This window comes from Mustelus asterias, chromosome 14 (genome assembly GCF_964213995.1).
Source record: "Mustelus asterias chromosome 14, sMusAst1.hap1.1, whole genome shotgun sequence".
Lineage (NCBI taxonomy): Eukaryota > Metazoa > Chordata > Chondrichthyes > Carcharhiniformes > Triakidae > Mustelus > Mustelus asterias.
In genome coordinates, this window is record NC_135814.1 from 16,217,819 (window position 1) to 16,506,176 (window position 288,358).

General features: G+C 45.9%; 3 protein-coding genes and 1 long non-coding RNA gene across 6 annotated transcripts; 2 read left to right on the top strand and 2 right to left on the bottom strand.

Moving 5' to 3' along the window:
- Positions 1 to 18,036: 18,036 nt before the first annotated feature.
- On the top strand, positions 18,037 to 132,969 carry LOC144503513 (band 4.1-like protein 5). Its single transcript, XM_078227914.1, has 16 exons — positions 18,037 to 18,414; positions 79,208 to 79,312; positions 83,290 to 83,332; positions 86,975 to 87,053; positions 91,004 to 91,048; positions 93,036 to 93,088; positions 94,758 to 94,878; positions 96,823 to 96,910; positions 97,836 to 97,924; positions 100,129 to 100,198; positions 114,132 to 114,301; positions 115,776 to 115,882; positions 118,529 to 118,559; positions 120,948 to 120,987; positions 122,281 to 122,396; positions 130,397 to 132,969. Exons 1-16 carry the CDS (start codon positions 18,235 to 18,237, stop codon positions 130,518 to 130,520), a joined length of 1,461 nt encoding a protein of 486 aa, XP_078084040.1. The 5' UTR covers positions 18,037 to 18,234; the 3' UTR covers positions 130,521 to 132,969.
- LOC144503514 (uncharacterized) lies at positions 75,669 to 85,173 on the bottom strand. The gene is made up of 3 exons (XR_013499490.1): positions 85,039 to 85,173; positions 79,354 to 79,480; positions 75,669 to 76,129 (listed from the first exon to the last, which is right to left on the bottom strand). It is a non-coding gene; the product is annotated as an uncharacterized LOC144503514 (long non-coding RNA).
- A 10,041-nt stretch (positions 132,970 to 143,010) lies between the features above and the next one.
- On the top strand, positions 143,011 to 179,103 carry LOC144503516 (band 4.1-like protein 5). Of its 2 annotated transcripts, none has more exons than XM_078227918.1 (9): positions 143,011 to 144,470; positions 147,066 to 147,169; positions 148,890 to 149,009; positions 150,989 to 151,056; positions 153,986 to 154,093; positions 157,494 to 157,596; positions 175,012 to 175,089; positions 177,328 to 177,470; positions 178,263 to 179,103. In XM_078227918.1, exons 1-9 carry the CDS (start codon positions 144,380 to 144,382, stop codon positions 178,324 to 178,326), a joined length of 879 nt encoding a protein of 292 aa, XP_078084044.1. In that variant the 5' UTR covers positions 143,011 to 144,379; the 3' UTR covers positions 178,327 to 179,103. The 2 variants fall into 2 exon arrangements, with proteins under 2 accessions (XP_078084044.1, XP_078084045.1); XM_078227919.1 differs by having other exon boundaries at positions 153,989 to 154,093.
- A 7,897-nt stretch (positions 179,104 to 187,000) lies between these two features.
- klhdc3l (kelch domain containing 3-like) lies at positions 187,001 to 251,869 on the bottom strand. 2 transcript variants are annotated; one of them, XM_078227915.1, is made up of 8 exons: positions 251,786 to 251,869; positions 230,982 to 231,271; positions 221,040 to 221,122; positions 219,752 to 219,830; positions 212,341 to 212,390; positions 208,785 to 208,905; positions 204,302 to 204,488; positions 187,001 to 194,739 (listed from the first exon to the last, which is right to left on the bottom strand). In XM_078227915.1, the coding sequence occupies exons 2-8, from the start codon at positions 231,142 to 231,144 to the stop codon at positions 193,989 to 193,991; spliced, it is 1,434 nt and encodes a 477-aa protein (XP_078084041.1). In that variant the 5' UTR covers positions 231,145 to 231,271; positions 251,786 to 251,869; the 3' UTR covers positions 187,001 to 193,988. The 2 variants fall into 2 exon arrangements, with proteins under 2 accessions (XP_078084041.1, XP_078084043.1); XM_078227917.1 differs by lacking the exon at positions 230,982 to 231,271 and having other exon boundaries at positions 251,786 to 251,853.
- Between the last annotated feature and the right edge of the window lie 36,489 nt (positions 251,870 to 288,358).

Below are 288,358 nucleotides of genomic sequence, written 5' to 3' on the forward strand. Positions count from 1 at the left end.
CAGCACTCTGTGCAGAAACATGATTGAATTTTACATCCAGTTTGAAAGAGTGAAGAATGGATCTAAGACTAGAATCATAAAATCCTACAGTGCAGAAAGAGGCCATTCAGCCCATCGAGTCTGCACCAACCACAATCCCACCCAGGCCCTATCCACATAGCCCTACATATTTACCCACTAACCTATGCATCCCGGGACACTCAGGGGCAATTTAGAATGGCCAATCAACCTAGCCCGCACATCTTTGGACTGTGGGAGGAAACCGGAGCACCCAGAGGAAACCCACACAGACACGGGGAGAATGTGCAAACTCCACACAGACAGTGACCCAAGCCCGGATTCGAACCCAGGTCCCTGGAGCTGTAAAGCAGCAGTGCTAACCACTGTGCTACGTGCCGCACGTATTCTAAACTTAAATGGGGAACTATATTTGTATGAAAGCTGAGTTAGGTCAAGTGAACAGGGATACTCGACTAAGGGATAGATCAATAGAGAAGCATTGACAGACATTTAAGGGGATATTTCAGAATATAGCATATTCAGTATATTCCCGCAGTAAAGAAAAATTCTAAAGGGAGAAGGCACCATCGATGGTTAACGGAAGAAGTTAAGAAAAGCATCAAACTTAAGGAAAAAAAAACCTATAACTGCACAAAGATGAGTGGCAAGTCAGGTGATTGATCAGAATATAAAGAGCAGCAGAGAATGACTAAAAGATTAATCAGAAGAAAAAAATTAAAGTATGAGGGGAAGCTAGCTAGGAATGTAAAAACAGATAGCAAGAATTTCCACTGGTACTTGAACAAGAAAAGAGTGAGTCAAGTGAGTGTTGATCCGAGAGTGAGAATAGGGAGTTCATAGTGGATAATAAGGATGAAATGAATAGATATTTTGCTTTTGTCTTCACTATAGAGAATACAAGAAACATCCCAGTAATAGCTATACAGAAATAGGGGGACAGGGCACATGAATGCGGGGCTGGAAAGATGGTGCAAGAGGGAGGGCTTTAGATTTCTGGGCCACTGGGACTGGCTGTGGGGAAGATGGCATTTCATCTGTACAAGCTGGACAGATTGGACAGGGCTCGGACTGAGTTCCTTGTGGGGCGTTTTGCTAGGTGGGAAGGCTATAAACTAACTCAGCAACAGTATAGGAACCAAGAGAACATATCAAAGAGGAATGTATGGGTGCACAAAACACTGGGAGAGCCGAATCAAGTTGGCTAGAGCTAAGGAAGAAGAAGGTGCAAATACATTGCTCTGTTTTGTTGCTAGACACAACACCAGATTAAAGTCCAACAGGTTTATTTGGTAGCACTGCCCCTTCATTACCTGATGAAGGGGCAGAGCTCCGAAAGCTTGTGGCTTGTGCTACCAAATAAACCTGTTGGACTTTAACCTGGTGTTGTGAGACTTCTTACGCCGGCATCTCCACATCATTGTTGCTAGACTGCCATCTAGTGAGAAGGATGTAGAAGAACAAATCTGCAGGGAAATTACAGAGAGATGCAAACATAGAATAATTATAATGGGGGATTTTAATTACACAAATGTAGACTGGGACCGTGGTAAAGAGTGGAGAGAGGCAAAAGTTCCTAGATTGTGTTCAGGGAAGTTTTCTACAGCAATATGTGTCCAGTCTAATAGGAAAGGATGCACTGTTGGACCTGGTTTTCGGAAATGAGGTGGGTCAGATAGATCAGGTGTCAATGGGGGAACATTTAAGATTCAGTGATCAATGTACTGTAAGGTTTTGGATGATGATAGAAAAGGATAATACATAATCCAGAGTAAAAATCATTAACTGGGGGAGAGCTGACTTCAATGGGGCAGGAACGGAGTTGGGCCTTTAGACTGAAACTAAAGGTTAGCAGGGAGACTCTCGCCAACAGATGCACCATAGAAAGCATCCTTTCGGTTGTATCACAGCTTGGTATGGCTCCTGCTCTGTCCAAGACAGCAAGAAACTACAAAGGATGGTGAACGTAGCCCAGTCCATCACTCAAACCAACCTCCCATTCATTGACTCTGTCTATCGTTCCCGCTGCCTCGGAAAAGCAGCCAGCATAATTAAGGACTCCACATACCCTGGACATTCCTCTCTTCCACCTTTTTCCGCCAGGGAAAAAGATACAAAAGTCTGAGGACACGTACCAACTGACACAAGAACAGCTTCTTCCCTGATGCAATTGGACTTTTGAATGGACCTACTTTATACTAAGCTGATATTTCTCCACATCCTAGCTATGACTACAACATTACATTCTGCACCTTCTCCGTTCCTTCTCCCCAATGTACTCTATGAACCGTATGTTGTGTCTGTATAGCACGTTAGAAACAATACTTTTCACTGTATCCCAATACGTGTAACAATAATAAATCAAACAAATAGATTCATGGTGAGCAAGGGAGTGATAGGTTATCGGGGGGTTGGGGGGGGGGGGGGGGGGTGGAGGGGGGGAGAGGTGGGATGCAGATTTGAGAACAAAGAACAAAGAAAATTACAGCACAGGAACAGGCCCTTCGGTCCTCCAAGCCTGCACCGACCATGCTGCCCGACTGAACTAAAACCCCCGACCCTTCCGAGGACCATATCCCTCTATTCCCATCCTATTCATGTACTTGTTAAGATGCCCCTTAAAAGTCACTACCATATCCCCTTCCACTACCTCCCCCGGTAACGAGTTCCAGGCACCCACTACTCTCTGTGTAAAAAATCTGCTTCGTACATCTCCTTTAAACCTTGCCCCTCACACCTTAAACCTATGCCCCCTAGTAATTGACTCTTCCACCCTGGGAAAAAGCTTCTGACTATCCACTCTGTCCATGCCTCTCATAATCTTGTAGACTTCTATCAGGTCTCCCCTCAACCTCCGTCGCTCCAGTGAGAACAAACCAAGTTTCTCCAACCTCTCCTCATAGCTAATGCCCTCCATACCAGGCAACATCCTGGTAAATCTTTTCTGTACCCTCTCCAAAGCCTCCACATCCTTCTGGTAGTGTGGCGACCAGAATTGAACACTATATTCCAAGTGCGACCTAACTAAGGTTCTATAAAGCTGCAACATGACTTGCCAATTTTTAAACTCAATACTCTGGCCGATGAAGGCAAGCACGCTGTATGCCTTCTTGACTACCTTCTCCACCTGCATTGCCACTTTCAGTGACCTATGTACCTGCACACCCAGATCCCTTTGCCTATCAATACTCTTAAGGGTTCTGCCATTTACTGTATATTTCCTATATGTATTAGACCTTCCAAAATACATTACCTCACATTTGTCCGGATTAAACTCCACCTGCCATTTCTCCGCCCAGGTCTCCAACTGACCTATATCCTGCTGCATCCTCTGATGGTCCTCATCGCTATCCGCAAATCCACCAACCTTTGTGTCGTCGGCAAACTTGCTAATCAAACCAGTTACATTTTCCTCCAAATCATTTATATATATTACAAACGGCAATAATATATATAACAATAAGGTTACTTTCAGATCAGCTATGATCTTATTAAATGGAGAAGCAGAGTCGAAAGGCTGAATGACTTACTCCTGCTCCTTAAGATCAACATTAAGTTGATCTTTACACCCTAGCTATGACTGTAACACTGCATTCTGCACTCCTTCCTTTCCTTCTCCCTTATGTACTCTATGAACGGTATGTTTTGTCTGTATAGCGCACAAGAAACAATACTTTTCACTATACTAATAAAGGCTGAGTGAGTGGGCGAGGATCTGGCAGATGGAGTATAACATTAACAAATATGAGGTTATTCACTTTGGAAGAAATAATAGCAAATTGGATTATTATCTCAATGGAAAGAAATTACAACATGCTGCTCTGCAGAGGGACCTGGGGGTCCTTGTGCATGAGACGCAAAAACCCAGTCTGCAGGTGCAACAGGTGACCAAGAAGGCAAATGGGATGTTGGCCTATATCGCAAGGGGGACAGAATATAAAAGCAGAGCTGTCTTGCTGCATCTGTACAGGGCATTGGTGAGGCCGCAGCTGGAATACTGTGTGCAGTATTCATAGAAATCATAGAAACCCTACAGTACAGAAAGAGGCCATTCGGCCCATCGAGTCTGCACCGACCACAATCCCACCCAGGCCCTGCCCCCATATCCCTACATATTTACCCGCTAATCCCTCTAATCTACGCATCCCAGGACACTAAGGGGCAATTTTAGCATGGCCAATCAACCTAACCGCACATTGGTCCCATTATTTGCGGAAGGATATATTGGCCTTGGAGGGAGTGCAGAGAAGGTTCACCAGGTTGATACCAGAGATGAGGGGTGTTGATTATGAGGAGAGACTGAGCAGATTGGGTTTGTATTCATTGGAATTTAGAAGGCTGAGGGGGGATCTTATAGAGACCTATAAGATAATGAAGGGGCTGGATAGGGTAGAGATGGAGAGATTCTTTCCAGTCAGAAAGGAAACTAGAACTAGAGGTTACAGCCCCAAAATAAAGGGGGGTCAGTTTAGGACAGAGTTGAGGAGGAACTTCTTCTCTCAGAGGGTGGTGAATCCCTGGAATTCTCTGCCCACTGAAGTGGCGGAGGCTACCTCGTTGAATATGTTTAAATCACCGATAGATGGATACCTGATCGGTAAGGGAATTAGGGGTTATAGGGATCAGGCGGGTAAGTGGAACTGATCCACTTCAGATCAGCCATGATCTTATTGAATGGCGGGGTAGGCTCAAGGGGCTAGATGGCTTACTCCTGCTCCTATTTCTTATGTTCTTATGTAACAATAAATCAAATCAAAAAGAAATAGATCAGGCATAATCATGGTATATTCTCTTGAAAGGGAAAGGTAGGGCAAATAAATCCAGAGCTCCCTGGATAAAAAAGGAGGTAGATATTTAAAAATGAAGGAACAGTGTGCTTAGGACAGGTGTCAGGTAGAAAATACAATTGAGAACCAAGAGGAATACAGAAGGAATACAGGGTGGCATGGTGGCACAGTGGTTAGCACAGCTGCCTCATAGCGCCAGGGACCCGGATGCGATTCCCGGCTTCAGTCACTGTCTGTGCGGAGTCTGCACATTCTCCTCATGTCTGCATGGGTTTTCCTCCGGGGGGTGCTCCGGTTTCCTCCCACAGTCTAAAGACGTGCGGGTTAGGTGGATTGGTCATGTTAAATTCTCCCTCAGTGTCCCCGAACAGGCGCTGGAGTGTGGCGACTAGGGAATTTTCACAGTAACTTCATTGAAGTGTTGATGATAATTGTAGCCTACTTGTGACTAATAAATTAACTTTAAGATTCCGAGGGGAGAGAAGCAAAGCGAGATTATGAGAAAAGATTACCATTTAAAAGTAAAAGGGTGATAAAAGGAGAAGTAGGGCCAATCAGGGGCCTAAAAGGGGACTTACACATGGAGGATGGGGACATGGCTGAGATAATAAATTAACACTTTATTTTTAAGTTTTTTAATTGACCGGATGAGATGCATCCAAGGATATTGAAGGAGATGAGAGTGGAAATTGCAGGGACACTGGTCATAATCTTTCAGTCTGCCCTATGCTCAGGGGAGGTGCCAGAGGATTGGAAAATTGCAAACAACATGCCCTTGTTCAAAAAGGTTTGTAAGGATAAGTCCAGCAACTACAGAGCAGTCAGTTTAACATCAGTGGTGGACAAACTTCTAGAAACAATTACTTGAGATGGCATTAGCAATCACATGGAAAAATGTGGATTGATTGGGAAGAGCAAGTATGGATTTCTAAAGGAGAAATCGTGTTTAACTAACTTGCTGGAGTTTTTTGAGGAGATATCAGAAAGGGTTGATGAGGGTAATGCGGTTGATGTGATGTACATGGACTTTCAGCACACTGCCCCACACAGACTTGTGTGAAATTATATCTCATGGAATAAACGGGACAGCAGCAACATGGATACAAAATTGGCTAAATAATGGAAGTAGAGAATGACAGTCAATGGATATTTTTTGGGCTGGAGGATGGTTGAAATGGTGTTCCTTGGGGGTTAGTATTGGCACCCTTGCTTTTCCTGATGTAGATTAATGATCTAGATCTTGGTGTGCAGGGGATAATTTCAAAGCTTGGGGATGATACAAAACTTGTAAGTTTTGTAAACTGTGAAGAGGATAGTGTAGAATGTCAAAAGGACATAGACAAGTTAATGGAGTGGGGAAATAGGTAGCAAATGAAGTTTGATGTGGAGAGGTGTTAGGTGATATGGTTTGGTAGGAAGAATATGGAGAGACAATATAAAATAAGGGTAAAATTCTTAAGTGGGTGTAGGAGCAGAGGAACCATAGATCATTGAAGGTAGCAGGACAAGTAGAGAGAGCAGTTAATAAATCATAGAGTTGTTCCTGCTTGTAAAAGGATTAAGAACCAGAGAGCACAGATTTAAAGTGATTTGCCAAAGAAGCAAATCTGATGTGAGGAAAAAACTCACACAGTGAGTGGGAAGGGTCTGGAGTGCACTGGATGGAAGTGTGTGGATACAGGTTCAATTGAGGCATTCAAGAAGACATTAGATGATTATTTGAATAGAGACAATCACACCGATGACATGTTGAAGGCTTCACATAAGATATCATAGCTTCTCCATTCTGGGAAAGTACTGGATGATGAAAGGTACTCTGTCGGCCATGTCCCATGTTTGTCTTCTGAGGAGGTTGGTGCGGTTTTTCGCTGTGGCACATCGGAACTGTTGATCGATGAAAGACGCCCTCGTAAGAACGGGATATGATGCTCGACTTATCCAGTACTTCCCCAGAGCGGAGAAACTACGACATCTTCATCGATGACATGTTGAAGGCTCCAAAGGTATGTTGAAGGCTTCTTCTTCGGAGCCTTCAACATGTCTTCGATGAAGACGAACATCTCGCCAAGGCCATCCCCACACCCCCAATACTTGCTTTCAAACGACTGTGCAACCTCAAACAGACCATTGTTTGCAGCAAACTACCCAGCCTTCAGGAGAATAGCGACCACAACATCACACAACCCTGCCACGGCAACCTCTGCAAGATGTGCTGGATCATCAACATGGATGCCATCATCACACATGAGAACACCATCCACCAGGTACATGGTACATACTCTTGCGACTCAGCCAATGTTGTTGACCTCATACGCTGCAGGAAAGGATGTCCTGAGACATGGTACATCGGTGAGACCATGCAGATGCTACAACAATGGATGAATGAACACCGCTCGACAATCACCAGGCAGGAGTGTTCTCTTCCTGTCGGGGAACACTTCAGCAGTCACGGGCATTCAGCCTCTGATCTTCGGGTAAGCGTTCTCCAAGGCGACCTTCAAGCCACACGACAACACAGAATCGCTGAGCAGAAACTGATAGCCAAGTTCCGCACACATGAGGACGGCCTCAACCGGGATCTTGGGTTCATGTCACACTATCTGTAACCCCCACAACTTGCCTGGGCTTGCAAAATCTCACTCACTGTCCTGGCTGGAGACAATTCACACCTCTTTAACCTGTGATTAAGCCTCTCTCCACATGCACTGTCTTTACCTGCAAAGGCTTGATTACCTGAAAAGATTCACTTTCCAACCATTATCTTACAATTGTGTCTCTGTCTAAATATGCCATGTTTGTGAAACCTACCTCTCCACTCACCTGATGAAGGAGCAGCACTCTGAAAGCTCGTGATTCCAAATAAACCTGTGGGACTTTACCCTGGTAGAACATAGAACATAGAACATAGAACAGTACAGCACAGAACAGGCCCTTCGGCCCACGATGTTGTGCCGAGCTTTATCTGAAACCAAGATCAAGCTATCCCACTCCCTATCATCCTGGTGTGCTCCATGTGCCTATCCAATAACCGCTTAAATGTTCCTAAAGTGTCTGACTCCACTATCACTGCAGGCAGTCCATTCCACACCCCAACCACTCTCTGCGTAAAGAACCTACCTCTGATATCCGTCCTGTATCTCCCACCACGAACCCTATAGTTATGCCCCCTTGTAATAGCTCCATCCACCCGAGGAAATAGTCTTTGAACGTTCACTCTATCTATCCCCTTCATCATTTTATACACCTCTATTAAGTCTCCCCTCAGCCTCCTCCGCTCCTGAGAGAACAGCCCTAGCTCCCTCAACCTTTCCTCATATGACCTACCCTCCAAACCAGGCAGCATCCTGGTAAATCTCCTCTGCACTCTTTCCAGCGCTTCCACATCCTTCTTATAGTGAGGTGACCAGAACTGCACACAATATTCCAAATGTGGTCTCACCAAGGTCCTGTACAGTTGCAGCATAACCCCACGGCTCTTAAACTCCAACCCCCTGTTAATAAAAGCTAACACACTATAGGCCTTCTTCACAGCTCTATCCACTTGACTGGCAACCTTTAGAGATCTGTGGATATGGACCCCAAGATCTCTCTGTTCCTCCACAGTCTTCAGAACCCTACCTTTGACCCTGTAATCCACATTTAAATTTGTCCTACCAAAATGAATCACCTCACATTTATCAGGGTTAAACTCCATTTGCCATTTTTCAGCCCAGCTTTGCATCCTATCTATGTCTCTTTGCAGCCTACAACAGCCCTCCACCTCATCCACTACTCCACCAATCTTGGTGTCATCAGCAAATTTACTGATCCACCCTTCAGCCCCCTCCTCTAAGTCATTAATAAAAATCACAAAGAGCAGAGGACCAAGCACTGATCCCTGCGGCACACCGCTAGCAACCTGCCTCCAATCCGAAAATTTTCCATCGACCACCACCCTCTGTCTTCGGTCAGACAGCCAGTTACCTATCCAATCGGCCAACTTTCCCTCTATCCCACACCTCCTCACTTTCATCATAAGCCGACCATGGGGGACCTTATCAAACGCCTTACTAAAATCCATGTATATGACATCAACTGCCCTACCTTCATCAACACACTTAGTTACCTCCTCAAAAAATTCTATCAAATTTGTGAGGCACGACTTGCCCTTCACGAATCCGTGCTGACTATCTCGGATTAATCCGCATCTTTCTAAATGGTCGTAAATCCCATCCCTAAGGACCCTTTCCATCAATTTACCAACCACCGAAGTAAGACTAACCGGTCTATAATTACCAGGGTCATTTCTATTCCCTTTCTTAAACAGAGGAACAACATTCGCCATTCTCCAGTCCTCTGGCACCATCCCCGTGGACAGCGAGGACCCAAAGATCAACGCCAAAGGCTCTGCAATCTCATCCCTTGCCTCCCACAGAATCCTAGGATACATTTCATCAGGCCCAGGGGACTTATCGACCTTCAGTTTATTCAAAACTGCCAAGACATCCTCCCTCCGAACATCTATTTCCTCCAGCCTATTAGCCTGTAACACCTTCTCTTCCTCAAAAACATGGCCCCTCTCCTTGGTGAACACTGAAGAAAAGTATTCATTCATCACCTCGCCTATCTCTACTGACTCCATACACAAGTTCCCACTACTGTCCTTGACCGGCCCTAACCTCACCCTGGTCATTCTTTTATTCCTCACATAAGAGTAAAAAGCCTTGGGGTTTTCCTTGATCCGACCCGCCAAGGACTTCTCATGTCCCCTCCTAGCTCTCCTAAGCCCCTTTTTCAGCTCATTCCTTGCTAACTTGTAACCCTCAATCGAGCCATCTGAACCTGGTGTTGTGAGATTACTTACTGTAATAAAAATCCAACAACCATGGCACAACGCATCGTCTCTCAAGACAGAAGGCTGCCAGAGTGAGCTTCATCTGCAAGAATGCTTTTGTGTTGCCAGTGGTTTCATTACTGTTGATGTGGATTTTGTTTTAGCTTGCTTACATTCCAATTAGGTTCGCTGTGTGAGATTTTGAAAAAAATATTGATGGTACATTATAATTATGAAACTGAGCTGGGTATTATTTACAGTTCACATTAAACATAGCATTTCAGTACGTCAAGTCTGTAGCATGCTGAGTTGTCTGTGAAAAGGAAGTTTAAGAAAATAGTAAATGTTGAAAGGTTTTTCACCGCAGTGTCAGGCAGTGGCAACCCTGGGCAATCCCTCCACATTAACATTGCTAGCCTCGATTACCACTCTCTCTGAACCCACTGAAAATTTCAGCACTAGGATTGACAGATAGTCGTTAGATACAGCATCGAGGGATATGGTGCCAAAGTGTGTAACTGATGTGATTTGATTTGATTTGATTTATTATTGTCACATGTATTAACATACAGTGAAAAGTATTGTTTCTTGCGCGCTATACAGACAAAACATACCGTTCATAGGGAAGGAAACGAGAGAGTGCAGAATGTAGTGTTACAGTCATAGCTCGGGTATAGAGAAAGATCAACTTAATGCAAGGTCGGTCCATTCAAAAGTCTAGAACCTGGTGTTGTGAGATTTCTTACTGTGTTCACCCCAGTCCAACGCCGGCATCTCCACATCATTCAAAAGTCTGACAGCAGCAGGGAAGAAGCTGTTCTTGAGTCAGTTGGTACGTGACCTCAGACTTTTGTATCTTTTTCCTGAAGGGAGAAGGTGGAAGAGAGAATGTCCGGGGTGTGTGGGGTGCCTAATTATGCTGGCTGCTTTGCCGAGGCAGCAGGAAGTACAGACAGAGTCAATGGATGGGAGGCTGGTTTGCGTGATGGATTGGGCTACATTCAAGACCTTTCGTAGTTCCTTGCGGTTTTGGGCAGAGCAGGAGCCATACCAAACTGTGATGCAACCAGAAAGAATGCTTTCGATGGTGCATTTGTAAAAGTTGGTGAGAGTTGTAGCGGACTTGCCAAATTTCCTTAGTCTTAACTGGAGTTAATAAATCAGCCATTATCAACTTGAATGCTGGGACAGACTGGAGGGGCTGAATTGTCTGCTCCTACTCCTACAATCCTCCTAACCCCCAATCCTCCTTACAATGTTAGTCTCTATTTTCTGTTTTAGATCCCTGCTGTATGTTGCCTGTATTATCTATTTGCTTCTGTAGCAAATGGCTTGAAAACTCTCATTGCCGACCTCTGCCACAAACTCCATACCCTCGCCACTAATTCCGCCTCCCCCAACCCCCACCAGCCCCCCTCTGCACCTCTCATCTTTTTCTTGTGCCTTCAGTTGCCATGGCCTCAAACTCTTGGATTCCTTCTGTAAACTATCCAATTTCTTCTCTTTGTTTAAGATCCTCCTTTAAAACCCACCTCTCAGACTAAGCTTTTGATTATTTTAATATCTCCTTAACTCCTCGATTCAACCTTTGAAGGTTATATTTGCAGTGAAGGTCCACCAGACTGATTCCTGGGATGGCAGGATTGTCGTATGAGGAGAGATTGGGTCGACTGGGCCTGTGTTCACTGGAGTTCAGAAGAATGGGAGTGGATCTCATTGAAATGTATAACATTCTGACAGGGCTGGACAGACTGGATGCAGGGATGTGGTTTCCTCTGGCTGGGGGAGTTGGGGGTGTCTAGAATAGGGGGTCACAGTCCCAAGATATGGGGTCGGCCATTTAAGACTGAGATAAGGAGAAATGTCTTCACTCAGAGATGATCCTGTGGAATTCTCTACCACATGAGGCTGTGGATGCCAACTCACTGAATGTATCTAAGAAGGATAAAAGATGTCAAGACCAAATCAAATTGAATCCAATTCATGGTCCCCACAAGAGAGACATACAAGATTGAAGCTGACAAGATAAAGCACCTGTTCTTGGGCTTGATCTGATGCTTGATCTTAGCCAAAAGGCTGAGAAATGCAGTGTAGTCACTGTTAATGTAGGGAAAATGACACCAATTTGGCCACTGAATCCCCCAGCAATATGACAGTAACCAGATAGTGTTTTTGTAGTGTCGATTGATGGGGTGGAACACCAGGATAACCACCCCACACTTCTTCAGAATAGTGCTAGGGGATCTTTTACATCCACCCAAGAAGGAAGGTGGAGCTTCAGATTAACATACTCGCCAAAAGACAGATTCTCTGACCATGCAGCACTCCCTTAGGACTGCATAGAGTCACCGAGGTTTACAGTTTACGGCCCAGCTTGTTCATGCCGCCCTTTTTTTTAAACCCTGAAACTAGTCCCAATTGCCCACATTTGGCCCATATCCCTCTATACCCATCTTACCCATGTAACTGTCTAACTACTTTTTAAAAGACAAAATTGTACCCGCCTCTACTACTACCTCTGGCAACTTGTTCCAGACACTCACCATCCACTGTGTGAAAAGATTGCCCCTCTGGACCCTTTTGTATCTCTCCCCTCTCACCTTAAATCTATGCCCTCTAGTTTTAGACTGCCCTACCTTTGGGAAAAGATATTGACTATCTAGCTGATCTGTGCCCCTCATTATTTTATAGACCTCTATAAGATCACCCCTCATCCTTCTACATTCCAGAGGAAAAAGGTCCCAGTCTATCCAGCCTCTTCTTATAACTCTTTTCTGCACTCTTTCTAGTTTAATAATATGCTTTCTATAATAGGATGACCAGAACTGTACACAGTATTCCAAGGTGGCCTTACCAATGTCTTGTATAACTTCAGCAAGACGTCCCAACTCCTGTATTCAATGTTCTGACCAATGAAACCAAGCATGCTGAATGCCTTCTTCACCACTCTGTCCACCTGTGACTCCACTTTCAAGGAGCTATGAACATGTACCCCTAGATCTCTTTGTTTTGTAACTCTCCCCAAAGCCCTACCATTAACTGAGTAAGTCCTACTCTGGTTCAATCTACCAAAATGCATCACCTCTCATTTATCTAAATTAAACTCCATCTGCCATTCATCAGCCCACTGGCCCAATTGATCAAGATCCCGCTGCAATTGGAGATAACCTTCCTCACTGTCCACTATGCCACCAATCTTGGTGTCATCTGCAAACTTACTAACCATGCCTCCTATATTCATCTTTGAAGCAATTTCTTTGTCCTCCCATGGAACATTGGCCATTTGAGAGTTAAGAGAACAAGACCTGGTGGAGAAAATGGTTTTCAGCCACTCAGACTCAATGTCCAGTCCATTGACATTGATCTTTCAGGGGTTTTGACCGTACGCTCCTGGACCTTGTTTCAGGAAGGGTGTTAATGTTTGTTCAATGGCCTACCACTGAATCTGCAGCATGTGGCTGAGGCATTACTGACGGGATTTCTCCAACACTCCCATGTGTCGCTCATACACAGTCCAGGTCATTTCATGATTGACCCGACCAAATCAATTTGGTTTGATTTATTTTTGTTGGACTTTAACCTGGTGTTGTGAGACTTCTTACTGTGCCCACCCCAGTCTAACGCCGGCATCTCCACATCATACAATGGAAAGTATTGTTTCTTGCGCGCTATACAGATAAAGCATACCGTTCATAGAGAAGGGAATGAGAGAGTGCAAGATGTAGTGTTACAGTCATAGCTAGGGTGACTCAAGAGCAACTCAATGCAAGGTAGGTCCATTCAAAAGTCTGATGACAGGAGGGAAGAAGCTGTTCTTGAGTCGGCTAGTATGTGACCTCAGACTTTTGTATCTTTTTCCCGACGGAAGAAGGTGGAAGAGAGAATGTCTGGGGTGAGTGGGGTTCTTGATTATAGTGGCTGCTTTGACTCAGAAAATCACGAGGTCCTCAGGATTTTGCTCCAAAGATTTGGATGTTCAAGACGCTTCATCACTTCAATCCTTGAGGATCGGACTAGAGTCTCCAGCATCTGAAGATTAATCTCCAGGATTGTGGTGTGAGGAAAAATAGTGTGACAAGTAACAAAAAGAATTTAAACAAAAATTTCCATGAACAATTCTGATTGGATAAGTTATGGAAATATTGGAGATGGAAAAAAGGCTGTTTGATTGACAACTAAGAATTATCCAATTGAATGATGAGTGTTTGCAGTTTCTAATGAGCCTGGTGTACCAAAAGGGTAAACACATTGAGTGACTGAAGGCAGGCCAATTGGAGGCAGCAGTGAAGTGATGAAACCTCCATAAATACCTTCAAGCAGAATCATAGAAACCTCATAGAATCATAGAAACCCTACAGCACAGAAAGAGGCCATTCGGCCCATCGAGTCTGTACTGACCACAATCCCACCCAGGCCCTACCCCCATACCCCTACATATTTTACCCACTAATCCCTCTAACCTACGCATCTCAGGACACTAAGGGGCAATTTGACCATGGCCAATCAACCTAACCCGCACATCTTTGGACAAGAGTTGGGCAATCGTGCTGTCTACTCCATTAACAATGAATTGTGAGCTCGGATGTCACAACAAAAGACTTGCATTCATATAGCACCTTTCATGATTCTGTGCTGTGACAGGCTGGCATTCCGTCCATATACTGAGAGCTCAATTACCACTGGTGTAAAATGAGCCAAAGCAATTCTGAAGGACGCCATCCCTGACTTCACATTTACTGCCAGTGTCATTTTTTTTCTCTCTCTATACCTGCCCCATGTGGAAACCATCTCTAGGCTTCCGAGCTTCCAAACCAAATGGGAATTTCCATGTGTATAATAAACAGTGAACATTCAATGAGTCAGACTGGCTAATCATTCTGCAGCAGGGATGCAATGTACTGCAAACCTTGCCTTCATTAGGCATCAGGTTACCAGGTCAACCACAAATGACTCATTTGCTTCCAGTGTGCCATCATCAGGCCTGTCAAATTATAGCTTTGGGCTTGTCCCAAAGAGACCTTTAGTTAGCAGTCGAGGGACGTAGACACAGGCAAGTGGGTTAGAGTCCACCGGATGCAGCTAATACTTAGAGAACTCACCCTAAGTAGCATGGCAAACAGATTAAGCCATCAAAGCAATCATAGAATCAGAGAATCCATGCAGTGCAGAAGGAGGCCATTCAGCCCATCGATCCTGCACTGACAGTAATCCTACCCAGGCTCTATCCCCGGAACCCCACGTATTTACCCTGTTGGTCCCGCCCACACTAAAGGGTAATTTAGCTTGGCCAACCAACCTAACCCGCACATCTTTCAGAGTGTGGGAGGAAACCAGAGCACCCGGAAGAAACTCACACAGACATGGGAAGAACGTGCAAACTCCACACAGACAGCGACCTGAGACCGGAATTGAACCCGGGTCCCTGATGTTGTGAGGCCCTGATGTTGTGAGGTAGCAGTCCAGGGCTGGATTTAATGCTAGCTTGTCCCATGGAGTTCATGGCAGATCCTTCAACATCCAGATGGGTAAATTCAGCCCCTTGTCCCCGGGTTGGTGACCATGATAAAGAAGTGTTGCACCTCCTTGCATCATGGTGTGCTGCGTTATGAAGTACTTCTTTAAAGTCTCTAAAGTTTAAAAGTTTATTTATTAGTGTCACAAGTAGGTTTACATTAACACTGCAATGAAGTTACTGTGAAAATCCTCTAGTTGCCACACTCCGGCACATGTTCGGGCACACTGAGGGAGAATTCAGCATGGTCAATGCACCTAATCAGCACGTCTTTCAGACTGTGGGAGGAAACCAGAACACCCAGAGGAAATTAAGGCAGACATGGGGAGAATGTGCAGACTCTGCACAGACAGTGACCCGAGGCCGTAATTGAACCCGGGTCCCTGGCGCTGTGAGGCAGCAGTGCCAACCACTGTGACGCCATGCCGCCCACCCCCTCCTTCTTAAAGGAGGGCGAATCAACACAATTAAAATGCAGAAAATACCAGGCACCTTGTGTGGAATTAACAACATTTCTTCAGAACATTGAACTAACAAACTGGGGACAGCGACAGGACACAGAAACTGTGACACCGTAAAGATCACAATTTGATGTGTTACTAATGGAAACACTGGAGCAAGAATCTCAGGGTGATTTTTCTTTGGTATTTTACTCATTTCAGCTGTGCACCCATTGACGACCTGTAGAGAGAGCCTAAACAACATTGCAACAGGATTGCACGATGGCACAGTGGTTAGCACTGCGGCCTCACAGCACCAGGGACCCAGGTTCGATTCCCTGCTTGGGTCACTGTCTGTGTGGAATTTGCACGTTCTCCCTGTGACTGCGTGTGTTTCCTCCGGGTGCTCCGGTTTCCTTCCACAGTCCAAAAGACATGCAGGTTAGGTGCATTGGCCATGCTAAATTCTCTCTCAGTGTATTCGAACAGATGTCGGAATGTGGTGACTCGGGGACTTTCACAGTAACTTCATTGTAGTGTAAGCCTACTTGTGACACTAATAAACTTAAACTTGTTTGGTTTATCCTTGTATTTCCACTCCATCTGACGAAGGAGCAGCACTCCGAAAGCTAATGGTATTTGCTACCAAATAAACCTGTTGGACTTTAACCTGGTGTTGTTAAAACTCTTACTGTGTTCACCCCAGTCCAACGCCGGCAACTACACATCTTGGTTTATCCTTCACATAGATGGACCCAAAAAGGTGTGACATTCTTATTGATGTCCAGGGTGAAACGAGGACCCGCTGTTGCAGTGAAGAGTGAGCGCTCCGTGGCTGACTTTCACAAATCGCAAGGAGTCTTTCGAGCGAGAAATCCTTAATAATGAGGTCACGGATCAAGGCGGGCAAGAGAGAAAGGAAGAAAAAACACATATGTAACCCCAGTCACGGCATTGCAACGAACCAAAAGCCACACAAAATCCTCAAAGCCCAGCATTAAAATACAGGTTAGATTTGACACGGGTTAGATTTTACATGGGTTAGATGTGATACAGGTTAGATTTGACACAGGTTAGATTTGAGACTGGTCATGTGTTAGATTTGACATGGGTTAGATTTGACACAGGTTAGATTTGACACAGGTTCGATTTGATACAGGTTAGATTTGAGACTGGCCGCGTGCTAGATTTGACATGGGTTAGATTTGACACAGGTTAGATTTGAGACTGGTCACGTGTTAGATTTGACACGTGTTAGATTTGACACAGGTTAGATTTGAGACTGGTCGTGTGTTAGATTTGACATGGGTTAGATTTGACACAGGTTAGATTTGAGACTGGTCACGTGTTAGATTTGACACAGGTTAGATTTAACATGGGTTGGATTTGACATGGGTTAGATTTGACACAGGTTAGATTTGACACAGGATAGATTAGATACAGATTATATTTGACACAGGTCAGCCTTGGCACAGGTTAGATTTGATAGTGATTAGATGTGTTAGATTTGACACAGGTTAGATTTGATAGTGAGTAGATGTGTTAGATCTGGCACAGGTTAGATTTGATAGTGATTAGATGTGTTTGATTTGACACAGGTTAGATTTGATAGTGAGTAGATGTGTTAGATTTGGCACAGGTTAGATTTGATAGTGATTAGATGTGTTAGATTTGACACAGGTTAGATTTGATAGTGAGTAGATGTGTTAGATTTGGCACAGGTTAGATTTGATAGTGATTAGATGTGTTAGATTTGACACAGATTAGATTTGATAGTGAGTAGATGTGTTAGATTTGACAGTGATTAGATGTGTTAGATTTGACACAGGTTAGATTTGATAGTGAGTAGATGTGTTAGATTTGACACAGGTTAGATTTGATAGTGATTAGATGTGTTAGATTTGACACAGGTTAGATTTGATAGTGATTAGATGTGTTAGATTTGACACAGGTTAGATTTGATAGTGAGTAGATGTGTTAGATTTGGCACAGGTTAGATTTGATAGTGATTAGATGTGTTAGATCTGGCACAGGTTAGATTTGATAGTGAGTAGATGTGTTAGATTTGACACAGGTTAGATTTGATAGTGAGTAGATGTGTTAGATTTGACACAGGTTAGATTTGATAGTGATTAGATGTGTTAGATTTGACACAGGTTAGATTTGATAATGAGTAGATGTGTTAGATTTGACACAGGTTAGATTTGATAGTGAGTAGATGTGTTAGATTTGACACAGGTTAGATTTGATAGTGAGTAGATGTGTTAGATTTGACACAGGTTAGATTTGATAGTGAGTAGATGTGTTAGATTTGACACAGGTTAGATTTGACAGCAGTTCTTGGGGGAATGAGAGAAGGGTGAGACCCGATTCCTCTTTAGATCCTTAAATCCTGCAGCCTGGAGTAGGCTGACGCCATTTCCTGGGCTGGATTGACGCATGCTCTTTTGGCTGGAAGGATTTGGTTAATTTCAGGAGGTGTGTGAGTTTCAGCTCGGTGCAGTTTCAGGGCTGCTCCCTGTCTCTCCCCCATTGATCAGCGCTGCGAGTTGGCGGGCTCTCCACTGGTTACTTTGTGGCTGCGATCGGATACATTTTATCCCCTTCTCTGTGTGTCTCTCCTCTCGGAGCGGAACAGGGGAGGAGGCGGGGGAGAGAGGGGAGATGCTGGGCTTCCTTCGGCGGACACTCGGGCGCCGCACGGTGCGCCGACACGCAGACAAGGAAAAGCAAAGGGAAGCTCAGAGATCCGGCACCCACATCCCCGCGGCAGGGGACTCCCGCTCCATCATCACCTGCAGAGTCTCCCTGCTGGATGGCAGCGATGTCAGCGTCGATTTACCGGTGAGATAAACGCTTTCTGTCCCATTGTAACGCATCTGACAGACACAAAACTCAGTGAGAAGTGATGCTACCTCTTTCACACCAGGTCTGGGGCGACTTGTATCCTGATGGTCGCTCGGAATTCACAGTAACTTCATTGCAATGTTGATGCAAGCCTACTTGTGACACCAAAAAATAAACTAAAATGTTTATTGGCGAGAGGGAAAATATTTTGAACTTTTTCCAATGTTACATTGTAAACGCCAAACTTCCTTCCCAAACTGGGAAATTTCAATGTTAAAGACTCGGTGTGTGTGAATCTCTGTTAATTTATGAAGATAATTCTTGCTCTGGACATGCTTGGGTAGCATTGTTTTCCAGCCCTGCTGCAGGTAAGAAGGTGCTTGGAGGAAGCTGGAGAAATTGGCCATGTAATTTCCAGGCGGGTTGTTGTTCCCAGTAAATAATTTTGGAATTTCACTTAGATCCCACTGGCGTGATGAAAGTTTTTTTTTGTTACTGTGGCATCTCCCATTTTGCCTCTAACCTCACCCCTCCCCCAGGCTCTGGAGCCCAATCAAAGCAAACGCCAGACTCCACGCTCGGTAATCATCACTAGCCACAGAGAGGGGAAGGACATCAACCTGCTTCATAAAAAAAACCTGTTCAAGATCACACTGATCGCTGACCACTGGCCAAAGGGCGAATGATGTGAACACCGGAAACGTGACATTAAAACAGGTTGAATGAAGGCAGTAGTTTATATAGTTTATCTGAGAAAAGAAAGATAGGATCACATTTAGGTTAACATTTTGTTTGAGTAGTATTGGCCTCGAATGAAAGCGTGTATCTCATTGATTTGAACTGCTTTCTTTGTGCTGTTTTTCTCCTCTAAGTAAGATTCCTGCGCTTTTTTTGCCCCAAAATGTATTTTATTCATAATATTTATATAAGTACACTGCTCAAATTTGACATGATGTAAAGTGCAAAGCATTTTTCCCCCACATGCTACTCATTACATTTACAATGTTTGTTTCTGGTGGATGGTGGCAGCCTTCAGTTTTGTCTGGTTTGTGTTGTGGTGGCCACCTCCATGTCGACCATTGCCCGGTGTGTCTCGGGAACTCTACTCTGACATGGTGATCTCTGCTGCAGAGGAGTGGGCTGAGAAGGTGGATGATTCACTGGCCTCTTGTTTCCTCTGGGACACCTTTTCAGCCTGCAGAGCTCTCTCTCTTCTGCTTCCCACTTCTGTCGCTCCTCCAAAACAATCTTCCATGGCCCCTCCACCTCCAGAGGTCAAGACTCATAATATTCATCACATTTATTTTCCTCTTTCATGGGATGCGGGTATCGCTGGCTGGACCAGCATTTGTTGCCCATTCCTAATTGCCCTTGAACTGAATGGCTTGCTCAGCCATTTCAGAGGGCAATTGAGAGTCAACCACATTGAATCATAGAATCTACAGTGCAGAAAGAGGCCATTTGGCCCATCGAGCCTGCCACCCAAGTCCTATTCCTGTAACCCCATATATTTACCCTTCTAATCTTCCTGACACTAAGGGGCAATTTAACATGGCCAGTCAACCTAACCTGCACATCTTTAGACTGTGGGAGGAAACCGGAGCACCCGGAGGAAACCCATGCAGACATGGGGAGAATGTGCAAACTCCGCACAGACAGTTACCCGAGGCTGGAATTGAACCTGGATCCCTGGCGCTGTGAGGCAGCAGTGCTAACCATTGTGCCACCATGCCACCTCAGTTGTTGTGGTCCTGGAGTCACATGTAGGCCAGACTGGGTCAGGATGGGAGATTTCCTTCCCTAAAGGACATTAGTGAATCAGATGGGTTTTTAACAATAATCAGTGATTGTTCTGTGAGACTAACTTTCAATTCCAGATTTGTATTCATTAATTGAATTAAAATTTCAACAGCTGATATTGTGGGATTTAAGCCACATTGGTCATATCAGGGAAGTTTGGAAAGATTAGCCTGATATTCACTGGAGTCTGGAAGAGTTAAGAGGCGACTTGTATAAACCTTCAAGATGCTGAGGGTTATGGACAGGGTGGATGTGGAGAGGATGTTTCCTCTTGTGGGAGAATCTAGAGCTATGAGGGGGTCACTGTTTAAAAATAAAGAGTCACTCATTTAAAACAGATGAGGAGATATTGTTTTCTGAGGGTCGTGAATCTTCCTCAAAAGGCAATGAAGGCACAGTCTACATGTTTAAGGCAGAGCTGGATAGATTCTTGATTAACAAGGAGGTGAAAGGTTGGTGGGAATAGGGGATTGAGGTTACAATCAGTTTTGTCATGATAATGAATGGCGGAGCCGGCTTGAAGGATCGAGTGGCCTACTTGTTGGTATGTTTTGAGGCATTAGCCAGGTCCATTGGTTTGCCGGTCCAATGACACTACCGCTATCTACATTCTTTAGCCTCATCAGAATGCTCAGGCAGGGATTAAAAATAAAGTCACATGGCACTATCTGAAGAAGTTGGCCTCCCTCAACTAACGTCGCAAAAAACAGATTAAAGAACCAGAAATGTTTGCAGCCACTACCATACAGCCTGAGGGGTTTCTAATAGCTTCCAACCCCGAGGTGTACAATGGTTGAAGGACATTAGACAGTGTCCTTTCCCCTTAATGCCAGTTGCCCCCAATTGTGAATCCCTCAGCATGTAGTCCTGGATCTCGGAATGTATCTGTGTAACACGAGGTAGTGGACAATTCTTTGCACTGGAAGAGGCAAAGGCAAGTTTCAGAAGTAGATGGAAAATACGCCACATTGAGGGCAAGGTGAAAGACACCAGGTTATAGTCCAGCAGGTTTATAAACCTGGTGTCGTTTGACCTCATTTTGTCCACCCCAGTCCAACACCGGCATCTCCACGTTGAGGGCAGTGTGCAGAGGGGTTAGACTCTGGGCATGCAGGATGGACCCTGCGGGAGCTCCTTTCTAACCACCAGTCCAGCCCCTTGGTGCTTGTTTGAAAGTCCCGGTTAAGAGGCATTCTGCTGAATTACATTGACAGTCTGCTCTGGAAACCATCCAACAGGATCCACCATCTCCTTTTACTGCGGGGCCTTGAAGACTTTATGTTCTGCCCATTGCCTGATGGACTTGTGGTCAACGGTGTGTTTTCTGCTTAAAAGGTGGTTCAGCCTGCTCCAATTGAATGGAACGTGGCACAGCAACATGGCAGCACTGGGGCCAGTGATTGGCACCACATCCACTGCCCCCACCACCGACACTCAGTAGAGCAGTGTGTACTATCTATAAGATGCACTGCAGCAATTCACCAGAGATCCTTAGGCAGCATCTTCCAAACCCACGACCACTTCCATCTAGAAGGACAAGACAGCAGATACATGGGAACACCACCTGCGAGTTCCCCTCCAAACCACTCACCATCCTGACTTGGAAATATATCACCGCTCCTTCGCAGTCGCTGGGTCAAAATCCTGGAATTCCCTCCCTAACGGCATTGTGAATCAACCCACAGCACATGGACTGCAGCGATTCAAGAAGCTGGCTCACCACCACCTTCACCAGGGCAACTAGGGATGGGCAATAAATGTAGGCCAGCCAGCAACACCATGTCACATGAATGAATTTTTTAAAAGTTTGAACCTTAGCAGACAGTGGCACTTGGTGTTTGCATATCAAAGCTCTCTGTGCAGTTTGATGCAGCTGTGTACAAAGGTGGCCGTCAGGATGAGGGTGACATTTTTCTCCCCTTCTTTCTAGAGACTTCTACATCAAGTCAGTGGTGGTGGAGGCGAACTCAATAGGGTCTTTTAAGAGACTCCTGGATGAGTACATGGAGCTTAATAGGATGGAGGGTTATAGGTAGGTCTAGAAGGTAGGGATGTGTTCGGCACAACTTGTGGGCCAAAGGGCCTGTTTGTGCTGTAGTTTTTCTATGTTTCTAAGTCCCTGTGGAAAAGGCCCATTTCATTGCATGATCTCCATACAAAGTGGAAGGTGGCTTGTGTGGTTACCATGATGCAGGAATGGGGGTATGAAGGCTGCTCTGGGATTTACATGTTTAAAGCAATATAACTTGTTACAAAGTAATATGGATAGCCAGTTGAGTGAGGTGCTTGATTGTACTCCCATTTTGGAACATTTAGCTGCTGTAACCACAAGACCTTTTGTACACTTGAGTCAGGAGGTTCCAGGTTTGCGTGCATAATGCTGGCTGACATTCCCTTGGTACGGCCTTGGTTGAACACTGTCTTTTGGATGGAAGGTTACACTTTGGCTCCATTTGCAAGCTCAGGCAGAGGTTTATATTTCAGCAAATCACATGACACTGAGTGGGACTTTCATTGGCCTCTCTCGACTAACACCTGAAGAAACAGATGAAAGAACCATAAGGATTTACAGTCAGGAAAAGGCCATTTGGTCCATCATGTTCATGCCATCTTTTGGCTTGGAGCAATCCAAAACAAATCCACTGCCCTGCTCTTGTGCCCCACTTTCTATCCATTTTTCCATTAATGTGTGCATTGGTCCCTTACCCAAACAATTCCATGCACTGACGGTGCTGAATTAATTACATTTCTCAAACCCTCTTCACTTTCTTTAAATCAGTAACTTTGCTGTCACTGACACTCACTTCAACCGGAGGATTTTTGTCTTTCCCTCTCCATCTTATCAATCCGGTTTGCTCTAATCGGAAATGGTGCTGGTATCTCAAGTTTCTCCCTATAACTGCAGTTCCACATTGGCGAACCAGGATGATATCACCAATGTCCTATCTATAGAACCGTAAATGGTAACTGCGATTTGCTGTGTGAGCGCATATTTACCACCATTTTCATGAGTTTTTTTTGACACGTAGTTTTCCAATTCTGTGCAGATGCCCAAAATATGTAAAGAGTTTACAGTCATGGTCAAATTAGTTATGAATCAGATGAGGTTCCAAGCTCCATGCATCTATCTTTTAGCCATCTGATAAATTTACTTTGGTAGTATTTAGCAATGTTCTTAGCCATTCGCCCCTTGAGGACCTAGATGCCTGCTTGATTTACAACAGATCACAACAAGCTAACTGCTCTGCTATGTACGAAACCCAGGATATGAATAATTTAGCATTAGCAGGAGAGAGGTGGCACCCATGCGGCTGCCCTCTAGCCTTGAATCAAGTGGAACTACTCACTGACTGAAGTTGGCTATCCCAGGTGATAGTCATGATGTGGAGATGCCGGCGTTGGACTGGGGTAAGCACCTGCTTATCCCAGGTGAACCAGTGATCCGTGGTACTAGGGCTGCTGTTTTATGATGCCCTATGAATAATTACACCCAGCTGCTTTCTTGTACTTAATCATCCCAACGAATTGACTAACTGTCGCATTCATGATCAGTGCAATAAATTGGTGTTTGTGTTGTTGCCTTTTCACTTGAAGATCGTAAATGCACGACAATCAATTTGTCATATGCTGGTGCAATGAATTACTTTATAACCGGGCTTGAGGCTATCGATGGATTTCCATCACTAATTAATCAGGTTACAGGTTTAGTTGATGTGTTTGCTAAACAAAGCATACTTATCAGGATCCAATTCACCACCTTAAAAGTTCCCTTCCTCCACCTCTGCTGCGCAGTGTTAATCTGTCAGATATACTGCAGCAGCTCACAAAGGTTGCTTCAACAGCACCAGGGCGGCACGGTGGCGCAGTGATTAGCACTGCTGCTTCACAGCTCCAGGGTCCCGGGTTCGATTCCCGGCTCGGGTCACTGTCTGTGTGGAGTTTGCACATTCTCCCTGTGTCTGCGTGGGTTTCCTCCGGGTGCTCCGGTTTCCTCCCACAGTCCAAAAATGTGCGGGTTAGGTTGATTGGCCAGGTTAAAAATTGCCCCTTAGAGTCCTGGGATGCGTAGGTTAGAGGGATTAGCGGGTAAATATGTGGGGGTAGGGCCTGGGTGGGATTGTGGTCGGTGCAGACTCGATGGGCCGAATGGCCTCCTTCTGCACTGTAGGGATTCTATGATTCTAAATCCACCTAGAAAGACAAGGGCATCAGGCACATGGCAGCATCACCACCTGCAAGTTCCCTTCCAAGCCACACGCCATTCCGACTTGGAAATATATCGCCATTCCTTCACTGTCAAAATCCTGGGGCTTGCTCCCTAACAGCACTGTGGGTGTACCTACACTAGATGGATGCAGCGGTTTAAGAAGGCAGCTCACCACCACCTCAAGGGCATTTAGTTAGGTAACACCTACTTTCCAAACATGAATTTTAAATGATTGCTGGTTAGCTGTGCTAAGTCTATATTCTGCACATTAAATTGCTTGCATTTGTCAGTTTATCTCTCTACATCAATCAACAAGCGCCTTGAATTTAATACTATCGTAGCCTTTTCTGTCTAATGATGTTCTGGTCTATCTGCATTCTTTTAGCCCCACAAGATTGTGCTGCTTCAATGTCATCCTTGGCTCAGTGGTTGCACCATTCTTGCTGTAAGAAGGTTGTAGGTTTAACCTCATGAGGACATAAATTAGGGTTGCACCTCAGTGCAGTACTGAATGAGTGCTGCATTATCATAGGTATTGGGTTTGATGTTAAACTGAGGTGGATGTAGAAGACTCCATGACAGTATTGGGACGAGAGGATTTACATCGATGGTCAATGTTTAATCCTCAAATCAACATTATTATCTTTATTTGTCATTTGTGGGACTGTGTACAGACTTATTGCAGCACGTGAGATATCCTTTTATGTACTGCAGTCACCAGAGCTGTGCACAGTAGTCTATATATGCTTGCTCAAATGCTTCATAAACTGGGAGGAATAAGTCACAATTTCAGCTCAATATTAATCTTATTTCATTATCATTGAATTGATTTGTTATTGTCACGTATTGGGATACATTGAAAAGTATTGTTCTTTGTGAGCTGGTACAGACAAAACATACCGTTCATAGAGTACATAGGGGAGAAGGAAAGGAGAGGGTGCAGAATATAGTGTTGCAGTTACCAATAGGGTGGAGAGAAAGATCAGCTTAATGTGTGATAGCACCATTCAAACGTCTGACAGCAGCAGGGAAGAAGCTGCTCTTGAGTCGTTTGGTACGTGATCTCAGACTTTTGTATCTTTTTCCCGGCGGAAGAAGGTGGAAGAGAGTATGACCGGGTGCATAGGGTCTTTGATTATGCTGGCTGCTTTTCCGAGGTTGCGGGAAGTGTAGACAGAGTCAATGAATGGGAGGCTGGTTTGCGTGATGGACTGGGCTACATTCAAACCCTTTGTAATTTCTTGCGGTCTTGGTCAGAGCAAGAGTCATACCAAGCTGTGATACTTCTGGAAAGGATGCTTTCTGTGGTTTATCTGTAAAAATTGGTGAAAGGACCTCCAGGTCTGTTTCAATTACTATTCCTGTTTTTTTTCCTTTTAAGTAAGAGATTATTTCTGATCCCATCTGGAACTCTTTGCATTTCTCTACGTTAGTTTCATCTGGACTTGTCTGCCCTGTTCCCAACTATATTCAAACCCGACAGTAATTTATTCTGTTTGCTTTTGGAATCTTCCACCTTCATTGGTTTTGTTCCTGGCCTGACAATATCTTGGTTCTTAAAGTTCCCATCCTTGATTTTAAACCTCCTTTGTCACCTCACACTTTCCCGCCTCTGTCACCTCTTCCAGCCACACAACTCTCTTTCCCTCTTGCGCCTTTGCAGTTTTCATTGCTCCACCATTGGTGGCCATGCCTCAGCTGGCAATCTCTCTCCAAACCTCATGACCCTTTCGTCTACTTTTTCTGCCTCTGTGGTTCTCTGCCCCAATAATCTCCCTGTGTGGCTTGGTGTCACTATCCCATGGAGCACCTTGGAATGTCTTTAAACATTAGAAACCCTCAGTTTGGTGTGCACATTTAGCCACTGTGCCAGTGACTAGAGATCATTTTATGAGGATATTATACCAGAGATCCAGAAAGAAAAACCTTGGACGCGATCTTAAAAAAAGGTGAGAAAGGCTCCAGCTTCTTTTGGCGAGCTGAGATCTCATGGCACTTAGTACAAAAGAAGAGTGTGAATGCGATTCTTGCCGGGGTGGGGGGGTGGGGCGGGGGGTGGGGGGGTGGGGCGGGGGGGGGGGGGGGGGGGAGAGGGAGGGAGGGAAAGAGCGAGAGAGCGAGAGAGAGAGAGAGAGAAAGAGAGCGAGAGGAGGAGAGAGAATGGAACCTATGTTTGTCGGTGAAACCGGCTACAGAGCACTTAAGGCGCCATTGCGCAGGTGCCCCGAAGGTTCACCAGGCTGATTCCAGGGATGGCGGGACTGATGTATGAGGAGAGATTGACTGACTAGGTTAGGATTGTTTTCGCTGGAGTTCAGATGAATGAGGGGGATCTCATAGAGACTTCTAACAAGATTAGACAGGATAGGTGCAGGGAGGATGTTCCTAATGGTGGGGGAGTCCAGATCCAGGGATCACAGTCCGAGGATTCAGACCATTTAGGATGGAGGTGAGGAGACATTTCTTCACGCAAAGAGTGGTGAACCTGTGGAATTCATTACCACAGGAAGTAGTTGATGCCAAAACATTGAATGTATTCAAGAGGTGGCTGGATATAGCACTTGGGGCGAATGGGATCAAAGGTTATGGGGAGAAAGCAGGATTAGGCTGTTGAGTTGAATGATCAGCCATGATCGTAATGGCCTCCTCCTATCTTCAATTTTTCTATGTTTCTGTCTCCCAGTGAACTGGGAGAGGACCTGGCACCCACCCACCAGCCCTGCCCCATGGGCATTGCAACTCCCCCACCCCCCAACCCACTAAAACCTAGAGCACTGTTTAAATAAAGAAATGACCTTTTGTCTGCCCTGCTGGTATAAAATATCTCTTATTTTAATCATCCCAAGTTTAATGCTGTACAGCAAATCTAACTGTGGTATGGCCAAATTGAAGCAAAGGTTGTATGATTTCAAGTAAGTCTGAGAGCATCGATGTGATAAATCCCTTCGCGCCACCATGGATAATTGATTGCACGGTTGGATCATTGTATCCGGTTCTGCTAGCCATGTCTGCTTCAGCTGAAACTTAAAGGGATTAGTGCTTTTAATATTGCAATCCATTATGTATTTAAACAGAAACACGTCCCTACCTCGGAGGGCCTGAGAGCTGAGATAACATTGAAATGTCACTAAAACGTCCAGAAATGTTCCGGCAGTAACTGTCGGTACCTTTGCCTTTTGAAAGACTTGTTTATGAAGCTTAAGATCTTCTTTCTGTGAATCTTCAGTTTCACACCGGGTGGTGATGGTTCTAAATCCTCCCACAGCAGACAATATGCTCAAGTCTGCACGTGTGCAGACCACCAATGACATTGCATGTAGTTAGGTAAAAACACACTACAATTATAAAGAATCTTTTTTGAAAAGAAAGCCTTGTGCTTGTATACAGTAAGCGAGAGCAATGCTCAGACCTTTGTCTTGTAAACATAGCAGTCATTCAAGCAGTATTTGAGATTAAAGCCGCTCTTTGTTTTTCAGATATAATAGTGGGCTTAAAATCTGCAAAATTGTTTTGGTGTGCTTCAAATCACACAATGCAGTAAAGGCCCTTCAGCCCATCGAGTCTGCACCGACATGAGAGAAACGCCTGACCTCCCACCTAATCCCATTTACCAGCTCTTGGCCCATTGCCTTGAATGTTATGATGTGCCAAGTGCTCATCCAGGTACTTTTTAAAGGACGGGGGAGCGATGGCCTAGCGGTATTGTGGCTAGACTATTCATCCAGAAACTCAGCTAATGTTCTGACTAGCTTAGGGGTTTAAAAAAAAAGGGACGTCATGGACAAGTTGGGCCGAAGGGCCTGTTTCCATACTGTAAACCTCTATGACTCTATGTGAGGCAACCCACTCTACCACCCTTCCAGGCAGCGTATTCCAGACCATCACCACCCTCTTGATAAATATTTTCCACCACCCCCCCCCCCAAAAACCTCCTGCCCCTCACCTTGAACTTGTGTCCCCTCGTGACTGACCCTTCAACTAAGGGCAACAGCTTTGTCCGTGGCTGTCACAGAAATAAGCCAAGCTTGCCCAACCTCACTTCATAACTTAAATGAAGTTCCAACCCAGGCAGCATCCTGGTAAATTTCCTCTGCACCTTCTCCAGTGCGATCACACTCAGCGTAAATACAGCAAGTGTGCCTTTTATTCCAATTATGCTGAGCATATATCAGCAAAAACCTACAAAGCAGCAACATGCATTTGTATGGCACCTTTAAACACAGCAAATCATTCCAAGACACCCCACAGAAGCATGTTGAAATACGACACCGAGCCAGATAAGGGAATGTGAGCTACTTAACTCGCATCCCCTTATTTGGTGGCACAGTGGTTAGCACTGCTGCCTCAAAGCGCCAGGGACCCGGGTTCGATTCCCGACTTGGGTCACTGTCTGTGCAGAGTCTGCACGTTCTCCCCGTGTCTGCGTGGGTTTCCGCCGGGTGCTCCGGTTTCCTCCCACAGTCCAAAGATGTGCGGGTTAGGTGGATCCGCCATGCTAAATTGCCCCTTAGCGTCAGGGGGACTAGCTAGGGCAAACGCATGGGGTAATGGGGCTAGGTCCTGAGTGGGATTGTGGTCAGTGCAGATTCGATGGGCTGAATGGCCTCCTTCTGCACTGTAGGATTCTGTGACTACAAGCTTGGTCAAAGCGGCAAATTTCAAGGGGCATCTTAAAGAAGGAAAACGAGTCAGAGGGGTTCAGGGAGGGTGTTTTGGGTAAACTGCTGAAGACATGGTCATCAATGGTGGATCAGTTAGAACCGGAAACGATCCAGAGGCCAGAGTTAGATTTGTGAGGTTTGGTTGACTGAGATGGGGAGGTGCGAGGCCTTGGAGGGATTTGAACAGCAGAATGAGAATTTTCAAATCAAGGTGTTCGACCATGAGCCAATAATGTGGACTTGACTTGCTGTGTGTTAAGGATGATCTCATGTTTGCAGAGGGAAGAATGTGCCAGACCAGCCAATGGTGCATTGAGGTAGTCATGGAGGTGGATATAGTTAGTTTTAGTGATGGCATGAATGTGAGGTTGACTGCCCATCTTGGGGTCAAATGTGACACCGTGATTGTGAACAGATTAAAGTTAAAGTTTATTAGTCACAAGTAAGGATTACATTAACACTGCAATGAGTTGCTGTGAAATACCCCTAGTCGCCACTGTCCGGCGCCTGTTCGGTTCAATGCACCTAACCAGCACGTCTTTCAGACTGTGGGAGGAAACCGGAGCACCCGGAGAAACCCATGCAGACATGGGGAGAACGTGCAAACTCCACACAGACAGTGACCCAAGCTGGGAATGGAACCCGGGTCCCTGGCACTGTGAAGCAACAGTGCTAGCTACCGTGCTGCCCATTACTTTGGTAACATGCTGTTGCCAGGGAGAGGAATGGAGTCGGTAACTCGGGAATGTAGTTTCGAGTGTGCATCAAAAACAACAGCAGACTTTTTCCACTGTCTGGAAACCAACACAAAACAGCCAGAGTTTGGTGTTTGCTGCAAATGCAAAAGTTGCATAATTCTACCTGTTTGATTTGATCTATTATTGCTACATGTATTAGTATACAGTGAAAAGCATTGTTTCTTGCATGTTTATACAGACAAAGCATACCGTTCATTGAGTACATAGAGTAGAAGAAAAGGACAGGGCGCAGAATATAGCGTTACAGTCACAGCTAGGGTGTAGAGAAAGATTAACTTAATATAAGTTGCCGAGGGAGGTAGTGGAAGTGGATACGGTAGTGACTTTAAGGGGCGTCTTGACAAATACATGAATAGGATGGGAATAGAGGGATATGGTCCCCGAAAGGGTAGGGGGTTTTAATTAAGTTGGGTAGCATGGTCGGTGCAGGCTTGGAGGGCCGAAGGGCCTGTTCCTGTGCTGTAATTTTCTTTGTTCTTCATATGGCAAGTCCATTCAAAAGTCTGATGGCAGCAGGGAAGAAGCTGTTCTGGAATGGGTTGGTACGTGACCTCAGACTTTTGTATCTTTTTCCTGACGGGAGAAGGTTGAAGAGAGTATGTCTGGGAGCATGGGGTCCTTGGTTATGCTGGCTGCTTTTCCAAGGCAGTGGGAAGTGTAGACGGAGTCAATAGATGGAAGGCTGGCTGTGTCTTCATGAGAAATGAGGGAAAAAGCCTAATTTCCATGGTGAGATTTTTTTGAGGCCCTAAAAGGTTTGTATTATGTCCTGACTGGTGTGAAATCCATGAAGAGATTCTTACAAGTGACTGTGAAGAAAGAGAACCTGCAACATTCTTGATCCTGTTTGAGGAAGTTTATTCCGTGTCGTCATGCTGGTGTCTTGAAAGGATTAGCAGAGAGATCTCACTAAGGCTGCCAATGCAGCATAGCTGAGTGCAACGTTGGGTCCGGTTGTGCCATTACAGTGGCACAAGCTTCATCCAGGTTGCCAGGGTTGCGGGTGTTTCTGAACTTCGGGAGGTCTTTTCTGGGGCCTTATGAAGAGATGTCCTATGAGATTGATTGGGTGGCTTTGCCTCTGGAGCAGAAGCTTGAGGGGTAGTCTTGAGGTTCCAGGTGGTCATTTCTCGAAATGGGTTTCTCATCAGCAGGGTTAGTCTATTTTTTTTGTTTCAAAGAATTGGGAAGCGCTGTCTCTGACTCCTTCACAAACTCTCTGTCCCAGGGGAACCCAGTAACATGCATCTCGAGGTTGCATGTTTTGCTGGGATCTCAATCTTTATTCTTCTTTCATGGGATGTGAGCGTCTCTGGCAAGCCTGGCATTTGTTGCTGTTTCCTAATTGCCCTTGACTTGAACATTCCAGAGGGCAATTAAGAGTCAACCACATTGCTGTGGATCTGGAGTCACAGGCCAAGACTGGGTAAGGGCAACAAGATTTAAGAGATTACTGAACCAGATGGGGTTTCTTATGACAATCGATGATAGTTTCATGGTCACCATTACTGAGACTAGCTGAGTCGTTTTTCCAGACTTACTAACTGAATTTAAATCCGACCAGAATTGAAAACCGTGTTGCCAGCCTATTGGCCTAGGCCTCTGGTTTACTAGCCCAGTGACATTATCACTACGCCACCGTCTCCTCCAATTGGCAGTTTTTGCAGGAAGTGGAAACGGGGGCCTCGCAGGATTTGGGAGGGACGGGGATGGGCTTGAGAGTGGGTAGTAGGGAAGGGGTATGCAGGCATGTGGGCATTGCTGGCTGCGCCAGCATTTATTGTCCATCCCTTTATTGCCCTGGAGGAGGCAGTAGTGAGCTGCTGCTTCAGTCCATCTGGTGTAGGCATAACCACAATGCTGTTAGGAAGGATTTTGACCTGGTGACAGTGAAGGAACAGTAATGTAGTTCAAAGTCAGGATGGTGTGGCTTGGAGAGGAACCTACAGGTGATAATATTCCCCTGCGTTTGGTGTCTTTGTCCTTCTGGATGGTAGTGGCTGTAAAGTGCTGTTGCAGGAGTTTCGAAGAGTTGTTGCAATGCATCTTGTAAATGGTACACACTGTGCGTCAGTAGTGGAGGAGTGAATGTTTTAGGTGGTGGGTGGGATGCTTTTTCGGCCCTCTTGAGTGTTGTTAGAGCTGCACTCGTCCAAGCAAGTGGAGAGTATTCCATCGCACTCCTGACTTGTGTTTTGTAGATGGTGGACAGGCTTTGGATAATGTGGTGCATCATGTGATTGTGATATTGGTGTGTGAAAATGGCAGAGTCTCTGCATCATTTTGCTTCTTATTAAACAATGGAATTTTGAGCAGCAATGTGTTAATGTGGATCAAACTGCTTTCCATTGGAATGAAAGTTTAGTGAAGATTTTCCTAGGAATTGAGCTTCCTTGGAAAGTAACAAGAAAAACCTCTTTCCAGTGCTATGTAATGGAACACACAAGTCATTGCGTTTCACAGGATATAGCTAAGTTTATTAATTTAAACAGAAACTCGATTCACTTGGTGGTCCACTGACCTTGAGAGGTTTGGCTTCAAGCCACTTCAGTGCGGCATTGCTGGAGGAAAGCTCCTTTCGATGAATGGTAATCCAAGCTTCTTCTATCTGTTATAGTGGTTGTGAAAGATCCCACTGCATCATAGGGAGAACAGTACTTTGCTCATTATTCTGGTTAGCATTCACCTTGCTTACAGTTTGATGGATTGTGCCATGCCCTCTTTGACTGTCACTTTTGCCCACATAACTCTGCTAGAAAGTAATTGATTGCAAAGTTATCTGGATACCCTAGAGAGAAGTCTGAGGTCACGTACCAACCGACTCAAGAACAGCTTCTTCCCGTTGCCATCAGATTTTTGAAGGGACCTACCTCGCACTAAGTTGATCTTTCTCTACACCCTAGCTATGACTGTAACACTACATTCTGCACTCTCTCCTTTCCTTCTCTATGAATGGTTTGCCTTGTCTGTATAGCGCACAAGAAACAATACTATTCACTGTATCCCAATACATGTGACAATAATAAATTAGGTGATGAACCACATTGACAAAGGACAGAAGTGAATTTATCAGTGCGGGCCTCTGAGCAACTCGTTGGAAGATTTTTGGGATTAGATTCCAAGGCTGTTGTGTTTCAGGATACAGTGAGGCGCTACCCACTGCAGGTTTGCTGCTTGTTTCTTTTAGATTTCCCTGGGGCCAGCACGGTGGCACAGTGGTTAGCACTGCTGCCTCACAGCGCCAAGGACCCGGGTTCGATACCCGCTGGATCACTGCCTGTGCGGAGTCTGCACGTTCTCCCAGTGTCTGCATGGGTTTCCTCCAGGTGCTCCGGTTTCCTCCAACATTCTGAAAGACATGCTGGGGGTTAGGTGCATTGGCCATGCTAAATTCTCCCTCAGTGTGCCCGAACAGGCACTGGAGTGTGGCGACTAGGGGATTTTCACAGTAACTTCATTGCAGTGTTAATGTCAGCCCACTTGTGACAATAATAAAAAATAAATAGACTGTATGGTAAGTCTGAGTTTTACAGCAGTATTAGGGTTGCTAAATGATTAAAGCTCAGTATTCCCTCAGTGACCGTTTGGTGTAAGGATATCTGAGCAGTGAAATAGTTTTCCTCTCATGAAGCCCCACTTACTGTCTGCTGATAAGGAAGTGGTATGTTTTGATTTTTGTAGATTATTAAATTGATGCTGTGGGCATTTTAAGATATTTCAGCAACGGGTTCAGTGCACATAATACCTTGTGGATTCGTCCGACGATTTGGTAACATGACATTGAACGAAATTGTATAATTACAAAATCTGAAATATTTGTATACAAATAACCCTGAGGACTGACTATTCAAGTGATGTAAGTGATGAGGATAGAGAAATGACCTTGCCTGATTAATTGTGTTTGCATTCAATCTTACTCCTACAGTCAGAATATTCAAAATTGTTAGTTAAAATGAAGAGGACAGCAGCTACATTTATAACGTACCTTTAATGTAATGAAACTTCAACATTCATCCCCTCCACCACTGTCGCACAGTGGCAGCAGTGTGTACCATCTACAAGATGCACTGCAGTAACTCACCAAGGCTCCTTAAGACCGCACTTTCCAAACCCTTCCATCAAGAAGGACTTGTAGTCTCACAACACCAGGTTAGAGCCCAACAGGTTTATTTGGAATCATGAGCTTTTGGAGTGCTGCTCACTCACCTGATGAAGGTGCAGCGCTCTGAAAGCTCGTGATTCCAGATAAACCTGTTGGACTCAAACCTGGTGTTGTGAGGCTTCTCACTGTGCCCACCCCAGTCCAACGCCAGCATCTCCACATCATGAAGGACAAGATGTATTGGAACACCACCATCTGCAAGTTTCCCTCCAAGCCATCCTGAGTTGGAACAATATTGTCACTCTTTCACTGTTGCTGTGGCAAAGTCTTGGAGCTCCCTTCCAAACAGCACCTTGAACTTATCTGCAGCACGTTGACTGCAGTGGTTCAAGAAAGTGGCTCACCAATATCTTCTCAAGTGCAAAGGGTGGGTGGGCAATAAATGCTGGCCTAGCCCACATCCTGTGAAAGAAAAAAAACCTTCCCAAACCACAGGAACAATGTTACGCACGATTTATCATTCTGCCACATAAGGAGATATTAGGTCAGATGACCAGAAGCTTGTTCGAGGGGGATTTTAAGAAGAGACTTAAACCAGGAAAGTAAGATAGAGCAAGATGAAGAGGTGTCGGGTAAGAATTCTAAAGTTTAGAACCAAGGCAACTGAGGGAACAACCACCGATGGTAAAGTTAATTTATTAGTGTCACAAGTAGGCTTACATTAACACTGCAATGAAGTTACTGTGAAAATCCCCTAGTCGCCACACTCCGGCGCCTGTTCGGGTACACTGAGGGAGAATTTAGCATGGCCAATGCACCTAACCAGCACGTCTTTCAGACTTGTGGGAGGAAACCAGAGCACCTGGAGGAAACCCACGTGGATATAGGGAGAACATGCAGACTCCACACAGACAGTGACCCAAGCTGGGAATCGAACCCATATCCCTGGCACTGTGAGGCAGCAGTGCTCACCACAATTTGAAAATTGAGAATGCTTGAGAGACCACTGAAAGACACTCGGATATTTTGGAGGGTTGGGAGACATTACTGACATGGGGGTGTGGAGGGGGGGCAAATTCATGGAAGGACTCAAAAAAGTAAAGAAGAATTTTAATTTTAAGATGTTGCTTGATTGGGAGCCAGTGTTGGTCAGCGAGCACAGGAATGAAAAGGGAAGATGTGCGGGTTAGGTTGATTGGCCATGCTGAAATTGCCCCTTAGTGTCCTGAGATATGTAGGTTAGAGGGATTAGCGGGTAAATGTGTAGGGATATGGGAGTAGGGCCTGGGTGGGATTGTGGTCGGTGCAGACTTGATGGGCTGAATGGCCTGTTTCTGCACTGTAGGGTTTCTATGATTTCTATGGAACATGACTTGTTGTGAGTTCAGACTTGGAGAGTAGAGTTTTAGATAATCTCCGGTTTACAGAAAGTAGTAGAAAACCAGCCAGGAATGCACTGCAATTATTAAGTCTAGAGGTTACTAAGGTTTCAGTAGCAGATGAGCTGAGCTCGGGAGGGGGTGATGTTACAGAGGTGGAAATAGGCAGTCTTAGTGATGGCACAATATGTTGTTGAAAGTTGACTTGTGGGCCAAGTATGTAACCAAAATTGCAAGTCGCCTGATTTAGTCTTGGACAGTTGTTGAGGAGAGGGATGGAGTTGGTAGCTGGGGATAGGAATTTAAAAAGGGGACCAGCGGCAATGACTTCAGTCTACCCAATATTTAATTGGAGGACATTGTTCTTGTCTAGCACTGCAAACTGCATCAGATAAGCAGCCCGTTTAGCAACTGGATGTGTTGGAGCTGATCTGCTGTTGAAACCTCATCCAATGCCTTTCATAAAATTATAGAATCCCTACAGTGCAAATGGAGGCCATGTGGTCCATCGAGTCTGTATCGACAACAATCCCACCCATGCCCTATCCCTGTAACCCTACGTATTTACCTTGCTAATCCCCCTGACGCTAAAGGACAATTTAGCATGGCCAATCAACCTAACCTATACACCTTTGGACTGTGGGAGGAAACCGGAGCACCGGGAGGAAACCCACGCAGACACTGGGTGAACGGTGCAACTCCACACCGACAGTGACCTGAGACCAGAATTGAATTTTGTTGCCTCAAACTTGACACTTCTAAAGCACTCCTGCCTGACTCCCCATCTTCCACCCTCTGTAAACAGGAAGTCCTCTGAACGTCTGCTGCCCATATCGTAACTTGCACCAAGTCCTGTTAATCCCTGTCACACTCTAAAGCATTAGAGACTCTGGAACAAGGGGGCACGGCAGGGTAGATGCTGCAAGGTTGTTTCTCCTGGTGGGAGAGTCTCACCTGAAGAAGGGGCTCAGAGCCTCGAAAGCTTGTGTGGCTTTTGCTACCAAATAAACCTGTTGGACTTTAACCTGGTGTTGTTAAACTTCTTACTGGGAGAGTCTAGAACAGAGCATAATCTCAGAGTAAGGAGTCACCCATTAAAGCCAGAGCAGGGGAATTTATTCTCTCAGACGGTTAGTGCTTCTGTGGAATTCTTTACCACAAAGGGCTGTCAAGGCTGGGTCGTTAAGTATGTTCAAAGCTGAGAGAGATTTTTAATCAGTCAGGGAATACAGTGTTATGGGGATAAAGCAGGAAAGTGGAGTTGAGGATTATCATAGAATCCCTACAGTACAAAAGGAGGCCATTTGGCCCGTCGAGTCTGCACCGACCACAATCCCACCCACATCCTATCCCTGTAACATCATGTATTTACCCTGCTAATCCCTCTGACACTGACACTAAGGGGTAATTTAGCATGGCCAATCACCTAACCTGCACATCTTTGGAGTGTGGGAGGAAACCGGAGCACCCGGAAGAAACCCACGCAGACATGGTGAGAATGTGCAAACTCCACACAGACAGAGGCCGGATTTGAACCCGGGTCCTGAGCACTGAGAGGCAGCAGAAATCAGTCGTCATCTCATTGGCAGAGCGGACTCGATGGTCCGAATGGCCTACTACTGCTGCTACGTCTAATGGCCTGACTATCATTGGCTCTTCAGTTAAAGCTGTAAGTCTGGATTCCCTCCCTCTACCCACTACCACCTTTCGATGAATGTCAAGCCTGTTGACTGCAGGTTCTCATTTGACACTGGGAGCAGCATGCGAGCTGTCAGCACCGAGCTATACTGATGGTTCTGCTTTGCTATTGTAACAGAAATAAGCAGCAGACCATCTGTACGCCCACACAGACGATGTGGAGTGGCAAAATGGAAGACAGGACAACAGTGATACCCTACTCATAGTTTTCTTTTAAAAAGAGCACTCCTGAAATCACAGGTTTCTCTGCACTGCTCCCTGTAGCTGCTTTGTACATAATGTAAAGATCTGTAGAGGCAACAGTAGTGAATTTGAATGGTGGGATTACACTGGTGATGGATCTGCAGCTCGTTCGTTTTATTCCCGATGGGATGTTGTGAATGGCAATTGAGATTGGGACACAATTAATGCATTGTGGCAAGTTTCTTCACTGTGGAAGGTGCCAGGGCAAGCTAATATCCAGAGATTGGTGTGCAAGGGCCACATCACGCTCAGTAGATTTTACCATCTGTGCCACCGTGGGACAGCATGGGAGCACAGTGGTTAGCACTGCTGCCTCACAGTGCCAGGGACCTGGGTTCAATTCCCGACTTGGGTGACTGTGATGAGTTTGCACATTCTCCCCGGGTGCTCGGGTTTCCTCCCACAGTCCAAAAGATGTGCGGGTTAAGTGGATTGGCCATGCTAAATTGCCCCTTAGTGTCAGGGGGACTAACTAAGCTAAATGCATGGGATTATGGGGATAGGGCCTGGGTGAGTTTGTGGTCAGTGCAGACTCAATGTGCCAAATGGCCTCCTTCTGAATTCTATGATTCTATGAATCTCAAAGTGCTTAGGGAAGCAATCTGTCTAAATGTGAACTGGGCTTATGTACCATAGTTTTATTGAGAGTTTGGTCTTTTTTAAAACTTTCCATGAAGGCTTTGACAGAAAACAAGTGTCCTCTTGTTGAGGAACGTGACTAATAAAGAAACTCTGCCATAAAATGTACTTTTAACTAAACATAAGGAATTTTATGAAGATAAATGATATTGCTGCTGTCTATATAAAACAATCCATCTCTTGTTTGACTGTGGGAGGTCTTGGAGATATCTATGGCCACTGACCTTGTGCTATCTAGTGTTTGAAGTATCTTCATTTGCATGGAAATGGCATTGTGAAAATATGCCTGTTTGCCCAATTCTGTTTGCCTTCTGAAGAGGCCTGGGTGTTCCCTTTATACCTGGCTGCAAATTGAATCGCAAGTTCTAACCTGCACTTGGTATGGTTCCCAAACGCTGTTGCAGACAAAGCTTTACTGCACCACAGTGTGTGTCACATGATGCTGTATAGGCCATATCATCATCCAGCCCTTTGTATCACTGCTACCTCCTTTATCCTTCAGTCCTCAACTGACTTCCACCAGGAAACCAAAATAACCACTACATCACTCGCTGATTCCAAGAGTAATGTTATTCCTGCTGTAGAAAGTCTTGTGTATAGAAAGAGCTGTCGTCAATAATCAATTTCTGTAAGTGATTGAATATAGAGCGTGAGGGAAAGGCATTTTTCAAAATCTCTGCAGTTCTTACATTTTAAAAACTTTTTTTTTGACATTCTGCCCTTCTTACCAGTGTATCTATTGTGAAGCAAGTATTTCAAAGCTACCTGCCGACAGTGGTAACGACCCCTTTTAACATTGCTTTGTGACTTGAATCCAAGACATTATATCCTTGTCCCTTCTAGCCTGAGCAAGTCTTGGCAACCTACTGCCAATATGTTTATTGATTTGTTGTCATGTGTTCTGTTGCCAATCCTGTGGTACACAGTAATAGTGTTACCCTAGGAGTAAGAATGACAGCTATTGTAGTAGAAATAACAAAGTATGTAGATCTAGTCACCGGGAAAACCGATGTACCCCAAAGAAGCATTTTGTCATTAAAATGTCTTGAGAATGGTCGCATGGAGAAGATGGTGGCATTGTGGTATTGACGCTTGGCTAGTGACCTAGAGGCCCAGGGTAATGCTCTGGGGACCTGGCCGCTGGTGGAATTTAAATTTGGTAAGACATCTGGAATTAATGCTGGAATTTTACCACCTCGCCCGCCCGAGGGCAATGGAGAATGCCATTCTGTGAGCCTCGCCCACCCCGATTCTGGCGGTAAAATTCTGGCCCAAATATCTGACCATGAAACCATTATTGATTGTTGTAAAAACCCATCTGGTTCACTAATGTCCTTTAGGGAAGGAAATGTCGGCCTGGGTCTGGCCTACATGTGACTCCAGATCCACACCAGTGTGGTTGACTCATAAATGGCCTAGCGAGCTACTTGTTTGTTTCAAACTGCTACGAAGCTTACAAAAAGGAATGAAACTGGACGGACCGCTCAGCATCGGAAACAATAATGTCAAATTTAAATTAAATAAAAAATAAAAATCAACCTCAGTCCTGTCAACATTGCAAAGTCCTCCTCACTAACATCTGAGGGCTGGTGCCAAAATTGAGCGAGCAACATCCTGACCTATCATATTCAGAATCATACCTTATAGATAATATCCCAGACACCACCATCACCATTCCTGGGTATGCCTTGCCTCACTGGCAGGACAGAGCTAGCAGTCAGTGCTCCTGCATGTCTTGGAGGAAGCACTGAGGGTGGCAAGGGCGCAGAATGTACTCTGGGTGAGGGACTAAAATCTCCATCACTAGGAGTGGCTCAGTAGCCCCACCACAGACCAAGCTAGCCGGTTCCTCAAGGGCATAGCTTCTAAACTGGGTCTGCGGCAGGTGGTGAGGGAACCAACGAGATATATACAGACGTGTGTGCGCGCACACACTATTAAACGTGAAAAACATGCTTGACATCCTTGCCAACCTGCCTGCTGCAGATGTCTCTGTCAATGAAGAGTATCGGTAGGAGTGACCACCGCACAGTCCTTTTGGAGACAAAGTCCTGTCTTCACCCTCCCTCGAGAAAGATTAAACAGGTTGGACACTTTCAGTAGAAAAGAAAAGGCTGAGGAGTGACCCGATGGCCATCTTTTAAGATTATGAAAAGGTTTGATAGGGCAAATGAAGAGAAGATGTTTTGAATTCTGCGATAGATTTTGGTCTGAATAAATCCAGTGGGGAATTCTGGAAAGCCTTCACAAAAGTGTAGTTCGAATTGGCAACGACATGGAATTGTTAAACAGACACATCTCTGGAGGAAGCTAGATTAAATACCAGAGAGAAAGGAATAGAAGTGAATATGTTGCTGAGGTTAGATCGAGGAGGGTGGAAGGTGGTTCATGTGAAGTGACTGGTGAGCCAACTGACCTGTTTCCACGCTGTAAATATTGCGCACCGTACATTAACCTTTCACACAGATTTTGCAATTCTGCATTGCTGACATAAAGCCACATGAGATTACTCTGAACCACTCTGGTCTCGCGAGGTGTGGTCTAACCAAGGTTGTGTACAATTTAGGAGCTGAAGGTTCTACTGCTTCGGAATGTGTGTGTGTGTGAGATGTTCTGGTCAATATATCACTGGGACATGCTGGTTTCAGTGATCTGTACACTTGGAAATAAAATCTCATGAATGACTCTATAGCGTGCACCAATTAACATTGCAATATATTCTGAGGACATATTGGAAACTAAGCATAGATCTCCCTTTGGTCTAATGGGAGACCAAAGACCCAAGGTTCCATCTCTGGTGTGAAGTAGCCACTCTTAACGTTGGCAGCAATGTGGATATTAGCCTCAGGACCTTTTTGGGTTATGGGGAGGATAAATCCGAATGGCTTCTTGGTACTCATTAATGATCTGTGATGATAGGATTGGGGTGAATTGTGGTGTCTTGTATAAACTACCAGCTGCTGTTCTCCTAGAATCATAGGATCCCTATAGTGCAGAAGGAGGCCATTCGGCCCATCGATCTGCACTGACCACAATCCCACCCAGGCCCTACCCCCCATATCCCCATGTATTTACCCTGCTAATCCCCCTGACACTAAGGGCCAATTTAGCATAGCCAATCAACCTTACCCGCGCATCTTTGGAGGGTGGGTGGAAATTGGAGCACCCGGAGGAAACCGGGTGAGAATGTGTAGACTCCACGCAGACAGATACCCAAAGCCGGGATTGAAGCCGGGTCCCTGGCGCTGTGAGGCAGCAGTGCCACCATAATGCTCCTGGTACAGGACCACGTAACAAAAAAGATCACCAATGTCTGTGAATTTCATCCTATCAACAACTTTGGTTGCAGAGGCTTGAAAATTGGAGTGGGAGGGAATAGTAATGAACAGCAATAGATAGAAGCTGCATTTGATAGAAAATCGAAATAATTATCTGTCTGTCTATATATTGTAATTCTTGTGACTGATGACACTGGAGAAATAATGAGGTAAACAAATCTGTTAAATACCTCAGCTCTGGTTTAATTGAGCCTGAGGTAAACATTTGATTAGGATGCTGCCTGACAGCTGGTCGTATGGAACAATCTGGTAAACTGCCAGCTTGCTGTGCTGTCTAGGGTTTGTGGATTAAAGTTACTGCAGCTCCACGAAGAGCAAAATGCTTTCCCTCAGATCTCCCAGTCCTGCTGACTCCACCTCCATTCTGTTCTTCCAGTGTGTTAACATAGCAACATAAAAGATAGGAGGAGGCCATTCGGCCCTTTGAGCCTGCTCCGCCATTCATCACAATCATGGCTGATTATCCAACTCAACAGCCTAACCCTGCTTTCTCCCCATAACCTTTGATCCCATTCGCCCCCAAATGCTACATCCAGCCACTTCTTGAATACATTCAATGTTTTGGCATCAACTACTTCCTGTGGTAATGAATTCCACAGGCTCACCACTCTTTGGGTGAAGAAATTTCTCCTCATCTCTGTCCTAAATGGTCTACCCCAAATCCTCAAACTGTGACCCCTGGTTCTGAACACACCCACCGTTGGGAACATCCTCCCTGCATCTATCCTGTCCAGTCCTGTTAGAATTTTGTTGCTCCTTGTTTCCAGGAGCTTCAGCTAAATGCCACGGTAGCTGCGTGAAATTTGCTCTGCTTGTGTTAGCTGAAGTTGTTTCAACTACCTATAGCCATTACAGATACAGAGAATATTGCTCTGACAAACATGTGTCAATCCGTTGGCTGAATTTTGAGCATTTAACTGGTTAAAGGTCTGCCACTCTTTTAAGTTTAAAGTTTATCTATTTGTGTCACAAGTAGGCTTCCGTTAACGCTGCAATGAAGTTAATGTGAAAATCCCCTCGTCGCCACACTCCGGTGCCTATTTGGGTACACTGAGGGAGAATTTAGCCTGGCCAATGCACCCTAACCAGCACGTCTTTCAGACTGTGGGAGGAAACCGGAGCACTCCAGTTTCTGCACTACATGCAGAAATGGGGAGAACGTGCGGACTCCGCACAGACAGTGAACCAAGCCTGGAATCGAACCTGGGTCCCTGATGCTGTGAGGCAGCAGCGCTAACCACTGTGTCACTATGGCGGTGGTGGAAGCAATAACTATTATCTTAGTCTTATTTGGTTGAAGAGCAACTTTACCTCTGCTGTATTGGTTAAATAGCTGAGTTGCAACGCTGACTCTTTCTATCTGTGAGTAAGTGAAAGGTTTGAATCACGTTCTGATGCGGTTTGTCCCTGCTCTGGGGTGAAGGCTCGAATCCGCTCGAAACTAAGGTGCCGAGGATTACGAGCGAGTTGATTTTTGGCAGCCGGCATTGCATTCCCAGCAGTCAGTAATCCACAGCCTGGTACTGCTCTAATCAGCAATCCTTTTGCACAGTATCAGTGAGCTGGGATAATTACAATCATTAAAATACTCGATAATGTGGTGCACAGTAGTGTCTTGTTCGATGCAGTGTAAAAATGACCCTCTGTGAAAGAAGTGCTTCTGTTTGTGTTTGGTTGACCTTGTTAATCGGAAAGCCCTGTCCAGAACATTCAGTTCTACTTTACTAGTTCTGGCCTTGTCAGAAAAAATTGGAACTCTTTACTGTGAGACTAAGTAACAGTGACGGACTGTAAAAATGGTTTGTGTTCCATCTAAAATATTTAATTTGTAGCATTCAAACGTAATTGTTACTGACAAGTATAAAGGAGTAGCCCCCCCCTCCCCGCCCTGAATTAATCTTGGGCTACAATCTAACATCGGTTCTGTATACAACAACTTGCATTTATATGGCACATGGGATGTGGTTACACAGCACTTTACGGAAGGGTAAATTTGATATGTAAACTGGCACCAAGCCAAAGGAGATGGTATAGAACATAGAAGAGTACAGCACAGAACAGGCCCTTCGGCCCACAATGTTGTGCTGAGCTTTGTCTGAAACCCAGATCAAGCTATTTTCTCCCTATCATCCCGAAGTGCTCCATATTGTGACTAAAAGCTTGGTCAAAGGGGTAGATTTTAAATAGGTCCTAAAGAAGGCCAGATACGTTTGTGGAGGAGCTTCCGGAGCTTGGGGACGAGATGACTGAGGAAAATAAGACTTGATTTGTAAAATAGTGCTTCATTTCGTTTCTGAAAGCTTTCACATGATAAATTGATGCAGCACAGAAGGAGGCCATTCAGCCCATCGTGCCAGCTCTTGGTTTTCAATTAGTCCTACAATCCTGCTTTTCCCTTGTATACCTGGTGGGAAAAGGTTTACATTACAGAATGATCATGTATTATAGAATGGGGAGGCGATGGCCTTGTGGTATTATCACTAGACTACTAACCCAGAAACTTAGCTAAAGTTCTGGGGACCTGGGTTCAAATCCCACCACTACAGTGTAATTTAAATTCAATAAAAAATATCTGGAATTAGGAATCTACTGGTGACCATGGAACCATTATTGGTTGTCGGAAAACCCCATCTGGTTCACTAATGTTCCTTAGGGAAGGAAATCTGCTGTCCTTACCTGGCCTGGCCTAGCCTACATGTGACTCCAGAGCCACAGCAATGTGGTTGAGTCTCAACTGCTCTCGGGCAACTAGGGATGGGCAATAAATGCTGGACATCCAGTGATGCCCAGGTCCCATGAATGAATAAAAAACAAACACAGTGGAGGCTATTCGGCCTGTTATGTCTGTGCTGGCTCTCTGCACTTCACCATGTCCCACTCCACTGCCTTTTGTCAAACAATGAACCAATTTTCTTTAAAAACCCACAATTAAATCTGCCCTCACGCTCTTGCCAGTGCAGTCCAGAGCCTAACCACTCTGTGCATCAATTGGTTTGTTCTGGTTATTGATTTTTCCACCATACTACCCTTTCCAGACCCCTCAATTTTAAACATCTCTATCAGATCTCCTCTTAATCTTCTCTTTTGCATGAAGAACAGCCCTAGTTTCTCCAATCTATCTACGTAACTGAAGTTCCTCATCCCTGGAACCTTTTCTGCACTCTCTAATGCTTTCGTTTTTTTTCATTCATTTAAGTGAAGTGGGTATCGCTGGCTGGGCCAGCATTTATTGCCCATCTCAAACATTTGGGAGTCAACCACATTGCTGTGGATCTGGAATCATGTGTAGGCCAGTCCAGGTAAGTATTGTAGATTTCCTTCCTGAAGGATTTTAGTGAACCAGATGGGTTTTTATGACCATTGATAATGGTTTCATGGTCATTACTAGACTTGATTCCAGATTTTATTGAATTCAAATATCACTGCCTGTTGTGTTGGGATTTGAACACGGGCCCCCCAGGTCTTGCCCTGAGTTGCTGGATTATTAGTCCAGTGACAATACCATGATGCCACTGTCTCCCGCTTCATATCATTCCAGTTCTCCTTGGACAGGTACTGTTTACTGGGTTCCCTCCGGGTGCTCTGGTTTCCTCCCACAGTCCGAAAGATGTGCTGGTTAGGTGCATTGGCCATGCTAAATTTTCCCTCGGTGTACCCGAACAGGTGCTGGACTGTGGCGACTAGGGGATTTTCACAGTAACTTCATTGCGGTGTTAATGCAAGCCTACCTGTGAAACTGATAAATAAACTTTAAAACTTGCTTCCTTCAGGCAGTGCATTCCAGATTACAACTCATTTGTCAGTTTCCTTATGGTTCTTTTGCCTTAAGTCTTTATGTCACCTTAAATCTGTGTGCTCTGATTATTCTAAGCCAGATAGTAAAGGATGGAACTGGAGCCCAGTATGAGAGCTTTTATTTGCAGAGACTCTTTTTACAAACACACATTACCAACTCCAACAATCAGTTTCAATATAATATGAATGCAAAATACTGCGGATGCTGGAATCTGAAACAGAAAATGCTGGAAAATCTCAGCGGGTCTGACAGCGCCTGTGGAGAGAGAATAGAGCCAACGTTTCGAGTCTAGATGACCCTTCATCAGAGCTGAGAGCAAAGAGAATCAGCGGAGATTTATACTATGAGGGTGGGGAGGGGAGGGGGGGGGGGGTGGGATGGGACAAAACGAATGTAAATGAGGATACAGAAGGCTGAGAAGGTGCTTAAAAAGTGTCCATTAAGTGATCAGAATGTGTGAATGGCAGAACAGAGGCACCGATTGTTAAAGGACTGCCTGAGGAATGTGGCAGTTTCCCTGAAGAGGGTGGAGGGGGCAAGAAGGAGAGCTGGAATGGAGGTGAGAAAGAAGGATTATAAAATGGATGAATAGGATGAAACAAAATGAAATAAAATAAGTGGAAACGGGGTTGAAGGTCGAGGAGAGAGTTCAGGCTCTGAAGTTGTTGAACTCAATGTTCAGTCCAGAAGTGCCCAGAGTTTCAATCTTAAAAAGTTTATTTATTAGTCACAAGTAAGGCTTACATTAACACTGCAATGAAGTTCCTGTGAAATTCTCCTAGTCGCCACAGTCTGGCGCCAGTTCGGGTCAATGCACGTCTTTCAGAATGTGGGAGGAAACCGGAGCACCTGGAGGAAACCCACGCAGACATGGGGAGAACATGCAAACTCCACACAGACAGTGACCCAACCTGGGAATCGAACCCAGGTCCCTGGCACTGTGAGGCAGCAGTGTTAACCATTGTGCTACCGTGTGGCCCTATTTTTAGGAGCATAAGTGAATCCCCAGTCTATGCCCACTTCCTGAATACAATTAAACACTACATTAATATCTGCCACACGAAACGGTTTCTCCTTCTAAATATCTTTCCAGCATCTATATTCAATCACCTGTTAACTTTTTGCTTTAAGGAGTCACTCGAGCAAGGCTTGGGCTGATAAGAGGCAAGTAACATTCGTGCCACACCAGTGCCAGAAAATGGCCAGCTCCAAAAAGAGAGCAGCAGGGCCGCCTCTGCTTGACACTTGAAGGCGTTACCATCGCTGAATCCCCCACTATCAACACCCGGGAGGTTACCACTCATTAGAAACTGAACAGGATCAGCCATACAAATACCTTGGCGACAAGTGCAGATCGTTCTGTGGAGAGGAAACCTGTCCTCCATCACAAGTCAGGAGTGTGACGGAACCCTTTCCACTTGCTGGGACGAGTGCAGCTCCAATGGCAGTTGAAACATCCAGGACAAAGCAGCCTGCTTGACTGGCACCCCATTCATCCTCTTCAACTCGGTCTACCACCGATGCACAGTGCTTGTCTGTACAACCTGCAAATTGCACTGCGGAAACTCACTAAGGCTCCTTTTGACTGCACCTTCCAAACCCACGATCTTGACCACCGAGAAGAACAAAGGCAGCCAATACGTGACAACAGCACCACTTGCAAGTTCCCCTCCAAGCCACTCACCATCCTGACTTGAAACTATCATAGAATCCCTACAGTGCGGAAGGAGGCCATTAGGCCCATTGGGTATTCACTGACCACTTTCCCACCCAGGCCCTATTCCCGTAACCCCACATGTTTACCCTGCTAATCCCCCTACATCGTTATTCCTTCTTGTTGCTGCGTCAAAATCCTAGAACTCTCTCCTAACAGTATTACCTACACTAGGTGGACTGCAGCAGTTCAACAAGGCAGCCCGCCACCATCTTCTCCAGGGCAATTAAGGATGGGAAATAAAAATGCTGGCTGAACCAAAAAAAAACAGAATTGAAGTCCATCGTCCCTGGTATCATTCTAGTAAATCTAACCTGCATCATCACCAAAGCACTAACATCCTTCCTCAACTGTGCTGCTCGGGATTGAACATGGTATTCCAACTGAGGCCGAACTCTGTTTTATAAATTGTAATAACTTTTATTTTGTAGACTTTGCCTTTATATTAAACAAAAACAAGGATGCCATTTTTTAAGGAGCATTCTCAACTTGTCCTGTTCCTTTAAGACTTGATGCTCAACATCTTCTGTTCCTGCAGCTGTTTGAAAATGATAATATTGCTCCTTCTCATTCCTTCTACCAAAATGCATCATCTCTCTCTTTGCACCAAACATCATCTGCCATGTGTTTGGCCTTTTGCCAGTCATGTCTGAAATTATCTGCAAACTTTATAATTGTGATGGGGGATTGTGACCGAGTGATGTCAACCTGTAATTTCGCCAGCTACCCAAACATCTACTAAAAAGATCATTTTTAAAGATCAGAAAAGACACTGGCCACAAGGATGGCTGCCACAAGTCACCTGATGTCTAGTATTGTAAGTTGACCATTTTTCTGGAGAGTTTCCATGTAGATCGCACTGCAGGCATACCCTGACGAGGTCCACTCCAAAAAGGAATTATTGAAATTTTACTGGGACACTGCATTTGCATCTCTGTAAGACTATCTACCTCTCCAGCAGGGACTCAAAGTCTACCAGCGCAACAGCTAACTGGAAAGAGGTCATCAAAATGGATAATGACTTTTTTATTCATTTGTGGGACATGGGCGTCGCTGGCTGGCCAGCATTTATTGCCCATTCCTAGTTGCCCAAGGGCAGTTGAGACTCAACCACATTGCTGTGGCTTTGGAGTCACATGTAGGCCAGACCAGGTAAGGATGACAGATTTCCTTCCCAAATGGACATTAGTGAATCAGATGAGTTTTTCTGACTATCAATAATGGTTTTATGGTCATCAGAAGATTCTTAATTCCAAATATCTTTTTTATTGAACTCAAATTCCACCCTCTGCCGGGGCGGGATTCGAACCCAGTTCTCCAGAACATTAGCTGAGTTTCTGAATTAATAGTCTAGTGATAACACCACTAGGCCATCGCCTCCCCTAACTCCTTCAGAAGCTACTGATTGGGAAGTTATAAACTATGAAACAAAAACCAGATTCAGACATCCGAATTTTCTCAAACAAATCTGTTATGGTCAGACATGAAGTGGTAAATGTAGCCGTTACAATACCCAGGTTAAGGTGATTCAGTATGTATAAAATCTGTATACACAACACCAGCCACACTAGCCTTATCAAACCAACTATGTTACTTCAAAGTATTCAGTCGAGATTGCCTTTAGCAAACCGATGCCCACATTTATTTTACCAAGTTCAAATTAATTTTGTCCCAGATTCTTGTCTCAAAGTTTCTGCACTGCCCATGGTGGCTGACTGATCTGTAGTTAATGGATTGATCCAACTTCCTTTTATTTTTCTGAACAGAGTGAAACATTTTGCAATCCTCCCTTCCTCTGGCACCCCTGCCCTGTATTAAGGAGGAAGATTGCGTCCAGAGACTTGGTCATTTCCATCCCTCCTCCTTCTGGCAACCCAGGGTACATCCTATTGGCACCAGGTGACTCCTCTACTTTTAGGACTGCCAACCTTTTATCTTCCCTTTTCCAGATTTATTTTATCCACGAGTCACAACTATCTCCTCTGTTACAGCTACATTGGCAGCATCCTCTTATCCAGTGGGGCTTTTTTGGTTCTCTAGTTTATTATTAACCTTACTTTTGCTACAACCTCCATTTCATTTTAATCTGTATACCTCTATCAGCCGAGGGAACTCTAGTTGTGGATACACTTCTTTCCCCCCTCATGGAAGATGTTTCTATTCTGTCCCCCAAGAGGTTATCTGCTTGTTGCAGGGCCTCACCTTGTTCAGTTACTGTTTTATCTATCTATCTTTTTTGCTCCAATCATAATCGCCTAAGAAACGGTGACAGAACTAAGTCATTTATTACGGCTCAAGGATCACCTACCATTCATTAAGATCACGGCTGATTTTCCCTATCCTATCCGGATATCTCATTGTTCCTTTAAGTGTACAAAAACCTATCGCCGCATTCTAGAATATATTCAGTGACCGAGAATCCACAGCTCCCTGGAATAAAAGATTTCAGCAAATCCCGATCCTTTTGAGTGAAATTTATTCACATCTTAGACTGAAGTGGCAGGCCCCTTATCTTGAGGCCATGACCTTCAGCAGTGCTAGACTGATGGGTCGGTTCCATTTCTAATTCATTGAAATTATCCCTCAAGTTAAGTATTTCTACACTTAATTGTTTCTTGACCCAACTGTTCTAAGCCCGATGATACGATATCTCTGTTCCCCGGTGCCTAAGGGATTGATGGAGCAACAGGGACAACCCATTCAAAGTTTCACTGCTGGGGGGCAGAGTGAAACATTAGAGAGGGGAAACAAGATTCACAGAGGAGTGGGAGACACAAACTGCGCTAAAATACAGCGTAACTCAGGCGTGAGAGGGATTAGGCAGTGGGAAAATCTCAGGTCCCCTAGGGTGGGAGAAACGTCACATTTTTACTCAGCAGATGGGGCTGACCCTTGCAAGGCTGACATTTATTGCCCATCACTAATTGTCCTGGAGAAGGTGGTGGTGAGCAGCAGCTTTTGAATCCCTGCAGTCCATGTGGTGTAGGTACACCCACAGTGCTAGTAGGAAGGGATTTCCAGGATTTTGACCCAGCGACAGTGAAGGAACGGCAATGTATTTCCAAGTCAGGATAGTGTGCGGCTCGAAGAGGAATTTGCAGCTGTTTTCTTGCTCCAGCTGCCTTTGTGTTTCTAGGTGGTAAAGGTTGTGAGTTTGGAAGGTGCTGTCGATGGAGCCTTGGTGAGTTGGTGCAGTGCATCTGGTGTATGGTACACTCTATTGCTGCTGTGCACCGATGTTTGGAGGGAGTGAATGTTTAAGGTGGTTGATGGGGTATTGATCAAGTGGGCTGCTGATGATGTGGAGGTTTGGGGATGGTGGTGATCTTTGAGCGCTGTTGGTCTGGGCTTGAACCCCACAGCCTCCCGACTCGGAAACATGGGCTATCAGCTGAGCCACAGCTGACACTTTGACCCAAAATGTCAAAGTATTTTGGAAGAAGCTTTAGTCTATTAAGTTGTACAGACAAAGCGGTGAAGGCAGGGAGATTCAGCATTTCAGATTGGAATTATGATCAGCAAGGTTGATTGCAAAAAGCCATTTAAACATCTGCAGCTGGGCTTAACTGCACAAGATTGGAATGTACACAAATGGATTTCATCCGTAAACCAAAACAAACAACATATGCTAGGTCTGGCACAAGATATGCAGTGCAACAATACAGCGATCTGTGAATCCAACCACATAAAGATCTATCATTCTTTCCTTACATTCACCCCTGAATTCAGCAGCACTGAAAGGGAAAGAAGGCAGGAACCATTGTAGAAATACTCATCGAAAAGGATGGATCTCCAAAAGCTTAACTCTGCTCCAAGCAGAAATGTGCCCGTTTATCTCTCTCTCCCCTGCAATCTTGTGTTGCTTTTCCCTCTCTCTCTTGTATAATTCCTGCTGGGGTGCAGTTTTCCCATTGGTACAGTTCTCCAGCATTTTCCCCCAGTCTTATTCATCGTACATTAGCCCAAATGGTGCCAGGGAGCAGCAGCCAGTTGTTTGACTGTGGAATGCATCACAATGGAGCTGGAGATCCTTCCGACTTGATAGCAACACATCTTTCTAGTGTAAGTGGGAATTGAGATCCTGACTCTGTTCCTCTCACCAAGCCTCGGGAGACTGAAGCCAATTGTCACAATAATAAAACTACACTTGCCAACTTATTCAAATTGGCGATTGAACTTGAATCCTTTCAGGTGTGGAGGGAGTTGTTGTTTTTCCCACACCTAATGTGGCGCACAAGGCAAACTTCCTTCGGTTTCCATAGCGAAGTTTTACCCGGAGTAGGTCGCTAGACGGTCGCCAGGGGTTTGTTGCTTGAGGGGCGGCACTCCATCAAGCATGGTTATGTCTTGGAGAGAGAGCTTGGGTGGATTTAAAGAAAACAGAGGGGAATTTGTGCACGATTTTAAGGGGAAAAACCAAGAGACCACAGCGATGGACACTTGGTAAAATAAATAAACACCAGCATCGACAGGAACAGACTGAAGCAGCACTCCTACAGAATTGTTGTTGGAATTCCTGCAGTGCTGTGTACATGGAAGCCCAGAGAGAACTTGCAGTCAGTGTGTAGCTAACTTGAGATTGGATTGCAGTGACATGTCCAGCTCTTTGAAACCCTTTATTTACCGATTATACCCAACATTTCCAGTGGGTTATTGGCTGTCCCCTGCATGCACAATTCTTCCTGGCTGCACCAGAGTGGTGAAGAAGGCATTCGGCATGCTTGGTTTTATCGGTCAGAACATTGAATACAGGAGTTGGGACGTCTTGTTGAAGCTGTACAAGACATTAGTAAGGCCACACTTGGAATACTGTGTGCAATTCTGGTCACCCTATTATAGAAAGGATATTATTAAACTAGAAAGAGTGCAGAAAAGATTTACTAGGATGCTACTGGGACTTGGTGGGTTGAGTTATAAGGAGAGGCTGAATAGACTGGGACTTTTTTCTCTGGAGCGTAGGAGGCTGAGGGGTGACCTTATAGAGGTCTATAAAATAATAAGGGGCATAGACAAGGTGGATAGTCAATATCTTTTCCCAAAGGTAGGGGAGTCTAAAACGAGAGGGCATGGGTTTAAGGTGAGAGGGGAGAGATACAAAAGTGTCCAGAGGGGCAATTTTTTCACACAGAGGGTGGCGAGTGTCTGGAACAAGCTGCCAGAGGTAGTAGTAGAGGCGAGTACAATTTTATCTTTTAAAAAGCATTTAGATAGTTACATGGGTACGATGGGTATAGAGGGATATAGGCCAAATGCAGACAATTGGGATTAGCTTAGGGGTTTTATAAAAAAAAAAGGGCGGCATGGACAAGTTGGGCTGAAGGGCCTGTTTCCATGGTGTAAACATCTATGACCAATCAGTGATTTGTGTCTCAAACCCTTTGGCTACAGCACTTGACTATACTCAGCAGATTGCTCACTGCTCTCTCAGTGAAGCAGTAATTGTTTCTAATGATGTTTAAATCACTCAAACCAGCTCAATCTCTGCACTTGAGGCTGATGAATCTTTATCCATTAGTGCATTTCTTCCGTAGGAACTGATGGCCAAGAAAGATGAAGGGCAGCACGATGCCACAGTGGTTAGCATGGCTGCCTCACAGCACCTGGGACCCGGGTTCGATTCCCGGCTTGGGTCACTGTCTGTGTGGAGTTTGCACATTCTCCCTGTGTCTATGTGGATTTCCTCCGGGTGCCCCGGTTTCCTCCCACAGTCCAAAGATGTACGGATTGGGTAGATTGGCCATGCTAAATTGCCCCTTAATGTCAAGGCGACTATCTAGGGTAAATGCATGGGGTTATGGGGATAGGGCCTGGGTGGGATTGTGGTCAGTGTAGATTCGATGGGCCAAATGGCCTCCTTCTGCACTGTAGGATTCTATGATTCTAATTCACCTTCTACAACCCTGTTAGCCACATGATATAATCATTGCAATCACTCTCCATCAATTAGTCTACAGCAGATACAGACATGGTGGGCAATATTCTCTGGCCTCCCCTCTGCATTATTCCCGGCGGTGGGAGGCGCTGATCACAGTATACTCTGGTCCCGTCATTATCCATGGGAATTCCCATTGAAGCCACCCCCTGCAGGGCTGCACCGCCCCGGCGGCGTGAACGGCCAGAGAATTCCGGCCAAGATGAGGAAAATCCCGGTGATGGACATCTTCAGAAACCATAGTATAAAAGTTACCTATTTCTTCCCCAGCACGCAGTGGTGTAGTATTATCACTGGACTAGGAATCCAGAGACCCAGGGTAATGAAAGCAAATTACTGCGGATGCTGGAATCTGAAACCAAAAGAGAAAATGCTGGAAAATCTCAGCAGGTCTGGCAGCATCTGTAAGGAGAGAAAAGAGCTGACGTTTCGAGTCCAGATGACCCTTTGTCAAAGCTGAAAGGTATAGAAAGTGGGAGATATTTATACTGCAAGATGAGGGAATGAAAGATGAGTCATAGCCAGGGTAAAAGGCTGCTAATGGCTGTCCATAGAGAATAAAGGGTGTGAATGGCCAAATGGCAGAGAAGCTGAAATCAGAGGGTAAGCTGTGACAGATGAAGATGATGGGGGGGAGGGGGGAGAATGGGTAGAAGAGAGGTAAAATTAAAAGAGAGGGGGATCAAGTAGGGGAAAGAGTTGGGGGAGAAGAAAAATCAAGAAAGACAATAAAGAAATAAAAGATCGAGAACAGTAAAAATAACAGCATCTCATCTTCCGGCGAGGCACTTTACAGCCTTCTGGCCTCAACATCAAGTTCAACAACTTCAGATGATTAGCTCCACCCCACCTCAACCCCCTTGTTTTCATTTTATTTATTTTTACTGTTCTTGACCTTTTATTTCTTTGTCTTTCTTCATTTTTCTTCCTCCCCCCATTCTTTCCCCTACTTTCCCCCCTTCCCCCCCCCCCCACTTTTAATTTTACCTCTCTCCTACCCATTCCCTCCCCCCACATCATCAGCTGTCACAGCTTACCCTCTGATTTCAGCTTCTGTGCTGTTTGACCATTCACACCCTTTATTCTCTCTATGGACTGCCGTTAGCAGCCCTTTCCCCTGGTTTCTATGGCTATGACTCTTCTTTCATTCCCTCACCCTGCAGTATAAATATCTCCCACTTTCTATGCATTTTAGCTTTGACAAAGGGTCATCGAAACGTCAACTCTTTTCTCCCCTTACAGATGTTGCCAGACCTGCTGAGATTTTCCAGCATTTTCCCTTTTGGGCCCAGGGTAATGCTCTGGGGACCCGGGTTCGAATCCCACTGCGGCAGATGGCAAAATTTGAATTCGATAAAGACCTGGAATTAAAAATCTCATGATGACCATGAAACCATTGTCAATTGTTGTCAAAACCCATCTGATTCACTAATGTCCTTTAGGAAAGGAAATCTGCTATCTTTACCTTGTCTGGCCTACACGTGATCCCAGACCCACAGCAATGTGGTTGACTCTTAACTGCCCTTCAGGGACAATTCAGGATCAGCGATAAATGCTGACGCAGCCAGCAATGCCCACATCCCATGAACGAATTTAAAAAAACCGTCTGCCCACATGTTTCAAAGATCATGTCTCAAAGTTGTCATTATACGGTTTTCCAAAGCATTGAAAACATTCAGTTGGGATTTGAAATACTTATTGCAAAGAAAAAATATTCTCGATATTCTGTTACCAGATACATAAAATGTAACTTATTTACCAGTATTCAGCTGTCTGGTGGGTTCCTTACTGACTGGGATCTCAACTAGATGATGTGCAAGTTGTCACATGGTATGCTGCCAACCTCTTTGTCCCTCACGCTACTCCCACATCCTTTTTAGAATTATAGATTGTATTCAGTTTGTTACTTGTACTACACCTGTCTTCCTTCCCATGCCCAGGCTGAGATGTGAGAATCCAGAATTTGGCCAATGTCAATGATCAGCCAGTCTCTGCAACCTGGGAAGGAAAGTGTGATGTAGTGTACCTTTAAGAAGTGTTTTTTTAAAAATCAGTAAGCAAACTGTTTCAGTTTGTTTGCAGGGCTGTCTACGAAAGTGTTTTCATTGCTGCTTAAACAGGGGTTTGGTTATTTTTACTGGGATGTTTAAGACTCTGCATTGTTAAGAGAAAAACTGGTTGGCAGGCCAGGTGATGGGAGTTTTTTTTTCATTTTCAGTTTGGAGCTGCAGGTTTGAGTTTTACTTCTAGAAGCTGAAAGTAGTCTCTCTCCCCCTCCCTGGTTTTGGAAATTCGGCGGGTTAGCTGAAAGTAAGGCCTTCCCTTTCTGAAGGGGGGAAATCAGCTGTTGTTGGTTTGCTTAGAGTCCCTGGTGTTTTGGGAAGCTGTTCTGACTTCAAATTGTTCTGTGTCTACCCAGAGAACTGCAGACTTCATCCAAAGGTCTCAAGTCCAGTCTCACGTGAGCATTACTCTTTGCTGTGTTAAGCTTGTTTAAAGGGTTTTGTCTGTAGCAAGGATTTTGTTTGATTGGAATACATTGGATATATTTGTTATACATTATCGTGGTTGTTTTGTTTCTTGTTTGTAATTGTTAACCGTTATTATTCTTAAATAAACTTTGTTTGATAAAAGCTCCTGAGTGGGTCAGTTGAATCATAACTGAAGTGAACCTTCTCATACTTATCCTGGCCAAACTTATGATCCAAGCGGGCTCCAGAGAACACTTTGGAGTTTCTGACCTGAGCTGTATGTTTTGCTTGGAATTGCAGCTTTGTTACTGCAGAGATCTGAGAGTTGCGGTACAGATCAATGATATTGTCATTGAATGATAGAGTGGGCTGAATGGCCTAAGCCTGTTCCTATTTTCCAGTAGAGGGGGGGGGGGGAAAAGGGTGAGATCATCGAAACAATGATGTGTGTATTTCTCAGAAATGAAACTAAATTTCCAGTGAGCAATAAATAAAACACTTTTTTTTAAATGAAGTGCCTCAGGAATCCTCTAATGATTGACAGCAATCTTTGGAGAGCACACAGCTCGTAGATTAATGGATTTAAAGTTGCTATCTAAAGGTTTGGCTATTGTTGAAGCAGAGGTTTGTTGGTTTCGCTGTACCTTTTTGCATTTGGAGACTAGTATAAAGATATTGAGGAAAAGATGGCTTGTACATTTTGGATTTAAAATAATCATTTCCACTGAAGGATTGGGTGTCCAAATTTAGAAATTGCTGTTAGTTTGGAATGTCAAGCACTCACGGCCCCGTCAGATTTACTTTCCTGATTTTGGCTGATGGTGAGCAGTACATGTCCACCCAAGAACCGCTGAGTAGAAGATTGAGGTTTTTGGCAATTCTAATCTTGTAGCAGAGTTATTGTCATTAGAGTTTGTTGTTTCTTTATCTTGGCAGCGCACACAAGTGTTTTTTAAACAATGCTGTTTTTAATGATTTTAAAACATATTTTAAAAAGGGAGGGGTACCACTTTTTTTTGGAATGATTTAGGATTTTTGATGCGGTTAAGTCTTTAGAAGTGTCCTTTCTGCTGTAATATTTAAAAGAAAAGTCCTGCATTTCAATAAAGTCATTCACGACCTCCAAAAGCAACCTGTGGCCTGTGAAGTTCTCTTGAAGTGTAGTCACGATTGTGAAGTAAGAAATACAGCATCCAACTTGTGCGCAACGCCACAAACACTAATGAACTAACATGAAGATAATCTGTTCTAAATTATGTTGGTTTAGGACAAATATCAGCCAGGGTGAACTCACCTGTGCTTCTTTGTATAGCGCAGAACCATTGGATCTTTCATGTCCACCGAAGCGGGCAGACTTGGCCTTGGTTTAACGTTTCATTTGAAAGATGGCGCTACGAGCAATGATGCTGATTAATGTCAACCTAGAGTCTTAATTCTCAAGTTTCTGCAGTGGGACTTGAATTCGAAACTTCTGACTCGAGACAAGGTTGAGCTGAGTCAGACACTAAAGAATGTCTATACAAATCATTCCAATCAGTGACTACTCGTTTAGCCAATAATTGAACTTTACATTTATGATGTCACTATTTATTCATTGCAATTATGTCATTGGGATGAGTTATCAATTCTTATGCAAAGAACGAGAGATTTGTAGATTCTGGTCTAAATTCAGAAGCAGGTTAACCTGAAGTATCATTCCCCTGCCGTTTTTGTCAATATTTCACTTGTCCCATTCACAACACAATATTTATTTCCCTCTGGTTCTTCAAAGTTATTCCAACCTTCAAGTCCGAACTGCTATTTATTCTCCGTAAGAAGTCTCTCAACACCAGGTTAAAGTCCAACAGGTTTATTTGGTAGCACAAATGTGCTTCCAAATAAACCTGTTGGATTTTAACCTGGTGTTGAGAGACTTCTTACTGTGCTTACCCCAGTCCAATGCCGGCATCTCCACATCATTTATCCTCCGTGCCAGTGCATAGTTTCCATACCAGCTGAATACATCACCAAACCCATCCTCCTTTTGTATCGTAAGCATGACTGTGGCCACGCTCCATGTTGGTCACCAAACAAAACCAGTCAAACCCTTGCCTCTTTCTCCTTTTAATTGCTGCCTGTCTTGCATTTGTGTGTCCCCTCTCTTGCTTTATTTCCTTCTTTCTCTCTTTTTTTTCTCTCTCTGTCTCTCTCTCCTCCCTCCCCCCCCCTCTCTCTCCTTTTTCTTTTTCTCTCTCTCCCCTACGTTCTCTCATTCTCAAACACCTCCTCCCTTGCACTTAAATTTTTAAAAAGTAAATACAGTGGATGGGAAGATTTAAAAATAGTTTGGATTTTCTCAGTTTAATTTATTAGGTGTCCACGGATCTAAAGTGATGGTGTTTGTACAGTTGAGACCTTATCCTCCTCCACTCCTGTGTCTTAAGCTGCAGTCGAGGGTGCGGATGATTGCAGCATAATACAGGAATGTGAAACAGCCTGCTATCTTGACTGATCCTGGACAGCAATGTTGTCTGCTACATACCAAGACTCCTTGTATTTGTATTTGCCTGCCCTTTCTGACTGCAGGATTCCTTTCTTCAGGGAGGTCAAGCAGATTAAGAAGCTTCCTTGGGAATCAATGATACTCTGAAGGAAGAGAAACCTAATGCCGAAAGTGAGGTGTTGGCTGGGAATGATGAATCCACTGGACTCTGTATTTTGTGGGGCCACTCTTTAGAACTGTTTGTCTACTTTCCAGTAACAGCTGTAGGAGCAACGAGAGAATGGGTTTAAAAGCAAAATACTGCGGATGCTGGTATCTGAAACAAAAACAGAAAATGCTGGAAAATCCCAGCAGGTCTCGCAGCATCTGTGGAGAGACAATAGTTTAAAGTTTATTTATTAGTGTCACAAGTAGGCTTACATTAACGCTGCAATGAAGTTACTGTGAAAATCCCGAGTCGCCACACTCCGACGCCTGTTCGGGTACACTGAAGGAAAATTTAGCATGGCCAAAGCATCTAACCAGCACCCGTCTTTTAGACTGTGGGAGGAAACTGGAGCACCTACAGTCCAAAAGACGCAGACACGGAGAACATGCAGACTTCCCACATACAGTGACCCAAGTCGGGAATCGAACCCGGGGCCCTGGCGCTGTGAGGCAGCAGTGCCAACCACTGTGCCACCATGCCGTCCTAGAGCTAATGTTTCATAGAACATAGAAAAACTACAGCACAAAACAGGCCCTTCGGCCCCACAAGTTGTGCTGAACATATCCCTACCTTTTAGGTGTACCTATAACCCTCCATCCTATTAAGTCCCATGTACTCATCCAGGAGTCTCTTAAAAGACCCTATTGAGTTTGCCTCCACCACCACTGACGGCAGCCGATTCCACTTGCCCACCACCCTCTTGTGTGAAAAACTTCCCCCTAACATTTCCCCTTTACCTACCCCTTTCGAGTCAGGATGACCCTTTGTCAGAGCAAGAATTGAGGCTTGGTACTGGATGATGATGCCCGGTGAAACTATATTCCAGCAAATCATCGATGACCTCTTGTAAGAGGAGGACATTTGTTTCCCCTCACACTCTCTGCCCAAAGGCAGGTTTGACCCACAGCACTGCAATCTCCACCCTGGATAAGCTAAGGAGATGTGTCCCGAGTCCACCCCAGCCCAGTCAAAACTGGGATCGAATCCCATGCTGTTGGGACCAATCTGTCTAATTATCCTTTTTCCTTGTAGCAGCTCTCCAAAGGGCAGCTCCAGGAATCTGTACACTCATGTTGCAACCTGGAGCTATGGATTGTGATGGTGGAGGCTCTAATTTCTTTGCTTCACATGGCTGACCAGGAATCTCTCCCGCTCTTACCACCTGTCATTAGCGTGAGTTGGAAGGATTTCCAAGTTGTTACCCAACCTGTTTGGCCGTGTTATGAAAGCACCTTCTGTTAAACCCCTTAGTGCTGAGATGGCTCTTCAAGAACTACTCCACAGTCAGGCCTCAGGGAACACATCTTTATTCAATCTTTATTCAGTCTACTGGCTCCACACTCCAAACGTTGGCTACCTACTCACGGCGGTTCCCAACCAGCTCACCCCACACCTCGGGTCACATGACGCATTCCCTTAAAGGGGCTACGCCCCAACATACATAACACCTTCCTTGACCACCGAGTCCTTGAGTGGGTCTTGAAACATCTGGCTCTGGGGCTCTACCCACTGTGACACAACACAAGACCTCCTCAGGAGAACTTATCAGATCGGTTCAAACTCTGTAATTGGTTAGAAAATGCATTTCCACAATCACTAGATGGGCCATTGGGAAAGTTGGTAACCTTCATAGATGTGATCGCTCCTGCAGTGTTAACTGTTTCAACATGGTTTTTAACGTGCAGCATTATTTTTGTGCCACTTGTTAACTTTAAGCCAATGTGTGCCCAGCTCTGAGATGGCAGATCTGTCATATGAGGAGAGACTACGTCGGTTAGGATTATATTCACTAGAGTTTAGAAGTGTGAGAGGGGATCTCATGGAAACGTATAAAATTCTAACAGGGTTAGAAAGGGTAGATTCAGAAAGAATGTTCCAAATGGTGGGGGGAGTCTAGAGAGGTGGATACTCAACGAGACCTTAGAGTCCTCATGCAGCAGTCACTGAAAGTAAATGCACAGGTACAGCAGACAGTAAAGAAGGCAAATGGTATGTTGGTCTTCATAGCGAGAGGATTTGACTATAGGGATAGGGATGTTTTGCTGCAATTGTATAGGGCGTTGGTGAGGCCACACCTGGAGTATTGTGTGCAATTTTGGTGTCCTTATCTGAGGAAGGGTGTCCTTGCTATAGAGGGAATGCAGTGAAGGTTCACCAGACTGATTCCTGAGATAGCAGGAGTCCAGAACTAGGGGTCATAGTTTGAGGATAAGGGGTAAACCTTTTAGAACTGAGGTGAGGAGAAATTTCTTCACCCAGAGGGTGGTGAATGTGTAGAATTCACTATCACAGAAAGTAGTTGAGCCCAAAACATCTGATTTCAAGAAGAAATTAGATATAGCCCTTGGGGCTAAAGGGATCAAGGGATATGGGAGGAAGGGGGAGGGATCAGGATATTGAATTTGATGATCAGCCATGATCAAGATGAATGGCAGAGCAGGCTCAAAGGGCCAAATGGCCTACTCCTGCTTCGAGTTTCTATGTGCGTCCTGTTTACAAGCTTGATAAAATGACATCCCGCTCTCAGAATAGGGCACTGATGCTCCTGCACTCATTATCCATTTGTCCACACAACAATTCTGAATTTATATAGCACTATTGATGTAGCAAATTTCCCAAGACAGTGGAGTGTTAGAACCATAGAACCATAGAAAATTACAGCTCAGAAACAGGCCCTTTGGCCCTTCTTGTCTGTGCCGAACCATTTTATGCCTAGTCCCACTGACCTGCACTTGGACCATATCCCTCCACACCCCTCTCATCCATGAACCCGTCCAAGTTTTTCTTAAATGTTAAAAGTGACCCCGCATTTACCACTTTATCCGGCAGCTCATTCCACACTCCCACCACTCTCTGCGTGAAGAAGCCCCCCCTAATATTCCCTTTAAACTTTTCTCCTTTCACCCTTAACCCATGCCCTCTGGTTTTTTTCTCCCCTATCCTCAGCGGAAAAAGCCTGCTTGCATTCACTCTATCTATACCCATCAAAATCTTGTACACCTCTATCAAATCTCCCCTCAATCTTCTACGCTCCAGGGAATAAAGTCCCAACCTATTCAATCTCTCTCTGTAACTCAGCTTCTCAAGTCCCGGCAACATCCTTGTGAACCTTCTTTGCACTCTTTCAATCTTATTTACATCCTCCCTGTAACTAGGTGACCAAAACTGTACACAATACTCCAAATTCGGCCTCACCCAATGCCTTATATAACCTTACCATAACACTCCAACTTTTATACTCGATACTCCGATTTATAAAGGCCAATGTACCAAAGGCACTCTTTACGACCCTATCCACCTGTGACGTCACTTTTAGGGAATTCTGTACCCGTATTCCCAGATCCCTCTGTTCAACTGCACTCTTCAGAGTCCTACCATTTACCCTGTACGTTCTTCTTTGGTTTGTCCTTCCAAAGTGCAATATCTCACACTTGTCTGCGTTAAATTCCATTTGCCATTTTTCAGCCCATTTTTCTAGTTGGTCTAAATCCCTCTGCAAGCTTTGAAAACCTTCCTCACTGTCCACTACACCTCCAATCTTTGTATCATCAGCAAACTTGCTGATCCAATTTACCACATTATCATCGAGATCATTGATATAGATGACAAACAACAATGGACCCAACACCGATCTCTGCGGCACACCACTAGTCACAGGCCTCCAGTCAGAGAAGCAATCCTCCACAACCACTCTCTGGCTTCTTCCATTGAGCCAGTGTCTTATCCAATTTACTACCTCCCCATGTATACCTAGCGACTGAACCTTCCTAACTAACCTCCCATGAGGGACCTTGTCAAAGGCCTTGCTGAAATCCAGGTAGACAACATCCACTGCCTTCCCTTCATCCACTTTCCTGGTAACCTCCTCGAAAAACTCTAATAGATTGGTCAAACATGACCTACCACGCACAAAGCCATGTTGACTCTCCCTAATAAGTCCCTGTCTATCCAAATATTTGTAGATCCTATCCCTTATCACACCTTCCAATAACTTGCCCACCACCGACGTCAAACTTACTGGCCGATAATTTCCCGGATTTCTTTTGGAACCTTTTTTAAACAATGGAACAACATGAGCCACCCTCCAATCATCCGGCACCTCCCCCGTGAATACTGACATTTTAAATATGTCTGCCAGGGCCCCTGCAAGTTCAACACTAGCTTCCCTCAAGGTCCGTGGGAATACCCTGTCCGGTCCTGGGGATTTATCCACTCTGATTTGCCTCAAGACAGCGAGCACCTCCTCCCCTTTAATCTGTAAAAGTTCCATGGCCTCCCTACCAGTTTGCCCTATTTCTGTAGACTCCATGCCCGTTTCCTCAGTAAATACGGATGCAAAAAAACCATTTAGTATCTCCCCCATCTCTTTTGGTTCCATACACAGTCTACCACTCTGGTCTTCAAGAGGACCAATTTTATCCCTCACTATCCTTTTGCTCCTAACATACCTATAGAAGCTCTTTGGATTTTCCTTCACTCTGTCTGCCAAAGCAACCTCATGTCTTCTTTTAGCCCTCCTGATTTCCCTCTTAAGTAGCTTCTTGCACTTTTTATACTCCTCGAGCATCTGATGTGTTCCTTGCTGCCTGTACATTTCATACAACTCTCTCTTCCTCTTAATCAGTGTTACAATCTCCCTCGAGAACCAAGGTTCCTTATTCTTATTTACTTTGCCTTTAATCCTGACAGGAACATACAAACTCTGCACTCTCAAAATTTCTCCTTTGAAGGCCTCCCACTTTCCATTTACATCCTTACCAGAGAACAGCCTGTGCCAATCCACAATTCCCAGATCCTTTCTCATTTCATCAAATTTGGCCTTTTTCCAGTTCAGACCTTCAACCCGAGGACCAGATCTATCCTTATCCATGATCAGGTTGAAACTAATGGCATTATGATCACTGGATCCAAAGTGTTCCCTCACACTCGCATCCATCACCTGCCCTAACTCATTTCCCAATAGGAGATCCAATATCGCATCCTCTCTAGTTGGCACCTCTATATACTGATGTAGAAAATTCTCCTGAACACATTTTACAAACTCTACCCCATCTAAACCTTTAACAGTATGTGAGTCCCAATCTATATGTGGAAAATTAAAATCCCCTAATATCACAACTTTGTGTTTCTTGCAGTTGTCAGCTATCTCTCCGCTGATTTGCTCCTCCAATTCTCGCTGACTATTGGGTGGTCTATAATACAAGCCCATTAACGTGGTCATACCTTTATCAAACCATGTCAGGAGACTTTGGGACAGATCACCAAAACCTTGATCAAAGAGGTAAATGTTAAGACCGACGAGATTTAGGAGGAGGAGTAGGCCATTCGGCTCTGTCATCCTGCTCCGTTGTTTGGTCAGATCATGGCTGATCTGATTAATGGCCTCAACGCTATTTTGCTGCCTGCCCACCATAACCTTTGACTCCCTTGTCAATCAATCTATCTAATTCGGCCTTGAGCATATTAGATGACCCTGCCTTCAATGCTGTCCCGAGGAAGAACATTCAGCAGACTTAACCCTCTTGGAGAAAAAAAATTCTCCTTTCCTCTGTTTTAATGGGAGGTCCCCACTTTCTAAACAATATTCCTGAATTCTAGACGTTCCCCACAAGGTGAAACATCCTCACTACCCAGCCCCTTCAGGGTCTTGTGTTTCTACACTCCACTTCAATGAGCATAGACCCAGCCTACTCAATCTTCTCTCATAAGATAACCACCTCATCCCAGGAATCTGTCAAGTGCACGTCCTCTGATCTGCTTCTGATGCATTTATATCCCTTCTTAAGAAGACCAAAACCGTACCCAGTACTCCAGGTGCAGTCTCACTAAGGGCCCGTACAGCTATAACACTTCATAATTTTTATACTTGGTTGCTGTGTGCAGTAAATACCAACATTCTGTTCACCTTCCTACTCACTTGTACTTAAAGAAGAAATTTAGTGTAAAAATGAACATGCATTTATAACGCACATCATTATATAGCCTCAGAATGTCCCTAAGCACATCACATCCAATGGGTCACACTTAAAGTGGTAGCTACTGTTGTGCAAAGGTAAATGCAGCATCCGAACTGTGCATAACATGGTCTTGAAAACAGAAACTGTAACAAATGACCAGTTCATATGAATGGTGTTGAGGGAAGAACATTGATAAGAGCATCAAGATCTTTGTCGTCTTGGAATGGAGACATGGGACCTATTATGGGCAGCCCGGCGGCACAGTGGTTAGCACTGCTGCCTCACAGCACCAGGGACTCGGGTTCAATTCCGGCCTTGGGTCACTGTCTGTGTGGAGTTTGCACATTCTCCCCGTGTCTCCATGGCTTCCCTCTGGCTGCTCTGGTTTCCTCCCACAATCCAAAAATGTGTGGGTTCGGTTGATTGGCCATGCTAAATTAACCCCAGTGTCGGGGGATTATCGGGGTAAATATGAGGGGTTATGGGAATAGGGCCTGGATGGGATTGTGGTCAGTGCAGACTTGATGGGCCAAATGGCCTCCTTCTGCACTGTAGGGATTCTATGATTACTTCCCTCAGGGTAATCCTCTGGAGAGAGAAAATTTGCAGGGAAAGGACTGGGGAGTGGGACTGCCCAAATTGTTCCTGGAGAGCTGATACAGACTCGATGGGCAAAACGGTCATCTTCTGTGCTGTTTATATTCAGAATGAAGAAACCTAAGCTTCAACATCTCACCTGAGAGCATGCTCCAAAACAATATGGCTGCATACGGTGGTACTACTAATCTCTGCCAGTTTGGAGATGATTGGGTAAGGATTCTGTCAATCATTCCTGGAGAATGCACAGCTGTAGCAACAGGAATGATTTTTATTTGCATACGATCCTCCACTGGCTGCCTCAAACTGCAGAAATCACTCTACTTCTATTGGGAGAAATTGCTGCCGTATCAGTCGTGAGTTCTGTTTGCTGTGGGTTAGATGCATGGACTTTTGCTGTTCAACAAACTTTGTTGTCAAATAATTTTTGCTCTAATTCTTCCCCTGCCTCCAACAAACACAGTCTTGCCCAGTGGTGTCCATAGATACTCAATAAAAGACTGCAACCTTCTGAGGCTGGGATACTGACAACCAAGTTAACACTGGACTCGAAAGTTGAACATGTACTGGAATCATCAGCAAAGAGGCCTATAGGTTGGCATGATGTCTGCAGAGAGTAGTCAATATGAAGAACAAGGAGTAAGAGAGGAGCAAGCCAGCAAGGAACTACAAAAGGTCGTGAATGTAGCCCAATCCATCACGCAAACCACCCTCCCATCCATTGACTCTGTCTACACTTTCTGCTGCCTCGGCCAGGCAGCCAGCATAATTAAGGACCCCCACGCACCCCGGACATTCTCTCTTCCACCTTCTTCCTTCAGGAAAAAGATACAAAAGTCTGAGGTCACGTACCAACCGACTCGAGAACAGCTTCTTCCCTGCTGCTGTCAGACTTTTGAATGGACTTACCTCGCATTAAGTTGATCTTTCTCTACACCCTAGCTATGGCTGTAACACTACATTCTGCACTCGCTCCTTTTCTTCTCTATGAATGGTATGTTTTGTCTATATAGCGCGCAAGAAACAATACTTTTCACTGTTAATACATGTGACAATAATAAATCAAATCAAAGGACACCTGAATTCGTTGTAAATGAACCAAGAAGTTGACTCATCAACCACAGCATTGAGTAACCTAAGAGCAAACTGAGTGTGTACGAGGATGAGCAGAGTTAATGGATGCTCCTGATGTGTCCTTGATGCCAAAAGTCAAAACTACTCGCAGTTCATTCACCTTCTTTGATGTTTGTGGGCTGCAGTGTGTGCCCACGCAATTTTCACTGCACTTCAAATATGAGTTGTTTTTTTAAAACCTACAGAGTGCACTGAGACATTTGAGATTCTGATAAATCTGAGGATTGTGCAGCATGGAACGAGACCATTCAGCCCAAATAGTCTATACTGGTTCTTTGAAAGACTGCACTCAATGTGCTAAGCAGCATCCTAATGTGATGGCAAGGTGGCAGATGAGTTGTCAGTCTATTTTATTATTTCTTACTCTCTAGCAATTTAGAACATAGAACAGTACAGCACAGAACAGGCCCTTCAGCCCACGATGTTGTGCCGAGCTTTATCTGAAACCAAGATCAAGCTATCCCACTCCCTATCATCCTGGTGTGCTCCATGTTCCTATCCAATAACCGCTTAAATGTTCCTACAGTGTCTGACTCCACTATCACTGCAGGCAGTCCATTCCACACCCCAACCACTCTCTGCGTAAAGAACCTACCTCTGATATCCTTCCTATATCTCCCACCATGAACCCTATAGTTATGCCCCCTTGTAATAGCTCCATCCACCCGTGGAAATAGTCTTTGAACGTTCACTCTATCTATCCCCTTCATCATTTTATAAACCTCTATTAAGTCTCCCCTCAGCCTCCTCCGCTCCAGAGAGAACAGCCCTAGCTCCCTCAACCTTTCCTCATAAGACCTACCTTCCAAACCAGGCAGCATCCTGGTAAATCTCCTCTGCACTCTTTCCAGCGCTTCCACATCCTTCTTGTAGTGAGGTGACCAGAACTGCACACAATATTCCAAATGTGGTCTCACCAAGGTCCTGTACAGTTGCAGCATAACCCCACGGCTCCTAAACTCCAACCCCCTGTTAATAAAAGCTAACACACTATAGGCCTTCTTCACAGCTCTATCCACTTGAGTGGCAACCTTTAGAGATCTGTGGATATGGACCCCAAGATCTCTCTGTTCCTCCACAGTCTTCAGAACCCTACCTTTGACCCTGTAATCCACATTTAAATTAGTCCTACCAAAATGAATCACCTCACATTTATCAGGGTTAAACTCCATTTGCCATTTTTCAGCCCAGCTTTGCATCCTATCTATGTCTCTTTGCAGCCTACAACAGCCCTCCACCTCATCCACTACTCCACCAATCTTGGTGTCATCAGCAAATTTACTGATCCACCCTGATTTGATTCAATTTGATGCAGCAGAATGGCTTGTCAGGACCACTTGAGAATTGAGAGTCAATGGTGTTGAAGTGGAACTGGGGTTGCAAGTACGTAAATGTGGCAGGTTACCGTCACTGCAGGACATTAGTGAACCAGTGTCTCCCAGGGCCACTTTTACTGACACCGGTAAAATTATTTATTCTTTTATTTTAATTCCAGTTCTTTATGCTGTGGTGAGTTTTAAACTTGCGCTCCCTGGATTAGTCTAGTCCTCTGGGTTACTCGTCCAGTGTGTCAACTAAACCTATTCTATTTCCGGGTAAGATGGGAAAATGGGATTTTAATTCTCCTCCATCCCCACAGTTTTCTCTTTCCCTCCAATTCTGACTTGCAGTGCATCCCAAAATGTAATTGCTCCACCATTAATGGCAATGTTTTCTGACATTTCGGTCCTGAGATCTGAAATGTCTTCCCTGCACCTCTCTGCCTCCCCAGCTTTCTCTCCTCGAGATACTGTCTATAGCCTTCTTTAGGTTAATCGTCCTGTGTGTGCGCGTTTATCTTGCTTTGATTGCATTCCTAGAAAGCCCCTTGGGATGTTTTGCAAGGTTTCTCATCATAGAATCCTACAGTGCAGAAGGAGGCCATTTGGCCCATTGAGTCTGCACTGACCACAAATCCCATAGGCCCTATCCCCACAACCCCATGCATTTACCCTAGCTAGTCCCCCTGACACGAAGGGGCAATCCACCTAACCCGCACATCTTTGGACTGTGGACTGTGTGAGGAAACCGGAGCACCCCGGAGGAAACCCACGCAGACACGAGGAGAATGTGCAAACTCCGCAAGGACAGTGACCCAAAGCGGGAATTGAACCCGGATCCCTGGCGCTGTGAGGCAGCACTGCTAACCACTGTGCCACTAAGCTACGCTTGCTTCATGATACTCCTGTGAACCATCTTGGGACATTTTATTACGTTAATGATACATTTATAAAAGTTGTTGTTTAAGGTGCTATATAAATGCTGGCTGCTGTCATATTTCTAATTGAACCCACAAGCTTTAAGTCTATACTACTCTTGTCTGAATCTCTGATCTGCAACCAACTTCCTGTTTTAACAAATGATGTCTCCCTAGTTTTTGCACTCCTTAACAGCAGAGTAAATTCCTGATGTTTTATCATCACTTCCTCCCTTTCTTTGCAAGTGTGTATGCCAGACTTCTTAATAGTTGATTCAAACTTGGTGTGACCCATTTATTTAGCGGGAAACCTATTTATTCGGGTTTTAAAAACGTGACACTTTTTTTTTGCAATGATTTGCTCTTGAAACATTATCACAGCCCTGCTACATTCCTCCTTTGTGGAGATGCCGGCGTTGGACTGGGGTAAGCACAGTAAGAAGTCTCACAATTATTTGCTACCAAATAAACCTGTTGGACTTTAACCTGGTGTTGTGAGACTTCTTACTGTACATTCCTCCTTTGCCAGTGGCTCCAGTTTGATGATGGTTTGGTCTGGGGTGTGATTTACTGGCGGTCAAAGGGTTAAACCCATCCAGTTTGGTTTGTTTGTGTTTTCTTATTCGCTAATTGCCGTGACTTGTGGGAAGAAAGCGTTTTTAAAAAAATTTTTCTTAAGAAAACCAGCCTCCTGATCCCTGTGACCACTGCAGAACTGGGCCGCTGTTCATTAAAGTCTTACAATGCTGCTTTTGTGTCAACTGCAACAGCTTAGTCGGACTTTTTTATCCACTGAACAAATATGAGTGGCCTTTGCATGTTCAACCAACCTAAAGGACTCTTTTGTGTTTATATTAAAATAAAGTCCTTTGCTGAGAGTAACTGGGATTATACGATGGCTTGAATGTTTGGGCTGGTTGTTTTGTTAGGAAGTATTTTCCAGGCCACTTCCGAATTGAAAGCAAATTTTTCTATTTTACTTGGTTCTGAAATTGCCAGAATCTTTCTGATGCATTAAATGAGGAAAAATATTGATCTTTGGCCTGTTTTTCTTTCGCTGATCTTGACTTGGGAAGGTGGTTGTCCTCAGCACAAGGGGAGGCAATGGCCTAGTGGTGTTATCATAAGAACATAAGAACATAAGAACATAAGAAATAGGAGCAGGAGTAGGCCATCTAGCCCCTCGAGCCTGCCCCGCCATTCAATAAGATCATGGCTGATCTGACGTGGATCAGTACCACTTACCCGCCTGATCCCCATAACCCTTAATTCCCTTACCGATCAGGAATCCATCCATCCCCGCTTTAAACATATTCAGCGAGGTAGCCTCCACCACCTCAGTGGGCAGAGAATTCCAGAGATTCACCACCCTCTGGGAGAAGAAGTTCCTCCTCAACTCTGTCTTAAACCGACCCCCCTTTATTTTGAGGCTGTGTCCTCTAGTTTTAACTTCCTTACTAAGTGGAAAGAATCTCTCCGCCTCCACCCTATCCAGCCCCCGCATTATCTTATAAGTCTCCATAAGATCCCCCCTCATCCTTCTAAACTCCAACGAGTACAAACCCAATCTCCTCAGCCTCTCCTCATAATCCAAACCCCTCATCTCCGGTATCAACCTGGTGAACCTTCTCTGCACTCCCTCCAATGCCAATATATCCTTCCTCATATAAGGGGACCAATACTGCACACAGTATTCCAGCTGCGGCCTCACCAATGCCCTGTACAGGTGCATCAAGACATCCCTGCTTTTATATTCTATCCCCTTCGCAATATAGGCCAACATCCCATTTGCCTTCTTGATCACCTGTTGTACCTGCAGACTGGGCTTTTGCGTCTCATGCACAAGGACCCCCAGGTCCCTTTGCACGGTAGCATGTTTTAATTTGTTTCCATTGAGATAGTAATCCCATTTGTTATTATTTCCTCCAAAGTGTATAACCTCGCATTTCTCAACGTTATACTCCATTTGCCATATCCTCGCCCACTCACTCAGCCTGTCCAAATCTCTCTGCAGATCTTCTCCGTCCTCCACACGATTCACTTTTCCACTTATCTTTGTGTCGTCTGCAAACTTCGTTACCCTACACTCCGTCCCCTCCTCCAGATCATCTATATAAATGGTAAATAGTTGCGGCCCGAGTACCGATCCCTGCGGCACGCCACTAGTTACCTTCCTCCAACCGGAAAAACACCCATTTATTCCGACTCTTTGCTTCCTGTCGGATAGCCAGTCCCCAATCCACTTTAACACACTACCCCCAACTCCGTGTGCCCTAATCTTCTTCAGTAGCCTTTTATGGGGCACCTTATCAAACGCCTTTTGGAAATCCAAAAACACCGCATCCACCGGTTCTCCTCCATCAACCGCCCTAGTCACATCTTCATAAAAATCCAACATGTTTGTCAAGCACGACTTTCCCCTCATGAATCCATGCTGCGTCTGATTGATCGAACCATTTCTATCCAGATGCCCTGCTATCTCCTCTTTAATAATGGATTCCAGCATTTTCCCTACTACAGACGTTAAGCTGACCGGCCTATAGTTACCCGCCTTTTGTCTCCTTCCTTTTTTAAACTGCGGCGTAACATTAGCCGTTTTCCAATCAACCGGCACTACCCCAGAATGCAACGAGTTTTGATAAATAATCACTAACGCATCCACTATTACCTCTGACATTTCTTTCAATACCCTGGGATGCATTCCATCCGGACCCGGGGACTTATCCACCTTCAGTCCCATTAGTCTACCCAGCACTGCCTCTCTGGTAACATTAATTGTATTAAGTATTTCTCCTGCTGCCAACCCTCTATCGTTAATATTTGGCAAACTATTTGTGTCCTCCACCGTGAAGACCGACACAAAAAACTTATTTAAAGACTCAGCCATATCCTCATTTCCCACTATTAACTCCCCCCTCTCGTCCTCCAAGGGTCCAACATTCACTCTAGCCACTCTATTCCTTTTTATATATTTATAAAAACTTTTACTATCATTTTTTATATTAATTGCTAGCCGAGCTTCATAGTCTATCCTTCCTTTCTTTATCGCTTTCTTAGTCTCTCTTTGTTGTTTCTTAAATTTTTCCCAATCACTTGTTTCTCCACTATTTTTGGCCACTCTGTACGCAGCTGTTTTTATTTTAATACTCTCCTTTATTTCCTTCGTTATCCACGGCTGGTTCTCCCTTTTCTTACAATCCTTGTTTTTTGCTGGAATATATTTTTGCTGAGAACTGAAAAGGATCTCCTTAAAAATCCTCCACTGTTCCTCAGCTATCCTACCTGCCAGCCTGCTCTCCCAGTCTACCTTAGCCAATTCATCCCTCATCCTATCATATTTCCCTCTGTTCAAACAGAGGACACTGGTTTGGGACCAAACTTTCTCCTCTTCCATCTGAATCAGAAATTCGACCATATTGTGGTCACTAGACCCAAGAGGGTCCTTCACAATAAGATCCTTAATTCTACCTACCTCGTTACACAATACCAGATCCAAAATAGCTCGTTCCCTCGTCGGTTCCGTAACATGCTGTTCAAGGAAACTATCCCGACAGCATTCTAAGAACTCTTCCTCCATTCCACCCTTACCGACTTGAGTCTGCCAGTCAATGTGCATGTTGAAGTCCCCCATGATTATTGCCGTTCCGTTTTTACACGCATCCCTTATCTGCTTGTTTATATCATTATCACGAGGCTATTAATCCAGAAACTCAGCTAATATTCTGGTGACCTGGGTTCGAATCCTGCCACAGCAGATGGTGGAATTTGAATTCAATAAAAAGAGTCTGGAAATAAAAATCGACTGATGACCATGAAACCATTGTCAATTGTCGGAAAAAGTCACCTGATTCACTGATGTCCTTTAGGCAGGGAAATCTGCCGTCCTCACCTGGTCTAGCCAATGTGTGATTCCAGAGCCACAGCAATGTGGTTGACTCTCAACTGCTCTCTAAAGGACAACTAGGGATGGGCAATAAATGCTGGCCAGCCACCAACACCCATGTCCCATGAATGAATAATGAAAACTTACATTAGAGGAGTCAGCTTGACGACTTCTATCTTGTGCTGCAGCAGTCGGACAGCAGGCAGAAGGTGGCTTCTTCGGGAGAAGAGTGGAAATTATTTTATACAGAATAGAATCTATTCGGCCCAATGGGTCTTCACGTTGCATACAAGCCTCCACCTACCTCTATCCATATGTCCTTCTACAGAGTCATAGAATCCCTACAGTGCAAAAGGAGGCTATTCAGCCCATCACGTCTACAGCGATTCTCCAACAGAGCAACCCATCCAAGCTCTATCCCCTTAGTTCCATATATTTACCCCACTAATCCCCCTAACCTACGCATCTGTGGGACACTAAGGGACAATTTAGCGTGGCCAATCTACCTAACCAGCACATCTTTGGAGGATGGGAGGAAACCGGAGCACCTGGAAGAAACCCACATAAACACAGGGAGAACGTGCAACCTTCACACAGACAGTTACCCAAGGCTGGAATTGAACCCGAGTCTCTGGTGCTGAGGCAGCAGTACTAACGTGTCTTTGTGCTATCCAGGGCACACGGTATTTCAAAAAGACAGACAGAATGGCAAAGGAGGTGGGGTAGCTCTGTTATTAAAGGATGACATAAGGACAATGTTGAGAAACATAGATAGAAGCTGGTGGAGGCCATTTGGCCTTCCGCCATTCATTAAGATCATGGCTGATCATCCAACTCAATAGCCTAATTGTGCTTTCTCCCCATAACCTTTAATCCCATTTGCCCCAAGTGCTATATCCACCTGCCTCTTGAAAACATTCAATGTTTTGGCATCAACTACTTCCTGTGGTAATGAATTCCACAGGCTCACCTCTCTCTGGGTGAAGAAATGTCTCCTCACCTCCGTCCTTAATGTTCTACCCTGATTCCTCAGACTGTGACCCCTGGTTCTGGACTCCCCCACCATCAGGAACATCCTCCCTACATCTATCCTGTCTAGAGCCTATAGAATTTTATAAGTCTGTATGAGATCCCCCCTCATTGGTGGGTAAATTGTTAGAAGGTATTTTGAGAGACAGGATCTACAGGCATTTAGAGATGCAAGGACTGATTAGGGACAGTCAGCATGGCTTTGTGAGTGGAAAATCATGTCTCACAAATTTAACTGAGTTTTTTGAAGGGGTAACCAAGAAGGTAGAGGAGGGCAGTGCAGTTTCTGTTGTCTACATGGACTTTAGCAAGGCCTTTGACAAGGTACCGCATGGTAGGTTGTTGCATAAAGTTAAATCTCTCGGAATCCAGGGTGAGGTCTCTAAATGGATACAAAATTGGCTTGTTGACAGAAGGAGAAGGTGGTTGTAGAGGGTTGTTTTTCAAACTGGAGGCCTGTGACCAGCGGTGTGCCTCAGGGATCAGTGCTGGGTCCACTGTTATTTGACACTTATATTAATGATTTGGATGAGAATATACGGGGCATGGTTAGTAAGTTTGCAGATGACACCAAGATTGGTGGCGTAGTGGACAGTGAAGAAAGTTATCTCCAATTGCAACGGGATCTTGATCAATTGGGCCAGTGGGCTGACGAATGGCAGATGGAATTTAATTTAGACAAATGCGAGGTAATGCATTTTGGTAGATTGAACCAGGGCAGGACTTACTCAGTTAATGGTAGGGCGTTGGGGAGAGTTACAGAACAAAGAGATCTAGAGGTACATGTTCACAGCTCCTTGAAAGTGGAGTCATGGGTGGACAGAGTGGTGAAGAAGGCATTCGGCATGCTTGGTTTTATCAGTCAGAACATTGAATACAGGAGTTGGGACGTCTTGTTGAAGTTGTACAAGACATTGGTAAGGCCACACTTGGAATACTGTGTGCAATTCTGGTTACCCTATTATAGAAAGGATATTATTAAACTAGAAAGAGTGCAGAAAAGATTGACCAGAATGCTACCGGGACTTGATGGATTGAGTTATAAGGAGAGGCTGAATAGACTGGGACTTTTTTCTCTGGAGCGTAGGAGGCTGAGGGGTGACCTTCCTAGAGGTCTATAAAATAATGAGGGACATAGACAAGGTAGATAGTCAATATCTTTTCCCAAAGGTAGGGGAGTCTAAAACTAGAGGGCATAGGTTTAAGGTGAGAGGGGAGAGATACACAAGTGTCCAGAGGGGCAATTTTTTCACACACAGGGTGGAGTGTGTCTGGGACAAGCTGCCAGAGGTAGTAGTAGAGGCGAGTGCAATTTTATCTTTTAAAAAGCATTTAGATAGTTACGTGGATACGATGGGTATAGAGGGATATGGGCTAAATGCGGGCAATTGGGATTAGTTTAGGGGTTTTAACAAAAAGGGCGGCATGGACAAGTTGGGCCCAAGGGCCTGTTTCCATGCTATAAACCTCTATGACTCATCTGAACTCCAGCAAAAACCATAAGACATAGGAGCAGAGTTAGGCCACTTGGCCCATCGATTCTATGATTCTAAAACAATCCTAACCAAGTCAATCTCTCCTCATACATCTGTCCCGCCATCCCCGGAATCAGCCTGGTAAACCTTCACTGCACTCCCTCGAGAGCAAGAACATCCTTCCTCAGAAAAAGAGACCAAAACTGCACACTATACTCTAGGTGTGGCCTTACCAAGGCCCTGTATAGTTGCAACAACACATCCGTGCTCCAGTACTCGAAACCTCTCGCAATGAAGGCCAACATACCATTTGCCTTCCTTACCGCCTGCTGCACCTGCATGCTGACGTTCAGTGACTGGAGGACAAGGACACCCAGGTCCTGCTGCACACTCCCTCCTCCCAATTTACAGCCATTCAGGTAGTAATCTGCTGCCTTGTTTTTGCCGGATCCTTCTTGGTATATCTTTCTTGGTATGTCTTGGTACCTTGTATCTTATATCTTTGGTATATCAAAGATATGCCAAGAAAAGATCTGGCCTCTGTATATCATGAAGTAGAATAAGTATGGGTGGAAATTAGGAACAGCACAAGTGAGAAAATATTGGTGGGAGGTGGGTGGCATGGTGGTTAGCACTGCTGCCTCACAGTGCCAGGCTTGGGTATTTGTGTGGAGAATTTCCAGATCCATTGGGAAATAGTAATCATAATCCTAGTGAATTCCATGTTCAAAAGTGTTCCATGTTTCCAATCATGGGAACAGAATCTTAAACCTCAACAAGCGTAGGCAAGAGCAAAGAGTTGGCTAAGGTTAATTGAGTAAATAGATTAAAAAGTGGAGGTAAAACCGATAATCCAATCACAATCATTCAATCACAAACTGACTTCACCCTATACTGGCTGCTGATAGGCTCAGTGACTGTCTATCAACAGCCAATGCAAGAATAAACACGCCTGCGATTGGATGAGCAGATTGAGCATTTCTGGCAGGGAAGTTTTGGAGTTTGATGTTTAGCTAAAACAGTGTGGCGTTCGGGTCAAGCCCACAGGCCAGGCCTTGAACAAGCCTGTCCTAAAGGGAATGAGAGGTGATCAACTTTAAAACAAATGCAATTTACAATTCCTATTGGTCTTAATAGAGTAGACGTTGATATTTGTGCCGCTCACCCACTCTCTCACTCAACGATTTGCCTGGCGAGTGAAGAGCTAGGGGGGGTCACAGTCTCAAGAGAAGGAGTTGGACATATAATGAAATGGGGAGAAAATTCTTAACTCAAGGAGTTACAATCCCCAGAATTCTCTACTACGTTGAGCTCTGGATGCTCAGTCATTTGACTATATTCAAGTTGGTAATCAGTTAGATTTTGGGATGCTCAGGGAACTGAGGGGTAATCCAAAGTCGTGACTGAGGTAGGAGATTTGATTTGATTTATTATTATATATTAGTATACAGTGAAAAGTATTGTTTCTTGCGCGCTATACAGACAAAACATACCATGCATAGAGCAGGAAGGGAGAGACGGCAGAATGTAGTGTTACAGTCATAACTAGGGTGTAGAGAAAGATCAACTTAGTGCGAGGTAGGTCCATTCAAAAGTCTGATGGCAACAGGGAAGAAGCTGTTCTCGAGTCGGTTGGTATGTGATCTTAGACTTTTGTATCTTTTTGCCGATGGAAGAAGAGAGAATGTCCAGAGTGCGTGGGGGTCCTTAATTATGCTGGCTGTTTTACCGAGGCAGTGGGAAGTGTAGACAGAGTGAATGGATGGAATGTTCGTTTGCATGATGGATTGGGCTACATTCACAACCCTTTGTAGTTTCTTGCGGTCTTGGGCAGAGCAGGAGCCATACCAAGCTGTGATACAACATCATGGCTGGTTGTATCGTGGAGCAGGCTTGAAGAGCTGATGAGCCCACTGCTGCTCTTAGTACTTGTGTTCCATTGCTGTTGTTGATTTAATATCGAGTGACTCCAGCTGGAAAATACAATTAGATGTTGGAATCAGGTAAAGCAATGTTTGTAATGCGCCCTCCAATCACCCAAGCCTCGAATGGGTTGAATACTTTCAGTCACTATCTATTGTGGGCCCAGGATGCTGACGGTGGCTCTGGCAAAGCATCCTAAACTCGGTTGCCACTGGCAGCGTGCCCCAATCACTCTTGGAATCTTTGGGCGATAAAATTCAGGGGAGGAAAAAATAAGTTCCCCGTAAATCCAGACGTATTGTCTACTGAAGAAACAGTGCTGCTATTTGGTTTTTGTTTGGGAGGTTGTCATGCAGAAGATATGGGCCTGCGCAGAGTAAGCAGTTTCCCCGGAGATGGCATTTGTACGATGGCATTTTGGGCACGGTTGAATTGCTGCCATTAAACTGGCAGCGGCGAACAGCAGCTGTATTGATGCCAGTCATTCGTTCAGTGTTGCGGCACATCAGTTTGAGTTGAAGGACACTACCTCGCTTTAAAGACAATGTCATTGTGTTGAATAAGCAGGCAGATGAGAGTATTTAATATTCACAGGAAAGACACACTCTTAAAAGTCTGTCTAATTGCGAGCATGCCGGTTTAAAGCAACACTGCAAAAGAGTCCGATTTAATAAACGTGATGTCTGATTCAGTCAGGCTGTTTAAAATATATATATATTTAATTTATATTGCAAGTAGCCTGGAATAATACGCAGTGAGTGGCTACGTCCATAGGATGAAGAAAGCAACTCTGTTGTGTTCAGAGCCAGTGTGATAGAAACTGTAATGCCTCTTACAATATGAGATGGCCACTAATAAATCCAACAGGAAATTCGGAAGAAACTTTGTTTACCCGGAGAGTGGTTCGGATGTGGAATTTGCTCGCAAGCAGAGTGGTTGAAGTGAAGCTTTTTAAGGATGTACACGGAGAGGGAGAAGGAAATGGAAAGATGTATTGAAAAGGTGTAAGAAGTTTAACAACACTAGGTTAAAGTCCAACAGGTTTATTTGGTAGCAAAAACCACACAAGCTTTCGGAGCTGCAAGCCCCTTCTTCAGGTGAGTGGGAATTCTGTTCACAGAGTTCTGTTCACAAACAGAATTCCCACTCACCTGAAGAAGGGGCTTGCAGCTCCGAAAGCTTGTGTGGCTTTTGCTACCAAATAAACCTGTTGGACTTTAACCTGGTGTTGTTAAACTTCTTACTGTGTTTACCCCAGTCCAACGCCGGCATCTCCACATCTTGAAAAGGTGTGCCAGTGGGAATGAATAGAACGGGCAAGAGGCTCGAGGGGAGTGGTTCACAAACCAAGTTGGCAGCAGTGTGTCCATAGGGTTGTCGGTTGGACACTCCTGAGCCTAGTGGGTTGCCATGATACGCTTTGTAGAATTAAAGAGTTCCAATTGGGAGTTTAAGTACATCCTAGATCTATCAGCTTTCACTTCTTTGGAGCGAGTCCCTTTTTGGTTTCAGATCACCGCTGATTTTTGGTGTTTCTCAATCTCAAAAGTGTACCTGAACAGGCGCCGGGTTGTGGCAACTAGGGGATTTTCACAGTAACTTGCAGTGGTAATGTAAGCCCACTTGTAACACTAATAAATAAACTTTAAATGTTCAGATGAATTTTGTGATCAGCCTCTTTCTTTAGATGTTAAATCTAGCACCTACCATTTCCTGGAGGTTGACTGCCAGGTTTGGACGGGGGGGCGGGTGGGTGGGGGAGGAGGAGGAGAGAGAGAGAGAGTTAAACATGCCTGCTTGAAAAGCTTAATATTTTATATCAAAGTGAAAATTTTAAATGACAGCAAAATCCTGTGGATCTTGAAAAAAACTTAGCAGGTCAGGCAGCATCTGTGGAGAAAGAAGAATGGGGTGAGCCTTTCGGGTCGATGAGAGTCATTCTGACAAAAGTGGAAGTGTTTATCTTTCTACAGGTGCTGCCTGAGCTGCTGAGTCTTTGCAGCGTTTTCCGTTTTGATTCTAATCTAATCTCTTGGCCTTCATCTCTCATTTAACCCGTGGAATAACAGGGGATGTAACCTTAAAATTGGAGCTAGGCCGATTTAAGAGGAGCAAGTTCCAGAAAAAGTGCTTTCGATTCCATTCGTGAGATCCTGTGGATGTGTCGGGGTCAATTCAAGATTTCGAGACTGAGGCCGATGGGGTTTTATTGGGTCAGGGTATCGAGGGGAGTGGACCAAAGGCGCGCAACTAGAGATGGAGGCACTGATCGTAGAATCCTACAGTGTAGAAGGAGGCCATTCAGACCATTGAGTCTGCAACAACCACAATCCCACCCAGGCCCTATTCCCATGCATTTACTCTAGCTAGTCCCCCTGACACTCTGGAGCAATTTAGCATGGCCAATCCACCTAACCTGCACAACTTTGGACTGTGGGAGGAAACTGGAGCGTCTGGAGGAAACCCACACTGAACGTGCAAACTCCACACAGACAGCGACCCCCGAAGCTGGGAATCGAACCTGTGTCCCTGGCGTGTGAGGCAGCAGTGCTAACCAGAGTGCCGCCCGATCAGCCATGTTCTGATTTGAATATGATGATAGGAGCAGGAGTAGGCCTTTCAGCCCCTCAAGCCTACTCTGTCATTTGTTAAGATCATGGCTGATCTGCTTGTTTCGATTTCCACATTCCCATCTACAACCCCCCCGCCCCCGTAACCTTTGATTCCCTTACCCATCAAGCACGGCACGGAACAGACCCGAGGGGCTGAATGGCCTACTCCTGTTTATGTGCGGAAGAGCCTGGTTATTCTTGCATTTGGTTTCTTTTCACAGTTTCTTTGTTCCCTACGTGCAGCACTATTGACGGACCACATCACACCCTGGTAATCCTCATCAATATTGAGAAAAACAATCAGGATCGTATAATATTGTCACCATTTTTAAACAAAATTGTGAATTTTAATCTTTGAGAAAAATCAGCGATTATTTATCGATCTTTATGACCTATTTTTGGTTAAAGAAGCAAACAGATTTGAATGTCCGTTTTAAATAGGTATCTTTAAGATTGAAGACGTGAGTTGCTGAACCTTCTACAGTGAAATTTTCTTGTGTTTTTTTGTTCCTTTAGAAAAAAGCAAAGGGCCAGGACCTGTTTGAGCAAATCATGTACCACCTCGACATCATTGAGAAAGACTACTTTGGCCTTAGGTTCATGGATTCAGCTCAAGTCGCGGTAAGATGCCTCTTCATCCAATAGACGCTTCAGGAACTTACCTGTCGAAGCATATGTACGGTGTTCGGCGAAATAAAAGCTGTCATTCGCCTGCCCTTTTGTGACCTCTCTGTTGAGAATTCTGTGGAACAGAAGCTCGGGTTCATTTGTCCTCCTTCCAAGGATAAACTACCAAACACAAAAAAAATCTCTTCAGTCTCATTCATCGTGTTACCTCTCCGTAATATGTTACTGATTGTTGAGCGTGATATTCTTCCTATCTGGAAAAGGGCTTTGGTTTATTAATCCAGCGTCCACCCCATCTCTTGCAAGCTTGAAGGCAGGCCTGAGAGAAAATTCTGAAATGATAGCGTTCGGACGGTATAGCCCCATGCTTTCCCTCTGCTGGGCAATCTTCCCAGAGAGGGGCCAGCGTTGGTAATAGCTATCCCCTCCTACTGAGGCCAAAGCCTGGCGGGTGCCCGGAGATGGCTTGCTGACTGCAAGCCCGTGAGGCCTTGGATGTTGCTGTACTTGACACAGACCTCCCCCCCACTCCGCCCAGCCCTCCACCTCCCCAAATGTCCCATCAGGGCAATAAATGTCAGTGGGCTGCAACTGCAGGCTATCCAGTGGAGAGGAGTTCCCTCCCACAACGTTCTGGCAGACTTATCTGTCTATTTATTTTCAAAATTGAGACCTCTTCAGTGGAGACGACATGGAGGCCTTTCCCCACCTACAGTGATGAGGCCTACTGCTCCTGTTGGGGCTGCTGTCCTTCCAAAGCTGATGGTGCCTTTGGCCTCAGGAACCCACCCTCGCTTCCCAATTGGATGGTACTTCCAAAGGCGACCTCTTAATTGGGCAGATGCCACAGAGGACACACAAGTGCAAGGTTGCGATTGAGAAATGGTCCCACCCCGGAATTACATGGGAGGCGGTGGCCTAGTGGTATTATTGCTCGAATTAGTCCAGAAACTCAGCTAATGTTCTGTGGACCTGGGTTCGGATCCCGCCACGGCAAGATGGTGGAATTTGAAATCAATTTTTAAAAATTTGGAATTAAGAATCTACTGACGACCATGAAACCATTGTCGGAAAAACCCATCTGGTTCACTAATGTCCTTTAGGGAAGGAAATCTGCCGTCCTTACCCGGTCTGGCCTACATGTGACTCCAGAGCCACAGCAATGTGGTTAACTCTCAACTGCCCTTGGGCAACTAGGAATGGGCAATAAATGCTGGCCAGCCAGTGATGCCCATGTCCCACGAATGAATTTTAAAAAATCTTGTAAAGCAGGCATATTTTGTCCTTTGTCCTGTTAGCTGGTTGGTAAGTACAGAAGAAGCAACAAAAAACTAAAGCCCATTTCTGCCTACACTCCTGCTGTTTCCTCTTAAATTGGAACCTATGAATTTAAGCTTTAATGGGTTTAAATGGATGTTTTCAAGCGGGTTTGAATGATGTTTGGCTCCTGTGTTCTTACTGTGCGGAAACCTCTCAGTGCCGCGTGAGGCAAAACATGTTTTGTTTTAAGGAAATGCAACTTTTCGAAGTAACCATTTAAACTTCCCACCCAGTGTAGATAAAGCCGTTTAGGTATCTGCTACATACTTTGCCTGGATATCACAGGGGGCTGTTTCATGTAAGGCGATTGAGAGACTGGCGATTCCAGCCTTCAGTGACTTTTCTAAACAAGCCGCGTGTGGGGTTCCTTTCCTCGGCTAAGAGCTTTTAAATGTCTAGCATTGGAATGTGAAGGAAGTGAAAGAAAGCAGGCCCATGATGGAGGGGCGTCAAAAGCAATAGAGCCGAGGGTCAAGTCTACTTATGGAACCGTCCCTCTCTACTGGGTACAGGGGTTACAATTCATGCCATACAACCCAAAAGTCCAACCCCCTTCTAAATTATATCCTTCTCTTGACGTTGGGTGAACTGAGCGATGTTAATCTGGTTGATGTGACCTTTTGAGAATGAATTGATTGTATTTTGATTAGTTAGGGAAACCTTTCAGAATTGGATCTCTTTCCAAGGGTTACTGATGATTATTTCACTTTGAGAATGCATTGAGTTCAGCTCCACTCCTCAAAAATTAGCCATCTGCCTCCCAAAGGTCAGTCAGTGTTTTCTCACTGTCTGAGAGAACTTGCAGCAACACACGGGTTTATTTGAGTTCTCCTGAGGGGTTACCCCTGAACAGACAGAATTGAAAGGTTGGAAAAGAATTGAATCATCTTGTCGCCTGCGTGGTTTCACTGTTGTTCTTCTTTCCAGAGGCTGGGAGTTGCAACAAACAGTATAAATTGATGGTTTCAGGTAGTAAGTCTACCAATCTCTTGAGTAACCAATCTTAACAAACGTCTCTAAGATTTCTGTCCAGGTTAACATTCTGTGCAAAGTCCTTGAACACCGTCCCTCCCAAGTTGAACTTTCATACAATCCCCATAGTGCAGAAAGAGGCCCTCGGGCCCATCGAATCTGCACCGACCACAATCCCACCCAGGCTCTATTCCCGTAACCCCTCATAGTTACCCTGCTAATCACCCTGATGCTTGGGTTAATTTTGCATGACCAGTCAATCTAACCTGCACTTCTTTGGACTGTGGGAGGAAACCGGAGCACCCGGAGGAAACCCACGCAGACACGGGGAGAATGTGCAAACTGCACACACTGAAGCATAGGATCGCGACAGTGCAGAAGAGGCCATTCGGATCATCGAGTCTGCACTGATTCCCTGACAGAGTATCTTACCTACGTCCTCTCCCCCACTCTATCCTCGTAACCCCACACATTTACCGTGGCCAATCCACCGAACCTGCACATCTTTGGACTGTGGGAGGAAACCAGAGCACCCGGAGGAAACCCACACAGGCACGGAGAGAACGTGCAAACTCCACACAGATAGTTACCCGAGGCCGGAATTGAACCTGGGTCCCCAGAGCTGTGAGGCAGCAGTGCTAACCACTGTGCCACTGTGTTGAACTGTACCACCTCCTGGCATTCACTGGGGGTACGTTTGAGCATTTAAAAAATTCATTCACGGAACATGAGTGTCACTGACTGGCCAACATTTATCGCCCACCCCTAGTTGCCCTTTGGAGGGCAGTTGAGAGTCGACGACATTACTGTGGCTCTGGAATCCCATGTAGGCCAGACCAGGTAAGGAGATTTCCTTCCCGAAAGGACATTAGTGAACCAGATGGGTTAGGGAGTAAACAGGTGGAGTGGGGATTTTCCTGCCCTCCGAGAACTCATCCCAGTTATCATTTCCATTGACCGAGGGGAAAAGTTCAAATTTTAGGATGAGTCAGATCCACTTTAATTTTTAAAAAGCTGCTGTACCTGAGCAGGCAATTGACTTGGAAAAGCTGAAAGATAAAACAGGCCAAACATTTCCAGTTCCTGTCCCCTCGTCTGAAGTGCTAAACTATTTTGTAAGGCAAAAGCAAAATGCTGCAGGTGCTGGAAAGCTGAAATAAGAACAGAAAGCGCGCCCGACCCTCGGCGCGCCTCGGCAGCATCAAAGGAGGGAAAGAAAGCGAGTTAACATTTTGTGTCAGTGATCTGTCCATCATTTTGAGGTGTATTTTTCCACCTCGGGGCGGACTGGGCTCACTGAGTTGCCTGAAGGTTATTTTAAGCTACCCTGAGTGCCACAGACTCTTGTGCACTCGATGGGCACTGTAACAGATGTACACTCACTGGCTCCCATGCGGTTCCGCTTTGTTTTACGTACTCTCCTGATCAGGGACGACTTTCCCTGATGGACACCTCCTGCAATGGTGTTCGGCACATCAATGTGCCTATTTCATAAACATGGTGTCAATGCAGTGACCTGGCTCCGCTCGCTACTGGCGAAACAAAGCAATGTTAGTTTGGTACAAAGTCACGGACAACCTTCAATGACATCCGTGTAAACCGGGGCAAGGGGAGCTGCTTTCCTTCCCTGTTTTATACAGTCTCTGTATGTAACGTTTGTCTGTATTTTTATATTGCAGCACTGGTTGGATCACACCAAGAGCATCAAGAAGCAGGTGAAAAGTAAGTTGAGTTTGAAACCATGAGAAATATTTTAGTCTGGATTTGTGAAATGAGAACCATGAATGTTTAAGGTGATGCAGGATTTGGGAGAGTAGATGAAGAGAAACACTTTCCTCTGGTGAGGGATTCTAACGCAAGGGTCTCTTTCTCTCTCTCTCTCTGTGGGAATTCAAGATGCTACATGTGTCCTGGATGACCAGATGTACAGGAATTGCCTCCAACTGTTCAGACTCAGAGCTGAGGAGTGGTTGACGTCACTGTCAGGCATATGGGGTGGGGGGGATTTGTGGAGGGAGAAGGGGTGTGGTTGAGGGGGGGGGTGCTGTGCAGGGGTGGTGCTGAGCATTTTCGGGATGTTGCGAAAGGTGTTCACCCCTAGGGCCACAGAGGGCTTGGGAATATTTTCAGGGCGGTAGGGTGGAGGAAGAGGCAGGCAGTGCAGGAATCCTCCGGGCTGGTGACACCCTCGACCCGGGTTTACAGCAGTGAGTACCTTTTTGGAGTTGTGCAGCCCAGAGTGTATCCACAGCAACGTGATGCAAATAACTTCACAAAGAGCACAAGAAAGAGGCCAAAAGGCATTGGCCAAGGGGGCATTCATTATTACTGGGGATAGAGGGGTTTTTTTTGCAACCATTAACTTGCGTCTCAAATTCCCTCCTGATGCTGAAATGAGGGATGTCACTGAGAGGACCCGAGCATTTTGAGCGAGGGTTGGAGGACTGGGGGTACGAGGTAGAGCCAGAGATTGTGGTCCACGTGGGAAGCAGTGATATCAGAAGAGAAAAGCTTACTGTCCCGCAGGCGGACTCTCGGGCTAGGAAGGAAGATAAAAATTCGGACCTCCATACTAATAATCTCTATATTTAACTTCTGCATGCTTTGAGTTGTGGAGTCGCAGATATAACAGGGCAGCATATGCAGGATAAAGGGATGTCAAATCCTAGGGCATCAGAACCACTTCTGGCACAGAGGTTCAAGGTGGAGGGGTTGCACCTCCATGGAGCTGGAATCAAGTCCTCACAGGGGGTTAAGTAGTACTGTGGGGGAGGCTGCTGCTAACTTGGCTAGGAGATCAGACAGTAACATTGGAAAGACCTCCACTGGCCAACCAGATCATAAGTGATCTGCACTTCGAGCCCACCTTTTTGCCTCTGTGCCACATTAAATAAAGGGAAATGTCACACTCTCAATAGGACTGATGAAAACTGCACGCGGATCCATTGGGGAGGTGTGTGGAATTCAAGCTCTGGGCTTAATTGGCAAATTACACCCAAGTTATGCATTTTTCCTAATTTTTGAAGTTATAAAGCAGATTTCCTCCCAGCCCCATTTACAGGCCAAATTTAGCATTGCCCATGAAAGCTTGTATGCGGCAGTTGCTACGGTTCAGGTCAGAAACTCAAGTGTTTTATGGAGCCCACCTGGATCATAAGGTTTTTGCATCTTGGATTCGGCTAGGATAAACGTGATGTGTTTCACTTCAGGTATGATTCAAATGATCCACTAGGGAGCTTTTATCAAACAAAGTTTATTTAAGAATATAGTTTACACATATGGAAAGAAAGCTAGCAATAACTTTTATCAATTACAAACATAAACATAAAACAACTACTTAAATATATTCAAGATGTTTCAATCAAACCAAAATCTTCCATAGACAAAACCCTTTAAATAAATTCAACACAGCAAAGTTTAATACTCACGTGATACTGGAATTGAGTCCTTTAGTTGGAGAATTAAAAACTCTGTCTCGTAAGTTCCAGTAGTCCACTTGACACACCTAGAACAGTTTGAAGTCGGAACAGCTTTTCAGAATCCCAGGTAGACTCTGGTCAAGCTGCCAACAGCAGATTTTCTACTGTAGGAAGGCAAGAAGCCTTGGTTTCAACTAATCAGCCGAACTTCCAAAACGCAGAGAGAGAGAGAGAGACACTGCTTTCAGTCTGATGTCCACTCCCTTCTAAACTAAACACTGCTGCCGGCCAAAAACAGAAAATCAAACCTTGAATTCCCTGGGAAGGAAAGAAAAACCTTCCAGAACTCATGACCCTCCTCCTAACAATGCAGGGCCATAAAACAACCCGGATTAAAAATAAACAAACCCCATTTTAAGCCACATAGGAACAATAAAAGGACTCTCGTAGACAGCCCGGCAGCAATGACATCAGCTAAGGCTGTGAGCTGCAGAGAACATGATTGGAAAAAAAAGCTCTTAAAGGTACACTAACGTCACACAGTGTAAACAAGCCAGCTCACATCAATCAGGGACTGGGAATTGAGCCAGTAGAGCCTCCAGAATGATAATGAATTTATTAATGTGTGCCGATGATACATCTGCACCAATAAAAAGTGAGTGTCCTTCCTGAATGGATGCAATTGGCCAAAGCGCTGTGTGATCAGTATTGAGGGTGGGGACTGCTTCTGAGCAGGTGATTTTTGACCCTGCATTAAAGATTTCTGGAAAACGGGAGCATGAGTGGAATTTGGTTGGTACTTGCTAGCGTTTTAAATTCCATAAACCTTTGCGCTGCTTCAGTTGATTCTGCCGGGGTTTCACTAATAACACCTGAGGGAGTAGAAACACATCAGCCATGGTGTCGAGAATGGAGCAGATCAGTGGATATACTCGTGTCCTCTTCCCTGTTAACACAATGGGCTACAATGTTTACTCTGGTCATGCTTTTTCTTGGTTTGAAGCAGAGTCTGGAGTATTTTTCATCTGGTTTATTTATTGATTTGATTTATTATTGTCACATGTACTGGGATACAGTGAAAAATAAGTATTAAAGTTTATTTATTAGTGTCACAAGCAATCTTACATTTACACTGCAATGAAGTTACTGTGAAAATCCCCTAGTCGCCACACTCTGGCGCCTGTTCAGGTACACTGAGGGAGAATTTAGCATGGCTAAAGCACCTAACCTGCACGTTTTTGGACTGTGGGAGGAAACCGGAGCAGCCGGAGGAAACCCACGCAGACACGGGGAGAATGTGCAAACTCCACATAGACAGTAACCCAAGCTGGGAATCGAACCCATGTCCCTGTGCTGTGAGGCAGCAGTGCTAACCACTGTGCCACCGTGCCACTATACAGGCAAAACATGCTGTTCATAGAGTACATAGGGGAGAAGGAAGAGAGAGGGTGCAGAATATGGTGTTGCAGTTACAGATAGGCTGAAGAGAAAGCTCAGCTTAATATATGATAGGACCATTCAAAAGTCTGATGGGAAGAAGCTACTCTTAAGTTGGTTGGTACATGATCTCAGACTTTTGTATCTTTTTCCCGATGGAAGAAGGTGGAAGCGAGTATGTCGGGGTGTGTGGGGTCCTTGATTACGCTGGCTACTTTTCCGGGGCACTGGACAGTGTAGATGGAGTCAATGGATGGGAGGCTGCTTTGTTTGATGGGACTGGGTTACGTTCATGACCTTTTATAGTTTCTTGCGGTCTTGGGCAGAGCAGGAGCCATACCAAGCTGTGATACAACCAGAAAGGATGCTTTCTATGATGCATCTGTAAAAGTTGGTGAGAGTCGTAGTGGACATGCCGAATTTCCTTAGCCTTCTGAGGAAGTAGAGGCATTGGTGGGCTTTCTTAACTATAGTTGTCCTGAGAATCTGTTAAAATTCCCTTTTGCAGTTGGTCCACCGTACTGTCTTCATTTGCGGGTGAAGTTTTACTCCTCCGAGCCCAACAATCTTCGTGAAGAATTAACAAGGTGAGCATGAGGTTTCCTTTCTGTCGATTTCTGTGCTTCAAAGATTGTGTCTGATTAAAGCCCTGTGAGTACGTGATGTCAGAAATATTGGATTTCCTTTTATTTAAAAAAAAAATGTTCTTGCTTTTCTTCCTCTTTACCCGATTATAGACATTCTCTGCTGGTTGATGTGCCAAGAGGTCAGCTAGGACCTGTGGAAGTGGCCACCAAATGACCACGATTCCTGTCTGAGCCTCGGATATGAGTGCTGTGAAAGTGTTACTCTGTACTAGGCAATCGCACATTTGTGAAATTGAGTAAAAATGAACAACCCCCATTTAAGCCACTTAAGGAGCAATAAAAGGACTCTCGTAGACAGCCCGGCAACAATGACATCAGCTCAGGCTGTGAGCTGCAGAGAACACGATTTAAAAAAAAACTCTTAAAGGTACACTAACGTTGCACAGTGTTAACAAACCAGCTCACATCAATTAGGGACTGGGAATTGAGCCAGTAGGGCCTTCAGAATGATAATGAATTTATTAATGCGCATTAACAGTGGATATCGATGATACCCCTGCACCAATAAAAAGTGAGTGCCCTTCCTGAATGGTGCAATTGGCCAAAGTATCTGTGATCAGTAATGAGGGTGGGGCCTGCTTCTGATGAGGTAGCCGGGTAGTGATCCAGATTAGAAAGTCTGGATGTTCATTCCCCTCCCCCTTCAACCTTAACCAGTTGGAGTAACCCTACCAATCAACCTGCCTGCGATCAGCGAATCGAACACCAAGCAGGAGAAACCAGAAGCTAACGTGGTCCGCCTGCTTCAAGTTATAAGAGGCTGACAGACTTCTGATTCTCTGATGGGGCCTGTTTATATTCTGCCTGATTCTTGTTGTGGGCTGATCTGTGACTGGTGTATTGTCTGGTAAAAGTCTGTAGTGGGAGCAATGCCAGTGTGAAACATGCTTCAGCATCTGTCACTCACTGTGAAAAATGACCCATTTGAAATGCGCAGTTTGTGGATCTGAGGGACTTGGTGCCTAAAAGGTGCCAGGACTGATTGCCGGAGGTGTGTTAATTCTAAAGCTGGCGCTTCCCATGGAGCTTGTACGAGAATGTTCAGTGCTAGGTACAATTCAGCGCCTCACAAAACGAGGAACGTGCTGGAACCTGTTGGCCTGCCAAGACTCAGCACAGAGCAAACATTAATCTCGATAATAACAAACCTCGGTGGCATAATTGCACAGTAACACTTCTGGTATTCGGTGTCAGTCTTTATTTCCCCCCAGTAAATCTCAGCCCCTGACATGGCAATGATTCATCCACTGGTGGGAATTGTTGTTGAGGGTATGGGAAGCATTGGCAACCAATTCAAACACTTTGGCTGCCTCGCTGGCTGTGCTAAGCAAGGCGGCTGTGAGACCCACAGACTAAGGAGCCTGTGATCTCACTTCCCTTGTGTGCTGGGTTGATTGAACATCTGCCATTGGCCTCTGTTCTTCTGGTTGGGATGGGGGCTGGGGTAATGGGGAAGAGGGTGGAGGGAAGGGCGAGGGTAAAGGAAGAAAGGGAGTTGGGTACGGAGTTGGGGTTGGGAAGCCTTGAGGTGTGGAAAGGGGGAAGAAAGTTGGGGAGAAGGGTGGAGGAAGGGGATGGGTAAATGGGTGAGTGGGAAAGTGGTTGGAGAAATGGGGAGGGGGAAAAGGGTGGGGAAAGGAGGTGGGGTTTTGAAATGGGGTGGGCAGGGGTGAGGAAATGGGGGAGATGTGGGGCGTGAAAGTGGGAGGGGTGGGTAAAGGGAGGAGGGAGGGGTGGGGGAATTCAAAGATGCGCAGGTTAGGTAGATTAGCCATGGTTGGGAGGGTGGAGGTGGAGGGACCTGGGTAAGATGCTCTTTTGGAGAGTCGGTGCAGACCCAATGGGCTGAATGGTCTCCTTCTGTGCTGTAGGGATTCTAAGGTTCTCTGGGTTGGATGGGGTATGGGGCGAAATCATTCGGGAATCTTGCTCTTGATGGTCGACCACTGGAAAGTCAACGGTTGTCAATGTCAAATTTGGATGAGATTGGGCTTGGCTCTGTACCTCCAGATGGTAGAGCATCCTACTGAGTTCAAAGGTTAAATGTCAGAGGCTGCTACTGCTTGTGGAACTGTTACCCAGTAAAGGCCAATATCTTCAGCAGAATGTGGGGGACAACATTGGGCGGGAAAGCAAACTCTGTATGAGGGGAATAGCTAAATGTGATCACAACACTCATCCAGTTGGGAGGTTAGATTGTTCTAAATGCATTATAACAATTTAATTTTGTACTCTGGATCCCTTGACTACTTTTTTAATAGCCCTTGGATCATGTTTGTTTTATCCACAAAAATGTCTTATTACATCTGTAATGGCTGCCAGTCGGAATGAACAAAGAACAAAACAGTACAGCACAGGAACAGGCCCTTCGGCCCTCCCAGCCTTCGCCAATCACGTTGTCCTATCTAGACCAACCTCCTTCAACCCTCTATTCCCTGCTTGTTCATGTGTCTATCCAGATAAGTCTTAAATGTCGCTAACATGTCTGCCTCACCCACCTCACTTGGCAGTGCATTTCAGGCCCCCCACCAATGTGTAAAAACAACTTTCCCCGCACATCTCCACCGAACCCCCCGCCCCTTATCATGCACTTGTGCCCCCTTGTAATTGTCATTTCTGCCCTGGGAAAAAGCTTCCAACTGTTCACCTTATCAATGTCCCCCCCCCCTATAATTTTATAAACTTCTATCAGGTTGCCCCCTCAGCCTCCGTCTTTCCAGGGAGAACAATCCCAGTTTATTCAACCTCTCCTCATAGCTAACACCCTCCATACCAGGCAACATCCTGGTTAACCTTTTCTGTACTCCTTCCAAAGCCTCCATGTCTTTCTGGCGACCAGAATTGAACACACTGTCCCAAATGTGGCCTCACCAACGTTGTATAGTAACTGCATGGTGCAAGAATGCTTGGCGTCTGAAAACTAGCTGGTTTGGTTTCAGTCCTTGAGGTAATTGGATGTGACTGTGAAATTGATTGATTCACTGCGGTGACCCGGCCAGTTTTGAATTGCTAGTTTCCTTGACCTTTCTGTCTGTTCCTGTGCCCTGGGTGGCATTAAAACTCACACGCCGACCTCTGATAAAGCAGCCTGAAATCACGTGCCCAAGCCATTATGTCGTTGACTGAAACGGGTTGTGTTTGAACTGCTTCCTTTTGATTTTCTTTTCCAGCCTGGAAGAACAACTTTTTTTTTCCTCTCTTTTTGCTGTGGTTCTCATCCTGTAGGGACACTTTTCTTTTGCAGGTTTCTCTTTGAATTTCTCCCTAAATACTTCCTTGAGATTGTATTCACTGTTCTTCATGGGGCGGCACAGTGGTTAGCACTACTGCCTCACAGCTCCAGGGACCCGGGTTCGATTCCCGGCCTGGGTCACTGTCTGTGTGGAGTTTGCAAATTCTCGCCGTGTCTGCGTGGGTTTCCTCCGATTTCCTCCCACAGTCCAAAGATGTGTGGGTGAGGTTGATTGGACATGCTAAATTGCCCCTTAGTGTCAGGGGGATTAGTGGGGTAAATATGTGGGGTTATGGGAATAGGGCCTGGGTGGGATTGTGGTTGGTGCAGACTCGATAGGCCGAATGGCCTCTAGGAACTGTAGGGATTCTATGATTTGTCATGCATTTGCAATCTCTGCAGAAGAAGGCCATTCAGCCTATTGTACCTATGCCAGCTCTTTGAAAGAATAATCCAACTAGTGCCACTCCCCAGCCTTTTTTTCCCCGGAGTCCTACAGTTTTCCGACTGCAAGTATTTATCCCAGTTTCCTCCTTTAAAAGATACTGTCAAATTCAATTCTACCATTCTCAGGCAGAAAGTGCGTTTCTATGATACAAAATATACCTTTCAATGGGATTGATTTATGTTTTAACTCTGATCCCTTGTTTATCTACAGATACTTGTTTGTGTTACAGCTAAAGCAGGATATTCTGAGTGGCAAGTAAGTCTTGTTTTGTATTACTTTTGTATTAGAGGCAGTACAAGTACTATGTTTGACCTGTATTAGTCCTACTGGGTGGTAAAGGCCTTCATTGTGACATATTTCCATCGAGTTGGTGGTGGTTCAGTGAATACTTGCCCGTTTTAATGGTGAGGGATTGAGGCAGTTTGAACTGTTGCAGTTCTTATGATGATGACGATGATGCTTCCGCAATGCTGCCCGGTGGAGAGTTCCAAGTTTTTAAGCCTAGCGATAAAGAAGGAATTGTAACTTAGCCAAGATGGAGTAGAATATTTGTCACTTTACTTAAGGAGGGACATGTGTGCATTAGAAACTGTGAACAGAAGGTTCACTGGGCTGATTCATGGGATGAGGGTTTTGTCTTATGAAGAACAGGTTGGGCCTATATTCAAGGGCGTTTAGAAGAACGAGAGGTAATCTTGTTGAAATGTGAAAGATTCTGAGGGGGGCTTGACAGGATAGATGCTGAGAGCACGTCCCCCCTGGTGGGGGAACCTAGCACTAGGGAGAGAATTTAATAGGAGTCTCCCATTTAAGTCCAAGATGAGGAATCTTTTCTTTGAGCGTCATCATTGGAACTCTCTTCCGCAGAGAACAGTTGAAGCTGGGTCATTGAACATATTTGAGGCTGGCTAGACAGATGTTTGATCTCCATACCCCTTGATCCCTTTAGCCACAAGGACCACATCCAGCTTCCTCTTGAACATATCTAACAAACTGGCCCCAACAGCTTTCTGTGGTAGAGAATTCCAGAGGTTCACAACTCTGAGTGAAGAAGTTCTTCCTCATCTCAGTCCTGAATGGTTTACCCCTTATTCTTGGAGTGTGATCCTAGTTCTGGACTTCCCCAACATTGGGAACATTCTTCCTGCATCTAGCCTGTCCAGTCCCATGAGGGCTAGTGTCCAGTGAGGATTTTCTGTTTCTATGAGATCCCCTTTTATTCTTCTTCTAAATTCCAGTGAGTACAAGCACAGTCGATCCAGTCTCTCTTCGTGTCAGTCCTGCCATTCCAGGAATCAGTCTGGTGAACCTTTGCTGGACTCCCTCAATAGCAAAAATGTCCTTCCCCTGATTAGGAGACCAAAACTGCACAAAATACTCAAGATGTGGCCTCACCAAGGCCCTGTATAACTGCAGCAAGACATCCTTACTCCTATACTCAAATCCTCTTGCTATGAAGGCCAGACTGCCATTAGCTTTCCTCACTGTCTGCTGTACCTGCATGTCAACCTTCAGCAACTGTTCCACCTTGACACCCAGGTCACATTGCACTTCCCCTTTTCTTAAACTGCCCCTATTCAGATAATCTTCCTTCCTGTTTAGCCACCAAAGTGGATAACCTCACATTTATCCACATTATGTTGTATTTGCCTTCTCAGGCAGCCTGTCCACATCACCCTGAAGCCTCTGAGCATTCTCCCCACAGCCCACACTACTACCCAGCTTAGTGCTGTCTGCAAATTCAATTCCTTCCTCCCATATCCCTTGATCCCTTTAGTCCCGAGAGCTATATCTAATTTCTTCTTGAAATCAGACAAAATTTTGGCCTCAACTACTTCCTGTGGTAGTGAATTCCACACATTCAAGAGGGTGAAGAAATTTCTCCTCGCCTCATTTCTAAAAGGTTTACCCCTTATCCTCAAATTATGACCCTTAGTTCTGGATTCCCCCACCATCTGGAACATTCTTTCTGAATCTCATAGAGTCATAGAGGTTTACAGCATGGAAACAGGCCCTTCGGCCTAACTTGTCCACGCTGCCCTTTTTTGTACCACTACCCTGTCTAGCCCTGTCTAGCCCTGAGGCCCCACAATGATTGGAATCGCATTGGATGGTGAATTGTGGGCACAGATCCACATCACATCATCCTATGGCGCAGTGCCACAAGCTGCCTGGAGTGGAGCTTATTTTTGGATGTACCATTGTAAAATAAACTCTTTTCTTATCTTTTTCAACAATCTAGATTAGAATGCCCCTTTGACACAACGGTCCAGCTATCAGCTTACGCCATTCAGGGTGAGGTCGCATTTCTGATTGTTTTGTTTGCGTTTTTAAAAAGTCCTACATGCATTTTCTAATGGACGGTGTTGAATATAAACTGCTGCTTTGCCTCTGCCATGCTGCTACTCTATGGTAAGCTGATTCTCAGGCCCTCCGGGTGGCGTCTGATGAACATGACATCTGGAGGAGCTTTGCCCTTCACCTCAGAAGTAGAAAATAGTGAACATAAGCGTCTTGACTTGACAGCCGAGGGGGATCAACAAGTTGGTCTCTTGTTCTCGTGCTTCTTGTGGCTGTAACTTTGTCATGTCAAATGGTTTTGTGAGACATCTCGTTCTTTGGACCTTCCATGCATGACATCACTGTACCATCTGTTCCACATTTGGATAATTTGGAGCCAATATGGGTCATGTTCGACCTTGCCTGCAGAACTGTACAATTGAGTTCAAGAGGATCCTCAAGAGGGTGACATGAATGATGGCGGCCATTTTATTTTCAGCTGTGATCAGGAATACTTTGGAGGGCAGCAAATTATTTGGGATTTCCCCAGGCAGTGACGATTTTGAAATAATGTCCAACTAATCTGAATCCTTTATTTTTTTTAAAAAGCAATTGTTTTGGCTGTTAATGTCAAGGCCGCCTGGTTGCCCTTGAGAAGGTAGCTGTCGCTGTGAACTGCTGGCGAGGATACTTCACACTATTATAAAAGCAAAATACCGGGGATCTGAAATAAAAGCAGAGTGGGAAAAAACTCAGCAGGTCTGGCAGCCTCTGTGGATGTTTCAAATCCAATATGACTCTGCTTTAAATATTCCTAACTACTGGGGGAGGCGATGGCCTAGTGGTATTATCGCTGGACTATCAATCCAGAAACTCAGCTAATGTTCTGGGGTCCCGGGTTTGAATCCCGCCATGGCAGGTGGTGGAATTTGAGTTCAATAAAAAAATCTGGAATTAAGAATCTACTGATGACCATGAAACCATTGTCGCTTGTCGGAAAAGCCCATCTGGTTCACTAGTGTCCTTTAGGGAAGGAAATCTGCCATCCTTACCTGGTCTGCCCTACATGTGACTCCAGAGCCACAGCAATGTGGTTGACTCTCAACTGCCCTTGGGCAATTAGGGATGGGCAATAAATGCTGGCCAGCCAACAACACCCCATGTCCCATGAATGAATTTTTAAAAATTCCTACAATCCCTCGGCCTTGCACCCTCTGACTGGCAGTACGGCGACCCTTCGGCCCTGTACCCTCTGGCAGTGCAGCGCCCCGTCGGCCCTGCACCTGAGTGTCAGTTGAGTTGTGTACTCTGGCTTGGGGCTTGAACGTACAGATGTCTGACTCAGTGGCACGAGGGCTGTTAATTCTGAGAAACAACAACTTTGAGGGCAATATGAAGGTACGATATTAGTGCCAGGACTTCATCGTGGTTCACTCTCTGCCGCCAGTCACCTCACCTCTGTGGATGTTTCAAATCCAGTATGACTCTGTTTTAAATATTCCTAACTATTAGGGGAGGCTTACTGGTCAGCTGGCTTTGGAGCCTCATTGCAAGTTTTTCTGATTAGTCAGCAAATGTTTTTCTTGCTGACGGGCAGGGATGATGGAAAAAGATTGAGAGAGGGTCGTTAAAAACCTTCATTGTAGCTGTTGAACCTATTTTTGTTCTGGTTTGGTCACTCTAGCTGAAGTGGGTGACTGCGATCCCTCGGAGCACGGCCCAGACTTTGTGTCAGAGTTCAGATACGTGCCCAATCAGGCGGAAGAGACGGAGCTCGCCATCTTTGAGAAGTGGAAGGAATGCAGGTATGGCCTCCTCCTTTTCCTGAGTTTGATGTAAGAGTATTTCAGCTGTTCCTCATATAACATTAGCGAAAGTAAGACTCAAATCAGTCATTTGTGGGATTTGCTATCCAGGACCTATCGATGCGGGTAAAACTAGATTGACACATATTAGAATGGACTGGCACAGTGGACAGGCTGCGATGCACCTCTGATGGGGTAGATCTTGACATCCTGCGATCACGTGAATGGACAAGAGTGGGCCAGCAGCCCGTTTTACATTCTTTCTAATCTTTATTTCTGAGTTCAGTACAGATAAAAATGGAAAGTGATGGAAAATGGGCGTCCGAATTTGGCTGAGGCGACAATTTTTAAACTAGCCTGAGCATGGACTTGTCCCCTCCCAATCCTCCCTTCCTGAGTATTTTGCTATTCATAAAGCCAGAATTATTTTTCTGCAGCTGCGTTGGGTAAAATCTCCCCATTCCTGGTTCCCATAGCCCTGATAAGGACCTCCCCTGCACTCTTAGGAGGAGATCTCACTGAAACTTATAACATTCTAACAGGGTTAGTCAGGGTAGATTCAGAAAGAATGTTCCCAATGGTGGGGGGAGTCCAGAACTGGGGGGCCATTGTTTGAGGATAAGGGATAAATCTTTTAGGACTGAGGTGAGGAGAAATTTCTTCACCCAGCGAGTGGTGATTGTGTGAAATTCACTCCCACAGAATGTAGTTGAGGCCAAAACATTGCGTGATTTCAAGAAGAAATTAGGTATAGCTCTTGGGGCTAAAAGGATCAAGGGATATAGGGGGAAGGGGGGGATCAGGATATTGAATTTGATGATTAGCCATGATCATAAGAATGGCAGAGCAGGGCCGAATGGCCTATTACTGCTTTTATTTTTTATGTCCTATGTTTTCAGTGGTTTGTGTACAATATGGCGGGACGTCTTATATTGGCTGCATTGTGACTTTTCAGCACTTGAAGCAAGGATTACGTTCAGCAAATTCTAATATCGCAATAAATCTGATAAATACCATGGAAGGCGTTGGTGGGCCTTTCTCTGAACCGCTGTCGCTCTTGTGGGAATGCTGTTTCTACAGTGATCATGCTGGGTAGTTCCAGGGTGATCCAGTGATGATGGAGTGCTGACGTTTGTCTTAAGTCAGTACGTTGTGTGACTTGGGAGGTGCAACGTTGCTTTTCCTGCTCCTCCCTGGCAGTCAAGGGAAGGGGAAGGTGTTGTCCCAAAGCCAGTTAATTCTTGGCCATTTATATTTCCGCTTTAACAAATTTAGTTGAAGTTTAGCATCATGTCCAAATGAGAGCAAATCGGGAAAAATGTAGAGACACTGGAGAAGGTGTGGGGAACAAAACCAATTGACAAGTATGATAGTTACGACCTCTCAGCACCGTCAGGAAAGGCTGAACGGGCTGGGGCAATTATTTCTGGAAATGTCTGAGGGATGACGTGCTGGGGACTTTTGGATATTAAAGGTATTTGATGAGGTAGAGATAGAGAAAATGTCAGCGTCCTACACTGGAGGTAATAAATTCAAATGGGGACTTCAGAGAGAACCTTCTTAATCAGAAACGAAAACAGAAAATGCTGGAGAATCTCAGTAGGTCTGACAGCACCTGTGGAGAGAATAGAGCCAACATTTCGTGTCTGTTTGACCCTTCGTCAGAGCTGTAATAAGAATAGGGGATGTGCTATCTCGGGGAGTAGTTGAGGCAAATAGCTTGGATGCAGTTGAGGGAAAGTTGGAGGGAGAAAAGAATAGAGGATAAAAGTGAAGAAGGGTGGAGCGGAAAGGCTGGCATGCACTTTATGGACCTGTTTCTGTGCTTTATTGGCTTTTTGTAACTCTGTTAATGGGTAACTTGGTAACGGTTTGAATGGTCAATGCTTTAAGAAACTACCAGCTGTAATGGTGAATTTCACTAGAAATCTTCTTTCTTTACAGGGGTCAAACTCCATCTCAGGCAGAAATGAACTATCTCAACAAAGCTAAATGGCTGGAGATGTATGGAGTGGACATGCACAAGGTTAAAGTAAGTGAATTTGGTGGATAAAGTTACCTGTTTTCTGGGGCTTAATTGAGATGAGATGTGAACAGAAAATGCTGGAAATGCACATCATGTCAGATCATATCGGTGGAGAGAGAAACAGAGTTAATGGGCTAAAATTTCCTGCTCTGGTGTGGGGCTGACCGGTGAGGGGTTTAAGGGGTTAGGAACCTTCGCACTCGTCCACAGAACTGGGCCCATGTCCCAGCAAACAGAAGTGGGTCTTTTAACCTAGCTGCCTCGACATCCATGCAACCCTGTTTCCACCTCGGGCCTATTACAGGAGGCAGTGGCCCTGACTCCCTCCTCCGTGTCATGAGGATAGTGTGGGGCAGGAGGCAGGAACTTGACGTCGGGAAATGGTCCGATTCCAAATTTCCACCTCCGAGATGTAAACCCAGTCCAGCCTTTCAGGTCAGTGTCCTTTCAGACACATTCTACCATTTTCATTTCAAATTCTCTAACCGGTTGCTAACTTGCGGATTCAGAGAGCTCCTTCTGATAATTCCCACCTTCTGATACATCATCCAAGTAACTGCTATTCGAGTCTGAGGTTAGCTGATGTCTCTCTGGAAGGGGCCATCACAGCAAAGCATGGTCCTGCCTTCACCCACTATCCAGGTGGGCTTTCCAACAAAGACTTTTGGAATAGGCTCACTTTCCCATCTCTGCTCCAGCCAGTTCTGGTGTCCATCCTTTTGGATGATAGATCTTTAGGTTTTTTTTGGGGGGGGGTTGCATATTTTTTTCTTTCACTTCCGTTATATTAATATCACCCACTGTGAATCTGAATCATGTTTCGTCTTGGTTGGAGGTTGAGTTTATTGCATTCTTGATTTGTCTGTGCGCACAAAAGGATAAAGACTTGCATTTCCCTCATTGTAATTTTCATTTCTGTTTGCATAATTAGGGAAGAGATGAAAATGAATACAGCCTGGGCCTGACCCCAACTGGAGTGCTGGTGTTTGAAGGCGAAACCAAGATTGGACTCTTTTTCTGGTCAGTTGGTCCCATCTTCACTCTTTTACAATACACACAAGCTGAAGATCCCATTAACAGCATTGTCTGCCTTTTTAAGAAGAAAAATGTTCTCCGATGGCAATGTGCAGGTCAAGGAATGCAATTGCTTTGGAGGTTGTCTGTTGGCACTTAACTGCTTGACGCGGCCATTTGGCACGATTGTGCAATGTATTCAAGGTGTTCAATTGATATTCTAGAGTGAGGGAGATGATATTTTACGTGCAGATATCACTTGAAGTTGAAATTGTCCTCTGACGGCAATTTATTTTGTGATGTGGAGATGCCGGCGTTGGACTGGGGTAAGCACAGTAAGAAGTCTCACAACACCAGGTTAAAGTCCAACAGGTTTATTTGGTAGCAAATACCATAAGCTTTCGGAGCAATGCTCCTTCGTCAGATGGAGTGGTCTCTGTTCTCAAACAGGGCACAGACACAGAAATCAAATTACAGAATACTGATTAGAATGCAAATCTCTACAGCCAGCCAGGTCTTAAATGCACAGACAATGTGGGTGGAGGGAGCATTCAACACAGGTTAAAGAGATGTGTATTGTCTCCAGACAGTACAGCTTGTGAAATTGTGCAAGTCCAGGAGTCAAGCTGTGGGGGTTACTGATAATGTGACATAAATCCAACATCCCGGTTTAGACCGTCCTCATGTGTGCGAAACTTGGCTATCAGTTTCTGCTCAGTGACTCTGCGCTGTCGTGTGTCGTGAAGGCCGCCTTGGAGAACGCTTACCTGAAGATCCAAGGCTGAATGCCCGTGACTGCTGAAGTGCCAGATAAGTGTGACGTGTTGCATTTTGGAAATCAAATCAAGGTAGGACTTTCACAGTGAATGTTAGGATCTTAGGGAGTAGCGTGGAACAGAGGAACCTTGGACTTCAGGTGCACAGTTCTCTAAAGGTGGAGTCACAGGTAGATAGAGCAGTGAAGAAGGCTTTTAGCATGCTGGCCTTCATCAGTCAGGGCATTGCGTATAGAAGTTGGCAAGTTATGTTGCAATTGTACAGGACGTATTTAGCCATACCAATGTTGTTTGGTGTACAGTGGCTTGTTTGTAGATATTTGCAAGCTATCCCTGTCCCTGAGTGGCTTTTGCTACCAAATAAACCTGTTGGACTTTAACCTGGTGTTGTTAAACTTCTTACTGAGGCTGTTGTACAGCTGAGTGATAAAAGTAGATAGTGAACAAAATTTAATAAGGACAAGAAGAATTGTGTTTGAATTTGGAAGCAGGAAACATCCTGTTTAAGTAATTTTGGTGTTGAATGTGGTTCCTTAAAATAAAGGCTTCTGAATCATAAAATCTACAGCACGGAGACAGGCCCTTTGGCCCAAACTGGTCCATGCCGACCAAAAAGCCTATCTAAGCTAACCCCATTTGCTTGCATAGCCCTCTAAACCTTTCCTATCCATGTATCTGTCCCAATGCCTTTTAAATGTTGTCAATGTCCCTGCCTCAACCACTTCCTCCGGCAGCTCATTCCACATACGTATCACCCTCTGTGTAAAAAAAAAAAGAAGTTGCTTCTCAGGTTCCCATTAATTCTTTCCCCTCTTAACTTAAACCTATAGCCTCTAGTTTTTGATTCCCCAACCCTGTGAAAAAGACTGAGTGCATTCACCCTATCCATGCCTCTTGTGATCTTTAACACCTCTGTAAGATCACTCCTCAGTCTCCTACACTCCAAAGGAAAAAAGTCCTTGCCTATCCAATCTCTCCCTATAACTCAGTCCCTTGAGTCCTGGCAACATCCTTGTAAATCTTTTCTGCACTCTCTCCAGTTTAATAACATCTTTCTTATAACAAGGCAACCAAATCTGAACCCAATACTCCAGGTGCGGCCTCACCAACGCCCTGTACAATTGCAACATAACTTGCAATGCCCTGACTGATGAAGGCTAGCATGCTAAAAGCCTTCTTCACTGCTCTATCTACCTGTGACTCCACCTTTAGAGAACTGTGCACCTGAAGTCCAAGGTTCCTCTGTTCCACGCTACTCCCTAAGATCCTAACATTCACTGTGAAAGTCCTACCTTGATTTGATTTCCAAAATGCAACACGTCACACTTATCTGTATTGGACTCCATTTGCCATTTCTCAGCCCACTTCCTCAGCTGATCAAGATCCTGCTGCAATTTTTGATAACCCTCGTATTTTATTGCCCTTTGTTTTCAGGCCCAAGATCATTAAACTGGAATTTAAGAAAAGCAAGCTAACTCTTGTGGTGGTGGAAGATGATGAGCAGGTAAGAGAGAGATTTGGTGGTGTTCTGTCTCCATCAGGCTGGGACAAGCTTGTCTCGCATCCTGAAGGCTGGAGGTAGTGGTGGCCTGTGTTCTGAAACTCTGCGCAGGAATTTCCGGTGGGATTCAGGACCCTGCCATCAGGCTCGAATGGGATCAGAAGCTGTTTTTTGGGAGGTTCAGTCACTTGGCAGAATGGACTCTAAGGCAACTTGTGAGATAGATGAAAGATTGACTAACAGCCAGTGTATTCTGACTAACCAAACTTGTGGGGAGACGTTGCAAACTCTCTTGCCCTGGCACACCTAACTGGTGTGACCATAGGGAACAGTCCATACAGGATTAGCAACCAAAGCTGGCAAATGAAGACCTATGCCAACTGTTGCAATGGCGAATGTAGTTGCTGTGTAGCAAAGGGCTGGCACATCCAGTTTTGTTCTGAAATTTAATTCTAGTTCCTCGCAATGCTGATCTTTCATTCTTGGGATGTGGGCATTGGTGGCAAGCCTCATATTTATTGGCCATCCCTAATTGCCCTTAGAAGGGGGTGTTGAGTCCCTGTCTTGAATTGCCACAGTCCATATTGTGTGGTACACCCATAGTGCTGTTAGAAATGAAGTTCCAGGACCCAGTGACATTGAAGGAATGGAGATGTAGTTCCAATTTAGGATGATGTGTGACTTGGAAAGGAACTTCCTATGCATCTACTGCCGTTATCCTCCTCTTTGGTAGAGGCTATGGGTTAGGGAAGTGCTGTCAAAGGAACCTTGGTGAGTTCCTGCAATGCATCTTGTTGATGCACTACAGGCTACAAGATGAAGGCATATAAAATCGCTGGCACCAATGCACCCCTCCCCGATGAGCGCAGCGCATTCTATGCCCATTTTGAGGTCAGCGAGAGCTTGCCCTCCACCCTGGAACCCTCAGACGAATCTGTACCCGAGGTCATCATCTCAAACATCAGAGCAGCCTTTTCGAAAGTCAACCCACGGAAAACTGGCCTGGATGGGATACCCGGATGCGCACTCAGATCCTGTGTGGACCAGCTGGCAGGAGAATTCGCAGACATCTTCAACCCCTCTACATCAATCTACATCAGTGCCAAAGAAAAGCCAGGCAGCGTGCCTTAATGACTATTGTCAGGTCGTTCTAACATCCATCATTATGAAATGCTTTGAAAGGTTAGTCATGGCACAAATCAATTTGAGCCTCCCAAATTGCCTGGACCCTCTACAAAAGCTTATCACCACAACAGGTCCACAACAGACAACATCTCCCTGGCCCTACAGTCAACCCTGGAACACCTAGATAACAAGGACACCTATGTCAGACTCCTATTTATTGACTACAGCTCAACCGTCAACACCATTACTTCTACAAAACTCATCTCCAAACTCTATGGCCTGGGCTCAGCAACTCCCTCTGCGACTGGATCCTGGACTTCCTAACCCACAGACTGCAATCAGTAAGGATAGGCAACAACACCTCCATGATCATCTTCAACACCGGTGTCCCACAAGGCTGTTCTTAGCCCCCTACTATGACTGTGTGGCCAAATTCCCCATCAACTTGATATTCAAGTTTGCTGATGACACCACAGTTGTGGGTTGGATCTCAAACAATGACGAGATAGAGAATCTGGTGAAGTGGTGTGACAACAATAATCTCTCCCTCAATGTCAACAGAAGGAAGGAAATAGTCATCGACTACAGGAAGCGTAGTGGAGGACATGCCTCTGTCTACATCAATGGGGATGAAGTGGAAGAGAGTTACTCTCTGCAGAATTCCCAGCCTTTGAACTGCTGGAGTAGTTGCAGTATTAGCATGGCTAATCCAGTTCAGTTTCTGGTCAATATTAGCCCCCAAGATGTTGATGGGGGATTCAGCGATGGTCATATACTGGTTAAATTCTCTCTTTGCTGTAGATGGTCATTGCCTGGCACTTGTTTGGCATGTTACTTGCCACTTATTAGCCCAAACCTGAATGTTGTCCAGATCTTGCTGCAAATGGACATGGACTGCTTCAGTACCTGAAGGGTTGCAAATGGTACTGAATGCTATTCATCAATATTTCCACTCCTAACCTTATGTTGGAAGGAAGGTCATCGATGAAGCAGCTGAAGATATTGGGAATTGGACACTACCCTGAAGAATTCCTGCAGTGATGACATGGTGCCATGTCCTCTTAAACCTCTTTCCTACCACACTCCTCATGCAATGCCACTTTATCTACAGCGCCCATCAAACGAGGGCGGGTTCTGCACCTTGATGTCCTTTCCTAGTATCCTTCACTCCCTCATCTTTGCCCTGAGTTGCATGCTCCTTCAGCCATGACAAAGGTGACCTGAGATACCTTGTCGGGCTCTGCAAAGGCCCCATGGATTTTTGTTTGCATGTTCTTAACCACCCCTTAAGAATTGTCTTTGTTTTAAATTTCACTCCCGTTCTATTTGCTGCTGCTCCAACATCTGTCCCACCTTGCATCCGATTGCAGTTCCGATTGAAAATCTCTGAACTTGGAATCATAGAATCGTGCAGTGCAGAAGAGGCCCTTCAGCCCATCAAATCTGCACCGATGTGGAGAAACACCTGACCTCCCACTTAATCCTATTTCCCAGCACTTGCCCATAGCCACTTGCTCTGCACAAGACGGGTTTGTGTTGTGCCATTAAGTGGAAAATATTCCTACTTGTGTCCTTTTAAAAAGATCCACGAGTTGTACTTCAATGGCAAGAGAGCACGGTGCAAGGTCATAGTGCTGCCATTGCTTATCACCCAACATGTCCTCTGGCCCACCACAGGCAGTGTCAAGGGAGACCCCGGGTGTATTTGATGAAGTCTTTAAGCATTTTACTGCAGTTGCTGGGAATCTGGAATTAAAACAGTAAATGTCAGAAATATACAGCTGGTCAGGCAGCGCTTGTGGAGAGAAACACAGGAATTGATATTAACAGGTTGCTGATCTTTCATCGAAATTTTTGACCTGAAACATTAACCCTGTTTTTCTCACCGCAGTTTTTGCCAGGCCATTGCAAGCACTCTGATTACATTGATTGGCTACTTGTGGACATTGCTATGTTAAGGGTTTTTTTTTGATAAGATTGAGCACTCGCTGCAAGCACTGTTGAAACAATTTGTCCTTGAATTCTGCAATTCAGTTGGGAGATTTGGTCTGCAAATAGTCATGTTACTTTGGGTCAGTGTCCTTGCCTGTCTAAAAACATCCTGATGATGAGGTTGTCCTGGATGCAGAGTTAATAAGGAATATTTGTGCTTTGGGCGCGCACATTTTTTGCACATTCGGTAATACAGTGTCTCCAAACCGGCAATCTGTGGGATCAAATCCGAGCTGGATTTCGGATCTTTCCGCGTTTCGGGTTGGATGGTTTGAACTGTGTCAGGCCAGGTCGGGTCAAGGGTTGCTCAGACCACTTAAGAACGCAGGAAAAGACAGGTGTATGAAACTGATAACGAGTCGGCGTGCCACCGCTCCCGTGCAGCACCTAGCCAGACAACCAGCAAGTTATCTTACTCATCTAATAATAATTAAAATTCATGCAAGGCTGCTTTAAAAAGTAAAGCCCAATTTTCAACATAGCCAGATTTGAGGCACTGTACACTCGAGTTCACTGTATTCATCGGAGGCGGTAGCAAAATGGCAACCGCATTCTCCAAGCTGTTTGCGATTTTGCTTCACTATGTGTTGTTGTGTAGTCTTTAACTTTCTCGCATCACTGCATTAGATTTCAGCTCTATGGGGGAAAGTCACTGATTAGTCACAATGGCTACACTTGAGGAAGTCAGGGAATTGACTACATAATGTTGTAGCCCTATTTCAGACTTGCAGTCCCTTTTGAAAGTGGCTTGCTGCTGGCGAAGAAGGGCTTGCATTGATATAGCACCTGTCATGACCACTGGATGTCCCAAATACTTCATGGCCAATGACGCATTTTCCTTTGTTTAAGTGTAGTCACTTTGTGGGGGTCCGGGGGCGAGGAGGAGCTTGCGTCTCACTGGTAGTGTCGCTAACTCTGGGCCAGCAGCTCCCAATTCCAGTCTAGCTCTGGGACTTGATGGTCACAGAAGGTGCATTCGTAATATGGCCGGACAAGTTGATTATCATCCTTCAGTAAGCCTGATAAGAGCGGGAGAGTTTCCTGCTCAGTCAAACCGTAGAAAGCAACGGCAAGCCATTGCGGTGTTTTGTCAAACATAATTATCGTAGAAATCATAGAATCTTAGAGTTCAGAAGGAGGCCATTCAGCCCATCGAGTCTGCACTGACCACAATCCCACCCAGGCCCGATCCCCATGCATTTACCCTAGCTAGTCCCCCTGACACAAGGGACAATTTAGCATGGTCGATCAACCTAACCCGCACATCTTTGGACTGTGGGAAGAAACCGGAGCACCCGGAGGAAACCCAAGCAGACATGGGGAGAATGTGCAAACTTGCACACAAACAGTGACTCTAGCCGGGAATCAAACTCGGGTCACTGGCTGTGAGGCAGCAGTGCTAACCGCTGTGCCACCCCAAATTGTAGACCAGTCCAGTGGAAGTTGGTGATCGCCAATGCCATCATAGGACATGGTACCTGAGGGAGAGGAGTCACTGTGGGAATATAGGAAACATGACCATCAATTTAAAAACAGCAAGATAACATGTACAGTACTGTAATAATCGAGGGAAGCTGTTTAAGTGATCACTGAGGGACAAAGATAATGCAAAGGGATCCTTTCTGATCATTGAATTCACTCTCCTAAAGAGAGAAGTGACTGCACTGAGAACTTCCACACAGTTGCTACTTATAAAATCACTCTCTCTAAAGGGCGCTCCACCTGATTACTACCTAAAGTAATGGAAGTTGAAAATTATAACCTTGGTATGTGCTCAAGGTTGGGCAGTCTGCTTTGAGGGAACATGTAGCATTGTTCCAACTTGGCATCTCCGTAAGAATGTGATGACACCTGCCCGTGGCGCACCTGTTGCTGAATACTCAATGCCTTCAATCGTTGCCAGGAAGATGGCCACTTGAGCGAGGTCCTGGAAGGTGGCTGTCGTCCAGCTTGGTGCCTTTAGGGAAAAGCCACGAGGCATGAAACGTGTGATCGTCTGGTACCTGATAACTGTAATTAGGCAAGTCGCAGAGACTCCAAGCTTAGAAATCATTAAATGTTTGCACCCTTGGCCCATGTAATTGCAGCCGAGCACAGGCTCCAGAGGGGAGGGGAGAAAATCTGCCAAGAAAGAAAAATAGATTGATAAAAAAGGCAAACATAGGTTTAGAAAACCTTCACACCTTTGCCTCTAGACTCAACAATTCCAATGTTGTCATGGCTGGGCCCCCCCACCTTGCACTATCTGTAAACTTAGCTCAGACAAAGCCCTTCTTGCTGTGTCTTAACTCTCACCAACATTTATTCACTTATCAACCCTGTGCTCGCTGACCTGGTCCAGCGAAGCTTCAATTGTATATATTTTAAAATTAAATTCTCATCACTGTTTTCCAGTCACTTCATGACCTTTTTCCTCGCTAACTCTGGAGCCATCTACAACCCTACAACTTGCTGTGGCCTACCAGCAAGGAATAGGGCTTTTGAAAACCGGGGAGATTGACAGTTCCGTTCGATGTTTTCACAGATGTTGCTGGATAGAGAACCCCCCCTTCAGGCGAAAAGGGTTCGCTTGAAGTTTCGCTTTGTCTACATGTTGATGTAAGGGGTCTGGAAATGGCTGCGGGAATTTTTTCCCTAAGGACGCTGCAGGTTCTTTTTGATGTGCGGGTAGTTCATTTTGACCCAAGTGCATTGTATGTTCTTCCAAAAGGTTTCCTCAGAAGTCTGTCTTTTGGTATTAGAGTCATAGAGGTTTACAGCATGGAAACAGGCCTTCGGCCCAACTTCTCCATGCCACCCAGTTTTTACCACGAAGCTGATTCCAATTGCCCGCATTTGGCCCATATCCCTCTATACCCAACTTACCCATGTCACTGTCTAAATGCTTTTTAAAAGACAAAATTATACAATAAATGGCAGAGTCATCAGGAGTATAGAAACACAGGGACTAGGTGTGCAAACACTAGGTGTGCAAGTCCACAAATCCTTGAAGGTGGCAACACAGGTGGAGAAGGTGGTGAAGAAGGCATATGGTATGCTTGCCTTTATAGGACGGGGTATAGAGTATAAAAGCTGGAGTCTGATGATGCAGCTGTATAGTACGCTGGTTAGGCCACATTTGGAGTACTGCGTCCAGTTCTGGTCGCCGCACTACCAGAAGGACGTGGAGGCGTTAGAGAGAGTGCAGAGAAGGTTTACCAGGATGTTGCCTGGTATGGAGGGTCTTAGCTATGAGGAGAGATTGGGTAAATTGGGGTTGTTCTCCCTGGAAAGACGGAGAATGAGGGGAGATCTAATAGAGGTGTACAAGATTATGAAGGGTATAGATAGGGTGAACAGTGGGAAGCTTTTTCCCAGGTCGGGGGTGACGATCACGAGGGGTCACGGGCTCAAGGTGAGAGGGGCGAAGTATAACTCAGATATCAGAGGGACGTTTTTTACACAGAGGGTGGGGGGGGGCCTGGAATGCGCTGCCAAGTAGGGTGGTGGAGGCAGGCACGCTGACATCGTTTAAGACTTACCTGGATAGTCACATGAGCAGCCTAGGAATGGAGGGATACAAACGATTGGTCTAGTTGGACCAAGGAGCGGCGCAGGCTTGGAGGGCCGAAGGGCCTGTTTCCTGTGCTGTACTGTTCTTTGTTCTTTGTTCTCTTCGACCTCTGGCAGCTCATTCCAGACACTCACCACCCTCTGTGGAAAAAATTGCCCCTCTGGACCCTTTTATATCTCTCCCCTCTCACCTTAAACCTATGCCCTCTTGTTTTAGACTCCCCTACCTTTGGGAAAAGATGCTGACTATCTAGCTGATCTGTGCCCCTCATTATTTTATAGACCTCTATAAGATCACCCCTAAGTCTCCTACACTCAAGGGAAAAAAGTCCCAGTCTATTCGGCCTCTCCTCATAACTCAATCCATCAAGTCCCGGTAGCATCCCAGTAATTTTTTTTTCTTTGGGCAAAGGCTGCTGCAAGGTTAATGTTGACATGAATGCTCAGTCCCAAATTCAAAAGTTGGGCAATTCAGTTGTAAGTGATCACTAGATTGAATATAACTGCCTAGTTAAACCTGTTCCCTCCCATGATATTACCGACTTCTAAGAAAAGAAACAAAGTCAATGCTGGAAGTCTGAAATAAAAAGTATAAGTGCTGGAAACACATTGAAGAGGATAGACAGGATCACCACGGCCTGTCTGACTGGGGGGAGGACAGGATCACCACGGCCTGTCTGACTGGGGAAAGGACAGGGTCACCACTGTCTGTCTGACTGGGGAAAGGACAGGGTCACCACTGTCTGTCTGACTGGGGAAAGGACAGGGTCACCACTGTCTGTCTGACTGGGGAAAGGACAGGGTCACCACTGTCTGTCTGACTGGGGAAAGGACAGGGTCACCACTGTCTGTCTGACTGGGGGGAGGACAGGGTCACTACTGTCTGTCTGACTGGGGAAAGGACAGGGTCACCACTGTCTGTCTGACTGGGGAAAGGACAGGGTCACCACTGTCTGTCTGACTGGGGGGAGGACAGGGTCACCACTGTCTGTCTGACTGGGGAAAGGACAGGGTCACCACTGTCTGTCTGACTGGGGAAAGGACAGGGTCACCACTGTCTGTCTGACTGGGGGGAGGACAGGGTCACCACTGTCTGTCTGACTGGGGGGAGGACAGGGTCACCACTGTCTGTCTGACTGGGGGGAGGACAGGGTCACCACTGTCTGTCTGACTGGGGGGAGGACAGGGTCACCACTGTCTGTCTGACTGGGGGGAGGACAGGGTCACCACTGTCTGTCTGACTGGGGGGAGGACAGGGTCACCACGGCCTGTCTGACTGGGGAAAGGACAGGGTCACCACGGTCTGTCTGACTGGGGGAAGGACAGGTTCACCACTGTCTGTCTCACTGGGGGGAGGACGGGGTCACCACTGTCTGTCTGACTGGGGGGAGGACAGGGTCACCACTGTCTGTCTGACTGGGGGGAGGACAGGGTCACCACGGCCTGTCTGACTGGGGAAAGGACAGGGTCACCACGGTCTGTCTGACTGGGGGAAGGACAGGGTCACCACTGTCTGTCTGACTGGGGAAAGGACAGGGTCACCACGGCCTGTCTGACTGGGGGGAGGACAGGGTCACCACTGTCTGTCTGACTGGGGGGAGGACAGGGTCACCACTGTCTGTCTGACTGGGGGGAGGACGGGGTCACCTCTGTCTGACTGGGGGGAGGACAGGGTCACCACTGTCTGTCTGACTGGCGGAAGGACAGGTTCACCTCTGTCTGACTGGGGGGAGGACAGGGTCACCACTGTCTGTCTGACTGGGGGGAGGACAGGGTCACCACTGTCTGTCTGACTGGGGGGAGGACAGGGTCACCACGGCCTGTCTGACTGGGGAAGGGAAGTTAGTTGAGCTTCTTGAGGGCAAGTGACACATCACTGGTCAACTCTGCCAAGCACTGGTGACAAGTTGAACTGCTAATGATTTTAACCACCTGGAGGTTGATCAGAAATGTTGGGTGATGTTATTAAAATAATCTCAGTCCGGCTGTGAAAAGACAAGGACTTGAATTTGCTTTGGGTGTCTTTTTTCTCGTAATAAATATTTATGAACTAACAAAGACTGGGGCAGTCCTAGACATGAGTCATAGATTCATCCAAGTGATGGGGTGGTATGGGGTGTGGTGGGATGCGTTGCAATTTCTGCTGGCTCTCTGTCTGAGCTACCCTGTGCTAATCCCAACACTTCCATTCTCTCCATATCTTCCCCTGCCTCAAAATGTCTCATCTACTCTCTCTTTAAAAGGTGCTGGGATCTCTGTAATGAATGGAGTGACGGGGCTGATTGTAGGCGATTGAGTATCTGAGGAAAAGAAACTACAAAATAACTAATCTTGGATTTAAATAATGTTGAGGTCAGGGTGTGCTGTGATGAGCAGGTGCAGCCCTGGCCGGTGAGATTAATATCCGTACATGTATACTCTGATCAAGGATGTCGGTATCTATTTTCCGGACTTCTTGCTGAAATAGAATCACAGAATCCCAACAGTGCAGAAGGAGGCCACTCGGTCCTTCAAGTCTGCACCAACAACCATCCAACCTAGGTCCTAAGCCCGTAACCCCACATGCTTACCCTGCTAATCCCTCTAACCTATGCACCCTGGGATACTAACGGGTAATTTAGCATGGCCAATGCACCTAACCTGCACATCTGTGGATTGTGGGAGGAAACCGGAGCATCCAGAGGAAACCCACGCAGACACAGGGAGAACGTGCAGACTCCCCACAGACAGTCACCCAAGCCAGGAATCGAACCCAGGTCCCTGGAGCTGTGAGGCAGCAGTGCTAATCACTCTGCCACCCAAGTGAGTTGGGGAGAAGGAGGGGATGTCTTGGGCTGATCTGAAATGTCAGGCCATCTGGGGGATTGGGGGTGGGGGGGGGGGTGGGGTGGGATGGAGCTGTAATCATGCGTTAATCTTGTGTCAGGGAGATTTTGTTCGCCAATAAAATCTATGAAAACAGAGAGGGTCAGTGAGGAACGCTGTTGCTTTGTTTGCATGCTGTCCACTTTACTGTCCAATGCTCATATTTGCATCACTGCCAGTCTGCATCATGGGAAAATAACCACAGCACAGAGGGAGTCCATTCAGTTCATCGTGTCCATGCCAGCTGTTTGAAATTTCTATCCAATTTGACTGACTCCCTTGCTGCTTTAACTATAACTATAACTTTTACTGAGGCAGCTCCATTTTAACTATGTTCGTGTCTCTCTCGTTCTCTCTCTCTCTCACAAACACTCAGTAGCTGCTTGCAACAAATATGGTGATGTCTTACTGGATAAACAAAGTTTGAGAGGCATTGCCCTGCATTTTTATTGAGCTGGGAACCTTGAAGAATGGCGTTAGGACTTAATTCCTGGATTTACTTCAGAGTTAAATGACTGTGGACTCGAATCCTACTCGAGAACTCAATCTAGGCTGATGATTCAGTGCAACACTGAGGAAGCTCTGCACTTTGGGAGATGCCAGCTTTCACAATGAGGCTTTAAGCCAAGGCCTTATAGAGATCCCAGGATACCCTCCAGAGCAGAATAGGAGAGATCTTCAGATGTTTTGGCCTATGTTTATTCCCAGCTATATTGGTAAAATAGACTATCTGGTTGGTTTGCCTTGATGTTCTTGGGAGCTTGATGTCTGAAAAGTAACTATTATGTTTCCTACATCACAACACTTCAAAAGTACTTAGAATCCTACCAAAGGAGGCCATTCGGCCCATCGAGACTGCACCAACAACAATCCCACCCTAGCCCCCCTGACACTAAGGGGCAATTTAGCATGGCCAATCCACCTAACACACACTTCTTTGGAGTGTGGGAGGAAACCAGAGTTCCTCTGTTTAAGAAGGGCAAAAGAGATAATCCGGGAAATTATAGGCCTGTGAGCCTTTGATCAGTGGTGGGAAAATCATTGGAGAAGATTCTTGGGGACGGGATGTACTCACATCTGGGACAGAATAGGCTTATTAGCGATAAGCAGCATGGTTTTGTGAAGGGGAGGTCGTGTCTCACAAACTTGATTGAGGTCTTTGAAGAAGTGACAAAACAAATTGACCAGGACAGGACAGTGGATGTGTATACATGGACTTTAGTAAAGCCTATCAATAAGCATCTGCCTGCCTATCATGGCAGGCTGATACAGAAGGTGAAATCATATGGGATCCGAGGTGAGCTGGTAAGATGGATACAAAACTGGCTTGGGCATAGAAAGCAGAGAGTAGCAGTGAAAAGGTAGTTTTCTAACTGGAGGTCTGTGACAAGCGGTGTTCCACAAGGATCAGTGCTGAGGCCTCTAATATATATAATTGATTTGGAGGAAAATGTAGGTGGTCTGATTAGTAAATTTGCAGACGATACAAACTTGGGGGAGTAGCGGATTATGAGGAGGATTGTCAGAGGATACAGCAGGATATAAATCGGCTTGAGGTCTGGACCGAAAGATGGCAGATGGAATTTAACCCGGACAAATGTGAGGTGATGTGATTTGGAAGGTCTACTGTCGATGGCAAGTATACAGTAAATGGTAGAGCCCTTAGAAATATTAGCATACAGAGGGACCTAGGCGTGCAGATCCACAGTTCCCTGAAGGTGGCTACTCAGGTGGACAAGGTGGTCAAGAACGCGTATGGCATTCTGGCCTTAATCGGTCAGGGCGTTGAGTATAGGAATTGGAAAATCCTGTTGCAACTGTATAAGACTTTGGTTCGGCTGCATTTGGAGTATTGTGTACAATTCTGGTCGTCACACTACCAGAAGGATGTTGATGCATTGGAAAAGGTGCAGAGGAAATTTACCAGGATGTTACCCGGTTTGGAGGGTATGGACTATAAAGATAGTTTAGATAGTTTTCATTGGAGCGTCGGAGGATGAGGGGGGACCTGATAGAGGTTTACAAGATTATGACAGGCTTGGATAGAGTGGATAGTCAGGGTCTTTTTCCCAGGGTCGAAGGGTCAATTACTCAGAGCATAGGTTGAAAGTCAGAGGGAGAAAGTTTAAAATAGATGTAAGGGGCAAGTTTTCCACACAGAGGGTGGTGAATGCCTGGAACGTGCTGCCAGAGGAGGTGGTGGAAGCAGATTCTATAACAACGTTCAAGAGGCATCTAGATAGTTACATGAATAGGCAGGGAATAGAGGGATATGGACCACGTAGAGGTAAGAAAATATTAGATGAGAGAGGCATCAGCGTCGGCACAGACTTGGTGGGCTGAAGGGCCTGTTGCTGTGCTGTGTTTTCTTTGTTCTGTGATGAGAGGCTGAGTAAATTAGACTTGTATTAGAACCATAGTAGAAAAGTTACAACACAGAAGCAGGCCATTCGGCCTATCTTGTCCATGCTAGCCTGACGACACCCTTTCTATCCCACCTTCCTGCACCCACCCCATTGCCCTGTAGCTTACAGCACTTAAGGAGCAGATCCAGGTACTTTTAAAAAAGAGTTCAGAGTCTCTGCCTCTACCACCAACTCGGGCATCGAATTCCAGGCTCACCACTCACCAACCTCTACATAAAACAAATTGTCCTCATGTCCCCTCTATACCTACTGCCACTTATCTTGAATCTATGTCCCCTGGTTCTAGAATTCTTTCGAGTTCAGAAGAATGAGAGGTGATTTCATTGAATCCTATAAAATTCTGACGGGGATTGATAGGTGGACACAGAGATTGTTTCCGTTGGTTGGGGAACCTAAAACATGGGGGCACAGTCTCAGGATAAGGGGCCGATCGATCACTTAGGACTGAGAGGCAGAGAAATTGCTTCACTGCAAAGGTAGTGAATCTTTGGAATTCTTTCCCAGAGGGTTGTAGTTGGTCTGTTGATGAATTTGATGCCGCTGTTGGACTGGGGTAAGCACAGTAAGAAGTCTCACAACACCAGGTTAAAGTCCAACAGGTTTATTTGGAATCGTGAGCTTTCAGAGTGCTGCTCCTTCATCAGCTGAGTGATGCAGGAGCAACGCTCCGAAAGCTCGTGATTCCAAATAAACCTGTTGGACTTTAACCGGGTGTTGTGAGACTTCTTACTGTTGTTGAATACACTGAAGGCTGGGATGGACAGAGTTCGGGGTTTTCTGGCTGCGCTCACCCAAAGGCCGGAAATTCCTGCCTGAGGTTGATGGACCTTTGCATGGTCCGCTAAGATTCCTGTGGCAGGCAGGATGGGAACATTCCGCCACTGGTCTCATAAAACTGAGGGAAATGGGGAGCGAGCGGGAAAATGATCTTGAAGCCCAAGATCAGCCACGATCGTATTGAATGGCAGAGTAGACTCAATAGGTTGTGTGGTCCACTCCGTGTGTTCTTGTGAAATACACTATGGAAATACCATCTTTCCTTTCTTTGCCCTTACCTTTTCTTTGTTTGTAGATTCAGTAAGGTTTCATTGAGTGCAGTTATCATCTTTGCCAGTGTATCAGTGACTGTATCCTTTGGCGAATATATTGTTAAGCCAATTGCTAAACACAGATGATGACCATTAGCTGAATGATGTATGGGGACAGCTGGGTGTGGGGGGAAGCAGATTGTCACTCTGCTGAACTGTTCAGAGAATATGCTTGTTGAAGGTAAAATATACGCTTTATACTTATTCCCTCAAATATAATTATTGGAGTTAACAATCTTCACTTGTTAATTTTTAGGCCCAACGTTTGTCCGCCCTCCCTGGCCCTTTGGAGATATTGACTCCTTATCTGAACATACGATCTGGTGGGGCTGGATTTTACTGGGCGCTTTGGTCCCTGACTGCTTGACTAAAATGTCAATGGTGAGCCTGGATTAAGAACCCCACTGATGTTAGATGCACGGGTACCCCAAAATCCAGAAGAGCAACTTGGAAAGCCGGTGCTTAATTGTTTATTTTGCAGTTTGGTATAATGTGAGGAAAGATATGCAAACGAGTGAGGAAATGTGAGGTCTTGTTGTAATCATTCACAGATTTCTGCCCTATCTCTGGAGGAAGCCTCACTCTGGAGAGAGCTGTCAGTCAGTTGGATGGTTATTAGCTCTGTAGACCCAGCACATTCTGTGTGGGGAAAGTCAGTGAGTGAACCTGGAACCTTCAGCAACTGTGTAGCTCAGTACCACACAGGATAGTATGCCTTTCCCACTGGAGCAGTGATAGGATAGTTGTAAAAAGAAGCACTGTTTCTGAATGCTCTCTGCCTTGCTTACCAAACAGTGGCAGACTGGGCATTGATGACAATCTGGAGCAGCACAAAACCTGGTGGGGCGACCACATGGATGACTTGAACTTTACTTTCTTCCCTACAAGGGTAAAGAACAAGAACACACTTTTGTATTTCGACTGGATCACCCGAAGGCTTGCAAACACCTCTGGAAATGTGCTGTGGAACACCACGCTTTTTTCCGATTGCGGGGACCCGTCCAGAAGAATTCTAACCAGCTATCCTTTGTGCGAATGGGCTCCCGGTTCAGATACAGGTAAAGAGCTCTCAAACCCTGGGATCTGTTAAGTTACCTGACAAAACGTAAGGGACGATTTGGGGGTGAATGGCAAGAGGTGCGAAATGGTACATTCTTGCAGACTCGTTAAAGAAACATGACTTTTCAGGAAAATGAATGCGATAAGGGGCTGACTTTTAAAACCTTTAATGATGGCGGGGATGCGAGTAATCGTTTAGTGGAGTGTACACTTTTGAATGCATGTTATCAATACAGTCGTGATTTACATCTTTGGCAGTTCCCAGGGGTTTAACACAAATTGGCAGCTTACATAATACATATTACATCATATTTACAACACAGAAATGCCAGCTCTAGTCTATGTCAGTGTTTAGACTCCGCGTGAGCCTCTCCCACTTTGCTTTGTCTAACTCCATCAGCATATCCGTCTGTTCCTTTCTCCCTCGTATATAATTGTCTAGCTCCCCCTCAAATGCATCTGTTATTTAACATCAGCCACTTCATGTAGTAACAAGTTCCACATTCTAAACATTCCCTGGGTAAAGAGATGTTGCCTGAATTTCAAAATTCATTCACTGGGGGCTACCTCCTGTCGATGGACTCCCCAAGTGGAAATGTCATCCTTATGCCTATGGAACCCCATCAGAGTTTTAAAGCCATCTACCAGGTCACTCCTCAGCCCCCTCTCTACTGGAGGATGGAGCCTGAGCTTCTTCAGCCTTTACTGATAGTTGTAATTCCCTAGTTCTGATACCATTAAAGTTTTTATGATTGTCACGAGTAGGTTTACATTAACACTGCAATGAAGTTACTGTGAAAATCCCCTAGTCGCCACAGTCCGGCCCTTGTTCGGGTACACTGAGGGAGAATTTAGCATGGCCAATGCGCCTAACCAGCACGTCTTTCACACTGTGGGAGGAAACCAGAGCACCCGGAGGAAACCCACGCAGACACGGGGAGAACGTGCAGACTCTGCGCAGACAGTGATCCAAGCCGGGAATCGAACCCAGGTCCCATCTCAGACTGCAGGTCTTGTGTCAGGGTGAAGCATTCTTCTTCCGTGGTGCTGGTGCAAGCAGGGCCGTGCAATCCTGTTGCCCTCCCACTCTTTTGTGTCGTGTGTGTCAGGTCCCCTTCATCCACACTATCCATTGAGCGAGCAAGCAGGAACCTGAATAGGGGGCTGTAGGATCCGGGGAGGGAGGGTTGGGGGGTGGGGGGGGGCCTGTTGGGGGGTGGTGCAAGCCACAAATTTATGGTCTGGCAATATGCCTGTGAATTTCCACGATTCTTTCAAGCTGAACTTGCATTTAAAAAAGGAAAAAAAGCGCCTTTTTTCTGGACAGTAGGACAATCTTGCTTTGTAATCGTTGGAGGGACTGATGCATTGCTGCTTGAAGGGCTTGAGTGTCAGAAGCAGCCATACATCTTTGTACCTTTACCCCCGCCTGTGGCAGTTTTGGAATTAATTTCTGAAATGGTTGATTTTCAGTGGCAGAACAGAGTACCAGACCACCAAAACTAGTAAACCACGTCGGCAAGTGTCCTTTGAGCGCCGGCCCAGCAGACGCTATTCCAGAAGATCGACACAGCAGCGAGGTAATAACCTGACTGACGGCTGAGTGTAGAGAGAGAGCTGGAAATGGCTTCTAGTTATTGTCTATTACTGAACGGCACACCTGTCCTTTTGTGTTAAAGCCATCATGGTTGTAACCTCCTGGCACTGAAATGTACGCAGAGTGCACTTCTTAAGTTTATTTATTAGTGTCACAAGTAAGAAGTCTCACAACACCAGGTTAAAGTCCAACAGGTTTATTTGGTAGCACAAGCCCGCGGAGCACTGCTCCAAGTTGCCTGATGAAGGGGCAACGCTCCCAAAGCTCGTGCTACCAAATAAAACTGTTGGACTTTAACCGAGTGTTGTGGGACTTCTTACTGTGCCTACCCCAGTCCAATGCCGGCATTTCCAATCATGTCACAAGTAGGCTTACATTAACTCTGTAATGAAGTTACTGTGAAAATTCCCCAGTCGCCACACTCTGGTGCCTGTTCGGGTACACTGAGGGAGAATTTAGCATGGTCACCAGCACGTCTTTTGGACTGTGGGAGGAAACCGGAGCACTGGGAGGAAACTCACGCAGACAAGGGGGAGAATGTGCAGACTCTGCCCAGACAGTGACCCAAGCCAGGAATCAAACCCAGGTCCCTGGCACTGTGGGGCAGCAATGCTAACCACTGCCACCATGATGCAAGCAGTGATGGACAAGAAAATACACTCTGATCCATCTAGCCTGTTCTCCACAGTGTAGGCTTTGCATATGGTTTCTCCACCCCAAAACCAAGGCCATTTTGGGGGAAGAAAAATAGCAAGTTCGATTGAAACCCAAGTCCAGGAGATCTGTCTGGCCCTGAAATGCGGTGACTTTTTTTTGTGTATGGTGGTGCAATGTGCCGTGATATTTCTGACTCTGATGTCTTGGAAGGTTTGTTATTGAGGGCGTGGAGGAATATCTGTGAACCAGTCAGCAGATTTCTGCACTACTTTCACAGAATTTTCCAGCATCGAATGTGGCCATTCAGCCCGCATTGCCCTGCGCCAGCTCTTTGAAAAGGGCTATCCAATTAGCCTCACTTCCCTGGTCTTTTCCCCTTAGCCCAGCAGTTGCTTTCTTTTCCATCGATTATCCAGTTTCCTTTCAAAGGTTGCTACTGAATGTACTCCCATCATAGAACCATAGGAAAGTTACAGCACAGGAGGAGGCCATTCAGCCCATCTTGTCTGTGCCAGCCCGAGGGCACCCTACGAGGTGGTGCACTCCCGGTCATAACATGTCTTCCTTTGCCACACATGATTTTTTTTTTTTTGCTGTTGTACACCAGTTAAATATTTGGCTATGCTTGCTGATAAAACCATGCATGGACGGTTGGAAGCACTGCTACCATTTTTTTAAGGGGGGCAGTGTGCTTCAGGGTTGGGAGGGGGCACACCAGAAACCCCCACCCATGATGGGGCTCCGGAGGCGTGGGATTACTATAAATTTCAGAGCATCCAGATATGCCCTGTGCTTCTCAGGGGAAATTTGAGCAGTTTAATTAGTTTAGAGGGATGGTTTGCATTAGTGTTTTTTTTCCACCTGGTTGCAGTATAAGATTGGCATCTCACAGATTTACCTCATCCACACCCTACCCACCCCCACCAATACGTGCTCACTTATGACATCGAATTCAGCGCATGAGCAGGCAAGTGTGCACGCGTGGAAGGACATTGACAGCCATCTTGCATGGTTATCTTCCGTTGCCAGGAGCACAGTGTAAATATTTTTCCGTCATGTTTGCGCTGCTTTCCTTCAGATCATTCAAGCTCATCTTTTGTAAGTTCAGGCAGAGAGTTCCTGTGAGTGTGCCAGCATTTCTGTGGAGGGGGTCTCCCACACAGTAAAGTGTGAATTTGGGGTTTTTGTAATGACTTGTGTTGTGAGGGGGAGGTTGATGTTGAACCATTCGTGATTGTTACAAGATAAGGTATTGGGAAAAAATGTCATAGAATCCCTGCAGTACAGAAGGAGGCCATTCGGCCCATCAAGCCTGCACCGACAATAATCCCACCCTATCCCTGTAACCCCACATATTGACCCTGCTAATCCCTCCGAAACTAGGGTCAATTTAGCATGGCTAATCAAACTGATCCGCACATCTTTGGACTCCTGGGAGGAAGCCAGAGCACCCGGAGGAAACCCACGCAGACACGAGGAGAATGTGCAGACTCCCCACAGACAGTGACCCAAGCCGGGAATCGAACCCGGGTCCCTGGCACTGTGAGGCAGCAGTGCTAATGCAGCTGTATAATTACTTTATTTTCATTTTAATTGATTTTGGATTGCAGTACATATGATCTCTCTGCACTAACATTCGCCGTTAAATATTATGTGGTCAGCATTGCTGCCTCACAGTGCCCCCAGGGTCCTGGGTTCAATTCCTGGCTTGGGTGACTGTGTGGGTTTCCTCTGGGTGCTCTGGTTTCCCCTCTCAGTCCAACGATGTGCGGATTAGGTGGATTGGCCATGCTAAATTGCCCCTCAGGGGGCTAGCTAGGGAAATGCATGGAGTAATGGGGATAGGGCCTGGGTGGGATTGTGGTTGGTGCAGACTCAATGGGCTGAATGGCTTCCTTCTGCACTGCTGTAGGATTCTATAATCTATGTCCCTGCAACACGACTAACTGCCATTATTTCTGTACTTTTACAGCTAATCCATTCAACAGACACTTGGAACCAAGGTAGGCAATGCTTCACTGAATTCAAACTAATGGGTAACTGAGAGTCACTGACCAGGTAGAATCTGCTGAGCAGGTTTAGTTGATTGTTCTTGAGCATGACCGTGTGACCAGTCTGCAAGTCCAAGAGCAAAGTACTGCGGGTGCTGGAATTCTCAGATAGACTGGCTCAGATCTGTGGAGAGAGAAACAGAGTTCACCATGACCTTGGAGGGTTTTGGGGCTGGAGATTACAGAGATAGGAGGGCTGAGGGCACAGGGATTTGAAAACCAGGATGAAAATATTCAAACAGTTATTTGCAGCCGTAGAGGCCAGTGTATGTCAGTGAACACGAGGGAGTGGTGAACAGCATGGAGTGCATAAGGACAGGGAGTTTTAAATTTTTTTATTATTATTGTCACATATATTAGGGTATAATGCAGTGAAAAGTATTGTTTCTTGCGCTATACAGACAAAGCATACCATTCATAGAGTACATAGGGACAAAGGAAAGGAGAGGGTGCAGAATATGGTGTTACAGTCACAGTGAGGGTGTAGAGAAAGATCAGCTTAATATATAGTAGGTCCATTCAAAAGTCTGACGGCAGGGAAGAAGCCGTTCTTGAGTCACTTGGGACGTGACCTCAGACTTTTGTATCTTGGGTGAACTAGGGGCAGGCTGGGAGGCCAACCAGGGCAGTCTTGCAATAGTCGGGGTCCAGCGATTTATTGAAGGCATGGGGTGAGGGTTTGAGCAGCAGGTGAGCTGAGACATGGAGTAAAGTCAGACGCTATTACAAAGGTGGGAGGAGTCACTGATCTTGAAGGAGTAGATATGTTTGGACTGAAATATCTGTCACATTCCTGATACAAATGTCTCCACTCAGTAAATATCCTGCTTGAAACTGTTGAGTATTCTGGCGGATTCTGGCCCATCGAGTCTGCTCCGCCATTCAATCGTGGCTGATATTTTTCTCATCCCCATTCTCCTGCCTTTTCCCCATAACCCCTGACCCCCTTATTAATCAAGAACTTATCTATCTCTGTCTTAAAGACGCTCGGTGAGCTAGCCCCCACAGCCTTCTGCGGCAAAGAGTTCCACAGATTCACCACTCTCTGGCTGAAGAAATTCCTCCTCATCTCCGTTTTAAAGGATCGTCCCTTCAGCCTGAGATTGTGCCTGATTGTGAAATGAATATCATTTCAACTTGTTACGCATGTCACGTCAAATAGCCTCGTTGAATTCACTCCTTGTAATTCTCATTAAACTGATAGTGACTTAAAAGGGCCACTTTTAAAAAATATTCCCAATCGGGTCTGCTCTCCTTCCCATATAGCGGTCACCAGCAAACGAGTGAACTTGCAGCAGTTTCTGTTTAAGAATGACGCTGGGGTGCCACTAGACAGTCATTGGGTGGGATTCTCCGGCCGTTCATTCCAACGGCATTCCCTGATCCTGCCAGCAGCAGCACCCCCGCCCACGGTTTTCCCAGCGGCATGGGGTGCCATCAGTGGGAAATCCCATTGACAGCGGTGGGAGCAGAGAATCCCACTGCCAGCGAATAACATCCTGCCTCCCACCGCCGAGCAACACGCAGCTGGGAGGCCAGAGAGTCCCGCCCGTCGTGTTTGTTTGGAGTTCTTACAACTTGCACCACCCGTTTATCGAGACAGTTCAGTCTCCTTTAAAATGTAGCACAGTGGTTAGCACTGCTGCCTCACAGCTCCAGGGACCCAGGTTCGATTCCCGGCTTGGGTCACTGTCTGTGTGGAGTTTGCGCGTTCTCCCTGTGTCTGCATGGGTTGCTCCAGTTTCCTCCCACAGTGCAAAGATGTGTGGGTTAGGTGCATTGACGATGCTAAATTGCCTATTAGTGTCCCGGGATGTGTAGATTAGAGGGATTAGCGGGGTAAATATGTGGGATTACAGAGACAGGGGTTTGGGTGGGATTGTAGTCAGTGCAGACTCGATGGGCCAAATGGCCTCCTTCTGCACTGTACGGTTTCTATGATTTAGCTGTTGTTCAGTGAAATCCAGGGGCCCCCAAACTGAACTTTTTCCAGAGTTCTGTCACACCTGCCGGTATGGTGCAGTCATTCTAAACTATCCTTGTGCCTGTGACGACTGCCTTTGTAAAATTCTTCCATGTAATGGCTTCATGCCTAGACTTCTGGACATGATCTCTTCGCTGGGTTTCAGTTTAATTGTTGTATTACTTGTGGTTTCTACTGCTGCGATTTAACTCTGTTTTTGTGTTAAACAATTAGAATCACAGTTTAAAAAAAAAATAACCAGTACAGCTTAGATACACAAAAAAGCTCAAGTCATAATTGAAATATTATTTCACCATTTGGTTTTCTGTATAAATGATCGCGATCATTGTTTTCTCTTGTTTTTTGTTTGAAATCAGTTCTCACAGTAACGCAGCAAGCCAGAAACCTTCCTCCCAGGTATGTGTCTGTTATTGTCCTGTGTATGTGGTGTCTGGCTCCCTAGTAAGAACATAAGAACTAGGAGCAGGAGTAGGCCACCTGGCCCCTCGAGCCTGCTCCGCCATTCAATAAGATCATGGCTGATCTTTTTGTGGACTCCATTTACCCGCCCACTCACCATAACCCGTAATTCCTTTATTGTTCAGAAATTTATCGATCCTTGCCTTAAAAACATTCAATGAGGTCGCCTCAACTGCTTCACTGGGCAGGGAATTCCACAGATTCACAACCTTTTGTGTGAAGAAGTTCCTCCTCAAGTCAACTCTTCCATCCATGGTTTGATTTTCTGAGGCCCTGCCAGGCTGTGCACTGTCTTGTTGTTGGCCCTGGAACACTGAAAACTGTACACCCCGGGAAAATGTAAATTCTTTCTTAAATGTCGATAATGTGATCAATAGCAGAAACCTTAAAAAGGAACATCGCGTGTCTGCGTCTGATTATGCTTAAAGGCTAAATGTGTGACTCTACACTTCATAGAATCCCTAGAGTGCTGAAGCAAGCCATTTGACCCTTTGAGTCTGCACTGGCTCTCCGAAAGAGCATTTACCGTGGCTAATCCACCCAACTTGCCCATCTTTGGAATCCGGGAGGAAACTGGGCCACCCGGAGGAAGCCCACGCAGACATGGGGAGAACATGCAAATTCCCCACAGACAGTCACCCAAGGCCAGAATCGAAGCCAGGGACCTGGCGCTGTAAAGCAGCAGTGCTAACCACTGTGCCATCGTGCCGCCCAGTATTCTGTAACAGTGACCATTGTGTTATAATCATTGAATTGTACAGCACAGAAGCTGTTCAGCCCATCATGACTATGAAATTTTTGAAAATACTGTTCAGTAATCCTACTCCGCACCCCAGTTTTAAATGAGTGGCCCTTTACCTTGGAGTTATGTCCCCTTGTTGACTCTTCCACTAGTGAAAACATCTCACCATCTACCCTGTCAAGCCCCCTCCGGATCTTGTATGTCTGAATAAAGTGGCCCCTCATTCTTCTAAATTCCAAGGAATACAGACCCAGACTATTCAGTCTCTCTTGATAGGACAACCCTCTCATCCCAGGAATTAGCCTGGTGAATCTCCTTTGGACTGCTTCCAATGTTACTATGTATAGCAGTTGCACCCCCATCCCCTTCCCCTCAGAGTCCTTCATAACTGGACCAGAAAAATCCAATGTCTGCAGTTTCATCCCATATGGTACATGGTCACCAAAACCCTACATCTCTTCATGCAAATGTTTTAATTTCTGCCTCAGGTCGCAATGATGAGGTCAGCTGTCCCTATTGTGGCGTCCTTACCCAGTGCCCCTGTACCCATTGAAATCGAGAACCTTCCCAGAAGCCCAGGCCTCAACCAATCCGAGAAGAGGAGGTAAGGATTGTGACCTTCCTACTTTCAATAACCAAAGTGATATAGTAACAAATGAATGCAAACCGTTAGAACAATTTGAAATGTAATTGCATAGTCCAAACTTAGTCAACGTGTTTTTGCGTTGAAAATCCTTGTTGAAATAAATTCTTGTGGCACATTAGAAACTCAAAAGTCACATCTGATATTCCGATACCTATGAATGTCACCTTCCATTGTTGGCTAAAAGACTAAACCCAAACAGTAAGCCTGAGTTCAGAGGCTTTTATTTATTGGCGTGAGAGGATATTAATGGACCTCTGTTCTCTCAAATTTGTGACATTATTTCAGCAATCAGCTTTCAAGAATTTTTTTAATGAACAGATTTCCACGGAAATTGTATATTTTGAATCCGTTCGTAATAATTTGGGTAACTGCACACCCAAGACAGTCTACCGTCTCAGCTACAGCAACGCTGTGATTTTAAAAAATGAATGCTAGGCTTTTTAATGAACAATGAACTGCGGTTCCAAAGTTGCTTTCATCATTAAAAGTGTAATAATGTTGGGATGAAAAATGTCGCGGTGAGGTTTTTTGTTTTACAGAGGAAGCTCTTGAAACATGTACCAGACCTGTCCATGTACCAGACCTGTCCATGTACCAGACCAGGACTGTGGGACTCCTTTGCAGGCCCCAGCCTTGAGGTTTCATCTGTGCAGGATTCCGACGGGGAGACATCGCTTGACAACAACAACCATGCATTTTATTTGCACTTTTAAATGTTAGAAAGAAAACCCTTGTGGTATTTCACAGAGGCTTGAGGGAGGACTGACCCTCGAGATGTGACCAAAAATCAATTAACATACAGAACCTCAGTGTTACAAACTCAGCCTGTGTGGCAGCTCCATTAATGTCATTGGAAGTCCTCCCAAGTCGGTAAGGTGTTGAGAGGAACTAATATTGATATCCATGAGTTGGTAATAATGAGGTTCCACTGCCCCTTTCTGCCATGATTCTTGCACAGGTCTGGGCATGGTACCAGTAGACCAGTTTAAACTAAGTGTCCTAAGTTGGGCTCTGCTAATGATGGTCGTTGCCAGGCTGCCACTTGAAGCATTGATGGCCTTTGTTTCTGTTTTGTGCGCTGCCGCGTTTGCTGCTGTCTGCAGCTCCAAATCAAAAGCGACTGAATCAACTGGCTTCTTTGAATTTTTGTCTCGCCTCTGATCTTGTTCAGTTTCTGGACTCTGTATGCTCAAGGTGGTGGAACTCCGGTGCTTGACGTATTGCGGGACCGTTGAATGCGGTTCTTCCTTCCTGTGGTGGTGGGTGATGGTTTTTCTTTTTGACCTGATTGCCGGGTGTGTGATCTGAGGGTGGATGGACCATAACGGAATAAATCACCTGCTGGCTCTGTGAAGAATCGTTTTCTGCATGCCTTACTTTCTGTTCATGATGAGAGATAGAGATGACGCTCACTCTTTTGCAAATCCCCTCTGATTAACTTTTCCGGCTGTGCGTGAAATTGTGTGTGAGATTTCGTTCTAAAATGTAAGAAATGGGAGCGGGAGTAGGCCTTTCAGCCTCTGGAATCAACTCTCACATTCAGCAAGACCTGGCTGAACTCTTAGCTCAACTCCCCTTTCCTGCCCTACTTCCTCCTTTCCTTACTGCTAGAGAGCCTTTTACTCTACAATTGAACATTCACAGCTCTCTGATAATAAATTCTAAAGATCCATAGTCCCTGGAACGATTAAACCTCTCCTCTTTTCAATCCTAAATGGCTCACCCCTTATTGTGCGACTTTGACCCTAGTTTTAGATTCCAACCAGGAAAATCGATCTCTCTGCATCTACCCTGCCAGCTTCTCTAAGAACTTTTGTTTCTGCAAAATCACTTTGCATTCCTCTAAACTTTTTAGAGTATAGGCCCATTTTCCTTGCTCTATCCTAGGACAGGCCTCTCTAACTTACTCATGCGCACACACCTGCAAATGCGCACACACCCGCACATGCACACACACTAACGCCCACACATATGTATATTAACATGCACACACTGTGCTTTGGGCTCTGCTTTGGGTTTCCCTGCCTGTTTCGTGGTTGCTGTTCTCAATATAAATCTCCAATTCTCCTCGGGTTTAGATAAACTGCTTAGCCTGAGCTTCACAATAATTCGTCATAGGCAGGGCCGATTCTTCTTTAAACCGTGATTTTGGATTTGAAACTATAAGAACCATAAGCAGAAGTACACCATTCGGCCCATCGACTGTGCTCCACCATTCGATGAGATCATGACCAATCTAATATAATGCTTAACTCCACTTTCCTGCCTTATCCCCATAACCTTTGATTCCCTTACTGATTAACAACCCGTCTATCTCAGCCTTGGGTATACTTAATGGGTGGAATGTAACGGCCTCACTGTTCCCCAAACCATAAAATCCCACTCAAGGTCAACGGACCTTTTCATGGTCTGTCCCTCTCCCGCTCCGATTCCCATAGCGGGCCGGACAGCAAAATCCCGGTCAATGTCTCCAGAGTCTCCGCAGCCCAATGTGGTAAAGAATTCCACAGATTCCCTACCCTCTTGAGAGAAGAAATTCCTTCTCATCTCTGATCAGCTTCTAAACTGATTACATAAATTGACATTTCTGCTGGGTCTGTAATGCCAGCAATAACTCCATGGTCCAGTGCATGCACCCAGTTGATTGTCTGTTGTCCAGCCAAAGGGTGGAGGCCACAGGATTTAGTGCCACAGAATTTAGTGCCGCAACATTTTCTTCCTTTCTCTTAAACCTCCAGCAACTTCCTGTTGGAGAATTCAGCTCAAGTCTAAGCCTGAATTTTCACTCCGAGTCGTTATCTCCAAGTTAAACCAGAAATATTGTACTTTCAAAGATCTGTCCCCCGTTGTAAATCAAATGGATGCATTAATATTGTCACTAATGTGGAGAATTAAAAAGATGATAATTCCATCTTGAGTTGAGGCAATCATACACTGCTCAATCTTCATTCCTCCAAGTTTATGATGACTTAAACATAGAAACTAGAAGCAGCAGTAGGCCATTCGGCCCTTCGAGCCTGCTCTGCCATTCATCTTAATCATGGCTGATCATCGAATTCAATATCCTGATTTACCCCCTTCCTCCCTGATCCTTTTAGCCCCAAGAGCTACATCTAATTTCTTCTTGAAATCAGACAATATTTTGGCCTCAGCTACTTTCTGTGGCAGTGAATTCCACACATTCACCACCCTCTGGGTGAAGAAATTTCTCCCCGCCTCTAAAAGGTTTGCCCCTTATCCTCAAACTATGACTTCTAATCCCTTCTGCCCTGCCATCTATTTTTAAGTTGCTAGCATTAACCTAAACTTTAACTTGCAGATGAGAAGTTAGTGGCAGACCCAGCGATTTCTTGAAGTAACACTCCTGGCCAATTCCTTTATATCTCCTGTGGAGATTATCTCTCATTATTGGATGCAAATTCTTTTTCGGCTAACAGATGTATTTGGAAGGAGTGAGTGAGGCACCTTGAAGAAAGCAATGATGCCCTGTTGCTAACATTGCATGTCGACGCTTGCTCTGCTTTGCTCTGCTCTGAAGTAACAATTGCATGAAGACAAAATGGCCGATTTGCTCTGTGGCAATACTGGAAGACTGACTGACTGGCAGAGTTATAAGCATTGCTTTGTAAAGTCAAGGGAGATGAGCTGTGTCTCCCTAAGCGATTGTGAGGGAAATTGTATCATTGTGCCTGGTTAATCATGCTGAGTTCTCTGAAAGCTCTGCATCTCTCACTGTCCACTCGATGTTGCTCGTTTTAGACTTTATCACTGTCCTTCAAATTTCTCCACTTGAATCTTTAAATATTCTTACACCCGCGAATTCTAAAGCATTGATATCTCTTTTCATGGAGCACACACATTGGACTATCATAGAATTTATTTACACTTGATAAATTTTTGCAGATCTCACACACTAACACTCACGCACGCTGTCATTCCTGTCTGATCCCATTTTTGCCAGCAGGGAAAAGGGGGCAAAACGGGATTCACACAAGCGGAAAACACAAACTCAGGAGGGCCATTTTAACTTGCTGCTGAGTTCAAGTAGACCCCATTCTGGCCATTGGGGCGGGGGGGGGGGGGGGGGGGGGGGGGCGGCATTGGGGGAGCGGGGGGGGCACACACAAGTTGATGGAAAAGACTTAAACACTCATAAAGGTGGGAATAAGGTCTTTATAGTTGTCCATGGTAAGTTTATGACATATTTTCTTTTCGAAAAACCTCTGCTGGAGTGTTTGATTGCTAGGTGTTGGTGGCACTATTACCATGCTGAAGGGAATAGATTTCGGACAGCTCTAGCAACTCGAAACTGGGCATCCGTGAGTCGCTGTGTGCTACCGGCAGCAGCAGAATTGTACTCCAACACAATCTGTAACCTCATGGCCTGGCATATCCCCCACTCTACCATTACCACCAAGCCAATGCATCAACCCTAGTTCAATGAAGAGTGCAGGAGAGCATGCCAGGAGCAACACCAGGCAAACCTGAAGAATGTGGTGCTAACCTGGTGAAGCTACAACACGGGACTACATGTCAAGCAGCAAGTGACAGACAGAGCTAAATGATTCCACAACCAATGGATTAGATCAAGGCTCTGCAGTCCTGCCACATCCAGTCATGAATGGTGGTGGACAATTAAACAACACCTCCTCAATGATGGAGGAGCCCAGCACATCAGTGCAAAGGATAAGGCATTCACAACAATCTTCAGCCAGAAGTGCAGAGTGGATGATCCAGGATACTTCAAAGGCTAAGGCCCCTGACAATATTCTGCCAATAACACTGAAGTCTTGTGCTCCAGAACTTGCCATGCGCCGAGCCAAGCTTTTCCGGTACAGCTACAACACTGGCATCTACCCGACAGTAGGAAAATTGCCCAGGTAGGTCCCGAACACGAAAATCAGGACTAGGCCAATTACCGCCCCATTAATCTACTCTGGATCATCAGTTCAGTGATGGAAGGTGTCATCAACAGTGCAAGCAACACTTACTCAGCAATAACCTGCCCAGTGACGCTCAGTTTGGGTTCTGCCAGGGCCACACAGCTCCTGACCTCACTACAGCCTTGGTTTGAACATGGACAGAATAGTTGAACTCCAGAGGTGAGATGAGAGTGACTGCCCTTGCATCAAGGCAGCATTTGACTGAGTGTGACATCAAAGAACGTTGGAGTCAATGGGATTGGGAATAAAGCTGACCTCTGGTTGGAGTTGTACCTGGCACAAAGTAAGATGGCTATTGTTGGAGATCAATCATACCGGTTCCAGGACATCACTGTAGGCGTTTCTCAGGGGAGTGTCTGAAGGCCCAACCATCTTCAGCTGCTTCATCAGTGACCTTCCTTTCATGCTAAGGTCAGAAGTGGGGTGTTCGCTGATGACAATGTTCATCATTCGTGACTCCTCCGATACGAAAGGAGTCCATGTCCAAATGCAACAAGCTTTGAACGATATCCAGGCTTGGACTGGCAAGTGGCAAGTAACATTCACTCCAGACAATGACCATCTCCAACCAGAGAGAATCTAGTCATCGCCCCATGACATCCTGTGGCTTTACCATCACTCAATCCTCCTCCTATCAACATCCTGGGACTTAGTGCTGACCAGAAATTGAACTGGACCCGCCGTACAAATACTGTGACTACAAGAGCAGGTTAGAAGTTAGAAATCCTGTGGCGAGTCATTCACCACCTGACTCTCCAAAGCCTGTCCACCATCTGCAGGGCCCAAGTCAGGAGTGTGATGGAACACTCTCCACTTGCTTGGATGAGCGTAGTTCCAACAACACCCGAGAAGCTTGACACCATCCAGGACAAAGCAGCCCGCTTGATTGGGATCCCATCCACAAACATTCACACCCTCCACTACTGACACACTGTAGCTGTGGTGTGTGTCATTTACAGGATGTGCTGCAGGAACTCTCCAAGGCTCCTTAGCACCTTCCAAACCCACGACCGCCACCATCTAGAAGGACAAGGGCAGCAGATACATGAGAAGACCACCACCTGACGGTTCCCCTCCAAGTCATTCAGCATCCTGACTTGGAAATGTATCACTGTTCCTTCACTGTCGCTGGGTCAAAATCCTGGAACTCCCTCCCTAACAGCACTCTAGGTGCACCTGCACCTCGGGGACCGCAGCAGTTCAAGAAGATAACTCAGCAGCAGCTTCGAATCATAGAATCCCTACAGTGCAGAAGGAGGCCATTCAGCCTATAGTTCAGTCTGTACCGACCACAATCCCAGCCAGGCCCTATTCCCATAACCCCAAATATTTACCCTGCTAATCTCCCTGAAACTAGGGTCAATTTAGCATGGTCAATCAACCTGACCAGCACATCTTTGGACTGTGGGAGGAAACCGGAGCACCCGGAGGAAACCCATGCAGACACAGTGAGAAAGCACAAACTCCACTCAGTGACCCAAGGCCAGAATTAAACCTGGGTCCCTGGCGCTGTGAGGCAGCAGTGCCACCGTGCCAACATTTATTGCCATTCGCTAACCACCTCATGGGCGTTTAGAGATGGGGCAATAAATGCCGGCTTAGGCAGCGATGCCCAGATCCCAAATATGAATGAAAATGAAATCAAATAATCTGGTGTGTGGTAACGTTGTCAGTTTTTGTTTTTGGCTCTGTGAGAACACTGTCACTAAGTCAGGAGACTGCGGCACCTTTTTAATAATGTCAAAAAACATGAAATCTGCTTGGCCGCACTCATTGAGTCAAATTCTCTCTGCATGACACAATTTTTCTTTGAACCTCCGGGCACGTTAGTCCAGGCAAATAATCAGATTGGGTCAAGTGAATACCTTGTCTGCGTTTACTTTCTATTTGAAATGAGGGGCTTTCTGTCACTTGACCAGAAGCACCAACGATGTCAGCAGCCAGGATGGGTGCAATTAAAGTATGTTCTCTCTCCGTACATTTCTCTGCATCCTACACAACACTGTCCATCCCCCCCACCCGCCCCTCACCCCGGCCCCTGCAGTCATCCGTCCAAGATAGGACACTCAGGCACTTCCACCTAGTGGCTGAAGCGTGAAATTGTCAAGCCGTCCGAATGATTTGTGGTGGCAGGCAAGGGCTGAGTTGGAAAATTTAAAGCAGTGGCTGCGACTGTTGGCATTCAGCTAAACGATACTGTAGGTAAACTAAAAGCGGTAGACGTGTCATAACAACAACAGCTTGCATTTATATAGCACCTTGAATATGGTATAGCGCCAGGGACCCGGGTTCGATTTCCGGCTTGGGTCACTGTCTGTGTGGAGTTTGCACGTTCTCCCCGTGTCTGCGTGGGTTTCCTCTGGGTGCTCTGGTTTCCTCCCACAGTCTGAAAGATGTGCGGGTTAGGTGGATTTCTAAATTGCCCCCTAGTGTCGGGGGACTAGCTAAGGTAAATGCATGAGGTTATGGGGGTAGGGCCTGGGTGGGATTGTGGTCAGTGCAAACCCGATGGGCCGAATGGCCTCCTTCTGCACTGTAGGATTCTATGATTCTAGTAAACCCCAAGACATTCCACTGAGTTGTAAGCAGAGACAGAAAGCTGGGACGACATTGGGCAAGGTGACCAGCAACATGGTCAATGAAAGAAGGTCTAAGAGGAGGCTTCTAAAGGAGAATGGAGAGGCAACTAAGATTTAGGAATTCCAGAATGAATATAACAGTTCTTTAAAGGTAGTTGCTGAGGACAATTTTTATTCTCCGATGCTTACCATTCAAAGTTTGCAGAATGTGCGTGCTTCCTGCATGACATTTGCGTTGAGAAAGTTCAAAGTGCAGAAGAATGCTGCAGTAATGGTGTGTGAAGCTGTGGCAGGAGACCTCAATGCTTTAAAGCTTTTTCTGTCACTGCGGCCGTGCACTCTCTTTGCCACCCTTTCTCTTCCTTGCAGTCTCATTGTTTCCATTTCCATCCCTGTCTGCCTGTCGCTAACCGCTAACTCTACCCCTACGGTCCAGGCTGCCCCGTGCTGATGACACCCATGGACGTCCGTGGAACTCTCCAGCTCTGGCCACTGCGACGGACAGGAACTACACTGAATTTGTGCATGAGCATAATGTGAAGAATGCAGCAGCACAGTAAAAAAAAAACAATGCCAAGCCTTTGTAATTCCAGCTCCAGGACAAGATGCTTCCGGCTGTCTCTCCACCGTGATAAGTACGCAAAGACTTGCAAACTGGCCAAGAGGTGCTACTGCCCACTCAGTGACGATATACCAAATGCCTTGAATGGTTGAAGGGCGGGGGGGTGGTGTTGGTTGGTGTGGGGAATGAGAAGAGGGACGTTCATTGAAATCTCTCGGTAATGTGCTCCTAGGTAAAGTAATATTGCGTGCATTTTTTCTCGTCAGTTTGCGTTCAGACCAGGTGAGCGGGAATTAAGTGTCCTGGTTAGAATTGAATGGTTTTTTTGGCCTGTTAATCCTGTTCCCTTCCCTCCCCAAAGCCGCGACTTGTTTTGAGTATAACTTCCCTCCACAGTGAATGATGTCGAGTGACCACATATCTTCCATGGACCATAAGAGATAGGAGCAGAATTAGGCCATTCAGCCCATCTAGTCTGCTGCACCATTCGATCCTCATCCCCATTCTCCTGCCTTCTCCCCGTAACCCTTGATCCCCTTATTGATCAAGAACCTATCTATCTCTGTCTTAAAGACACTCAATGTACCCTTTCTTATTTTGCCACACGTGCACACATATCTAGACCCCCAGCAGCAGTGTCCTTGGATTTTTGAAGACAGAGTGATTGGGTTTTAAAAAAATAAACATTAACTGTTCATGCCTGAATCTGGATTCTTGATTTGAGGGGGTGTGGGACTAATTGAACGCGTACTATCTCTGCTTGTTGAGCAGGAGAGTAATAAAATCTGCAATGGTTCCATGTTGGGGTGATGTCCCTTTAAAAAGAGTGAATTATTCTGTGATGGTTCACTATTGGGTTAGCCCCTGTGCCTCTTATTTTATTCTCATTCGCTCCCATCCCATGTCGAGGCACCAAGTTCAATTGACACCATCTAGGACAAAGCAGCTCACTTGATTGGCATCCCTTCCCTCCACTACTGACACACTGTAGCTGTGGTGTGTGCCATCGACAGCATGTGCTGCAGGAACTCTCCATGTTCCTTAGCAGCACCTTCCAAACCCACGACCGCCACCATCTAGAAGGACAAGGGCAGCAGACACATGAGAAGACCACCACCTGACGGTTCCCCTCCAAGTCATTCAGCATCCTGACTTGGAAATGCATCACTGTTCCTTCACTGTCGCTGGGTCAAAATTCTGGAACTCCCTCCCTAACAGCATGCTGGATGCACCTACACCTTGGGGACCGCAGCGGTTCAAGAAGATAGCTCAGCAGCACCTTCGACTCATAGAATCCCTGCAGTGCAGAAGGAGGCCATTCAGCCCATTGAGTCTGTACCGACCACAATCCCATCCAGGCCCTATTCCCATAACCCCACACATTTACCCTGCTAATCCCCCTGAAACTAGGGTTGATTGAGCATGGCCAATCAACCTGACCCGCACATCTTTGGACTGTGGGAGGAAACAAATGTCTTGGACTTTTTTTTTTGAGCAGAATTGCTTTTCTGACACTGATCTGAACAAGCAAAGGGCTGAAATGACAATTTCCTGTTTTTTTAATCAGTAAGGAAGAGAGGGCGGAACAGTGTTTGGCACTGCTCCCTCACAGCGCCAGGGATCCGGGTTCGATTCCGGCTTGGGTCACTGTCTACGTGGAGTTTGCACGTTCTCCCCGTGTCTGTGTGGGTTTCCTCCGGGTGCTCTGGTTTCCTCCCATAATCTGAAAGACGTGCTGGTTAGGTACATTTGGCCATGCTAAATTCTCCCTCAGGATACCCAAACAGGTGCCGGGGATTTTCACAGTAACTTCATTACGGTGTTGATGTAAGCCTACTTGTGACACTAATAACTAAACCTTAACTTTAAAAACTTTAAGAACAGGAATATTGTTGGTTGCTATTTCCCTTTCTCCCCATTGGAGCCTTTGTCCAGTTGATTTCTAAGGGGTGTTGAGGCTGCATCTGGTGTGTAGCAGTGAGTGCCTACACGGAACTGGGTGCTCCAAAAGAGAAACCTACTGCTCCTCACCTCCCTGTTAATTTTGACCGGAAGTTCGTCGTTCAGCGATAGAATATTGTCTGTACTGGTGCTTTTATTTTTGTCAAGGGAATTAAGGGGCTTGAAGAGAGGGGGAGATGGATAGAAAAGCTAACATGGTGTAATTATACAGGAGGTGGGTGATGCACATATATATAAATGTACTTTATTCATCAGTATCACAACTGTGCCTAATATTAACAGACCAAATGTGGTTGTTGATTCCGTTTTTGTTCTTATCTGTGTTTTTCAACGTTTTAGAATTGTAACCAATACATTTTTGGCTGTAATTCTGTTTCTAATATTGAACCATTGTCAGTGTTGGGTAGATTCTTCTATAAAGTGCATTTTACAACCACATTCTGTTACTGTTCTGTACATTTTTATCTTTGAAGGATGGGAAATGCAAGCTTTAGCTTATTTTTTGGGTCAACTGTTTACCAGCAATTTGCATGTATCTCGATACTAATGTCCGACTTACCCTTTCCTCATTTCACCAACACGTTTGTTTTAAGGATGGAAACAGTCCGATGTTCATTCCCCAATTTTAATTCTTAGCTTGTCACCCCTGATATTTCAAATGAGTTTCATAGAATCGAATCATAGAACCCTACAGTGCAGAAGGAGGCCATTCGGCCCACTGAGCCTGCACCAACAATCCCACCCTCTCCCCGTAGCCCCACATAATTACCCTGCTAATCCCTCCAAAACTAGGGTCGATTTAGCATGGCCTATCAACCTAACCCACACATCTTTGAACTGTGGGAGGAAGCCGGAGCACCCGGAGGAAACCCATGCAGACACGGGGAGAACGTGCAAACTCCACGCAGACGGTGACCCAAGCCGGGAATTGAACCTGGGTCCCTGGCGCTGTGAGGCAGTAGTGCTAACCACTGTGCCACCGCGCCGCTCAGTTTCTAGCAGTGAGGTATCTAACTTTATTCCTGAGTCTTTGCAAAGTACGTCACTGGCTGTAAAGCACTTTGGGACATTGTGAGGTTATGAAAAACATTGGCCGGAAGGTTATGGCTGTTCAAGCCGGCAGGATTTTCCCATCCCGCTGCAGTGAATGGCGATTTGGCTGGGCACCAAATTCTCCATCGTCGCTGCAGCGGGAGCGTGGCATGAACGGCCGGTAAAGATCGCGTCCATTTTTACAGGTGTGAGTCTTTTGGAATTCTCTGGATTGTTGGCTCCATTATAAGTTGTAAAGATCTAAACAGTTCCACATTCTATATAATAAGTTGAATAGAGGCCAGAGGTTGAACTGACTTGTCTACCTGACTTATCAGGCCACAGCTTTAGTGCTGCATCCTAGAGCTGTATTTATATATTGCCTTTTACAACCTCTGGATATACTGATGTGCCTCAAACTGAAGTGTGATGCAGAATAATGCCAATAGCATGGCTTCATTACCCATAGTCACCATGGTACTTCATGGAGGCCTGTCTCCTTACCTTGTCTCTCGCTTGATGAGTGATTCCCTTCCAGAGGCGAAGGATGCCTATGGTCCTTCTCAGGCTGTGGCTCATTACTATCCCACCAGCTAATGAAATGTAGTCAATGTTATAATGTAGGAAACAAAGCAGCCAATTTGGGCATAGCATTGACCTAAAAACAGCATCCCATCCCAAAGATGGTGTGTGACAGTGCCCCACTCCCTCAGTACCTGGAGCGTGTTCCTAGATCTTTGTGCTCAAGTTTCTGGAGTGGGACAAACCACTGTTTCAAAATAAACTTGGGAGGATTTTGTTCTTCTCGAGGATGTAAAAACTTTCGAGAAGGGACAGAAGTGCAAGGGGCAAGATTAAAACATAGAAACATTGAAAATAGAAGCAGTAGTAGGCCATTCGGCCCTTTGAGCCTGCTTCAACATTCATTTTAATCATGGCTGATCATTGAATTCAATATCCTGATCCTCTCCCCCCCCTCCTTTCCCCCAACATCCCTTGATCCCTTTAGCTTCAAGAGCTATATCTAATTTCACCTTGAAATCAAGCAAAGTTTTGGCCTCAACTGCATTCTGTGGGAGTGAATTCCATACATTTACCACTCTCTGGGTGAAGAAATTTCACTCTTCTAAACTCCAGTGAATTTGATCCTAACGACTTAGTGTTGCCTCATATGACAGACCTGCCATCCCAGGAATCAGCCTGGTAAAGCTTCGGTGCACTCCCTCCATAGCAAGGACATCCTTCCTCAGATAAGGACACCAAAACTGCACACAATACTCCAGGTGTGGCCTTATCAATGCCCTAAACAATTGCAGCAAAACATCCCTATCGGTAGCACAGTGCATAGCACTGCTGCTTCACAGCGCTAGGGAGCCGGATTCGATTCCCAGTTTGGGTCACTATCTGTGGAGTTTGCATGTTCTCCCCGTGTCTGCGTGGGTTTCCTCTGGGTGCTCCGGTTTCCTCCCACATTCTGAAAGATGTGCTGGTTAGGTGCATTGACTCGAACAGATGCCGGAGTGCGGCGACTCGGGGAATTTCACAGTAACTTCATTGCAGCGTTAATGTAAGCCTTACTTGTGACTAATAAACTTTAACTATCCCTATATTCAAATCCTGTTGCTATGAAGACCAACATACCATTTGCCTCCTTTACTTCCTGCTGTACCTGCGTGCTTACTTTCAGCGACTGATGCACGAGGACACCAAGGTCTCATTGAGTATCCACCTCTCTCAATTTACACCCGTTCAAGTAATAATCTTGTCTTCCTATTATTGCTACCAAAGTGGATAGCCTCACCTTTATCCACATTATTCTGCATCTGCCATGCATGTGCCCACACACTCAGCCTGTCCAAATCATGCTGAAGCATCTCTGCATCCTCCTCACAGCTGATCCTCCCACCCAACTTTGTATCATCTGCAAATTTGGAGATAACACATTCAGTTCCCTCTTCCAAATCATTAATATATAATGTGAACAGTTGGGGTCCTAGCACAGAGGAACCCCACTAGTCGCTGAATGCCAATCAGATAAAGACCTGTTTATGCCAAATTTTTGCTTCCGATCTGCTAACCATCTTTCTATTCACCTCGAGACATGACTTACAATCACATGCGCTTTAACTTTACATAATAGTAGTCTGTTATGTGAGACCTCGTCGAAAGCCTTTTGAAAGTCTAAATAAACCACATCCACTGGTTATCCTCGGTCAACTCTACTAGTTACATCCTCAAAGATTTCCAATAGATTCGTCAAGCATGATTTCCCCTTTATAAATCCATGCTGACTTTGCCTGATTATACCATTGCCTTCCAAATGCTGAGGGTACGAAATCCTTGATAATGGACTCCAGCAACTTCCCCAGTACCGACATAAGGCTCACTGGTCTATAGTTCCCTGTTTTCTCTCTATCTCCCTTTGTGAATAGTGGGCTTACATTAGCTACCCTCCAATCTGCAGGAACTATTCCAGAGTCCAAAGAATTTTGCAAAATAACCACCAACGGATCTACTACTTCCAGGGCCACTTCCTTAAGTACTCTGGGATGAAGATTACCAGGAGCTGGAGGTTTATCCTCCTTCAGTCCCATCAATTTCCCCAAAACCATTTCTCTAATAATGCTAATTCCTTCAGCTCCTCATTAAAACTTGTTTCTCTCAGAATGGCTCCAGGGACAAAGAGCTTGAGTACTATGGCACTGGGGCTGTTCTTGCCAAAGAGAAGGTTGAGAGGAGATTTGATCAATGATGTTCAAAATCACGAGGATTGTTGACAGAGTGGGTGGGGAGAAATGTCCCATATGAGGGAAGGGATGAGAACCAGCGGACACCAATTTAAGCTGAATGACAAAAGAATTAAAGGCAATGCGAGGAGAAACCTTTGCCCGTAGAGATTGTTTAGTATCTGGAGCGTGCTGCCTGAGAGAATGGTCAAGGAATATTTGATCATGGCTTTCAAAGTGAAATCGGATATGCGTCTAAGGGCTGTGGGAAAAGGGTAGGAGAGCGGGAATGGTGCAATTGCTCTTACACGAGAGGGCCAGTATGGATTCACTGAGTTGAATGGCCACCTTCTGTATTGTAAGCATCCCATGATTCTGTCCCGTTCACAGCCTTCTAACTCGGAGGCGTGTGTGCTACCAACTGTGCTATGGCAGAGACTGCTACATAATGGTGTGCGTCGTTAAGGAATAACGTGCTCTTAATGAATTGATTCATTTAATTTTTTTAATAAAAATCGGCATCTCTCGAGCATGGGTAGAGATGTCGATTGTATCATACATGAGACTTATTTGAGAAATGGAAAAGCGTGATGCTCAGGATTAACAAAACATGTTTAAAGAACCCTTTGACATGCACATGTCACATATAAATTTAGTTATGTGGGCTCTGTTAGGCTCCGTTCGATGCCCCTCTGCAGTTTTAACAAGCAATTTGCTCTTCTCTCCCTCACCCCCACTCTTCCCCTGTCCCCACCACCATGTTAATTCCCCCTCAACTCTGCCCTTCGATATCAGAGAGATTTCCTGTCATTCCCTTTCCCTGTGGTTTTTTTGTATCCATTGCTTTCCTTCAAGGATTTATCTTTTAAATGTTATGATTGAACTTGCTTCAATCGTTGCTTTTTCTGTATCCTACCAATCGAAAATCAGGAATCCATCAGCAATTGCCAGCCGGTGTTGTGAAGTCTTGTATGAAAAGATGAAAGATTTACATTTATATAGTGCCTTTCATGACCTCAGAACGTCCCAAGGATCATTGTCACAGCCAATGAAGTACTTTTGAATGGTAGACATTGTTACAAAGTGTGGAATTACAACAAGGGCTTGGAATGAGAACAGGATTGGATTTCCTAGTAATAGCATCCCCTTTTGCCCCCACCGCCTCCCCGCACACTTGAATTCCCTTTGATGCACTCTGTCCAAGATGACACAGAATGGTAACTTGAGCAAGGGCGGCACGGTGGCATAGTGGTTAAAACATTGCTGCCTCACAGCGTCAGGGACCAGTGTTCGATACCCGGCTTGAGTCACTGTCTATGCAGAGTCTGCACGTTCTCCCCATGTCTGCGTGGGTTTCCTCCCACAGACGTGCTGGTTAGGTGCATTGGCCATGCTAAATTCTCCCTCCGTGTACCCAAACAGGCGCCGGACTGTGGCAACTAGGGGACTTTCACGGTAACTTCATTGCAGTGTTAATGTAAGCCTACTTGTGACAATAAATAAACTTAAAAAGGTGACTGAGGCCTGACACTTCCTGTAGAGTCAACAAAGATCAAACCACTTTAGCAGGGAATGAACAGACTTTGATAACGTGACTATATTGTTAGCAGTTTCAGTGTTGTGTGTACCAAAAATAGGCGCCTCATTTGTTTGTGTGCCTTTTGAGTTATTGCATCTGTAATTGAACACGTTTTTTCGACCCACTCTCACACACACGCACACACACGCGCACACACGCACGCACGCACGCACACACACACACACACACACACACACACACCAATGGCCCCAGTCCTTTGCTGTACCAGGAGGTGAGAGAACCTTGTGTACGCATCCCACTCCCTTGGCCTGACAGAAACCAGACGTGAATATCCATCGCAGGATGTTTTGATCTAGTCATTTTCAGAGAACATTCTGACTGTAAATACAACAGTTTTCTTAAAATATGTATTAGGGTCATGGAACTGCTTTTTTTAAAAAAAACAAGCTCTAGGAAGTTGCAGTCCATTCATATTAATCAGTTCAGTCATGCGCCTGTAGAGAAGCCTGAACAAGTCCCACTGCTGCAATCTCACAATATCAACATTGCATTTCGAAGTAATTTGCCTGGTGTCTTGCAGTTAGGATTTCAGACTTTCAGCATTGCAGCTCGGGTTTCATTTCTGTTTTGTCAAACTTTATTTAAAGAATTAATGGCTTGAACAGATATTTGTGTGAGGAGAGATAAAACACATGAACATCCTTTTTTTTTTATTTCTTCCCCCGTGCCCGGCTGGAAGAGTTAAAAATAATTCTGCCTCTTCTTCCGCGTTTCTACTCATCTTTCTGCTGAGTGTTGTGCCATTCCAGCCACTGTTGGACTTTATAAATATCCGTGTGGACCTGGGCAGTGATGATTGGTGATTAAATGCATCTCCACTCTGAGACTGGTGCAAAAGCATCTACCCAATGAGCTATGTGGCTGACCTTGCCTTGTAGAGAGATTCATCGCCACACTGCTCCGCTGATAGGTTCCTAGTTTCTCACCTCTGGACCCCCAAGGGTCTGGTGAGCAGAAAGGTTTGCAAATGTACACCCCATGTTTCAATAATGAATGATCCACAGTGCAATTTAGAATCATTGAATTCCTACAGTGCAGAAGGAGGCCATTTGGCCCATCGGCTCTGCACCGACTCAGCATCTTACCCAGGTCCACACCTTCATTCCCACCCTCTCCCTGCATCCCCCCCACCCTCCACCCACCAAAACCATCCAATCCCTGTAACCCCTAATCCCTATCTACACAACTTGGGAACCACCAATAAGGTCAACAGATGTATGGTAACACCACCACCTGCAAGTTCCTCTCCAAGTCGCTCACCATCCTGACTTGGAAATATATCTCTGTTCCTTCACCGTCGCTGGGTCAAAATCCTGGAACTCTCTCTAACAGCACTGTGGGTGTACCTACCATAGAACCATAGAATCGCTGCAGTGCAGAAGAAGGCCATAACGTCCAATGAGTCGGCACTGACTCTCTCAAAGAGCATCTTAACTCCCTCCCACCCTATTCCCGTAACCTGTGCATTTACCACAGCCAATCCACCTAACCTGCAGATCTTTAGTCACTAAGGGGCAAGTTGGCATGGCAAATCCGCCTGTCGGAGCTGTTATGTTCCTGTCATCTTTCTGGTTTCTCGAGAAAGTATTTCTTCTGTGACGTTTTTGCTCAGTCTTCCTCCACTCTATTGCTGTCTGCTTCAGCCGGTTCTGGGCGGACCCCAACTGAGATGTGAACCAGTTTCGACTCTCTCCGGGGTCAATGTAAAACCTTTCTAGTCGGGAGCATCCATCCTGAACAAATATCTTGAACAAGCCCCATAGCTCTGCTTCTATTGATAGCTGAAAAGCATAGTTGGAAATGATATTTTGATTAAAATGTGGTTATATCATGATATTATTAATCTGAAGATGCGGTCCAAGCCTTCTGGTACTAATTTGGTAGCAATCTCAAAAGTATTAAAGGCTTTATTCATGTTCCTTCAATCATATCAGCGTTTGAGAGCAGAAATCGTGATCACAAAAGCTATTTTAACAATGAATGGAAATTGGGTTAAGTTGCCTGCCAAAGGGCTGAGATATGGCTGGAAAGCTCCCAGCCACACTTTACTTTTGAGTGGCTAGTTACTGATGTTTTCACTCAGAATTCCTGCAGCAAGGATTCGCAAGTGAAGGATAAAATTGAAGGGAAAGGAAGCATGTGCACTTAAGGCCCAATTTGCTTCTTTTCCTACTTGATTGAAGGTTATTTTCCTCCGCAAATCGCCCAGTGAGTTGTATTGTGTAGCATTTTCATAACCAATATATTTTGGGCCGCGTATTGAATAGTTCTCCTGGGTCCAAGCCAAATAGTGATCAGCCCTCCTTAATATGGAACATTGCTGTTTTACACCACACTTAAAACTTTCAGGGATATTGTGTATTTAACTTGGTAAAATGTCCCAAGCCATTCTTGCCTGGGGTTAGAATTCATTCAGACACTTGACAATGGGGCTTGGGGTTCCTGGTTACAATCCCATTCGAGACTGTTAACGTTTAAAGAGAAGTTTGAACACCCAGCGATTAATTGACATAACTAGGCCATTAAATTCCACATTTCTAAACCAAAGAACTGTCGGGTATGTGAAAATAAATTGAGCAAACCAAGCATCACTAACTTAGTTTTTAAAGATTTATGCCATAAATTTATGTTATAGGTGGCACAGTGATTAGCACTGCAGCCTCACAATGTCAGGGACCCTGGTTTGATTTCAGCCTTGGGTAATTGTCTGTGTGGAGTTTGCACATTCTCCCCGTGTCTTACGTGGGTTTCCTCCGGGTGCTCTGGTTTCCTCTCGCAGTCCAAAGATGTGCAGGTTAGGCGAATTGGCCATGGTAAATTTGGGGTTATGGGGGGGGGGGGCGGGGGGGGAAGAGAGAGGAGGTGCTGGAGTAAGATGCTCTTTTGGAGAGCAGGTGTAGACTCATTGGCCGAATGGCCTCCTTTTGCACTGTAGAGATTCTATGATAAATTCAGTTCTACTTTTTACTCTCCCTCTTGCCCTACAACCCCCAAACCACCTAAGAATTCCCTTGTATTTTACACGTATCTTGAAAGTTCATTCATAGTAACTTCATTGCAGTGTGAATGTAAGCCTACTTGTGATTAATAAGTAAACCTTACTTCTCCTGGGTCCAAACCAAAGGTATGCTACAGTTCTCTGGAATTCTCTTTAATTCTTCTCAGCACTCCAGCTATTCTGTCAGGTCCAAGCTTTTATGAGGATCCTTCCATTAACTTGTGGCCACGTGACCCTCCAGCTTTCCTTTCAGATCTCAAAAAGGTGGAGCCCTGTGACCAGGTGTGGACTTTACTGCTTTCGAGCTGTGGGTTTTGAACATTCAGAATATCCCTGGTTCCTAACAGTGCTCTCTGCTCCTAGTTTCATCGCTGCTGGCAGATGTTTTCCCTCTCAGTTCCAAGCTGACTGTGGCTGCAAAGTGAAAACTTTCTGAGGGGAACATCCAACTCAGCAAAAACAAAACTGTTCTAATCCCCACATCGTATCTCCATGGTAATGGGGTGCTTAGAGCAGAAATTTAAACTTTATTTACCTCCAAAACAACCCTTTGATTCTGTGACCCACATTAATAATTTCTTTCTCTACTGGATAGAAGTGCCTTCGGACATCCTTAGGTCCACAAAGAAATCCCCTGGTTTACAAAGCTGCTTTCAGCTTCTATTTTCATTGGAAACTGCATGAATAATTTAAATAGAAGCAAAATACTGCAGATATTGGAATCTGAAACAAAAACAGAAAATGCTGGAAAATCTCAGCGGGTCTGACAGCATTTGTGGAGAGAAAATAGAACCAAGGTTTCGAGTCTGGATGATCCTTTGTCAGAGCTCTGGCGAAGGGTAATCCAGACGCGAAACGTTGACTCTATTCTCTCTCCGCGGATGCTGTCTGACCTGCTGAGATTTTCCAGCATTTTCTGTGTGAATAATTTAAACCCCTTACTGGAATAATTGTTGTCACCAGAACTCTTCCAAAAGTTCAATGATGGGGCGTCCAGTGTTAAGTTTCTCCCCATCAACTCTGACCTTATTGTCTAACCACAACTCACCTTTGAACTGTAATTAAACCTGACTTGTTTGATTTGCATTTACAGCAGTATTGTGTTTACCAGTTTCTGATCTACATTTTTGAAAAAAATGCAACACCCCATCTAAAAGTTATTTTCTGAAACGTGTGAATTATAAAACTAGATATTCATGAAACTGGATTATGTCAATCTTGATACTTACTTGAAGCAATGTTATTATTTTACAGTGTAGAAGTTAGTTTAAGCCTGTTTTTGAGGCTTGCAGTTGAATAACAAACACTGGAAGTCTGACGTTTGGCTAGAAAATCTGACCGATTGCTGAAAATCTGGTAGCAATAAAGTTGGTGCTTCAAATATATACCGTGGCATGGTGGTTAACACTGCTGCCTCACAGCTCCAAGGACCCAGGGTTGATTCACAGCTTGGGTGACTGTCTGCGCAGAGTCTGCACATTCTCCCCGTGTCTGATTGGGTTTCCTCCAGGTGCTCCGGTTTCCTCCCACAGTCCGAAAGACATGCTGGTTAGGTGCATTGGCCATGCTAAATTCTCCCTCAGTGTACCCGAACAGGCGACGGAGTGTGGCGACTAGGGGATTTTCACAGTAACTTCATTGCAGTGTTAATGTAAGCCTACTTGTGACACAAACTTTAACTTTAAATATATGCAGTATTTGGTTGCAATGGATTAGCAAAACCAATCGAAGGGATCTTTTCTTTCACTCAATTCCGAGAAGGCAGACTGGTGGTTGCAAAGCCCTACCCCACCCACAGTCCTCTAGGTATCTTTGTCAAAGAGGTGTGCGTGAGCCTGGCTACTGACTGTCAGCACAGTTTGTTCAACCATGTTGTTGGAATTAAGACCAATCGGTTGCCAGGTTACTCCACACTATCACCCCCCAACCAATCCTTGAGATGTCGGTTGTGTGCCACCAATCCTACCCAACTAAGACCAGCAAACACAGATGGGTCTGGAAGCTCTCAGTTTGTTGACCTCTGACTCCATGTGGTATTGAGATTGAGGGTGCTGCGTTTCCATTGATTTTATTTCATACCCTTCCTCCAATGCTTCACCTAAAATCTGAACGCCCTTCCCATTTGCACGTTACCAATCTAGCATTGTGCCGATGGGTTATTGCTTTGTACCGCCTTGAAGAAAGACGGGAGTTCTAATGTCTCGCTTTCAGAAATGTTTGAAAGGTTGTTGAAAATCTGGTCGTCCGTCTGTTGTAACTGAAACAGGTAAGGTTGCTTTCATAACTGCTTAGGAATAGATCCAAGGTGTTGAGTACTTGGTGGTCACACAAATGGCTCTTGACATGACCATTGCCTGGGATGAAGGTATGCTTTATCATTGAATGTTTGCTGCCATCACACTCTGCCTGTGGTGTGACTAATAAAGTCCAAGGCAATTGTATTACACTAATTAGTGACTGCCTCTACCTGTGGCTGCTTTGGACTTGTGCTAATAGCTTCAATCACCTGATTTTCGCGGCTGAATTGAGCAATCAGTTGACGGGACCCAGCGGTTATTTGTGATTCAAAGTGAAATGTTACTGTTGGATGGAATTCCGGGCATTTTATGCCAGTGCTTGCATTCTGAGATTCTGTGCGGTTGTTCTTTGAAAGTACAAATTGTTGGCCATGATGATTTGACTGACTGTTGCTGCCACCCTTACCGACAGTACGTTGGGAGCGTCAATGATTGGGGTGCGACCAAATTGGCAAAATGACTTTTGCGACGATATTTAAAAAGGCGAAATCCTCGTGAAGGTTGGTGGGGAAGTGACACTCTGCCAATCTGCTAACGTGATCAGATTTGTGTCGGGAAGTGAACTTGTAAACTGCAAATTTTTTTCTCTCGCAAACAAACAAGGCTCTCTTGACTCTTAACCCCACAAAAGTAACTCTTGACGGCAATCTCTTGGGTGCAGCACCCCTTTAATGGTTACCAACCCTTTGAGCACTGTGACCGTGCTTCTGCCACTAATTGTAGCCCCAACAGATTCACAAAAAAATGAAACGCAGCGAATGCTGCAAATCTGAAATGAGCATTGAAAACTCTCTGAGGGGAGAAATCGAGCTAACGTTTCAAGTGGGTGACGTTCCATCCTGAAATTACCAACTCAATTTGTTGCAAGGCTAGTTCTTTGGACGTGGGAACAAGTCAGGAGGAAGCCTGCCTTTCCCCAAGGTTGTGCAATAAAATACTTGTGCACTTGGGAGGTTTCGCTCAGCGCTCAAAGGGTTAACAAAAGCAATTGAAGTTTGACTTAGCCTGGCTGAAGAATTGATGGTGTGGGTGAATGGGGCGCTATCTTCCTCTGTGGCTTGCATGCATGTGGGTGTTGGTTCCAAAATGGGACAAAAGCTTTCCCCAACGTTCGAGGACTGAAGCAATATTTTAAAACTGTTTTGCTGATTTTATTTTCACAGCGGGCAGATAGCAGACTTGCTCGATACCAAAGAACTGCTGGAGACTTGTGTGGATGATGTCATAGGAGTGCCGGTTGCCATGACAGCGGCAGGAATGTCAGAAGACTCGGTTCAAAGGTTGACCTCTGCTGGAATAACTGAGAGTGTATGTGGGAAACCAGATTCGGCTGGTAAGAGGCAGGTTGCTTCGAGCGCTTTGCTAATGTGATCGTGGGATAAGGAGTGTTGTGTGTATATAATTTGAGGCGCACAGTTTTATAAATAATAATTGCACTTGTATAGTTCTTCTTCACTTCAAAACAATGCCACACACTGAATTAATTTTGTGTTGCAGTGTGTTTCAGTGCCAGTAAAGTTTATTTATTAGTCACAAGTAGGCTTACAATAACACTGCAATGAAGTTACTGTGAAAATCGCCTGGTCGCCACACTCCGGCGCCTGTTCGGGTACACTGAGGGAGAATTTAGCATGGCCAATGCACCCAACCAGCACATCTTTCGGGACTGTGCGAGGAAACTGGAGCACCCGGAAGAAACCCAATCAGACACGGGGAGAACGTGCAAACTCCGCACAGACAGTGACCCAAGCTGGGAATCGAACCTGGATCCCTGGCGCTGTGAGGCACCAGTGCTTGCCACTGTGACACCATGCCACCCCACCGTACCAGTAGAGTTGAAGGTGTGACATTTATTTAAAGATTATTTATTATCCAAGGGCACTTGTGTAAAGCTTAAGTGATCTCTTCATACACCACGGATAGTTTCTGACAATCTTCTGTCAAGCTCGGTCCACTTTCCAGTACGCCTGGGTGAAATACTCTGCCGGGGAGTCGGTGCAGACTCAATGGGCCAAATGGCCTCCTTCTGCATTGTAGGGTTTCTATGATTCTCGGTAAAAAAGGCTGATTCCAGAACACCGAGGACGCCAGAGCGATTGAAGGTGGCCGGCCAGCAAATATCTAGACCAACGCGAAGACTTGCATTTGAAACTTGCAGAAGTAATTCGGTGTGTGGCCATGGTTTTGAAGTGATGAAGAACTGTCTAAGTGCAATTATTATTTATAAAACAGTGCACCTCAAATTATATACACACAACACTCCTTATCCCGCTATCACATTAGATCGGTTCCAGATCTCAAAACCCTGGAACTCTGTACCTCCCTGTAAGGTATCGGCAAACCTTTAAATGCCAATGTTATCGCCATTACTTGACTTATTTTACCTTCCTTCCTGTATTTGGCATCCTGCATTATGGGCCTTGGGCCTTCATTTAGTGGTTTGCTAATTTAAACAGAAGATTCCAGTTAATTGAACTTTGCCTGATTGTCCATATTGGCGTATTCCTTACATTGGTGTTACTGATTTTCATGTTTAGATTTTCCATGGCCTTGCCCTCTCTCAACGTTGTTTAACCTCCTCGGACCCTGTCATTCTCCAAGATCTCTGAGCCTCTTCAGATCTGGCTTTTTGAGCATCCCTGATTTTTATTACTGCACCATCAGCAGCCATATCTTCAGCTGCTGACACCCGAAACTCCCTCCCTAAACCTCTCTGCCTCACTACTTCCCTCCCTCCTTTAAGTAACTCTTTAATAATTACCTCTTTGAGGCCAAGCTTTGAATCACTTGTCCTAACATTTTCTTATGTGGCTCAGTGTCAAACTTTGTGGATATTGTTACTACATTAACAGTGTTGGAGGGTCAGTGCAAGTCTTCGCGTTGGTCTCGATACTTGCTGCTTGGCCATCATCGCTCTGGTGTCCTCCGTGTTCTGGAGTCAGTCTTTCCTACCTAGAATCATAGAAACCCTACAATGCAGAAGGAGGCCATTTGGCCCATTGAGTCTGCACTGACTCTCTTTTACCCAGGCGTACTCCCCCATCCTATCCCTGTCACCCCATACATTTAGCATGGCCAATCCACATAGCCTGCACATTCTATAATCCCCATAGTACAGAAGGAGACCATTCGGCCTATCAAGTCTGTACCGACCACAATCCCACTCAGGCCCTATTTCCTGTAACCTAATCCCCCTGACACTAGGGTCAATTTAGCATGGCCAATCAACATATCACGCCATCTTTAGAGTGTGGGAGGAAACCGGAGCACCCGGAGGAAACCCACACAGACACAGGGAGAACATGGAAACTCCACACAGTCACCCAAGGCCAGAATCGAACCTGGGTCCCTGGCGATGTGAAGCAGCAGTGCTAACCACTGTGCCACCGTGCCGCCCATAACGTTGGAATGTGGGACCCAGAGGAAACCCATGCAGACACTGCAGAAACTCCACACAGTCACCCGAGGCCGGAATCGAACCCGGAGCTAGACCGACATACACAAACAGGTACAAAGAACAACAAAGAACAATACAGCACAGGAACAGGCCCTTCGGCCCTCCAAGCCCGTGCCGCTCCCTGGTCCAAACTAGACCATTCTAGGTAGTATAAATATTGCACCGCAATGTGAATTCTCCATGGTGAGTTGAGCAAGGAGACTACATCAAAGCAAGGCCTAGTTTTAGGTCAATACAATGGGTGAATTATATTGCTTGATGTATTTGCCTCAGCAGTCAACACTGTTCCCTGAGAATAATCAAATTTCCAATCGAGTAATGAAAAAGTTGGCCCATCGGCTTGTTGCTAGAGATTCCTCCGAATGGGTTGGGGATGGTGGGGGAGGCTCGACGTATGAATTGCGTTAACAATGGGAACTCATTTGTTTAACTGCTTGTTACTGATCCCTTTTGCCCCTCTTCATGTTCCAGCATTGGATGAAGTAGTGGCAAGGCTGAAGCAGCTCCAGATAGAGAACAGCCCTGTTCCTGGAACCAGGTCCAACATCAATATCGGTGTGAGCGTCAATCACCAGGTAGGAATGAGATTGGCGGCTTTACCGTGGTTTCAACTGAGATATCTGTGTCAAATCAATACTCTCTCTTCACCAAGTGAAGCTGCTGGCCAGTACGCATGTACTGATGATGGCACAACTCCTATTCCAGGTTAAAGTGAATTGTTAATGTTCTAAATTGAATGCAAATTCTACTTCTGTTGTCTGTTGAGGCATCACAAAGCCTCAAATGGGCAAAGGCCTTTCAACCTGTAAGAATATAAGGAGTCGGGGCTAATCTCTTTGGCCCTTCAAGCTATCTCTGCTGTTTGATAAGACTATGGGTGATTTAGCTTTTTTTTTTATTTTGGGATGTGAGTATCGCTGGCTAGGCCAGCATTTATCACCCATCCCTAACTGCTCTTGAGAAGGTGGTGGTGATCCAGCCTTCATGAACCACAGCAGTCCATGTGCTGTGGGGGCATTCCAGGATTTTGACCTTGAGATGGTGGAAGAACACTAAATTGTTCCAAGTCCGGAAGCTGTGTGACTCGGAGGAGAGCTTGCAGGTTGTGGTGTTCCCGTGCTTGGTTGAGGTCATTGGGTTGCATTGAAGTTTCATATGAAGCAATTTTTAAAAGCGGCATCTCGGCCTTTTGGCTAAGATGCAAATGAGCTCAAGCCTTGGAGGAGGAACCTCCCCCTTCTCCAATCAGCTTGGCTCATGTAGATCAGGCCCAGGACAGGGTAATTTGGTCGCTTGCCCTGTCTTGCCAGCCTGGATCGGAAATGTCTCAACTTGTTGAGACTCTGAATTGGACTTGATTTGATTGAATTGGAAAAGTTTTTTTTTTTTTTAATTTGCTGGCCTTGCCCTTTTAGGCGGTGGAGGTCCTGGTTTGGATTCGTCGAATCCCTACAGTACAGAAGGAGGCCATTCAGCCCATGTGTCTGTACCGACCACAATCCTACCCAGGCCCTATTCCCGTAACCCCACACATTTACCCTGCTGGTCCCCCCGACACTAGGGTCAATTTAGCCTGGCCAATCAACCTAACCCACACATTTTTGGACTGTGGGAGGAAACCTGAGCACCTGGAGGAAATCCAGGCAGACACGGGGAGAATGTGCGCACTCCACACAGACAGTGACCCAAGGCCAGAATTGAACCTGGGAGCCTGGCGCTGTGAGGCAGCAGTGCTAACCACTATGCAACCAGGCCGCCCCTGTGTTCTCGAAGGATCCTTGACCCCAGCTTCCCTTCAATCCCTTAATCCAAAGGATTTTTTAGTCTTTCTCTGGAATAGACTCAATGATGGAGCATCCACAGCCCTGAAGTCGAGAATTCCAAAGATTTATAACCATCTCTGTGAAGCAATGCACTCTAATGCCAGTCCAAAATGGCTGACCCCTTATTCTAAAATTGTGGCCCCTATCATGCCATTCCTCCCATATGTTCAAGTTACGCTATCATTGGTTACATTCCACTCATTTCATCAAAACCTTCCTTCAAACACACTGATTCCTGATGATATTTGAAGGAAGTCCATTCTCCAGTTTCACCGGATGTTAACATCCCAAGAAGTTTTCTCCTGTTTGTGTCAATGAATAGCTCAAACTATGGCATCACACAGCAACGTTTTAAATATTGCCTTCATGAAAGAAAACATCTCTAATGCTGATGATATTCTTGGCGTTGGAGTCCAGAGAGAGTGTGTTTCTGAAAAGGCCGATTGATTTAAAAATGTCGTCTTTGTGTCAGGATGAAATTGTTAAGTTGATGGACAAGGACCTCAAGAACACAACCAATGTCACGTGCCCGATTCCTCCCGAGGACATGAAAAGTAACAGTTTGAAAGTGCAGACGGAGGTTGGCGTGAAGGTAAAACATTGACGAGGGTTCATTTTATACAATCTAAGTAACCTGACTGTTGACATTATGACAAGTTTAGAAATGCCTAAGAGGGACAAGTTTGGAAATATCTAAGACCTTTTTCCCTCCAGTCAACAGGTTCACTTATATTTTCAAACCTTTCCTAGCTGCACTTATCTCGCCTTTTTAAGCCGATAGTGCAGCAATTGTAATCCTCGGCTGGAATTTTCCAGCCCTTTCCGGCAGCGGGGTCATCCAGTCCCTCCAAAGTCAACGGGCACTTGAATGGCTCGCCACGCTCGCTGCGGGGGGAACCTGCCGCAGTGGGGCCAGAAAATCCACAGCCCTTGTTTCTAAAGCTGCCTAACCTGATATCATCAACACTCATGATCCTGGTGTAAAATCGAACTGAGCGTTTTGATAGACCGTGATTAAATATAATGGACTGGCTGCCTTTAGCCGAGATTTGCTGTCAGTTGGTGAAGCTGGAAACGTGAATCAGCCCAGGAGTTACCTTTGGCTCCATGATGGCGCTTTCACTTCTGGGTCAGAGGTTGCGGGTTCTGGTCCCATTCTCGGGGACAAAATGGAGGCTGACCCTTCAGTGCCACACTCGGAGAGTGTTAAAGGTGCCATCTGTCAAGTGAGATGTGAAGTTAAAGGCCCCATCTGTCCCCAAGGGTGGACACTAAAGACCCCAAGGCAATATTTGAAGGAGGGCAGGGGAGTTCCTTTTGCTGTCCAAGCCAATACCTATTCCTCGACTTGCATCACCAAGCAAAGGATTATCCAGTCATTGTGACGTTGCTGCTTCTGGAACCTTGCTGTGTGAAAATTGACTGCCGTGTTTCCGACATTACAACGGTGATTAAAAAGGAAGTACTTGACTGGCTGTTTGAGACACCTGAAGGCTGTAAAAGGCGATATCTGAAATACAATTCTTCCTGTCAGTGCTGCTGGTGACCTGGTTAGGGGCCAGGCTTGTCCAAGTGCCCACTCTACGCTGGGCACAACTGTCATGCCTGTGCTTGTGACTGGATTCCTATCTGTCGGAGCTGCGAATGTTCACCTAGATAAGTAACTTCAGAGAAAATCTCAATCAGAACCCGTTGAATTTATAAGACTTGAAAGCAGGAATCTTAATAAATTGGATTTAAGTGGCTTGCAGTGTCCGCCCTGTGTTGTACACAGTCCAGTCAATCAGTGACACTTCGCAATGCGTGTGAAGGAATCCAAATTGTTAATGTCATAGAGGTTTACAGCATGGAAACAGGCCCTTCAGCCCAACTTGTCAATGCCACCCATTTTGTTTTAACCACTAAGCTCGTCCCAATTGCCCGCGTTTGACCCATATCCCTCTATATCCATGTAACTGTCTAAATGCTTTTTAAAAGACAAAATTGTACCTGCTTCTACTACTACCGCTGGCAGCTTGTTCCAGACACTCGCCTCCCTCTGTGTGGAAAAGATTGGCTGTCTGGACCCTTTCGTATCTCTCCCCTCTCACCTTAAATCTATGCCCTCTAGTTTTAGACTCCCCTACCTTTGGGAAAAGATATCTAGCTGATCTGTGCCCCTCATTATTTTATAGACCTCTATAAGATCACCCCTCAGCCTCCTACGCTGCAGGGAAAAAAAATCCCAGTCTATCCAGCCTCTCCTCATAATTCAAATCATCAAGTCCCGATAGCATCCTGGTAAATAATGTGTTAAAATTCTGTGCAGGTCACATAAGCCTGGATTGATGGGGAACTTTTGAATTAAGTGCTGCTGTAAAGAGCCTCCTATAAAATAATTTGTTCAAATTTTAATCTAAAATTTAGAAGAACCTCTGATATTCCAGGCAGAGTTGTGGCTTTGTGTCTTTTTAACCGCGGGGCAGTGAGATATGGCTAGAGGGGCTTGTGTGCTGTACACTCTATCCCTGTTAATAAGGTGCGTATTATTGTTTAGATTCTTTGATAATAGTTTTACATCTTTCTTCCCAGGTGGCGCGAGATGATACCAGACTGAATGACAATAACTTGAACCTGTTTGACACAGCCTTCAGCTGCAGGTCAGGACATGACTTTTTCACAATAGAATTTTCATTTTGGGGCCAAATGTAATTTCTTTGAAGATTTTTTTTTTATTCGTCCAATGTTTTCCCCCTGAGAGTGCTGATTCTCCCCCTGGTACATTTCCACCGAAGCAGGCAACCCCTCAATAATGTTTTAAAATTTATTTATTAGTGTCACGAGTAGGCTTACATTAACACTGCAGTGAATTTACTGTGAAAATCCCCTGGTTGCCACACTCTGTTCGGGTACACTGAGGGAGAATTTACCATGGCCAATGCACCTAACCAGCACGTCTTTCGGACTGTGGGAGGAAACCGGAGCAGCCGGAGGAAACCCACGCAGATACGGGGAGAATGTGCAAACTCCACACAGGCACCCGAGGCTGGAATCGAACCCGGGTCCCTGGCACTGTGAGGCAACAGTGCCAACCACTCTGCTACTGTGCTGCCCTCACTCACATGGGCTATTCTTTGGACAAGGAACACACAGTTTGCATGCTGGTGTAGCAAGCCGTTAATCTAAATGGGACGTTGACCTTTACTGCAGGGAGATTGGAGTATAAGAATTGCTCCAATTGTACAGGATTTTGGTGAGATCACATCTGGAGTACTGTGTTGCAGTTTTGGTCTCCACATTTAAGAAAGGATTTACTTGCATTGGAAGTGGTACAGGGAAGGTTCATTAAATTGGTCCCTGGGATGAGGGCATCGTCCTATGATTGGGTGGACACTCAGAGATTGTTTCTACCGATGGGGCGGGGAACCTAAATCACAGGAGTACAGTCTCCGGATAAGGGCCCAATCCTTTCGGACTGAGATGAGAAATTGCTTCAAAGGATTGGAAATCCTTGGAATTCTCTACCCCAGGAGGTTGTGTTTTTCCATTGTTGAATGCATTTATGGCTGGGGTAGGCAGATTTAAGGTTTAAAATTCATTTATTAGTGTCACAAGTAGGCTTACAGTAACACTGCAATGAAGTTACTATGAAAATCCCCTAGTCGCCACACTCTGGTGCCTGTTCGGGTACACTGTGGTCCTTTGGGAAGTTAAGCGATATGGGGAGCCACTGGGAAAATGGAGGTGAAGCCCAAGATCAGCCATGATTGTATTGGATGATGGAGCGGGCCCAGTGGGCCAAGTAGCCAATTCCTGCTCCTACTCCTTGGGTGTCTGCAACCCTAGATGGTGGTTGTTAGCAAGTTATTTGACCGAATGGAGTTCGCAGCATTCAAATGAAAACCTGCCCTTGCATCATATTTGACACACATTTTCCTGCGTATGCAGGCAAAGACTCTCAGACCCACTTGTATAGTTCCCTTAGCCAGATGGGCGCCAGGGATCTAGTTATATCGATATCTTCGATATCTTTTCTCCTTCTAATGGTGCACCTATACTGCGCCATACAGTACGCAGGGAGCGCTGCACATTTGGAAGTGCTGCCTTTCGAATGAGATGTTAAACTGCTCAGGCGAATGTACAAGATCCCACGGCGCCACTTCAAAGAGGAGTAGGGGAGTTAGATCCTGGTCAAGAAGCAAGTTGTTTCCTTGCCCTGTTGTTCCTATCCTGGCCACTAGATGGTGCATGAGAGTGGCCTAGATTAGAATTACTATCCCCCAATCCCCCATCACATGTTCCTCCTTTCACAGTGCTCCCCCTCCTCTTGTTAGATATGATGTGTGTTTTGGGCCTCAGTCTCCTTTCACGATTCTATGCAACAAAATGCTGAAGTATAATTGTGTGTCTTTGTTCCGTAACTAGTTTAAATGTTTCTGATTAGAATGTCTTTATGAAGATTTGGGAAGGTTTCAGTTTAACCTGTTACTGAAAAGTGACAATTTTTAAACATGGTTACGGTTTAATGTATACCCATCTCCCAGCGCCTTGATTAGTTTAGTTCGCAATCAATGAAGCTGTGTGGACCAGGAAGACTAGAGTGTTTCCCCGAGTTAGTTGGTCTCAGATTGGGTGTCAGTGAGGGGAGCTGGAATTTTCCTCCGTGACTTTGGGTTCGCGAAGGGACAATCAACTCGAGTCCAGAGATCCTGGTCTCTGCTCAACAACTGCTGCCACAGCTGTGTCTGTATAATCTCCCAAAAATGATGCCTTCAATAACCCGGCCTTCAATAACCCGACCTCCCAAAAATGATGCCTTCAATACCTCATACCCACCATCCCCGGGTTCAATAACCCGTCAGGACTCATTTTCTTGACTAGCTGGATGAGGTACTGAAGGGTTTCCATGGAACCTCAGTGGAACATATGAACTAGGAGCAGGAGTAGGCCATCTGACCTCTCAAGCCTGCTCCGCTATTCAATAAGATCATAGCTGACCTTTTCATGGACTCAGCTCCACTTACCCGCCCGCTCACCATAACCCTTAATTCCTTTACTGTTCAAAAATGTATCTATCCTTACCTTAAAAATTTTCAATGAGGTAGCCTCAACTGCTTCACTGGGCAGGGAATCCCACAGATTCACAATCCTTTGGGTGAAACTCAGTACTAAAACTGTTCCCCCTTATTTTGAGGCTAAGCCCCCTAGTTCTAGTTTTACCTGCCAGTGGAAACAACTTCCCTTCTTCTATCTTATCTATTCCCTTCATAATCTTATATGTTTCTATAAGATCTCCACTCATTCTTCTGAATTCCAATGACTATAGTCCCAGTCTACTCGGTCTCTCTTCACAAGCCAACCCTCTCAGCTCCAGAATCAACCTAGTGAATCTCCTCTGCACCCCCTCCAGTGCCAGTACATCCTTTCTCAAGTAAGGAGTGTTCAGACATCCCCAAAAAGGCAGAATTGCCTGGGTCTGAGGGACAATATCACTTGTCAGTTGACACTGATGCCCGTTAACCTGCTTTCTGCCACTAGCGGTCGATATTGTGACAATGCAGCTCATTGTGATCATGTTCATATTTTCAGCAGGGGATCAGGAGCTGGGGAAACCATTTTAGCGACGAGCAAAATCCCAGAGCGACAAGGTTCCTGGGGCCCAGTGAAAGCCAATCCAGTCAGCACTGCGTTCAACCTGTAAGTACTTCCAGGGGTAAAACCCTCGCTTCATTGCAATTGAGGTTAAAACATCTGTGATGGGGGCAAGCGATTCTACCCAGTCACCGATTTACAAATGGGACAAATTCTGGATCAGATACGATCACAAAATAATTAACTGAAAAAGGCGAGAGCTGTGATATCAAAGCAACAATCCCAATGCAGGAATTGGGAGCAGGAGTAGGCCAATCGGCCCTTTCGAGCCTGCTCTGCCATTCGATAAGGTCATCACTCATCTGGTTGTGGTCTTGACTCCACTTTCTTGCCTAAGCTCCATAAATCTTCACCCCCCCCCAATAACTGTTCACCCCCCCCCAATAACTGTTCACCCCCCCCAATAACTGTTCACCCCCCCCCAATAACTGTTCACCCCCCCCAATAACTGTTCACCCCCCCCATAACCGTTCACCCCCCCCTAACCGTTCACCCCCCCCATAACCGTTCACCCCCCCCCCATAACCGTTCACCACCCCCCCCCATAACCGTTCACCCCCCCCCCCCCCCATAACCGTTCACCCCCCCCATAACCGTTCATCCCCCCCCCCCCCCATAACCGTTCTCTCCCATCACAGCCAGACTTGATTAAGGTTGAAGTTCCAGACTGAGCATGACCCCCGCTGCCAGGATTCGCTAACCGCAGGTTGTGTCCACCACACCCGAGGGGACGTTTTCCGACTTGCTCTCTTTGTCGTACTCCTGAATTGGAATGCTTTTTGAGAAGGTGATTTGCTTTTCACCTGATGGTGTGGTCTATCTGGCTGATAAAACTGTCGTACCGCTGGGTGTGGGGGGCAAATTTGGGGATGGAGGATGAGGCGGGGGAGGGGGGGGGAAGAGTCAGAATTTATTTAACATAACAAAGAATGGGCAAAGCCTATTAGGCAATTGGTTAAAAGGGTTTGAGCAGGAGTAGGCCAATTGGCCCTTCAAGCCTGCTCTGCCATTCAACATGATCCTGGCTGATCCTCTATCTCAACGCCATATTCCAGGGGAGGCATTGGCTCAGTGGATGCCTTTAGAGTTTGGAAACATATCTATTTCCAAGTTAAATATATTTAGTGATTTTTGGCCTCCCCAGCCTTCTGTGGTAGAGAGTTCTTAATAGCCTGCTCCATTACTATCCTGGGAATGGTGACCCCTTGTTCTAGACCCCCCCCCCCCCCCAACGACCACCAGCCAACATCTCTGCATCCAGTCTGTCCAGTCCTGTCAGAATTGTGTGTGTCAGTTAGGTCCACTCTCATGCTTCTAAATTCCAGTGAGCACATCAGGCCCAGTCGACCCAATCTGTCCTCCATTCGACAATTCAGCCATCCCAGAAATCAGTGTGGTGAACCTTGGCTGCTTGAACCCGATATGGCCAAGTGTCAGAGGTCGTTTTAGATGAGCTATGTTTGTGATGTTAAATATTAGAGATGGGCTATGGACTTGTGGGTTAATTTAGCGCTTCTGTGTAAGAGGAGCAAAGCTCTGGTTAGATTCATGCTAGACAAAGGTGTTTGTATGTGTGGGGTTTTGGTCAGTTCACCATCCTCTTTTTGAAGAAATTTCTTTTCATCTCAGTCCTAAATAGTTTACCCCCTGCCCCCAATGCTCAGTATCCTCAGACTGTGACCCCTGGTTCTGGACACACCCACCATCAGGAACATCCTTCTTGCATCTACCCTGTCTAAGCCTGTTAGATTTTGATAGGTTTCTATGAGATCCCCACTGCCCCCCTCATTTTTCTGAATTGCAGCGAACATAATCCTAACTGGCTCAATCTCCTCCTCATACCCACCATCCCCGGAATCAGCCTGGTAAACCTTCCCGCACTCCCTCGAGAGCAAGAGCATCCTTCCTCCGATAACTCCGATAACCGATAACCAAAACGGCACATAATATTCCAGGTGTGGCCTCACCAAGGCCCTGTATAATTGCATCAAGACATCCTTGTTCCTGTACTCGAAACCTCTCGCTGTGAAGGCCAACATAGCATTTGCCTTTTTTACTGCCTGCTGTACCTGCGCGCTTACTTTCAGAGACTGATGCATGAGGACACCCAGGCTTTATTGTACATTCCCCTCAATTTATAGCCATTCAGATAATAATCTGCCTCCTCCTTTAGGCTGAGGGGCATTGGCCATTTAGTTTCAGTGTTTTTATCTTTGAAACCAAGGGGAAGTAAAGGAGTATTGTATTATAATCAAACTTTTATGTTTAAGATATTATGTTGTTGATAAAAACTAATTGGTGGCCCTCTGACTCTTTTCTTTCACGTTTTCTTAAAAAAAAAGTAGAATCATAAAATAGAATCTCTACAGGATGTGGATGCTTTGGAGAGGGAACAGAAGAGGTTTACCAGGATGTTGCCTGGTCTGGAGGGTATTAGCTATGAGGAGAGATTGGAGAAACTTGGTTTGTTCTCACTGGAACGATGGAGGTTGAGGGATGACCTGATAGAAGTCTACACGATTATGAGTGGCATGGACAGAGCGGATAGTCAGATGCTCTTTTCTAGGGTAGAAAAGTCAAGTACTAGAGGACATGGGTTTAAGGTCCATGGGGAGAAGTTTAGAGGAGATGTGCAAGGCAAGTTTTTTACACAGAGGGTGGTGAATGTCTGGAACGCGCTGCCCCGGGAGGTGGTGGGAGCAGGTACGATAGCGGCATTTAAGGGGCATCTAGACGAATACATGAATAGGATGGGAATGGAAGGATACGGACTCTAAGTGCATACGGCTTTAGTTTAGGCAGGCATCATGATCGGCGCAGGCCTGGAGGGCCAAAGGGCCTGTTCCTGTGCTGTACTGTTCTTCGTTCTTTGAAGAAGAAGGCCATTCAGCCCATCGAGTCTGCACTGACTCTCCAAAAGAGCATCTTACCCAGGTCCACCCCATCCATGTAACCCCACTCATTTACCATGGCTAATCCCCCTAACCTACACATCTTGGGATTCTAACAGGAAATTTAGCATGACCAATTCACCTAACCTGCACATCTTTGTACTATGGGAGGAAACCGGAGCACCTGGAGGAAACCCATGCAGACATGGGGAGAACGTGCAAACTCCACACAGACAGTGACCCGAGACCAGAATTGAACGTAGGTCCCTGGCGCTGTGAGACAGCAGTCCTAACCACTGTGCCACCGTGCCACCCATTCTGGAATCCTCCAGTCCAGTTACAACATCAACTGGGACCATAACACAAGTGTATCCTTTCTTGGATAAGGAGACCAAAACTGCGCACAGTGCTCCAGGTGTGGCCTCAACAAAGCCCCATCAGGTCGAGGGGGTTCAATCCTCGATCGTTTATGTACTATTTATGTAGGAGATGAGCCTAGCTTTTCTGAGTTATCATTGTATCACAATCTCTGCCGTCTTTGCTTCTTTCCCCAGTGATGAGCTGAGTGAGAAGGAGACGGCTCCATACTCTGAAATTCCAAAGCTTCCTTTGACTCCGGCACCCACAGAGCCGCTCAGTGATCTTCCAGCTTTAAAGGTAAGGGAAGCTCCAAAACAAAACTCCAACATCTTTTACATCCAAAGCATCTTCCCAAACAATTAAGACTCTCAGTGTAGTCACTGTTGCTATGTGAGAAAATATGGCAGGAGACCAGCATGCAGCAAGCTCCCACACATAGCAGTGTGACGACAGCTCAATATTCTGTTTTGGTGATGTTAGTTGAAGGATTAATTGACAGCTGGGGCACGGAGAGAATCCCTGCCGGAACAAGCAGCAATCTCATCGGAAAGAACCTGGGCAACGCAACAGCTCTCCAATCGCAACCAAGATAACATACTGGAGTCCTCCGTTGGTGCATATTTGGATGCAGCGTAAACTCAGCACCGAGTGCTATCTCCAATACTAAGATTAGGCGGCACAGTGGCCCAGTGGTTAGCACTATTGGCTCACAGCGCCAGGGACCCGGGTTCCATTCCTGGCTTGAATCACTGTCTGTGTGGAGTCTGCACGTTTTCCCCACGTCTGCGTGGGTTTCCTCCGGGTGCTCCGGTTTCCTCACCCACACCGAAAGACATGCTGGTTAGGTGCATTGGCCATGCTAAATTCTCCCTCAGTGTCCCTGAACAGGCGCCGGAGTGTGGCGACTAGGGGATTTTCACAGTAACTTCATTGCAGTGTTAATGTAAACCGACTTGTGAGGCTAATAAATAAACTTTAAAACGTTTAAGATTAATAAACACTGGACCGTCCCACTTATACTGTACATTAATTTTAAGTTTAGTAAGTAGGCTTACATTAAAACTGTACTGTGAAAATCTCCTAGTCACCACACTCTGGCACCTGTTTGGGTATACTGAGGGAGAATTTAGCATGGTCACTGCACCTAACCCATATGTCTTTCAGACTGTGGGAGGAAACTGGAGCACCCGGAGGAAACCCACGCAGACACTGGGAGAATATGCAAACTCCACACAGACAGTGACCCAAGCCGGGAATCGAACCCGGGTCCCTGGCACTGTGAGGCAGCAGTGCTAACCTCAGACTCAATGGGCTGAATGGCCCAATTCTGCTCCTCTATCTTCTGGTCTTATGCACCGTGAGTCCCCGAAGTGTATTTACAGTGAAACTCCTAACTGTATTTGTTCTTTCCCCTCTCTATCCCAAGGCTCATTGTGTTCCTTTGCACTTCACCTGAATATGCGCTGAATGAGCAAGAGCTTGGTGCTGCCTTTCGGCCCTTTGTCCTGTATCGCTCATCATCACGTGGCACGTACCCAAGCCTGCCTTTATTGTCTCGCTTGCCACATGCATTTGCTTGTTGGCCCACGTGCCTTGTGAGCGCTCTGCTGAACTATAGTGTCCTTTGTGTGTCTTAGCTGAGTTTGGATGTGTCTTTTCCCGATTTACAGCTGACTCTTGCCTGATCTGGCCCATTTCTAGACCGCCACAAGATCCAGTGGTGGAGGTGGGTCATTGAGAAAAATTGTTAGGCTGAATTTTCCGATGGTACTTTTGCCCGTTGATGAGTACAGGATGACTCGTGACTCCAGCTCTCTCACTCCCTGTGGGTTCGCGGTAGCTTTCACTGGCCTTGGCACTGGGCTCTGGTGACCTGCTTCAGAGAGGGCATGAAGTATAGCCTTTATGTTTAGGATTCTCCAGAGGTTTCTATTCATCTGACCTACAGGCAGTAGATCACAAGTCCTCCCAATCTGGATATGAAGGAACTCCTCACCACATGAGTCTGCTGTCGGACATTTTGCTGCTTGCTGTTAATCCATTGTACCACAAGAGGGCAGTGGAGCCACCCGACCAGCTAATATATCAGGAGCTGTGTCCCTCTGTGACAACCAACCCATTGTCTTGCTAATGTTTGACGGCTATGTTCAATACTACTCGGGTAGAATTCTACAGATGTCTGGTGCCTTCTAGAAGGAGAATTGCCAGGTCAGCAGCTAGGAATTCTGCAGCGTGTAACTTACCTCCTCACTCCCCAAAGCCTGCCCACCATCTACTAGTTTAAAGTTTATTTATTAGTGTCACAAGTAGGCTTATGTTAACACTGCAATGAAATTACTGTGAAAGTCCCCTAGTCGCCACACTCCGGTGCCTGTTCGGGTACAGTGAGGGAGAATTTAGCCTGGCCAATGCACCTAACCAGCACGTCTTTCAGACTATAGGAGGAAACCAGAGATACAAAAGTCTGAGGTCACGTACCAACCAACTCAAGAACAGCTCCTTCCCTGCTGCTGTCAGACTTTTGAATGGACTCACCTTGCATTAAATTGATCTTTCTCTACACCCTAGCTATGACTGTAACACTACATTCTGCACTCTTCCGTTTCCTTCTCTATGAATGGTATGCTTTGTCTGTATAGCGCGCAAGAAACAATACTTTTCACTGTACACTAATACATTTGACAATAAATCAAATCAAACCCGGAGGAAACCTACAAAGACCCAGGTCCTTTCCTGTGCCCTATTCCTGTGACCCCACATGTTTACCATGGTTAATCCCATGTGACCTGCACATCTTGATACATTACGGGGCAACTTAGGATGGCCAATCCACCTAAACTACACACCTTTGGACTATGGGAGGAAACTGGAGCACGGAGAGAACACTTGCATAATGAGGAGGCAGAGTGGTTAGCACTGCTGCCTCACAGCGCCAAGGACCCAGGATCGATTCCCGGCTTGGGTCAATGTCTGTGCAGAGTGTGCACCTTCTCCCCGTGTCTGCGTGGGTTTCTTCTAGGTGCTCCGGTTTCCCCCCACAGTCTGAAAGACGTGCTGGTTAGGTGCATTGACCATGCTAAATTTTCCCTCGGTGTACACGAACAGGCGCCGGAGTGTGGCAACTAGGGGATTTTCACGGTAACTTCATTGCAGTGTTAATGTCAGCCTACTTGTGATACGAATAAATAAACTTTTAATTTAAAGAACAACTTGGGTTGACTGTCTTCATGACGGTTTCATCACATTGCCACCGACCTCCTACAGCTCCACACAGTCAAACAGCAGTTTTAAAAATCCCTTTGTCAGTGTATTTACAATTAATACAAACCAGTATTCGCAGAAAATGAAAACACGCGACAACTCCAGTGAATGTTCCCTGGGTTCGCTTGTTGCAATGTCCAGGAGGGATTTAATTCTTAATTCCTGGGGATCCTGTCCAATCCTGGAGGGGCTGGCAACACCACCCACTACCTTGCAGACGCTTCGACAACGGATGAATGGACACCGCTCGACAATCACCAAACGGGAGTGTTCCCTTCCTGTGGGGGAGCACTTCAGTGGTCACGGGCATTCAGCCTCTGATCTTCGGGTAAGCGTTCTCCAAGGCGGCCTTCACGACACACGACAACGCAGAATCACTGAGCAGAAACTGATAGCCAAGTTCCGCACACATGAGGCCGGCCTCATCCAGGGGTTCATGTCACTCTATCCGTAACCCCCACGACTTGTCTGGGCTTGCAAAATCTCACTAACTGTCCTGGCTGGAGACAATACAGACCTCTTTAACCTGTGCTAAACCCTCTCTTCACTAGCATTCTCTGCACCTGTAAAGACTCGCATCCCAACCATCTTGTAAATTGAGTCTGTGCGTATATGTGCCCTGTTTGTGAACCCAACTCTTCACTCACCTGATGAAGGAACAGCACTCCAAAAGCCCGTGCTGCCAAATAAACCTGTTGGACTTTAACCTGGTGTTGTGAGACTTCTTACTGTGCCCACCCCAATCCAACGCCGGCATCTCCACATCATACCTTGTCTGTGGCCAATGTTTTAAATCCTCACGTCAGAGTCTGGACAGGTATCTGGCTGGTGGTCACAGCATTTCATGATCAGGAACAGAGAACTTGGTCACTTTAATTTATCTCCCCCGTCCAACCTGGACAGCACCCTGAAAGTTTAATCGGAAGTCAAGGTTGTCACTCTCCTGTGGTGAATGAGCTCCCTCTGCTGGGATGCTCTTAAAATTGCATTTTTCAAACCCAAAGTTATGTTGCGTAAATTTGTTTCTTGAATTGGTATTCAACTTTAAACATTTCTTTGGACATGACGCGCTGAAGATAAAGCTTGGACAGGCAAACCCTGCCTCCAACAGGCTGACCTGGGAGCACTTTTCATTAATATAGCGCCTGCAACATAGTAGAAATGCCCACATATTTACCCTGCCGATCTCCCTGACACTAAGGGGCAATTTAGCATGGCCAACCCACCCTAACCCGTACATCTTTGGACTGTGGGATACGGGGAGAACGTGCAGACTGCCCAACAGACAGTGACCCAAGGAAGGAATTGAACCCGGGTCCCTGGCGCTGAGAGGCAGCAGTATTTTGACACTGCCACCCCAACGTCCCGAGCTACTTCCTGGGAGCGATTATCAAACCCAAATTCAATGCATGAGCCCCGGGATGAAATTTTGGCGGAAGGTGGCCGAAAGCTTTGGGTCAGCGGTAGATCTGCAGGACTGTCTCAAAGGAGGGACAGGACTTAGGGAGGGAATTCCGGAGCGTGGGACCAAAGAGGCATGGCCACCGATGGTGGAGTGATTCAAATCGGAGGACTGAAAGAGGCCAGAATTGGAGGCACGTAGGGCACTCGGCGAGCTTGCCAATGTTAGCGATCCAGGGGGACGAGGGCATGGAGCGATTTTTTTTTTGAAGCGAGGAAGGGAATTTAAAATTGAGGTGTTGCCAGGCTGGGAGCCAGTGTATGTTGGCAAGATACAGGGGCGATGGGTGAATGAAACCTGGCACCTGTTAGGCTGCAGAGAGCTGGGTTTTGAAAGAGCTCAGGTTTACAGAGGGGTTCATAGAACATACAGTGCCGAAGGAGGCCATTTGGCCCATTGTGCCCGCACCGACCACAATCCCACCCTGGCCCTATCCCCATAACCTCATATATTTACGCTCCTAATCCTTCTGACACTAAGGGACAATTTATCATGGCCAATCAACCTAACCCGCACCTCTTTGGACTGAGGGGGGAAACCGGAGCACCTGGAGGAAACCTACGCAGACACGGGGAGAACGTGCAAACTCCAGACAGGCAGTCCCGAGGCTGGAATTGAACCCGGGTCCCTGGCGCTGTGAGGCAGCAGTGCTAACCACTGTGCCACCGTGCTGCCCTGGGTTGCAAGGTAGCAGCCACCAACATTTGAACAATAGCATCTACAGATAATAGAGGCAAGGATACGGGAAGGAAGGATCACTCGTTTAAGAGGGAGATGAGGAGAAATTTCTTCTGAGGCTTGCGAGTCTTTGGAACTCTCTTCCTCAATAGACAGCTGAAGCAGAACCCTTGAATCTATTCAAGGCAGAGCTCGATAGATTCTTGATTAGCAAGGGGGTGGAAGGTTATTGGGGGTAGGCAAGAATGTGGGGTTGAAGTCGCAAGCAGGTCAGTCATGAACTCCTTAAATGGTAGGGCAGGCACGAGGGGCTGAGTGGCCTACTCCTGCTCCTAATTCGTATGTATGATTTCAGTAGCAGTGTTGGAGTTGGGCATTGGAATGGAGGTAGAAATGGGAAGTTACAACAATATGAATGCAGCGCTTCCTAAGCCATGTTCACCATCCTGACTTCACAATATCACTGTCCCTTCACTGTCACTGGGTCAAAATTGGGGCGGCATGGCGCAGGGGCGGCACGGTGGCACAGTGGTTAGCACTGCTGCCTTCCAACCCCAGGGACCTGGGTTTGATTCCCGGCTTGGGTCACTGTCTGTGCAGAGTCTGCATGTTCTCCCCGTGTCTGCGTGGGTTTCTGCCCACAGTCCAAAGATGTGCGGGTTAGGTGGATTGGCCGTGCTAAATTGCCCCTTAGTGTCAGGGGGACTAGCTAGGGTAAATGCATGGAGTTATGAGGATAGGGCCTGGGTGGGATTGTGTTCTGTGCAGACTCGTTGGGTCGAATGGCCTCTTTCTGCATTGTAGGATTCTAAACCCAATGCCAGATGGACTGCAGCAGTTCAAAAAGGCAGCTCACCATCACCTTCTCGAGGGCAATTAGGGATGGTCAATAAATGCTGGCCTAGCCAGCGATGCCCACACTCCCGTAAATGTATAAAAGGAAATACTTAACCTGCCCTCTCATTGGCGTGGGAAACGAGAAGCAATGCCCACATCTCATGAAAGAATATTTGTGTAAAAAGCTGAGCTATCTTAGGGTGGCACAGTGGTTAGCACTGCTGCCTCACAGCGCCAGGGACCCGGGTTCGATTCCCGGCTTGGGTCACTGTCTGTGCAGAGTCTGCCCGTTCTCCCCGTGTCTGCGTGGGTTTCCTCCGGTGCCCCGGTTTACTCCCAGTCCAAAAATATGCAGATTAGGTTGATTGGCCTTGTTAAATTGACCCTCAGTGTCAGTGGGATTAGCAGGGGAAATAGAATCATAGAATCCCGACAGTGCAGAAGAGGCCATTTGGCCCACTGAGCCTGCACTGACTCTCTGACCCAGACCCTCTCCCCTGCCCTGTCCCTGTAACCTCACACATTTACCATGGCTAATTATTCTAACCTACACATCTCGGGAAACTATGGGCAATTTATCATGGTCCATCCAACTAACTAGCACGTCTTTCGGACTGTGGGAGGAAACCGGAGGAAACGCATGCAGACACGGGGAGAATGAGCAAACTCCACACAGACAGTCACCCAAGGCTGGAATTGAACCTGGGTTCCTGGAGCTGTGAGGCAGCAGTGCTAACCACTGTGACACCGTGCTGCCGGGTTTATGTGGGGTAAAGACCGGGATCGGGCCTGGGTGTTTTTTTTTTGTGGGTGCAGACTTGATAGGCCGAATGGCCTCCTTCTGCACTGCAGGGATTCCATGCTCTTGAGTGCCGATTCTATTTTTCTTTCCCTAATTTATTCACCAATTACCCTCTCCTCTGCTGAAGGTACCGATTTGAGATCCGATGCATTCCATGGTTGCTAGGTGCCTCGGAGTACCTGTGCGGTTGTGTGTTATCCGGGACCATGAGTATAGGCAGGCTGTGGGACCAATTGGGGACTCACTAAGCCCGATGCTGTTAAAATAGGAAGGGAGGCCGCTCTGCTTTGCTTCACTCTGAGGCGTCTTTCCGTATTATTGGGAGTCGCCTTGCTAAGCTGTACCGGGGAAACCCTCGTGGTCCCGAACTCCGAACGACCTTGCCGTGCTGGCCTAACGGATAAGCGAGAGCCTCCCGTTTGAATCCCGGCCAAGTGTACGCCTCTCTGCTCTCCCCATTTTTGTCCTTTGACTGGTAATTAATCTCCACAAGTAAACTCTGTACCTTCAACTTGACGACCTGACGAATCGGCCCCCTCACATTCCTCTGTTTATTACTCTATTGGAAGGGCGGCTATCTGGAAGACAAGGTTGGGGGAGCAGGGAAGCATCTGCAGTTTGCACAGGCCTCTCACTCCCCAGCACCCCCCCCCCCCCGCCCTCCCCCCATTCTCTGACTTCTCAGTTTTCAAGGCAATTGCACTATTCTAAGGCAAGGTCATAGTGCTCCTTAGTGTAGAATCACATCGGTGTTAACCAATAGTCAAAAGAAAGAGGACCTGCTAAAATGAGGTGGACAGTAACAGACCTCACTTATAATTTGTGTGTTTTTACTCATTTTATTAGCCAAGTGATCAGATTAGAAAATGTTTTGTTTCTGGTCTCCACACATCAGCTTTTCTTCCGTTGTCTGACAGTTCCACCTGGCAAAGATTTGACTGCAGCACCCTGAAAGGCAGCTGCCGAATATTTACATTGACACAGAAACTCGACTTTACTTTTCCAAACCCCGCCCCCCGCACCCAACAGAACCTCATGAACTACCTCCAACTATTGAATTCCTTTCAAATGAAATGTTAAATCTGATCCAGCTCCCAGTTCCTCCCCGGTCCTGACGATCCCAACCTTTAGCTTATGTAAACCCTCCTTATTTTTCTTCAGGAGGGTATTGTGGTCAACGTGACTGTAATGTCTCATTCCAAATTAATCACCGCAACAGGAGAAGAGTCTTCTCCGGACGGAGCTGACCGCTGGGCTTTCCTCGCCAATGGGACAACGGCAGCAAAAGCAAAGCCCGGCAAAGAGTGGGAAATATGATGGCCAATCAATAAAATCTCGTTTCCCCCCAACCCCACTAGGGCCATCTGCCACGTGTCTAAGGCTGTCCTTTCACATTCTGCATCTTTGTTCTGCCACTTACACATTTCAATCTTTTCCGGCTCGGGTCACTGTCTGTGTGGAGTTTGCACATTCTCCCCCGTGTCTGCGTGGGTTTCCCCCGGGTGCTTTGGTTTCCTCCCACACACCAAAGATGTGTGGATTAGGTGGATTGGCCATGCTAAACTGCCCCTTAGTGTCAGGGGGTCCAGCTAAGGTAAATGCATGGGGTTATGGGGATAGGGCTTGGGTGGGATTGTGGTCGGTGCAGACTCGATGGGCCGAATGGCCTCCTTCTGCACTGTAGGATTCTATGATTCTAATGGGTAGCAGGGTGGCACAATGGTTAGCATTGCTGCCTCACAGTGCCAGAGACCTAGCTTCGATTCCTGCTTCGGGTCACTGACCTTGTGGAGTCTGCGCGTTCTCCCTGTGTCTGTGTGGGTTTCCTCCGGGTGCTCTGGTTTCCTCCCACAGTCCAAAGATGTGCGGGTTAGGTTGATTGGTCGTGCTAAATTGCCACTGTGTCAGGGGGACTAGGAGGGTAAATATGTGGGGTTAGGGGGATAGGATCTGGCTGGGATTGTTGTTGGTGCAGGCTCGATGGGCCAAAAGGCCTCCTTCTGCACTGTCGGGATTCTACGATTCTATTTGCACCATTCTCAACCTTTACTACCACCGTTTACATTGCCTTTGTCTTTTTGTCTGTGACATCATTGTCAATTACAATCCTCCTCCTCACCCTAGCCGTATAAACCTCGTCCTATTTTCTTTGTCTTCAGCTCTGACGAAGGGTCCTCCGGACTCGAAACGTTGGCTGTATTCTCTCTCCACAGGTGCTGTCAGACCTGCTGAGATTTTCTGTTTTTGATACGATGGGGCAGAGTTGTCCATGACTGGTCAATAGTTGGACGCCCTGCTCTATCCCAACTGCATTAATATCCCTGAAAAGCTTCTTCATTCCAACACTTGCTTCTGAAATGAGAGCCCTGAAATACGATTTCAGCTTTTTTTTCCCCTTGAAATCTCCCCTTTTCTGTCAGCTCATCGCGGCCTTTCATGACCCAACACGGTTGTTATTAAGTTCTTCTAAATCTGCAATCTCTTTATACGGAATTGCCTCGTGTAACAATGCCATGTTGGACAATCTGGAGCTTGCTCCCTTGGTGTGGTGTTCAATGATCTTAAATGTAAGCAGTACAGCCCTTGTTTGATATTTTTAACATGTACAACCTGTAATTCTCATCAATTAAAGGCCTCGTTAATTTGCTCTGTCATTACTCTTTGATCTCACGCTAACTCGGAGACGCTCTGACGCCCCAGCCCAACTCTCTAACTGTTGTTGTGCGACTGGTTGGCGGCCTCGAAAGCCAGAATCAAAAGAAATTAATTCCTTAACTTGCAAAGTGCTTTGAGATGTTTCGGTGATGTCATGAGGCGCTACCTAAGTACATGTTGTCTTAATTTCACCAATTTGAAAAGGGAGACGGGCGGCTTTGTGGTAACGTTATTGGACTAGCGGTTCAGAGGCCCAGGCTAACACTCCGGGATATGGGTTCAAATCTGATGGTGGCGCAGTGATTAGCACTGCTGCCTCACAGCACCAGGGACCCGGGTTCAATTCCGGCCTTGGGTCACTGTCTGTGCGGATTCTGCACGTTCTCCCTGTCTCTGCTGGGTTTCCTCCGGGTGCTCCAGTTTCCTCCCACAGTCCAAAGATGTGTGGGTTAGGTGGATTGGCCATGCTAAATTGCCCCTTAGTGTCCCAAGATGTGCAGGCTAGGTAGATTAACCATGGAGTTATGGGGATAGGACGGGGGTGAGGGTCTGGGTAAGATACTTTGCCAAGAGTCGATGCAGACTCGATGGGCCGAATGGCTTCCTTCTGCACTATAGAGATTCTTATGATTCCATGGATTGTTACACCTTGAGTTGAAAGCTGGGATCAGTAATGGTGACCATGAAACTATCATGGTAGAGGGCATGCCCCTGTCTACATCAATGGGGACAAAGTAGAAATGGTCGAGCACTTCAAGTTTTTAGGTGTCCAGATCACCAACAACTTGTCCGGGTCCCTCCATGTGAATGCTGTAGTTAAGAAAACCCTACAAAGCCTCTACTTTCTCAAGAGACTAAGGAAATTTGGCATGTCCACTACGACTCTTACTAACAGATGCACCATAGAAGGCATTCTCTCTGGTTGTATCTCAGCTTGGTATGGCTCCTGCTCTGTCCAAGACCGCAATAAACTACAAAGGGTCATGAACGAAGCTCAGTCCATCACTCAAACTGGCCTCCCATCCATTGACCCCATCTACACTTCCCGCTGCTTCGGAAAAGCCACCAGCATAATTAAGGATCCTACACACCCCGGACATTCTCTGTTCCACCTTTTTCCTTCGGGAAAAAGATACAAAAGTCTGAGGTCACGTACCAACCGACTCCAAAACAGCTTCTTCCCTGCTGCCATCAAACTTTTGAATGGATCCACCTTGCATTAAGTTGATCTTTCTCTACACCCTAGCTATGACTGTAACACTATATTTGGCACTCTCTCCTTTCCTTCTCTATGAATGGTATGCTTTGTATAGTGCGCAAGAAAAAATACTTTTCACTGTATGCGAATACATGTGACAACAATAAATCAAATCATTGATTGTCATTAAAAATAAACGCTTCGGAGAATGCAATTTGTCCTCTTAATCTAGTCTAGATGTGACTCGAGATTCAGAGTGACCTAGCTGACCCTTAACTGTCCTCCTGAAAGGACTGAGTAAGCCACTCAGTTCATGGGCAACAAATGCTGACTTTGTCAGTGGCACATGAAAGAGTTGGAAAAAAACCACAACAAGGTTGGATATTGAGCTTTAATAAACGATCTTTAACAGAAAGGCCACGAAAGTTGGTGCTGCCACATGTTGCGTGTAATGATACTGTTGAGATTCTGTGAAACGGATTATCAGTGGATAAGAGGGGAAGTTGTTTACAATGTCACCACAGGTGCTGTGGAGGAGTTCCTATCCCACAATTAACTCGCTCACACACAATCGCAGACCATTAATAATGTTTATTTTTAGAGGTGGTGTCTCGTGGGATCATGACGGGTTCAACCGGCCCTGCCCCTGCACCTTAATTGACTGTAGATGTGGCTTGATTTGCAGAGTTGTGTTAATGTGTAGGTTCTCATAGCGTGACACACTCGGTCCTGGCGTTTGATGCAGACACACAGCTTGTCTATCCCTACAGTTGTAGGCGCCAGGATAACCTAGATAACAAAGGCACTTATGTCAGACTCCTATTTATTGACTACAGCCCAGCCTTCAACATCATTATTCCTGTGAAACACATCTCCAAACTCCATGGCCTGGGGCTCGAGCCCACAGACTGCACTCAGTAAGGATAGGCTACAACACCACCTCCACAATCATCCTCAATACCGATGACCCACAAGGCTGTGTTCTTAGCCCCTTGCTATACCAGAAGGACGTGGAGGCTTTGGAGAGAGTGCAGAGGAGGTTTACCAGGATGTTGCCTGGTATGGAGGGGCTTGGTTATGAGGAGAGATTGGGGAAACTGGGGTTGTTCTCCTTGGAAAGACGGAGGATGAGGGGAGACTTAATAGAGGTGTATAAAATTATGAAAGGCATAGATAGGGTGAACGGTGGGAAGCTTTTCCCCGGGTCGGTGGTGACGTTCACGAGGGGTCATAGGTTCAAGGTGAAGGGGGGGAGGTTTAACACAGATATCAGAAGGACATATTTTACACAGAGGGTCGTGGGGGCCTGGAATGGGTTGCCGGGCAAGGTGGTGGAGGCGGACACACTGGGAACGTTTAAGACTTATCTAGACAGCTATATGAATGGAGTGGGAATGGAGGGATACAAAAGAGTGGTCTAGTTTGGACCAGGGAGCGGCGCGGGCTAATTGTTCTTTGTTTCTCGTTTCAAGGCTTCATTCTATGATCATCTTGCTGGTGCCAGTACAGAGCGAGACTGCGGATAGTTGGGAACCTGTCTCGGGGGCAGGGAATTCATATGGTGTTCGTGGAGTGGAAATGAATAGGGTTGGGAAGCATTTTCCGATCAGGGCCAGTGTGATCTCCTGGACTCGTTTCGATCGCCTCAGGGGGTCGGAGAGGAATTTCCCAGATTTTTTTTTCCCCATATTGGCCCTGGGGTTTTCACTCTGGGTTTTCGCCTCTCCCTGGAGATCACATGGTCTGGAATGGGGGGGGTAGGGGTGAGTTAATAGGTTGTGATGAACAAAGCATCATAGCTGTGAGGGACAGCTCGGGGATAGGATATTAGTATGTAGATAGGCTGGAAAATTGGGCGGGGATCCTGGATTCAGGATTCAATCCTGGACCGGGGAGCTGCGCGGGCTTGGAGGGCCGAAGGGCCTGTTCCTGTGCTGTTTTGTTCTTTGTACTCCTTAGACACCTATGATTGTGCGGCCAAATTCCCCTCCAACTCGATTTTCAAGTTTGCTGATAACACCACTATCTCAAACAATGACGAGACGGAGTACAGGAATGAGATAGAGAATCTGGTGAAGTGTTGCGACAAAAATAATCGCTCCCTCAATGTCAACAAAACACAGGAGATAGTCATCGACATCAGGAAGCATAGTGGACAATATTTCCCGGTCGATGGGGACAAAGTAGAAATGGTCAAGAGCTTCAAGTTTTTAGGTGTCCAGATCACCAACAACCTGTCATGGTCCCTTCATGCTGACGCTATAGTTAAGAAAGCCCACCAACGCCTCTACTTTCTCAGAAGATGAAGGAAATTTGGCATGTCCACTATGACTCTCATCAACTTCTACAGATGCACCATAGAAAGCATTCTTTCTGGTTGTATCACAGCTTGGTATGGCTCCTGCTGTGCCCAAGACCACAAGGAACTACAAAGGGTTGTGAACGAAGCCCAGTCCATCACGCAAACCAGCCTCCCATCCATTAACTCTGTCTACACTTCAGCTGCTTTGGCCAAGCAGCCAGCATAATTAAGGACCCCACGGACCTCGGACATACTCTCTTGTATCTTTTTCCCAACGGAAGATGATAGAAAAGTCTGAGGTCACGTACCAACCGACTCGAGAGCAGCTTCTTCCCTGCTGCTGTCAGACTTTTGAATGGACCTATCTCGCACTAATGGATCTTTCTCAGCACCCTAGCTATGACTGTAACACTACATTCTGCACTCTCCTTCTCTATGAACTGTGTGCGCAAGAAATAATACTTGTTACTGTATACTAATACATATGACAATAAAGTAAATAAAACCAAATCAAAGGAACCAAATGTTAGCACCACCAGCGTATGTCAAAATGGCAGCATTGAACAAGTGAAGCACTCCAAGGTGTTTTAGCAGGGGATGGGCAGGGAGTCCAATCAAAATGGGAGAAGGTTCGAGGAGAAACCAAAGACTTAGTTGAAGAGATGTTTTGCATCTATTAAATAATCTACAGTAGGAAATAGACCTTTTAGCCTCACTGGTCTGTGCTTCACACGAGCCTCTGCCAATCCCTTTCATCTCACCCCATTGGCTTACTTTTCTTTTTCTTTCTCCCTCATGTACTTATCCACCTTCCTCCTTAAATGCATTGCCATTCACACGGTGGCACAGTGGTTGGCACTGCTGCCTCACAACGCCAGGGACGCGGTATCGATTCCCGGCTTGGGTCACTGTCTGTGTGGAGTCTGCACGTTCTTCCCGTGTCTGCGTGGGTTTCCTCCGGGTGCTCTGTTTCCTCAGAGTCTGAAAGACGTGCTGGTTAGGTGGATTGGCCATGCTAAATTCTCCCTCGGTGTACCCGAACACCGGAGTGTGGCGACTAGAGGATTTTCACACTAACTTCATTGCAGTGTTAATCTAAGCCTACTTGTGACGCCAATAAATAAACTTTAACAAAAAACCTCTCCATTGTGATAGAGATCTTCCTGAATTCCTTACTAAATGTCTTGTAGAAATATTTTCTCTGTCAAACGACTTCGTAACTTTGTAGACAATGATTAAGGACCCTCACCCCATGCCCAATCTTCTCTCTTCTGGAGAGTAAAGACCCAGCCTTGTTTGGCCTTGACTAAGAAATGTATTTGATTTGATTTATTATTGTCATGTACTGATATACAGTATTGTGAAAAGTATTGTTTCTTGCGTGCTGTACAGACAACGCATACCGTTCATGGAGATGGAAAGGAGAGAGTGCAGAATGTAGTGTTACAGTCATAGCTAGGATGAAGTAGGTCCATTCAAAAGTCTGATGGCAGAAATGAAAAAGTTGTTCTTGAGTCTGTTGGTACGTGACCTAAGACTTTAGTATCTTTTTCCCGACGGAAGAAGATGGAAGAGAGAATGTCCGGGGTGCATGGAGTCCTTATGCTGGCTGTTTTTCTGAGGCAACGGGAAGTGTAGACGGGGCCAATGGATGGGAGGCTGTTTTGCATGATGGATTGGGCATTGACAAATACAGGACATCCATACGCTTACAACCTTTTGTAGTTTCTTGCAGTCTTGGACAGAACAGCAACCATACCAAGCTGTGATACAACTAGAAAGAATGCTTTCTATGGTGCATCTGTAAAAGTTGGTGAGAGTCGTAGCTGACATGCCAAATTTCCTTTGTCTCTTGAGAAAGTAGAGGCATTGGTGGGCTTTCTTAACTATAGTGTCGGCATGAGGGAGACCAGGAGAAGTAGATCATCTCAGTCCTGGCATCCATCAGTCTTGTAGATCTTTATTTTTTCACCAATCCTGAGTTCCTCTACACTTTTTAAATACAGTTTGGGAGACTGGAACAGTGCATAGTTTCACTCTCAAATTTGAAAGTTTTGGTAGCCTTTTTGACTGAGTGAGTTCAAATATTCCTGTGTAAAGAAGTGTTTCCTGTGCACTCCCCCAACCCTACAATAACTCAGCCACGCATCATTGCCACCCAACATCTCAGCTGCAGACTCTGAAGGATAGAACTTAAGATGTATAGTATGTAGATGAGCATACCATGGAATCAAATTAAACATTGCCATTCTCCCCGTGTCTTCCTCCGGGTGCTCCAGTTTCTTCTCACAGTCCAAAGATGTGCAAGTTAGGTGGATTGACCATGCTAAATTGCCCCTTAGTGTCCCAGGATGTGTACATTAGGGGAATTAGTGGGATAAATGCCTGGGGTTACAGGGATATGGCAGGAGGGCAGGCCTGGGTAAGATGCTCTGTCAGAGACTCGGTGCAGACTCGATGGGCCAAATGGCCTCTTCCTCCATTGTAGGGATTCTATGATTTTTTTTAATTAAATTTTTAGCAAACCTTGTTTCAGAAACGTACTTCAAATGTGTCAAAAAGTAGCATTTGGAAACATTGCGGACCCCTTGTCCTGTATTTGCCGATATTGGTAACTGACTCTTTACAAAGTGCAGTGTCTAAATTGGCCGGAATTAGTGCCCGAGGACAGTCGGAAAATGCACAGTAATGCAAACGTACAACAAACTCATCTAATGTGTTTTTTGGCCACCTGAAACTCAATGCCAATAATAGAAAACAGGACAGCGATGAATTTCTTAAAAAGAGTTAGATGGAATCATTCACTTTTTTCTCGATAATTCCCACTCTGGAATTTGGCCGTGCTATCAAATGTTTTGAAGATTTTTATGAATGAGTTTCTGGGTGACGTCTCTGGCCTGGTATCACTTTGAATGAAGATGTTAAGAGAGAGGGAGGGTGGGACGTGCGAGCGAGAACTTTAGTCACTGAATTCCTGGCAGCTGGAGGATTTGCCACTGATAGGGGAGCAAGGTTTTTAAAACATTAATTCAAAGGATCTGGGCCAGCATTTGGACAGCACAGTGGCACAGCAGTTAGCACTGCTGCCTCACGACGCCAGGAACCCGGGTTCGATTCCCGGCTTGGGTCACTGTCTGTGTGGAGTTTGCACATTCTCCCCGTCTCTGCGTGGGTTTCCTCCGGGTGCTCCGGTTTCCTCCTACAGTCCAAAGATGGTTAAATGGGTTGGCCATGCTAAGTTGCCCCTTAGTGTCAGGGGGATTAGCTAGGGTAAATGCATGGGGTTGCGGGGATAGAGCCTGGGTGGGATTGTGGTCGGTGCAGACTCGATGGGCTGAATGGCTTCCTTCTGCACTGTAGGATTCTATGATTAATTGCCCATCCCTAATTGCCCTTGAGCTGCGTTCTTGAACAGAAGAGGCCCATGTGGTGTAGCTGTGATGATGGGGATGCAACAATGTAGACTTGGTGGGCAGCAAGTGTGAAGAGAGAGAGAATTGGAAAGGTAGGGCAGTGTGTGTGGCCGCAGAGTAATTAAGTAGCAACTGGGGAAAGGGTAGGTAGTGGCGGAGACAGCAATGACTGGGATGATATGGGGGTGCAGGAATGGGTGTGAGAGAGGAAAGTGCTGTGAGGTGGAGACCATGAAGGGAGAATTGCAGATGGCGATGGTTTTTCGTGGGGAGACCAGCTGGGGATTGAGGCAGGCATTGTATCAGTTCCTTTACGTGGGTTTCCTCCGGGTGTTCCAAAGAACAACAAAGAACAATACAGCACAGGAACAGGCCCTTCGGCCCTCCAAGCCGCTCCCTGGTCCAAACTAGACCATTCTTTTGTATCCGTCCATTCCCACTCGTTTCCGGTTTCCTCCCACACTCCAAAGATGTGCTGGATAGGTGGATTGGCCATGGGAAATGTGTGGGGTTACGGGGATAAGGTGGAGGTTATATTATCGGTCAGAGAGTTGGTTCAGACTCGATGGGTCGAAAAGCCTCTTCTGCACTGGCGGGATTCTATGATTTTTCCTTAATGGCCAATTTGTCCAAGCCTCCATGGGCTAATATGCTTCTCCCAGTGTTTGCGTGGGTTTCCTTTGGGTGCTCAGGTTTCCTCCCACAGTCCAAAGATGTATGGATTAGGTTGATTGGCCATGCTAAATTGTCCATTAGTGTCACAGGAATTAGCAAGGTAAATACTTGGGATTATGGGGATAGGGCCTGGATGGGACTGTTGTCAGTGCAGGCTCGATGGGCCAAATGGCACTGCAGGGATTCTATGAGCCTCTTTCTTCTATGAACTGGCATGAAGCTGCTGTAGAGCATAGTTGAGGTCTGGGGCAGCATTCCCTCATTAATCTTCAGCCATCATTGGTTGTGGGAGTTAATTGCCTTCCCTCCTCGAGTGTTGCTGCACTGTGATGAGAGAACACTTTTCCACAGCACGGTATTGTTGTGGCACCAATTCGTACTGTTAATTTCTCAGCCCCCGGATCTGAAACTCTTTTGTTGTGTTTGCAGAATGTCGCTGAGGATTTGGACAACCTGTTATCGGCACTGAGTGAGAATCTGATCGATTTCACTGACCCTACGCCACTGGTAGGTTCTATTTCTAAAGGTCCATCTCCCTCCTGCCACGAGTTCATTGTAATTAGAGGCAGCAAGCTGCAGTCTCTGCAGGAGCCCACGCACTCTCTGCTTTCCCTGTCCCTAAAGGATCTATATGATTATCTATTAACAAGAAGAGTCAAAAGGCTGAGGCAAAAATATTAGCGTTTATATAGTGTCTTTCATAACTTCCGAGTGTCCCAAAGTGCTTTACAGCCGAATATATCATTTATGGAGTGTAGTCACTGTGGAAATGTAAGAAACACAGCAGCACATTTACCCATGGCATGGCCTAGTGGTGTTATCGCTCAATTATTATTCCAGAAACTCAGCTAATGTCCTGGGGACCCGGGTTCGAATCCCACCACGGCAGCTGGTGGAATTTGAATTCAATAAAAAATATCTGGAATTAAGAGTCTGCTGATGACCATGAAACTATTGTTGATTGGCGGAAAAACCCATCTGGTTCACTAATGTCCTTTAGGGAAGAAAATTTGCCGTCCTTACCTGGTGTGGCCTACATGTGACTCCAGAGCCACGGTAATGTGGCTGAGTTTCAACTACCCTTGGGCAACTAGAGATGGGCAACAAATGCTAACCAGCCAGCGACGCCCATGTCCCATGAATAAAAAAAATGCTCTCACAATCAACGCTGAGATAATGATCGGATCATCTTTTCTGTAATGTTGACTGAGCAATACCTATTGATAAGGTCACCTGCCCTAGACTTTTTTCAAATAGCACCTTGAAAATAGCACCTGAGTCTTTTCCACCCACCTTCGAAAGCAGACAAAGCTTTAACATCTCAACTCATCCAAAAGATGGCACCTCCAACAGTGCAGCACTACCTCAATGCCGCACTTTGATTTTTGAACTCAAGCCCTAGATTGGCACTTGAACCAACAAACTTGTGACTTTGAAGTGAGAGAGTGTCATCAACTGAGCCGTGGCAGATGCTGAGTCAACTGTGGCCCTGAAACTTCTTCACAACTGATGGTCTGTAGTTTAATGACCCGTGTTCCCAAAAATCTCATTCCAGAGCCACATGAGTAATTTGTACTTTTCAACGCCTTATCAGAATTATTTCTAATTGTATTTTAATGCACCCCTTTACATCGGTCTTCAAGCGGCTTCTTATAAAGCTAATATTGCAACCGAGCCACTCAGATGATTGATTCACTTTCCAATTGGCAGCCGTCAGTGCCAACTCCATTGCAGTATCACCATTGAAGAGCCCAGTGCCAGTCTAGAATTGATCATTGATGTTCCTCTAATCTTGCACAATTCCAGCTATCTTGCTCAGGCAGTGCAGATTAATCAATCTATCTGTTGACGTTAGAATGTGTCATGCATGAATCACAGAAAAAAATTTAGCTTTTTGAGCATTGCAGAAAAGAGAAATGCTGTCAAAGCTTTTGGTTTTGCATTCATCAGGACAGATGCAAGAATACCAAATTTCAAAGGGAAAACAATTTATACTGCATGAGAAGTGGGTGGTGTTTGGTTGGCATGAGCACTCTGGTAAAGGCATTGACTTGGAGAATGCACTAGGGAACAGTTAACCGCAAGGGTGCTGATTGGTTGGTAAATGGTCTCTGGTTGAGGCATTGCCATAGGGAATGCACCAAGGAACAGTTATTCTCCAGGCTTTTGTTTAATTGAAAAAGGTGCAATGCCTGGGCATGTTCCTTTTGCCTGCAGCGGACAGGGCCTTATGTACGAGTATTTCCAGCAAGCATAAGTGAGTCACATTGTGAGCCCGACTGGTGATGGTAAATTGGTAATTAGTGTAATTCTTAGCACATTTAGAATTGTTCAGTAAGTGCTGTCCAATCACTGAATCCTATATAATGTTGGACATTTCAGAGTTTTGCAAACATGGGTTAGTTGAGTGCGAACACTACTTTTCCTGTTGCGAACAGTCGAGGGTGGGGGGGCTTGCTGTTTGATACAATCCACCATTGGGGTGTACAGTCTACATACCTGGTATCATACCGGCACTGAAATTCATATACCACATTACTCATTTGTGTGGTAGGCAGTACGTCCTTTTGGCTTGATGGTAGCACCCTGTTGGTGGATAATACCATTTGTGTTGCTACTGCAAAAAAGCTTTGACCACATGCTTGTGTTTTTTCCAGCAATACTCCAGTTCTGTAATACCAAAGGACTATTTCACTATTCCTTCTGATCTTTGTGTGTTTGTTAATGTTTTTGATGTCGATATAGGGCAGGGTGGTTCCAAATGGAATTTTCAGTCGAGATGGCTCTTCCGCTGTAAAGGTATCAAAACCACTCGCCGAACCTGTACTCTTTCCGCTCCCATCTCCCACTCCAGCTCAACATTCCTTGGAGACGACATTTACTACCAGGTAAAGTCTCAGTAATAGCTGAGGAATGAATGAGTGTGATTTAAACCCAAGCCTTGTGTTTAGTTGGAAATGGGAACGGGAACTACGGTTATAATTTTATGGAATGCCGCATTTGGATTTCTCTACATCACAATTTCAAGGATTTCATCCTCAAATCCCCTCCTGACCTTGTGCCACCTTCCAAATTTACTGCCAGTTTCTGTGGCACGGTGGCACAATGGTTAGCACTGCTGCCTCACAGTGCCAGGGACTTGGGTTTGATTCCCAGCTTGGGTCACTGTCTGTGTGGAGTTTGCACATTCTCCCCGGGTCTGCATGGGTTTCTTCCGGGTGCACTGATTTCCTCCCACAGTGCGAAAAATGTGCTGGTTAGGTGCATTGGCCATGCTAAATTCTCCCTCAGTGTACCCGAACAGGCACCGGAGTGTGGCAACTAGAGGATTTTCACAATAACTTCAATGCAGTGTTAATGTAAGCCTACTTGTGACACTAATAAAGTAGTATTTCTCTCCACCCCCCTCCCCCCAATCCCACTGCTGCATTTATGGCCCCAAACTCTGGATTTCCTTCACCTCCCCAAGTCTCTCCACCTCGTTGCCCCTCTTCCCCCTCAATGGGGAAAGAAAACTGCCTCTCAGCCCACCTCCTCAAGCAAGAGCTTGCGTCACCTCCCTTCCTGCGCTCACCCTCTCTCCAACTCCCCTCGCTGCTCTCCTCTGAGTCTGGTGCCTTTGGACCTCTCGCTGCTAAAGATGTTCGGTCGGTTGTTAATGCATTGTTTATCTCCCGCAGTGCTCCCGCGAAGGATGTGGAGAAACCTGCGAAGCCCAAAGGGTTATTGACAACAGAGTTGTGAGGTCTACTGGGCTTACCTTTGACCTGTTTATGAAATGAAAATTGACAGTCAATGGTGGCCTGCCTGCATTTAGACTCTTAAGACATTCTGTGTGGAGTAACCCAGCAACATTGATGACCTCCTTTTGTATAAAATCCGAGCTCCACGCTTTCTCCTTATCGAATAAACGTTATGGGCTGTTTGCTGTAGGAACACTCCCCCGTGGAATCTTTGCTTTTCGTACCCACAACAAGAGGAAAAGGTTTCTAGTTGCTATTAGAGAACGTGAATTCCTCCTGGATTAAGGCTACTGGAAAATTAAACACGGGTACATGAGGTGCCTGGAATAAGTACCATAATTTCATCTCAAAGAACAAGATGTGCTTTATCGGTGAGTGCGACGGTTTCTGTTGACTACTGATCCTGAGGAACTGCTGTCAGAGACGCTAGTGGAGTAATCGCTGACTGCGAGCAGGGAGTGAAGGTTGGCGATGGAATTACTACGCTACAACCCAAGCATGGCTTTCCACTGGGAACAACAGATCACTGGATCAGTTCTGCCCAACACTTTAGTGAAGAGTAGAACTTGTAACATCTCAGATTTTAACTACTGAGGTATCACGCAATATATGGACTCTGGATCCAACTCCAGTTTCTTGGTGAAGGATGTCCAGGGGGGTCCAGTGAAGATGTCCAGGGGGCTCCAGAGCAGGATGGCGACACGAGCACAGATTCTGAATTACACTGATTCTCTGTGAGCTTCCTCATATCCTGGCAGTGGTTTGAATAACTTTCCAATTTGAGGTCCTCGGAAAGGTTGGGGGTGTGCGTGGGGTGGGGTTGTGGGGGGCTTTTCAAAGCGGAAAACAAACTCGAGCCTTATCGAAAGTATCACATTTTTGACCATTGCTCACTCGCCTGCACGATGTGTTTAACAGCAGTAAATGTGGGGAAAAACCTGGAAAGGCACTCGACGATGGTTTCATCTGGCTTTCCTTCATCGGATATCTGAAACTTGATGGGAAGAAGGACAAATATGGCTTGCAAAGAGGGTGGGGGAAGAACAAGTGTGACCATGCAACCTCCACATAGTAATACTTATAAAACTGTAACTTTTTTCCAACTGGTTTTATATTGAATTTGCAAGTTCTTTTAAAATTTGTTTTATTCTCTCTGTTTGGATCTTCTTGCCACCCTCTCTCAACATTCCACCCAATCGCCAAACACTGTTTTACTACACCCCATCACGCCGGTATAGTGTGCTCCAATCCGGCTGTGACCTAACCCAGCCGCATCTGAACACATATCAGCGGATCATGGTGAGTAAAACCTGCACTTAAACTAAACGTGCAGGTACTGATCCACTCGGCCTTGAACCACACTGCAACTTTTGATGCTGGTCTCATCCAATTTGGACACCTCTTCGGGGTCTATTCTTGTGAATCTTTTCTGTGACTTTACTAAGGTCAACAGCACGTGTGCGTGTGGATCAGTGCATGCTTGAAAGTTCTTCACATGAGTATTGCAGAGTAACACAACACCTGTGCATGCCGTGACTGGCCCTTCATCTTTTTCCTCCCTTTCTTTGGGAGGGAAGATGTCTCCGTTATAATTAGCACCTTGTATCCCTGGTGCCATGATTAGTCTTTTTATAATCATAGGATGACTGAATCTGCTGAATTGTAATTGTTTCTCGTAGGTTCGTAGACCCCTTTCCCCCACAACAAATGTCCAGGTACTCTTGTTTCATTGCATCTTTTCACTATTTGCGAGCTGGTGTGTACACTTGTCCTTCTCTAGTGCTCTTACCCACCCAACCTCACTGACTCCTGAGAACTACTCTTCGCTTCATTTGTATCCTAAGCTACTGATGTTTGACTGTAACCACTGCAGCTCCCCAGCTAACAATGCACAACCCCAATGCTTCAAGACTTGTGCTTGTTATCTAATAATGTTCCCCAAGCACCCCAGCTTTGCTGATTTCTTCCCACTGGCTCAGAGAGTCGTGTGTTTAGCCTGTACGCCAGAGATCCCTGTGCAGTCCTGTGCTGCTGGCATCGCTGTCCTTTGGGAATGGGATCCCACCATGAACCGAGATCTTACCTGCCTGCTCATGGCAGCACTTGAAAGGCAGGCAATTCTCCCAGCATCTTGGCCAATGATCTACCCCAATGCTTGAATGAAGATTCACATCACTACTACTTGTAGGGCATTGGCCCACAAGACTGTTCCAGAGTCATTATGGCACAGAAGGAGGCATTTGGCTTATCAAATACCAGTTATCAAACTCCAAAGGGTAATGCATCACGGTGGCACAGTGGTTAGCACTGCTGCCTCTCAGCATCAGGGACCCGGCTTCGATTCCCGGCTCGGGTGACTGTGTGGAGTCTGCATGTTCTCCTCGTGTCTGCATGGGTTTCCTCCGGGTGCTCCGGTTTCCTCCCACACTCCAAAGATGTGCAGGTTGAGCGGACTGGCCATGATAAATTGCCGCTTAACGTCAGGGGGGTCAACGGGGTAAATGCGTGGGGTTGCAGGAATAGGGCCTGGGTGGGATTGTTGGTTCGAGGCTTGATGGGCCAAATGGCCTCCTTCTGCACCGTACGGACTCTATGATCACATGAACCACTATGAATTGCTTCAGTGACGCTCTTGAAATGCAAGTAATTTTGTTTATTTTATCTCCTTGTTCGTTGTGGAATTAAGGCTTGAACCTGTTCCCCCTGGAGGTATTGACACTTTATTAAACAAGAATCTTAACTGGCACATCTCTCTGTACTCTGATGTCATGAAAATATTTTGTTTTGTTTAAGGTGGTAGTGTAAGTTTGTCTCATCATAAGAATAAGTCTAGTTCATTGAGGTTTCTCGGTGGCACTGAGGAGACCGGGGCTACCTGTTGAATACTGTGGTCACAATTGGCAGCTGCTATGATTTAAGATGGAGACTGATGGTGATTCTCCTCTTATACAATGTGTGTGTGTGTACTTTCATATCCGTGTACTTTCATATCCGTGTACTTCATTGTGATCCCTCCTGGAAATCGAGGGTGTATGAAACTCAAAAGGACACAAGTCCTTCTCAACTTGTCTTTACCAGGGAGTTTAATGAAGTCAATTGGACGCTCCTGCAAATGATGTACAAAAATTTATAAAGACAATTAATTATACACCACAGTTAGGCTGATGCATAATTTTAGCCTCATCTCGACATAGTTTGCGTTATGTAACTTAGGTGTCACTTGTACTACATGAGGTGAGAAGGGAATAGTTCCTGGGCGAAATGATCTTGCATTGTTTCAGGTTTGGGGCCTGCTGTGCCCAGCACTAAGCAACATTCTACTCATCCGGTAAGCTTGAACAGAACGTGTCAAACTTTAGTCTCCTTGTGACTTTCTGAAGGACTTTATACTCGGAGCCTACGAGGCCTACACAGTAAAAGCAAAGTGCTGTAAGTATTCAGCAGATCTGTGGAGGGAGAAACAGGAGTTAATGATTTGAGTGAAATGTGACTATCCTTCAGAGGTTAACTCTGTTTTTCTCTCTCCTCGGATGTTGCTGGCCACTGAGTACTTGCATAGAAACATACATAGAAAGTAGAAGTAGGCTCTTCGGCCCTTCGAGCCTGTTCCGCCGTTCATTTTGATCGTGGCTGATCATTAAATTCAAAGCCCTGATCCCCCCCCTTCCCCCCATATCCCTTTAGCCCCAAGAGCCATTTCTAATTCCTTCTTGAAATCTCACAACATTTTGGCCTCAACCACTTCGTGTGGTAGTGAATTCCACGTATTCACCACCCTCTGGGTGAAGAAATGTCTCCTCACCTCAGTCCTAAAAGGTTTACCCTTATCCTCAAACTATGACCCCTAGTTCTGGACTCCCCCACCATTGGGAACATTCTTTCTTAACCCTACTCTGTTAGAATTTTATACGTTTCTATGAGATCCCCTCTTGCTCTTCTGAATGCCAATGAATTTAATCCTGACTTAGTCTCTCCTCATATGACAGACCTACCATCCCAGGTATCAGCTTGGTAAACCTTCGCTGCATTCCCTCTGTAGCAAGAACATCCTTTCTCAGATAAGGACACCAACACTACTCATAATACTCCAGCTGTGGCCTCATCAATCTGGAGTAACTATGTTCAGTTCTGGTGTCCGGAACCCAGGAAAGGTATATTGGCCTTGGAGAGGCTGTAACGCAGATTCACTCGACTTAAACAGGAATTTAAGGGGTTAAATTATGCAGAGATTACTTAAAGATGGCGTCTAATTCTTTGCATATAGAAAATAAAGGAGCGCGCCAATTGGGTGTTTAAAATAATAAAAGGATTTGATAGGGTAAGTCGAAGTGAATCTACTTCCTCTGGTGGGAATCTAAAAATCACAGGACGTACTTGTAAAATTCAGGCTAGCATTCAGGAGTGACATCAGAAAGTGCTTCTTCACATAGTGGGTCGTGGAAATCTGAAACAGAAGTCCAGACTGTTAATCTCTCATAAAACCTGGCAGCACTGAAGGATGCCATTTAGCCCCATACACTGGCTCTTTGAAAGGACTATCCAATTAGGCAGGATTTGAACTTCGACTTGGAAAGATCAGACCAGGTGAGAAGGGTAACAAAGGAATTGGCTTATCAAAAGAAAGCTACCTTTGTATCCAGCAGGATACTGAGCCACAGTCACGGCGGGATCCAAATTGGAATCCAGTCTGTCCGGAATTAGTTGACCTTTGTTGAGGTTGCCACAGAAGACCAGTGGGGAGATGAAAATTATTTTTCTGATGTCGTGTTATGAGCTGGAACGTGCAGCCCAAAAGGACGGTGGAAGTTGTCACTTTTAAAAGAGAACGCAATAAATACTTGAAAAGGAGGGTAGGATTCGATTTCAAAGAGCCATCACAGACACGATGCTTCAGAAGGCCACATCCTGTGCTCTGAGGTTCTACGAGAAACTAACGGCATATTTTTCCTGCAATGGCTAGACTGGGTGGGAGGAGAAGAATCAGCCAGTGTTCCCATTCCCAATAAACAGATCCCAGACGCGCTCCGTCATTGGGTTGTGACACGATCCGATTTCTCGATGATGCCCACTGCAGTTCAATAGGCCCATGCACAGCAGCTGGGGCTGAGCCATAAAGGATTGCCATTTGTTTGAGATGGCGGTGGTGTCCTACAGTTGGCTCGGAGTCCAGGTTGCTATGGGAACACGCAACTTGGGTTGTAGCCCAGCGCTACGGGTCGTGGTGGTAGAGACTCCCAATTTCTTTCCATCACATTGGTGAGCAGGAATCTCTCCCACCTTTACCACCAGTCACTGGTGTGTGTTGGAAGGATTTGCCGGTTCGCTCCTCAGCCCGTTTGGCCATGAAGTGGGACTCAAACCCAGAGTCTTCGGCTCAGAAACAAAGACAGATACGACCCACCACACCCTGTATCTTAGATAAGCTATTGGATGGCGTTTGTGTCATTGCCATCGAGAGGAGCAGAGAAATACTGAATAGAAAAAGGTATACAAGTATATTTATCAGCTAGTGTGCAAGATACAGCCACTGTCCTGCAATTTGTCATTAATTTATAGTGCTAGATCTTCATATACAAGTGCAATTTTCATTAGTCCTCGAATAATTTATTTGATTTATAAAAAAAATGCACGTTTCACTGTATCGTCACAATGAGTAGTATATGTAGAGAGCAGTATTAGAGGCACAGCACCGATTTCTGTATTTCTATATAAGTTTGTGTATGTGGTTTGTAGTTAACTCTTTTGTACATTTATATGGTGTAGTTTTCCTTTTCCTCCTGGTACAATAAAAGTTCGACTTCATTGCAACAGATGAGAAGTTTCTGGTGTTTGTATCCCTTCTGCCTTTGTTTTTATTTTAACTCCTTTTTGGAACAACACCCTTGAACTCATTCAAAACTCAGCTGCCCATATGCCAAGGAACATCAGAACTGGGAATAGAAGTAGGCAAATTCAGCCCTTCGAGCCTGCTCCGTCATTCAATCAGATCATGGCTGATCTCTCCCTGCTCTCAAATCCACTTCCCCACATCTCTTTATCCCTTGCTTTATTCAAAATGTATCTATCTACTTCTTGAAACCATTCAACGCTCCAGGTCCCAACACCCCTTTGCTCGCTCAGTTACACTGGCTCCCGGTTCGACAATGCTTCAATTTTTAAAATTCCCATACATAGTTAATCGTAGCTTTCAAAAGGGAATTGGATTAAATTACAGGGCCACAGGGAAAGGGTGGCGGAGTGGGCCTGGCTGAGATGCTCGTGCAGAGAGCTTGCACAGGTGCGATGGGCCAAATGGCCACCTTCCGTGCTGCTGTAACCATTCTGATCCATCCCCACCGCAAAGCTCCTTCAGCCCCACGACTCTTTAAATATTCAGTGTTAGCAAAGAACAGTACAGCACAGGAAACGGGCCCTTCGGCCCTCCAAGCCTGTGCCGCTCATTGGTCCAACTAGACCATTCGTTTGTATCCCTCCATTCCCAGAATGCTCATGTGACTATCCACGTAAGTCTTAAACGATGCCAGCGTGTCTGCCTCCACCACCCTCCTTGGCAGTGCATTCCAGCCCCCATCACTCTCTGTGTAAAAAAAGTCCCTCTGATATCATCTGAGTTATACCTTGCCCCTCTCACCTTGAGCCCGTGACCCCTCGTGATCGTCACCTCCGACCTGGGAAAAAGCCTCCCTCTGTTCACCCTATCTATACTCTTCATAATTTTGTACACCTCTATTAGGTCTCCCCTCATTCTCCGTCTTTCCAGGGAGAACAAGCCCAGTTTACCCAATCTCTCCTCATAGCTAAGACCCTCCATACCAGGCAACATCCTGGTAAACCTTCTCTGCACTCTCTCTAAAGCCTCCATGTCCTTCTGGTAGTGCGGCGACCAGAACTGGACGCAGTACTCCAAATGTGGCCTAACCAGCGTTCTATACAGCTGCAACATCAGACTCCAGCTTTTATACTCTATACCCCGTCCTATAATGGCAAGCATACCATATGCCTTCTTCACCACCTTCTCCACCTGTGCTGCCACCTTCAAGGATTTGTGGACTTGCACACCTAGGTCTCTGTTTCTATGCTCTTGATGGCTCTGCCATTTATTGTATAACTCCCCCCTACATTAGTTCTTCCAAAATGCATCACTTCGCATTTATCTGGATTAAATTCTATCTGCCATTTCTCCGCCCAATTTTCCAGCCTATCTATATCCTGCTGTATTGTCCGACAATGTTCATCGCTATCCAGCCATCTTCGTGTCATCTGCAAACTTGCTGATAACACCAGTTACACCTTCTTCCAAATCATTTATATATATCACAAATAGCAGAGGTCCCAGTACAGGGCCCTGCGGAACACCACTGGTCACAGACCTCCAGCCAGAAAAAGACCCTTCGACTGTCACCCTCTGTCTCCTGTGGCCAAGCCAGTTTTCTACCCATCTAGCCACCTCTCCTTGTATCCCATGAGCCTTAACCTTCTTAACCAACCTGCCATGAGGGACTTTGTCAAATGCCTTACTGAAATCCATATAGACCTCATCCACGGCCCTTCCTTCGTCAACCATTTTTGTCACTTCCTCAAAAAACTCCACCAAATTCTTACAAAACCATGCTGTCTGTCACTAATGAGATTGTCCCGTTCTAAATGTGCATACATCCTGTCTAAGAATCCTCTCCAACAACTTCCCTACCACGGACGTCAAGCTCACTGGCCTATAATTACCCAGGTTATCCCTGCTACCCTTCTTGAATAACGGTACCACATTCGCTATCCTCCAATCCTCACAGACCTCACCCGTGTCCAATGAAGAGACAAAGATTTCCGTCAGATTACATCTCTTGTCTCCCTGAGCAGTCTAGGATAGATGCCATCAGGCCCTGGGGATTTGTCAGTTTTAATGTTACCTAAAAAACCTAACGCTTCCTCCCTTGTAATGGAGATTCTCTCTAACGGGTCAACACCTCCCTCTGAGACACTCCCAGTCAACAAGTCCCTCTCCTTTGTGAATACCGATGCAAAGTATTCATTTAGGATCCCAAGGCAGGAAATGAACCACAGTCCCTGGCACAGAGGTAGCAATGCCAACCACTGTGCCACCAGGGTCTTAAAAGGAGAGAAAATTTAATAGGTGGAGCAAATTCCTGAGCTTCGAGGCTTAGCTGCTAAAGCAAGGTAACGATTGGTATTAGAAAGTAAATGGGGAGTGCTCAAGGAGCCGGAGTGAGAGCAATGCAATGTTCTTGGAGAGCTGATCATTACAGACTCAGTGAAGTCGTGGAGGTATTTGATCACAAGATGAACATTTTGAAACACAAAGTGTTGCTGGACCCGGAACCTGGTGGCACCACTTGAGGGCAAGAGTGAATCTGGAGATACATGGAACAGGTGTGTAGATTTATGCACCGTACAGTGGTCAATTCGATTGGGCACTGGAGGTCAAAATGAATGCTTTATCCAATACACTAGCAACCACACAGAGGAGGCTAAACCCTGTGGGAATTAACTCCCTCTCTATTTTTAGTGTGTTTATGTTTGAGGTTCAATGAGCAAGTAAAAATTTGGCAGTCATGTTAACTTGTATATTCCTATGGGTTTGGGCTCCAAAAAGAACACACAAAAAAACCAAACTTTTGTTTTGAGGCTTCTGAAGAAAGTGACCCGAAGGAACTGTAGTTGTAAACATTAGCTTTTATTTGCTGCGTAAGGCGCACACTCGGTTCTGGGAAACATTACAAACATCAGTCAGTTCGACAGCAAGAACGTCAAACCCAGTGCATCTCTTGTCAGAATATTGCAGTGGTCTCCAATCGTACATCCCAACAGCTACCTTTATTGTTCAGACTATTTTGTTTTCTGACCTTTTACATTTTGTTAACATTTGCATCATAAACATCTGAAAAAAAAAGAACATGCGCGCGCGCACACGTTTTCATGGAATCATAGAATCCCCACTGTGCAGAAGGAGGCTATTCGGTCCATCGAGCCTGCACCAACAAGAATCCCACCCAGGTCTTATCCCAATAACCCCATGTATTTGCTCTGCTGGATTTCATTGCATCAGTTCCAGAGAGGCAAACGCGTGTCTCTCGGCCACCAGTCAACGCTCCAGCAGCCATTTTTTGGACATGAGGCAGTGGCCTCAACATCACTTTAATTTTGAAAATAAGTTAGAGAGAAATGGGTTTAATGGCCAGCTTTTTGCAGACATTTGTGTAAAATTAATGTGCAGGAAAGGATTGTGGTAACAAAAAGAGTGAGCAACATTTGATACGACAGATTAACCGAATCAATGTAATTATGCATGATCCATAACCAGAACACTGTATTGCTTTTCTTTCTATTGCATTTGATACAACATCCCACATCACAACACTGATTATAAAACATACTCGTTACAGTTCTGCTGCAAGTCGGTCTAAACACTCCCCTGTTCTAAAAATAAGCTTACGCGTTGGTTCAAACTCTCTCACCTCCCATTGTGGTATGGTGGAGGAATTGCAATCGCGGTGTTAGCACCACAGATGTAGATGCAAAACACACTTTGATTGTGGAATTCTGGAAACAGACTTCACCTGAGGGATTGCTGGTGACAGCAGCGGAAAGCATAACGCACTGTTGATGCCAAACACCAATGTATGTGCACCGAGAGAAGGCAAACCGCCCACGCGCCTCTTCAACCTGGCAGGGTTCATATTAATAGTGTGTGTGTGTGTGAGAGTTGCATAATTAATCGAGACTCCTGGATTGTGCGTGGCCAGACTGGAAGACGATATAGATTTTCATCAAACTTGCACTCTCAACCATTATTCGGCATGGCAGTCTTTACCCAGTAACTTCATTGTAGTGTTAATGTAAGCCTACTTGTGACGCTAATAAATAAACTGTGCGTCCATCTTTCCCAAGCAGCTATATAAATCTGTAAACCGGACAGCAGAGCATCGAATAAACATCTGCAGACACAACCTGTCCAGGATATCACAAAGAGTCAGCACCATGTAACCAGTGTGAATAGGTGGCTAACCTTAGAGGCACCCAGCAAGGCTGATATGATCCAGAGTGTCCAAAGGGGGGGGGGGGGCAGTCCTGCTGTGTATCTTTGTTCTGGCTGTACAACTGAAGTGAAATGATACAGAACAGCACCCCAAATTCTGACAGGCACCCAGAGAGAGAGAGAAACAGAGACACTTAGGAGCACCAGGAAAGGTAATGTAGCAAACAAGCTTCCTACTGCACTGCTACTGTTAGGACACTTGTAAAGGTGATAAATAGGGTCATTGCTTCAAAGGAAAAAACATTTTTCTCAAGTCCCCTATATCACTCATTTCATGCAGTTTGCCACAAGTGTATGAACAATTACACACAAGGTTCCTCAAACCACTCTACCCACCCCCACTAACTGCCCCCTCCCCTCATCACCACAAGTTTTAAAATCCGTTCATTTAATGGTTGTGATCAGGACCACTAACATTCAGTGAGGATTTAAGGCTAATTTCTGAAGCAAGTCAGTTCCCTCTCTTTAACGTGAGGTGATTGATGTTCAAGTGTACCTTTCAGCAAACAAAAAGTATAACAGCAGTAATATTCTGATTTTAAATGGCAGTGCAAGGTTAGCAGAAGGCATTGAATGATTTAAATGTCCAGCTACTAAGGAGGAGATGAGATGGCCAATGTACCAGAGCAGGAGCGAAACTGGCACAAATGGAAACGCGGCCCCTCCATCACAGGGGTTAGGGATGGCAAGAGACATGTGCACAGTTCAGCTGCCTACTTATTAAGCACTGAGAGACTGAAGTTCGCTTTACTACAGAAGGCCATTCCACTGCTCACACCTTCCCTGCTGGCCCTGCCACGGCCATTACAGACTCAAGCAGCACTTGAGCCCATTTTCCCCCCTGACTGATTGTGATAGAGAACCTTGTGAATGCTCCAATAAAAAGTGGCTGTGTAGCTCATGTACTAGCTGGACTGCTCTCTCTGTTACGCAGCACCATCCAGCACATCGTGGTTACATCTTTTGCTGGCCCCGCTGCTGTTGTCACGTTGGTGGCAGCCACCATTGTGTCTTAGTCACTTGCGTTGGGGACCGGGAGGGGGTGGTGACCGATAGCTGGCACTACTGGGCAGACAGGTTGTGTGTCACAGGATTGTGGCGGACTGAAAATAACAGCGGTTTTCAAGAATAATAGGACCGTAAAGAAATGACGCATGTCTGATTTAACACCTAATTATAACGTGCGGTACATTAATTGTGCTCTGGTGCCATTTGTCTCCCACTCCTCAGCAACTTTTCTTTAAAACTTTACCATATCTAAAACATCCAAAAGGACCTCACGCACAACCTGAAAGATAATACTTTTAAAAATGAACCATACATTTTAAAATGCCAGACAATGAGTTTAAGATAATAATTTAAGCTCTGCTTGCCTTCAGGATTATTTGGTTGAATTTTATGCTGTGCAGTGGTTTATAGGTTCCAGTGCGCAGTACTGGAACAATATTCCCTATTGATTAATGTCACAAGTAGGCTTACATTAACACTGCAAAGAAATTGCTGTGAAAATCCCCTAGTCGCCACACTCCAGTGCATGTTGGGGTACACTGAGGGAGAATTTAGCATGGCCAATGCACCCACCCAATACTTTTGGACTGTGGGAGAAAACCAGAGCACCCGGAGGAAACCCACACAGGCATGGGGAGAACTTGCAGACTCCATACAGACAGCGACCCAAGGCTGGAACCAAACCCGGATCCCTAGCGCTGTGAGGCAGCGGTGCTAACCACTGTGTCACCCACAACAAATGCGCACCCCATCAACATCCCACTGGAGTATAGCAGGTAATAGGACAACCCTCTTCCCTCTCTCTTGAAATGCGGTAATTGTTATTGAAGTAGAATGGAATGTACTACAGTAACAAAGTCTGGGAATAAGGAATATCCTTTGCCCCATCAGGACAACTCCACCCAAAATCCATTTACAACTGTTGTATCACAGACCCGCCACATGCAACCTCTTGATCATTTTATATAAGCAGCGTTGGGTTCCTTCAGACCTTTTCATAGAATCAGAGGATCCTGATCGTGCAGGAGGAGACTATTTGGCCCATCAAGTCTGTACCAACTCTCCAACACAGCATCTAACCCAGGCACTATCCCTATAACACCATACATTTACCCCGATAACCTACACACCGTGGGACACTAAGGGACAATTTAGCATGGCCAATCCACCTAACCCGCACATCTTTGGACTGTAGGAGGAAACCGGAGCACCCGAGGAAATCCACGCAGACACGGGGAGAACGTGCAAACTCCACACAGACAGTGACCCAAGCCGGGAATTGAACCTGGGTCCCTGGCGCTGTGAGGCAGCGGTGCTAACCACTGTGCCGTTTTGGGGGTAGGAAGTCCAGTGAGTACTGTTAAAATAGCACTATCACCCCACTCAATCCACCTCTCTTACAAAGCCGTTGACTGAATTAAAATATATTTGCCTGAGAAGGGACATGTTCCCCTCTCAAAGTTGCCGGCTAAATTAAAATACATCTCTCTGGAAAGCAACTCTTTATTCTTACTGGCTGTATTTTCCTTCTTTGCAACCTCGTTCCCAGCTTTATTCCACATAAGTGTGGAGGCCAGATTCCCCAAGACACCTACTTCAGGTGCAACACTGCAGTCAAAGAGTCAAACCTCACACAACCAACCAGAGAAACCTTTAACGCCACACCAAGCAAGCACTATTGTTTAAACAGTTTGTGAAAAGCAGCTACCGGGCACAATTTATTTCTGTAAGGCACTACTAGTAACAAGTACGTATCATTTGCTTTTATCTAACTATGCAAGTATGCTCAAAAAGCATCAGGGGAAATAGTAAATTAGCACGTGTACCAAGACGACTGATCAATTTACACTTGTGTAAAGGCCGATCATGACTTTTGGCCTAAAAATAAACTTTTTTTAAAAAAAAATGCACCTTGTGCAAAAGTCGCACCTGGCTTTTCAGGGATCAGAACGCAAATCTAATCCTGCAGATATTAATGATTCAATTTCATTGTAAATGTATAAATACAAATATAATGGTGAACAAATGCTTACAATAGTTACACACAACATAATTAATATAGATGAGAAAATAAATACATGTTAGATCATTAATATGAATTCTTTAGCTTTGCTAGTTTTTATTCGATTCCGTTGCCAAGTCTTTTGTGGATTTCACTCAAACCCACATCAAGCAGGTATGTCAACCCCTTGGAACGATTGCCTGTGTAAAAGTTGACTCCGGGACCTTTAGCTTAAAAAAAAATGGTTCCAAAAGTTTGACAATTGCACGAGTATATAGGGTATATTCAGCAGAACTCTGGCAAAGGATCTGGGAGGAAAGAAATAATCCTTTTGTCTCTTTCAAACAATGCCTGCATTTTTTGTGCTCTCTCGTCATTTGAGCTGTTCCCAGACAGCAATAGGTTAACAAGGTTTTATGTGTCAACTTTTAAAAAAAGATTCCACTATCATTTAGGTTTTATTGTGTTTCTCCTTGCTGGCTACAAAGTGCGTCTTCCCTGGTTTAGTGGGTGAGTTACCACAGCAATGGACTCTGGCCTTCTTGCCCTTTGACCTAGGGGAATGGATAAGCCAGTACTTGCTTTGGAGATTGGGTGAATGAAGAATTAAATGGATTTTTTGCACAGTGGGATTCGATGAGGTTTTCCTGAATAGCACTGTGGATGGACCTGCACCAGGTGGTCTGCAGCCATTCAAGATAACGGCTCACTGCTGTCTTCTCATTGGCAATTAGGAGTGGACATTAAATGGCGGCCTTTCCACAAACGCTCACATCCCAAGAGTGAATGAAAAACCTCCTGTCGGTCCAAATATACAATTCATATCAAATTTGACATGAAAACAGTCACACAAATCTCACTCCAATTTGTCTCACAGGCAGTGCAGTGTCCAGTGGTGTTAGCACAATTCCCAAGAATCCACTGAACGCTGTCTCTACCTATTGCTACAAGTCCGTTGCCCTTCCTCCTACTCAGGTTTGACGCATATCAAATGCTGCACATTCCTCAGGGTTTCCACTGGAATCCAAAGTATCCTCAATAGTACAGTGAATCTTGGAGGAACATGCTACCTCGTGTTCAGAAGGACTGAGCTGGCAGGCGAGGAACCCATCTATTCGATCTGCTGTAATGAGGGTACTTTCAAGGGTGATGCCAGTTTAGCGACTGACAAGAAAACAAAGGGTTTGCAATGTACATCAAGTTGCAGCCTATATCCTGGTCTCTAGTTAGACCCCAATGCGACCTCTCCAGTTTGAATACACTCACCACACTGGTACTCACCGCCTCAGAATTAACCTAGCTGTTGTGCTATCTAACATACAATGATTCCGTCAAATCCATCCCTCCTTCAAACACATTGGTGTCAATTGTCACTCCTTTCTCCTACCACTGAAAGTATCAGCTCTTACTGGGGAGACAGGTCCCCAAAGTGCATGCTGGCAGCTCCCCCGAGTGGATGGTCATCCGAGTCTGGGACAGTGTGGAGCAAGCTATCTAACTGGAGGAGGAGCGGAGGTGCCCGAGCCTCTCCGAACAGCAGCTCCTGAATGGGGCTTTCCTGCAGGGCTCCCCCTGGCCAGCAGTCCGTAATGGGGTGGGGATCAACAGCTAATTTCAGCCATCTACGCTCCCCCCAGCCCCACTTGAACACCAACCCCCCACCGCCGCACCCCCTAGCCCCAACCTGAAACCACCCCTGCACGAAGCCCACTGGAGCTCGTCTACTTTCCCAAGATCACCTAACACGACACAGGCCGGGAATCGAGCTTGGGACCTTTCTGTGCTGACAGGGAAGAAGAATGCTGATGCAAGGGCATTGCTCTTTTAGGGCACTGGGCTGGAGGACAGCATTAGTTCAGTCATTGAAATTTGTGACTGGAAGTAGCAACGTCGGAAGGGAGAAAATGAGATCCATTGCTGACCAGTCCTGCCAAAACCTAGAATTAAAGAATAGCATTTGCAAAAAGTGCCAAGAGAGAGAGAAGAAGGAAGCCTGTTTCCTGCCCATCAGCACTATGCCCAGTACTACCTGGAATACCAAGGGACCTGTCCACATTTTGCCCACAAGACTTTTATCGCCCGACAATTTTAAGTTCACCACAACAATTCTGCAGCAACTCTTGATCAGAGCGTCAGCAGAAGAGGAGCTTCCTTTCCTTACAGGAATGTTGTTCAATCCCTACCACCAGTCACCCAATAAACTGGAGTATGAGCGCGGATAGGTGCATCTGCCGCTCTGGTTACACGATAGAACCCGTTTTTGCACATATACGTTCTGCGTTTCTGTCAGATTCACATCAGGAGATGCCCTGACGCATACAAAATTAGATAACAATATGCAAAATTTGCCTGTCTGCATGTTTGAGCTTATTTGCTATACAAAAGTCTATAAAAATATAAATGTTTGTTAGAAAATGTTTGATTGGAATTAGCATATTAGCACAATAGCAAAAAGTACAATTAAAACTCTCAGTAACGTTAGGCCTCTCTATGACCAAGCATGCCAAAGAAAAAATACTAGTTACTCTTTGATGTGAAGTGTCTTGTTATCGCGCTGCATGTCAAGTTTGTACGGTCTTTTTTAAAGGCCTTCTCTGTTAAACTAGCACTTCAAAAATGTTTCACATAGCTTCATCTGCCACATTGAGATGCAGCCAGTATCGGACAACGGTTTTCCCCCGACAATCAGCAGGACCTCAGGGAGACTATCCTGTGAGTGGAGCGTCACTTCACCTTGGTCAAGACAGTGTGTCCTGGCTTCTCCCGCTATACTGTTATCATCGCTGTACTCATCGGTACCGTCATCGGCAGGAGGTTGCTCCTCTGGCTGGAGGTGGTGGCCGTTCTCGCACTGCCATTCCCCCTCAGGAGTATTCAAGCTCAGAAGGTTTTCCTTGCTCTCGGTGCACCGCACGCTAAACGTCTTCATCTCGATGTTCGAGTAGGTTTTTTTGGCTCTGAGCTTTATGGACGACGGGCTGCAGGATCCTGACGGCTGCGTGGAAAAGTTCAAACAACAGGCCCCCTTCAGGGCAGCCAGGGGCTTTCCATTGCACGTGTCCTGCAGGCCGAGGCTGCTGTCGTGACAGATGATACTCGGCGGCAACTTTGGACGAGGTAATTCGTCCACGTGCTTCTCCTGGAAGCTGGGACCAACGCCTATTGTGCAATGATAGATTTTTGGTGGTGGGCTTGTGTCTGTTGCTGGGCTTAACCGCTCCCAGGTCTGTGCTTTGAGATAAAATTTCCACAGGCTGTTGTCCGAGTTGTTATGGTCTCTTCCCCCTCCAAAGATTAACATGCTGTCCTGGTATACGACTGCGGAGTGGCCCACTAACTGGTGAGGGCCCGACCTGAGAAATAAAGAATGAATGAACGGGCTTATTCACTAGCAAGTTCTGAAATACAATCATGGTCTGCATAGTTTGAAGTTTTTACTAATCGATCAGGGATCAAAGTTCACATTAGGCACAGTCTTGTCTGGCTAACCGCCATGCGCTGAGCCACAGGTCTTTCTGAGGAAGGTCGAAGCCAGAGGCCAGGCCCCTACACAAGGAACATGATTCATGCATGAAAATTGGCTAACATCTACCCTGACCGACCTACTCTTCTCACAGCTGAGAATAAGCCTCTGAAGAAATACACAATTGGACTTTGTTTGGACACTGGACTCACATGAAACAATAACTCTTTGCCTTGTAAATCCTGCTTTCTCTATCCCTCTTTAATTGTAGGAATGCATGGGGATTACATAGGGTGGCACAGTGGTTAGCACTGCTGCACCAGAATGCCAGGGACCCAGGTTCGATTCTGGCCTCGGGTGACCGTCTATGTGGAGTGTGCACATTCTCCCCGTGGGTTTCCTCTGGTTTCCATCCACAGTCCAAAGATGTGAGGTTAGGTGGACTGGCCATGCCAAATTGTCCCTTAGTGTCCCAAGAGATATAGAGGTCAGGGGGATTAGTAGGGTTACAGGAATAGGGCCTGGGTAAGAATTGGTGCGACTCAATGGGCCGATTGGCTACCTTCTGCACTGTAGGGATTCTATCCTATATGGTGACACCCCCTCCCATGCTTTTAGTGTTTACGAATAAACTAACCCTCTAAGTTCACCCTATCTCAAGTCTGCTGTGGGCTTAATAAAAAAATTGGATCACACCAAAACGGAGGAGGAGTTGGGAAATTTGGCACAGCTTATAAAGGGGGAAACAAATCAAACCACCTTAATGTTTGTAATCAGGTGGCAAACAGAGAGATCAGAGCTGATTAAATTAAACCCTTTCCTGTCCACAACAGAAGGAAATCTCACAACGCCAGGTTAAAGTCCAACAGGTTTATTTGGAATCTCGAGCTTTCGGAGCGCTGCTCCTTCATCAGGTGAGTCATACAAAAATATAAATTAAATATAAGTAAACATAAGAGTCACCTGATGAAGGAGCAGCACTCCAAAAGCTCGTGATAGCAAATAAACCTGTTGGACTTTAACCTGGTGTTGTGAGACTTCTTACTGTGCCCACCCCAGTCCAATGCCGACATCTCCATCTCATGTCCATAACAGAAACTGGATGTCAAATCCGAGATAACCTATTTGAATTCGACCAGAGTCCCAAGTGAAGAGACAAACCAAATCTGATGAGAGTCAATTGGAACCCAAGAGGGGAAAACTGGTTGGAACAAATTTTAAAACTCAAGGAGCTTAACACAGCAAATTCCCTCTTCCCCAACATTAAGAAAATGACAGTGATGCCTAGATAAAGAACAAAGAAAATTACAGCACAGGAACAGGCCCTTCGGCCCTCCGAGCCTGCACCGACCATGCTGCCCAACTTAACTAAAACCCCCTATCCTTCCGGGGACCATATCCCTCTATTCCCATCCTATTCATGTATTTGTCAGGACACCTCTTAAAAGTCACTACCGTATCCGCTTCCACTACCTCCCCCGGCAACGAGTTCCAGGCACCCACCACTCTCTGTAAAAAATCTGCCTCGTACATCTCCTTTAAACCTTGCCCCTCGATGTGGGTTAAACAAGGGTAATTTGAATGGTGGAACCTTTGCAGCCTTTGGAACAGAACAGCAGAAAGCTGCAGCTCGGGAGCTACGGTTAAAATTACCCAGTAATTAGATGAACTGAATCAGTTGTTGGTGAAACATTCTCACGGTACCAGCAGAGCAGTTCGATATAGAGCTTAATCATGACACCAAATCCCCTGCTCTAGCCAATTTCAAGCTAGAAAAGCTGCCCGCAGTTAGAGGTTCAGGAGAGGGAAGGGAAAAAGAGAGCTTTGAAAATTAGAAATGGAGCTAGCAGCTGAAAAAGGGAGATCCTCCTGACTCCAGGGTGGCACAGTGGTTAGCACTGCTGCCCCACAGCGACAGGGACCCGGGTTCGATTCCCGGCTTGGGTCACTGTCTGTGTGGAGTCTGCATGCTCTCCCTGTGTCTGCGTGGGTTTCCTCCGGGTGCTCCGGTTTCCTCCCACAGTCCGAAAGATGTGCTGGTTAGGTGCATTGGCCATGCTAAATTCTCCCTCAGTGTACCCAAACAGGTACCGGAGTGTGGCGACTAGGGGATTTTCACAATAACTTCACTGCAGTGTGAATGTAAGGCTACTTGTGACGCTAATAAATAAATGTTAAAACTTTAAACTTAAACTTTAGACAGCAGGAGGCTGCGAGGTAAAACTCCTCTCTACTCAGTAGCACCCCAACCTTTCTAACCCAGAACGACTTGGAGGCCCTCACATATGCAAGATTCATTCCCAATTCGAAGAGAGTGATGTGGAGTCATTTTTTTTGCCACTTTTGAGAAGACAACAGGACAGCTAAAATGGCCCTCAGACATCGGGACATTTTTAATTCCGGAGCAGCTGTCCGGGAGAGCCCAAGAGTTCCACACCATGCCCATTCCCGATGTGTCCATGAACTATGAGCAGACAAAGGCCGCCATCGTAAGTGCCTATGATCTGGTCCTGGGGACACATTGCCAGCCATTCCAGAACCCTGGTAAGAAGCTCACACTAACCTACATTGGGTTTGAATGATTGAAGCAAATTGACCGATGGGTAAGATCAATAAGAATCCCATGCACCTATGAGGGGATGGGAGAGTTGGCATTGTTGGAGGAATTCAATAATTGCCTACCCTCCAACCGGCAAATACACTTGGAGGAAGGGAGATTCCTCACCGGACAGTACGAGGAAAGCCTGTTGGCCTAATCAGGCTCCATGTAAGTGGTCCCCTGAAAGACATTCCAATGGATAGCATAGCAGAACAAGCAGAGCCTTTTGCTACAGAAACATACCCCACTGGAGGAAACAACACTATGTACATCTGAGCTGAACAAACTCCCAGAGAATTTCTGAAGCTTTGTCCTTTCGAGTGTCCCCTTACCCACCCCAAAATGTGAGCCAGTCTGTTGTACTGCTCTGGCCAGTCCTTAATTATAGAATCCCTACAGATGAGGAGGCCATTCACCCCATTGAGTCTGCACCGACCACAATTCCACCCAGGCCCCATTCCTGTAACCCCTCATATTTACCCTGCTAATCCCCCTGACACTAAGGGGCAATTTAGCATGGCCAATCGACCTAACCCTCACATCTTTGGACTGCGGGAGGAAACACCACAATGTTGGAAGGAACACACTCGCACCCCTCTCCAAACTCCAGGTCTTCCCCAATCGGAGGAGGATCTGTGTTTGCATCCGCTCCATAAGGTCCACCTTGAGCACGACCTTGTTTCGGTTGGAGTTGTGCATGAGCTATCAGGAGCAGGAATAGCTTTCTTCCTTGGGGAAGAGTTGGCTGGCAGCAAGGTGCTAGCCAGTGAGGAAAGAGACCAATGTCAAGCAGCCAAGAGCTGCAGGAGAGCAGGAAGCTGGGGAAAGTCCAGAGGCCCAAAAGGCCACGATAGCATCCATAAACACTGTGCAAGGGCGGTTTGAATGTCCCACAGCTGAAGCCAGGCCAGTAAAGCTAAAAGAATTCCAGGAAAGTCCACCTGAATCAGAACAGATATCCCAGAATTAAATAGGGACCAGAGAAGCAGGGAAAGAGATAGTGGGGGAGATGCCCCATGTAGTCAAACAGCCTGGAGGAAGATGAGTTTTTAAACCAGGAAAGGGAAGGTTCAGGACTTGCCAGGGGTATGGCTGGCAGAAACATAGAAAATAGCAGCTAGAGTAGGCCATTCAGCCCTTCGAGCCTGTTCCGTGCCATCCATTCGGATTACGGCTGATCCGGCTATTGAGTTGGATGATCTCGCCATTCCCCCATAACTTTTGATCCCTTCATCCCAAGAGTTAATTCTAACTCCTTTTTGAAACATACAATGCTTTAGCCTCAACTGCTTTCTGTGGTAGCGAATTCCACAGGCTTACCACTCTCCGTATGAAGAAATTTCTCCTCATCTCAGTCCCAAAAGGTTTACCCCATATCCTTAGACTATGACCCCTGGTTTGGGACACCCCCACTATCAGGAACATCCTTCCTGCATCCACCCTGTCTAATCCTTATAGAGTCATAGAGGTTTACAGCATGGAAACAGGCCCTTCGGCCCAACTTTCCCATGCCGCCCTTTTTTTAAAACCCTAAACTAATCCCAATTGCCCGCATTTGGCCTATATCCCTCAGTAGCCATCGTACCCATGTAACTATCTAAATGCTTTTTAAAAAATAAAATTGTACCCACCTCTACTACTACCTCTGGCAGCTTGTTCCAGACACTCACCACCCTCTGTGTGAACAAATTGCCCCTCTGGACACTTTTGTATCTCTCCCCTCTCACCTTAAACCTATGCCCTCTAGTTTTAGACTCCACTGCCTTTGGGAAAAGATATTGACTATCTATCTTGTCTATGCCCCTCATTATTTTATAGACCTCTGTAAGGTCACCCCTCAGCCTCCTGCGCTCCAGAGAAAAAAGTCCCAGTCTATTCAGCCTCTCTTATAACTCAATCCATCAAGTCCCGGTAGCATCTTTGTAAATCTTTTCTGCACTCTTTCTAGTTTAATAATATCCTTTCTATAATAGGGTGACCAGAATTGCACACAGTATTCCAAGTGTGGCCTTACCAATGTCTTGTACAACTTCAACAAGACGTCCCAACTCCTGTATTCAATGTTCTGACCGATGAAACCAAGCAAGCTGAATGCCTTCTTCACCACTCTGTCCACCTGTGACTCCACTTTCAAGGAGCTGTGAACATGTACCCCTAGATCTCTTTGTTTTGTAACTCTCCCCAACACCCTACCATTAACTGAGTAAGTATATTTCTATGAGTTCCCCCCTCATTCTTCTCGAAAGGGACAAAGGGAGTTCCCAAACTGACGAGCGTGCAGGGAGTGAGATGCCTCCCCAAGTCAAAAAGCCACCAGGGAGAGTAGCTGGAGCAGCTCCTCCACATGAGGGCAGATGTGTTCCAAGGGACACGGAACAAGTTCGGAATGTGGCCCCTCCAAAGTCAAAGTCCCAAGCTGGGAAACCATTGATTGGCCAATAGCCTGATTATGAATTTAAGCAGAGATTAGGCAAATACCCAAATTGGCCCAGAAAGAATTAGGGTGAAACCTCACTTAGTGGAAAAGCCAGCAGGAGCGACAGTCAGAGCTGGCCATCTACCAGAGGGCAATAATGCCCCGAAAGATACAGAACCTATCACCCAACTGACCAGCAGAGGGACCCTGACCAAATTGGACCCATGCTCACCCGCCATCATGCAGAATCACAAGGTGACTGGACATTATAAAATTCAATACAAGCCCCAGGTTACAATACTGTAACCCAACCTGCGATGGGTGCAGGAGTGGCCCCTACCAGAAGACAATTTTCTTATCATCTAGGCCCAGAAAGGTTCAGCAGTAGCTGCCCGCCTGTTGCCATGCCAACCCAAAGCACCTGGCAACAAAAGCTTGAACAGCTCAGTTGAACTAGCATCCAAGCCGGGCACTGAACTGGAATCCCATAAAGAGGCCAAAGTGCCTCTAAAACATCCCAACATCCAGACCCTCAACTTACCACAGTCCCTAGGCTTGAACAGCCAAACCCACAGGTTACCAAAGTGGACAGGCAGGAATTAGGCTGCACAGGCCTACGATCCAAGGGCCTGGCACTCTCAGAGAGAGATTCCATCATTCTCCTGCATGCTACCCACCCTGTAAAACACCCAGACTCTTTGGGATACATTTAATTGTGAACAGTCAGAGCTCCAAAACCCATAAAGATAAATCTTCCCAAATGACCCAAACCTTCCACACCCTGGGATTGGACAATGTCCTTGCTGCTGCACTGACTCAGGTTTAATGCCCTTTATATGTACAATATAAAGGGAAAGACTCTTAGTACTGTAGAGGATCAGAAGGACCTTGGGGTCCGAGTCCATAGGACTCTAAAATCGGCCCCGCAGGTGGAGGAGGTGGTTAAGAAGGCGTATGGTGTGCTGGCCTTTATCAATCGAGGGATTGAGTTTAGGAGTCCGGGGATAATGATGCAGCTATATAAGACCCTCGTCAGACCCCACTTGGAGTACTGTGCTCAGTTCTGGTCACCTCATTACAGGAAGGATGTGGAAAAGATTGAAAGGGTGCAGAGGAGATTTACAAGGAAGTTGCCTGGATTGAGTGGCATGCCTTATGAGGATAGGCTGAGGGAGCTCAGTCTTTTCTCCTTGGAGAGACGTAAGATGAGAGGAGACCTAATAGAGGTGTATAAGATGTTGAGAGGCATAGACCGGGTGGACTCTCAGAGGCTTTTTCCCAGGGTGGAAATGTCTGCTACGAGAGGACACAGATTTAAGGTGCTGGGGGGTAGGTAGAGGGGAGATGTTAGGGGTAAGTTTTTCACACAGAGGGTGGTGGGCGAGTGGAATCGGCTGCCGTCAAGGGTGGTGGAGGCAAACTCAATAGAGTCTTTTAAGAGGCTCCTGGATGAGTACATGGGACTTAATAGGGTGGAGGGTTATAGGTAGGTCTAAAAGGTAGGGATATGTTCGGCACAACTTGTGGGGCCGAAGGGCCTGTTTTGTGCTGTAGTTTTCTATGTTTCTATGTTTCTAAAGAAAACGCAGCAGGGAACTGCCATTGCCTCCGAGAGTTGTGTGTCTGACGTGTCAGTGTGAATGAGAGAATGCACGTATACCTCTTCACTTCCCATCCTTCCTTCATAAGAACACAAAAACAATGAAACATTATTTTCTCCGAGGCTGCGAGGGACGTAACAGAGTTAAGACCCCAATATTATATTTTTATGTATGTAAAATTGTTAAACTTGACAATGACCTTTTAAATTGACTGAAGCCATATCTGCCTATGAACTTCGAACAATAGGAGATAATCTAGTAGGATCAAAGAAATTTTGTATCTCGTTATCTCTGAAGGGATGTTAACAACCCCTGTGGACAAAATTCAAAGGGAATCATAGAAAGGACACCTACATTTCAGAAGCCAAGCTTGGCCACCGGAATTTACTAGTCTGCTAGGACAAAGAGCCTACAAACTTCCTATGTAATTCCTAATGGTTGGAACACTAACAAACTCAGGAACGTAGACAAATAATTACAAGCTCTTTGTTAAAGGCAAAATGGAAAAATAGGAGTCATGTGACATGACGACCCCCCCCCCCCCACCACCTTGGTTGAAGTAAGCTGTGATATTGCCTTGTGCAACTGCAAATCTCAGACTGCCATCTTCCGTCTACCAAGCAGCAGCAGAGAACAAGGGCTCTGTCCAGGTTTGAATTCCTGTCCCTGATCTACAAAGTTTCTCCTGGAATTTCTGTACCATCGCCTACAGGACTACAACATCTCAGCATATTTACCTCATCATGGAAGTCAGCCCTATTAGAGTCAGAGGTTTAAAGCATGGAAACAGGCCCTTCGGCCCAACTTGTCCATGCTGCCCTTTTTTTTTAAAAAACCCCTAAACTAATCCCAATTGCCAGCATTTGGCCCATATCCCTCTATACCCATTTTACCCATGTAACTATCTAATTGCTTTTGAAAAGGCAAAATTGTACCTACCTCTACTACTACCTCTGGCAGCTTATTCTAGACACTCACCACCCTCTATGTGAAAAAATTGCCCTTCTGGACACTTTTGTATCTCTCCCCTCTCACCTTAAACCTATGCCCTCTAGTTTTAGACATCCCTAGCTTTGGGAAAAGATATTGACTATCTAGCTGATCTGTGCCCCTCATTATTTTATAGACCTCTAAAAGATCAGTCTTCAGCCTCCTACACTCCAGATAAAAAAGTCCCAGTCTATCCAGCCTCTCCTTATAACTCAAACCATCAAGTCCTGGTAGCTTCTTCGCAAATCTTTTCTGCACCCTTTCTTGTTTAACAATATTCTTTCTATAATAGGGTGACCAGAATTGCACACAGTATTCCAAGTGTGGCCTTACCAATGTCTTGTACAACTTCAACAAGACATTCCAACTCCTGTATTCAATGTTCTGACCGATGAAACCAAGCATGCCAAATGCCTTCTTCGCCACTCTGTCCACCTGTAACTCCACTTTCAAGGAGCTATTAACCTGTACCCCCAGATCTCTTTGTTCTGTAACTCTCCCCAACGCACTACCATTAACTGAATAAGTTCTGCCCTGGTTCAATCTACCAAAATGCATCACCTCGCATTTATCTAAATTAAACTCCATCTGCCATTCGTCAGCCCACTGGCCCAATTGATCACGATCCCGTTGCAATTGAAGATAACTTTCTTCACTGTCCACTATGCCACCAATCTTAGTGTCATCTGCAAACTTACTAACCATGCCTCCTATATTCTCATCCAAATAATTAATATAAATGAAAACAACAGTGGACCCAGCACTGATCCCTGAGGGACACCGCTGGTCACAGGCCTCCAGTTTGAAAAACAACTCTCTACAACCACCCTCTGGCTTCTGTCAAGAAGCCAATTTTGTATCCATTTAGATAGCTCTTTTAAGGAGAAGTCAATTTTGTATCCATTTAGATACCTCACCCTAGATCCCGTAAGATTTAACCTTATGCAACAACCTACCATGCGGTACCTTGTCAAAGACCTTGCTGAAGTCCATGTAGACAACATCAACTGCACTGCCCTCATCTACCTTCTTGATTACCCCTTCAAAAGACTCAATCAAATTTTGAGACATGATTGTCCACTCACAAAGCCATGCTGACTGCCCCTCATCAGTCCTTGCGTCTCTAAATGCCTGTAGATCCTGTCTCTCAAAATACCTTCCAACAATTTACCCACCACAGATGTGAGGCTTACTGGCCTGTAGTTCCCAGGCTTTTCCCTGCAGCCCTTTTTAAACAAAGGCACAACATTTGCCACTCTCCAATCTTCAGGCACCTCACCCGTGACTATCGATGATTCAAATGTCGACTAGGGGACCCGCAATTTCCTCCCTGGCCTCCTACAATGTCCTATTTTCCTATTGGAAAAGTGAATTATCCAGCATCAGGCTTCAGTCTGCAGATGTGTGTGAAGGAATACATTTTTGGACTTTGATTCTGGACACGCATGAAACAATGATTCCTTGTTCTGTGGTCTTTGCCCTGTAAATTTTCTTTCTCTATCCCTTTTTTCCTGTACCAATACACAGGTGGCTACATAGCAGCACTCCTCATCCTGGGAGAATAAACTAACCCTATGAGTTGACCATATCTTAAGTTTGTCGTGGGCTTAATAATAGAAAATTGGATCATACCAAAACTGACAGGTTGGGAAATATGCCGCTGCTTAGAAAGAGGGAAATCAAAATCAAAATACCTGTTTACTGACGGGAGGTGGGAGGAGAAATCAGGGCTGTTTAAATTAAACCCCCTCCTCTCTGTAATATTATCTTCAGAATGGTTTATTCAATAAGATCTATCTGCCGTACACTAAAACACGATCACATGCTACTGTTGAAATCTTTTTACCGTGCTTTGATTCTGGACCACGTGCCATTGTTGAAATCCCACTTCCAGAAGTCATTCTGTTCTACAAGTCCAACCAGTCCCCCAAACAGGTACATTCCTCCCTTGTAGACAGCTGCAGAGTGACTGTACCGAGGTCCGGGACCCACATCACCATTGGGGGTAGACACTGGGCACCAATCCTTGGCGTCTGTTGGAAGAGGTATTTTGGTAACATTGAAACGGCAATATAAAATTACAAAGGTAGTTTATTTTGAAAATATATTACCACCCACTCTCTTTCCAAACCATTCAAGTGCCTTTCTTTCTGGTCACATCGGTCTAGGTTGGCCACTCCAGTATTGCTGATGCTGCCCCTAAGTTTGTCTTTGGGGCAATGATTGTCGCAGGGGACTGAAAATGCAGCATCTTGGGGGATAGTAACCTTTCCATCTCAGAGAAGCATCAAGATCTGTTGCAAATCTGACATCAGCAGTAAAGAGTAGAGTCTGAATCATTAAAGAAGGAGATAGATACATTTCTAATTTTTAAAAAAAGGTTAAAGGAATATGGAGAACAGGTAGGGAGGTGGATTTGAGACCAGGGAGAGATCAGCCATGATCTGATTGAAGGGCAGTGCAAGCTCGTAGGGCTGAGTTTGCCTACCTCTGCTCATATGTTCCAATCCACGTATCCCACACTATCCCAAACTCTCAAGCGCAGAAAGTCCTTTGGTCAGTTGAGCTCATCCCTCTAAAAATAACTTGCCTCCAACTGTTTTGTAACTGATTTGGTATTAGTACATTGCATGTGTTAATCCTTCTTGATATAAAAGGGCTTTCTGATGTGAGTGCGAGATTTACTTTTAGTTACTTTGCAGCTCAGGTGCTTTGCTGCAGTTTAATTTAGTTTACATTGTTGTAGGGAAATATCCCTTTACCAGTGCAGAATAGAAGTTGAGTCGCAAATCAAGGTTCAAAGCGTGTCTTTATTGTACAATTACTGGGATCCCAGGGAGACCCCCGTAGCCAGCTCAGAAACAGTGGCTTGGCCACGTTGATCTCAATCCTTTCACATCAGCTCTGGATCTTTATAGGGATCCAAATTCGAGTGGGAACATTGGCTATATGTGTGTTATCTTATGTATTAAAATGGTCTATCAGTTTAAAAAGTCCCTAGGAAGTTTCATCGATTAGCATTTGTATGGTGTGTGTTCGTGTTAATGGGATTACTTGGTCCTGCCCCGGTGTCTAAATGCGTTTCCCATTATCTTCTCTATGTGTCCTCTTATCTGAATTGATCTTATTGTTTCGTGTCTGTGTTTCCTGCTTGTGAGATTGAGTGTTAATGTCATCCTGTCCTGTTGGATGTCTGGAGTATTTCATTCTAATCTTTTATTCTTATATCTTAGTTTATCAGATTTTTATGTCTGCCTTGGCCGAATTGGTAATATTTCAGTGATAGCTTGGTTTTGATAACCCACTCTATGTCTCGTTTCGTAGGGATCTTGATCGTCCTTGGCCAGTTTAAAATGCAGCTGCGCGCTGTTGCTAGGCAGATTAGGGATCTTCCGTAGTCTTTGAAATTCGCGAGTCTCTCAGCTGTGCAGGGGGGGACCCGATCGAATATCCATCCGGGGGTGCCCCTCTGCATTGTTGGCCCGTTATGAGTGGTGCCAATTAGTCCAATAAGTAAATATGTTTGATGATACAAAATATGGTTTTCTGGAAAATTTCCTCCTTCAACATCTTCTATACGGCTCACACACATGCCTCTGTTCCAGGGTGCCAACTAAACAGAGGCGCTGGCCAACTGGTGGTTTCCTGTTGTGCCAGCTGCAGTATCAATTGCAGCTTGCACAATGCGCACACAAAAATAATCAGACCCAAACTGACTGTTAATTCGGGGCAAAATAAGCAGAGAAAATGATTGTTTTTATTTTACAGTGTCGCACAATGACTTCAAACCATCCTCACAGCTGCTGCATTTGGCTGCGACAGCGCTGCAGTTGTGTGACGTGAGGCATCGCATACACACACACACATATACATACTAGGTGAATCTTGCCAATTCGGAAGGCGAACGTGTAATGGGTCCTCGATTTCCTCAGCACCATCAGAGGCTAAAGGAAGCACCAGCTGCTTTCCATTTTCCTCACCACTAGCAAAACTTTTTTGATTTGATTTATTGTTACATATATCAGTGAAAAGTATTGTTTCTTGTGTGCGATACTGACAAAGCATACCGTTCATAGAGAAGGAAAGGAGAGAGTGCAGAATGGAGTGTTACAGTCATAGCTAGGGTGCAGAGAAAGATCAACTTAACACAAGGTCAAAAGTCTGATGGCAGCAGGGAAGAAGCTGTTCTTGATTCGGTTGGTACGTGACGTCAGACTTTTGTATCTTTCAAGGCAGTTTCTCAAGTTCTTGTCTTTGACGCCTGCACTGTCAGATTTTTTAAAAACTAATTCAAAGGATGTAGGTGATGCTGGACGGGGGCAGCACGGTGGCACAGTGGTTAGCACTGCTGCCTCACAGCGCCAGGGATCCGGGTTCGATTCCCAGCTTGGGTCACTGTGTGTGGAGTTTGCACATTCTCCCAGTGTCTGCGTGGGTTTCCTCCGGGTGCTCCGGTTTCCTCCCACAGTCCAAAGATGTGCGGGTTAGGTGGATTGGCCATGCTAAATTGTCCCTTAGTGTCATGGAGATTAGCTAGGGTAAGTGCATGGGGTTATGACATATAGGGCCTGGGTAGGATTGTGGTCGGCGCAGACTTGATGGACCGAATGGCCTCCTGTACTGTAGGATTCTATGATTCTGCGCTGGCTGGGCCAACATTTGTTACCTTGTCCTAATTGTCCTTGAACCGAGTGGCTCGCTAGGCCATTTCAGAGGGCAGTTGAGTCAACCACATTGCTGTGGCTTTGGAGTCACATATAGGCCAGACCAGGTAAGGATGGCAAATTTCCTTCCCTGAAGGACATTGGGTGGCATGGTGGCACAGTGGCTAGCACTGCTGCCTCTCAGCGCCAGGGACCCAGGTTCAATTCTGGCCTCGGGTCACTGTCTGTGCGGAGTCTGCATGCTCTCCGTGTCTGCATGGGTTTCCTCCGGTTTCCTCCCACAGTCTGAAAGACGTGCTGGTTAGGTGCATTGGCCATGCTGAATTCTCCCTCACGAACAGGTGCCAGAGTGTGGCCACTAGGGGATTTTCACAGTAACTTCATTGTAGTGTTGATATAAGCCAATTTGTGACAAATAAACAAACTTTAAAACTTTAGTGAGTCAGATAGGTTTTTACAACAATCGACAATGATTTCATGGTCAACATTAGACCTTTTAATTCCAGATTTTTACTGGGTTAAAATTTCTCTGTTCGCTGTGGTGGGATTTGAACCCAAGTCCCCAAAGGTCCCCAGATCCCTAGATTACTAGTCCAGTGACAATACCATATGCCACCACCTCGCCTGCAACCCTGTGGATTGGATTGCTGAGTTTGTCCAGTGAAAAGCTGAGCCGCACAGATCAGGAAGGTGGCAGCTTCAAGCTCCTTTGGCACGTGGAGTTAACAGATCTCAGCGGAGGTATCAACAGGGCTGCAGGGCTCTGTCTCTGCACTGACCAGGTCTCTTGCTCCCAGTCTTCAAGAAGTCTGGCTGGTTGAAGGCACGTGGTGTAGGGATTTTAGATGAGGAGTATAAGGAGTGCCAATGCTACCCCAGTACCCAAAGAGCCTTCTAGATGAAGAATGGTGACATGGGCAGCACTGGATGGCAGACAGTATCCACTGTCTTGTGCATGCAGGAAATTAAATCCCTTCAGGAGAGGAAGCCGAGGAAGGGGAAAACACTGGAGAGAAAATAAAAATCATGAGACTCACCACAAATTGAGTTAGCTTTACTTAGCTTGAGGGCGGCACAGTCGCAGATTGGTTCGCACTGCTGCCTCACAGCACCAGGGACCCGGGTTCAATTCTGGAATTGGGTCTCTGTCCGTGTGGAGTTTGCACGTTCTCCCCGTGTCTGCGTGGGTTTCCTCCGGTTTCCTCCCACACTCCAAAGATGTGCAGGTTAGGTGGATTGGCCATGCTAAATTGCCCCTTAGTGTCCAAAGATGTGCGGGTTAGGTTGATTGGACATGGTAAATTGTCTCTTAATGTCAGGCGAATTAGTGGGTAAATACATGGGGTTATAGGTGTAGGGTCTGGGTGGGATTGTTGCTGGTGCGGGCTCAAAGGGCTGAATGGCCTCCTTCTGCACTGTAGGGATTCTATGACTCTTCTATGATAGCTACTGGCAAAGCGTTACTTGCAATTCAAGACCCAAAATGAAAGGGAACACAATGCTTGACAGAGAACTGATCAAAGAGCAGCACGGAGGCCATTAGTTCCCATTCCCTCTCTGAGAATGGACAGGCTCTTTATGCTTAATGTTTTGTAGATCAAATGTTACTCCTTGAAACATTGACTCCTGAAATAATTTGAACATTTAGCTGGTATCTCCACTCACCAAAGTTAAAGCTCCAGAACTCCTGCGAGGGTCCCTTTATATCGACATAGCCGCCATATACATACATCTGAGCCTCAAACACCACAGCCGTGTGCCCCTTCCTATTCCTGGGCACCTGTTTCTGAAGAAACAAAAATGGCATTTCCTCTATTTTCAGTCTGGCGACAGAGGCAGGTAACATAGAAGCATAGAAACTAGAAGCAGGGGTAGGAGTAGGCCGTTCGGCCCTTCGAGCCTGCTCCACCATTCATTTTGATCATTGAATTCAATATCCTGATCCCCCCTTTCTCCCATATCTCAGTAACCAGTAATCTCACACCCTGGATAATTACCTGAAGTGAAAAGTTTCACAGGGCTCCAGGGAAAAGGCAGGGGAGCAGGATTAGGTGAATTGCTCTTCCAGAGAGCCAGCATGAACACGAGGGGCCAAACGGCCTCCTTCTGCACTGTAACCATTCTATGATTATATGTCCTCTGCCACCATTCCCACGTGAAGCACACAAGCACGACTCTGGGTGAATTACTTGCGTCTCTGAAAGTGGCATGGCTTCTGGAGGCCTCAGGCTTCTCAGCCAATCAAGAGTCAATCAGGGCTGCTAGTCCAGCCAAATACCTCACCCTCCCAATCTGCTTTTAAACCTTCATGTGAAAAGAGCAAGTCAGGGGCTGTGTCCACCATCTATTACAAGACACATGTCAGGAGTGAGATGAAATACTCTCCACTTGCCTGGAGGAGTGCAGCTCCAACAATCCTCAAGAAGCTCAACACCATCCAAGTTAAGCAGCCCATTTGATTGGTGCCCCTTCCACCACAATAAACATTCACTCCTTCCGCCACTGACACACAGTGGCAGCCGTGTGTACCATTTACAAGGTGCACTGCAGAAACTCGCCAAAAGGCAGCTTGCAAACCCACGATCGCTACCTAGAAGGACAAGGGCAGCAGACACGTGGGAACATCACCACTGGGAAATTTCCCTCCAAGTCACTCACCATCATGACTTGGAAATAGAACACCATTCCTTCACTGTCGCTGGGGCAAAATCCTGGAACTCCCTCCCTAACAGCACTGTGGGTGTACCTACACCAAGTGGCTTGCAGTGGTTCAAGGCAGCAGCTCACTAACAACCTCTGAAGGCCAACTAGGGGTGGACAGTAAATGCTGGTCCAGCCAGCGATGCCCACATCTCCCAGATGAATAAAATAATATTTATTGAGGGGAAACTGCAGCTCATGCAAGTCTGGATGTCAAACAGTCTGACAGCAGAGCAATGGCATAAGGAACAATGTTGTAGTGGCAAAGCCACTGAATTGGTAATCCAGAGGCCCAGGCTAATGCTCTGGGTACAAGGGTTCAAATCTCACTACTGCAGCTGGTAGAATTAGGTATTTTGTCAGGTGTGGCTGATCATCCAACTCAGTAACCTGATCCTGCCTTCCTCCCATATCCCTTGATCCCCTTCGCCACAAGAGCTATATCTATAGAAGCATAGAATATGGTCTTGACTTAAAAATTTAAGGAACGCTATTAAAATTTGGCACCAAATTGTAATGAGGATTATGAAAGATTCCAGGAAGTCAGAGATAGGCTGGTAGAATGGGTGTCGCTCAGTATTACCAAATCATAACCCTTCGACTCATCGAGTCTGCACCGACACACATGGAACATCAAATGTGAAGTAGTTCATTGTGGAAATGGGAATCCAGGAAGGAAGCATACCTTAAATGGTAGGATTTTTAAACATGATACAGAGGAGCCTTAGCAGGCAGAAACATTGCCAAGTGGCAACGTAAACAGATAGATTCTGTCAAAGTAAAAGCAGAATCCTTGGGTTTGTATCAAGAGGCACAAAATACAAAAGCAACAAGACAAAGGCAACTTGCACAAGAGCTTAGTGGGGCTGCAGTTGCAAATTTTATGAAAGCAATGGAAAAGGTATGTGGTCTAGGGCGTTATCTGTGACAAAGGATTAGATTTACCATTAGTAACTTGCAAAGCTACAGTCTTTTATGACGGGAGTTTAGAACATTGAGGAGTGGCCCGATAGAGGTGTTCAAGATCGTGTGGGTTACGATAAGGTAGTAAATCTGTTAAATTGTTTGGTGAGATATTAACAAGTGTGCACACAAAATAACTGAAGAGAATAATGGAAAACAATCCCGTATACAGAACGCAGAATTCCTTGTGGCAAACCACAACTGAAGCAAAGCTCATAGATACTTTTAGAAGAGGAATTAGGTGTTTAAATAAGGATATTATTGAAGGTTATGGCAAACAAGCCAGCGAATAGATGTAGGGTATGCGATTCATGTGGAGAAAGAATGGTAGAGTCGATTGGCCAAATGACCCGCTAATATGCTGTGACATTTGCTAATTCAATAACTAGAAAGTGATATCATGGCTGCAAGATTTGGCTTCAGGTAAAAGAAGTAGCACTTACATTTATATGGTGACTTTTATAACCAGATGGCCCAAAGCACTTTACAACCAAATAAGTTGGGCCAGTGGGCTGGCAAATGGCAGATGGAGTTTAATTTAGACAAATGCAAGGTGATACATTTTGGTACATTGAACCAGGGCAGGACTTACTCAGTTAATGGTAGGGCGTTGGGGAGAGTTACAGAACAGAGATCTAAGAGATAATGAGGGGCACAAATCAGCTCGATAGTCAATATCTTTTCCCAGAGGGAGGGGAGTTTAAAACTAGAGGGCATAGGTTTAAGGTGAGAGGGGAAAGGTACAAAACTGTCCAGAGGGGCAATTTTTTCACAGAGGATGGTGAGTGTCTGGAACAAGCTGCCAGAGGTAGTAGTAGAGTTAGGTGCAATTTTGTCTTTTAAAAAGCATTTAGACAGTTGCGTGGGTAAGAGGGATATGGGCCAAATGCAGGCAATTGGGATTAGTTTAGGGGTTTAAAAAAAAAGGGCGGCATGGACAAGTTGGGCCGAAGGGCCTGTTTCCATGCTGTAAACCTCTATGACGCTATGACTCTATTAAAAAAAAAGTCCCTTTTGAAGTGTGGTCCCTGTTGTAATGCAGGAAATGCAGTAGCCAATTTGTGCATGTGATAATGGCCAGATACTGTTTATCTTTGAGTGACTGTGGGTTAAATATTGACTAGAATGCTGGGAGAACTTCCTTGCTCTTCATCAAAATTATGCCGTGGAACCTTCTACACGACCAACATCTAGTTTGAACTCAAAGTTTATTTATTAGTGTCACGATTAACACTGCAATGAAGTTACTGTGAGAATCCCCTAGTCACCACACTCCGGTGCCTGTCCGGGTACACTGAGGGAGAATTTAGCATGGCCAATGCACCCAAACAGCACATCTTTCCGACTGTGGGAAGAAAGGAGCACCCAGAGGAAACTCTCGCAGACAGGGGGAGAACGTGCAGACTCCACACAGACAGTGACCCAAGCCGGGAATCGAACCCGGGTCCCTGAGCTGTGAGGCAGCAGTGCTAACCACTGTGCCACCCTAGCAGCTCATTTGAAAAGTAAATGTAAATATCCACAATCTCCCTCTCACAGAATAAGCAAACATCCTTACCGTGACCTCACTTGAAAATGTCTTGTGCCACCAAGTCCAACTCACACCGCCTATTAGAAATAAAACCTTTGTTAAACTCCAACATCACTTGTAACTACTTGTGTGAACCACCAGAGGGTGGTTCACTGAGCTTGTTAGTCCCAAAATGAAGCCTTTCATCACCAATCTGGATAAAAGTGGCCGAGAGAAAGTTCCAATCAAAGGAAACAAGACTATGCCAGTTCTTAGGATTCAAACATTCCCAATTACAAGTTTGCAGAATTCCCCAACATATTATAGAAACATAGACATAGAAACATAGAAAACTACAGCACAAAACAGGCCCTTCGGCCCCACAAGTTGTGCCGAACATATCCCGACCTTTTAAGCCTACCTATAACCCTCCATCCTATTAAGTCCCATGTATTCATCCAGGAGTCTCTTAAAAGACCCTATTCAGTTTGCCTCCACCACCACTGACGGCAGCCAATTCCACTCGCCCACCACTCTCTGTGTGAAAAACTTCCCCCTAACATTTCCCCTGTACCTACCCCCCAGCACCTTAAACCTGTGTCCTCTCGTAGCAGACATTTCCACCCTGGGAAAAAGCCTCTGAGAGTCCACCTGATCTATGCCTCTCAACATCTTATATACCTCTATTAGGTCTCCTCTCATCCTACGTCTCTCCAAGGAGAAAAGACCGAGCTCCCTCAGCCTATCCTCATAAGGCATGCCACTCAATCCAGGCAACATCCTTGTAAATCTCCTCTGCACCCTTTCAATCTTTTCCACATCCTTCCTGGAATGAGGCGACCAGAACTGAGCACAGTACTCCAAGTGGGGTCTGACGAGGGTCTTATATAGCTGCATCATTATCCCCGGACTCCTAAACTCAATCCCTCGATTGATAAAGGTCAGCACACCATACGCCTTCTTAACCACCTCCTCCACCTGCGGGGCCGATTTTAGAGTCCTATGGACCCAGACCCCAAGGTCCTTCTGATCCTCTACCGTACTAAGAGTCTTTCCCTTTATATTGTACTCCTTCATCCCATTCTATTGGATCTCGTATTTACTTTTTGCTTTATTTCCACATTTTAAAGTTTATTTATTAGTCACAAGCAGGCTTACATTAACATTGCAATGAAATTAACTGAAAATCCCCTCGTCGCCACAGTCCAGCGCCTGTTCAGGTACACTGAGGGAGAATTTAGCATGGCCAATGCACCTAACCAGCACGTCTTTCAGACTATGGGAGGAAACCGGAGAAAACCCAAGCAGCCACAGGGAGAGCGTGCAGTCTCCGCACAGACAGTGACCCAAAGCCGGAATTGAACCCGGGTCGCTGGAGCTGTGAGGCAGCAGTGTGAACCACTAAATAAAATGAAAGAGTGATTTGTGCTGGAAACTACAGCTGTCAATGAGGCCAACATGGATTCTATACTCTTAAACACATTTCTCATGTTGACAATTACTTCAAGCACCGCAACATCTCAAGTAGGTTACTCACGGAAAAATACAAATTTATCCTGTGGCCAGGTTGTTACTGACCCTTGGCTTGGAAGCTTATTCATTTTCCAGATACTACACAAGAACAGCACACGATTAGAAATACAGAAGAATTCCCTCTTTGTTTTATCCACTTTTGAACCATGGCCAACAGAAAGAAGATATTTCTGCCCAAAAATCTAGTTACTGAACCACGACCAACAGAAAGATGATATTTATTTCCAAAAGTCTAGTTGTTCAATAGGCTGTGTTCATTTAAACTTCCAAGCAGACCTTTCAGAGTTTACAGGATCATTGTTGCAGTGTAATTTGTAGACATGTCAGGCAGCAGTCTACAACTTGCACTGAATGACATGCCCGAATGTGTTTTATGAGGTGGGTGGAGGGGGCAACCCCAGTTAGAAGAGGGCAGGAGGTCAGGAGTAGCATGGCCAAAGAGAAGCTCCTTCTGAATGCGGGCAAGAGTGTTAGTGAGAGAGAAAGGGTTTAGGAGAGAATGGAGTGTGCAGAGACTTGGTGGCTTAGTCCAGTTGCTCATCCTGCTTTCGAGCAAACCTAACACTTACACTTTCTTCGGTAAATTTGCTTTGCAATGCCTCAGCTTACCAATAATATGCTTGTTCCAAATTAAAATCTATCATGTTCACACATCAGAAGATCTCTTACGAGTTATTTTTTGAAGAAACTCAAGTATCTGGGCTCTTGAGGCAGCCACATAAAGGCAATGAAAATGATCCACCAATTATTGACAAGTGTCCTGATGGAAATAAGATCATTGCACTTGGCAAAACTGTGAGACGTTGCTTTGCTTTGGATAAGTGGTTAATGAGGTAGAATTTGGAAGACAAACTAAGTGAGACAAATGTCATCACTTCTGAAACCCATTTTTAAAAAAAATCTTGCTGGAATAGAACAAAGGTCCAGTTGAACATTTCCTGACACATGTAGAAGTTCAAAATGAAAAGGTTTTCAGTCAGGTTAGCTGATGCAGCGCCATGGCGGAACAAGTGCCTGAAATTTGCAGTCTCATTCAGTGTAACAACAATTCCAAGAATGGTAATCGGAGAGCATACTAACGCAGTATTCTTCCAAGGATGGTAGTTCGTCTTCAATAATGCAACAACCATCAATCGCATCTGCCTATTATTATGCTCAGTTGGTTTGGAGTTATACTGGCGGCTTCACAATGCCCTGGGGTCAGCAACAGAGGAACTGGCTGCACAATAAGATTCCCTTTTACGAGTGGTTAAATTTCAAAGTTAGGAACTGGCAGGTACAATTGAAGAACTCAACAGCACAAAGGGAAGCCATTTAGCCCAGCTTACTAGCTACCCACTTAGTCCCTTTTCCCACTTCTTTCCTTACCTCCTTTTTATTTATTTTTTTAAACCAGTTATCCAATTTGTTATATATTAGAGAAATGCTGTACTTGGGACACAGAGTGTTAAAATACTGCAGCTTTATTTACAGGATTTACATAACTGCTTCTTTTCTGTTTGTCGCCCATGCTAGCGACTTGTGACATCCTGTCCGGTGAATACATGAACTCATTAACACAACAGAGCTTCACTAAGAGTGAATAAGAATTAATACAAATATTTAATTCCTCCACCCTTAAATTGAATGTCCCCAACAGGTTCAAAACAAGTTCAACATGAACAATAGAGTCAGAGAGTCAGAGGTTTACAGCATGGAAACAGGCCATTTGGCCCAACTTGTCCAGGCCACCCAGTTTTTAACACTAAGCTAGTCCCAATTGCTCATATCCCCCTATGTCCATCCTACCCATGTAACTGTCTAAATGCTTTTCAAAAGACAAAATTGTACCTGGCTCTACTACTGTCTCTGCAGTTCATTCCAGATGCTCACCACTCTATGTGGGAAAGAATTGCCCCTCTAGACTCTTTTGTATCTCTCCCCCCTCACCTTAAACCAATGCCCTCTAGTTTTAGACTCCCCTACCTTTGGGAAAAGATGTTGACTAACTACCTCATCTATGCCCCTCATTATTTTATACAGCCTCAATAAGATCACTTCCAAGTCTCCTACGCTCCAGGGAAAAAAGTCCCAGTTTATCCAGCCTCTCCTTATAAGTCAAACCATCAAATCCCAGTGGCATCCCAGTAAACCTTTTCTGCACTCTTTCCAGTTTAATAATACCCTTTATAATAATAGGGTGACCAGAACTATACACAGTATTCTCAGTGTGGCTTCACCAACGTCTTGTAGAACTTCAACAAGATGTCACAACTCCTGTATTCAATGTTCTGACCAATGAAACGAAGCATGCCTTCTTCACCACCCTGTCCAGCTGTGACTCCACTTAAGGAGCTATGAACTTGTACCCCTAGATCTTTTTGTTCAATAACTCTCCCCAACACCTGATCATTAACTGAGTAGATCCTGCCGCGATTTGATCTACCAAAATGCATCACCTCTCATTTATCTAAATTAAACTCCATCTGCTATTGATCAGCCTAATTGAACAAGATAGTCAATAGTCAATAAGTCAATCACAGTCAATAAGTTAGTTGGTCTGAAGGTTGTTGCTCTTGGAAGGGTTGATGGCGAACATTTGACATTTTTTTCTTTACACTGGTGGTAGCCTCTGATATTTTTGTCTTTCCATTAATGTCATGATTCGTTAGTTTGACCAATGCCAACGTAGGCACTAGAGGTTGTCTCGGTGTCTGATCTGCAGTTGAGGTGTTGCATGCCTCAACAGTGTTCATTAGTGTCAGGGTTGTGGGAAGATTCAGGATTTTGTATGGTTGAATCTGGATTCTCTGCGTGTTCCAATTCCAGTGGATCTGTTCTCCCAGCTAATAGCTGGTCCGCATGTCTCCTCTGGAAAACGTCATCTCAGGTCTGCGCAGTATAAAAGAGACAGGTCCAGTCTGTGCAAGGATTGTGGCTGAAACCTATTACTCTCCTGTGCAGTCACACATTTTCACTCCATCTGACGAAGGAGCAGTGCTCCGAAAGCTTATGGTATTTGCTACCAAATAAACCTGTTGGACTTTAACCTGGTGTTGTGAGACTTCTTACCGTGTTCACCCCGGTCCAACGCCAACATCTCCACATCAGTCATTCCTAGCCATCCCTACTGTTTATGATAGATCTGGAGAGGTTGAGTTCAAATTCCAACTTGACAAATTGAAGGCTAGCAAAGGTAAAGTGGCCATGAAAACAACAGGCTAGTGCTTAAAATCCAGCTAACCATTTCGGTCCTCGAGTTTGCTTCACCATTCGAGTAGATCACGGCTGATCTGTATCTTAACACCACTTCTATCACTTTTACTACCATCACCTGACAACAAACCATCAGTAGGTTTTGAAATTATTGGCCTTTTGGAATTTGGGAAAATACCAATGATTATGTTTTGTTATTCATTTGTGGAACATGGGCATCGCTGGCTGGCCAGCATTTATTGCCCATGCCCTTGGAGAGCAGTTGAGTGTCAACCACATTGCTGTGGCTCTGGAGTCATACGTAGGCCCGACCAGGCAAGGACGGCAGATTTCCTTCCCTCAAGGACATTAGTGAACCAGTGGGTTTTTCCAACAACTGACAATGGTTTCATGGTCATCAGTAGATTCTTAATTCCAGATTTTTTTAATTGAATTCAAGTTCCACCATCTGCCGTGGTGGCATTCGAACCCGGGTCCCCGGAACGTTAGTTTCTGGATCAGTACACACTGGGAACGTTCAAGACTTATCTAGACAGCCATATGAACGGAGTGGGAATGGAGGGATACAAAAGAATGGTCTAGTTTGGACCAGGGAGCGGCGCGGGCTTGGAGGGCCGAAGGGCCTGTTCCTGTGCTGTATTGTTCTTTGTTCAAGTAGTCCAGCAATAATACCACTAGGCCATCACCACCCTGAATTAAATGAATTCCATCATAACTATCTCTTTTACAAAAAAAACGTTGGGACCACTCACTTGGCTGTTCAGTGTGCATACTGGGAAGACAAAGCATTTTTCCAATGTAACTCATTTAATGTCAACAAATAATTCTGGCACAGGCCTTATTTATCAGCGTGCTAAATATGGCAGTGCAAGTCAGGAGTTCTTTAACCGCACCCCGACACAATCAACTCTTGCCAAAATTGATTAATCTGTTCAGAATTGTCAGGCAATGACAAAAGGTCACTTCCTTGGGGCCTGGGCCCACTTGGTGCAAGTATTCAATTAGGCCTCACTTCCTTGCTCTTACTCCACAGCCCTGATTTTTCCTTTTCATCCTTTCCAAGTATACATCCGGTGCCTTTTTTGAAAGTTACTTCGGAATTTGGGTGCCTCAACAACTTTCTTTTTTGGCGGTTGGGGTCGAAGCGGGGAAGAAGAGCTCTTGATTTCCACTACCACATTTAACATTGCTGCAAGGCAATGCGTGTGCTGGAATTAACTGACACTAACAGTGAATGATTTAGATTGAAAAATATTCTCTCTTCCCAGTACACATACTGAATACCCAAGTGGGTGCTCCCAACTTCTTCTTTTCGGTAAAGGGAATAGCCATGCAGGAATTAATTAATCACTAGTATTTTCTCAAATTTTAATATCCACTCGCTGGGGCAAGTCTGGTAGTAATTACTGTTGCGTACTCCCAAGAAGTAACTGTATTGTGGTGCGGATGTCATCCAACTCCGCGTCAGCTCGATTCCTATTTGGATTTTTAATACCAAGTGAAAGCGATGACATTTTTACTGCAATCAATAATGACTTCACCCATGCATCCACTTACTTCTGCTGTGGAAACCTCAGTAATTTAAGATGGAAAAGTAAAGGCCAAGGGAAAATGTGAAGAGCGAGCTAAATTTGATACTGGCATTTTAACTTGGACCTTGGCCAATTAAAAGGGGAGAAAGCAATGCCACAGGCGCAAAGTTCCCCAGTTATTAATACATTTAAAACTTCCAAAGGGATGGGATGTTGGACAGCAGTAGTAGTAGGAGATTGATTCGCTATCAATTCTAGAATTCTCATTTAATTCCATCCAGACTAAAACAAAATGGTTTTATGAATTGCCAATGGAAAATGGAAAGGTGAAACCCCAGGTTTCACCGAGGCGCCAGTCACGTGGTTGGGGCTGATTGCGAAGAGTTTTGATTTGCAGCCGTTTGTCTGCCCCTGATTTGGTCCATGTCTGACATGGATCTTGGGTCAAAATCACATATTCTTCCAGGGCTTTGCCAATCCTCATCTTAACTAACGTAAAAATTCACCATGACATCAAAGCAAAACCCAAATTAAGTCAACCAATGAGGCAGTGCAGTTATATTGTGGAGAGGGGAGGTGAAAAAGAAACAATTTCTCAAGTGAATATTGAAACCTTTGGAAGATGTAAAGCAACATTATAATCAGACTGATCTTCCATTGTCAATTACAATCACTTATAGATCAGCCTGGCTATTAAACTAGGGGATTTTCACTGTGTCATTATAGTGCGAATGTAAGCCTATTTGTGACTAAGAAATAAACTTTAAAAACTTTAGAAATGGACAACTATGAGTCAAACTTTATTGATGACTGCAATACTTTCCAAATGTCATGGTTTTGTTATGTTAAACATGCTGTTAATCCATGGGCCTAATAGACGATAACTATTTCAGAAAATGTGAGATAAAAATCGCAGTTTCCTCTTCTTGCAGACTAACTGTAGGCTTTCGAGCAAATCCGATTGGTAAATGGCTTCCATCTCTTTTCCCAGCTCATGGGGTTATTCTTATCCTTTCTCTCAAACTTCATGTCAAAACTATTCTCCCCCTTGCCTCTAGATCTCGTCAAAACTTTCTCTTAGGTCTTCAGGTGAGATATTACTCCATCAGGACCAAATACAGGAAATTGAATCCAAAGACCATGGGGACGTGAGCCAAACACACTTGCAATGTAACCCCAGCAGTACATATTTCTCTTACCAATGTCATAGATCCAGAGAGGTGTTTTCCCCTGGGTGTAAGCAGAGTCCATCATTCCACCAAACACATAGATCATTCCCTTCCAAAAGAAAAAACACAGGGAAATTTGAAAACTTCAACTGGGAATAACTTTTGACTAAATTCTTCTTCATTCATTTTATTTTCTCAACATTTCCAAAACACAGCCAACTCTCATCAAGGTTGTTCATGCTGGTCAGGCATGGCATAGCTATAGGATCTCACAGCATTGAAAAATGTCACTTAACCATTGTGTCTGTGCCCTCTTTGTGAAAGAGCTACTAGTATTCAATGAGACCCACTTCCCTGCTCTTTTTCCACAGCCCCTACAAAGTTCACCTCTTCAAGTACACATCCAATACCTTTTTGAACGTTACTACTGGATTTATTCTGACCACTCTTTGGGAAGTGCATTCCAAATCGCTACATAACACAACTTGCTGCAGAGCAACATTTTTCCTAATTTCCACCCTTCCCCTGTCTTTTTCGACAATTATCTTAAATCTGGTTCCTGCCGGTGGAAACAGCTTCACTGCCCCATCAAAGCCCCTCGTCATTCTGAACACCTCTACTCAATCTGATCTTAACCTTCCCTTCCCCAAGAGGAACAATCCCAATTTCTCTAGTCGCTCCACATAACGGAAGTCCCTCATCTCTGGTATTGTTCTGGTAAATATTCTCTTCACCCTCCCCATGGGTTTGCTGCCCAGAATTGGACAAAGCTGAAATCCACCCTGTGGCCTGGAAAGGTTTCCTTTAACTTCCTTCTGGTTCAGAACATGGGGATGAATTTGGAGCTGTGGATCCAAAAGAATATTCCTCATTAACAACATATCCATGCAACTAGATCACTTTCAGATCTATGATATGAAAACTGGGATGGCAAACGTCTGCTAACTTTTCTATTAATCCTAATTAAATTCCTCTTGTCCACTAACCAGTGCAGCCCACTTGCTAACAATCTCTGCAAATGTTCAAGAGCTGACCAGATATTTATCTAAGGAAGTACGTACATCTCCAATCATTACCTCCTCATGCCATCATAGACAAGAATGCTATCTCACCGCTTAAGGAATTACAGGCATGAAGCCACATCCTGCCACTCCCCAGTTGTCGCGCCTGGGGCAAAAATTTTAGGGCAGCGTCAACACATTTTAAACTAGCCACGTAAATACATTTTTGATGTAATCCACACGGAGGTCACTCGATCGGGACTAACATTTGCACCATTTTCAACAAAGGCATTGGGTTGCACCCACTCAGCTCTTACTTCATGGGCTACCAGCGAGGGCTCCTCCAATTCTTCTGGTGCAGTTCCGGCCACATCATCCAGCTCCTCCCAGGCATTCTGAGCTGAAAAACACAAAGGCATCAACTGGCATTACAATAAATTCCTATTAAGAGGAACAGGATTTGAGAGGTTGCAGTTATGTTGCATGCGGATGACAGGGATCAAACGTCAGGTTGATGGAGAAAAAGGGAAGGCACAATTGAACAATGCATGAAAGAAGGGATTAAAGGCAGTAACAAGTTACCAGAGAACTCGACGGGCTGAATGGCCTCCTTCTGCACTGTAGGGAATCTATGTGTCCAAAAATTACCTTAACCATACACCTTGTTAAATTATGGGCAGCATGGTGGCACAGCGGTTAGCACTGCTGCCTCACAGCGCCAGGGACCTGGGTTTCATTCCCGGTTTGGGTCACTGTCTGTGTGGAGTTTGCACATTCTCCCCGTGGGTTTCCTCCGAGCACTCCGGTTTCCTCCCACAGTCCAAAGATGTGCGGGTTAGGTGGATTGGCCATGCTAAATTGCCCCTTAGTATCAAGGAGACTGGCTAGGGTAAATACATGGGGTTATGGGGATAGAGCCTGGATGGGGTTGTGGTTGGTGCAGACTCAATGGGCCAAATGGCCTCCTTCTGCACTGAGTTGTCTAATAAATAACTATGTTGTTCACAGTATGAGGATTACAAGTTGGAATATACACTGGAACAGTTGCAGACTGTTTCCAGATCTAACTCACTATATCTATTGCAAAGAACACATAGACATACAAATAAAATGATCAAATTTCTAGAATGTGGCCAGTGGGAAATTAAAATAGAATGGATAAAATGCTGGCATTTGAGGTAACTGCGTTATAATAATGTTTCTGCGCACATTATCCTGACAATGGATTTTATTAACCCAACACTAATGTACCAGACCATTAAACCAAAGGATTGGTTTAATAATCCCAAGACCCTGAGCTGAAATCCTATCATGACTGCCCGAGAATCTGTTGTCAAAGTGATCATGATGTTGTTGAATCAACTGGTTCACTCAAGTTGCAGTGTTAATGTAAGCCTTCTTGTGACACCAATAAATACATTTTAAGTTCTTTCGGAAAGAACATTTGACTCCAGATCCATACCAATGTCATTTGAACATCAGCCACTTGTCTCGAACAGATTCAAGAATTACTGCTGGTGAACTTGTGGCTCAAGAAGGCGAGTGACCACCATCTCCCACTTCCCTCCTGGAAACTTGGGTTGGGCAATAAATGTTGGCCTTCCCAGAGAGGCCCATTTTTGATTTGAGGAAACGAGAGAGTGCAGAATGTAGTGTTACAGTCATAGCTAGGGTGTAGAGAAAGATCAACTTAATGCAAGGTGGGTCCATTCAAAAGTCTGACAGCAGCAGGAAAGAAGCTGTTCTTGAGTCGGTTGGCACGTGACCTCAGACTTTTGTATCTTTTTCCCAACGGAAGAACGTTGGAAGAGAGAATGTCCAGGGTGCATGAGGTCCTTAATTATGCTGGCTGCTTTGCCAAGGCAGTGGGAAGCGTAGACAGAGTCAATGGATGGGAGGCTGGTTTACGTGATGGATTGGGCTACATTCACAACATTTTGCAGTTCCTTGCAGTCTTGGGCAGAGCAGGAGCCATACCAAGCTGTGATACAAACAGAAAGAACGCTTTCTATGGTGCATCTGTAAAAGTTGATGAGAGTCGCAGCTGACATGCCAAATTTCCTTAGTCTTCTGAGAAAGTAGAGGCATTGGTGGGCTTTTTTTAACTATAGTGTTGGCATGGGGAGACCAAGACAGGTTGTTGGTGATCTGGACACCTAAAAATTTGAAGCTCTCGAGAAGCCCAAATCTTAAGAATGACTAGCAAAACAATCACTGGTAAACCACTACATTAGGAAAAGTTTGTATTACCATGGCTGGCCCTTCACAAACTCCAAAATCTGCCAAATACACCCTACCCAGCACTAAGATTCATGACCCCATCACTCCTTCTCTCACCTTCCTTCATTGTCTTCCCAGCCCCTAGCAAATGTTACAACACCACACATCTATTGCTCTTTCATTTTGGGTTTCCGCTCCATCTTTGGCCACAAAGCCTTCAGTCACCCGAGTACCACATCCTGGAGAGTTCCATCCAAAGTCCTTTAAAGGGCAATCTTTCACCCACTGGAAGTCTACCTCCATGTCCATGCTATTTGGTCATGGACTCTAAAGCTTCCCCAACTGCTATGCATTGTTATGTTTCTCCCAGAGCCAGAATCCTGATAATAGATCAGAGAGTTAGACCCCTCTCGTTGCAAATAAGTTCAAAAAGACTTTTAGCTGTCTCTGCTGTTTTGTGAAAATTCATAATGCAGGCTATAACCAGTCACAAAGAGACCAATTAACCAGAGCCAAACACCACGAGAAGCTCAAAATGAAGCAAAATAAATGAAAGGGAGGGTCTGGTATGTGCCCTCCATGAATGGCAGTTCACCTGCAACATTAAGCGGCTTGATCGCTCTCCCAAATGACTCAATCCTGTCAAACTTTTGAAATCCGCCCACAACACTGCAACGCACGGCTCCCAGAGGTCGAACTGCATACCTCCAAGTAATCACACCTTACACCCAGTACACCACAACCCCCCCGGTCACCACTGGTGACTCAACCTCTCAAAGAGACAATTCCTGTGGTGTGAATGATTGCTGCATTGATTTGATCGTCAGAGGTAGGAATCTTAAAAGAGATTTATTTTTGTCTGACTGTACCAAAAGTCTTTAACACTCCCATCTGTACAAAGTTATTAAAATGAGTCACTCTGCGAAACAGCTTCAGCGTCTCACTATTTTGGGGCATTCAGACAATGATTTCAGTCTCTTGCTCTGAAAATGTAATAATTTCTAGTTTCCCCTTCTGCAAAACAATTCACCAGTCACACCTGTCCAGAAAGCATATTTATACCTTTTTCACGGTAGAGAAAAGCAAAGTTTATAATATTTATAGATTTTTTTTGAAAAAGAGTGAGCCATGGATCAGTTGGCACTCTTGCCTCTGAGTCACGAGGTCCCAGGTTCAAGTCCCACTCTGGGAAGTGAGCACAAAAGTCAAGGCCAACAATCCAGTACATCACTGAGGGAGAGCTGCACTGTCCGAGGAGTCCTCTTTCAGAGCAGGCAATAAACCGAGGCCCTGGCTGCCTGTTTGGGTGAAGGATTCGGTGGCACTATTTTGAAGGGGGGTGGGGTGAATCTTCACAGCTAATCAAGTCTTAATTCAAGTCAAGTCTTAAATCAAGTCTTAATGTAAAGATTTGCATTCTAATCAGTATTCTGTAACTTGATTTTGTGTCTCTGTATGCCTTGTTTATGAGCAGATATCCACTCCATCTGACGAAGAAGCAGCGCTTCGAAAGCTAATGGCATTTGCTACCAAATAAACCTGTTGGACTTTAACCTGTTGTTAAAACTCTTACTGTATTTACCCAGTCCAACGCCGGCATCTCCACATCACAGATGCAACTATGACAGGTCGATTGTAAAGGGCAAGAAGATCAAGTTGGTTTTTGCCTTTTGTTGGTTCCCTTGCCAGCTGCCACAAGCCCAGTCTGGGAGTTATGTCCTTCCCGGATTGGTCAGCTTGGTCAGTAGTGGCACAGCCCAGCCACTCTTGGTGATGGATGTTGAAGTTGCCCACCTAGGGTACATTTGGCGCCCTTGCCACCCACAGTGCTTCTTCCAACTGGTGTGCAACATGAGGAGCACTGATACATCAGCTGAGGAAGGTTTCCTTGCCTATGTTTGACTTGATGCCATGAGAGTACACGGGGTCGGGAGCCAATGTAGAAGACTTCCAGGGCAACTCCCAACTATGTTAACACCGCGTTGCCACCTCTGTTGGATCTGTCCTGCTTGAGGGCAAGGACATACCCAGGGATAGTGATGGTGGCATCTGGATTATTGTCTGTAAGATATAATTTGGTGAGTTTAACTACGCCAGGCTGTTGCTGGAGCAGTCAGTGGGTCAGCTCTCCCAATATGGCACACGCCCCCAGACGAATGTGAGGACGTCTTTATAGCATTGACTGGGTGAGGTATGGCTGTCGACATTTCCGGTGCTTGGGCGGTCTGTCCAGTTTTTAAAAGTTTTTTTTAAGTTAGTTTATTAGTGTAACAAATAGGCTTACGTTAACACTGCAATGGAGTTACTGTGAAAACCCCCAGTCGCCACATTCCGGTGCCTGTTCGGATACACTGAGGAAGAATTTAGCATGGCCAATGCACCTAACCAGCACGTCTTTCAGACTGTGGGAGGAAACCGGAGCACCCGGAGGAAGCCCACGCAGACACGGGGAGAATGTGCAGACTCCACACAGACAGTGACCTGAGGCTGGAATTGAACCTGAACCCCCGCCGCTGTGAGGCAGCAGTGCTAACCACTGTGCCACCATGCCGTCCACTTATTACTTTTTGACTTTTCTGCAGTGGTTTGGTGCAACTGAGTGGCAGTTAAGGACAGTTAAAAGTCAACCATATTGCTGAGTCAGGAATCACATGTAGGCCAGACCGGTTAAAGATGGCAGATTTCCTTCCCTAAAAGACCCTCAGTGATGTGGAAGTTAGGTGGATGGGTTTTTTAATGACAATCCGATAGTTTCATGGTCACCCTTATTAGATTTTAATTCCAGATTTGTTACTTAATTGAAAGTAAATTCCACCACTGCCCTGGCGGGATTGGAACCCATGTCCACAGAGATTAGCCTGTCCCACTGGATTACTAGTTCAGTGACATTACCATTATGCCACCCTTCCCTAGCGTTGCCACATTGGAAGAGTACTGAGATACTGATTACATCCTCCACTGCCGAGTTTCTCATTTTCAGGGGAACTCGCAATTAGTTCCTGGGATCTGTTCAAGTATCCCACTGACTGATCCCTACTGGTGTTGGGGGAAGCCCCAATGAAGCATTCAGCTGCTGTATAGCCCAGAGAACCAAAGGGGACAGGGACAAGCAGAGCTACCCACTGAGCCTGGCAGGACATGAGCCGTATGATCGCCAAAATGAAGAACAAGGCGTGTATCTTATAATCAGAGCTTCTGGAACGAGAAGAGCAGCTTCCTGAGCAATCAAATCCTGCAGTGAGTGAATAGGAACATAGAAATGCAGAGGACCAGAAAAACCACTCAAGTTTATCGGGTCAGTCATGGTATCCGAGAAACATCGTATCCCAAGTCTCCAACAGATCTATATCCTGCTGTATCCTTTGTCCTCATCACCATCCGCAAATCCACCAACCTTTGTGTCATCCGCAAACTTACTAATCAATCCAGTCACATTTTCCTCCAAATCATTTATATATATTACAAACAGCAAAGGTGCCAGCACCGATCGCTGAGGAACTCCACTTGTCACAGTCCTCCATTCAGAAACGCTCCATTCCTCGCTACCCTCAGTCTTCTTTGACCAAGCCAGTTTTGTTCTTCATTTTGGTGATCGTACGGCTCATGCCCTGTCAGTTGAATTTAAGCTGCCTTTTCACCTTCTCTAGAAGTTTTGCCTCCCTGTTTGAGAAGCTGTGACTGTGCTAAACACAGCGATACTCATCTCAACTGTGCCACTTTGCATCTTTAATACTTCAATAAGTTTATCCGAGCTTTCTTCTCTCCGCTGTAAACATCACCAGCCTCTGCAACCTCTCCTTGCGCTGAGGGATCTTATAGAACTTATAGAAGTCAGGGCAGAGGGAGGCCATTCAGCCCATCAAGTTTGCACCAACAACAATCCCACCCTGGCTCCATCACCGTAACCACACATATTTACCCTGCTAATCGATAGGCGACATGGCGGCACAGTGGTTAGCACTGCTGCCTTAGTGTGCGGTTCGATTCCTAGCTTGGGTCACTGTCTGTGTGGAGTTTGCACTTTCTCCCCGTATCTGCGCAGGTTTCCTCCGGGTGCTCTGGTTTCCTCCCACAGTCCAAAGATGTACAGGTTAGGTGGATTGGCGATGCTAAATTGCCCTTTAGTGACAGGGGGACTAGCTAGGGTAAATGCATAGGGTTATGGGATAGGGCCTGGGTGGGATTGTGGTCGGTGTAGACTCGGTGGAAAAGCTACAAATCATCAAACCGCAAACATATTCCGTCCTGGATTGAGAATGGTGAGAAAACATGAACGCTGCCTGGCTGATTGCACCAAGTGTAAAAGCACACGCTGTCATGGAAAATTCAGGACAACGGCATGCTCAATGGGCTTAATCACCCTTTTATTTGTTGATGAGCCTGCTTCCAATTCCTGCACGCATCTGCTGACCATAATGGCGCCATGATGTCAGGATGCGAAACCGATGTTTGCTCGGTGATTTCACACAATCAACTGCTCGCCTGATGGGCCACGTGAAATTGCAGCCACGATCTGATTGAATGGTGGAAAAGGCTCAAAAGGCCCACTCCTGCTCCTATGTACAAACTAAGAGTCCTGTCCTATCAATTGCTCTGGCTGTAGCCCAAGATATCCTTAGATTCCTTTACCTTTTCATGTTCGCTGGTTTCAGCGATGTGTCCCAACAAAAACATCAAATCCCTCTATTGGATCCAGCTCAATACAATAATATCAGTTAGCTTGCGACGCCCATGCTTATTAGCTTTTCCTATTCTCATGACTGTGCCTTTCTCCACAATAAATAGCATTTATCGCTTGTCATTTCAGCTCCTCTATCCAAACGGATCCCTCTGTATTCATCTTGTGTCTGGTTGTTTGCAGCCCCTCCCACCTTCGCACCGAGCTCCAACTCAGAGAATGTGGTTTTGGTCCCTTTCTCCAAGAGAAGAACATCAACAATCAAGGGACTGATCCACTGATTGGAGCAACATGGTGGCACAGTGGTTAGCACTGCTGCCTCTCAGCGCCAGGGACCCAGCTTCGATTCCCGGCTTAGGTCACTGTCTGTGTGGAGCCTGCACGTTCTCCCCGTGTCTGCGTGGATTTCCTCTGGGTGCTCCGGTTTCCTCCCACAGTCCGAAAGATGTGCTGGTTAGGTGCACTGGCCATGCTAAATTCTCCCTCATTTTGTAACCGAACAGGCGCTGGAGTTGTGGCGAGTAGGGGATTTTCACAGTAACTTCATTGCAGTGTTAATGTAAGCCTACTTGTGACACTAATAAATAAACTTTTAAAAGTTACTTGACTGGTTACCTCCTTCCAAACTGATCCAGCTCCACATGTCGCCCGCCACCCTTTGCTTCCTCAGCTTCAGCCATTCAATCTATACCATGTGTGGGACAATCTCAGATACGACACTGCTTTCAATGAAATCTGAATGAGTAACAGCCACTGCATTTGCCCCTTCCTCCAGTTTGTTATCTCCTTGAAAAATGTTCTGCTTAGACTTTGCCAGATTTCAGATCACTGCCACTCCTCTTAAGGGAGCTTCATGGAGCTTTGTCGAGATGATCTACCCACAACTCCACCCCTAAGTTCTGTATTTTTTCAGATGGTTCTCAGCTCATTCCTTCTGATCGTCCTCCCATGTACGTTCCTTATCACGTCATTCTCTGGTCACCTCCTGAGCTTCTTTTTGAAGGTTTGAATTATAGGAGAGGCGGGCCTTTTTTCCCTGGAGTGTAGGAGGACGGCGGGGTGGGTACAATTACAACATTTAAAATGCATTTGGACAGGTACATGGATGGGAAAGGTTCAGAGGGATATGGGCCAAACGCAGACAAATGGGACTAGTTCAGTTTCCGAAACCTGGTCGGCAAGGATGAGTTGGGCTGAAGGGCCTGTTTCCGTGCTGTATATCCCTATGACTCTAGGTGGTGTTTCAATTCTTTTCCCCTAATCCCGTGTACAGTCCTGGTGTTTAGGAATTTCCTAAGGAGGGTTTCTATGATTTCTATGATTTCTATGATACCCGCCAGAATGTATCTTGTTTCATTAGTGACTTCCATGAAGATTCTCATGTGAAGTGTGTGACAAATTTGCCCATATCAATACTTGCATTTTGAAATAATGTGACAATCTCATGCTGCTCCAGCAGTTTTTGTTTCCCAAACTTGTGCATTTTAAATGGTTTTAATGGCCGTTAGTTGTCTTAGCCCCAGTTCCTGGCAATCACAGCCTCTCGATGTCCAGCTGCCTCAGCTGATTACTCAACTGCGACAGACTGGTTAAGTAAAAGTAAAGTTTATTGATTAGTCACAAGTAAGGCTTACATTAACACTTACTGTGAAATTCCCCCAGTCGCCACAGTCCAGCGCCTGTTCGGGTCAATGCACCTAACCAGCACGTCTTTCAGAATGTGGGAGGAAACCGGAGCACCCGGAGGAAACCCATGCAGACACAGGGAGAACGTGCAAACTCCACACAGACAGTGACCCAAGCTGGGAATCGAACCCAGATCCCTGGCGCTGTGAGGCAGCAGTGCTAACCACTGTGCCACCGTGCCGTAATGGTTGACTATTAAGCAGGTAACAAAAAAATGTCCAATACCTGATGTTCTGAATCTGAACACTACTAGCCAACAGCAATCTTCTTTCTCATCCTTATTGAGTTACATCCATTTATTCCACACACCTTCCACATTCAAAACTGTCTCAGTGACTGGGTGAAGTTTTCTCCCCACTGATTTCCTGCCTGATTAAAGCGCAGAGATCAACGTGGTTACGTTGCATGCATTTCACTAAGTGCACATTTCAGACGCAGGTGAATTCTGCAGCATCTGAAACGTCTGGGGATTGAGGAACTGCCTACTAAAGACGATTTGAAAAAGAAATGTTGTCAGTAAACCAGGCACTGGTTCCAGTAGCTATGGCAGGGAAAAGCAACTGAGGAAAAGGAGGGGGGCAAACGGAGCAGGATAAATTCCGCAACTGTGAAACTTTAAAGGGCCGGCAGAGAATGACCAAGCCATTTGCCTCCTAAAGGAACGAGCATTTTTTCAGAATTATTCCCCTCAGCAAGATGTGGACTTCCAAAGTTAGAGTGTCTAAATATGCATTGAATTTTCTATCATTTGGTTAAAAAGATCCCCTAAATTTTCCACTTCCACCCTCCACTCTGTTCCCCCAAAAGCCTATTTTCATTTGCAGTCAGAGTGCACGGTGGCACAGTGGTTAGCGCTACTGCCTCACAGCGCCAGGGTCCCAGGTTCAATTCTCGCCTCGGGTCACTGTGTGTGTGGAGTTTGCACTTTCTCCCCATGTCTGCACGGGTTTCCTCCGGGTGCTCCGGTTTCCTCCCACAGTCCAAAGATGTGCGGGTTAGATTGATTGGCTATTCTAAAATGACTCAATTGTCAGGGGGATTAGCAAGGTAAATGCGTGGGGCTATGGGAATAGGGCCTGGGTGGGATTGTGGTTGGTACAGACTCGATGGCCTCCTTCTGTACTATAGGGATTCTATGAACTCAGCCACAGTTCTCCATGTCTCTGTTCCCTGGCGCTTTTTTCCTAAATTCTCCTTCCTTTAGTCCCACTGCCACTTGGGACATCCCACACAGGACGAGGAATTCAATCTTCAGCAGCTACTTGTCCCCTGTTTCAGAACCCGTTCAACTCACACCAGTCCAACCCAAAGCGTGGTGATGTCTGAATCATTAAATGATTTCAAGGAGGAGATAGATATATTTCTGATTAAAAAAGCCAGGTTAAAGGGATTTGGGGAAGAGGTAGGGAGCTGGATTTGAGAGCAGGGAGAGATCAGCCATGATCTGATTGAATGGCGGAGCAAACTCAAAGGGTTGAATTTGCCAACTTCTGTTCCTAATTCCTGTGTTCCTCACCTCAGTTCAGGTCAGGTCAGGTCAGGTCTGACCTCAAGCAACGAGTGTAAACAAGTTACGTTAATCCTTATTCAGGTACCGTTAGCTCAAATTTGATCATGGTAACACGTCACAAGAGATAGCCAGCGATACAAATCCAATGGAAACCCGACATCTTACCAATGTTGTACCTCCAAAAGTCCTTCAGCCCATTTTGCCTCCGACCACCATAAAGATAGACATATCCCTCGTAGGTGCAGCAGCCATGCTTGTATCGTTCCACCGGTGCTGCTCTAGACTGGGGGAGCTGCCTCCACACAGGTTGCCCAATTCCTTTCTGCATAACGTTCTTGTCACAACCAGGTTATTTCCCAAATGGCCGGTGGCTGGTGAACCACCATGCTGCTTTCCCCCAGAATCCAGTACTCAAACTTCAGCCAAAACCATCTGGATGAACGTCACAGGATGCTCTAGGAACAACAGCAGGAGGTTACCAATCATTTCTCACTCGGGGTGCAGAATACAAGCTGAAACTCTCAAATTAGAAAACAGAAAATGCTGGAAACACGCGGCAAGCCTGGCAGCACCTGTGGAGAGAAAAACAGTGTCAATGCCTCATGCATGGGACTTTAACCAGAGCTTGGTTAAAACACTCAAGAGTAAACTCAACAGAGATGATGGATTTTGTAGATGTTAAGAAATCCTGAACGGCAAAGTTACAACGATCTCAATGAAACACATCTAAAAGGCATGCCAATTTACTGACACACATCCCGTCATGGGGTGGCAGGGTGGCACAGTAGTTCACACTGCTGCCTCACAGCGCCAGGGACCAGTTGCAGCCTTGGGTGATTATCGGTGTGGAATTTGAACATTTTTGCTGTGTCTGCGTAGGTTTCCACCCACAGTCCATAGGAGTTGGGAAGTCTTGTTGAAGTTGTACAAGACATTGGTATGGCCACACTTGGAATACTGTGAACAGTTCTGGTCACCCTATTATAGAAAGGATATTATTAAACTAGAAAGAGTGCAGAAAAGATTTACTAGGATGCTACCGGGACTTGATGGTTTGAGTCATAAGGAGAGGCTGGATTGACTGGGATTTTTTTCTCTGAAGCGTAGGAGGCTGAGGGGTGATCTTATAGTGGTCTATAAAATAATGAGGGGCATAGATTAGCGAGTCAGTACCTTTTCCCAAAGGTAGGGGAGTCTAAAACTAGAGGGCATAGGTTTAAGGTGAGAGGGGAGAGATACAAAAGTATCCAGAGGGGCAATTTTTTCCACACAGAGGGTGGTGAGTGTCTGGAACAAGCTGCCAGAGGTAGTAGTAGAGGCAGGTACAATTTTGTCCCTTAAAAAGCATTTGGACAGTTACATAGGTAAGATGGATATAGAGGGTTATGGGCCAAATGCGGGCAATTGGGATTAGTTTAGGGGTTTTTAAAAAAAGGGCGGCATGGGCAAGGCACAGTCAGAGTCCTGGGCAAAGGCCTCAGCACTCTCCCAGTATATGTTTCCATGCTGTAAACCTCTATGACTCTATGTGCGGGTTAGGTGGATTAGCCATTGTAAATGTGTGGGGTTACGGGGACAAATAAAAGTTAAAGTTTATTTATTTGTTACATGCAGGCTTACATTAACATTGCAATGAAGTTACCATGAAAATCCCCCACACTCCAGCGCCTGTTCGGGTACACTGAGGGAGAATTTAGCATGGCCAATGCACACCTAACCTGCACGTCTTTGGATTGTGGGAGGAAACCGGAGCACCTGGAGGAAACCCACGCAGACACGGGAGAGAATGGCAGACTCCACGCAGACAGTGACCCAAGCTGGGAATTGAACTGGGGTCCCTGGTACTGTGAAGCAGCAGTGCTAACCACTGTGCCATTGTGCCGCTCCAGGGCAGCGGAGAGCTGAATCCGTCAGAGATTCAGTGCAAACTCGATGGGCCGAAGTGCCTCCTTCTGCATTGTGGGGATTCTATGGTCCCCACATTTTGACAGTTGGAAGTTACTTACGTTGCCTTCAACTGAAACCTTAAGAGTTTATAGGAACAACAAAGCCTGCCTTATCTTCTTGGTAAAAAAACAGATCGACCCGCACCGACTTGCCTTTGAATCTGCACCTTCTCTCTGTACACCTCTTCCACCCACCTGATAATCCGTGTGTAATGTATGAACACAACACGCGACTCAGATTCAATCCAGGGCATCTTAAATGGCAAAGTCCCTTTAAAAATAGCTGAAATCACAAAAATCTAGTGACTAAGGTTGAAAGCCCATCTGGGTACTTTCGGGAAATCTGCCACCCTTACCTAGTCTGGCCTCTATACGGGCCCACAGCAATGCGGTTGATTCTTAACTGCCCCTCTGAAATGGCCTCGCAAGCCACTCAGCTCTAGGGCAACCAAGAATGGGCAATAATCGCTGGCCCAGCCAGTGAAACCTACAGCCAATGAATGAATACAAAAAGTATTTACTTTCAGCCTCTCTAGAATTTGGTGAAGGGGAAGAGGGGAACTTTACCAGCCAAGCAGTTGTCCAGATATAAATGTTAACGGCCAAAATAGGGTCACTAATTATGAGCACATGTACTACCTTTGACCTCTCAGCTCTGTAGCAGTGGGAATTCGGGTGAGCAGTTTAACACAGCTGGTTCAGGCCTTTGTCGGTTTCGGAGGCTGGCTTCACAGGGTGGGGGGAGAGGGGGAGGCTGGCTTCACAGGGTGGGGGGAGAGGGGGAGGCTGGCTTCACAGGGTGGGGGGGGGGGGTAGTGGGGAGGCTGGCTTCACAAGGGGGGGAGGGGGGGTAGTGGGGGAGGCTGGCTTCACAGAGTGGGGGGGTGCTGGGGAAGCTGGCTTCACAGGGTGGGGAGGGTAGTGGGGGGGGGGCTGGCTTCACAGGGTGGGGGGGGGGTAGTGGGGGGGGCTGGCTTCACAGGGTGGGGAGGGTAGTGGGGGGGGCTGGCTTCACAGGGTGGGGGGGGTAGTGGGGGAGGCTGGCTTCACAAGGGGGGTAGTGGGGGAGGCTGGCTTCACAAGGGGGGTAGTGGGGGAGGCTGGCTTCACAAGGGGGGTAGTGGGGGAGGCTGTCTTCACAGGGTGGGGGGGATAGTGGGGGAGGCTGGCTCCACAGGGTGGGGGGGGATAGTGGGGGAGGCTGGCTCCACAGGGTGGGGGGGATAGTGGGGGAGGCTGGCTTCACAGGGTGGGGGGGATAGTGGGGGAGGCTGGCTTCACAGGGTGGGGGAAGCACTCGCGGTGACAGATTAGCCGCTGACCCCTTCAAACTGCCACTGGCCCCATCGTTTCACAGCATTCTCCCCACATTCTAGAACATTCCAATTTTGAATGCCCGTGTTCCAGCTTCTCAATCTCATCTGCAGGGGAAATTCTCAAAGCTATGGAAAAGAATGAGGCTATTTGGCCCACTGCGACTGTGCTAACATTTTGGTCGAGGTGTCCAATTAATCCCACTCGCCAATGTTTAAAGTTTATTTATTAGTGCCACAATTAGGTTTATATTAACACTGCAATGAAGTTACTGTGAAAATCCCCTTGTTGCCATACTCCAGCGCCTGTTCGGGTACACGGAGGGAGAATTTAGCATAACCGATGCACCTAGCCAGCACGTCTTTCGGACTGTGGGAGGAAACCAGAGCAACCGGAGGAAACCCATGGGGAGAACGTGCAAACTCCACACAGAGTGACTCAAGTCAGGAATCGAACCCCAGTCCCTGGCCACCCCAAGTCATTTCCCATGGCTTTTTCCCCTTCACCTACGCATTGAATTTTCAGTTGAAAGTTCCTATTGAATCTGCTTCCAGCAGCTTTTAGGCAGCACATTCTAAATCACAACAACTCACCGTAAAAAATAATGTCGTCATATTGCCTCTGCCAATTACCTTCAATCTGTGCCCTCTAGTTACCAACCTTTCTGCCACTGGGTTCAGTTTTGTCATACTTGCTCTATCAAACCATTTATGATTTTGAACACTTCTATCAAAAGCCTCCCCTGCTTTAAGCTCTCCCAGTCTTTTTACACAAGTGAAGTCCCCTCAACCCCGACACCGTTCTAGTTAACGCTTCTGCACCAAACCCAAGCTCTCGACACCCTTTCTAAAATGCAGTGCTCAGAACTGAACACACTGCCAGTGCACTAAAAAGATTCTTTACTTTTGTCTCCAATTTCTGAATTAATAAACCCAAGCATCCCATATGTTTTATTTTGCCAACAGACTTCTCAACATGCTCTGTCACATTCGAAAAATAGTGAGCTCTTACCCATCCCCAGTCTCTCTGTTCCTCAATCCCTCCCTCCCGCCTTTACCACTGTATTATTGGTGGCACAGTGGTTAGCACTGCTGCCTCACAGCGCCAGGGACCCAGGTTCAATTCCTGGCTTGTGTCACTATCCGTGTGGAGTCTGCACGCTCTCCCCGTGTCTGCGTGGGTTTCCTCCGGGTGCTCAGGTTTCCTCCCACAGTCCGAAAGACGTGCTGGTTGGGTGCATCAGCCATGCTCAACTCTCCCTCAGTGTACCCGAACTGGCGACAGAGTGTGGCGACTCGGGGATTTTCACAGTAACTGCATTGCAGTGTTAATCTAAGCTGACTTGTGACACTAATAAATAAACTTAAAAACTTATTAAGGCTCCTCCATGCATTTGTTATCTCTAACCTATTCCATATTCCCAACCTTGCAACATCCTTAAACTTAAGTCCACCTAAATCTCTGCGGCCCACATCCGAATTCGCACCAATTTCCAATCAGCCTTTGTCCTGATGTCCACTAATCTACTTTGGCTCCCAGCCTGGTAACGCCTCGATTTTAAAATTCTCATCTTCATTTTCAAATCCCACCCATGGACTCACCTCTTCCGAACTCTACAACTTCCTCCAGCGCCATTTACCTTTCCGACATCTCTTCCCTCCTCCAACTCTGGCTTGGAGTTAACTCTGATTTTTACTGCTTTGACAGTGGCCAATGTGCCTCTAGCTACCTCAGTGCTAATCCCTGCAATTCCATCCCTAAATGATAAGTAGGGTTTGTCAACCGTTCTTAAATGGCTGTCAGACTACCAGCTTCGCCATCAGCCTCCTAATGGTTATTAGGTGGCACTGCTGCCCCACAGCGCCAAGGACCGGGTTTGATTCCAGCCTTGGGTCACTGTCTGTGTGGAGTTTGCATGTTCTCGCCCCACCGTCTGTGTGGGTTTCCTCCGGGTGCTCCGGTTTCTTCCCACACTCCAAAGATGTGCGGGTTAGGTGGACTGGCCATGCTAATTTGCCCCTTAGTGTCGCAAGATGTGTAGCTTATGGAGATTAGCAGGGTAAACACTTGGGAGTTACGGGGATGGGGCCTCGGTAAGATGCTCTGTTGGAGGGTCAGTGCAGACTCGATGGGCTGAATGGCCTGCTTCTGCAGTGTTGGGATTTGATGAAAGCAATCCGGGAGATTTTAAAATGACAATTCTGTGATTCGATTCTGTAACTCGTGGTCCCCGGCCACAGCCCATTCATGAATGGTGATAATTGCGCTTGCAGCGGCCGCACTGGTGCAGCACGATAACATAGATCATAACCGACATGACCGTGCACGCGCACTGCGCTCACGAACATCACTGCCTGTTCTTCCCCCGACAACGCTGTCCATACTTCCAGTTGAGAAGAACCAAGAAGGATTTTGAGTCAGGAGGTAAAGGAGCGAATGGTGAAGCAAAGGGCAACTGTTTGAACTTTCAACTGCCCTTGCCTGGAAACTTCACAGCGTGCAGTGACCAGCCTAAAAATGCTTGACAAATGGCTGCGAGGAAGGCCCAGGATTCGAGATAAGAGGGAGCACTGTTGCCTGCTTTGCAACTGGGTTATGAAAATTACCACGACAACACTCACCAATTCTTACAGATGCACCATAGAAAGTATCCTTTCCAGATATATCACAGCTTGGTATTGCTCCTGCTTTGCCCAAGACCGCAAGGGTTGTGAATGCAGCCCAGTCCATCACTCAAACCAGCCTCCCATCCATTGACTCTGTCTAAACTCCCCGCAGCCTCGCACGGATCCCACGCACCCCGGACATTCTCTTTTCCACCTTCTTCAGTTGGGAAAAAGATACAAGAGTCTGAGATCACGTACCAACCAACTCAAGAACAGCTTCTTCCCTGCTGCCATCAGACTTTTGAATGGAACTACCAAGCTGATCTTTCTCTACACCCTAGCTATGACTGTAACACTACATTCTCCCTTCCTTCTTCCCTCTGTACTCTATGAACGCTATGTTTTGTCTGCAAAGCGCATAAGAAACAATACTTCTCACTGAATCCACATGCATGTAACAATAGTAAATCAAATTACATTGAGTAAAACGGCCTAAAAGGGTTACTTTGTCCTAAGATAGTGTAATCAGTGATTTCACAACTTTTTGTTTGTGAAGTCGCTTTAATTCTCTTGAAAAAACGTTTGACTTGACAAGAGCTAGAAACACGGGTGAAACAGGTAGCAACCGAGGAGGAAATGATGACCCAGGCCCTGTTTAAAGCCTGGGCCTTTCTTAGGCCTGTCCCCGAAGGTCGAGTGTGTTACTTCAACCCTGAAGAGACGGTGAATGGGAAGGAGTCAGTGATTTTCTTTACTCCAGTTGATTTATTGATTTTGTTGTTTAATTTGCTTTCTTCTCATCATGGGACCTTGAACACAACTCAGGGAAGAATCTAGAATTCAACATTGCAAAGGCCAAAACAAAAGAGGCACTTGTGTCCAAAAAAACTTGAATCTGGGAGAGCTGCCAAAGGAAATGGGATGAGTTGATGGGATGGACGGGAAATTGGACCAGTGAAGAAATTCCCCTCCTCGTGTCACCCAGTCAGCTGCAGCCTCACCTCCGTCGCCACCTCCCGGATTATGCCCAGCCAGAGTTGGCAACCCTAAGCAATAACTGGGCGCACCTTCAAACTATGCAAGTTTCTAACCACGCTATCGGGTGGGAGAATCTCATTCCCAGCTTTTTTTGCCTTCAGATCAACACCAAAAACAGTTGGAATTGTCTCTCATTCCCCATCCCTCTCTCGTTACTTGCAGTGCAGACACTGCAGGACACACCAGCTAACCCATTCTACATATTCGAGGTCTCAATTCTGGTTGCAACATTGTCAGGAGTACTCTGAGCAAGAACTGAGCTTACTCCCTTTAGCCATTCCTTCTCCTTCAACGCAACAGCTGTTGCCCAACATCCTCCCAAAGCAACTGAAATCCAAATGAGCTTACTTTTCATATAGTTTTGTAACAAGAATGTGTTCAGACCTTTGCGAGGGTATAACAAATAGCACTGGATCCAACATTTTAACTCTCATCCATAACAGGGTATTGGTGGTATGGTACAAATCTAGACTGGCTGTCATGTTTACACAGTAAGAAGTCTCACAACACCAGGTTAAAGACGACTACGCTTCAAGAAGTGCTTCATTCGATGTTAAGTGATCTAGGATGGGGTGGGGTGCATGTGTGTGTGTTGCCGGGGGGGGGGGGACGGACAAGGGGCTTTTGACAGAACAACGCACCAGGGGGTTGGCAGGGAGTGGTGACCAAACTGTAGGAGTGAAGGGCAAAGGGTAATTTTCTTTCTCTCAAAGAGGCCACATGGTGGCACAGTGGTTAGCATTGCTGCCTCACAGCGCTTAGCACTGCTGCCTCACAGCGCGAGGGACCTGGATTCAATTCCGGCCTTGGGTGACTACCTATGTCTCCCCGAGTCTGCGTGGGCTTCCTCCGGGTGCATCAGTTTCCTCCCACAGTCCAAAAGCGCACGGGTTAGGTTGATTGGCCGTGTTAAATTGTTCCTTCGTGTCCGGGGGATTAGTAGGGTAAATACGTGGGGGGATAGGGCCTGGGTGGGATAGTTGTTGGTGCAGGCTCCAATGGCCGAATGGCCTCCTTCTGCACTGTAGGGATTCTATAATTCTTTTATGATTCTAACCCCCTCACTCTCTCAACCCTCCTACACACTTTTTTTCCTTCCTCAATTCCTCTCTCTCCCCTCCCTCTCACACTCCCTAACCACCCCCCCCCACTGCCCCACCCTCCACCTCTCTCTCTTGCCCTGCTTCCTCCACCTCTCTCTCCCTCATCTGCCTCCTCCCTCTCTCCTCCCCCTCTTTCTCACAGCCTTCCCCACCTCTCTCCCCTGCCTGCCCCCATCTGTCTGGGCGGCACAGTGGCTAGCACTGCTGCTTCACAGCGTCACAGACCCAGGTTCAATTCTGGCCTTGGGTGACTGTCTGAGGATAGGGCCTGGGTGGGACTGTCGGTGGTGCCGGCTCGATGGGCTAAATGACCTCCTTCTGTGCTGTAGGGATTCTATGATTTCCCCCCCTCCCTGCCTCCTTCCCTCCCCTCCTTCTCTCCTTCTGCCTCCTCCCCATCTCTCTTCCCCCCTTTCCCTCTCCCCGCGTGATCTCTCTGCCCATGCCCTGCCTCTCTCTCCTCGCTCCTCCCCTCTCTCTGTCTCTGTCTCCCTCTTCTCCCCTCCCCCCCCCCCCCGCCCCCCCTCTCTCTCTCTCTCCCTTCCCCCTCTCTCTCTCCTTCCCTCTCATTCATCAGTCCCTTCATGTGGTGGTCAATTTCAGACTGTTCCACACCCCCGGTTCCCGATCCTGTCCTGATCACTCTGTCGCTCCCAGCAGCACAGACACAGCCCCACACCCACTCTTCACCTTAAAATATCAGTATCCAGAGAAATTGGCGGGAAGATCCACAAATCCTCGAAGCGTCACAAACCCGAGAGTAACTCACAGTATGGTACCTTCGAGTTTTTTATTAAAGGGTTCACTGTGGCGATTGGCTGGCCTGGTACAAGCACTGGTGGGACAGCCTGTGGCTCGAAGGCTTTCTTGGGACAACCTTCTCCTAGGATGTCCCATGGTATGAAAAGATGCTACATAACTAGAGTCATAGAGGTTTACAGCATGGAAACAGGTCTTTCGGCCCAACTTGTCCATGCCATCCAGTGTTCATCTCTAAGCTAGTCCCAATTGCCCGCATTTGGCCCATATCCCTCTATACCCATCTTACCCATGTAACTGTCTAAATGCTTTTTAAAAGACAAAATTGCACCCGCCTCTACTACTGCCTTTGGCAGCTCGTTCCAGACGCTCCCTACCTTTGGGGAAAGGTGTTGACTGTCTACCCAATCCCTATGTCCCTTATTATTATACATAAAGTAACAGTTTATTTCTACAATGCTGTACATGAACTTTTTTTTAAAGTTTGCTGCAAATCCTAAGGGGGCAGATTTTGCGGTTGATCCTGTCAGCATTCACCGTCATTACACCACCGAAACTGATAGCAACGTCTGTAGGCCACACATTGTCACAGCGACAGGAAACTGCGACAGACAGAGATCTACCTACTTCACCAGCTAACCACACACACACAGTGAACTGTTTAAAGAAGAGCAGCTTGTAAAAATAAATACAAGGAAAGACACCGATCACAAATCACCAAGTCACCTAATGGCCGACGTGCTTTCTGTGGCCATAGACGTGACTCCAGGATTAGCGGGCTGCCTCCCTGGTACCAGGGTGAAGGATGTCACAAAGCCTCTGCAGGACATTCTACTGCAGGAGGGTGAACAGACAGAGCTCATGGTCCACATTGCTCTGGTACCAATGGTACCAATGACTTAGGTAGGAAGGGGGATATGGTCCTGCAATGGGTGGCAGATAAAGAGGATGCATTTTGGTCGGAAGAACTTGGAGAGACAATAGAAAATAAAGGGTAATACTCTTAAAGGGCTGCAGGAGCAGAAGGTAGCAGGACTGGGGTAGAAAGCAGTTAATAAATGAGGCAATATCCTGGCCTTTATTAACAGGATGTGGAGATGCCGGCGTTGGACTGGGGTGGGCACAGTAAGAAGTCTCACAACACCAGGTTAAAGTCCAACAGGTTTATTTGGTAGCAAATACCATAAGCTTTCGGAGCACAGCTCCTTCGTCAGATGGAGTGGATATCTGTTCTCCAACAGTGCACAGACACAGAAATCAAGTTACAGAATACTAATTAGAATGCAAATCTCTACAGCCAGCCAGGTCTTAAAGGTACAGATAATGTGGGTGGAGGGAGCATCCTGTTTAACTTTTCCTCATATGACAATCCCTCCATACCGGGGATCATCCTAGTGAACCTAGTCTTTGGAATTCTCTTCCAGCAGTGGAGGCTGGGTCAATAAATATATTCAAGGATGAGTTGGGGAGATTTTTTTAATCAAAGGGAAGTGAAAGGGTATCGGGGGGGGGGGATGGGCAGCAAAATTGAATTAATGCCACAATGAGACCAGCCATGATCTCATGGAATGGCAGAACTGGTTTGATGGGCCGATTGGCCAACTCCTATTACGACTTATGATGTTATATTTTATTCTATCGAAATTTAATCAGAAAATTTATTCTGTTTTCTGAAAATTAAAGAAAAATAAAAGGAATTTGGTGCTTTTGAATTCCTGATTTGCTGTCTATGAGAATACTTCCGGATGAACCGGATGATTGGAGGGTGGCTCATGTTGTTCCGTTGTTTAAAAAAGGTTCCAAAAGAAATCCGGGAAATTATAGGCCAGTAAGTTTGACGTCGGTGGTGGGCAAGTTATTGGAAGGTGTGATAAGGGATAGGATCTACAAATATTTGGATAGACAGGGACTTATTAGGGAGAGTCAACATGGCTTTGTGCGTGGTAGGTCATGTTTGACCAATCTATTAGAGTTTTTCGAGGAGGTTACCAGGAAAGTGGATGAAGGGAAGGCGGTGGATGTTGTCTACCTGGATTTCAGCAAGGCCTTTGACAAGGTCCCTCATGGGAGGTTAGTTAGGAAGGTTCAGTCGCTGGGTATACATGGGGAGGTAGTAAATTGGATTAGACACTGGCTCAATGGAAGAAGCCAGAGAGTGGTTGTGGAGGATTGCTTCTCTGACTGGAGGCCTGTGACTAGTGGTGTGCCGCAGGGATCGGTGTTGGGTCCATTGTTGTTTGTCATCTATATCAATGATCTGGATGATAATGTGGTAAATTGGATCAGCAAATTTGCTGATGATACAAAGATTGGAGGTGTAGTGGACAGTGAGGAAGGTTTTCAAAGCTTGCAGAGGGATTTGGACCAACTAGAAAAATGGGCTGAAAAATGGCAAATGGAATTTAATGCAGACAAGTGAGAGATATTGCACTTTGGAAGGACAAACCAAAGAAGAATGTACAGGGTAAATGGTAGGACTCTGAAGAGTGCAGTTGAACAGAGGGATCTGGGAATACAGGTACAGAATTCCCTAAAAGTGACGTCACAGGTGGATAGGGTCGTAAAGAGTGCCTTTGGTACATTGGCCTTTATAAATCGGAGTATCGAGTATAAAAGTTGGAGTGTTATGGTAAGGTTATATAAGGCATTGGTGAGGCCGAATTTGGAGTATTGTGTACAGTTTTGATCACCTAGTTACACAGGAAGGATGTAAATAAGGTTGAAAGAGTGCAGAGAAGGTTCACAAGGATGTTGCCGGGACTTGAGAAGCTGAGTTACAGAGAGAGATTGAATAGGTTGGGACTTTATTCCCTGGAGCGTAGAAGAATGAGGGGAGATTTGATTGGGGTGTATAAGATTTTGATGGGTATTAATAGAGTGAATGCAAGCAGGCTTTTTCCACTGAGGCTAGGGGAGAAAAAAACCAGAGAGCATGGGTTAAGGGTGAAAGGAGAAAAGTTTAAAGGGAATATTAGGGGGGGCTTCTTCACGCAGAGAGTGGTGGGAGTGTGGAATGAGCTGCCAGATAAAGAAAACCTTGGACGGGTTCATGGATGGGAGGGGTGTGGAGCGATATGGTCCAAGTGCAGGTCAGTGGGACTAGGCAAAAAATGATTCGGCACAGACAAGAAGGGCCAAAAGGCCTGTTTCTGAGCTGTAATTTTCTATGGTCTATGGTTCTATCTTGCTTGCCAACATCAATGTACCTGGAGATGCCCTTGATCTGCTGCCAGATTTAAAATGCATTTGTGAAAGAGGAAAGGTACAGCAGAGAGATCATTGGATCTTTGTGGGTAGTTTTCTTAGAGGTCAGATGTGAGTGCTATTGCTTCGCTGCTGACCCCAGAATCTAGGTCTTGCCGATATAACGTATTATTTGTTTGCCAGAAGGGAGAGATCGAGACAGAAGTAGATATACAAAGGATTGTTAATGACGCGCCTGTGTCCTGGTTCACAGTATAATGAACTGAACACTCTGGAGTAAATGGTTTGTGTACAATCCACCCTTGTGTCATGGTGATAGCCCATCAACACCATGTCGATGTACTGCTGGCCTCAGAGAGGGAAGTGACTCATGGAATTAATGCGCCACGTGTTACCTGCTTAATTAAGTAATACAATCCTACTCGCATCTGCCAAGTACGCCCAGCAGCAACTAAAAGACATTGAACTGATGAGAACAATTATTTATTTCATGTAAATGACTTTCTGTGGCATTGTGTATGGAACAAAAACAGGAAATTCAAAGCGCCTTGCAGTCAACGGTAGAAGATACAACACACTATGTATTGCAGAAGCCACATAACATGATGTATGCTGCTGAAGCCTCAAAGGTCCCTTAAGTATTTTAGGTCCCAAAAGGATCAAATCAAAAATACTCAATTGAAACGCTGGCAATTTCATTTCTCTCTGAACTCATAATGATGTTTGTGACAACTTAAAGGTTGGCAACTGCAGCCATGAGAAAAGAGCTTGGGAATTTATAAAAGGAAGACACAAAAGAGATGTTGGTGGGTTTATAGTTTGCATGCAACACCAAGGAAAAGACCAGCTGATAAAAGCAAATTACTGCGGATGCTGGAATTTGAAACCAAAACAGAAAATGCTTGAAAATCTCAACAAGTCTGACAGCATCTGTGGAAAGGGAACAGAGCCAACGTTTCAAGTCTGGATGACTTTTCGTCAAAGACTCATCCACACTTAAAACATCAGCTCTGTTCTCTCTCTCTCCACAGGTGCTAAAAAACCAATGGATCAGTTTTCATGTGTTTAAGGGATGAATGCTGACCAGGTTACTGGGAAAACTCCCCACGCTTCTGCAAGGAATTCCAAGGAATTGCTTATATCTGACCTGATGGGCAAATGGGAGCCTGAATTTAACATTGTGTCTTCAACCAATGCAAGATGGCCACCAACATCTGTCTGCACATGCATAGTGAAGGAATGATGTCCTTTGCAGGGGACACAGGGCCAGTTGGATCTTACGTGGATTCTGCAGCAGATGAATTAAGAATTACAGTTTAAACTGAAGGTGCATGCTGGCCTCTGTTGTACAGTTTTGCTGTGTATAATTGTATAGTTTTAGCAAGAGTGCATTGTGACAGCACTCCCGACCTTAACCCTCCTATCTATACATCAAACATCCCCACTTGCAAAATCCATCCAGAGTTGAACTTGGGGGATTTCAAAATTACTTTAATGTGGTTAATTTGTTTCCCCTCTTCCTTTCACTTCTTATTAAAACTACTACATTCCTACTGTCCAGTGACAGCTTATTAAACTGCCCTTCGTCCTTCCTGGTTCTGTCTTTATAATGTTGTGCAAAGTGTGTGTGTTTCACACAACAATCACGTGCAAAGGGCAGCACGGCGATACGGTGGTTAGCACTTCTGTCTCACAGCACCAGGGACCCGGGTTCAATTCCGGCTGAAGGTCACGGTCTGTCTGGAGATTGCACGTTCTCCCCGTGTCTGCATGGGTTTCCTCCAGGTGATCAGGTTTCCTCCCACATTCCATAAATGTGGAGGTTAGGTTGATTGGCCATGCTAAATTGACCCTAGTATCAGGAGGATTAGCAAGGTAACTGTGTGGGGTTACGTGAATAGGGCCTGGTTGGGATTGTGGTCGGTACAGACTCAATGGGCCGAATGGCCTCCTTGTGTACTGTAGGGATTTTACAATTCTATGAAAGTTCGATGGGACACTAATGTATAATCTGAGGAGCGACAATTAGCAAATTGCGTTCAACTGTCTGAGTGAATGGGAAAGAATAACCACCAAAACGTCAGATTCTTTATCTTTTTTCTGTGTCGTCCACAAAGAGAATATTTGAAATATGCACAGCATTTGAATCATTACACCTAACATGAGAAGACCACTCGGAGGTGTCGCTCTGAAGTTAAATAACCGTGGCAACACAAAGGCTGGTTAAACTTTATAAAGTTTAAACTTTAGTGGTGTAGTGGTAATGTCACTGGATCAAGAATCCAATATTCTGGAGACAAGGGCTCAAATACCATACTGGCAGCGGCTGAAATTTTATTTTATTTTATTTCATTCATAGGACATGGGCGTGGCTGGCTGGCCAGCATTTATTGCCCAACCCTAGTTGCCCTTAGAGGACAGTTGAGAATCAACCACATTGCTGTGGCTCTGGAGTCACTTGTAGGCCAGACCAGGTAAGGATGGCAGATTTCTTTCCCTAAAGGGTATTAGTGAACCAGATGGGTTTTTACGACAATCATTTCATGGTCAACAGTAGATTCTTAATTCCAGATATTTTATATTGAATTCAAATTCCACCATCTGCCGTGGCGGGATTCAAACCCGGATCCCCAGAATATTAGCTGAGTTTCTAGATTAATAGTCCAGAGATAATATCACTAGGCCATCACCTCCCATAAATTCAGGTAATAATCTCGAATGAACAAGCTAGTCCCAGTAATGTGACCATGAAACCCATCTGGTTCACTTATGTCCTTTAGGGAAGGAAATCTGCTGTCCTTACCTGGTCTGGCCTACATGTGACTCCAGATCCACAGTGAAGTGGTTGACTCTTAACTGCCCTCAGCAATGGCGTGGCAAGTCACTCAGTTCAAGAGCAATTAAGGATCAACACCAAATACTGACCTTGCCAGCGATGCCCACATCCTATGAAAGAATTTTAAAAATAATCCTGAAAGACAGACACAGACAGACACAGACAGACACACACACAGACAGACAGACACACACACACACACAGACACACACACACACACAGACACACACACACACACAGACACACACACACAGACACACACACACACAGACACACACACACACAGACACACACACACACAGACACACACACACACAGACACACACACACACAGACACACACACACACAGACACACACACACACAGACACACACACACAGACACACACACACAGACACACACACACAGACACACACACACAGACACACACACACAGACACACACACACAGACACACACACACACAGACACACACACACAGACACACACACACAGACACACACACACAGACACACACACACAGACACACACACAGACACACACACACAGACACACACACACAGACACACACACACAGACACACACACACACACACACACACACACACACACACACACACACACACACACACACACACACACACACAGACACACAGACACAGACACACACACACAGACACACACACACAGACACACACACACAGACACACACACACACACACAGACACACACACACAGACACACACACACAGACACACACACACAGACACACACACACAGACACACACACACAGACACACACACACACAGACACACACACACACAGACACACACACACACACAGACACACACACACACAGACACACACAGACACACACAGACACACACAGACACACACACAGACACACACACAGACACACACACAGACACACACACAGACACACACACACAGACACACACACACAGACACACACACACAGACACACACACACAGACACACACACACAGACACACACACACACACACACAGACACACACACAGACACACACACACACACACAGACACACACAGACACACACACACACAGACACACACACAGACACACACAGACACACACACAGACACACACACAGACACACACACAGACACACACACAGACACACACACAGACACACACACAGACACACACACAGACACACACACAGACACACACACAGACACACACACACAGACACACACACAGACACACACACAGACACACACACACAGACACACACAGAGACACACACAGACACACACACACAGACACACACAGACACACACAGACACACACAGACACACACAGACACACACACAGACACACACACAGACACACACAGACACACACACACACACAGACACACACACAGACACACACACACAGACACACACACACAGACACACACACACAGACACACACACAGACACACACACAGACACACACACAGACACACACACAGACACACACACAGACACACACACACAGACACACACACACAGACACACACACAGACACACACACAGACACACACACAGACACACAGACACACAGACACACAGACACACAGACACACAGACACACACACAGACACACACACAGACACACACACAGACACACACACAGACACACACACAGACACACACAGACACACACACAGACACACACACAGACACACACACAGACACACACACAGACACACACACAGACACACACACAGACACACACACAGACACACACACAGACACACACACAGACACACACACAGACACACACACACACACAGACACACACACAGACACACACACACACACACAGACACACACACACAGACACACACACACAGACACACACACACAGACACACACACACAGACACACACACACAGACACACACACACAGACACACACACACAGACACACACACACAGACACACACACCTGGTCAAATCCTTTTCAAAACTATTCATAGAATGCTTCTGCCACCTTTTCAGATAAAGCATTCCACATCCTGAGAACTTGGCATTAAACCATTGCTTATCTCTCCTCTGCTGATAATTTAAACCTATAACCGCTTGCTGTTGACCTACTTGCCTGAGAGAATAGTTGTTCTAATTTACTCTGCATTATGTCCTGCAATAAAGTTTAAACAAATAAGCAGTGCCTCTGGTTTATTACTTTAAATGTCGAGATCAGCATAAATCAGAGTAAATAGTTTACTCAAGTCTGTTGTACACTGTAACAGGCACAGTTTACAGATCGCCATCAGTACGCTGACCTTGTCCAAACTGACCACAGCACCACATCAAGAATCCTGAATTAATTATGCACCCTTAACCAATAGAAACACCCAATTGTTGTGGAAAGGAATCTCATTTGGCAGGTAAGTAAGCAGAATACATGAGAAAAAATGATTAATCAAAATGATTGCAGAAAAATTAAAAAGTGGGGTGAAACACAAACAGCCTTCAAGTGACGTGGAGGCAGAAAATTTTAAATAATGCCATTAAAAATTTGTCTTATCCACTGATAATCACCAATATGCCCTGATGATTAAAGCAGTATATATTATTCCTGGCTGGTTCAGAGCAGCACGGTGGTACAGTGGTTAGGGACCCGGATTCAATTCCGGGCTTGAATGACTGTGTGCGCGGAGTCTGCACATTCTCCCCGTGGCTGCGTGAGTTTCCCCCCGGGGGCTCCGGTTTCCTCCCACAGTCCGAAAGACGTGCTGGTTAGGTGCATTGGCCATGCGAAAAAAAATTCACCCTCAAATGTACCCGAGCAGGCACCGGAGTGTGGTGACTAGGGGATTTTCACAGTAACTTCACTGCAGTGTTAACGTTTGCCTACTTGTGACATTAATAAATAAACTTAAAGTTAAAGTTACCCCGCCAGAAACGTTTACTCTAAAATGACACTAATGCTTTAGCATGACGTCCAATATTGGGTTATCTTTCAGACTATGGTAGGTCCTTTTAAAATTACAGGACGCTCTCTTCTCCCAAGCTTCAGATATTACAGGATGGGAATGAGTAGGGGTGAAAAAGTTGTGAAATGTAGCTTGGGGGCGATTCAATTGCGGGCGATCAGGCACCCTCTGCCGTGTACCACTCTCATTTCCTGTGGCGACCAGACCAAGAGCAGGCACTCGTTAGGTAATAAATTGCAACTTGAATAAACTGATGCAAACAACAAGACGCACATCCATTCTAAATCAGCCTTTAAATCGACATCTATGAAGTGGCAAGAGAACTGGCTTTGCGTTGCTCCATGAGGCACTACATTTACATTGTGACGAAGATCAAACTGCATTTCAACATACTGCAATCAGCCTCTACAGATCAGTTTAAATTTTGCCACATGACCTATTTGCGTATGAAAACAGTGATTCTTCCCAAGCTTGACTGTTGAGTCATATCGACATGGTGAAACGTTGCCACGGTGAGATGCATCAAGCTGAGATGCATTTCCTGTTCCTAAAATCCCGTACATTCTTGTATGTTTGTTCTTTTGCACAATGCATGCAGCAGCTCAATCAAACTAAAGTAAACCTGTGTTGGTGCACGGTGCGAATGCTGAAGTCCGTTGAAACACGTATATAGACGCAGGCCTTAAGCAAAGACAAGATTGGACTTGCTGCAATGGCTCGACAGGTTAGATACGGAGAGGTTTCTTCCTCTGGTTTGGGAATCTACAAAATGGAGTGAAAGTCTCAGGATAAGGGGCAGCTCACTTAGGTCTCAGAGGAGGAGAAATTTCTCCAGTCAAAGGGTTGTGAATCTTTGTGGTATTCTCTACACCAGAAGGTTCTAGATGTTCCATCGTTGACTATACTCAAGGCTGAGAAAGACAGATTTGATCTCTCAGGGAATCAAGTTAATTGTGGAGTGGGCAGAAAAGTGGAGTTGAGGGAGATCAACCGTGATTGTACTGAAAGGTTCGAAGGGCAATCTGGTCGACTCCTGCTCCTTCATTCTTAAGGCACAGTTTTGCCACTGCTGCCCTCAAGAACAGCATCTTCCCTGCTGCCATCAGACTTCTGAATGGACCGACCCTTATATGAAGTTGATCTTTCTCTAAACGCGAGCTATGACTGCAACACTACATTTTGCACCCTCTCTTTCCTTCTCTATGAACGGTATGCTTTGTCTGTATAGCACGCAAGACACAATACTTTTCACTGTATACTAATACATGTGACAATAATAAATCAAATCAAAACCCTGTACTTTGCCACAAACCCCTTGATATGCATTATTTCACCCCCCCCCCCCCCCACCCCCCACCCCGCACCTGGCCTCCTCATCCCCCACTTCCACCCCAGGTCCTTCTGGTCAATTATGGTCCCACGATAGTGGTAGTAGTGGGCAAGGGAAGGGGAGGGGGGGGGGAGGGGTGGAATAAGCAGGAAAGATACAGCAGCCAATTTCAGCACACTGATGTGATAATGACCAGAGAATCTATTTTTCTTTATAGTGTTGATTAAGGTACAGATATTGTTGAGGTGAGAATTTCCCTCGTTCTCTTTCAAAATAGCGTAACAGTGAAAGTAAACTGGCCTTCGGTTTTATGTCTCATCTGAAAGTTGACATGCTCGCCAGTCGAGTACTGCATTGGAGTGGCAGCCTAGATTCTTGTGCAAGAATGTCAGCCTTAGTTGTTAGCACTCTTGCCTCGCTCTGAGTCACAAGGTTCCAGGTTTCAGTCTCACTCCAGGGCTTGTGCACAAAAATCTTATCTGACACTCCAGTGCAGTGCTGAGGGAGTGCTACACTGTTGGGGGGTGCTGTTTGTTTGATTGAAATATTAAACCGAAGACCCATCTGCCTGCCTGGGCGGATGGGAAAGATCCCAGGACACTGGCTGGAAGGTGAGCACAGTAAGGAGTCTAACAACACCAGGTTAAAGTCCAACAGGTTTATGTGGTAGCAAACGCCACTAGCTTTCGGAGCGCTGCTCCTTCGTCAGGCGAGTGGGAGATCTGATCATAAACAGCAAACAGGGCATATAAAGACACAAACTCAAATAAACCTGTTGGACTTTAACCTGGCGTTGTTAGACTCCTTACTGTGTTTACCCCAGTCCAACGCCGGCATCTCCACATCATGGAAGGTGAGCAGCAGAGTTATCACCAGAAAACTGCCCAGTGTTTACTCCTCAACCAAACATTAAGTTTATTTATTGGTGTCATCAACAGGCTTACATTAACACTGCAATGTCTTTACCGTGAAAATCCCCTGGTCACCACACTCTGGCGTCTGTTCGGGTACAGAGAGGGAGAATTTAGCATGGCCAATGCACCTAACCAGCGCGTCTTTCGGACTGTGGGAGGAAACCAGAGCGCCCGCAGACACGGGGAGAAAGTGCTGACTCCACACAGACAGTGACCCAAGCCGGGAATCAAACCCAGGTCCCTGGCGCTGTGAGGCAGCAGCGCTAACCACTATGCCACCATCACAAAAACAGATGATTTGGTCGCTATCACATTGGTGACTGTGGGGGTTAGCTTTGAGCATACTGACTGCTGTCTTTCCTACCTCACAATAACGACTATGCTTCAAAACTGGTACTCCACTGGCTGTGAAGCACCTGGAGAGGCGGTCGTGAGAGGCGCTACATAAACGCAAGTAGTGGGGCTCGAGAGGTCATAAGTGGGCCGAGGGGAAGACAAATCAGCTGGGAGAAAGGGTTGAAAATTGCATGTTGAAGGGTGAGCTCACACAGTCGCCACACGTGTGGGATTCCCCGCACGGTACAACACAGCAATGTGAGTGTCAGCGACAAACAGCAGCTCCGCTGTCAGCAGCGGAATCCCCTTGCAGCTCAAACCCTGCCCTTTAAAAAAAACAACACTTAGCAACAGGCTCTAAAGTTGGGACATTTCCTCCCTTGAGCCACGTCCACCGGATGGTGCTGGGTGTACCGTGCTGCTGAGAGATCTAACAGTCGGTGTGAATAGTGGAACTGTTCTATTTCACAGTAACAGCGAGGGCACCGCTGGCTGCATTAAAGTTGCTACAATTCACAAAGTATCCATTTGTCTCCCAATCTGGGTCAGCGTTCCAAACCCGCGCTGCTGTCTGCAACACCCCCTCCCCAAAGAGTAAGAGCAAAAAGTTAAATACCATGTATCCAGGGCAAGCACACTGGGGGACAAACTCTCCTCTCCACTCGCATCCACCCCCCGACCGGCTGCTCGCCAAGAAGCCACTGGGAGCTCAGGAGGCACCGCCCAGTTGTCAATATTGCCTTTCCCAGCGTCTCGTCCGGTGCTGCCTCCTGCAGCCTTGGATGGTCAACCAGCAACCCTGGAGGGCCAAGAGGACCTCTTCCCCAAATGCTTTGCAGCCCTCCAATCCCCACTCCCCGCCCCCAAAGCAGGGTGCCAGATAGAGATCATGTTATATAATATCTATCTGATGATGTGTCAGTGAGGCAAAATTGTGCATCTGCCTGTGCCCTGCATAGACGTGGGGGGAATCCATCCTTACATTGGATGCAGAAGATGTTCCACTCCAACTTAAATAAATTTCCAAATCTTTAACAGTTTCTTCTTTTAAAGGAATAAATCCGGAAGAAGTCATCGTTGGATCTTTATCCAAAACCCATCCCCTGAGCTTAGAATCATAGAATCCAGACAGTGCAGGAGAAGGCCATTCGGCCCATCATGTCTGCACCACATCTTACCCAGTCCCACCACCCCCCTCTCCCCACCCTGCTTGCCCTATCCCCAATGCGCCATGCATTTCCCATGGTTAATCCACCTAACCTACACATCTTGGGACACTGAGGGGCAATTTAGGATGGCCAATCCACCCAACCCTGAACATCATTGGATTGTGGGAGGACAGTGGTCGGGATTCTTCCAAAAAAATTCAAAGTGTTGAATTTGCGTGAAAATTGGAGTAAATCGCTGGGTTTTTTTAGTGGGGTTTTAAAAATGAACTTCCCACACTCTGTGCACCGTGGAGGTCACTAGCGTGAATCACTCCAGAAGACTGGGGGCAGGGCCTATTCCCACTGAAGAGGCTGAAATCAGTGCGCTGAGCGGGCCCCCGCGCATGCGCACATCTCTGGGAGATCGTTAAACAAGTCCTCCCAGCATTGAGATCGCTGGCCTCAACCCCCCCACGGACAGTGCTGGCCTGATTGCTGACCTCTCACCACCGCCTCCCCCCTCCCCCCCCCCCCCCCCCCCTCGCCTTCCAAATGTGATTAATACATTTGAAGGGGGGGTGGTGCGGCAGAATGGAAGGTCAGTGATAGGTCGGAGCTAGGGTGAGGTTGACAAAGATGTCATGGACATAAGACAAAGGGGCCGTTCAACAACGTTAGGCCGTGATCCTTCCTCTACATCTTGACTTCCCGCTTTTTTGTTTTGTGTTATTCGGTTCCCCGGGCTTGTCCCAATACAATCCCACCCCTGCCCCACATGGCCACTGTCCCATGTTGCTCAGTTTTGCTCCCACTGAGAAATCACCTCTGTTCTCCTATTAACATGTTCTGTTAAACATAGAACATAGAACATTACAGCGCAGTACAGGCCCTTCGGCCCTCGATGTTGCGCCGACCAGTGGAACCAATCTAAAGCCCCTCTAATCTACACTATTCCAATATCATCCATATGTTTATCCAATAACCATTTGAATGCTCTTAATGTTGACGAGTCCACTACTGCTGCAGGCAGGGCATTCCACGCCCTTACTACTCTCTGAGTAAAGAACCTACCTCTGACATCCGTCCTATATCTCTCACCCCTCAATTTAAAGCTATGTCCCCTCGTGCTAGCCAACACCATCCGAGGAAAAAGGCTCTCACTATCCACCCTATCTAATCCTCTGATCATCTTGTATGCCTCGATTAAGTCACCTCTTAACCTTCTTCTCTCTAACAAAAACAACCTCAAGCCCCCTCAGCCTTTCCTTATACGATTTTCCCACCATACCAGGCAACATCCCAGTAAATCTCCTCTGCACCCTTTCCAACACTTCCACATCTTTCCTATAATATGGCGACCAGAACTGTACGCAATACTCCAAATGCGGCCGCACCAGAGTTTTGTACAGTTGCAGCATGACCTCCTGGCTCCGAAACTCAATCCCTCTACCAATAAAATCTAACACACCGTACGCCTTCTTAACAACCCTATCAACCTGGGTGCCAACTTTCAGGGATCTATGCACATGGACACCCAGATCCCTCTGTTCATCCACACTACCAAGTATCTTACCATTAGCCCAATACTCTGTATTCCAGTTACTTCTTCAAAAGTAAATCACCTCACACTTTTCCACATTAAACTCCATTTGCCACCTCTCAGCCCAGCTCTGCAGCCTATCTATGTCCCTCTGTAATCTGCCACTTCCCTCCGCACTGTCCACAACTCCACCAACTTTAGTGTCATCCGCAAATTTACTAATCCATCCTTCCACGCCCACATCTAGGTCATTAATAAAAATGACAAACAGCAGTGGCCCCAAAACAGATCCCTGTGGCACACCACTAGTAACTGAACTCCAGGATGAATATTTCCCATCAACCACCACCCTTTGTTTTCTTACAGCTAGCCAATTCCTGAGCCAAACCACTAAATCACACTCAATCCCATGTGTCTGTATTTTCTGCAAAAGCTTACCATGGGGAACCTTATCAAACGCTTTGCTGAAATCCAGATACACCACATCAACCGCTTTACCCTCATCCACCTCTTTGGTCACCTTCTCAAAGAACTCAATAAGGTTTGTGAGGCACGACCTACCCTTCACAAAACCGTGCTGACTATCCCTAATCAAATTATTCCTTTCTAGGTGATTATAAATCCTACCTTTGCCACTGTTAACACTCTTCAGTCCCTGATGGCATCATTAACGGCCCCTTAGTCTTATGTCCATGACATCTTTGTCAATCTCTCTTTAGCTATGACCTATCACTGACCCTCTTTCCATTCTGTTCCCCCTCTGCCCCCCTCCCCACCCCCATCAAGTATATAATTCATCACATTTCTATTGCTCTTTAGTTCTTTAGAAGGGCCATATGGACTTGGAACGTTAAAACTCGTAATGGTGACTGATTGTTTTTAAGAGCGGGGGAAGGCGTTTTCCAAGGATTGGGACCACTGCTTTTCTTGATCAAAAATTTGGACGTATTATGAACAGTGAAGAGCATAGTGATGGACCTAAAGAGGGCACAGACAGGCTGATGTAATGGGCAGATGCGTGGCAGATGAAATTTGATGCAGAGAAATGTGAAGTGATAGGTTTTGGGAGGAACAAGGAGAAGCAATTTAAAATAAGGGGGATGCCAAAGCAGAGGGACCTGGGAGTAAATGAACCCAATTTTTTTGAAAGTGGCAGGACAGGTTGAGAAACTGGTTAAAAGGCATATAGGATCTTAGGCTTTGGTTCGCCTCAACTGATGTATTATGTCAAATTCTGGGCACCAGACTTTAACAAAGATGTGAAGGCATTATGAGAGTGTCGGAAAAAATTACAAAATTGGTTCCAAGGAAGAGGAATTTCAGTTATGTGGTTGATTGGAGAAGCTGTGGCTGTTCTTCATTCAAGAAGAGAAAATTGAGAGGAGAATTGATCAGAGTATTCAAAATCATGATGGATTTGGACAGAGTAGGACGAGAGGAACAGTTCCTGTTGCCAGAAGGGTCGAAAACAAGGGGATACCAATTTAAGGTGATTGGCAAAAGAGCGAAAGATGTCACGAGGTTTTGTTGTGGTTGAGATTTGGAACGCACTACTTGGAAGTATGGTGGAGGCAAAGTCAATTGTGACTTTCAGAAGGGAACTGCTCAATTATCTGAAGTGAAACAACGTTTACAGGGCTACATGGAAAAAAAATAGGGGGGTTGGGGAGAGGTGTAGGGCCAGCTGAGTTCTCTTAATGAGAGCCAACATGGACACAATGTGCAAATTGTGGTTCTTGATTGATAAGGGGATCAGGGATTATGGGGAAAAGACTGGGGAATGGGGATGAGAAAAACATCAGCCATGATTGAATGGCGGAGCAGACTCGATGGGCCGAGTGGCCTAATTCTGCTCCGATGTCTTATGATCTTACGGTCTAAATGGCCTCCTTCTGTGCTGTAACCACTCTAAGATTCTATGATAAAATAAAGACATGCATTTATATAACACCTTTCATAACATCAGCACATCCCAAAGTGCTTTACAGCAGATAGGAAATAAATGTGGGGAAATTCCAGAATCAGTTTATGGTAAAAGTATTTGTTGATAATAAATCTCAAAATATCAACTGAAAATTAATCTATTGGCCAATTCAAATTACTTATTAAAGTCCCAGATAAAAGAATTTGATCCAAATATATTGACATGTTTGTTATTAATATCACACATTGACTGGAATTTCACCGTCCCCCCTGCTACGGGAATCGGAGCGGGCGAGGGGTGGAGCATGGAGAGGTCCATTGGCCTCGGGTGGAATTTTACGGTTATGGGACGAGCGTAGCCATAAAATCCCATGCATTATATTTTAAAGATGCCAATATGGATCGACAAAGATGTACCTGCAGTGCTCTTTATATTTAAACAGCGGTTCACTGTGCACTATGTATACACTGAATGTGTTTTGGCATTAGAAAGGTCTATCTTCTTTTTCTTTCAACTTATGCCAACTTACTTGGGGTTGCCACAATGCTGATTGATCACCCTTCTCTATCTCCGCTTGTCAGTCACCCCGTTCCTCTTCCAATCCTGCTGTGTTTAAACCTCTTGTCGCTGCATCTTTCTATGCATTCATAGGCCTTTCTCCTCTTCTCAGCACTCCCACCTCCATCACTCACCTCACCACATTTCCTCTCCTCACAAGAATCCCTTCTCGGGGGGGCTACTTTCTTTGATGCTCCAATGAAGTTCACTGACCCCCTGATATGCTTTTTCCTGTTTTTGTCCTTTCCCCACGCATCCACTTCAGCTTCTCATCAGTATCCAATCGCTGTTCCTCTCTTCTTGATGTTGCCCAAATTTATCGACCATATAACAAGGCCGATCTCCCAGCTGTCTTGTGGATTCTTCCATTCAGTTTCAGTGATACTTTTTGATTTGATTTGATTTGATTTATTATTGTCACATGTATTAACATACAGTGAAAAGTATTGTTTCTTGCGCGCTATACAGACAAAACATGCCGTTCATAGGGAAGGAGACGAGAGAGTGCAGAATGTAGTGTTACAGTCATAGCTAGGGTGTAGAGAAAGATCAACTTAATGCAAGGTAAGTCCATTCAAAAGTCTGACAGCAGCAGGGAAGAAGCTGTTCTTGAGTCGGTTGGTACGTGACCTCAGAATTTTGTATCTTTTTCCCGAAGGAAGAAAGTGGAAGAGAAAATGTCCGGGTTGTGTGGGGTCCTTAATTATGCTGGCTGCCTGGCCGAGGCAGCAGCAAGTGTAGACAGAGTCAATGGATGGGGTGGATTGGGCTACATTCACGACCTTTTGTAGTTCCTTGCGGTCTTGGGCAGAGCAGGAGCCATACCAAGCTGTGATATCACAACATTCCACTGGACTTCTTCCAATTACTCCAAGCAGAGATAGTCCATTGCTTAATTTCCATTTCCATCCTTCACTTTTCTACCACCACTGACCCCAGCTACTTGAAGCTATTCACTTTTTCTCCAATTCTTCACCCATAATCTTTACACCTTCACTCTTATCCTCCTACCTAAGCTCAAACTGACAATCCATAAATTGGGACTTTAGTCGCCTGACCTTCATCCTTCTATATTCCAGTGCTTTTCTCCAGTTCTCACTCCAGAGATGTGCATGTTAGGTGGATTGGCCATGCTAAATTGCCCCAAGATGTGTAGATTAGGGGGATTAGCGGGGTAAATACATGGGGTTACAGGGGATAGCACCTCGGTGGCATTGTTGTCGGTGTAGACATCATGGGATGAACGGCCTCCTTCTGCACGGTAGGAATTCTATGAATCTATGATGTTCTCAGTGTCCCCACCAAGTGGCTCAATGTCACCAGCAACCCGCCAAATCCAAATGATGGTTGATATGAGAAAGTTCAACATAACTTGGATATTCAATTGGGAAGCAACATTAAGCTCTGCACATCCTCAATTCCTCAGTGGGCTGGACTTTTGTCTCCAAATGGAGGCAGGAATGTGGTTGGAAAAGTTTTTAAAAATAGGATTTTTAACTGCAGGTTGCAATTTGCAATGCCTTCCCAACCTTGTGTTATTTTTATGGAGTCTTTAGAGGATCAGTAAGACCTTGAGTACGAACACTGCACGCACTTCTTCTGAGGTCTGGGTCAACATTGTGAACCCCAGAGGAAATTTGAATTTCTGTCTCCGCCCCAAGTTTTAAGAGGTTATGAAAGGATTATTTGTTTTTTATGTTGTAAGTGTTTGCTTTTGCAACAGAATGACCACTTGAGGGGATTTATATATTTTTGAATGGGTTTATAGAGGAGGGTTCTTTTTCAGAATGAAGTGTCCTTGAATATTTCAGCTATATTAGATTGTAAGAAGTTTATATTTTTTGAATATCCATTTCAAAGATACCCTAAGGTCTGGCTGTAATGATACTGGAGGAGTGGCTATGAGGGATGCATGGGGGAGTAAGAGGTGACATGATGGGGCATGAGGTATGATGGGGCATGAGGTATGATGGGGCATGAGAATATAGTGCATAGGGGATATGGGGGCTGCATGGATTGGGTATTAGGACATAAGGACTATGTTGGAGATCCGGGCCAAAGCCCAGTGAACTGAGAAGGGCCTTCTAACCAGGCCACCGCCACACCTGCACTCCTCTGATGCTGCCTTAGAACTCGGAAAACCAGAACATTGTTTCCCACTAATGTCCAGTCGATGAAAATATGACAGATATGGGCAGAGGGCACAGGTTTGAGTTTCTTAACTTGGGAAATGGCCCAACTTGCATTTCCAGAGCCCGGACAACTGCTTAATATTTATGCTGCCTGCTGTATAACTCCGAATCCATGCAAAAAGTCACACAGTGCAGAAGCGCACTGGACAGCATGGGAACTTTGAAGATTTCAAGCAAAGATTCCGAACTTGAAAATGGATTGCTGCAGGGAATGGAATCTCTGTGCACGTGCCAGGGCTCCATTACCGGTGACCCATCCACACCTTGCCTCAGGCAGATATAGATATAGTTTTAGATTGGTTGTTGCAGCGTAATTGTAGCCTAAGCAGAAACTGAGGAAAAGTCCTCACAGAGATAAGATCATCCTGGTGGGGACAGGTATTCAAGAGGGCATTATTTCGCTATTTGAATAGAAACAATGTGGAAGGATACAGGAAAAAGGCAGGGAATGCACAGTACTCCAAATGTGGTCTTACCAGTGCCCTGTACAACTGAAGCATAACCTCCCCACTTCTGTATTCAATTCCCTTCGCAATAAATGATAACATTCTATGTTGACAAGTGTTGACAATACATCAAATTGAACTTCTGTTCTTTTCATGCGTTATTTTTTAAACTGTTCTGCTTGGTTTGTTGATGTATCTGGGAGATGCGTGTTTTCAAACTAAGAAAGGCGGCACGGTGGCAGAGTGGTTAGCACTGCTGCCTCACAGCGCCAGGGACCCGGGTTCAATTCCCGGCTTGGGTCACTGTCTGTATGGAGTTTGCACGTTCTCCCCGTGTCTGTGTGTGTTTCCTCTGGGTGCTCTGGTTTCCTCCCACAATCTGAAAGACGTGTTGGTTAGGTGCATTGGCCCGAATAGGCGCCGGAATGTGGCGACTAGGGGAATTTCACAGTAACTTCATTGCAGTGTTAATGTAAGCCTTACTTGTGGCTAATAAATAAACTTTACTTTACTTTTTACTTTAAAAAACAAACCTCTTCAGCGTTGATTTATCCCAAGTTCTAAATATCTCAGTGCAGCTTCAAGGGCTGGTAATTAGTTTGCTGCTGATTATTTTAACTGACTGAAAATGAAAAATACCCCAAGAGTGATTAGCTGAACATTAAGGAAGTTGACAAGTTTTCAGGAAAGGAATCAACTCTTGATCATTAGCCATACAGCCTCTGGAATCATACTTTTCTTTTGACAAGGTAGGAGACTTTGTATAAATCTAGAAACCACAGTCATAAACTTGCTTATTTGGAGAATTTGATGCAGATATGATGGGCCCAATGACCTTCTTCTGTGTTGTAATGTCTCTGTGATTCTGTGAAGTTATGTTTGATTTTGGTTTCCAGTGTGAAAAATTCCCCTGAAGGACCGATCCACAATTTCTCCAAATGCTCATCACTCTTTCATACAATGGTTCCATCGAAGGAATCAAGTGGAAGGCATTGCAGAGTTTGTGGCAACCTTAAAAAGGCTGGCACAATATTGTGAGTTTGGTGCTTTCCGGCTGTGGGAGACGCGCATGTGTCGGGAACGTACGCGTGAAACCTGTGAAATGGCCGATACATGCATCTCCCAACCGGACGCACCAAAAAACGTGCGTGCCGGGATGAGAGAATTGGGCCCTATGTGTGCAAGCCATATCTTTTCTTTTTGTTAACACCCATAACCCCTAACACAGTTAGGACATTCCAGATAGATTCTTGTTAAGCAAGTGGATGGTAGGTTAACAGGGGGTAGATAGGATGCAGATTTGAGGTTACTATCAGATCAGCCATCATTAAATGGTGGAGCAGGCTCGAGGGGCTGAATGGCCTACTCCTGCTCCTTGTTTGTATGTAACACTGAGGGATTGACTCCAGTAATAAACTTAATGGTGAAAGTAGTTTTGATCATTTGACAATTGTTTTTGACAATTCAATAACGATTAAAAAACATGGGGCAGGATTTTCAGTCTCTGCCGGGCGTAAATAAGGAGGCAGAAGGAACCTGAAAATATCGTTCATATATCGGCTGGTTTGCTGATTCCATTCCTGGGTGCAGTCAACTTTGCAGCAGTGAGTTTGGGACAGGTAGCACTACTAGTTAAGAGTGTTGTTAAGGGCACTGAAAGCATCTTGACTGGGATTTTTCATTCGGCTTCTAGTTTCCTGCACCTGTAAGGGGACACCTCTTATCCCTGCACCCACTGCCTTAATTTGGAGATGCCAGCGTTGGACTGGGGTGAACACAGTAAGAGTTTTAACAACACCAGGTTAAAGTCCAACAGGTTTATTTGGTAGCAAACACCATTAGCTTTCGGAGCGCTGCTCCTTCGTCAGATGGAGTGGAAATGTTGACATGGGGGTGAGGGGGGGGGGGGGGGGGGGGGCGGGCGGTAGAGAACTGGTGAGCTGGTAAAAATTCCAATCAGTGGATATTTCCTCCTGGGAGCAGTTTGAGGATCAGGAAGCCAGCAGGCTTCTGTTTCCCTCTGCTTCAGGGAAAATCAGCCCGTCTTGTCTCTCTTCTTTAACGTGGAAAACAAATTAACCACAAAGTTCTGTAGAAGGGTCATTATGGGTTTGAAATGTTAGCTCTATTTCTCTCGCCACAGCTGCTGGCAGACCCGCTGAGTTTATGCAGCATTCTCTGTTTTTATAACTACAAAGGCTGCTGTAGTCGTTCCAAAACGGCCGCTTGGGTATCCATCAACGACTGTCTGTATAATTATTATTACAATATAACGAAAGAAATGATTCTAAAGATCAGGAATGATTTTTCTATAACAGTTTATGACTGGCAGAGGGAACTATAATGTTAGCATTAACCTGTCATTTTAAATTTAGTCCTACTCATGGCTGAATGTTAACATCTCCCTGGCTTCCAAAGATAAAGGAAATAAAGCTGCAGTCTGCATGTTCACCGTTCACACAGCTGACTAACAACACATGCTCCACCTAAAATACACTTCTCAGAATGCTAGCATTATCAGCTCAGGTAGGACATTTTCCTGGAGGTTTCGAACCACCCTCCTATCCAAACGCCAATTGCCCTCATATTAACCCCTGACATTCCCCTATATTAACAGCAGCAACATATCTTCTCATTCAAATGTCAATCTGCAGTATTTTTGTAACAGAAGATGTAAATTGTTCAAAGAAAAGGAACAAAAACCTTTATAAATTCCTCAGTGATTTTTCTCCTGCCTCACTTGCAGCATCCTGAAGATTCACAGATTATTCTGGAGGGTTAAGTTAATTTATTAGCATCACAGGTAGGCTTACATTAACCCTGTAATGTACTGTAATGTAATGGGCGGCACAGTGGCACAGTGGTTAGCACTGCTGCCTCACAATGCCAGCGACCCGGGTTCGATTCCCGGCTTGGGTCACTGTCTGTGTGGAGTTTGCACGTTCTCCCCATGTCTGTGTGGGTTTCCTCCCACATTCCCATATGTCAATATTGTGCACATTTGAATGAGAAGGTACATTGCTACTGTTAATATAGGGGAATGTGAGGGGTTAATATGAGGGGAATTGGCATTTGGATGGGGGGGTAGTTCGAGACCTCCGGGTGCTCCGGTTTCCTTCCACATTCTGAAAGACGTGCTGGTTGGGTGCATTGACCCAAACAGGCGCCGGACTGTGGCGACTAGGGGAATTTCACAGTAACTTCATTGCAGTGTTAATGTAAGCCTTACTTGTGAATAATAAAATAAACTTTACTGCAATGAAGTTACGGTGAAAACCCCCAAGTCTCCACAATCCGACACCTGTTCGGGTACACTGAGGGAGAATTTAGCATGGCCAATGCATATAACCAGCACGTCTTTCAGACGGTGGGAGGAAACCGGAGCACCTGGAGGAAACCCACACAGACATGGGGAGAACGTGCAGACTCCACACAGACAGTGACCCAAGCCGGGAATCAAACCCAGGTCCCTGGTGCTGTGAGGCAGCAGTGCTCACCACCGTGCTGCTCCTATAATCCTATTCAAGAGCAGCAATCCAGCACGATGACAGCAGGACGATTGTGTGATATAGTGGATGGCATGGGTGAGAATTTGGATACGCAATGGTTGAGTAGATACTTTTGTGAATTATGTGACCAGCAATTCTATCCTGAAACATTTACATCAGCAAAGTCTGATGGATGTTACACCTAATTGGAAGAGAACAACAATAGTGATTACAATCAGTGGAAAAATAACTATTTAGTGATCAATCCCGAAAGGTAGTTGCTCCTGTAATGTTATGCTATACCAGGAGATTGAGATGTTTTTAGAAAGTAGAAAGGAAGATGAATTATTTCGAAAATAATAAAGTTTTGATGCCTTAATTCTGGAACCAAGCCAATCGCTTCTGGAAGGGGATCACAAAAGAATTTTTGAAAGAGGGTTCCTGAATTAGTTGGAGGCTTTCAATTTTGTCGGGACCTAAAGTCCGGGCCCTAAAGGACATAGCTGCTGGACTGGGACAGTGGCAGATGATGAGGGAATGAACAAAATGGACAAACATACTTGACCCCATCCTCACCAAGCTGCCTGCGGCCCGCAGATGCATCTGTCCATGGACAGGCTTGGTAGGATTGACCACCGCACGGCCCTTGTGGAGATAAAGTCCTGTCTTCACATTGATGATACCCTTCATCGTGATGTATAGCACCCATTTACCACCACGCTAAATGGGACAGATGATTTGATCCATTTGTGCGGCTCTATTGCCTCAATAGATGACAACACCATAAATAATACCCATGTCAAACACGCCTGCTCTGTAAACTCATTTAAGCAGAAGCAGTTTGGCAGCATAATTAATGACACCGCCAAACTCAAAGTAAATCTCCCTGACCATCTACTTTCTGAAAGCGAGGGGTTTGTTCTTGCACATAGTTTCAATTTTGGTGTGCCTTTGTCCCACATCAAGTGGGCAGAGGTATTTGTTGAGTTCAAACTCTTCTACTTTCAGCTATCCCACCACAAACCAGCATCCAATGAAGATGCTGTGTCTGTGAAAGCTCACTTAACTTCTCTCGGGCCTGCATATTGTAGGATATCCAATGCCTTGACCAATTTCCGCCTGAAGCATGAATGTCTGGTAATGTCAACAGGTCTCGAGACCTCCCAGATATACATATCTGTACACTTTACACAGGGACTGAAATAATTATCTTTAACAAGGAAACTATGTCGACAAAACGCACGCTGTTCTTAATGATGGGTCTAAATTGGTATCGATGGGATATGCTGCTAAGCGTGACCGTACAGCCTCGCTCAAAAGCAGGTTACAAAAGGCTTGTCGGACTTGTCTAAGAGTAATGAGCTGCCTGGTGGTGTATACCTCACAGTTCATTGCATCCACATATGTACAGACTGCCCAACACAACAGTGATGTCCCTTTACATCCTATTTAATCTATCACTGGTCCTGCACAACATCAAATAGCCAAATGTTTGAGTGAGTTGCCGCAACCAGTTCTGAGCAAGTTTTCCACATACACGGAGAAGGATTCCTTCACCTTTGTGAAGACCATACATGACTTGCATATTGTGGACGGAGAAAGAATGACTACAACAATGATTTAACAACAATATTGGCAATAGTGGCTTTAAAATGGCTAGTCTGGCTGAGAGTTAAGCATGCTGGGATTTTTTTGGTCAACTTGTAATTATAACCAGATGCAGGTCGTAAAGTTGCTCTGAGTCAGGTATCTGACTGACGAAGGTTTAATCTAGACTCAAAATGTTGGCTCAACTCTCTCTCCACAGATGCTGTCAGAGCTGCTGAGATTTTCCAGAATTTTTCTGTTTTTGTTTCAGATTCCAGCATCCGCAGTATTTTGCGTTTATCAAGGTGTCTCAACAATTTGACAACAGTGCGAAGGTAGCCCTTTCACACTGCTACTATGCAGTCACAACATGAGTGGTATTCTCCACTAACAGGATGCTACCATCTAACCAAAAAGATGTTCTGTCCATTACACAAGTGAGTGATGTGGTATATGGATTTCAATGCTGGAGTGATACCAGGTACATGCCAATGACTGGCGGATTGTATCAAACAGCACATCCCCTCAGCCGCAGCAGGCAAAGTCCTGACCACACTCAGACAGGCCATGCTTGCAAAACTCGGAACATAGTGTTCAACATTAGATGTGATTCCATTTTGGACAAACACTTGCTGAACAATCCTGATTGTGCGAAGAATTACACTGAAAGCCAATGTAAGATTATCAGTTGTGTTTGCAGTGGGGCTCGCTTACTGTGTACTGGAAGCTACATATATTCACACAGAAGGCCCTGTCCTTTGCAAACAAAAAAATGCATGTCCACGCATTGTGCCTTTTTCAACTAAACAAAAGCTTGGGAACAGCCATTCCTTGGTTCATTCCACATGGCAATGCTTTAATCAAGCAGAGTAGGACTTCCTGGTTTGAATTTAAACTAAGGCTTGGCAGTTTACTGTTCCCTGGTGCATTCTCCATGACAGCACTGCCAGCAATAAGATTTCCCTTGCCATCTAATCAGCACCCTCTTCTCATGCTGTATAAATTGTAGTTGCTTTGAGATTTAAGAACAAACAAAGAACAATGCAGCACAGGAACAGGCCCTTCGGCCCTCCAAGCCCGCGCCGCTCCCTGGTCCAAACTAGACTATTCTTTTGTATCCCTCCGTTCCCACTCCGTTCATGTGGCTATCCAGATAAGTCTTAAACGTTCCCAGTGTGTCCGCCTCCACCACCTTGCCCGGCAGCGCATTCCAGGCCCCCACCACCCTCTGTGTAAAATACGTCCTTCTGATATCCGTGTTAAACCTCCCCGCCCCCCCCTCACCTTGAACCTATGACCCCTCGTGAACGTAACCACCGACCTGGGAAAAAGCTTCCCACCGTTCACCCGATCTATGCCTTTCATAATTTTATACACCTCTATTAGGTCACCCCTTGGTATACTTGTGAATCTGTCCAGAAGAGTGCAGGATGAAAAGCTTCAAAAGCATGTCTCTTTTTAAGCAATACTCAAGTTCTGTGCTACCAAGCATTTTTCTGACTGATACGGAGAAAGTCAGACGTAGAGCGGGTAGCATGGAATCTTACACTACAAAGGGAGGTCATTCAGCCCATCGTGCATTTGCTGTGTCCTTGAAAACTCTATCCAATTAGTCACACTTTCCTGCTCTTTTCCTGAATAAAAACTGGAAATATTTATTATATCTTGCAATATGGGTGGCGTGATGGCACAGTGGTTAACACTGCTGCCTCATAATGCCAGGGACCCATGTTTGATTCCTGGCTTGGGTCACCATCTGTGCGGAGTCTGCACGTTCTCCCCGTGTCTGCATGGGTTTCCTCCGGGTGCTCTGGTTTCCTTCCATAGTCTGAAAGACGTGCTGGTTAAATGCATTGGCCATGCTAAATTCTCCCTCAGTGTACCCGAACCGAAAAGGCGATTAGGGAATTTTCACAGTAACTTCATTGCAGTGTTAATGTAAGGCTACTTGTGACTAATAAATAAACTTGAAAAAAAGATTGGTGGGTAAATGTTACACCTGGTGTACTTCCAAACCAGACAAACTCAATCCAGCCAGGGCACCAGGAGGTGGGGTGAACAGTACATTACTGGTGTCCCTGGCTCTGCATGGTGAAAAATCAATCGTAGTTCCGATTCCCATTTGTTGTTGGAGTAAAGCTATAAAATGATGAAAGTGCACAGCTGGTTTTGCAGATGTAAGGAGAGGTTAACTTAAAAAAGTGTATCCCTTTATCAGGGAATGGCTGGTTTGATCTAGTACGGAAAGGATAGCCAGTTGGTATGATGCTGGAGGGATGCCCACATTGCATGGTATCATGCCCCAGCATGTGTACTGGTGTCAACAGAGAAGGGAATGAAAAAATGGCAGGAAATCAAAAGAGGGCTGTGGTTGTTTATCAGCAATTTGTTCCCAGCTATCCTGGAACCCGCAATTTCACATAGACAAGAAAGATGTCCTCGTTTTTTAAAAAGTTTATTTGTTAGTCACAAGTTGGCTTACATTCACACTGCAATGAAGTTACTGTATGTGGTGAACCATCGTTGGTTACCACTGTGGGGTTATTCCAATGTTACTGTTGGGTTAGGGGGTTGCCACTGTGGGGGTTGTTATAATGTTGTTGTTGGGTTAGGGTGTTTACACTGTGGGATTAATATACCTGTGGTGGATGTTGTTATGGCACATCCCGGTCGGGCCCCGCCTCCTGGAGAGAGGTATAAGACCCTCTGCTCAGGCAGGACCCCTCCAGTCTGGATTGGTGTACTCGTGTTAGATAGTTCCATTGTTTGTCAATAAAAGCCTTCAATCGCTGAAGCCTTGTACCTCGTGCTTGATTGTCGCGCATCAATTTTATTGACAAACACAAAACTCTCGACAGTAAAGAGAGTATGGAGCAAATGCTGAAACCAGAGCGTCTGATGCTGGACCCACGTGCGATCGGTGCCTCTAACACCTTCGACCACTGGCTGAAGTGTTTCGAGGACTACCTGACGGCCTCTGCAGCAGTTACTACGGATGACGACAAACTCCAGGTCCTCCACGCGAGGGTAAGCGACACGGTCTATCTTGCGATTCGTGCGGCCACCACTTACCCGAGGGCCATCGAGCTCTTGAAGAAACGATACACGAGACCACCCAACGAGATTCACGCTCGTTACCTCCTCGCTACACGACGTCGGCAGTCGGGCGAAACCATGGAGGACTACGCCAATGAGCTCTTGCAGCTTGCCAGGGGCTGCGACTGCAAAGCTGTGTCGGCTGAGCAGTATATGTACGACCTCGCCCGAGATGCGTTCGTAGCAGGGGTAGGGTCCTCGTACATCCGGCTTAAGCTATTGGAGAGAGGGAACCTCAACTTGACCCAAGCGATGGAGATGGCTGAGATGCTGGAGGCAGCGTCGAAAAGCTTGGCTCTGTACCCCGAAGACCACGTGGAGACAACGTGGCAGGAGCAAGCACAAATCCCTCCTCACCCTACGGGCTCGCGCTCCCATATCGACCCGACGACGGCGGCAGCTCCAGGCGGCCAGCGATGCTATTTTTGCGGAGGAGCCAAGCATCCACGGCAACAGTGTCCAGCAAAAACGGCGATCTGCAGTCAGTGCGGTAAAAAGGGGCACTATGCTAAAGTCTGCAGGTCGAAGCCCAAGAACGGCAGTGCAGCCTGTGACCCTCCAGAGCGGAGACAATCTCCTTCAGCGTCGCAGTACCCGCGAGGCCCGACCACGTGCGAATCCAGGACGGCGCCATCGTGGCTGACGGAGGAGGAGGATGACCACCAGGAGTCGCTACGCTTGGCGCCCTCACCCACGTGCGATTCATGGGGGCGGCCATCATGGTCGACGACGACCAGGAGCGACCAGCAGGGGTCCTCAGTATCAACCTCGGCTGCATGCAGTGACACCCTGGGACCAACGGTGGCGTCGATCTCTCTGGACCAGACAAAGCATCACAGGCTTGACTGTTCGATGATGAACATCAAGGTAAATGGTCGTACTGTGTATTGTCTGTTTGACAGTGGGAGCACCGAGAGTTTTATTCACCCTGACACTGCAAAAAGGTGTGGACTCCGGGTTCTACCTGCCAAACAGACAATTTCTATGGCATCACGGTCCCGGTCTGTACCGATCCAAGGACGTTGTATGTTAACCCTAGAGGTGCAGGGCACAATTTACGAGCGATACAGGCTCCTTGTGTTGCCGCACCTTTGCGCGCCAATTCTCCTCGGACTAAACTTTATGGTCCACATGAAGAGTGTGATCCTACAGTACGGTGGGCCACTCCCTTCACTGGCAGTAGGGAATCAGCCGCAGCCTCCAAATTGCCCAAAGCGCCCCGCATGCAATCTTTCCACACTAAAGATCACCACACCTTCTTTATTTAAGAATCTGGTACCAGGCTGCAAGCCCATCGCTACTAAAAGTAGGCGTTACAGCGCTGAAGACCGGATCTTTATCAGATCTGAGGTTCAGCGGCTCCTCAAAGAAGGGATCATACAGCCCAGTGCTAGTCCGTGGAGAGCACAGGTCGTGGTGGTTAAAAGCGGGAACAAACCCCGGATGGTCATCGACTACAGTCAGACCATTAACCGTTATACGCAGCTGGATGCGTATCCTCTCCCGCGCATATCTGATATGGTCAATCAGATTGCGCAGTACCGGGTGTTCTCCACCATAGACCTTAAGTCTGCCTACCACCAACTCCCCATCCGCCCAGAGGACCGACAATACACGGCTTTTGAGGCGGATGGTCGTCTATATCAGTTTCTTAGGGTTCCATTTGGTGTCACCAATGGGGTCTCGGTCTTCCAGCGTGCTATGGACCGAATGGTGGACCAGAACGGGTTGCGGGCTACCTTCCCGTACCTGGATAACGTCACCATCTGCGGCCATGACCAGCAGGACCATGACACGAATCTCCAAAACTTTCTGCGCACTGCATCTCGCCTGAATCTGACCTATAACAGGGAGAAGTGTGTATTCCGTACGCGCAGGTTAACTATCCTTGGATACGTGGTGGAAAACGGGGTCATCGGCCCTGATCCAGACCGTATGTGCCCCCTTACTGAACTTCCCTTGCCCGCTAGCACAAACGCACTGAGGAGATGCCTCGGCTTCTTTTCTTATTATGCGCAGTGGGTCCCCAACTACGCGGACAAAGCCCGTCCGCTCATCAAGTCCACGACCTTCCCACTCACGCCGGAGGCCCAATTGGCCTTCAAGGCTTTGAAAAGCGACATTGCGAAAGCCACGATGCACGCGGTGGATGAATCCATCCCTTTTCAGGTGGAAAGTGATGCATCGGATTTCGCCCTGGCCGCCACACTAAACCAGGCAGGCAGGCCCCTCGCGTTTTTTTCCCGCACCCTTCAAGGTCCCGAAATTCGGCATTCAGCGGTGGAGAAGGAGGCTCAGGCCATTGTGGAGGCCATCAGACACTGGCGCCATTACCTGGCGGGGAAGCGGTTCACCCTGATCACGGATCAACGATCCGTGCCGTTTATGTTCAGTAATACGCAGAGGGGCAAGATCAAGAATGATAAGATCTTGCGGTGGAGAATTGAGCTCTCCACCTATAATTACGACATTATGTATCGTCCAGGGAAGCTCAATGAGCCCTCGGATGCCCTCTCGCGCGGAACATGCGCTATCATGCAGGAGGACCGCTTGAAGGCCCTCCACAATGACCTGTGCCATCCTGGAGTCACTCGACTCTACCACTTCATAAAAGCCCGCAACGTGCCCTACTCGGTGGAGGATGTCAGGTCAGTAACGAGAAGCTGTCGGATTTGCGCGGAATGCAAACCGCACTTTTATCGACCGGACCGGGCACAATTGGTCAAGGCCACTCGCCCCTTCGAGAGGCTGAGTGTGGATTTTAAGGGCCCCCTTCCCTCAACGGACCGGAATGTCTATTTTCTCAATATCATAGATGAATACTCCCGGTTCCCGTTTGTTGTCCCCTGTGCGGACACGTCGACTGCCACAGTGATTAAGGCATTCAGTGATCTTTTTACCCTGTTCGGGTACCCCTGCTACATACATAGCGACAGGGGCTCGTCGTTCATGAGTAACGACTTGAGGCAATTCCTGCTCTCATACGGGATTGCCTCTAGTAGAACCACGAGCTACAACCCTAGGGGTAACGGACAGGTGGAGAGGGAGAATGCTACAGACTGGAAGGCTGTCCTATTGGCGCTGAAGTCCAGGGGCCTTCCAGTCTCCCGTTGGCAGGAGGTCCTTCCAAATGCGCTTCATTCCATTCGCTCCCTCCTGTGTACGGCAACCAATGCTACTCCCCACGAGAGGATGTTCTCATTCCCTCGGAAGTCGTCCTCGGGGATCTCCTTACCAGCCTGGTTGACGTACCCAGGACCCGTCCTTCTGCGGCGACATGTGAGGGCCCGCAAGTCCGACCCCTTGGTCGAACCGGTCCAACTCCTCCACGCCAACCCTCAGTATGCCTATGTGGCATATCCTGACGGGCGAGAGGACACGGTCTCGATTCGAGACCTGGCGCCCGCAGGGGACGTAGCAACTCCTGTCGCTCCTATACCCCCTGTCACGAACCCCCTTTCACTTCTTTCTTCCCCAGACGTGGCGCGGTCAGCACCGGGACCAGTGCATAACAGTTATACTCCCATGTACAGCTTGCCTGAGACTCGGAGATCGGCGCCACCACAGAAGGTTCCAGGATCCCCTGCACCACCGCCTCACCAGGGTCAACCGGCCCGGGAGTCCTCGAGGGGACAGCCGGACGCTGTTTTGGAGAGAACGCCACCGCAAGCACCTGCTCCGGTGTCGCAACCGGTGTTGAGGAGATCACAGCGACGGTGCGGTCCTCCAGACCGTCTGTACTTGTGAATTTTGTATATATGTGACCTGTTTTCGCACCCCGCCGGCCTTTGTTTTTAAAGGAGGGGTGAATGTGGTGAACCATCGTTGGTTACCACTGTGGGGTTATTCCAATGTTACTGTTGGGTTAGGGGGTTGCCACTGTGGGGGTTGTTATAATGTTGTTGGGTTAGGGTGTTTACACTGTGGGATTAATATACCTGTGGTGGATGTTGTTATGGCACATCCCGGTCGGGCCCCGCCTCCTGGGGAGAGGTATAAGACCCTCTGCTCAGGCGGGACCCCTCCAGTCTGGATTGGTGTACTCGTGTTAGATAGTTCCATTGTTTGTCAATAAAAGCCTTCAATCGCTGAAGCCTTGTACCTCGTGCTTGATTGTCGCGCATCACTGTAAAGCTCATTTCATGACCTCAGGATGTTCCAAAATGCTTTAAAGTACTTGTGAAGCGAAGCAACTTGTTGCTGTGTAACCAAGAAGGTGGCACAGTGGCACAGTGGTTAGCACTGCTGTCTCACAATGCCAGGGACCCGGGTTTGATCCCCAGCTTGGGTCTCTGTCTGTGTGGAGTTTGCACGTTCTCGCTGTGTCTGTGTGGATGTCCTCCGGGTGCTCCAGTTTCCTCCCACAGTCTGAAAGACGTGCCAATTAGGTGCATTGGCCATGCTAAATTCGCGCTCAGTGTACCCGAACAGGTGCTGGAGTGTGGTGACTATGTCCCACCTGAGAGGGGATAAAATTATAGATAAACTAAATAATAGTTTAGTTGATTTTAACTTAAACTTAAATGATAGGTTGTCTGAAGTTTTTACAACAAACTCCTCTGCAACAAAATTCTGGATGTGACCACAAAGTGGGATAAATTTGTAACGTACCCCCAAAGCCCCAGATTGCTTTTAATGACACAGTGGTACAGTGGTTAGCATTGCTGCCTCACAGTGCCATGGACCCGGGTTCGATTCCCGGCTTGGGTCACTGTGCGGAGTCTGTACGTTCTTCCCGTGTCTGCGTGGGTTTCCTCTGGGTGCTCCGTTTTCCTCCCACAGTCCGAAAGAGGTGCTGGTTAAGGTGCATCGGCCGTGCTAAATTCTCCCTCAGTGTACCTGAACAGGCACAGGAGTGTGGCGACTCGGGGATTTTCACAGTAACTTCATTGCAGTGTGAATGTAAGCCTACTTGTGACACTGGTAAATAAACTTTACAAAAATGACCATTTTAAATGTAAAATCATGAGAAATGGTTTTATCTGGCTGAATTTAACTGGGATTTGCTGAATCGGTATTTTAGAAAGCTGCCTTTGTCACTAATGGGAAAGAAATGACTAAGAGTGATCCAAATTGTGATGAAAGAAAAGCAATATTTTTTCTGAACTGCAATATCGAAACTAGAAGCAGGAGTAGGCCATTCGGCCCTTCGACCTGCTCCGCCATTCATTTTGATCATGGCTGATCATCGAATTCAATATCCTTCCCCCATATGCCTTGATCCCTTTAGCCCCAAGAGGTATATTTAATTTGTTCTTGAAATCAGACAACATTTTGGCCTCAACTACTTTCTGTGGTAGTGAATTCCACACTTTCACCACTCTCTGCATGAAGAAATTTCTCCTCACCTCAGTCCTAAAAGGTTTACCCCTTATCCTCAAACTATGACCTTTAGTCCTGGACTCTGCTACCATCGGGAACATTCTTTCTGAATCTACCCTGTCTAGTCCTGTTAGAATTTTATAAATACAACAAGAGATCCCCTCTCACTCTTCTAAACTCCAATGGATATAATCCTAACCGACTTAGTCCCTCCTTATATTTCATAGAATTTCATAGAACCCTTGCAGTGCAGATGGAGGCCATTCGCCCCATCAAGTCTGCACCGACCACAACACCATCCAGGCCCTATTCCCGTAAGCCCACACATTTATCCTGCTTATCCCCCTGACACGAGAGTCAATTTTAGCATGGCCAATCAACCTAACCCGCACATCTTTGGACTGTGGGAGGAAACCAGAGCACCCGGAGGAAACCCATGCAGACAGGGGGGGAATGTGCAAAGTCCACACAGACAGTGACCCAAGGCCGGAATTGAGCGCAGGCTCCTGACGCTGTGAGGCAGCAGTGCTAACCACTATGCCACCGTCCCACCCATATGACAGACCTGCTATCCCAGGAATCTGCCTAGTAAACCTTCACTGTACTCCCTAAATAGTAAGGACATCCTTCCTCAGATAAGGACACCAAAACTGCACACAATATTCCAGGTGTGGCCTCACCAGTGTCCTATACAATTGCAGTAAAACATCCCTATTTCGATACTCAAATCCTCTTGTTATGAAGGCCAACATACCATTTGCCTTCTTTACTGACTGTTGAAGTTTAAGTTGGCACAGAAGGATTTTAATCGAAGAAGAGGAGTGAAAGATTTTCGATGGGAGACTGTTTAAAGTTTATTTATTAGTCACAAGTAAGGCTTACATTAACACTGCAATGAAGTTACTTTGAAATTCCCCTAGTCGCCACAGTCCAGCACCTGTTCAGGTCAATGCACCTAACCAGCACATCTTTCAGAATGTGGGAGGAAACCAGAACACCCGGAGAAAACACACGCAGACACGGGGAGAACGTGCAAACTCCACACAGCGACCCAAGCCAGGAATCGAACCCAGGTCTCTGGCGCTGTGAAGCAGCAGTGCTAACCACTGTGCTACAGTGCTGCGCTGTTTACTGCAGTCCAGTTGTATTTATAGAATCACTTTTCCTCAAAGGGTTTAGACTCACTGTTCATATAAAAGTTTGGCTGGTTCACAGTAGATAAGCAACTTGTAAAGAAATCATTGCAACCAAGCGAAGCAGAAAGCATTTTAAAAAATTACAGCTAATGTGCTGCAGCTTCATGTTGAACAACATGAAAGTGCAGCTGGCAGAATTTGGGGGGAAAAAAAGCACTCAGTGGAAAACATTACACCATGGAAAGTTGAAAGTTAGTGTATGGAATTACAGAAGATCGCACATCCAACATTGCCAGCGACACTTTTATTCAGCAAGAACAGAATTCATGTAGTCACAAGCATCTGGACAGGACAGGACAGAAAGCAAATCTGAAATCCAGACATGGCAAGTGAGATACTTGTGAGAAATTATTCTGAATGCAGCGAATACAGTGATCTTCCCGAACAGGCGCCGGAGTGTGGGGATTTTCACAGTGATTTCATTGCATTGTTAATGTAAGCCTACTTGTGACAAATAAACTTTAAACTATTGTTATGTCCACAAAAGTCCCCCAAGTATTATAATTCTGTTGCATATTCAATGCTGCCTACATTCTTCCACTCTTCCTTGGGATACGGTGAACAGTCTTTTTGAATTAAGATCTTGGGTTTCGGGTTTTACTATTGATTAAATGGCGACACTTCTGGCCACATGTAGCCATTTCCTAAATTCAAGGGAAATGCTGAGCAGACATCTTCTGTTAATGTTCTTAATGTCCTTGGTTATCTACTCAAGTAGATATTTGAGGCTTCAAATGAAAGACCTGGCATCTCAATCGATGAGAACTTTGAAGAAAAATGCTAGAATCACATATACAGTTTGTTTTAATTTTACAATTCACATTTGCAAGTGTAATGCTCCTTCCTTTTAACTGTGAAATAAAGTGCAGTGACACTAAATCACTGCTGCTTGGGGAAACTGTATTCACAGTCAGGAAGCTCTTTACATTGTTTGGCACTTCCCTGCCTGGAAGTGCAGTGTTTCTCGCTCAGGAGAGTTATAGTCTGGCAGCCACAGCGCTCACTCTCAGCAATTACCGTAAGTGTTTAGACAAGGAAGAGTGCTCCCTACTCTCTAACAATTCAATAAAACCTGGGGGGATTTAATAACAAAAAACCCTTGTATTTGTGCTCGATTTTAAAATTAAAATTTATTTGTTCGTCACAAGTAGGCTTACATTAACACTGTAATGAAGTCACTGCGAAAATCCCCCAGTCGCCACACTCCGGCGCTTGTCCAGGTACACTGAAGGAGAATTTTCAGCATAGCCAATGCATCCAACCAGCACGTCTTTCGGACTGTGGGAGGAAACTGGAGCACCTGGAGGAATCCCACGCAGACACGGGGAGAATGTGCAGACTCCACATAGACAGTGACCCAAGCCAGGAATTGAACCCAGGTCCCTGGCATCGTGATGCCACATGCGACAAATATGAGGTTTCTAAGATTATTGGTTTGGGGCTGTTATGCCAGCAAAATACGGTGAAACTCGGAAGTCACGGATCTCAACGACGAGATCGCGACTTCCATTTTTCGCCACGCCTCACAGGCAACTTAATCAGGCTTACGGCCACCATGAGTGTGAACCTGATTTACGTGCATTTAAATTCATTTCATATCATTCAATTCACATAATTAACACACCCCCCTGCCATATATTAACCCCCCCTGCCATATATTCACATCTCCAATCAGTGGAGAAATGCCGGTTTTGATGGAGAGGGAAGTACCAGTTTGGTTGGAGGGAAGAAAGGAAAAGTGCCGGTTCTGATGTGGAGGTTAGGGGGTGGAGGAGCGGTGGGTTGTGCCGACTTCAGCTTCGATCAGGGTGGTGGATGGGGTGGAGCCCCTGAGACCTCTGTGAAGGGGTGGAGGTGGAGGGTCATTCATGTTCTGATTGGGACGCCATGTTTAAAGCCCCGAGCTCAGTGCAGCTGGGCTTTGCCAGCCTGCATAGGCCCCACCCCACCCTCTCCCCGCATGATGGTGTGAAACATGCCTGGCTACTTTTTTGACAGACTGTGGTATGATCTGGAGAGAAACACATTGATTTTCACGCTGGAACCAGCACTCTACCAAATTCTGATAAGATTAACTTTAGGATGAAATGAAGGAGGCGTGAGTTGGCATGGAGGCCATGGTGGGGTGGGGAGGAGGGGAATTGGCATGGAGGGTGGGCTGGGGGCTGAGAGGATGTGAGGAGAGAGGACTAGAGGGCCTAATACAACAGGGGCAAAGTCCCAGAGAACTGGAGCCTTCATAACCAGCCTGCATTGTTACCTGCCTGCCCACTGTGGCTGCCAAGAGTCTGCTTCTGGTTTCAGTGGGCCCAACTTTATCCTGTAACATCCCCCCTACCCCACCCCCCAACCCCCGCTCCCCCCACCACCACCACACACAGAGAGGAGGTGGTGAGTTGGCACTGGGTATCGTTAGTGCACACGTGGATCTGGTGGGTTGTATCTTTGGAGGCAGCCTATAGTCCAGAATTAGAAGACTAAGGACATATCTTTTGAGGACCATAGAAGTCAAGGTGCAGATGTGGAAAAGGAAGCCATTGTAACTGGTTCTTTGGCTACAATTGGATAGATAAGAGTAGAGTCCAATGAGATTACTTCTGAAGACCTATCATGAGAGATTGGTAATTAAATTGTCCTCATAAAAAAGCTGAAACAAGTCAGAGCATTGAGTGCAGGAGTTAGGACTTTAAGTTACAACTGTACAAGACATTGGTAAGGCCACATTTGGAGCAATGCGTACAATTCTGGGTCGCCCTGCTATAGGAAGGATGTTATTAAATTGGAAAGGGGGCAAAAAAGATTTAAAAGGATGTTACAAGGACTAGAAGGTTTCAATGATAAAAGGAGGCTGGCTAGGATATGACTTTTTTCCCTGGAGCGTAGGAGGATGAGGGGTGACCTTCGAAGTTTGTAAAATCATGAGGGACATTGATAAGGTGAACAGCCAAGATCTTTTCCCCAGGGTAGGGGAGTCCAAAACTAAAGAGCGTAGGTTTAAGGTGAGAGGGGAAAAATTTAAAGTGGATCTGAGGGGCAACTTTTTCACACAAAGGGTGGTGCGTATATGGAATGAGCTGCCAGGGAGTTGGTAGAGGCGGGTACCATTACAACATTTAAAATACATTTGGACAGGTACATGGATGGGAAAGGTTTAGAGGATTATGGGCCAAATGCAGACAAATGGGACTTGTTCAGTTTAGGAAATCTGGTTGGCATGGACCAAGTTAGGCCAAAGGGTTTGCTTCCGTACTGTGTAACTCTAGGACTCTAAGTGAACTAATTAAACACCCAATATTTCCATCCAAACAACTTTTTCTTCAACAGAAGACAGGAAGGAATATATATCTATGTTATCCTGGTTACTTTATGAAATTATTCTTTTTTTTTAATGGACAAATGACTGGACTGATAAAATGGCCACTTCTGACCACATGATGGTAGTTCTAGAAATTTCTGAGAAGTTTAAAAATAAACCAAGGCTGACAGATTGAACCCCTGGAAGGTAACACTCATTGCATTATATAAACATTCTAGGCAAGCCAGTATGAGGGATAATAGGCAAGACATCTGTGTGGTGGACCTCAGTTGTGCCTTTGTCCTATATGGACCACCGTTGTGTGTGCTTGTCATACCTGGACACATCCCCTTCCAGTTTGGGTCCTCCCCTCAGCACCTAGTATAAAGGTGGCTGTCTCCTCCCCCTTGTTCAGTCCAGGTCGGTTACTTGTTGGGATCTGCTCCTGATTCTGTTGTGAATAAAAGCCGACACTTATATTGGCATATCAGTAGTCTTTCGCCTTATTGATAGCGCATCAATCTGTACCAGGCAGCTATGGACAAAGGCAGAGCTAGTTGTGACTCCTCACCTCTAGTGTTGTGCTGATTGTCCTCCAGTTACCTGCTCAAAGCACAATGGGTTTTAACAAGGGGGCCTCATCAGCTGAATAGCTCAACCCAAAACCACACTGTAGCCGAGACTTGAACTGCAATTCCTTCAATTATACAGCTTTTGAATTCTATAGTCATTTGCGGTTGAACCGAGGAGACAACCACACTCCAAGCTCGCAGCCTGACTTCCATCTCTTTCCAAAGTCTGACCATAGAGTCATAAAGTTCTTACAGTGCAGAAGGGGGCCATTCTGCCCATCGAGTCTGCACCGACTCTCTGACAGAGTATCTTTCCCAGGCCCTCTTCCCCACCGTATCCCTGTAACTCCACAAATGGTTAATCCATCTAACCTACACATCTTGGGCACTAAGGGGCAATTTAGCGTGGCCAATCCACCTAACTTGCACATCTTTGGACTGTGAGAGGAAACTGGAGCACCGGGAGGAAACCGACACAAACAGTGGGAGAATGTGTAAACTCCAGACAGACTGTATATTCTCCAGAAAAACCCTATATTTTGCCGACAGAAGGAACTAATTTCCAGGATACAAAAATACATTGCTGCATCTTCAATGGACTCAACCTGCAACTGAATTTCGAGGACCAAGCCCAGGAATTCTGTCAGACAAGGCAGGAAGAATCTTCATTGACACTGACCTATTGGACTTCGAACTCATGTGAAACCATAATTCTTATTTTTATTGTGGAATTAGCGGGGTAAAGACATTGCATTACAGGGATAAGGTTTGGGTGGGATGCTCTATTTGGAGAGGCGATGCAGACTTGATGGGCCGAATGGCCTCCTTCTGTACTGTAGCAATTCTATGATTTTCATCCAGGGTGGCACGGTGGCACAGTGGCTAGCACTGCTGCCTCAGTGCCAGGGACCCGGGTTCAATTTGCGGCTTGGGTCACTGTCTGTGTGGAGTTTGCACATTCTCCCTGTGTCTGCGTGGATTTCCTCCAGGTGCTCCGGTTTCCTCCCACAGTGCAAAGGTGTGCGGGTTAGGTGCATTGACCATGCTAAATTGCTCCTTAGTGTCAGGGAGACTAGCTCGGGTAAATGCATGGGGTTGTGGGGATAGACCCTGGGTGGGATTGTGGTCGGTGTAGACGCGATGGGCTGAATGGCCTCCTTCTGCACTGTAGGATTCTATGATTTTCATCCAGAGCTATGATTCTTAGCTGAAGGCAGATGTGGCAATTAGAGCTTGTGCAGTATGTACACTTTGCCGGAATACATCCGGAGCATTTCACTGCTGAACCATTTCCCTTCAATGTCCAGCGGTAGTGGTTTGGTTGGTTTTCAAAATTGCTTCAAGAGAAATTAAGGGACTAATTTCAGGATCTTTATTGAAGCAATTTTTCTATTGAGAGTGTGTAGCAGAGCGAGCGAGAGAGAACGAGATGAAAAAAAACTAATGTGTGCAGTTTAGACGATTGCATACGTTCTAATTTGCTGCTTTTGTTTATGTACAAGTTGAAAGCATAATTTATTTTTTCAGTGGAAAAGAATCAAGTGGTGTTTTTGTCCACTTCTATATTTCACCTTGTATTGTTTTGTAAATGATCTGAATACAAATCAGACAAAGAATTCTGTGGATCTTCAAATAAATATTTGAATATATACAATTAATTTGATCCTAAAATAACACACTAGATTTTTTGCTTTCACTGCCTGGGTGGTAATCTAGCTCAGCAGAGCACTCACTCTTTATAGAACCCACCCAATTTACATTCCATTTTTGACAAACAGTGTTAACAGTGTCAGTGTGGCTCAGTGATATAGATTTCATGATCTCCATCTCAACAGCAGCAATGGGTTAAAAAATGATAACTCATGGTGTTAGAGTGCTGCTGCTTTAGAGGTGGACAATTGTGTCGAAATCCTGGATCGCCCTCTCCACCCACCAGAAAACCATAGAGCGCATCACTGCTGATTACCAGCCTGAAAGAAGCTGTGTGCCTCAGCATCTGTCAATTTCGTATCAGCTTTGCCTGGTTTACTCAAGCAGGTCCTTGCCATGGGCTAACTAAACAAGACTTGGCTTGAAAAGTAAAACAAATGCATTTGCAGAAGGATTTGAAAGCAGACCTATTTCTCCATCAGGGATCGGCCATTTCAAGAACAGCCATGCAATCGGGAGAGAGGCAGCATTCTGACACAAAGCACTCAAAACTGGGTAATATAACATTCTTCAAATTTTGTCATAAGTTGTAAGTCCAAAGACTTTTTTAATGCACATAACAAGTGATTCCTTGTTTAAGCAAGTACATTGGAACAGCCTTTTGGACCAGCACCTGGAATTTCCCAATCTCCCGCTGCAATTTTAGTGGTGGATTGGTGGATGTCTGCAGAATGTTGGATAAAGAACCATCTGTGTACTTTCTTCGGGAAAATTGTTGATATTCCACCGAAGCTATGGTGGAAAATTGGGCGAAGACATGTGGAAATTCTACCCTGTAATCTTCTATCTTTCAATTCACCTCTGTGGGCAGCACAGTGGTTAGCACTGCTGCCTCACAGCGCCAGGTTTCCCGGGTTCAATTCGGGCAAAAGATAAAAGCAAATTACTGTGGATGCTGGAATCTGAAACCAAAAGAGAAAATGCTGGAAAATCTCAGCAGGTCTGGCAGCATCTGTGAGGAGAGAAAAGAGCTGACGTTTCGAATCCAGATGACCCTTTGTCAAAGCTCAATTTGGGCCTTGGGTTAGTGTCTGTGTGGAGCCTGCACTGTTGGGATTTTATGATTCCACAAATGTCGGACAGGACACCATAGATAATTCCTTCTTCAAAGTAATGCCATATGGGAAATTCTATAGCCGCTCAAACAGTGAGATGTGGTCCTAATTTAATCTCTCATTTGAAAGATGGCACCTCCAACAATGCCACACTCCCTCAGTAATGCACTGGAGTGTCAGCCGTGATTTTTTGCTCATATCCTTACACACTTGGAGGACCATGGGAATCTGAGTTTCTGTCCTTTTGTTTTTTTTAAATTTATTTATGGGACATGGGCGTCACTCACGAGGCCAGCATTTATTGCCCATTCCTAGTTGCCTTTAAGACTGTAATGGTGAGCTGCCTTCTTGAACTGTTGCAGTCCTCCAGCAGTAGTTGAGGTTTATTTCAATGTGGATCCCTGGGAACATCCCACAGAGCATAGAGTGCTGCGTTACAGAAATGTTCAAGACTCACCTTGACAAAAGTCACTCCATCTCTTATGGACTGGCTTTGCAAATATACGTTGTGGAAGAAGGTGGGTGATAGTCCCCTCCCCACCCACCTCCTGGGGATCTTGCGGAGACTCTGGTCATGCAGGTAGGCTCTGATGGGGGAGGGCCTTTCTCATCACCAACCAAACTACATCGTGGTGCTTGTTTGAAAGGCGATGCAGCAATCTGTTAAATGATTTTGACAGTCTGCTCTGGGAACCATCTGAGAGGATCTGGGGGTCCTTGTGCATGAGACGCAAAAGCCCAGTCTGCAGGTACAACAGGTGATCAAGAAGGCAAATGGGATGTTGGCCTATATTGCGAGGGGGATAGAATATAAAACAGTAAGAAGTTTAACAACACCAGGTTAAAGTCCAACAGGTTTATTTGGTAGCAAAAGCCACACAAGCTTTCGAGGCTCTGAGCCCCTTCTTCAGGTGAGTGGGAATTCTGTTCACAAACAGAACTTATAAGACACAGACTCAATTTACATGAATAATGGTTGGAATGCGAATACTTACAACTAATCCAGTCTTTAAGAAACAAAACAATGGGAGTGGAGAGAGCATCAAGACAGGCTAAAAAGATGTGTATTGTCTCCAGACAAGACAGCCAGTGAAACTCTGCAGGTCCACGCAACTGTGGGAGTTACAAATAGTGTGACATAAATTCTGATTCTAGGATCGCATGATAAAGACTCAGGAGGAAAAAAGCAGAAATATTTATGTGAAATAGTGTGACATAAACCCAATATCCCGGTTGAGGCCGTCCTTGTGTGTGCGGAACCTGGCTATCAGTTTCTGCTCCGCGACTCTGCGCTGTCGTGTGTCGCGAAGGCCGCCTTGGAGAACGCTTACCCGAATATCAGAGGCCGAATGCCCGTGACCGCTGAAGTGCTCCCCAACAGGAAGAGAACAGTCTTGCCTGGTGATTGTCGAGCGGTGTTCATTCATCCGTTGTCGCAGCGTCTGCATAGTTTCCCCAATGTACCATGCCTCGGGACATCCTTTCTTGCAGCGTATCAGGTAGACAACGTTGGCCGAGTTGCAAGAGTATGTACCGTGTACCTGGTGGATGGTGTTCTCACGTGAGATGATGGCATCTGTGTCGATGATCCGGCATCCTAGAATCAGAATTTATGTCACACTATTTGTAACTCCCACAGTTGCGTGGACCTGCAGAGTTTCACTGGCTGTCTTGTCTGGAGACAATACACATCTTTTTAGCCTGTCTTGATGCTCTCTCCACTCCCATTGTTTTGTTTCTTAAAGACTGGATTAGTTGTAAGTATTCGCATTCCAACCATTATTCATGTAAATTGAGTCTGTGTCTTATAAGTTCTGTTTGTGAACAGAATTCCCACTCACCTGAAGAAGGGGCTCAGAGCCTCGAAAGCTTGTGTGGCTTTTGCTACCAAATAAACCTGTTGGACTTTAACCTGGTGTTGTTAAACTTCTTACTGTGTTTACCCCAGTCCAACGCCGGCATCTCCACATCATAGAATATAAAAGCAGGGATGTCTTGATGCACCTGTACAGGGCATTGGTGAGGCCGCAGCTGGAATACTGTGTGCAGTATTGGTCCCCTTATATGAGGAAGGATATATTGGCATTGGAGGGAGTGCAGAGAAGGTTCACCAGGTTGATACCGGAGATGAGGGGTTTGGATTATGAGGAGAGGCTGAGGAGATTGGGTTTGTACTCGTTGGAGTTTAGAAGGATGAGGGGGGATCTTATGGAGACTTATAAGATAATGCGGGGGCTGGATAGGGTGGAGGCGGAGAGATTCTTTCCACTTAGTAAGGAAGTTAAAACTAGAGGACACAGCCTCAAAATAAAGGGGGGTCGGTTTAAGACAGAGTTGAGGAGGAACTTCTTCTCCCAGAGGGTGGTGAATCTCTGGAATTCTCTGCCCACTGAGGTGGTGGAGGCTACCTCACTGAATATGTTTAAAGCGCGGATGGATGGATTCCTGAGCGGTAAGGGAATTAAGGGTTATGGGGATCAGGCGGGTAAGTGGTACTGATCCACGTCAGATCAGCCATGATCTTATTGAATGGCGGGGCAGGCTCGAGGGGCTAGATGGCCTACTCCTGCTCCTATTTCTTATGTTCTTATGTTCTTATGATCCACAATCTCCTTCTCCCACAGGGAATATATGTTACGTGTTCATGTCTATGATGCGCTGTACCCTCTCAGAATTATGCTGTTGATAGAGAATATGTTTGAATTTGTTTGTTCACAGCATTTGTGACAAGGTGGATGAAATAATTGCAAAATTCATAGAATCCCTACAGTGCAGAAGAGGCCATTTGGCCCATCGAGTCTGCACCGAATCTCTGGCAGAGTATCCCATCCAGGCCCTCTCCCTTGTCCTATCCCTGTAACTCCACATTTACCATTGCGAGTCCATCTAACCTAAACATCTTTGGACACTAAGGGGCAATTTAGCATGGCCAATCCATTTAACCTGCTCATCATTGGACTGTGGGAGGAAACTGGAGCACCTGGAGGAAACCCACACAGACATAGAAACTAGAATCAGGAGTAGGCCCTTCGAGCCTGTTCCACCATTCATTTTGATCATGGCTGATCATCGAAGTCACTATCCTGAACTCCCCTTCCCCCCATATCCCTTGATCCCTTTAGCCGCAAGAGCTATGTCTAATTTCTTCTTGAAATCAGACAAAATTTTGGCCTCAACTACATTCTGTGGTAGTGAATACCACACATTCACCACCCTCTGGGTGAATGCACAGTCTCCCCTGCCATGGGGAGAACATCCAAACTCCACACAGACAGTCACCCAAGGCTGGAATTGAACCCTTGTCTCTTGAGCTGTGAGGCAGCAGTGCTCAACCCTATGCCACTGTGCCATGCTGTGATAAATTAGTGTGATATGATAGCCCTTGCAGCGATAAAGTTCCAAGGCGACCAAGGCTGAGACCTGAATATTCAAGGGTGTTTGATATTTTGGAGGGACAGTAGGGGGTGGAGTAGCTCTGTTAATGGATATCAGTACAGTAGTGAGAAATGATCTTGGTTCAGTGGATCGGCCATAGAATCAGTTTGGGTGGAGATAAGAAATAACGTAGGGAGTAAATAATTAGTGGGAGTGCTTTTTAGGCCCCCTGACAGTAACTACACTTTAGGATGGAGTATAGGAGAGAAATAATTGGGGGCTTGCAAGAACTGCAACAAGTCATGGGAGATATTAATTATCATATAGGTTGGATGAATCAAACTGGCAATGGTAGAGTTCATTAAGCATATTTGGGATAGTTTCTTAGAACAATACAGTCTGGAACCAACTTTGGAGCAGACTTTATTAGACGTAGGATGGAATTTCCTCTCCTTTCACTGAGTGCTAGCTGAGGCGAGAAAACCAACAGGCTACCCAAGCGTGTCCTCTCTCCCTGGGGGCTATTTACTTAGTTCTCATTTTAAAAGACTGGTTGTAAACCTTGCTGACATGACGAGATGAGATCGCAATGTGGGGGGAGGGGGTGGGGGCGGGAGGGTGGGTAGGGTGGGTGGGATACAGCAGGGAAGCCATTTAATGACATAATTTATTTGAATGAGGTTCCTGACTTTTCTCGGTGAGAACCTTGTCATGTCACCAGTGGGGGCACGGGAAAAATTTGAAAACGAGATTTCCCCTCCGAGATTCTTGCTTTCTGGCTCTTGTGGGATTTTGCCACGATGCTGATGGTAGATGCTGAGTCCCTCCCGGGGACTCTAGAACTTGGAGGCACAGTTTAAAAATAAACGGCGGGATTTTCCACACAATCTGCTGCATGCTTGGTGGCAGCCTGCATGCATTGGCCGGTGACGGGATCTTCTGGTCCCACCATTGTCAACAGGGTTTACCATTGAACACAGCCCTCACCGCTGGGAAACACAGAGGGGGTGTGCCGTCAGCAGGACCGGAAGACCCCGCTGGAGTGAATGGCTGGAAAATTCCAGCTAACTGGTCTCCCGTTTGATTTTGTGGTGGCACAGTGGTTAGCACAGTGGTTAGCCTTACTGCGCCAGGGACCCAGGTTCGATTCCTGGCTTGGGTCACTGTGTGCGAAGTTTGCACATTCTCCCCATGTCTGCATGGGTTTTACTCCGGATGCTCAGGTTTCCTCCCACAGTCCGAAAGATGTGCTGGTTAGGTGCATTGCCCATGCTAAATTCTCCCTCAATGTACCCGAACAGGCGCCGGAGTGTGGCGACTGGGGGATTTTCACAGTAACTTCACTGCAGTGTTAATGTAAATCTACTTGTGACACGAGTAAATAAACTTAATAAACTTAATGAACTTGACACTTAAATAAATTTAAACAACCACCAGGGACGTGGGACATGGAAAACTGGTTGATCCTGCACTCGGGCAAATGATTGACCTAATGAGGTCAGTCCACTGAGCTGGCACATCTTAGCAACATCATGTGCACTCAAGCTATCCATCCATCAAAACAAGCTCTGCTACTTACAAACTTCAATGCTTTTTTTCATGCCTTTCCACTCACTACCATGGTTTAGGATGAGCTTTTGCCAGGCGCGATCGATGCTGATCATTAGGGTTAAGAAAGGTTGCACACCTTTAATTGCCCTTATAAAGGACTTAAGCTCAACACAACTTACCCACATTAATTTTCATTTCAGCCCAGAACATTGCTGAGCAACTCTCAGCAAAGGGAAAGCAAGGGCACCAGAAATGTGCTAACTCACAAGAAAAGCCATTGAGCAGTCACTCAGTTTATGTGACTTCTAAATCTTAATGCACTAAGGAAATATAAAACTCTAACATACTAAAAGTAAAACCAATTTCCAGTTGATGTGCTGATGGTGAGAAGGGACAGCATGGAATATAGATCAGCAGGAAATGTTATCTCATTTTTTGAAAGGCTTGGTTGATGCTGGTGATAATTGTGATCCCATACCCCTGTCTTCCTATCCAGGATCGGATGGGAATAGAGGGATTTTAGAGGTGGTTTTAGTTCAGTCGGGCAGCATGGTCAGTGCAGGCTTGGAGGGCTTAAGGGCTTGTTCCTATGCTGTAATTTTCGTTGTTCTTTGTGGTGGTGGCAGTGGGAGGGGGAGGGGGGTGATTGTGGGGAGGGGGGTGATTGTGGGGGGGAGGTGAATAAGTTTTGTGTTCACTTTAAAGATGGCGCCCCAATCTCAGTGTAGCCGGTCTCGCCAGCTCTAGGAGACGCACCTCATCATAGAGGCTCTAAATCTGAAGGGAAAACTGGTCAGAGGAGCTGGAGAACTTCCCGCTGGCTTTCCCTCTAGAACTGACACTTTGCCAAATTCTGGTAAGGTTCCCCCCCCACACCCCCCACAACCAACCCCCCACCCCCCCCACCACCCCCCCCCCCCCACCCCCCCCCCCACCCCCCCACCCCCCCCACACCCCCCACCCACCCCCCCACCCCCCCCACCCCCCCCCCACCCACCCCCCACCCACCCCCCACCACCCCCCCCCCACCCCCCCCACCCCCCCACCCCCCACCCCACCCCCCCCACCCACCCACCACCCCCCCACCCACCACCCCCCCCCACCCCCCCCACCCACCACCCCCCACCCACCCACCACCCCCCCCACCCACCCACCACCCCCCCACCCACCCCACCCACCCCACCCCCCCACCCCTCCACCCACCCCCCACACCCCCCCCCACCCCCCCCCCACCCCCCCCACCCCCCCCCACCCCCCCCACCCCCCCCCCACCCCCACCCCACCCACCCCACCCCCCCCCCCCCACCCCCACCCCCCCCCACCCCACCCCCCCCCCCCACCCCCACCCCCCCCCCACCCCCCCCACCCCCACCCCCCCCCCCCACCCCCCCCCACCCCCACCCCCCCCCCCACCCCACCCCCCCCCACCCCACCCCCCCCCCCCACCCCCCCCCCACCCCCACCCCCCCCCCCCCCACCCCCCCCCCCCCCCCCCCCCACCCCTCCACCCCTCCACCCCTCCACCCCTCACACTATTTTTTGGACCTTGTGTTTCTTTCACTGGCGGCCATATTCTATCCAAGATTCCCGGATACAGATAACCACCAGCAAGGTAAACGTGTACCAAACCTCTCTTGCTCAGGTCATGACAGTTCTCGTAGTGTAGCAAAGGGGTTAATCCACATTCAGGATAGTTTCCCATCTTTCACACCCGTGCTGCTTTCCTCCTGAATAAGCAACTCCCTTCACAGAAACATGAGCAGAATAGTTTGCAGCACCAAGAATTTATAAGTAACTTTCTAAGGGCAGTGGGGCTGCTGGATAAGATACATGGTCCCAAGGTTCCTTTCTTGGCTACAAACCTGTTTCACAACTAAACTACACAATTATAAACACATTACTGGCTTTTATAGTGCTATTTTTAAATTGCCCAAGGTAAGTAGGATTACAGCATTGTTTTGCTGGCTGCTTCAACACTGCTGGAAAGTCAAGCTGATACCAATTGGATTTTACAATTGGAAATGACTGGAATCAATTTGAATATAACAGTTTCCAGCCAAATGAACTAAAAATCAATGGTACACTATCCATTTGGAGTACAGAGTCAATGGACCATTAATTAATTGTATTTTGTTTTTAAATCAATAATTCCTCTAATGGAGATCGGAAAAAAAACCTTATACCCCCAGGGAGCGAATACAGGGAAGGGAACAGCAACATCTGAAAAAAAATTAACATTGGCTGGAATATTCTGCTCCCCCACCCGCTGAAAATGGGAGATTCTGCCCAGTGCCTTTTCATTAGAATGTTACATCTAATATGTTTTTCCCTTTGGCGGCATGGTGGCACAGTGGTTATCACTGCTGCTGCACAGCGCCAGGACCTGGGTTCGATTCCTGGCTTGGGTCACAGTCTGCACATTCTTTCCATGCACATTCTTCCCGTGTCTGCGTGGGTTTTCCTCCGGGTGCTCTGGTTTCCTCCCACAGTCCGAAAGACGTGCTGGTTAGGTACATTAGCCATGCTAAATTCTCCCTCAGTGTACCCAAACAGGTGTCGGAGTGTGGCAACTAGGGGGATTTTCACAGTAACTTCGTTGCAGTGTTTATGTAAGCCTACTTGTGACAATAAATAATAACCTTTTAAAAACTTAACTTTCATACACTGATCAAGCTCCTGAATATTTCTTACCATTTCTACTTTTATCTGATTTTCTGTTCACTGTTGCTGAAAATAACTAATCATCCAGGAGTCATTGTGGAAGGTTTTGTTGTCTTTTTCACACCACTCTTAACAGAAACCCCGCCGTGTGTTTGTTTTGCTAAAAATTAGTGCTGCAGCTGCTGTTATTGGAATTCCATTTACCATTTGCAGAGGGCAAAATGGAGCTTGAATCACAAAGTTCCTCTGTGGCCTCTGACACCTTGTTTTTTTTCCCTTTCTTCCCCTTCTCGATTCAAATGTCTTCTTAAAATAAATTCTATTTTTGCATCCATAGTATTTGGCTTTTATTTCTCTTTGATAACTTTCCCTCACTTCCCTTCCATTTGCTGCTGACATCGTTTTCCCTGCATTCCTCCTGTAATGAGGCCTTTTCTTGTATAAAGTGAACAGCCTACATTCATGCTTCTTCC

Bases quoted from the DNA above. Each gene is read 5' to 3' on its own strand.
- LOC144503513 (XM_078227914.1), top strand. From the start codon at position 18,235: ATGCTGGGCTTCCTTCGGCGGACACTCGGGCGCCGCACGGTGCGCCGA. The intron at 96,911-97,835 runs GTAAGTGAATTT...TTGCATAATTAG, and splicing joins TGGACATGCACAAGGTTAAA to GGAAGAGATGAAAATGAATA. The intron at 100,199-114,131 runs GTAAGAGAGAGA...CTTCCCTACAAG, and splicing joins TGGTGGAAGATGATGAGCAG to GGTAAAGAACAAGAACACAC.
- LOC144503516 (XM_078227918.1), top strand. From the start codon at position 144,380: ATGACAGCGGCAGGAATGTCAGAAGACTCGGTTCAAAGGTTGACCTCT. The intron at 147,170-148,889 runs GTAGGAATGAGA...TCTTTGTGTCAG, and splicing joins GTGTGAGCGTCAATCACCAG to GATGAAATTGTTAAGTTGAT. The intron at 154,094-157,493 runs GTAAGTACTTCC...TTCTTTCCCCAG, and splicing joins GTCAGCACTGCGTTCAACCT to TGATGAGCTGAGTGAGAAGG.
- klhdc3l (XM_078227915.1), bottom strand. From the start codon at position 231,144: ATGCAGAAAGGAATTGGGCAACCTGTGTGGAGGCAGCTCCCCCAGTCT. The intron at 219,831-221,039 runs GTAAGAGCTGAG...TTCTTTTGGAAG, and splicing joins CCTCGCTGGTAGCCCATGAA to GGAATGATCTATGTGTTTGG. The intron at 208,906-212,340 runs GTAAGGATGTTT...TTGTTTCTTCAG, and splicing joins CATTTTCAAGTGAGGTCACG to AAACAGGTGCCCAGGAATAG.